The 288,358-nt window shown below is 39.4% G+C and overlaps 1 protein-coding gene across 9 annotated transcripts; it reads left to right on the top strand.

Annotated features, from left to right (window-relative positions):
• The first annotated feature begins 59,157 nt into the window (after positions 1-59,157).
• zgc:172282 (leucine-rich repeat and fibronectin type III domain-containing protein 1-like protein) lies at positions 59,158-244,023 on the top strand. 9 transcript variants are annotated; one of them, XM_044202976.1, is made up of 12 exons: positions 59,158-60,423; positions 133,237-133,337; positions 158,554-158,770; positions 160,132-160,283; positions 160,544-160,797; positions 160,995-161,238; positions 161,407-161,564; positions 162,773-163,153; positions 222,572-223,221; positions 228,940-229,037; positions 231,860-233,045; positions 243,112-244,023. In XM_044202976.1, exons 3-10 carry the CDS (start codon positions 158,578-158,580, stop codon positions 228,987-228,989), a joined length of 2,082 nt encoding a protein of 693 aa, XP_044058911.1. In that variant the 5' UTR covers positions 59,158-60,423; positions 133,237-133,337; positions 158,554-158,577; the 3' UTR covers positions 228,990-229,037; positions 231,860-233,045; positions 243,112-244,023. The 9 variants fall into 9 exon arrangements, with proteins under 9 accessions (XP_044058911.1, XP_044058910.1, XP_044058909.1 ...); XM_044202975.1 differs by having other exon boundaries at positions 228,937-229,037; XM_044202974.1 differs by having other exon boundaries at positions 222,572-223,236.
• The last annotated feature ends 44,335 nt before the right edge of the window (positions 244,024-288,358 follow it).

The raw sequence follows: 288,358 nt of genomic DNA, 5'->3' as shown, positions 1-288,358 counted from the left end.
ATGCGGCACCTCTACTGCAGCAGCATGTGTGGCAGCATCACAAAGCACACTAGCCTAATATTCACAAACACTAATGAACTTCCTATCCTTTAACTAATAACATCCATTTCATTACATTTCTCAAGTGTCCATACTCACTCAGAAACTTGGGGCAAAAATGGCACAGAAATATATATCAAATAAACAATATGTAAACAAATATGTATATATTATATATAGTAAATTATCTACACACAGTGAGAGACAGTGACAGCAAGAGGTGAGGACAGGAAGTCTAGCTGCCACAGAAGCTGAGATGTAGACCTACAAGCAAGGAGTGAGTGGAGTATATTTAATTTTTGCCTTGTAGATATAGGCACAAGTGAAATAGTGAAAACTACAGTGTAAAGCAAGCAACAAACTAGTAAATAATGTCTGTAGTTGGGCCAACATTGTATTGAAGTACAAACTGTTTTTCTTTGCTCGCAGATGGGCTAGCTAAGTTAATGTTAGCTGTTGTCAAAATGTCAGGGAAGGACAGCCTCTCCAAAACCAAAAACACAAGAGCAAAAGTGTAAGGAAAGAACTGAATGCTGCATTTATTTGCAAGCCACAGAGCACATCAGCTTCTACATTAGTTTCTGGTTAGTTCAGGTTATGTCAAAAAAGAACCAAACCCTAGCATAATATTTCCCCACTGTGTGGATGCGGGATCCTGGATGCTATCAGAGTTTAGGGTAACATCAGCAGCTCTGTCCTGTTATTGCATTTGGGCGAGTTACTCACCAGCAAATCCAGCCAACATTACATGAGATAATGTTATGTTTGCTAAACACATTGTTTGGTCCTCATCCTAAAAGCGTTTATGCTTGCAATGTTAAAAACAAAAAAGTCAGCCAGATACGCATTTTCAGCCAACTGAGTAAGCTAATGTTAGCTAAATTAGCTAGCTAGTTACAGCTGATAAAATCTAGCATTTTCAGTCTCTCTTACTCTTTAAATGTTGATGACCAACCTCGCCTGTGCACAGGGTCCTTTCAACACCTATGGCAAATAAGTGGGACAAATTACTAACTTATGCGTACACATTATCAAAGTCTCAGTAGTGTCCCCCTTCCCCGTAAGCCTTGAACACAACGGCTGCCAATTGTTTTATGTTGACCAACATGGTAAAAGTGATGTAGACACAGAGATCTATAAAAAGCAGCCACTGTTTTTACCAACATGAACTATTTTCTGAAAAAAAAATCTGTCTGTGTAAATTCATCTTTTTGAAGTAGGAGGCTCAGCATCATGGCACATATTAGTTGAATTTGCCAGTTTGAAATAATGTTTTAAGTCATTTTTGGGGCTTACTGTTCTTAATCTTGATCTTCTTATTGCTCATTTTAGCAGCCATGGTTATATACTGCAGCTCCACTTTCCATGTTAGACAGACATGTTATGTATAATACATAAGAGTTGAACCTAAGCTTCCTATGTAACGAGAAAAGGATACTACTTTATGGCCAAGGAAGACACAAAGCTTCACTATCTCAATATCAAGGGCTCTGTTAATCTGAGTAATCATCTTATTGGTGGTGGTTGCCATTGTAGCAGATAGAACTAACTAGTTTATCATTATCAAACCAATTATTGAGCAGGATGGTTGAATAACCCGTTTTGTGCAAGTATGTGCACACAACAGAAGTAAATAACGACATGTTAATTTAATGCCTTATCTACTGTATGTGTACATTCCTTGGAACGCACTATACAGTATATTGATAGCTATTGTTTCCAAGACTGTTGCCATGGATCTAGTGTTGTGCATCAAGACTGTTATGTCCTTTGTTATTTTCAGTATTTAACAAGTGATTTTTAATTACCTCTGGCAGTCTGAAAATAAATGGCAACTCTATTTCACACTGGCTTCGCCCTTTAACAGGCTCTGTAGGTTGGATGATTGAATTTTTCAAATAGCTTAGATGTTTTTCTTTCAGTGATTTCAAGCGTAATTCCTTGAAAGTTTGAAAAGTTGATGGGCCTAATGTTTCCTGTTTCATGAGAGGAACATGAAAAGCCCCCGATTTTTTAAGAAGATGGGCAGGTTGGATGCAATGGTGGGTCAACTGACAAAAAAAACGCCACTGTTGGCAATCTGCTGTTGTTTAGTAGGATCCCCCGAAAAATGTGAATCCTGTTGGGTCACCATATAAAGTAGATTGAAATGTTGCTTTTCTACTCTCCTTTCTCAATCCTCTATTTCATGCCACTCTCTACTTTGCTCTGTCTTATAACAGAAGTTATAAAAGTAATCTTGAAAAAGAGAAATGACACATGTACAACAATGAGAGGGGGCAGTAAAGGCGGTGGGCAGGAAGGAGAGAGAGAGATGGAGGGAGTTGTCGTCTCATTATAAAGTAATCACCAAGAAGAAAGGTCAGGTGGCTGTTACAACAGCTATAAAATACTGAAGAGATCGGGAAAAACAGGAAGGGAGAGAGAGACATATCAGCTATAAAATACTGACAGGAAAGGAGACGGAGAGAGATGGACAGTGAGCCAGACAGAGAGAGGTGTAGGTGAGATCAACTTTCTAATATAGCCATAAAATACTGCCTGAAGGTTACTGTCAGGAAGGAAGGATTCTGTGGCAGAGAGGCAGAAGAGGGGTGGGAATTAAATAGCCTTGATGCAGTTGCATTATATCATGGCCCTCAGTGGCTTTCAGGTAAAACCCCCATTTTGGCATTTAATGCTAATAAAGTCCCTTATCGGATGAACGTATTGAATTCTCAACACACCAAGGGGAAGATGAATTTTTCAGTGACCTGTCAGGAGAATTCACTTTAATGTCAGGCATGGGTAAAGTAACAAAAACACAACAAACTGATGGATCCATGTGAATTCCATTAAACTCAATACAACCCATGTACAACCTAAGACAATTTCTACTTCACTCACAGATTGGAGTACTGATCAACAGCACTGTGCGCAGTGGTGCCACTTTTGGCTGGATGCTGTATTGCAACTCCCTCCTGCATCAGTATACATCAGTCTGCAGCCTCTAATTTGTGGGATGTGCTGTGCATCTCCAATGCACTGTGCAATTATGCACGCTTCAGTGTGGGTGCTTTAATTAAATCTTCCAGCATGGCACGAGACTCCTGCAAAATAAGTACACAAACCTCTGTCCTTTCTGTGCACCAGACTGGTAAACTATTTCAAACAGATTCCAGTACAAATGATTAGAGAACAGGAGGTGTCCTCAGTGTGTGTCCGGAGCTCCATGTTATCACTCTGGTGCTGCAACATACTTGGCTTGTTTATTCTTGCATGCCTTGAACAATGTTCAAGGATCACACACACAACATTTTTTTATGCTTTATCCTGTTTACTACATTTAGTTTTTAAAATGCTGTTGCAGGATTGACGCTTTTTAGACTGTGATGTGTTCATGTGCTTTGGGAACCTCAACCTGAACCTGACTTTTAATTGAAGAACCCACCAAATTTACATAGTCTTTTAAAGTCTTTTTCCAGGTTTAACTTTTTTGACAAAATAACATGTGATTGTACTGTTAAGCAGCCAAATCAATCTGAAGTATGAAATACTCCACAATAGCCACATAGAGCAGGTTGGGAATTTGAACAAGATTGCGAATATATAGAGCTGGGAATCACGATTCAATCACACTCAATCTCAGTATACTCACCTCAAGCCTGTGAGGTATGTGACAAAGGAGGCTGGGGAAAGAAAAACTTATTGCATAAGGGAAAGTCTTTGAATAGTTTCACTAAACTAACTTGAAAGATAACATGCATGCTTCTAAAATGAGACTTACAGTATTAGAGGAATACAGAATTCAAATTTATTGAAGGCTTTATTGAAGGCAGAAAATACTGGAAAGAAATGCACAGTTGCTTGCTTGACAGTCAGAGAACAAGAACCGGTAATCAGTTTGCTGAAAATTAGAATCATATAACAACAGACAAAAGCAATGATCTTTTAGCTCAGTCAACAAAGCCAGGTCGGCAGCCTGGCAGTCGATTGCCCACATCATTGCAGAAGTACAGCCTGCAATCATCTCAACGCATTGAATTCACAGTGAGTGATTGAAAATGTGTTGTGATTTAGGCCACAAGACATGTGTGAGACGTTTATGTGAGACTGATCTCAGCAGAAAAAAGACTGCATTGGTCATTGTTTTTTTCAAATGCATAAAACAACCCTGACATACGTCCTGATGCAGTCGTGCAAATACTGACTGTCCTTTCTATGTTAATAGCAAAGGAGACAAAGGGTATATATCCTGCTCCTATAAGCAGTCAACACTGGTTTTCTTTATGACCATGAACTTTTCTCCAGCTACAATCATGTAATTTTCTCATCTTGAAAGGCAACAACATTCATTTATGTTGCCGTCTATTCTGGCTGCATTTCTTAGACTACTGAGAGACAAAAAATAGGAAGGAAGGAAAAACAAGCTCAATTAGTATTAACATTATGTTACAAAACTTAACATTACTGTGGAATGAATTGACTCAGTGCTTGTTTCAAACACTGGTGTGACCAGGGACGCGTTCATCTGAAAGTGGTTTACACCGTTGAACAACACGGTTTCCAGGTTGAACAACATGTTTTCTTGAAACGGTGAGCAACAGCCTTTGAGGCACGATTTCTCTCGTTTGGTGGGTGTGTCAGAGGTGTTACCCAATCAAAGCAATGTGTATATAAACAGCCATTAAAAAGGCAGTGCGCTTGCATACAAAACAGGGTGGACAAGGCACCACCATTTCCCTTTAAATAAACGTTTTGCTACGTTTTGTCAGGGCTGAACGCAGCCCTTACCTTCACCACACTGTTATTGCTTCCTGGGACATTTGAATTGAACAGAGCTGTCGTTAATGTTATTAGTAACACCTGTGTTTTTCTGACAAGTCAAAATGTTTGCTGTGAAAAAGACCTACTGTAAGGCAACATCACTTATAGAATCATAAAATGAATTGGCTCTATTACAATGTTTCAATCATTTTACAGCAAGTTGGTAATGCTGTAATGTTGTGGTAAAATTGCATATATGTAAGTGTTGTAGGGACTTATTACGGTAATTATACTGATTTATTGTCACTGATTTAATTACAGTTTCAGAACCATTACAAAAAATTAACAGGGAACATTACCTACAAAATTAGGTAGAATATGCTACTCTATGAAAACATTATCAAACTTAATGGTAGAATGGTGGAGGGAGCAGTCAGACGCAGAGAGACAAACAGAGGCAGATGGAAGTTTCAAAGGTTTACCTTTACATGCAAGCATATTTACACAAGTTGAAAGGGAGGAACAGACTTAACAGAAGTGTGCGCATGCTGCCTGTTGCCGTAGCTCCGTCTCGTCATCTTACTTTTTCCAACTTTTAACTTCCCTTTTTCTTCCAAACTTGAGTAACTTGTGTGTAAGTGTAATTTAAACTACGCACTTTACGAAAATGAGGGTAGAAAGTTTAAAGAGTTTCCCTTCGGGAATCAATAAAGTATTTCTGATTCTGATTCTGATTCTGAACAGAAACAGAATAACCTATCTTCCTGTAAATTTTTTATAAGGTAGAAATACAGTACATACACCCATGTTGCCTCTGTACAATAGTTGAAAGCTCTGCACACCCATGGTAAACCCACACAGGTGATTTCACTTATTTTGGCTGATTAGACCTCTTCTCAGTGTGGGTAGTGTCTCTGTTTGATTGACATCGCTCTAAGTCCCCAGTTAGCTTTGTTGCAATTGTTTAGTGTGGGACAAATTACACCTTTATCATTTTATAAGTTCATGGAGTCAGGTGACCTTACGTAAATCCCAGGATCGAGGTCTAATCAGCCAACTGAGTTAATTGAAACAAGTATACCATACCAAGTAACCATAAAAACAAAATACTCCTAAAGCATAAGGGCTTGGTCACACCAGCAATAAATCCCCGGGATCGGTGGATTCGCTCGTGGGGGCAAAGTAAATCTGCGCAGTTGATTAACAGTATAGTTAGCCGTCTTGACAGTGCTGACCTTTGAAAGAACATAAAGCTAGAGACTCCAAAATGAAGGAAGCTCTTGTAGTATATTAGCTGTGTTGCACCATCTATTTATACATAGCCGTCTTCTGTTGGTGTATTGACTGCTCCGCAAAAGGGGAATGGTTCGCATAGAGTTATGAAGTAGGAGTCAATGGTACAAATACATCTTTTGAATAACTTGTGTGGATGTTTTGTCCCATTAGCGACCAAGCTAAATTGCTTGCTAACAGGCAGTTTTAGAACCACATGTTTTTCGAAGACGTGCAGATGCTGGTGTGACAGGGCCGTAATCCACCTCAGTGCATTCTTGTCGTATTTTCACTTAAATATACCAAAATGTGACTTAATATACTTTTTGTAGCTTGCGATGTTAGCTGTCTGTGTGTGGTTTTGTGACTATATTAGCTTAATTTGTCACTAAGGATTATGTTATGTTATGTTTGCTTGCAGTGGTGAGCTACAAATGTAAGCAGCTCCACAGTTAGCTTTAAAATGTTACCTTTCAAGGCTACAGGGATGAGATTTGATGTTAAAAAAATTTTTTTTTGGTGGCGTATCACCTTATCGATGGTGAAAATAAGGTTTCACCAACACAGGTGGAAACACTTAACATAATTACCACAGAGACTGCACAGGAGGGGAGTAAACCAGAGAGGATAACTAGGAAAAACAAAACTCAATATAGCCTCACTTTAACATTTAAATTTCATGGCTGGAGCACAACTATGAATTCTTCAGGTATAAAGCTGGGACATGATAACCATGGTAAATATCATGTGCTGCATAAATGTTCCATCATAAATGTTCCATCAACTGTCTGCAAGAGGTATTTTCTAAGCATAGCCTGTATCAAATACTTCAATGAGCATGTAGCCAGTCTATGAATCATTTACTTCACTGCAGCTATAATATACTGTTACAAGCAAGTGCAAATCACATTATTTCATAAAGCAAATTAACAAAACAAAAAATACTATTTAACATTTATAGCATAACAGGACAAAATCAAAAACACAACAGTTCAGGAAACAAATTTGCAATAGTCATACTATAACATTTCATCAGCAACTCTATTTCACAGAAGAAATGTTCTTAGAAAAAACAATATGAACCTTCAGACGATACAGATAACATAATAGAAAAAACAGAAGCGATTGTTAACAATCAACAATCAATGATGCAATTGCATCATTTTGTCATCTGCTAACAGACCTTTACTAGGACAGACCTTTTTGACTTGCCAAGCACAGATATAACTAACTTAGCTGTGCCAGTGAAACAGCCATCCAGCATGCGCAATAGGCCATTTTCACAGAAGACATTTTGACATGTCACAGTAGGAAAAGCACAGGTGTAAATAATAAAGTTAATGATGGTTGAATTTCATTTAGCTGCTTCAGTTCCAGGGTCCTGGTGTTGTGCATGCTGGCTCACTGTCCCATTGTCATGGCTTACTGGGACACTTGAATAGAACAGAGTCATCATTACTGTTACACACACGCACACACACACTCTGTTAATGTCATTACATTATATTAGATTTCATTAAATTGGCAAATGCTTGTCCAAAGAGACTCACAGTAACTGATTTCAACCTCCGTGGAACAAGACCTAGATGTCATCAAATGTATCACAATTTCTTCAACTCTGAACAATGCTTACCCTTTTTCTCTTGCTGTCTTTGTTTTTCTCTTTTGTCTCAACCCCTTTCTGTCATTTTGATCTGTCCATCTCCTCTGTCTCTCTCCTCCTGCTTTGTTTTCTGCTTCTCCCTCCTTCTCTCTCTCTCTTTCTCCAGCCCCCTCTCTTTCTCAAGGTAATGAGATATAAATGTTTCAGGACTGTGATCGCCTACGGCACTAGACCTGTCTGTCTCTTTCACACAAACACACACAATGCAGAGAAAGATACATGCCAAATAGAAAAACATGAGCCCTGATTTACATGCAGTGTACAGTATTTCAGCAGTAGTGTTGCTCCTCAATCTAGTGGAACTAATTAGCAATTAAAGGACAGTAGGCTGTGGGCAGAATGACTGAGGAGTGTGTGTTTGTGTGGGCTGTTGTGGACTCAAAATAGGAGTGAAAAAATACAATTAGATGTTTGTGTGTTTGTGTGTGTGCGTGTGCATGTGTGTAGGTGGTTGCAGGACGAGTTGGAGGTTACATAGGGGTTGCTTCACCAAATATAAACTTGGTGTTTCTGAGCTAAGGTCAGCAGTCTGAGTTGGTTCCTACTGCACCATACACACACACTCGCACATACAAACATAGTAATAACCTTAAGTTTAGACAAGAATCTGACCAATGCAACCCTAATAATATACTACTGCTAATAAATGCTTCACACAAAACTGATTAAAAACCAAATAAGAGTAAATATCAAATGGTATGGGGCAATATTAAATGTATTCCAGAAATATTAAAAAGGAACAGCTCAAGTGCCATCCAGAAAGACTGACTCAGTAAAATGTATTTCCTCAGGAAGGTCATTGCAGAGCCTCAGGGACCCTGATAGCAAAGGCTCAGATTTAAGCTTGGACTCTGGAACAGAAAAAAAGACCTCTGCCTAAGGACCTGATGTGCAAAAGCTCATATGGAACAGAAAAGTCAAATATAGCAAAGACCCAGGCCATGAAGGACCATAAAGGCAATCAGAACCATGTAAAAAATAAATCCTAAACACTGGGAGCCAGTGTCAAGAGGCTAAAGTAAATGCAATGTCTCCTAGCTTTGTTCAGTTGGTGGGAATGTATATAAAAGTTGTTTTGCAATATTTCTGAGAGGATAAAATCAGAGATAAGCTTTGTTACATTACTATCAAACATCCAAAATTTGAACAAGATTGATGTGTGTTGTGACAGGAAAACCAGTAGATGGCTGAATTCATCTTGAGGTATGCATGACAAGGATTTCTAATTCTGGGTTCAGACTACACAATATCACCCCGATAATAGCCCAACCCACCAGACCTAGGGCTGCAGGAAGGAAAACGGGCATTGGGTGCGACCATGTAGTGTATCGTAGTGGATGGCAACAAACGCCGCAACTGGGACGCCTCACGATGCATTCTCTCGCCCAGTATGACAAATTCCACAACATGTTCTGTGACGTTGACCAATAGGACGACAGAGCACTCTGTAAACATGGCGAAGTGACAGACGAATGATGTATGGAAGCACGGCTGGACTGGCCATCTGGCAGACTGGGCACTTTCCCGGTGGGTCGACGTGCCTTTTGGGCTGACACAACTGTCTTTTTTTATCTGATCAGCCCATAAAACAGGTAGATCAGCCCATTGTTTTTTTTTCTTAAGTGACACTGGGCTGGCCCAATCACATCTTTAAACCCCTCCCACTTTGGATTCAGTGCCTTAATTAAGCACATCTGCAAAGAAAGAGTACCAAAATGGATAAGACAAAACGCAAGGGAGGCATGGAGAAATTGCAGGTCAAAAAAAGACTGGCCCTTCATGCAGATGCTGCCAAATTGACATGTTTGCTGCAGGACCTTCATGTGGCTGATGATAGTGGTGGTGGCCAGCACAGTGAGGAGGATGAGGAGAGGGAGAGAGATAAGGGCAAGAGTGGAGGGAGAGTAGAACTTGCAGTAAGCAGGAGCTAACAATGTGCTTGATGCCTGGCTCAACAATATGTAATGAGATACGATGATGATTAGCATTAGGCTATGCTACTCTGGAGTCCAGTAACCCATTAAAATCCCCTTGATAAAACTGAGCAAAAACATAAAACTAATTCTGCACTCTTTGCTCCACTTAAATTTGACTAGCTTGCTACTTTTATGAATGCAGGTGTACATAATTTGCTCGCTAGCAAGATAGTTATAACCATAAAACATGGACGTAGTGTCCGTGACGTCACCCATAGGTTTCTGAAGAGCCATTGTGAAGCTCAAAGTGGGTGGCTACCGGCAGCTCCGGCTGTCACCATCTTGGCAGTGCCTGACTCCGGCTAATCCAAAAATGGGCAAAGAGATGGAGCTGAGGCAGGCAGAATGACTGGTTGCTGAACCACCTAGTGGCAAGCCACCTGATAGGGTACCCACCTGTCACTTAAAGCGGCCATAATTTTAAGCCTTAAATGGGTGTTTCACCCCCCTCACAGTTATCATAAAGGGTAAAATTAGCTATAGAGACCAAAATTGTTTTTTGTACCAGGCTGTAAAGTTGAGCATTTTAAGATGGAGCTCTATGGGGATTGACTCGTTTTTGGAGAAAACCTCAAGTGGCCACTCAAGGAACTGCAATTGGTTGCAATGGCTAACACGTTGTGCACACTGGCTAAGACAATTAGTAAACATTTGCTAGCAGCAAGCAAGCTACCGCTTGCTAAATCTGTGGGAGAAACAAAGCCACAGACACCTCTCTTTAATTGGAGAGACACGGTGGCAAGCCAAGCACGATGTTCTCAGAAAAGTGTCGGACATTTTGGTAAACTGGAGGACAGCCTCTTCATCGATGCATTGCTCACACTGGCAGCCATAGAACACCAGGCAAAAGAAAAGCCAACTATACGTGCCAAAGCACGAGGCTTTAAAGAGGGCCTCCTGAGAGGCAAAAAACTGTTAATAGCATAGATATTCCTGAGTGTATTTGACCAAACCACTCCACTGTCCAAGTACCTCCAGATTTCACAACTGTGAAGTCAGCTGCAGACGCATTTGTCAAATGGACAAATAAAAACATTGAAGAGGGAGGAAGGAACAGACAAGTGGAGGCTGCGCTGCCTCAGAAAAGAACAAAGAAGTAAAAAAGCAGGGTCGCAGAGATGGCTTAAGATGATCCACTAAGCGATGCTGAGAAAGCATGAGGTGAATGTACACAACTCAATTCTGGACACAGCTGCAGAGGCCATCCACAGAAGATTTATGATACATGGCACTCTTTGCTGATTTGGCATGGCTGGACCCCAGGAACTTTCATCAGATCAGGACCACTTCTCTTGCCAGTAATGTACTCCAAGACCTCAGTAAATGTCTGATCAAGTTTGACAGCAGGGCTAAAAAAAGGACAATCTACAGTCAGAAGTGAAAAGTTTAGCTGGAGAGTGGGACAGGCTTAAAGCATCACTGTCGTAAATACGATCTTCGAACCCCAAAAAATGCAGAATACTGTGAAGTTTTTGCAATCCAAAACACACTTTATTGGAAACAAAGTTGAATGGTGAATGAGCAGAGTTGACTGATGACGACAGGCAAGGTGAAGCTGGCTGGAGAGGCAGGCAGACAGGCAGACAGAAATCCAGGATACAACAGGAGCGGTGATCACCAGCACCGGGTAATCCTTTAAACAGAGCAAAACAGACAGGATCAAAAACACGAGGGGAAACACACTTGCAAAAGGTACTTAACTTTAGAGAGCCTAGACGTAGTTGTCATACAATGTACAGGGACGATCTGGCATTGATGTAGTGGAAAAGCCTGGTATATAAGCTGTGAAGACTGATGAGTAGATAGGAGATAGGTGTGCTGGTGATCGTCAGCAGCAGGTGGGAGGTTCCTAGAGCCAGGCAGGTAACATACACACACACATACACACACACATATCCAAACACAGGTAGGGGACCCACAAGACACACCAGGAAGGGGAACACAACAGAGAACACAGGGCTGGAGAGGAAAAGGTGGCAGACTACCACAATCACATGTGGATGAATACAAGACCAGAACGGTGGATGATGGAACTGCAGGAAAGAAAAAGGAGACTGATATTGTGAATAAAAGCTGCACCTCCTACAAAAATTGCCCACTGTGCTGCTATCAAGTACTCAGGAGGTTCAACATGTTGTCAGATAGGTATCATCTCCTTGGGCTTGCGTACAAGTTCTTGCTGGCCCTTTCCCTGACTCAGGTGGACTTAGGAGCAGCCTGTCGGCAAACAAGCTGGAGACGTTTATATTGATGGCCACCGAAAAAGGCATCTTTATGGCATTGGACTCCGACATTAATAGTCACAGAGTAGAGTGAGATATTGAAAAGCTACTCTTGCAACCTAATACGGTGAGATGAAATGACTAAAATGATTCTGAAAATATTCATTGCAATGTAGCAGTTACAATGTTTTATTCTTTTCAAGATGCCATCACTTGTTTTTTAAAGGATTAATTGAAGGAGTTCACCCGCATCCTTTTTGACTTGGTCAGTTTACTGTTTAGTTTTCAACGCTTCTTTGTCTGAAAAACACAGATCATTTGATCAATAAGTCATTTGACCCTAACTCCCTGAAATAAGCACATATTATTTGTACCAGAATGAAAAAATCCTTCAATCACCACTCAATCTTCTTTTGTGAGTTAATGTCAAAGATATTCCAAGCTCACAGATCATTTCATTAAAATGCTGCCAGGCCTGTATTTGCTTCTTTAAACAGCAATAGCAAAGTGTTTTGGGGCAATAAATTAAATGTGATTTTTAATTTTATTTTAGATATATTAAGCAGTAGAACCTGTATGATGCACAAGAATAAAACTAAGTAGGTTGGTCTTGTGTCAATGGCCATGTAATATGAGTGACAAGTCGCAGCTTTAGGAATGAGCATGTACTTGTTTATTAAAAGCGAACACCGGCGTATCAAAAATTCATAGAATTATACATTGTTTCCAATTGTAGATCAGTGGAATTATCAGTGAGCGCAAATTTTATTTTTAATGGAAATTAATGACTTAACTCAAGTTATTAAAATATGCTAATATGTCAAGGGATATTTTTAACAGATTCTATCTCGGGCTACGTCGCTGTATTTGTTCAGAACAGAACATGCCTTCAGTTCTGTTGTCAGGGTTGAAATCCTACCGGGTGCAACTTGTATAACAATGTGTTCAAGATTAATTCATTTAGATAGAATATGAATCATGTTAAGAACAAGTTATAAACAGCTTGACTTCGGGGGAAGAGAGGGGCTGTTAGTGCTGGAAACATAACAGAGGCATGCAGCATGAATTTACATAGTCTACATGCAAATGCCCCATCCATGTTTCTGTTTGTCTCCTCTATTTCCCCTCAACTCTTTTCCCCTGATCTGCTCTTACAGAAACTGAACAGAACTGAAAGTCCATTCTAACTCACTTTGCCATTGTGTGGCCAATAGTAGCCAACAGTAATCTGATAACATTTCTAGTAGGTGTAATCAAATAATTACATCATGGATTAAAATGTTAAGCAGACAAACAATAACTTTGAAATCAATTAAACCACTCCAGCCCCACTCTACGTTTTCCTCTCTCCCCATTTTATCACCTCTTTCCTCCATCTTCCTCTCCGTGTCACTACTCTGCACCTACACAATCACTTCACACTTCTCCCTTCCCTCCTCTTCCTCCTCTATTCTCATTTCTTTCTCTTCTCTGTTTCTTCTGTTTCTCTTGCCTCAGCTGAGGGCCACCGCAGCAGAAGTGGGACATAGAGAAGTCTCTTTAGTGTAGATGATCTCTGAGCACATCCATTTAGATTTTATGTAACTCAATCTCTTCTAGGACTCTTTTCATGCAAGCCATTCACCTCTTTCATGTCACTTTTCATCCACTTTGTCTTAATGATGTTCAGCAATGTATATGGGATCACATTAGCAAGGTTTTTGACTATGCCGCATTCTTATTAAGAGGCTCTGCTCTGTCTTGTTACCCAAACACATGTGACAAGGATGCTGTCTAGTTTTTCTGATATCCTGACATTAGTGTCTGACGTTTCGACTTGGCTTCTTACACTGTCCAATGTTCTGTTCTCTGAGAAATGAGCCAACATGCTGCAGCTATAGCTGTCAGGACAGGCAAATTGTCTCTGATACGATGATGCATTTTATTTCAGCTGTAGCCTAGCATAATGTGTGACATCCACTTAGCATTTGGCTGTTCTGTTGTTTATGTGCAATGTCCTGTTATAATGTGTAATGAAGAGGACCATGAAGAAAGTTCAGCTCCTTGTTTTGGCCATTGCCCATCCAAAGATGCATTATATCTTAGCATTATAATGTGTTCTGACTTGTTTGTTTCCCTACAGCTCTGTTATGCTGTCTCCACATTTGGCTGTTCTAATATAGTATAATGAGTATTCTTTTGTGATAGACACTATTTATGTTAGATATGTAATTTCTTATGTGAGTTTTAAAGTTATGTATTTGAATTATCCCTGTGAGGCTTATTCATAATGTGCTCTTTTAGCATTCGGCCTATTGTATCTAATATGTGATCCCATACTCCCATTAGCTCTATTCAATGTGTTGCATAAGCGTGTGGCTCTATTTTGTATGCATAATGCTCAGTTAGTGTCCTTTTTTTCCTAATCTTACGCACTGTTCATATCAGTCCTGTTCATTCCGTGTGATGTTTTGTTAGTTGTTGGCACTATTCTTCATGACTAATATGACATTTGTATTTGGCCTATACTTTCTAATGTGTGATGTTTTGTTAGTGTTTGGCAGATTCTGTATGTGTAATATTTTCTCGACATTTGGCTTAGTACTTTTATAATGAGTGACACTCCATTAGCTTTTGCCCATATTTCTCCTAATGGGCATTGGTGTTTCTGTGAGACATGGAATCAAATGTTGTTTACTATGTACTGTTTGTGTGGGCTGATGTGTGACGTGTCCTGTTGGCTTGGTGATCTGATAATGGCAACCATAATATTCTGAACTCGTGCACTGAACGACTGTCAGCGAGCCTACACAAATCTTCATAATCCTTTTAATGGACTCTGTGGGCTGGACTATATCATCTCACACACAGCTGAGACACCCACTCGCTGAAATGCACATACAGTGGCTAGCTGAAAGGTCACCTAGCTTAAGCGAGCCTGGCAAACGCTAGAAGTAGTAGCAGTAGCTAGCAAGTCTTGCCTCGCAAAAAGGGATTTAGAAATGAATGACGTCCATTCGTGGCATTGCTTTCTTTGACCTGGGATGCACCATATCTTTTGACAAGTCCGCCAGCCCTGCTTAAGTAATTTGCATAACAAGGATGCATTTTAATATGAGATGTAAATGCAAAGACCCATGTATCAGATGTCATTATCCAGATAAAGTATTCAGATAAAGATCACATGATAATACCAGATGTAAATGGGGCCTTATTTACTAAAACCACACACATGCAACATTTTGAACCACATACTCATTATCAGACAATGCTCAACATGAAAGCTCACCCTTAAAAACGCTAAACCATGACAACATAAAACGTAACTGGGTTATAACTGTGAAAACATTTCCAATTTTTTTGTAGTTTTTAAAATGATTTTGCACACAAATATATGCTGTGATTTAGAATAAAAAAATAATATTCAGTTTAGGTGTAATTGGGTCAATGGGGTTCAAGCAGAATAGTGCAACATATTTTTCCAGAAGTCCAGAAATGCTGAAACTGAATTTGATCCAGCTGGATCAAATATCTGGGAAGAGTTTCTGAAAATGAATGTATTTAATAATTCTAATTCAAAGAGAGCAAAAAAAGTGATTGGCTGAGAAGCCTCATTTTTTTGCTTACCAACATGATTTCAAAGATATTTTACTTATATTTTAATTATTTTGATTCCAAATTGAACATTATCAGAAAAATTATTAAATGAAGTCTTTGCTCCCTTGACTTGTGTCACTGACTGTGCTTTGTGCTGTGCCTGGAGTTATAAAAATAGAGCATTACGCAAAATTCATACTTTACGTGAGGATCCATTTTAACAATAATAATAAAAATAATAATAATAATTACTTAAAATTGTGATTTAAGCGTATGTCAATATAAAGCTAGGATCTTAACTAAAACCAGAAAATTTGACCATATTTCACCAATTTTAGCTTCTCCTCAGTGGTTCACTATCCATCTCAGATCGGACTTTAAGGTGCTTTTGATGACTTATAAAATTGTAAATGGGCTCGCACCTTCTTAACCCTATGATCTCATTAAACCATATGTCCCATCCTGTGCTCTCCGTTCTCAGAATACAGGGCTCCTATGTGTCCTCAGGGTTAAAAAGAAGTCAGCTGGCTGCAGGGCCTTTTCCTATTATGCCCCTTTTCTCTGGAATAATCTTACTACTGACATCAGGCAGTCTGACTCTGTTGAGGCCTTTAAATCTAAGTTGAAAACTCTTTTTGCTTTAACTTTCAGTTAGTACTTATCCCTCCATACTTCAGGCTGTTACCACTTAACTTCCAGCGGATCGGTCTCAGTCTCTCAAATCTATTAACATTAGTACTTATAGTCAATGTTTATCCTGCTGATGAGAATTCAATTAACAGACTTTGATATCGACTGCATTTCTCTAACCCACGCTGTTTTTGCCCCTAATTAGATCCTAATTAGTGGGCGACACCTGAAGCTGCTCAGTTTTCCTCCTAGATCCATCCTCTTCACTTACGTTTTACAATCTACATTTTGTCATCATAATTGTATATTGTCATGTATGACTTTCTGTTATGAATCTATTCTGTACACACAACATCTACTGCATGTCTGTCCTGGGAATGGGATCCCTCCTCTGTTGCTTTTCCTGAGGTTTCTTCTATTTTTTACCCTGTTAAAAGGTTTTTTTGGGGGAATTTTTCCTTATCCGAATCAAGGGTCTCTGCTGTACATATTGTAAAGTCCCTTGACTTACAAATTGTGATTTGTAATATTGGGCTATATAAATAAAACTGACTTGAAAAACTGACTTAAATGTATATAGAGAATTTATTGTTAAAATTCAACTAATCACATGTAAAAGCATGCATCAAGCTAAAGGTAGACCAGTCTGCTATAAGCTCCATGTGTGTGTGGTGGGTTAGTATAAACAGGACTACAACAAAGCTCTGATGGTGTATGCAAAATGTAAAAGGATGGAAAAGAGAAAACCACTGTACCTGAAAAGGTGTGCAGTGAGGTAGTCATGCAAGAGGAAGACAGAAGTCTGCATTAGAAGTCTGCATCAGAGTATAATGTCAAAGTGATGTGAAGCCAGAACAAACAAATTGGAAAACAAGATAATTGACACGTTTAATCCATCTTGGCCAACCTGCTTGGATGATTCTTTCCTACCCATTACCCTTATAAAAGCTTATTTACCTTCACCTGATTAATTTATTATAATTAGTTAAGGTGATTTCCTTTAGTGTTTTATATTTAATTTCAGTCTGCACAGACAACGACATTGAATTGAAAATCATAAATCCACTTTTACTTTCTGTAAAAACTACAATCATGAAGAGAAAATATTGAAATGTTGCTACAACCTCAAGTAACACCTATGTCAGGCCATTCTTAATGTCTTAAATCTTAAATATTCAGTTGTAGGGAATAAAGAAAGAAGCTGCTTCTGTGATTACATCTTAAATCTTAAACCCCGACAGGACTTGGATAGGTTTCTGTGAGTACCCTCAGGAAATTATCAGGTCAGTAAAGCTATGAGATGTAGGAAAAAGTGGCAAAACTCTTTAATTTTCCTAAATTGGCAAACATTTATAAATAAGATTAACTGCTGTTGTCAAAGTGGCTTCTTGGCATTTACACTGTGTTGTTTACATTTTCAAATTCTTTCTGAGGTTGCATTATTTTTGCTCATTTATTTGTGCACTTGTGTACTATGTGATCTATGATCTATAGTGAATAAATTGCAAATTTACAAGAAACAGGGTCAGTGTGATACAATGTGAGTCTGTTATATTTGTGCAAGTTTTTGCCAGTGAATTAGATAATTAGTACTGTTGATTGGCAGATTTACTACCAATAGCATTAGTCCTCATAAACATGAAAAGCATCAGAGGGGTCAATATTCTACTCAGTGTTTACTAAACTTGTTAATAGATATCATGCTTCAAGAAAATTGTTTGTTTGTTCTCATTAATGGCTGAAAATGTCAGGCTGTATGAATTTGCACAAATACCAGGTCAGGTGGAATGTCTGAGCTGCTTAAACCTGATCTTCAGTGAGTTGGTTCGAAAATAAAATGTTTCCCTCATATCTGAAAAACTCTCAAAGAAGCTAAAAGGGCCTTAAAGTCTTGGTGTGTACACTCAGCTTAAAGAATATATCCAGATTCACTGATGCAGGACCTGCAGTCTCACAGGAAACGGTGCTATCCAATATGACACTAATCAAAACAACAGTTGAGGCGGATAGCCATACACACCTCACTCTAAATTCAGTACCCAGTGGATATTAGCAGTATCTGTTTTGAATCTGTGATCCCTTGACACCACTTCCTTAGGACCATGCAGGTGTCATAAATATCACACATATTTGATGCAATTAGAGCAGCACAGATCAGAGTTATTCAGATTGGTTGGGGTCTGAGCCGTAAACCTCATAAAGGATAGTTATTGCACACCTCTTGCACATAACTTTTGACCAAACATCTTATTAGGATTTGTTTTCTGAACTGGTTGTGGTGTGTACAGAAGCCTAATCTAAGAATGTGCATCTAGGCAAACGAGGAATGCAAATGGATTTGTTTGCAAGTTTGGAATTATTCCAGAAGCCATTAGACGTGTGAACAGTCACAGTACAATAAATGGTCAGATTACTTTCTGTATAGACTGATAAATGCACCTGTGTTATCTTAATCCTTGTGTATGTCTTCTAACATATGTCATATTTGTATTTTTAGATTAGTTTTTTGTGTGTGTAAATTAATTGTCTATGTGTACTTCTGTTTGCACACTCGCTTGCCTTGAATTGCGCATTGAGGGACGAATAAAGTATTTTGAATTGAATTGTATTGTCTCATGGTATTGGTACAATTTAACAACCAATACTAAGCCCTTCACTATCCTTGCCCTTTAGACTGACATGCCACTGTGTGAGGGTGGATACATGCTCTGCAGACTGATGCAGAAAGCACAGGTGACTGCCGTCAAATAACTTCCATATCTGACAAGGTCATGTGTTGTCCATGCATCGCCATTACAACATAGTCACATCTAAACTCTAGCTTATTTAGGGTTTTCTGCTAACCAAGATAAAATATTGAGGTTCAAAGTTCAATCTTTGGACCTTGGAAACAGCAACTGATCTAACAATCTAACCTCCATTTAGTGGCAATGGAGCTTTTAATCATATCACATGATCTTCATCAGCAGATGGAGTTTGTCAGTTGTCATGGATTTGGGTTGATGTTCAGTCAAGTTTCCATTTGACTTTAAGGACTTCACATCAATGTTGGCATAAAAGTTGAGGTTCAAAGTTCTGGCAAACTCCCTCTGCTGATGTAGATCATGTGGTATGACTGGAGGCTTTAGAACTGTATGTTATTATAGTATGTTTATTTTTTTTCTCAAAAAAGAAAAAGTATACATCTTACTTCAATGAAATTAACTTGAAGCATTAAGCAATATATTTATGTGTGCTGTTTTTTTACACTCTTTTTTTGCCATTTCTTCTGCTTAACTTATGGGTAACTTAAAAGTAATGTAATACATTGCATTTGATAAAAAGTAACACAGCGGAAAACCACAGGGAACCACATGGATTTGAAAAACACCTGTAGCCACTAGCATTGGGACATGGCTAACATTAGCTGATGCTGTTTACATTTCACTGTAGCTACATTTTAAAGTAATGACATACCACAGAGAGAGACACTTCTATCAATTGGTTGGTGTCCATAGCAACAAGCATCACAGGCACTCTGATGAAGTAGGTGGCTGCGTACACAGCCATAGCAAACTTATGTATGAACTGTCTATATTATTTTATAGCTATGCTCAACCCTATTCTTTCCTCTTCAGTACTGTTCCATTCTGCTTTGTTCTGTTGTTGTTTTAAGATTTTTGCTCCATCCAGTATTTTACTTTTCAGTCCAGCCACTCAGTCAGTCCTACAGATCAAAGGGTTTTTATGTAATGGAGCAGAATAACAGACATAAATGCATCCTTGCCATCAGGGTGTCTTCTGTCAGTGGGCCCGAAATGGTGGGACAGAGATGGATGGCATGAGGCATTCAGCTCAGCTGCGTGCAAGCATAACTCTCACCACACTCTCTCCTTCTCTTTCAGTCTTCCTCGATTCTTCTAGTTTCTGTCTCTCCTTCTCTCTCACACACACTTCCTATTTTGGCTGCATTATAGGAGTGTGTGACTTAGTGCCTGCCGGGAATTGCTCAGTTAATGAATGCGGGTTGACTGACAGGGAAGTTGAAGGTTGTGATCCTGATAATTCTGCCTCTGGAATAGATGGCACAATTGTATTTTCTTTGGACTGGACTGACAAAGTGAAGACATTGGTGAAGAGAAGGATACTAATTATGGGTCCACACAACCCAGTGTTTCAACTTGTCAATCCAGCCAAGGGGGTTTTTATCTCAAAGGGTGAAATATGTCTCAACACAGCCAAGTAGTTCAATCTTCAAGGTGAAATATATCAAACATTTAGCCTCTTTTAGCAGATGAATGAAAATAATGCTGCCAAAAGGAGGAGATCTTTATGATGTGTGTGTGTGTGTGTGTGTGTGTGTTTGTGCAGTGGTACTTCATAGTCATTACAGCAGACCTAAAATTTCCTAAAAACATGAGGCCCTTTTCATGACTTGCAGTTCAATATACAATGTTGCTAAACATTTCATTACCTGTCTGATAGACATTGCTGATGTGTATTTGATTAACAATTTAATCAAAACATTGCTCAGCTCTATTTCTCTCTCCTTTATAAAGAATTGTAGTTCTGTGGCCTCATTGTGCACCAATTACAGAATCCTTTCCAAAGCAGCCTAAGAGGCCTGCTGGGCAAATGCATCCTTCTTTTGTAATTTGCTGGGTGTCTCGATTGGTTGGCCTTCGCGGTTGTTTTGTTTCATTACAGGAAAGAGTTTTGACTGGGTTTAACAGTACTTAAGACTTTTGGCTTCAGCCCAAGATTCAGCCCAAGATCCAGGAGTTCTGTAAAGGGATCTAAAAGTTGGAAGAAGGAGGCTAAATGCAATCAGGCAGGGGTGATCTCTCTCTTCATGAAGTCATACCTGTTTACCTACTGAGTCATTAGCCTGTAGGTCAAATTCCAAGGGACTAGCCCTTTTTGAAGAGTCAACACTAAAGCACTGTTGTCTGGTGGGAAAGCTAATAATGATGGACTTCATTAAGGAAATTAAGCCTTGTTTCCACCAAGCGGTCCAGATCAATTTGTTACACATTAGAACAGTTATTTTTGCGTTTCCATTGTGAAAAGTTGTGGATGGTACCAACAGAAACACTTCATACTGTCCCGTTTTTTTCGTTACCCCTCTGTTGAGGTTCCAAGCTGCTGAGCTGATACTACAAGGTGGAGTTAAAATACTGCCGATCACTGATTGGTGAATGGGAGCACAAGCAACCAGAGTCGCCTCGTCGTCTGCGCTCTGATGTAGGAATTCCCAAACTCTCCTGTTTTTCAGCAGTCTATTGAGTTCCTGCAGCCTTTTCTCAAACAAATCCTGTCTACTTATAGTAATAAACAACCACATAGCTTGTGTGCGTAGTGAGTGTACAGTGGAGCGAATGAGAGAGAGCGAGCAAAAGTGACGGTGAATGTGAGTGGAGGAAAAGGTTAGCAGTAAGTTGTCAATCTGGCAGTAAATGTACAGTGTAGGTTAACGTTACAGTGTGTCAGTACATAAATGCTGCAGCTTCTCAAGACCAAGTAAAGTCCCAACTGCTGGAAAAGTAGAGGGGGTTAGCCCTGAAGCCCAGGTAAAAACCCTTTCTACATTTAAGAGTACAGTCTGCGGTGGAAATGCAAAACAGATCTAGGGTTTAGGTACATGTAGGCATGGGTTTTAAGGGTACTATACAAAAAGTGTTTGGTAGAAACACGTCTTTAGTTGTACAAGGCCTGTGTGAAAGAGATGCACACAGGTACAAGGGCACTGCCAGAGGGGTGGCCAGAGATGACGTGTCAATGAGCCTACTTAAAATGCGTCAGCTCTTGAGACACCAGAAAGATATAGAAAAGTTTCTTATTAACGTAACTGTTCTTAAGCTTGACCATAGATGAAATTTCTTGTCATGTCATGTTACTAACATTGTTATACTGAGGCCATGAGTCCAGAATCTCCCAGTGTAACCCCACTCGCTTCTTTGAAAACAAATCTTTGACTAGCCACTTTTTTTCCTGTTCCTGTTTTTCACATTTATTCAGTTATGTTTTGTGTAAATTTCCAGTCTCCCAGCAGGATGGTATAAATGCTGTTTCAAAACCTCCTCCACATTTCCAGGAACAGTAATTCTGGTGAAAAAATACTAAAATCAATTTATTTATCTTATACAAGTCAAGTCTAAGCACAAAATATCAGAAGAATCAGTCTTTAAAACCCACTATGTGTAATTTGTGTGTAATCGTAAATGCAATCTCGTCCTGAGCTCATTAAAGCCCCCACATTCTCAAAAACAATACCAAGGGCACAACCTCACTCCTCAGTGGTAGCTACGGCCCTGGACAGTGCGACCTAGCTAATCTGATCACAGAAAATATAATGTTGCAATAAATTTGTACTGAATCTTGAAACTTGACCTCCCTTCTTGTTAACTCGAGAGTCAGATGTCAGTGTGTGGTTAGCCACAGTTATTTTCATTATATATCTTATCCTCCCTTTCTGTCATCTCCTACTTCCCACACATCTCAAATTCAACATCAACTCCCTATTTAAGGTCTCATGATGACACACACAACCCTCTAGACCCATCAGTCATCTTTCTGCCAGGCATGATCCCAGCATGAAATAGGAGACAGGAACAAATATTTTGATTGGCTTATTAGCACCAAATGAGAACCTGATTGGTTTATTAGCATGTTGATCAGAGCTGAAGAGCCTCTCCTACTGGGGAACAGAGCTCCTTATAAGTATTTTGGCTTGGCCTCATCAGTACTTTTTGACTGAATAAATATGTGGTTTAATGAAAGCAGAGTTCTCACAGTGATTAATCACAGATTACCAAGATATTACCACCATTCTGTAGCAAACTAGAGAAATACATGAGGGAACTCAACTACGAGTATTAATGACCTTGACAAATTTGATGCTAGATTATACAGACCATCAGTCATTTTGGTTTATATAGACCTCCTTTGTTTTTTAGAAGTAATTAAGTAATTGAAAAATATTAGCTTGTGTTTTGTATTTGTTTGGTTTTGCCAAACTGGTAGCCAACCAGTTAGCAAAACAGCAAAGATCCTTGCCCCTCAAACCATCTTTGGTCAACTCTGAGACAAAAGTCATTGCATACTGCCTACTGGTTGAAGTCATCGATCCAAATCAGTTCGTCGTCAGCCATGAGCACACTGACACTGGGACTGCAGACCCGTGGGAGTGCTCTGACTGCCAGGCTTTGTCAAGACAGCTACAGTGGAACTGCATCCAGTACTCTCCAGAGATAGAACAGTGATGTGATGACAGTGAGGCTGAGTGTGGCGACAACTCACTTGTGCCCGGCCCCTGTCCCGGTTCTAGAGGGTCCTGCTGTTGCTGTTTCCCCCTTTGAGGATAGAGTTTAGAGGATTCAGCACTTAACCAAAAATGAAATCTGTCGTCTCTTTCCTCTAAGCGGCTGAGAAAGTTCCTCCACCGTTCCTGCTTGGTAGGAAGCCTTGGTCTGCTGCAGATCACCCACGATGAGACAGTTGAGAGAGAAAATACCATAAGCACCTTATGATGTCTTGTAGTGTAATGTAATCCAATACAACTTTACAAACTGCAGCCTCAGAAATGACCATAGCTGAGTATTCACCTCTCTGGCACAATGTCAACAACAATCTTGCATAATAAGCCTCACAAAGTATTTGTTTCAGGGCTGTTGTATTGGATTGCATTCAATTAGATTAGACAGGTGTCCATGACATTGTGTCCACCCCCTGTAGAAAAAGGTTGTGCTCCTTAATTAATCAATAATGGTTTTTAAATGACAGTAATCAAAATGAGAGGGCTACAAGCATGAATTCATTGAGCACTGACATTTCACCAGCAGAAAAGATAAGAGAACTCTAGTATATCTAGTAGAATAGAGAGCAAGACTGAGGGCAAACAGTCACCGATTGACTCTGCATGTTCTACATGTGTGTCTGCATAGATGCATCTATATTTAACACTGAACATGCGGCCCTGTTAGTATAAATTGCCTTGTGCTGTATTGAAAAACTAATCAATAGGATGAAAAATTTGATTTGATTTTTACAGTACAGCTGCTATGGGAGGTCCTCAGTAAAGATCTAAGGAACCAGCAGGCACATACTTTATTCAACATTTTTGATAATATATGAGCTTTTTTTGGGAAGCAGATTCTTGTAGATGGGTAGAAAAACGAGTTAGCTTAACAGTTATGTCAATTTAGCTTTCATAAATGTCCCAAAACAGATTACCATTACACACTACTATTTTAGGTGACTTTCTATCTTTCCCAATTCTACAGTATCAGTTAAAAAGACCCTGTATTAAAGTACAAAAAACAGGTGCTTCACCACTTTCTGTAAGAAGGGCTGTGACCATTGTCTGTATAATGACAGTACAATGCTATAATACTATCCTTTAATCTACACTTTTGAACTAACAAAAGTGTAGATTAATTATCTCCTCCTGCATCACTGAACACATAGTCATCTTGAATTCTAGCTCTTTAATGCACACATTTGTGGATTGGGTTATCTTCCTCCATTGCAGATATCCCTCTTTAAAAGCAGATGAGAAATATGAGGGGGCACTGTACACTACTGCACACATGAATGGTTCTATGGTTCAGATTCTGCTCCCCTTAGAGGGCATGTTAAATGCCGAAAAATACACTGCTGCTCTGAGAGACCTTTGTCCTTTGGCAAAGCATTTATTTTTTGAAAGGAGAAGTCTTAGTCGATTGCTCATTTCCATTTACTCCACAATGTACTTATATCTGACTCCCCCAATGTCCTATTTTTCTTTTACATTAAGAGGCCTGGGACTCAACGCTATTGAATCATCTAGTGAGTGTATAAAAACGACTGGGACCTACTGCTACTTCTTCCATCCATAGGCTGATCAGCGCAGAGTCATTCTTGGATTCAAAGCCACACTTCTCCACAGCCCTAAGCATAGAAGGCTATTAGAAACTCTATCCCATATCCCACTGACAGCTATCCTTCTACATAAGAAACCATAATAATCCATCATTAGTAATTGAGGCTGTTTGTTTTAAATAGGTTCCTTATTCTTTTCAGGGAATAGCTCTGGTAACTGCAACAAGTTCTGTGAAAAGTATCACTTGAGTGAAAGTACCTGGGAGGGGTGTGAAGCTGGAGTTGATAGCTGTGATGTGTTTAATATAAGGCACTACATGCTGTTCAGCAAGTTGGCACATGCTGTTTTTTTCTAATCTGTAAAACACTGAATATGAATACAACAAGGCCCTTCATTATTATTTATTTATTTAGGGCCCCAGTCATTTTTGTTTTTTTTTACAGTGATAAAAGTTTTAGCATCCCCTTAGACTTTTTCTGTTGTATTTTTACTTAATTTAGACCAATTTGACATAAGATTTAACATCAACATTCTGCGTGTTGTTTGCCACCATTTGTTGTCAAGACTAAGAGTACACAGCCACACTAACGGCTCTGTAAGGTGAGCTTTGAGCTACATGCTCACAGTGACAATGCTAACATGCTGATGGTAAGCAGTTACAATGTTTACCATGTTCACCATTTTAGTTTAGTGTGTTAGCATGTTACTTTGCCAATTAGCACTGAACACAAAGTACAGCTGAGGCTGATGGGAATGTCATTAGGTTTGCAGATATTTGGTCATAAACAAAAGTATTGGACGAAGTAAATATCTGACCTGATCATGTCGCTAGATTAAAAGTTAAGGGATCACTAAAGTTGTTACAGTTAATTCCGAGGGGGACATGAAAGTTTGTACCAAATTTGTCTGCAAACCATCCGATAGTTGTCGACATATTTCTCCCAAAACTACAAAAGTCAACCTCACGGTGGCGCTAAAGGAAAAGTCAGGGGATCACCAAAGTCATTAGGATTCATCCTCTGGGCACCACACTTCTTTCTTTTTTATGTGCTTGTTTATACTGTAACAGTGTGTGTGTGTAACTCTGTGTGATAACGACTGCAAGGCAATAAACTCATTGAATCCTTGAATGTCTGTACCAAATTCTGTGCCAATCCATCTATTAGATATTGAGATATTTCATAGGATAAGTTGACACTGCTGGCCTGCTGGTGGCGCTAGATGAAAAGTTAGGAGATCAGGAGTGGGGATCTGGGGACCAGCCATGTCGGTACAAAATTTCATGGCAAATTCTACCGAAGTCACTCTCAGGGGAAGAGGAGCTCAATGGAATAAAATCTGGTCCTGCCACATACACTGTACATGAAAACACACAGGGGCCAGGTGTGACTCATGGTGCTAATTGGTGCTGTTTAAAGCAATAACTCTATATAATTTGTGAAGCTTGTGGATTTCCACAAAAGCATAAAAACATTTTTATGGCAGCTATTTTCAGTATACTTGCCAAAAGACCATTCAAGCAAAAGGATTTTAATGGGAATGCCCCTTCAACCCATTCTAATTCTTTGCCTATAACTATGTAGTCATGGCTGATGTGCAGCAGGCTGGTGAAGATGGAGATAGATGGGTCTTAAATAAAGATGGATGGCTTTCACATAGTGCTGCTGAGCATTTAGATTGTTCCTGTGATGTTTATGAGGGTAATATCTCTCAGGTGGAGGAAGATTGATTAGCTGTGTCTAATGAAAATGAACATGTCTAACAACTTCTCTTTTAATTGATATTTCTTTATGTTTTGCTCCCTACCCTCTCTTTCTTCCTCTAATTTCCTGTCACCTCTCACTCTGTCATGTTAATTTCATATTGAGGCCATGAAAGCCTCTTCTTAATGTCTTTTATAAAAGGAGACAGCTGTGTATCACAGGCTTAAATCATGCCTCTGCCAGTGGAAGAATGAATTTATTGTAAGTATGCTTGTTTTGCATACACATGTACATGTTGCTTCATATATTCACCAGTGAATGAACACAAGCAGGTGTGCTTTTATATACGTGGGCCCAAGTCTGGGTTTAGATAAGAATACCGCTCGATATATTAATAGCACTTGCCAATGTGGATGCAAATAAGTCATATTTTTACATTCTTCACCCTCTAGCGAGTCTCAGTGGGAGACTGAGAGTGAGTGTTGGACCGCCTACATTGCACTCAGGCTGCCAACAGCATGTGCATAAAGGTGCAATGACTTCACTTCATAATCATCACATACAACCATGGGTTCTTAATTTTGAACACTCCCCAATACTGAACACATGTCCTGATACTGATCATTTGTCCCAACTAATCTATGTGTATGTGTGTATGCATGACCTTTGTTTACCTGGTTGCATCTAGATCTGTTTCTCTAATTAAATGGCATGCTACAATCGTTTTGTTGTATCGGGACCTGTGTACCAAAATGCTATTGACCCAGCAGCGACCAGGCTGATGTGCTCCTCTGTAACAAAGATTCAAAGTTTTTGAGGTGTGCGTAGAGACCTCAATTGTTTTGCACTGTTATAACTTCAGAGTATAATAACTCATAAGTACAGAAGAACTGGCATTTGAAAAAGGAAAGTGTTGGGCTACTTTAATCAAATTATGATTTACTGTGAAAGTAAAGTACGGCACTGGTGTCCAGCATTAAACCCATTACAATTATTAATAAAACTGAACAGAAGGAACGGAATTCCATATATAATATTTGTAATACTTATCGACTAACAGCATTTTTCCTGATGAGGCACAGTATTTTCTCTCCATCTTCACTTCTCTCTCACACTACAGTATCTGGACAGAGCACTAGTGAAGACGGATCACATGCACATTTATATTCTTGCACAGGTGCCTATGCGCACATGCACACGCATAAAATGTGATTGTTCTTTATAGAATATCCACAAATCCATGCACATATGTTTCTGCACACACAATGTGCTGATCTGCTGCTTGAGCCAGGCTGGTGAATTACCTGTATGCACAGAACAGAATGTCTGATTGGTCAAAGAGTCCAGAGTCCAATTTTTTTTTTCCTCCCAAGAGAAAACCAAAGCTGTGAACTCTAACTATAGCCTGGTCCTAATCAGGTCTTACCTCACCATGCAGCTTTGGTGTGCTGGGCAGTAACTGATGATGCAACATCATGGCTGGGCTGCTGTTGTTGGAGTTAGTGAAATGTAATCTTGGGAGAATGGTGACACATCTCACTACTCTGCTGTGGCACCTTCAAAGGAACACTTACCTAAATTCTAACTATAGTGGGAGGACAGCAAAGGTGACATGGGCTATTTTATTGCTTCTGGTGACTCAGTGCCAAACCAACCTTTTAGGTCTAGCGCAAGACCACTATGTCTAACATACAAATAGTTAATAATAGGGTACTAATTGACCTTTTGGAGGAATAGTTATGGCCAATCAATTTAAATACATTTTCTAAATTTTATTTTATCATGCTTCTATGTGCATCAAATACAACCCAAACACACTATTACCTATTTTTTTCTTGATTGTGCATGCTTGCTCTTTTCACACTACAAGCCCAATTTTTTATTAAAAAAATTGAAAGAGTTTGTCCACTGTGTAGATCAAGCTCAGTGACCTTGGACTGATAAAGAGGTAATTTTCTGGGGTGAAGCAGATTTTGTCCTGTCTGTGCCTGTTTTTGAAATTTCCATGGCTCTCTGTGAAACAAAGGAGTGCACCACCGGGTAGAATCAACACAAATTGGGTTACACAGTTAATTTTTGGTCTACAAAATATGGTTTTGCATCCAGATGCTCAGATTACATTTGAATGTATGCAGAGATGCTGTTTTCCTGGCCATAGTGTAGGAAGTTGTTGTCAACAGCTGATCTATTTTCATTGACAGAGGCCAGCACTTCTGTCAACAGGTAAGCTACATTCTCATACAGTAGCTGCTCTGATAACTACAGTATTATTTTATTACTGCTCATGATGCAGTTTTCTTTGTAATGCAATCAGTTTTGTATTACAAAAGTCTACTCTGCATATTTACACACAGCAGGTTTAAAGAGGTTTTTCCACTTTGTCAGCTTGTTTTTTTAGTTTTATGCAACACGTGCAATACTTAGCTTTATATTCCGTCTTGATATGTGTATTCCAAAAAGCTCTGGCTTGGTCATACAGTAATTCCTACTCAAAAAGACACATTCCTGATCAGCAGATGTCCGTTTTGACTAATTTGTCTTGGCACATCACTTAATAGACTTCTATTAACTAGTGATTAACAGTTAACTGGGGACCATTACTCATATTTGCACTTCACTAATGCAGCCTTTTATTGATTAATACCTTCTACCACTACTACTGTCTCCTGCTGTGATTGTTATCTTCTCCTACCACTCAATTTGTTCTTCCAGTGTGTCTTTTTGTGTGTGTGTGCTTGTGCAGTGAGTCAGACATTTTTCTCCAAACCTCCTGGGGGTCTGTACTCTCTGCCCTGTCTGTCTTAGGAGCCCACACAGAGTCCCCCCAGCCACATCAGGGCAGAGTGGTGGTGGTGGGGCGTGGGGGGATATCAGCAACATCTTGCAGCAGAACCAGGAGGGCAGGTTAGGAAGACTGGCTAGGGTCCTGTAGAGTTTTGGCCTCTGTTCCACTTTTTTGTGTTTGCTCACAAAGTTTCCATAGTTAGAGATTTTATTATTACATAGTTTGCTGGAGTGAGCAATCAGACCCCCCCCCCAAGGTTCCTCTCTCCTCCCTCCTCTGAATATATCTGTGCTCTCATTACTCATGTGCTGTAGTGGTTTGCACATATGAATATTTCAGGAAGTCAGGAGACAGTGTGTGACAGCACAAAAAAAAGTTAAGGAGAAATCGGATTAATGACCTGTTGCATGTATAAACGGATTTAAAGTAACCAGGTTACTACAGTGCATGTAAATGTGTTCTCCCATTACCTGCGTAACCTGGTTTCTCTAGAGCCAGTGTTTGGTTTGCCTGTTCTGGGCTACTGTAGAAACATGGCAGCGCAATGTGGAAGAGGACACTCTCCCTCTGTAAATATAAAGGGCTTATTCTAAGGTAACAAAAACACAACAATTCTTATTTTCTGATGATTATACACTAATGATAGCATACTTGTGAATATTATATTCCATTTCTGCCATATTCTGCCAATAGATCCCCCTAAATCTTACACACTGGTCCTTTAAGTGCATGTAAAGATACTGACAGAGAGCCACCTTCCACTAGTTGGTACATCACATGTCTGTGATGTCCATCCCATAGTGATGCAAAATGTTAACTTTTCAATCCAAAAAACAGCCCCAAAACAAATGAGACAGAAGCACAAAAAATTTAAAGCACAACTCAATGGAAGCACTGTCTGCAAAACCCCAAAGAATAAACCACATCATTGTTGTTGTTGTTTTGTTGGAGGATATCTTTTCTTCTTCTTCCTCTATTCTGTGAACGTGCTGTTTTTTCAGACTTCAGACTTCAGTATCACACTGCTAAGTCTGTATTAAGCATGAAAAATGAGCTGTATGAAAATCCAGTATGTGATTAGTCACTGTGCTTTTGAGGCTGGGACAGGGCAGTGTGTGTATACCACAACTATATGCCATGATGATTAATTTGCTGTGGGGCTGTTTTATACATTTGTTTTTGTTGTGGCCATTTGAGGGTGTGCATGTGTCAGCATGTTATTCTATGTTTCCCTGTTCGGATGAGTGTTTTTTCTTACATCCTTCATTTTTTCTTTGTGTGCAGGATATTTACCAGATTGTACATATTGTACATTATCAGAATCAGAAGCAGAAATACTTTATTGATCCCCGAGGGGAAACTCAGTTACAGCTGCTCACTATCACGTCAGTGCACACAGGAAAAGAAGTACTAAGCAAATAAAATATAATACACTATAATACAGGTAAGATAAATTAAGTACAAAGTGGATATAAGTATAAAAGCGTAAGTGTAAGTACCAAAGTGGATTTGGAGGTTGATAAGTATGTACGGTATAATACAATGTAATAATATAAGTAACAAGTAATAGTGCAATAATGAGTACTGTCAAGTTAAGTGTAGCAGATTAACCAGATTATGGGACGGTGGATATTGCGGTGGATTATACAGTATATATGATAAATTATCTGCTATGGCATGTTGGAAGAGTTTCATCAATTTTCTCTGTGAATGGTAATGAGAAGGAAGTCAGCAAACCAAATGGTAATATAGCACATGTTCCCAAGGGAGAGAAAATGGTAATAGACGTTTCTGTGGGAATACAAAAAAACACTTAACAATCTATCTCTCTCTCTTCTTTCTTTACTGTATCTCTATGTCAAGCTCTCCCTCTCTTTCTGAGACGCACACAGTTTAATGCTTAAGGCATAAAACTGTATCTGTCATTCAGTGTCATGTGTCACATCTGTTTATTATGTATGAAAGAAGACTACACATTCATATCTTGTCTTGAAGGCTCTCCATGACATAAGAAACCATGTAACTGTTTTAGTTGAACCCTGAAGCTTTCCGGGCACAAGGCCACATTAAGCTATTCGTTTGTCGTACTGTTGGCATAAATATGAATATTTCCACATGCAAATATTAACACATACTGTGTTACATGCAAGATTGTAAGATTTTTCCTTCAACATTTGATTTGTTCATTTGCCTATTGTGTCTGGCACCTGCATTTCTGCAAGTGTGGGTGTGTCTGTGTGATGTGTTGATGCACAGTGTGGAATCCAGTTTCCTCAGGTTCTTAATTTATTAATACAACAATGATAACTTCACCAATCACCACAATGTGTGCCTCAGGGTGAAAACAATAACAGAACCCCCCAGAACAAGAGCTGGCAAGAAAACAGTTTGAGAAACACACACAAGCATAACTGACAAGCCATACTTAATAATTTAAAAAAAAGAATAATTGGATGACAATAGAAAAAATATTGGAAAAAGACGAAATTGCAAAATATTTGAGATGTTCGACTACATAGTCTTTAATAACCATTGTCTCAGACAAATAGTTGAATTCGCTTTACTTTGATGTAATTTATATGCTGCAGAGTGTATCAAGCAAATTGAATGGAATGAGGTTCTACATGTTTTCCTCAAACTAAAAGCAATTTAGGACTAACCCTGCAGCACAAAGTGTTTGCTTCCCTTATGCATAATATCACTTTATGTGACATTTCCGAGCAATCAATATGTGTGCTTGGCAGTTTTATGTCTTTACCTAAATATGGTTTCGAATTAAGCATAGTGTTTGTGGGCTAGCAAACAGCCTTCAGCTTACATCGCTTAGACAGGGGAAACAAGGCCAAAAAATGGACTCAATACTACAAAGTCTGTCTGTTTGTCTGTCTCTCTGCCTGGCTGCCTATCCTTCCATCTGTCAGTACAAGCAGCTGACCAGATGTTCACTGTATACAATTATTTGCAGATTTATCAGTATACCCAATTATGCATCTAATAATTGGTTAAAAAAATGCTGGTAAGATACTGAGAAAAGTCAGAAAAGTCAGCATTTATTGGCAGCCATGCAATGTGCTCTTTTGTCTCTTTTTGTGAACACATTTGTTACTGCAGGGTTACAAGACTTATGATTGCATCTGTAATATTAATGTGTTTCCCAATTCTGGTCATGATGTGGATATAAATAAATCATTTAGATACAAATGTGTGTGTGTGTGTGTGTGTGTGTGTGTGTGTGTGTGTGTGTTCCTCTCTGTTCAGCAGATTTATTGTGGCTGATCATTCAAACCTCAAAAGATGTTCTACAAATGAAAAGTTCATACAGTGAATGGCTTTGTGTATGGGAGTTTAGCAATGAATAAAGGTACTGGGTTGTCCTTGAAAGTAGTAATATCAATGTGTGTGTGAATGTGTTTGTTGTATGAGGACAGATACTCTATCTATCTATCTATCTATCTATCTATCTATCTATCTATCTATCTATCTATCTATCTATCTATCTATCTATCTATCTATCTATCTATCTATCTATCTATCTATCTATCTATCTATCTATGGTTTAGTTGAATATCAGGGTGGTGTTCCTAATGACTTACCCTGACCCTCTTTGAGCAGGCTTTGAGATAAACAGTCCAAAGGTTAAATCGTCGTCAGATGACAGCTGATGGGTTCCAAGATTGGTGGAGAACAAAACTGAGCTAAAAGTAGTAATTAATGTAAGACTTCTTCAGGGGGGGCAGAAACAAAACTCCAAATGATTGCTAATGTTGTTCCGTGTCTGCTGGATGTGTAAATGGGCAAATCAAGTGTTGTGTTTACAGCTTGTTTTTCTGCCCCCAAGTGGCCAAAAATCAGTTATTGTAGGTTTAAGGTTCAAAGTCCATTCTTGACGTTGGAAACAGAAATTGACAAAACAATCTCACTTTACTGTAAAGTGGATTTCGTAGCTGTTCTGGAGCATTCAACACAATCCTTCACATCACTTTTAGCTAACTTTGATATTCTGAATTTCAGTCTGTGTTTTAGTCATTTAACACTTGAAATTATGTGGGAAGTCCATTGGTAATTGATTCATTAACAAGCTTGATAACATGGCTAGCTTTCCTTTGGTTGTTGTTGCTATCTGTAAGCTAACAGTTATCTAACACCACATTCAGATGTGAAAAAACTTTTCCTCAGTGTTCTGAGCTCAGATGCCAGGAAATGCCTCTATTTCCTTTTTTCTCCACATTTTAACTAGTCCTTTGAACTCCCTTTATCTCTGCAGTTTTTGAGGATTATTCTACTCTGGATGAAAAAGAAACTCATTTGTGTCCCCTCTCCCCTCCCTTATGGCTCTCCCTTCCCTCTTCTCTTTCCAACCCTCCTCTAATCCCATCGTCTCTCCCTCTCCTGTCCTCTCCTCTGAATTTTCCTCTTTTCCCTTTCTTCTCTTCTCCATTACTGTCCCATCTCATCCTCTATTTTCTCCAATCCTGACCTCCCTTCTTATCCCCTTTTCTCCTTGACTCCCCTCCCCTCTCCCAGTGTCCTCTTTCCTCATCTCCTCCTCTCTGCTTCTCTCTCCCATTTTTGCTTTGATCCCCTAGCAGTCTCTCTGCTTATCCCCCCCCCGTCTTCGCTCTTCCTTCACTCCTCTGCCTAACTCATCTTGCACTCTCCTTATACTGTGTCTTCTCCTGCTTTACCACTGCATTGTGCTCCATCCACTACTCCTGTGTGCCTCCGTAGCTGTTAATATTTTCCATTTTTCTCTCTTGCCTCTCATCTCCTCACACTTCTTCTCCTTCTCTCATTCCTCTCTACTTCCTCCCCTCTCGACCTTTTACTTCTCAACTTCTCTCATCTGACTCAGTATCCCGTCCCAAGGCGACATGTCTCTAAACAGAGAAGTGGAGAAACAAAATCTTGACAAAGCCCAGGGATCTGCCCTGCCAGTCCCTTCCGTCTGCTCATCTATTCATTTGTTTGTGTTCCCCCATCCCTCACTTCTTCCAACTCTGGTGTGTGTCTAACTGCCCCCCCCCCGGGCTCGCTCGCCAACACACACATACACATGCATGCACACACAGGCTCTGATTGCGACCTGACGGAGCGTTAAATTACAGCCTCACCAACACTGCTGTGAGGGAATTGCTGTGTGCTCTGCTTGCTGTCTCTTATCCTCTCCTCCTCTCACCCTCCCTCCTCTTCCTTCCCCCCATCTTCACAGATCTTCTGACTCTTGCTCTTCTCTCACCTGTTGTTTTCCACTTGATACTTTTCTGTTGGTGTTTTCTAGCATGTCTTGTCTCTCCTGCTTTCTCCATTCACCTGTTGTCCCTCATCTGAGCTGCACTCACTTGGCCCATCCTACCTATTATCTACTTTTCTCTAGTCCCTTTTGCTAACATCTTCTTTTGGCAGTTTTATAGAAATCCCCTGCAGTTAATATCAGCTCTTCTCATTCCCCCTACACTTTCTGTCTTTTTTCCCCAAAGCTACCACATGTAGCTAAACATGGACATGTTTCCCAAGTCCATCTCCTTAATTTCCCTAATTCCCCTATCACTATCTCTCTTTTGTGTTTCGCATCACCATTCCCCTCTCTAATTCCCTCCTCTCCTCCCTCCCATCTCCTTCCCTTCTCTCTCCCAGCCCTCATTACCATGTGTGTGTGTCTGTGTCAGGTTTCATCCTGTCAGTGAAAGGTCAGCAGCAGGGATTTCCCTGGGCATCACAGCTAGCAGCTTTAGCACTCTGCATCACCAGCCTTATGCTCTATATTAATAATAACGCCAGCAGCCATACCCCATAATGCCACCAGCCTGCATATTAAACAGCTAACACCTAGCCCCAAGCAACAAAACCCTTCTACAGTGAAAAGACTAGCAGCTTTAGCACTTATTGTCATCAGCTAACAGCTAGAGCGTAGCTTAACAGCAAAATCCTTTTGCTGCATATTTAAAAGACTTGCAGCTGTGGCAGGGGGGTTTAAGCACTGAGCCACCATCGTTTTGCTTAGAAGGCAGGGCTCACAGAGGTCAGACAGCATTTGGCTTTGCAACCGTTGGATTTCCCAGGTATAAGATCTAATCAACAAATGTTCAATATACAGTAGTTGCAATGCACCGTGAAATGTATCACATCAATATACAGCACAATATACCTAATACTTTATGCCACTTTTCATATAATGGAAAAAGTTTAACCATACATGCTTCCATATACCATATTCTCTATCCAATAGAAATATAAATTAGTCTTATTATGTAATATTCTTATTATGGCAATATTGTGGCATGAATTGCAAAATATATGTAGAGAAATGTTTATTCGTGTAGTTTATGTTTATTCAATAAGTAAACACTAACCTTTTCTGAATTACTATACCCACCAGCCATTTATGTATTTCATTATTAGTTTAGTATTTGCCTTGCCTTTTTCTCTTGTATGCAGGGGCAGTAACAGAGCAGCTTGTGGGAAAACAAATGTCACCTTATTTGGACTGCTCTGATTGCTTTTGTCTTTCACTTCTTGTCACTGTCTGTGTGTTTTTCTTTCACTATCTGTATATTCCTCTCAACAACAAACATAAATGTGGATTTATCACACGCAAAACACCATTTCACATGCAATAGTAAATTCATATGTGATTTTCATACATTTCGCACATGATAAATTCACACAGAGCATGTGGTTTTCAGTCAGGTCACATGTCAAATATGTGGAAATGTAAATTTCACATAGGTGTTTGTATAGGACAATAATTCACATGTAAAATTAAAACTGGATGTCACACTTCACAATTCATCGGCACATGGGGTTTTGGGACATTTCACATGTGATTTCACACCATATGGGCACTGTGTGTGTCATTAACTCCTCACTACTACCTGCCTGTCCTGTATGTACATCTGCCCCTCTGTCTGCTGTTCCCACTTTTTATAGAGTTAAACTGTACCAAAGTAAAAGGAAAAAGAGAAACTAAATTCAAAAAGGTAAGTTTATACTATAAGTCTAAATGAGAGTGAGCTGAAAACAGACCCAGTCAGTCAGAAGTCTATCAAGGTGATTGCACCACTGTAAAAGTTTAAGTGTTGGTGTTCAGTAAATGTCAGTATGCAGTGGTGGCAGTATTCTAGTAAGAGTAGCAAACTTTCAAATGGGAGTTTGCTGGCTCAGCTCCCTGCACTAATTAGAGATATTAAGTGTGACAGAGAAGGAGAAATTCTTTCCCCCGCAACAAGTGTAAAACTACCTTTGACAAAAACCTTGAATGCTCAGTGACCATTATAAAGAAAAAATGTTGGGAACAAAATAGACCACAGTTGCAGAGTGCAGTTATACAGGAGGAAAAAAGGAGTTTTTTAATCAAATGTTACAACAGAACGTTCTCATGGTCTATACTAATGAAAAAGTCCTGTCAAGAACCAACAATACAAATGAAAAAATATAAAAATAAAAACTTGATAATGGTTTCCATGTTGTCTTGCACAGCTGCAGCTAATCCAATTTATGACCCTCAGTATGTTTCATCTGGTTTAGACTAATATTGCATTTAGCCTAAACATTGTCTCAGCGACCCTAATGACAGATGTCTCGAGACGCAGTCAGTTTCCTGAGAGAGCATACGAGTTTAGGGTTAGATGAAGGGGCTGTGGCCAACAAGGGAACATTCATTACTTTGATCTTCAATCTACTACATTGGTTTGGGCTAAGAAGTTGATGTGTCCCTGAATGCCCTCTGTCTTGTTAGCTGAGATTTCATTTAGAGCTCCCTATCCGGAGATTCTCACACAGGCCAGGCGCAGCAGTAATACATTACTGAACAAATCAAAACAGGATTATTCCATGAACAGCAAAAGTTATATTTGGAAAGGGGAAATAACCATTTGTAATTTTTTACAGCAGTGTTATTACATTATGTAATGTAGGACTGGTGAGGATACAGCTGGTAGTAAAAAGATTCAAAATGCGATCTAACCAAAGCAGTAGCGTTTACGTTATTGTCCTTTTTATGATATTATCATACACGAGTTAACTATTTCACCTGTTGGACTAAATTTGACTTGTCTTGACATCTGCATGACTTGTTCAAACTTGGAAGGTAAAGCCTTTCATCCCCTGAAGGCAGAATGTTATTAAAACCATGAGATGAGGTCTTACATGTTTTATATTTCAAGAATTATTGAGCGCTACTGCCCCTTTCAATGTATTGGTCCTTTTATTCTCATATCTAAATATATTTAATTTATGTCTGAGGTCAGGGAAAGTTCAAAAAATCCCTCATATAAAATAGGATGCTGTGTTGTTTGAGCAAGTGTTGCATATTCCTCTGCTAAAAGGGGTTGTTAGCCTCAACTAACTCTCTGCTTGTCATCAGACTATTCATACATTGTTGTGTCTAAGGCCCCACATTTGCATGTTTCACCTCAGCGACACGCTTAATGTATTAAAAGGTGATCGGCTGTGTGGATACATTGTTATTGGTAAGAGAGAAGAGACAAATCCAGCTATCCCTGCAAGATAAACATGAGCACACATCGGCATCACTCAAAGATACTTAAATGGCCATTAGCAATTCAAACACAGATACATAAGCATGAGGGCTACAGCACAGGAGTGTATACCTTGATTATCTCACTTCCTGATATTAGGGCTGAAGAATAGGCACAGCAAGCAACTAACAAGCACTGGAAAGAGGCTGCATGCTGACAAAATACCTTTTTGAACCTTTATAATTAGTTGGCGGAATTATGAATCTGACCTGAGATCAGCCCTGGCAAGTTCACCTCATTCAGCCTGACAGCGCATCAAAAACAAAGATAGAAATTATTAATTATAGAGTTAAAAGCTATGTAAAGCATAGAAGGTAAAGGTGGCAGGGCTAAATACAGAAAAGGGCTAATGTGTGAAGGAGAATGAGACCCCTTTATTAGGTTAGTTATGTAATGGCCGCACCATCCCCTGAAGAAACTATTTGTGCCCCATTAGTGAATCTGAACAAATCAACCCAGTGGCATAAGGAGCAACACTGTGTTTGCTACTTGAATTTTATCCTAAAATTATCTGTCAAAGGGTTGTGAAGTGCAGTCAGACTTATGTTGTTGTTTCTTTGTTTTTAGTATGATCTTGTCTATAAGTGAGCAATAGTTTTTTGGGGAAATCCTGGGGGAAAACAAAACAACTGACCACCTACTTCCTTGAAAGTTACATACGGTCCATGAGCACAACTAGCTTGTTTGTTATGCTTTGATTTTGTTTATGCGTGCTGCTGTCTTTTAATGATGATAAGCTTTTTGTCCAACAGCTGTGAATTGAAATGTATGTCCATATCTTCAGAAATAAACCTGGTTTGTGTTTGAGAGTGGACCAAATCAAATTTAAATGTGATGCCTAATGACATCAGGCCAAAATTTTTGTTTTGGGAAGCACCTGTTTACACACACATCTAGATTAAAAGAGACATAAAGGAGAGGAATTGCATACATAATAGCATTTATAGCGTGGATTTTCCCTTTATATGAGATGAAATTGTCCACTTACTTGTGATACTTTGATTAATCCAGATAACATGTTTGTTTTGCCAGCAGCTGATTTGCTGCAGCTACTGGGTGTTACTGCAGATTAGCACATTGCCTGTTTGTTTTCAGCTTATTGTTCACCTCTTTCATTTAGTTGTTCTAACAAGGATAACAGCCTCCTATTATAGGAGTCCACATTCATAAACAAACACATTGGAAGACATACACATACCGTGTGTACATGCAGCAGTACGCACACAGACACACAAGTGCATATGCACACATGTACTGTCCATGCACACAAACACAGCGCAGAAACAAACAAGTGTGCACGCACAAACACACACCTCTGCAGAACTCCCTTATCTTTTTCATCATTTCACATTTGATCTGGAAAACAGATCTGTCGAAGAATCATTCATTATTTACTTCACTAAATATTATATGATTAACATGATTAACCCGTCTTTTCATCATGTATGTTTGTGCTCGGGTGGGGATGTTAATTTAAGAGTCTGTGGGCAGTGTGGAGGTGTGCGTGAGTAGATGGATGTCTGAGCATGCAAAAAAGGTCTGTGAATGCCTTTGTGCGCTTGTGTGTGTACTTGCATGTAGGTGTGTGTATGCCTGTGTGTATCTGCTTTAGCTTTAGTGTAGTCATGCTCCCTGTCCTTGAAGCAGTGCTTCAGTAGCGGGGGAGCTGCTATTCACTGTTTACAAGGCAGACATTAAAAGCAACTACTTAATGGTGTAGAGGAGGACTGAGGATTCTCTTCTCCAAGTAAAAAAAAACGAACCTGAAAAATAGAGAGTGTGTGTGTTCAAAAATTGAAAGTAAACCGAATATAAACACATATTTGATTTCAGACTTTCTCTGTATGCTTGTGTGTTTTGGGCAGTGTGTGTGTGCCTGTGCGTGTGTCAAGGTTCACCTTTAAACTTCTTCCCTGTGGAAAGCTGTTCCAGGTGGGGAGACTGTATCTGTTATGGATGGGTAAGGGTGCACAAGGTATTATTGTAAATATGATTCTCTTCCAGCAAAGTACCTGATATTAAAATATATATTAAAATTGAACAGATTCATAGATTGATACAGAAATTTGTGTCACTTTTTGAGGCTGAGAGTGGAGTTGAGGACTCAGAGGAATTTTCATTTTCACTAGATGTGACATTAGTAGCTGGTTTGAATCCGACGGGGTATTTGTTTTGCATGTTATCCCTTTTCTTTATCCCCATGTTTCCTATCATTTTTTACAATAAACTGTCCCATACACGTAGTTCACATGTATCCCAATAAATAAATAAATAAATAGAGCAGGAAGCTGACACATACACGTGTCCATGAGCTACTGTCACTCTTAGTTAATATTTTTTACGCCCTATTAAGCCAACTTTTTGGAAATTCACCTAAAACCTGTATAACATTGGATGAAAATATGACTAGATAAGCATGTGTAGATATGCACTTCTGATGAAGTAGTACTTTTTCCACAGTAGATAACCACAAGCCTATTTGGTATGTAAATGCGTTGGGTTGTCCCTCAGGATGCATTGGAGCAGAAGGATAGGACAGATGGACAGAAGGATGGCTGAGACTAAGTAAAAGGGAGGCAGTGTAATGAGAAAGTGTGTGTGTACCATAAGAATGTGAATAAATTAAAGGCCTATCAGAAAAGAGTTTAAGCACCTGTTGACTTAATATGTTCCATGGCTCAGTTAGAAAGACATTAGATTTTTATTTTTTCATTTTAACATCTCACTTATGTAAAGTGTGGAACAGAAACTCACAGCTGCCTCTAAATAATAATATAACAGCACCTGGATGATTAAAAAACATACACTGTCGGTACATCTGCTACAAGTTGTTCAAACTATAGAACAAGCTATAGAACAACTGTAGTTCCACAACTTATATGCAAGTAATGCTAATTACTCACACTGGGTTTCTTCACGATTCAAAACTCCTCATACATTAATTAGGAGACCATCAAATAGAAATGTGATTATTATAACAATAATAAACTTTATTTATATAACACTAAACACTCTAAACAAAGTTACAAAGTGCTATATTTAGTGGGATTTTTTTGGCCACTTGGGGGCAGCACAAGAAGGGGCAAATGGCAACATTAGCAACATTAGCATTCATTTGGAGTCGTGTTTCTGGCCACCAGAAAAATGTAATGCTCCTTCTGGCACTGACCTGGTCTCCACAAACTCTAGGGACATACTGTATCGGGCTCTTTAGCTGCTAAATGCTCCTTTATGTTCACCAGGTGGTCACTTACTTTGTCTTTCTGTTGTTTGTTGTTGGGGAGGTAGCATACACTGGGTTTAGCAGAGGGTTTTTCACTGCAAACACCTGCCTGTGTAGCTGGAAAACAAGGCTTCAGGCCAGAAAACCAAAACAGTGAGATGGGGGGACTGCAAGGTCAGGTAAATGTTTAAACTCTGGGTTTTATATGAGCAGCTCCTTTCCCATTACACATTGTCATTTGACCCATTGTTAGTATCATTGTGGCCTTATTTGTGACAGTATTTTGTATGTTTGCCTATATGTTGTGTTATCTTTCTCGTTATCCCTCTCTGTCTTTCTCTCTCAATCCGTCTTTCTCTCTCAGTTGCTGTATTGTTTTAAAATATGTCAGGAAGACACCTGCACAGGTCTCCATAAATATCCTGTCAGGAGGGTTCAGATAGCTATTTGGAAAGCCTATAAAAACAGACCCAGGGGCAGGAGTCAACAGCCCCTTTCATGACAGTGACTGCACTGCTGCTCACCCTTCTTGGGAAAGAACATTAATAAAACAAGATGCCCAACACTGATGTTTTTATGTACATATGGAGTGTTTTTTTTATTATTATTCTATGTCCATCTGTTCCTATCTCCTTCTCTGAAAAGTGATAATTTTTCAGAGTAAGACTAAAGTACTTGCAATCGTTAACAGGGGATTCTGTTTGTTTTTCTCTCCAATGCATGACTATGGGATTTCAAGAATTACTCATAAGACTCTTACTCTCTGTTTCTCTCTTCTTGGAGAGAGAAACAGCAACACTGAATGAGTGTTGTGTGTGTGTGTGTGTCGTGTGTGTCCCCCCCCACACACACACACACACTCAAACTTGTCATGGAGCTCATGTGAGAGACAGGAGACACGAGAGCATCAGTGGTTCAGAAGACAGTGTGTGAGAGCAGAAGGAGCCAAAGGGAAAGAGAGGAACTAAACTTGTGCTAAATTTGAAAAATTCAATGGAAAATCAATGTTTTTAAATTTAAACAGCAACAGATGGTTGACAGTCAGATGACAGGGATGTGAGCCATGTCAGGGAAATTTGGAAATCGTCCCTAGTCTCATCTCTCCAACACACATAGTTATAGTTTCATCAAGCAAAAAACTACAGCAGATTGGTGTGGATGGTCTGAGCAGTGAACTGTTCTCTAACTTCTCTCTCCATCTGCTTTTTCTATTTCTAATTTCTTCACAAAATATTTATTTTTCCTCCTGTAAACCATACGCTTTTCAACTTTCCTTTTCTTTCTGTCTTTTTCACCTCCTCTCTTTCTCACCTTTCAGCTTTCTTTCGGTCTCTCTCGCAGTCACTTATATTTTCCTCATTCTTATTCATTCTCTCACACACACAAGCAGACAGGGCAGTGGAGCAAATGCAGCTGACGTTCTGCATCAGCAAAGCATAACAGTGTAGTTAGCCTGCTTGGCATGAAACTGAACGCCTCAGCACGGAACAGAACAGAGCACAGCTGGGCTGACGGCTCTGTGGAGCAGCAGGGGCATCTCACATACTTGTCACGTTGCAAGTCCAGAGTTTCACCTGTTGCTGTACATTGCTACCACTCTCTCTCTCACACACACACACACCTGTTCTGTTTTGTTGTCTTAACTGAAAACTATCCCACACGGCGTAAAACACCTACAAAACCTACTAAAGTTACTGGGTAATTTCAATTGCCTTTAAAGATTTATAGAATATTTTTGGCCACACTATCGGCATGGCTCTAAGGATGGCAATGTCTCTGGTCAGTCCACCACTTTGGTCCTGATTGAAATATCTCAACAACTTTTGGATGGATTGCCATGGGATTTTGTACACACATTCATGGATCTCAGAGGATGAATTCTAGAGGACTTTGGTGATCCCCTGACTTTTCCTATGTCGCCACCAGCACATCAGTTTCCACTTACCCAGTGAAATATCACAACATTTACCTGATGGTTTGGCACATCATTTTGGCAGACATTTATAGTTCCCAGACGATTAATAACTTTGTTCCTCTAGCGCCATCATTAGGCTGATGTTTTACTGTCAGTAAAATGTCTCAACAACTACTGGATGGATTATCGTGAAATTTGGTAAGCATATTCACTACTCTCAAGATGAAGTGAGAGTAGTGACGAAACTACTCTCACTTCATCTTGAGTTTAGCATGTTAGCTAAATCCTTAAAGTGCATTTGTGAGAGTAGTGATGAAACTTTCCATTTAGCGGCGTACAAATGTTAGCATGCTAACATGGTAAACTAATATGGTGACCATGGTAAACATCATTCCTGCTAAACGTCAGCTTGTTAGCATTGTTAGGGCACATCCTGAGTAGTCTGGATCTGCCAGTCTGTCATAGGGCTAACTCATATACACAGCACCATCACACTCACATTTACATCTGCAGGCAAATGAGTTCCCGTTTTGCCTAACCTGCAGGTCTTTGGACTGTGGAAGAAACAGAGGACCCTGAGAAATCCACATACTAGCCCAGACTGCATACTTTTCTATTCATCTGTGCTATGCTAATCTGATATGTGCAATTCAGAGCCTTGCTATGCTACGCTATGCCGTAGGGTGTAACACTGCATTTCAAGCAAGAGCCGAATGGGCCAGTGCTCTTTTGCTGACTTAATCTAGAGTCAAGCAGGCCAATATCCTATGCTATGCCTTGCTGTGCTTTATTGCGCTATGGTCTGTCAGGCTGTGCTGTACAGTACCATATCATGCTGAGCTGAAATGTGATTTTCCATATAGTGCTGCGCCATACCTTTGCTGTGCTGTCCCATGCCGTTTTTTACTAGAGAACTGAGGATGGTGGCACTGCCGCAGTGCTCAGCTCCTCACGCTCCAGTGATCATAACTACAAAATTCTTTAATGAGCAGTTTGGAGCCAAGCCACAACCATTTGAGAGTCCTAAAAACTGTTTAACAGCAACTCTGACTCAGTGAACCATCTACAGCGTTGGAAATATACAGTCAGTGGAAAAGTGTTGAGAAGGTTGTGTAATAGCATTTTGAAAATGTGTAACAAAAGCAATAATTACTGTTTAAACCCCAGTTCCAGCTCTCTGCAAAGATTCAGTAGGAAATAGGTGGCTGCAGGGGCAAACATTATTATTATATTAATGCTGTTTGACTGTTTGTTTTACATTTTTGCTTTGACTGCTGCACGGTAACTAGTTCTAAATACAGCTAGTGCAATTTAATGAGCACCAGAGCTTTAAGGGATTGCTGCTCGCTCAACCTCCGTTACTGAAAAACCCAATATGGCCAAAGTGTACCTTGACAATGTGTCAGAGACATGTTGATTTAACTGGTAAGTTTTAAGGTTGTACTTTGTGGAAATATAATGATTTCATTATTACTACCTCTGATAATTTGTCCATCTCCTACATACCATTATCATCATACAAAATACAAAAAACATATCTATCTATCTTTATATATCTTTTTTAAAGTAAATAATGTGGAAAAGTGCATTTGAGCACTTTTCTACATTATTTGGTCTGAGACATGTTTCAAAAAATAAAAGGATATCTTTTGCCTTTTCTGCCCTCCTAATGGATCTGTGGAAGACAGCAGAGTGCTGGTACTTTCACTGAATCATCACTTTCTAATTTGGGAAGCAACACATCTGCTACTAATTAACGAAACTGATTGAATCTGGCCTTTTACAGGCACACACGTGCGTGCACGGACAGACGCACAAACACACACACACACACACACTCATACATGATAATTTCAGAAAGGGAATAGACAATCTGGTTGGGAACACACAGGCTATTTTTTTCAGAGTCTGCGGCTTTGATGGTGAAGTTATCAATGACAAATGTTGTGTGTTTTTACTGCCTTAGGTGGTTCCATACTGTATTCCTTAACATGACAGTAAATGTATGTATGTACATGTACTGAGATGCAATAATGAGCAGGATTGGGAATGAGAAGTTTTGAAAAAAAATATCTGATCCTAATTATTAGCAGTATTGCTCATTTGCATTACCTCAAAATGTTCTAAAAGCCAGTATTTTATTAAGCCAAATTGCTTTGCAGGGACGTGGAAGTCTGTGTGGCATAATAGACTGAAGTTGTTGGATTAATCACCAATTACAGTTGGCCTTCAAGTATTTTACTCTGCAATATTTTATTGCTACATCTTGGCTAGAATAACTTGAAACTGTTTCAAGTGAACACTTGGCTAAAATACTGTCATTACTTTTTCTGTTACACTTTGAATTTTGGTGTTTGCCCTCTCACTTCCTTAAACTCACTATTCACTTCATTACTAGTGTTTAATGAACTCAAACTTACACAAAGTATATAGACTCATTTTTGCTGCTGCCTTTCTCTCTGTCTGGTGTTTGCTCATGTCCATGTTGAATATTTTCTTATGTGACACACACAAAACCTTGTACATCTATCTTTGTGAGGGCCGTCATTGACATAATGCATTCCTTAGCCCCTTAACCATCACAAATAAATGCCTAACCCTAACCCTTACCTAATTCTAACCTGACCCTTAAAACCAAGTCTCAACCTTCAAACAACCCTTTGAAGTTGTGAGGACTGGCCAAAATGTCCTCACTTTCCAAAAATGTCCTCACTCTGTAGGTAATGTAGCAAGTACAAGCACACACACACACACACACACACAGTCACATACAGTTTGTTTTCTAGCTGAGCACTTAAAGTTGACACGTACATAAACACTCTAGAAAGTACATTTTTATGCACACCTTGTTATCTCGCTGAGTGCATTAACAGCTTTACCTGATTCACACCCTTACCTTCACACACATACACACACAGGTTATGGGCCGAGTACTTTACACCAATACACAAGATCGAATCTCAAGAGAGACTTATACATTTACACGTATGTACACACAAACACACATGCTCCCTGATCATTGTTATATCAGGGTAATACCACAAGATTATAGTATTCAATTTTTGTTCTCTCAATTTTTCATGTCTTTTTTTCTATTCTCTCCTTGTTGTTCTGTCTTTTGTTTTCCTCTCATCCTCTTTATTTTATCTACAGTGGCTGTGCGTGCGTTTTGCATATCTAATTCTCTAACACAGCAAACAAGTGGTAACAAAGGATGACAAGAAGTCAGTCAAAGTAAATGAAAGACATGATGATGTGACAATGATTTATGCAGGATTCCTACTTAGAATCTCAGAATTACTTTTGTGGACATTTTTGAAGTCAGTAAAACAGTACATTTTTTACTTAACACTAGCATAATAAAAGTAATTACAAAATATTAACAACACTGCAATTGTCCTTTAGCTAAATGTATATTCACAATAATGTAATGTTGTTTTGATTTTGTTTTGCTTTTTGTAATTTTGGGTGTCACACATATCTCCATTTAGGCATACAGGGTAAATGATTACTTTACTTCACTCTCAGAAAAAAAAACTGAGAAGCTAAGAATAGACTCCTGGCACTTTATACAGAGAAGAATAACCTGAAATTAATGGTACCTATGCTGAACAACCTCCAGAGTTCAGAAAACAAAAAGGGGAAAAAAAGTATGTATTGTCTCTCTCTCCTCCTCTCTCAGATGGTATTTCTCCACCTGTCACTCAGTCATGCTGTTTCTATTGACTTTTCCTCTCCTCCTTATCTTCTTCCCATCACTCTTTCCAAGCTTTGGCCCCGGGAGATAGGCATTCACCAACTCTCTATCTCCTTTCTCCATCTCTCCTGTCCTCCATTTACTGATCTCCTTCAGTCTGTCTCTACATCCAACTCCCACCCTTCGCCCCACAGCATCTCTCCCCCCTCCTCTTTCTCAAATTCATATTTGAGAAAGAAGAGGTGGTGTCCAGCAAACAATGTGGGGTGTGTAGATAATTGGCAGACGTTCTGGGGTAGACCTGTTCTGATTAGGAGAGACGGCATTCATCCCACTTTGGATGGAGCAGCTCTCATATCTAGAAATCTGGCTGAGTTTATTAGTGGACCAAAACCATGACAGCTCAGAGTTGAGACCAGGAGGCAGAGTTGCAGTCCTACACGCTTCTCTGCGCTTCCAGAGCAGTTACCCACTCAAAACTCCTTAGTGACGGTGTCTGGCCCCTGACCACTTAAATTAATAAAATCAAAAGTTAACAGAAGAGGAGTTATACATAAAAACCTAAACAAAATTACTACCCCTGAAATAGCGCAACAAAATTGGAGAATTAAATGTGGACTCTTAAACATCAGATCTCTGTCATCTAAAGCTGTACTAGTGAACGACTTAATGTCAGAGTATCATATTGACTTATTTTGTCTTACTGAAACCTGGCTGGGTCATGAAGAATATGTTAGCCTAAATGAATCCACTCCACCCAGTCATATTAATACTCATATTCCTTGAGGCAGGAGGAGGTGGAGTTGCACCCATCTTCGACTCAAGCCTATTAATCAACCCTAAACCTAAACTAAATTATAACTCATTTGAAAACAATTAAAACAGATAAAGTAATTGTTGTAGGTGATTTCAATATTCATGTGGACATTGAAAATGATAGCCTTAGTACTGCGTTTATCTCATGATTAGATTAAATTGGCTTTTGTAAGAGTTTACCTAAAGCCACTCACTGTTTTAACCACACCCTCGACCTTGTTCTGGTGTATGGCATTGAAATTGAACATTTAATTCTTTCCTTCATGAGCTTCTTTGATGATAAAATGTTAACTTAAAATTTTAAATTTCATCAAGTCCTGCCCTCAACCGGTACCGATTTATCTTCAAACAGAGGAACCTTAGAAACAGCTGTAAAACCTGATATATATTTAGACTGCTTTTCTCCTATTGACTTTCTTCAACTGATGATTTCAACGATTTCTTCATCTAAGCCATCAACCTGTCTCTTAGTCCCCATTCCAACTAGGCTGCTTAAAGAAGTTTTACCCTTAGTTGGCACTTCTTCACTGGTTATGACCAATCTGTCTTTATTAACAGGCTATGTCCCACAGTCTTTAAAAATAGCTGTAATTAAAACTCTTCTTAAAAAGTCCACTCTTGATCCATAGACCTATGGATAGACCTATATCTAACCTTCCCTTTCTCTCTAAGATCCTTGAGAAAGCAGTCGCCACTCAGTTGTGTGACTTTCTAATTAACAATAGTTTATTTGAGGATTTTCAGTCAGGATTTAGAGTGCATCATAGCACAGAGACAGCACTGGTGAAAATTACAAATGACAATTGCATCGGACTATGGACTTGTCTCTGTACTTGTCTTGTTAGATCTTAGTGCTGCATTCAACACCTTTGACCATCATATCCTATTACAGAGACTGGAACATTTAATTGGCATTAAAGGAACCGCACTAAGCAGGTTTAAGTCTATCAGATCGATCTCAGTTTGTACATGTTAACAGTGATTCCTCTGTGCATGCCAAAGTTAGTCAGAGTTCCACAAGGTTCTGTGCTTGGACCAATTCAATTCACCTTATATATGCTTCCTTTAGGCAATATTATTAGGAAACACTCCATAAACTTTTATTGTTATGCGGATGATACACAATTGTATCTATTGATCAAGCCAGATGAAACCAATCAGTTAGCTAAACTTCAAGCATGCCTTAAGGACATAAAAACCTGGATGACCTGCAATTTTCTGATGTTAAACTCTGACAAAACTGAAGTTATTGTACTTAGCTCCAAACATCGAGACATATTATCTAAAGATTTAGTTACACTAGATGTCATTGCCCTGGCCTCCAGCCCCACCGTAAGGAACCTCTGAGTTATCTTTGATCAGGATTTATCCTTTAACTCCCAAATGAAACAATCTTCAAGGACTTATTACCCCATTAGAACACTGCGCTCCCAGAATGCAGGGTTACTTGTGGTTCCTAGAGTGTCCAAAGTAGAATGGGAGCTAGAGCCTTCAGCTATCAAGCTCCTCTCCTGTGGAATCAGATCCCAGTTTGGGTTCGGGAGGCAGACACCATCTCCACATTTAAGAGCAGGCTTAAGACTTTCCTCTTTGATAAAGCTTATAATTAGGGCTGGCTTGGGTGAGTCCTGAACCAACCCTTAGTTATGCTGCTATAGACCTAGACTGTCGGGAGATTTCCCATGATGCACTGAGCTCCTCTTTTCTCCTCTCCTCCTCTCCCTCTCCATCTGTATGCATTTTTATCCCATTAATGCATGTTACTAACTCGACATCTTCTCTCTCCAGTAGTTTTGTGCTTTCCTGTCTCTCTACTCTCTCCTTCTGTCACTTTCAGCAGGTATTTCTGCCTCTGGAGCTGCAGAGTCTGGATCTGTGGTTGTGGGCCACCTGCTGCCCCAGTGTTCCTGCTCAACAACTGCTATTACAGTTGTTATTATTAGTCTTACTGCTATTATTATCATTATTATTCCTATTACTTTCATTGATATTATTATTATTACTTTATTAATACCAAATAAATTAAATTTAATTGAAAATTGAATTGAATATTCAACGTTGCTTAAGAACAGTATTACCAAAGCATTTAAAATGTAAGAGTAATAATTCACAATGTTCCACATTATACATATAGATTACTATTACGTACACTTTACTATGTTATATAAACCTCTCTCTCTCTCGCTCTCTCTCTCTCTCTGTCTGTCTCCATCCCTCTCTCTACTTTCAGGTGTAATGGATGACCATGTTGTGGTGGTGCCAGGGTCTCTACCTCTCTCTGTTACTGCACTCCCCCTCCATCTCCCTCTTTTCATCAGTGTGGTGATAGAAGACCATGATTTGGCAGTCTTTCTCTCTGTCAGTCTATGCTGCTCTGTCTCACTTTGTCCTCTTCTCTCTCTCTCTCTCTCTCTCTCTCTCTCTCTCTCTCTCTCTCTGTGTCCCTGCTAATAGATGGCCATGGTAGGGTGGATATGTCAGGAGAGGCATTCGTTTTGGCTCCATTAAACTGTAACCTTGCTACTCTGAAGGACAATGCTATAACATCACTGTCTCTCTTTCCGTCACTCTGATTCTCTCATGGAAATAAACAGGTAACCTGAGAGCTGGTTGTTACATTACAGATTTTTAAAAGACTTCCCTTGCTACTGGAAAAATTTACTAATTTACTAATTTAAAGATGAATCACTTTACTAATTACTAAACAGCAGAAGTAATTACAGCACTGGTTACATAACTTCCTTTACTCAACCCAGCTTGGTCAAAGGTGGGTTGAGTAAAGGTTGAAGGTGTTTACTGACCATCAACACCTAGCTAAGCACCTAGTTTAGTGTTAAAGAAGTCTGGTCATCACAACGAAGTAGCAGGGGTCACACACCCTCCGACTCTGAACAAAACCAAGCTAATTCCTGAACCTAGGCTTACCAGGGTCTAGCTGGCCAGCAAAGAAGATACAACATACAAATAAAACAAATTGGGAATGATGTGAGTGTTAGTGAAAGCAGCATGTTAGCAGCGCAGCAGAAGCGTCAGTCCGCCATCACCCCTAGTGTCTACACTAGGGGTGATGGCAGATTGATACCAAAATATCGATACTACATCTTGTTTTGAAGATCGATTCTAGCATCAGTAGGATCAATACCAAAAAAGGGATCAGTGTTTCTCTTGTATTTCATCAAAGTGTAGAACTGTCTGTACAAATAACGTTCCGTTGGCATGAACACTTGGTGCACATACTCTTTGCTTCTCCTGTGCTGTTGTCCTGTTGTGTGCACTCAAACAACGTACCGTCAGGCACCTGCAGTGTGCCCTGACTAGTTTAATCCGACATATAATTGTGATGGCTGAACGAAAGACGATCATCGTTTGGAGCTATTTCACAGCTGTGAATCAGGGAGGCCAAGGAGAAGTACAGGAGGAAGCTGGAGCGGAAACTCCAGCAGAACAACATGAGAGAGGTCTGGAGCGGCAACGTGTCTTCAACCTGAGCCTGAGTTTCCAAAGGGTCCCTGTTCTGTGGAAGACATCTTGCCTTGTTCCTGTGCCGAAGACGCCGCGTCCCAGTGGCTCCAAGGACTACAGACCGGTGGCACTGACCTCCCACATAGTGAAGACCCTGGAGATACTAGTGCTGGAACAGCTGCTGCCCATGGTGAGACCCCTCCTAGACCCCCTTCAGTTCACCTACCAGCCCCGGCTGGGAGTTGAGGATGCCATCATCTTCCTGCTGAACCGCATCCACACCCACCTGGACAAGCCGGCAAGCATGGTGAGGATGATGTTTTTTGACTTCTTCAGTGCTTTCAACACCATCCGGCCAGCCCTGCTGGGTGAGAAGCTGGCAGCGATGCAGGTGGATGTGTCCTGGATTGTGGACTACCTGACTGGCAGACCACAGCATGTGCGCCTGCAGCACTATGTGTCGGACAGCGTGGTCAGCAACACTGGGGCCCCTCAGGGGACTGTCCTCTCCCCTTCACCATCTACACCACGGACTTCAGCTACCACACAGAGTCCTGCCACCTTCAGATGTTTTCTGATGACTCTGCTGTGGTGGGATGTATCAGCGGTGGTGATGAGTCTGAGTACAGGGCTGTGGTGGGGAACTTTGTCTCATGGTGTGAGCAGAACCATCTGCAGCTCAATGCGACAAAGTCTAAGGAGCTAGTTGTGGATCTACGAAGGGCCAAGGCACCAGTGACCCTGGTTTCCATCCAGGGGGTCGGTGTGGACATGGTAGAGGACTACAAGTACCTGGGAGTACACATGGACAATAAACTGGACTGGGCTAAGAACACTCAAGCTCTGTACAGGAAGGGCCAGAGCCACCTCTATTTCCTGGGGAGGCTGAGGTCCTTCAACATCTGCCAGACAATGCTGATGTTTTATAAGTCTGTGGTGGCCAGTGCTATCCTGTATGCTGTTGGGGCAGCAGACTGAGGGTAGCGGACGCTAACAGACTCAACAAAATGATCCGTAAGGCCAGTGACATTGTTGGGGTGGAGCTGGACTCTTTGGCGGTGGTGTCAGAGAGGAGGATGCTGGCCAAAGTACATGCCATCTTGGACAGTGTCTCCCACCCACTCCATGACGTGCTGGTCAAACAAAGGCGTACCTTTAGCGGAAGACTCATCCCCCCAAAAAGCACCACAGAGCGCCACAGGAAGTCATTCCTGCCTGTGGCCATCAAACTCTTTAACTCCTCCCTCTAAGGGTAGTCTGTATGACCCTAAGTCATTAAACTGGACATTGATCATTACATCTCTGCAATACTTGAAATAATTGTACAATATCCTGTATAAATACTCCTGTGCAATATTCTATTTTTTCCTATTTATTGATATTGATATTTATTCATACCTCTATTACTGCTGTGCAATATCCACCATCTCATAATAATCTTAATAGGCTACACTTAACTTGACAGTACATGCACTACTACTTATTACTTATGTTATTACATTGTATTATTATACCGTATTATCATTATCAACCGGTAAACCCACTTTGTGCTTCACACTTATTTTATTTCATACTTATACCCACCTGGTACTTAATTTATTTTCTGACCTGTATTATAGTGTATTGTATTATATTTTTTGCTAGTACTTTCCTGTGCGCACTGATGTAAAGGTGAGCTGCTGTAACAAAGAGTTTCCCTTCGGGGATCAATAAAGTATTTCTGATATTTCTGATTCTGAATAAGACGGTGTAGTCCCTCATTCGTCCAGGAGTGTTCTATCGTAGAAAAGGTTTCAGTCGTAGTCATCTGGACACTGTTTTCAGAATCAAGACGTTTCGGAAGTCATTCACAATTGAGAATGACTTCCGGATGGGAGCCGAAACGTCTTGATTCTGAAAACAGTGTCCAGATGACTACGACTGAAACCTTTTCTGATTCTGAATGAAAACGTTGCTAACTGCAATGTGTGTATCAAACCCGGATCTCACAGGTGGCAGTCAGAAATTCCACCACTCAGCTAACCTTACAATTATTACTAACCTTTGATAAATCATTTAGTGGTCATGAAAATGAATTCAGATTTAGCCTATTGATGATGCATTCACCTCATAAATCATGACACATTGCTCTCCCCTACATGAAAGTACATAAGCCGCTTTAAATAATAAAAAAGTATCAGTATTGATGTTGGTGATTGGTGCATTACTTGGTATCGGCTCAAAACCAAATTTTGCAGGATCGCCCACCCCTAGTCTACACAAGATGCGTTGCGCGTTTTGGCAGCGCATAAAATGGAAGAAAATATACTTGAAGCGTAACGATACGCTGTGTAATAGACCTGTGTAGACAGCTGTATCAATTAAAACCGACGCGCTTGAGATGGTTGACTGAAAAAAACAGCTGAAATGCCTCTCGTGGAGACAAGCCATAACACGTCCAACACCAAACACCAGTCTCTCTACTGAATTTCAGGTTTCAAGCATCAACTGCTCTCCTAAATTTCCCAGGATGCCACTGAGCCCATGGAGCTCTAAACTCCCTGAAACCATGTGAGACCAAATATCATTCCTTAATTTACAGATTGGACAGGTGGGGGTTCTCCTTTGGGTGGCATGGTATTCTCTTTTAGTCAGAGCTTTCTTCCAATTTGATCTGACCTTAATTAAGTACCGTGACACTGCTGGAGAGGGGGCTGAGTGAAGTGGTAGGTCAATCCAATGTAGCCTATTTTTATTTCTTCATAAACCAACATGGTGCTTCGAACGTGGAAGCTGATAGATGTTGTCTGGATGTTGTCTCAGTCATTTGTTAGCTGCCTTTGTTCTCTATTTCACTGATATGGGACACAGAGAAGTGCATTTGACAGGAAGGGGGGAGCAAGATGTCGATGTGGTGAGGAGCTGTTAAAGAAACAATCAGACTATGACATCCATCGGTACAGTTTCAAAATAGGAGGTGCCGGTGAAACATTCTTTGAATCAGATTGAAGTGAAATGATATTTGTTTTGATCATTGTGTTGGTTAGTCTGCCAAGAAAGAAAAATGAATTCACAAAATACCCCCCCAGACTAGGTTGAGTGTTGCCAAGGCTAACAGATTGATACTGGTGGTCTATCTAAAAGTTATTGTTTTATGGACACTAAGAATGGAGATTTTGCGCTGAGATATGCATTGGAGAGTCTCTTTTATTCTACACCTACTGGTTGATTTGTCTTTATTAATATGAGTAACCTCTGTTTCAACTCCATTCTGCATTTATAAAGGGGAGTGTGTTGTGACATGAAAAGGCTAACATAATAAAGATAAGTGTGTACATCACCAGCAAAGTCGATGAACAGGCTTCTGTTCCATTATTCACCCTAATCCTCTCTGCAAAACAGGCTTGTAGGCTTCTTAATCAAACACTTACCTGCAGCATTAACTAATCAATGCTAGTCAATTACTTGATTGGGTGATTGATCATCTGTCAGCCCGAGGGACTGATCCCATGATCAGCTGATTGATTGATTGGTTCATTGACTGGTTGGCCAATGTTGAACTGACAAGGGCAGAGAGCCTGTAGAAATGGGACAGGGTGTTGACGTCTGACTGTCACCTGAAAAACAATGCGTATGTGCCTAGCAGACACACACAGGCACTAAAATTAATCTAAGTGACACAAGACTCAACATCTCCAGAGACCTGACAGTGCACACCTCATCCAATGCAACTTTTGTCATCATTAATAATGTACAGTAAGAGTCACAGTATTGTATTCTCTCCAAATTACTATGTGGAGTGTTTTGGAGTAAGGCTTTGACCTTTAAGTAGCTTGTCCCATCAGAGCAGCAGGGATTAACTGTAAATGTATTGCTCAAGCTTTGCCTTTACAAGATTTCTCCAGCAGTGCACAGCCAACAACATAACATTATACAGAATTCCTGTGTGACTCAGTTTGTCAGGTATAGCAATTCCACATGAATGTCACATTTTATTTAAATGAACTATGTTACTACTACACGGTGCTTTGAATGTACTGGTTAAGTGATATGAGTGATGATATTTCTGTTCATTGGTCTGCTCAGTTTTTAACATAAAAAGTATGGTCCTTCTTTCTGTCTTTCTTATGTCATGTTCTTTATACCCCTCTTTTCTCTGTATCTTTGTTTATCTCAATTTCTTTATTTCTACAGTTCATTTTCTGTTCCTGTCCTTTCTGTCCATTACATGTACTCCTCTATCTATGGACCAAACATACTTGTCCCTTTTATAAATCACTCAACTGGTTTAGTGTGCAGTGTCCCTTTGAACTCTTCCTCTACTCATCCTTTCTCTCCAAATTTGGTGACTTGGGGAGAAAAAAAAAAAAAAACAGCTTAGCAGGCTGAGTGACATGCACACACATGCCTGCTTGACTTATTGTCAACTATTTTCTGATGTTGATCCACAAAGAGAGCAGTCACGCAAAGAAATGATAAGAAACAAACTGTGGAGGGTTCGGGAGGGTGGCAGGCAGGGGAGAGACAGTTATGAGAGAGGCGATGATGAGTGTGTGTGTGTGTGTAGGAGAGAGAGAGAGAGAGAGAGGAGGAGGGAGTAAGAGAAATACATGAATGTGAGATAAGTGTGTGTGTATGAGAGCAAGAGAGTTAGAGTGAGAGATCAGAGCATGTTGAGAAGAGCTTTTGGCTTTTCTCTCTGAGGATAAAGCTTGTTCCGGCCTTGTGCAGCTGAATCCCGCAGCCGCAGCACTGTCCATGGTGCTGAATCGGCTGGAGGGTCTCTCTTTATCTCCCTCCCTCCCTTCCTCTCTTACACTTTCTCTCCTCTCTGTCTTTATCTCTTGTGCTCTCTCATTGTCTTCTCTGTCTCTCCCTCTCAACTTCACAGACACTTTATTGTTATGAAACACAGCTTGTTGCCACAGCAATGTCAACACATACAGTATTGAAATAGCCAAGACCACAAGGCAGCAACAAATGCGTAAAGCATATACAAAAATGAGATATGAAAATTAGTAAATCAGAAAACATCAGCTATGAAAAGCCAATCATTTAGAATTCAATGTTGTTGGTAATGTTTTGTTTTTTTGCATTGGAATTGTTTCACTCTATAACACATATGGGGCCTCAACTAAGAAGACTGTCCTCCACAGAAAAATGACAGCATTGGTAATTTATTCAAATGCCTAAACCTACATTTACCTCACAAGGACCTCCTGTGTCCTCTTGTGAACTCTTCTGTCTGTTGTTTCCTGGAAGCAATTACACCACCACACAGCCTTTTAGGGAGGAGGCCAAGGTGAATGGTTGGGTCACACATGTGACTATGACATGGGAGACCAGTGTTTGTATGTATTTTCTACCAAAGTCAGTGTTGTTTTCTTTTTACCATGACCATAATGATGACAACCAGAACCCTAACATCAGTCAATTAGTTTTTTAACCATGACCACGATTGTTCCCTTATCTTAATTAAGTCATTTTTGTACCTTAACCTAACCAGCTATTTTATTTATTATTCTGTATAATTTTCAGTAATCTATTTTTCTAATTATTCTAATAATAGTTTAGTCTATATAATATCAGATAATAGTGAAAACAGAAGCTCCAAGTGACATCCTCAAATTGCTGGTTTTGTCCAACCAACAGTCCAATATCCAAAGATATTTAATTCACAATGATATAAAACAGAGAAAACAAGCAAATCCTCACATTTAAGAAACTTGAAACAAAGAATGTTTCCTTGATAAATGTAATTAGAATCCTTGATTATCAAAATTGTTGGTGATTAATTGTCCGTCGATTGACTAATTGTTTAATCAACTAGTTATTTCATCAGTGGCAACATACTCTTTTTGACTCCTTGAATGTATTTTTATGGTTTTTAGAAAAAAAGTACATATTGACTTGAATTAAGGGAAGTAAACATTGTTGACTCCTGCATACCAAGTACCTTGCAAAAGGAGTGTCCCCTCACCTTTCCTTGGGAGCAGTGTGATCAGCCTGTCCTCCAGTTCTGTGTTCACTGAGTCTGTATTTTTTCAACATTTTCCTTCAGGGTATATTAGTCACACTGGTCTGGTAGTCTGCCATCATGTAGGGCCTACTGTCTATTTAGGGATGCATGTGCTTCCAGTTTGCGTCAGGATTGTGTTATTCTCTCCATGTTTGTATTTTTTTCTGCTGTAAAGGGTTGTCTTGACTGAATGAAGGACCACCAATATTTGTACAGCTTTGATACCACAACTTGATAGGATCCTTTAGGTCAGTGATTGTTTTTCATTTGAGGGTCCCAAAATGAGTACATTTTGTTTGCCCCTGGGGACACCAAGTCTAATTAAAACACTGCTACAGTGGATAGGAACCATCAGAAACAAGACTCTGACCCATTTTCTTGTTCTGACCAATAGCTGGAGAAATGCTGCTGCAGGATTATCAAAACCTCATCACATTGTGCCACCAAATGTCACCAGTAGTGACTTTTATTCGTTGTTTCCCAAAATAAACTTCAAAAACCTCCACACCTCGCATTTGTCTCTCACTCCCTCCCTCTGTCCATCTCTCTCACACACAAACACATATTTATTTTTTAATAGACTGACCTTTAGCCTATACAGCCCAGAGGTGTTTCTATTTTGATTGAGGTTATAGAACATGAAGCAAAACGTCAGAGTTTTCTTTTCCCTGGCCCCAGTCTGATCTCCGCCCATTCTCTTAATCTGTTCGTCTGGTTATTTCTGCCTTCCTCTGTTATTCTCTTTATCTCTTTATTATCCCCTGCCCTCTCGGCCCACCACCACCAACAACCACAACCCTGAACTATTTTGTGTTCTGCCAGCAGTGCACCATCAAATTTATCCCATCGCTTGCTAATCAGATAATTGTAGAACACTCACATTTATAATCCATGAAATCCGGCAGAATCTGTAAAGTGAGCATACTAATCGGCCTCTTGTGTTGGCTGTTTCACCCGTTTCTGATGGTAGCATTCATCACTGCAGCTACTGAGTAACCTCACCATCAGATGCTTAGGTTATCTGTGTCAAAGAGGAAGTCACATACCTCTGCAAATATATCAGTGACCCATAAACAGAATGGTCAATGTCAAACGTCACACTCATTTCATATTGTTTACTGTTAATTTTAGCTGTCAGTTAAAAGAACCAAACCATTCTTCTTCACCCCCTAGTGGTTAAAACATGGATAATGTCTGGGATTTTTTTTCCATGGACAATCATATGGCATCACAAATTATGAAAGTGTGTCAAAACAGGTAACATGGCAGCAAATTGGTCACATGCTGCCAGTCCATAATAATATAATCAGTCACATATTAAAATTATTACAAAAACCTAAGTGTAAAAACAATATGTTGTGGTAGGCTACAGGGGTTATGTGCATACTATGTCTTGGGCGGCCACAGAAACTTAGAGTCGTGTGAGGTTACCGGCTGCTAGCGGTATCTTCATATTTACAGACATGAGAGTGGTATTGATCTAATCATCTAATTCTTGGCAAAAAGCTAATAAGTGTATTTCAAACAATGTCAAACTATTGCTTTAAAAGTAAAATGGGAAGTAGCTGCCAATTTCACCTCCATTGGCAACCAGGAGTCTACCTATGGTAACTTCCAGCTTAACATCAATATTTTCAATGTTAAATAAAATGCTATACAGTATGTGTTTTGGAGATTGTGAGAATATTTACACCAAAGGAGTACTGAGATTTTATGGATATTATTTCAGTGTATGGTTGTAAAAACTTTCTTTGTGTTGCATTCTAGCACATGCACAGACAGTATTTTAAAAAGAATGATCACTTTTGTGTGTATTAATATTATATGAAAAACTTAAAATCATAATAATAATAAAATCATAAAATGGAACTAGTGTATTATTACCTAAGGACGCACTTGCGTTCCCACGGCCCTTTTGAGGTTCCCAACCTCTGCTGTGTCTCCTGACAGACCAAAACTATATCAGGTACTTCTCCTAGGCAAACGCCCCGATGGCATCACGCACAGTCGTCATAACGTATCCATCCGTTAGGCTATTACCAGTTTGTAATCCCAGAGCAGCGACTTGTCAATAGACAGAGCAGGACACGGATACAGAGGGAAGGAGGCAGACAGGAGAGGGGCTGGTAGGCGTATCGCCTCCCGGGACAAACCGCCGCACAGTGTGAAAGTAACTGCAGGAAGGGACGGAGATGCTCACCGTGGCGGAGCAGAGCGCTTTTTAACGACAGGGGAAAAGAGGACATGATTTGAGGCTAGTTTCCAGGCGGGATTTATCATCCCTATCTTTGTCTGAAGCTTCTTTTTTGTCCTGACCTATAACGCCTCTATCTGTAGGCTGCCATCCACCGGTCAGCACGCACAGTTCTCCGGTGTCTCTCCTTGGAGAGACCGACGCGGAGAGAAGAGAGAGGTCAAGACAAAGTCACTTCTGTGGCTGAAAAGGGGGAACGACCATTTACCAAGCTCCTCTGATACTGCAGTTTCTTTTCTACCCATTTGTACTCTTATTGCTCAATTTCTTACCTTGAAGCGGATAATCACCTTCCGACTAGCAACCCGAAAGGATTATTATTACTCTACAACCAAGTGCAGGTAAAATGCAAACAGCTGTGAATGAGTGGAATGTGATGTTGGTGCAGGAATGACAGCTGCTATATGGGGGAGCAAAGAGCATCTATAGGGGAGTTTACGTGGAGACCGGCTGAGTAGCCCGAAACGACGACCGTGACCGGTTTCATCGAGTACAGAGACGTTTCCCCACTCTCCCTAATCATTGCTTTTCCTTTACTCTTTAACTAGAAACTGGATTCCAGCGATATTAACACCCGGCGACTGTGTATCTCCCTTTAAATGATCGATTAACGGAGTCTTAACGGAAACGCGGGGAGCTCATGTGGAGACCAAACGAGCGCACAACGCGGCGGTGCGCCGGTCTAACGGCGTTTTTTCCACACTCACAGTTCTGTCCCAGTGGACCAGCGGAGGACACTGGACTGCTGTAGGTTACAGGCTGCCACCGGTCGTGTACCCGTACCGGGATTTTAATGCAAACTCAACGGGAACTAAATTGAAACGCCTCGTTTGCCCCACCACCACTCCAGGAGCCCTGCAGCGCGGCCAGCCTTGCTCCGTACAAGACCCCCCCCACAAAAAAAAAGTGGATATGATTTCTTATTTGGTTTGAATTGTCTGACCAGGAGGAGGATTATTTAACACATTCTTTGCTGAGTGGAGTTCTTCACCTGGCTTGATAAGAGGGGAGATAACCGGAGGAGAACTAGCCCCTACCTAACTGGAGAGGAGAGAGAGAGAGACGCGCAGGTATGACAGTCTATCTACTTTTCTCGTCTGTCCGATTATCGCACAATTTCCTCCCTCCTCTCCTCCGTCCATTAGCTTCTGCTTTCTGTGTCTTCTCGCGTATTTGTGCCGGAACGTTTTTGAGAGGTTGATTTGTAATTTTAGAAGAGCCGAGTTGAGAACACACACACACACACACACACACACACAGAGAGAGAGAGAGAGAGAGAGAGAGAAGATAAGGCAGATAGGGAGATAATGGCGCTGGTGTTTTCTCTCCCATACGATTTAGAGATGGTGATGTCCTTTCTCTAGATTCAAGACAGGAGGAAAGGAGGGGAGGGGAAAGATGCTGAGGGGGTTGTAGAGCATGGGAAGCATGAAGAAATGGGTCTGAAACAGATGAGGGGATGAGATGGGGTAAAATATGAGCAGAGATGGGATTACATAGCAGGTGGATAAAACGGCATTGGAGGAAAAGGGGCAAAGAGGAATCTGAGATTTTAGAGAAGGGGCGATGAGGGGAGGGTGGATGGATATACAAGAAAAACTGAAGAGAGGGGAAGAATACAATTCATTAAATTTAGGAGAGCAGACCGAAGAGGAGAGCAGGATTAGGGGAGCACAGGTAGGGGGAGAAGTGAGACAGGAGCGTCTTAAAAGGGAGATGTTAGGGGAAGAGGGCAGGGGAGAGGGTGTTGTGGTGAAATACAGAGGAGGAGCAGAGAGGAGAGGAGATGGCCTGGGTGATAGGAGAGAGGTGTTTAGGGGAGAGGAGAGGACATAATGGCAGGTGAGCGGGAGGGCTGCTGGAAAAGTGAATAGAGAAAATAAGAGAGGACAGGAGAAGGTAATGGAATGAAATAGATTGGGAGGGCATAGTGGAGCATTTGGGGGAAACAACCAAGAAGATATGGGAGAGGAATGAGACAAGATATAAAGTGCAGGTGTTCCAGCTGGCATTGAAATGATCCCTTAAGAAAGCTCTAACAATAGCTTGCTGGAGGCCAAGTGCTATGCTGTAGCTGCTGTATGGTATTGGCCAATGGATTGCTGCGTAATGGTTGTTGCTGCACCAAGTAGACAGAAAGAGAGACACAGAGAGAGAAGAGAGGAAACCACAAAAAGCACATTGCACACTGCCAACAATTTACTTTGCCGCGTCAGCTCATCAGCTCTTCTTTACCTGGTAAATTTTCCCATCCCTAACTGCCCCATTTGCATTTTGATGGGGTTTTGCAATGGCTCTAAGCCACCGTAAAACACATGTAAACACACATGCGAGATTAAATTAGGTTTGGAGGAAGTCGTTCGCTGGTTTTCCTGTTTTTGTCTCCAAATGTGTATACCTGTGGCTTAGCTGAAGCCTTGTTTCCATATTTCAATCTTTCTTGCCTACATTCTGTCATTCTTTCTTGCTTGTATTGATATATCATGTTTGAATGTGGCTTGAAACGCTGTCTAAGCAGAGTCTTGAAAGATTTTCAATTTTCAGTGAGATGTTAATGCATTTCAGATCACAATCGTAATGCATGCAATCATAGTGTGAAGTTAATGAGCATCTTAAAATGCTGTACTGCAACTGGAAATTCTTGAGGTAAATGGAATCACATCGTCAGCATGTATCTTTGATGATGACCCCATTTGCACCATGACATCTACGGTAAAACTCAAATACTGACTGAAGATTTTATTAAGATTGAGCTTAGAGCCTCAATGGCAAATATGCCCAAAGAAGACTGCAGGCTGACTTTTTCTCCAGACCAACATGAAAATAAATTTCAGTCATGCTTGTGTACAATTAGTAGTTGGTGTAGTCCTACTGCTCATGCATCTTCATATCCCACTCATGTATGCCACTATACATGAATAAACAGAATATTCTCACACTGCCATGGTTACTGAGTTTTCACAGGCTGTTAAAAAAAGGATAAATTCCCCCAGCAAAACAGTGTAGGGTCCAGGTATTTTATTTTAGTTTTCTCACGGCATAAAATACATTTGGGCTTTTTATGAACGTATGTGACATTCACATGAAGCAACTCTAAAACAGAATACTTGAGTGTCCTAAAAATAATTGGATATATCTGTGCATGCAAACAAACTAATAAACAACAGTAATGTTTTTAAAAGCAATGGCTTCTGAGCATTTTTGTTGATGTTGCAGTAAGGTGAGACATAAAATTGGACATAAACTGTTTAATGAGTGTAAAAAGCCCAATTTGACTGTGAAGGCAAATAATCCATGACACTACTCTGAAAATTATATATATTCATGCCAGAAAAGCTATTTTTGTTCATGATTGTAAAATCAGATTGTTTTTGTTTTGTTTTTTGAAAACACCTTTACTCATGTGTGAGTCATTTTCAAAAAAAATATTGCATGTAAACACCCTCATTTGCTAACTCAGAATTTATTATAGCACACTAATGGCTAAAACAGATAAATAAATTACAAGCCCAAGCTTACTGAATGTAATTTTGATTAAGTTAATTTAATAAAGTTTGTGTAATAATATTGCTGGTCATTACCGCATTGCATTAGAGCAGTGCTAGAACTGGGTAAGCATATCAGTCTCATAGTGGGCAAACAGTTTAAGGTAAAATGTGCTTAATAGTCAGGGCCTGCCAGATTGTATAGGCCTTAAAGAAATAGTTCGACATTTTGGGAAATGCACTTATTGGTTTTCTTGCTGAGAAATGCTGAGAAGATTGATACTACTTTCTTGTTTGTACGATAAAAATGAAGCTACCGCCAGCAGCGGGTTAGCTTAGCATAAAGACTGGAAACAGTGGGAAACAGCTAGCCTAGCTCTGTCCAAAGGTAACAAAATCTGCCTCCCAGCACCAAGTTCACTAATTAACATGTTGTGGACAATTTCTTGGCCGGGTGTAGTAACTTTCTGGAGTTTCACCTGGTTGCCTGCCAACCTCACAGTGATGACAAGACTGGAGGAAGTTACTGCGCCCAGGCCGAATAGTCCATCACAATCCCCTGTAAAACCACAATGTGTCATTTTTATGCTTCAGTTTTTGTATTAGTTAAACAAATATAAATAAATAAATAGAATGTGTTAATTTGTTTAGTTTAGAGGTGCTGGTAGGCAAATTTTGTTATCTTTAGACAGAGCTTGTCTAGCTGTTCCCCCTTGCTTCCAGTCTTTATGCTAAGCTAAACTAACTGCTGGCCCCAGCTACATATTTACTGATGTGAGAGTGGTATCTTTCGTTTCATCTAACCCTTGGCAAGAAAGCCAATAAGCATATATTATTTATGTAAGCATTTCAAATGTAGAACTATTTCTTTAAATATCACATGTCAGAATGGATTAAGTAAGGACTGACTGGAATGGCACACTCACATATACTGTACAACCAGTTCAGGTGAGTGCAGGAAAGCCAGACATTTCCTGCAGAGTAGAAGGCCAAAGACTCGTTTGACCCTGATTTCCAGTATGAAAACAGGGCGTGAAAGTGGCACTTCATGATCCCTCTGGCTTACTGGGGTTTAGGCTGTAGGTTTCAGAAAACATACCAGCGGGATAACTGGGGCCAGAAATTGTAAGAAAACTGCTGTCAAAAACCGTTTTGAACATCGCAGTCATACACATGCTGCTGTACTATTACTCAGGTGGCTATAACTCAGATTAGCAAATGGCTGGGTTCTTTTCTCGCTCCTAAGTTAGTGCAACAGAGATGGGAAATTGATGGGAGATAGCATGTGACGATTAAAGAGTGAGAGTCCCTTAACACTTCCCGCTTCTGCAAGAGCAGACAATGCATGGTACTTTGTCATGTTTACAGTTTATTGAACTGTGTTGAGTCAAAGACGGGAAGAGGCAGGCTTGATCCTGAGGGGAAGGAGGTTATTTAAGTTATTTAGAAGCATGGAATAAAATCACTGGATTGTCTGTATTAATAAAGTCATATAGTGTAATAAAAAATTATACACCCTTGAGTGGCCTGGTCGTGCTATTAGTGTGGGTCTGACTCTTCATTGGCCAAGATTCCTCATGATGTCTGATTGGCTAGAACAGAGATCCAGGCACTTTTTGAACTAACTTTGAACAAAAAAGCCTTCTATTTTTGGCGCCATGTAAAATACCTTTCATTCTGTCAACGTCAGATTAAATAATGAAGCTGGAGAGAAGTGTAAATCCTGGAGGAGAGTAAGTCTAATTGATTGATGGATCTGTATGGGTGAGAAAGACAGAGCAGAAAAGAATTGGAACTCACACAGAGAAATTCAATGAGTTTTAGAGAGAAGGAAAATACAGTTTCATCTGTGATGAAAGAGATGTATAGGTCTGCAGGTACAAGGGAGGCTCACACAGTGGGGTTTCTTTTTACATTTTATAGACGAAATGTATGTGTACACATTGGCATATGGATATTTGAATTTATATGTTTTTTATTTTAAAGAGGAAAGGATGCACGGCGATGGGATGATGTGGCTGCAGTAAGGGCTTAACGTTTGCAAGAAGAAAAAAGAGAGTGATGTTGCAGTGATGAAAGACATGCAAGGAAGGACATGCTGAAGAGAAGGAAGGAGAGAGGAGAAAGGAGAAGGAGGTAGTAGGGAAAAAGGAAAAAGGGAGCATAGGAGGCTGTGTGTGTGGGGGTGGGGGTGGGGGAGTAATTAAGAACAAATTCTGTGTTTGGGAGAAGCAGAGAGAGGAGAAGGAGGAATGAAGGAAATGCATAGAGCAGTGAAGAGAGAATGAGGGAAGAGGAAAAGAGGAAGAAAGAATGAGAAATGAGAGAAAAAAAGGAGCATAAGGTGAGAATATTTCTCCATGAAGCTCTAGCTGTTAAGACTGTGATATGGCAAAACACTGCTTTATAGTTTTAATGTCCAAAATATGTCATCATGATGCTCTCAACACAGCAACATGCTGCCCACTACAGTAGGGGTTTAAATGTCTACACAGTTTGTGTGTGTGTGTGTGTGTGTGTGTGTGTGTGTGTGTGTGTGTGTGTGTGTGTGTGTGTGTGTGTGTGTGTGCGTGTGCATGTGTGTGGCAACAGATGCCGGTTCAGTGGCGCAATCCCACCTCACCAGGGAAGAAGAGCGGATGAGAGTTGCTGCTGAAAGAGAGAGAGAGGGAGGTGAAGAGAAGGAGGGAGGGATGGTGCCAGGAGAAAGAGAGAGAGAGCAAGAGGGAGCGAGCAGCGTGCTGAATGCCAAGCAGCGTGGTATTAGAATGGTGCTGTGTTGAGCAGGCAGGCAGAGAGACATAACACTGCTCAGCTAAACCACAGTATCCTGTAAGTTTCCAAACTTTGTCTCTGGGGACAGCAGTTTTATTACCTTCTTTTTTCCTTTTTTTCTCTTTAACCAGTAACAGATTTTGTTTATTTTAGAATTAGCTTTTTTTAAAGCAGATTTTATTTTTTGGTTTATTTTTGTCACAGCCCCAAACAGATTCTGCAGATGTATTGTGACTATGTAAATCAAGGAAAACACTGTTTAAAATTTTAACCCACAGTACCTAACAGGGTTCTTCTATACAGCCTACTATACAGTACAGGGGACTAGATAGGTTGAAGCAGTTACAACCAGTAGATATGGATACCTCAAATTTGTCAAGAGTAATATGGGCATCTATTTTTATCATTCTGTAACCCATCTTTGGGTCATAAGTTTGTCCCTGGAAATATACTGATGTGCAGCAGCAATTTTCTGCCTTTGTTTCTTACTACTCACAAAACCCAGAGGAATGATTAATCCTGGATTTAATCTGGCGGAGGTGCATGTATATCGACCTCTGCAAAGTCACACACAACCTGTCATATGTATTTTTCCATTTCCATTTACTCATTTGTCAGACGCTTTAGTCCAAAGCGACATACAGATGAGGTACAATCCAAGCCATAGTAGATCAAGGAAAAACCTTCGCCACAGCACAAAACATTTTTATAAGTTTCACCTTAAATTCTAATAGAATATTTAATTTTTATTGGAAATAATACATGACAATTGCAACATGTTGGCGTTTTTGAAATGAAGTCTAGTTGCGCAAGTGTCCAGTTCATATTGTTATGAGGAGTTTAATGGGAATTGTAGTCTGATCTATGTTTAATTTAGGGTCTATGTTTAATTTAAGTTAATTTTAGACGTGGAACAGATACATGTGCAATTGCAGATGCCTCATCTAGTATGGGTACCTCAATCTTGGACAGCCTCAAAAGGCTGCCATTGGGGAGCAGACAGCTTTAAAATAGGTTGGGAAGAGTTGATTTGATTGGCTATGACTGATTAAAACATTAGTCCCAATCCTGCTCCTTTTACAACTCTGCTGAAGCCACACCAACACATCTGGTCACATTTAGGCATGTGAAAAAAGTATTGCATTAAACACCATGATTACAGTATTAAATTAGCATATTTTATGATCATAGTGGCCCACTGGTACTTTCCATTAATAATGTGTGTGTGTTACGTTGCATGGGCATCTTACCGTCACTGTGTATGAAGAGATTTATGGTTCTCCCAAATTGCAGCAAGCACCTCCTGCTCTTCTAATTAGTTCACAGTGTAAAGCTAATCCACCAAAAGACAGAAAATGTCTAAATGTAGAAATGAGAGGCTAACCCCAGTTAAACACTATTACCATTACTGAGGACTCTATAATAAAAGCCTTAATCAATTCCTTTTACTGAGAGGCTTTTACAGTGAGTGCGGCTTTTACAGTGTTTATCGTGCATTAACAACATGCAAATGGCATTGCAGTTTGATTTGATACTGCATACTTGGAAAAAATATGTCTCTGTTATAAAAGTCCAACGCATAGTCACTGTAACAGAAAAGTTATCTGAATTTCATTTTTGCTTATTGAACTGATACCAAAGACATAAAAGAATCTTTCTAAATGGCAGCTGTCTAGAGAATTAATTAACAATTGTTGATAACGTGAAAAAATGCTTATTTTGGATTTTTGTTCAACGTATTGATCCTGCAGTGATTTGGTTTTTATATAACAAATTAATTCATTAATCATTTCTTTAAAATGTTGGATTTTTGTTTGATCCTGTCATATCTTGTGTCGGTAGCCCGAGTGAGGAATGACCTGATAATTAATGAATCATTAATGAGTAGTTCCTGAATAACTCTGATTCGTGCACTATATAGTAGATAATGATGAGTTACTAGAGAACAGACTAGGAGATACTATATTAATGAATCATTTGACCACTTTCTTCATGAGTAGTTCCTGATGAACTATAACCAAACATTATACAAACTAGTAACCACTCATCATTACTACTTACTAAATCCTAAATTGCTCTTTTTGTGCACTCCCATGTAAAGTGATGCATCATACTGGGTAGTTACTAAGTTGTCCCTCATTACTTCATGATTACTTTACCATTACCTACCCTCACTCGTTCCTTAGTAACCACTCACATTTTTGTGTACCCCACTATAAATCGTTACCCTTGTATCATAATATTGTGTTGTAAAGTCTGCATCAGGTTACATTATAGTAATTTAAGTGTATTATCTCTTCTATAGTCACATTGATGATTGATCATCCTCTTCTCGTCTCTTCTCTTTAGTCAAACAGCTGTTCTGTGTGTGAGTGTGTGTTAGTCTCTCCGTTTGTATCCATGTGTTTGTGTGTAACTGTACCTCTCTCCCCTCTCCTCTGTAATTGTCTTGGTCTGGGGTGACAGAGCAGACCTGACAAGCAAACCCAGATAGTGAGTGGAGATAGATAGAAGAGGAGTGTCTGCTCTCTCCTCTATCTTTCATCATCTATTACTTGTGTCTGACAGAAGCAGTGCTGCATGATGGATGGATGCCCCGCTCTATCTCTATCCACTTCTCACTCCGTTCACTCTGTTTCGCTCTCACTCACTCATTTTTCTCCACTTGGTTTCTCTTCATCTTCCCGTCACTTGCTTCCTCCATCTTTTTGTAATTTGTCTTTATGTTCTCTCTCTCGCTTTCATTCTTTCTTTGTCTTTCTTTATTCCTCTATGAGGTACTCCCTTTACTTCCTTTGATAGCATGTGCATGGTTAAGGTAGTGTGTGTTTGTACATGTTGTTATAGAGATCTACACAAACCCAAAGTTTTAAATTACTGGGGCAGAGTGATCTATCATTCTACATTTGTTGCCATTTATCAGTCTGCTGGGTCTTACAGGCATGAGTGTCTGCTATCTGTGCTTACATTCAATTATCTACACTTAGTGCTGTAGGCATAGTAGCTTGACTTTTCAATTGTAAATGAACACAAAAAAGTGCAGGACACACTTAGCCCAAAAGATACCTAAGTTAAAAATAGTAAAGCTGATGCAATTCGGAAGATAACTGTACGTTTGAGTAATTGTGGGCTAACAAAATACAGGCTGCAATACAGCTTTTCTTAATGTTTTCTTATAATATTTTGTATTAAGACGGTGTAGTCCCTCATTCGTCCAGGAGTGTTCTATCGTACAGTCGTAGTCATCTGGACACTGTTTTCAGAATTTAAGTTACTCCGTGTTACTTAAGCCCTGCCCTCAGGAAGGAGTCTTCCTGAGTATCTGTTGATTACTCTGCCTAGTTTCACCTGAAACTGGAAACAATTAGGTCAGTTTCAGGTGAAACTAGGAAGAGTAATCAACAGATACTCAGGAAGACTCCTTTCTGAGGGCAGGGCTTAAGTTACACATAGTAGCTTAAATTTCTAAGTTCCCGGTCCATTTTTCACAATTGAGAATGACTTCCGGATGGGAGCCGAAACGTCTTGATTCTGAAAACAGTGTCCAGATGACTACGACTGAAACCTTTTCTACAATATTTTGTATTGTGTGCCATATTGTAGTTATTTAGTTTGTGTAACTATGTGACAATGCACATTGATCAACAGAAACAAAATGTAAAAAGACCAGAGTTAACCAAAGGGATCTTTTTCATGTGGTGTCCCTGGCCAGATGTCAATATGTATAATATCCAACAGTGGAGTGCCAGTCTGCAATTGTTATGGTAGGCGCCAACAGCATGTTTAGACAGCCTCTCTTCATTCCCAACTTTAGTAAAATACTGCAGATTGGCTTGGGACATCCCTAGTTGTTGCACACATTATAACACAAACACAGTCACATTACCTTGCAACCTTTGTGATGGTTGATTTTTGCAAGATAAGTACAAGAAGAAGCCACCAGAAAAAATGGAATTCTGTACTGTACTGTAGAAGGAATGAAAAAGAAAAAGTGGCCTTGGTCAACATTGGCACATTTGAAAAAAGGTTGATCACTACTGATTATACACCACATGTAATCTTGCATGTCTCTTTGTGTGTCTATCTAAAGCTCATTCTTTGTATGCTCCTCATATTCTGATGTGTTTGCATACACTGATATGTGTGTACAGTGTTGTATTAAGGTTTTTGTCTGGCAATTTAGTTCACTGTAAATGTCAAATTTAAAATTTATTTGAATTGTGACTAAAAACCATAACTGTCTACCTCCCAAACCCAAACAGTCTAGACTTGATTCCCCTAACCAGTGCACACCGCAAATAATGTTACGCACAAATTAATGAACACATAGAGCCCAGCTCTTATAGAACACTTCCTAAACACTTAAAAACCTTCCCATGTCTCTTGATCTTGAAGACAGGCTACATTTACCTTTACATATGATGTGATGTACGCTCCTGGGAACACTGTTTTATATGTTAAGGACAAAAGGTGCGAGTATGTCACTGTGAACTAATTTGTAGCTACACCTACTTCACAGTGTCATCGGTTTTGTAAGAAAGCTGCTGAAGGGACAGTCAACCCCTCAGCCTTGATGCAGCCCGCTCAGCAGTTCACAAATTGAGAGCTTATTAACACAGGCTAAAAGGACAGACCCCGCTGGGTTGAAATGGTCCACTTGATGTACCATGAGCCTGATAGTCTGCAAGGTAGTCCGAGAAATAATTAGACTTGAGAGGGCAATCTACTGTAGATAATGGCGCTGTTAAGGACCTAGCAGGTAGGTTCACAAAGCTCAGCAATAGCTTTAGTTCGTGCAAAGGACAGTGGTGAACCAAGAAACTGAAAAACATTGTTTATAGTGTTTGTACCTTAGCTTTGATTCTAATCTGGACCACCATATTACATGGCTTTAATCTATTTATCTGATCAACATGGCTTTGCTTTGTATTCTGAATTGTCTAACCAACACTGGAGCTCTGTAACTGGACATTGTAGTATTGACTGTGCTGTCATTGTACCGAGTGCTTAGCCAGTTACAATTCTCTCATGAGAAACAGGGGAAATGATCTCACTGTAGCTTTCTGGAAAGCTTGTCAGTGGTTTAATATCAGAGTTTAACATCAAAAATAGTATTTCTCGTTCCCTCTCAAAGGCGCAGCACTCTGTAAGTGCTCAGTGTACTTGTAATATGTGAACAATATCTACAGAGTGGAAAAACCCAATGATAAACTTATTTCAACCAATTAAACATTACGTGTCTCAAGAAATTTAAGGATAATGCTACAGTAACAGCAAGCAAAAGAGAAAACACCATGTTGTATTACTGATTTCCAGTGTGCATAAGATAGTGTTATTGAGACCACCTACAGTTCAAATCAATATTGGACCAGATTATCTTTCAATATTACAACAATATTAATATGTTATCCCACTGTTTTGAAAATCTGGGTGGAAAATTGGAAATTCTTTTTTTCCCATCTACATCTATATGCTTTAAGGTGGAGTACCACTGATGGCAGCTAGATGCTGACTCCAAACAACCTATGGCTCCATTAGAAACCCATTCAAAAAATTGTCAAATCTCTCTCAAAATAAAATATTTTGCACTTGTCATTATGGTCTCAAACACAATTTCATGTCTTCTAATTAGTGAAAGTTATTGCCCCATTATTAGGATATTAAAGTTTATGGAGAGGCCAGACTGGCAGAGACAGCCCTGTCCCATTCCCTCTCTTTGCCACTCTCTGTTCCACTAGATTTTGTAACTCAATGAAGTGTCCAGGGGGTGTCTTGCATTTTTCTGAATAGATGAAACATGTTTCTTGGGATTTATCTTTAAATTCTAAACTAAATGAGTATCTGCTGCAGTATTGTATAGCAAAATGTGAGACAAAACAATGATTTTCTTTGCTAGCATTCAACTACTACAGTGACTTTGAAAGTATGCCAGTGGCTAAGACTCGTGGGATATGCTGTTGAATGTTGAAATTATGGTGAGGTTATGTCTGACAGATGAGTTAAATTTGGCTCTAACTTGAATCATCCCATAGACAGCAGAAGTAAAGTGGAAAAATTGAAGAGGGATAATTTACTGCGTCAGTTTAAAGTGTTGTGTACACATAGTTTTTACATTTAAAATTGTCAACATAGTATCTGCTATGCAAAACATTATAATATATTATACTATATATCGTAAATTGAATTTGCTTTATTAATTAGACTAAGCAAAACTATGAAAATTCTGAAATTACGCTACATTGAGATAAATTGGCCACAGCTGCCACTTTGCTGAACCAGTGGATGCTGATGAATGCTCCTTGCCACAGAGGTTGACACAGAGGTTGATTTACATGGTCCCCAATGCTCTCTGGTCCCAAGCTGGATGTTGCTGTTACCTACAATCCAAACATTTGCTTTGGATACAAAATACAAAGTCTTTTGACTAATGTGTACCAAGGTCAATGAAATGAAAATGTAAAACCTGATAATATTAATTACAAGGATTTTATATTAAAGCAACTATTTTCTATATTTCTAGAATAACAATGTATCGCAATGTGAAAGCTGTCCGGCCCACAACTTTACGGTTTTGGTTCACTCTTACGCTCTCATAGTGTAGTTTTCCGCTGCAGCCTACAGATTTTTTTCAGCAAAAAAGCTGTAAAAACCCACTGTACACTACCTGCTCAGTACCAAACAGCAGACAGACACAGTTAGCGACTAGCCGGTGAACATAGTGGAGCATTTAGCAGCTAAAGCGCCAGGTATTTCCCCCAGGAGTTGGTAGAGACCAAAATCAGAGCTAAAAGAGGGTGAATATTGGTCTTACACTTGCCAGGTGGCCAGAAACACGACTCACAATGAATAATAATGTTGCTCCGTAACTGCTGCTGCTACTTAAAGTGTACCTTTTTCCTTAAAGTGACTATTATTACATTTCTTACTGACTATTATTCACAGACAGGAATGTTACTAACCCTTGTCAAACTGTGTCATACAAGTGCTTCAAATCCATTGAAAACAATTAGAAAAAAATCGACCCTTACTGCCAAATGTGCCTCAAGTGTGACTTCTTCCAAGGTAGTAGAATATACAGTATGTGGTGATACCGTACACATTAAAGATTAATTTATATTGCCAATTTATTTAAATGGAAACAGCCTAAAGCAGATCTTGACTGCATGGACAAATTTGGTTCAGTTTCAGAAGGATCAAAAACCACAGCCAGTATAAAACTGCATTTTATCATTGTGTCTAATGTCTAACTTGAAGTTTGTTGGTTAGGGATTGGACGAACATATTAAGTAAATACATACTATCATTACACACTAATGTTTTAAATTTCTATATAGTTTAGCTCAAACTGCCCATCAGAGAGCTGGTGAAAATTGTCCTGTCCAGTGTCTCTAGACAAAGTCAGTTACTGATTGCATGAACTAGATCCTGACTCTGATAAATGACACCCAGGATCATCAATTGGTTCACTGGACCAGTAGAGGCTACATGAGGTCAGACATCTGGCTGGGGCCTCCCACTCAGCCTGCTTTGTTTCAGATAGAGCCATGAAGATGCCCCCTCTCTAGAACTGGGAGCTATTTGGCACTGATATGCCAAGCACTCCATAAATCAGGTTATAGTTAAGCACAAATTACCCAGCAACAGCCATAGGGAAGGACTGCCATAGGGAAGATGGCTGCCATCAAAAGCTGTAGTGTCCAAACAAACCCTGATTGGTCTGATTTGTGTGGCTTTCCTCACTTTGGTGTTCAGGTTTGGTGTGGGTTTAAAAGTATTCTCAGTATTATCTGCGCTCACAGGACATTTACAGCTTCAGTTTAATGGCGACCAGCATTTACTGGCTTGACACTGTTTGTGTGTGGCAGCTGTAGAAGTCATTGTCCCAGCTGTTGTGCTTTGCTGCCAACTCATTGAGCTGGCAGCTGTTACAATAACGTTGTAATGTGTAGTCTCCATGCCATCCTATAATAATCCTGTGAAAATCTGAAGCCATTTGGATCACTCATACTCCAGATTCATCGCTGACATTTATTATTGCTGTTGGGTGTACACCTTGCCGGTCAATTTTGGTGATTGTCGTGAGAACTGTGGCAATGATGAGACTTTGTAATGATAATTGTTGTCTCACAAATAATGATTTACTTGGCTTTTCCCCCCAAGGAAAATGAGTAATGAACTGAGCACATTATATAACAAATAAATAGGTCACAATGTTAGAAAACAAAGTGCTGTTTGGAGAAGTCGTGTCAGGCTTTGCAATGAGACTCATGTTGCTCACTGTGTTACATTTGCAAATGCACACAAGCGTAGACATCAAGAGACAGGCACAACACCGAAAGTGTGAGATATAAAGACAATTAAAGATGAGCTTCTACCTACACAGTCACGTCACTTTTTCTCAGTTACATCAGTGTGTGTCCTTTGTAGAGCTAAAACTTCATCTGACCTTAACAACATTCCCTGCATAGAGATTTAAGCAGTGTGATCTGAAACAATAAGCAATGACCCAATCGACAAGAGAATACAAATTCTGACCAATTTACATAGTTGCATTTATTTCCAAGAAAGTATGGTTATCCAAAATAATTGGCTCCACAATAGTTATTGTGCAGGTATTGGCACAGCAATAGTTGTTGTGTTTGTAGTTTGTAGTGTATTGAGCAAATTCCAAAATCCTGCATCAACATCCAGTCGACTTTTTGAATATGAGAGCTTTTCCTCTGACAGCATAATATGAAAATTACACACAACACAGCTTTGCGCACATTTTGCCAGGTGTCTGAACTTAACTTTAGCTTTCAAACAGCTGTCAAGCAACTGTTGCTATGTGTTAACTGGTGCTATCTGTTAGCAGCCTGTTAGAGCTGCAACTCAAGAGAAATCCAGGGAATGATTTGTGTGTGTGTTGGCCTTGTGTAAGCACATTTCTGTTGTTAAATAGTGTTTTGTAATTTATTGAGCCAGTCATATACAGTCCAAAGTGTTTTTTGGTATGCGATCAAAAGTTTGCCTTTGTTGCTGTGGCCTCATCAAGATATCAAAGGATGAAGTAATGAAAATTACTGCCAGCATTTCGTAATGAAACTGTATAGAATAGCGTTTGAAAGAAAATCTTAAGGATTATAACTTTAACTGACTTGAATCTTGAATCAACAGTAGTGAACAATAAATAATTAAATAATTGCTAAGAGGTTTGATGAGGGGGCTGATGATGAGCACACAGTTTTGTCATATGGCTAAGGACAGACTTAAGATCGGACTCCAGAGTGAATTCTCTCACTGGACAGTTGTGAAGACTTTAGTGATTGTTTCCAAATACTGTCATGTTTTTTGTTTTGATTTTTGTTTTTTGTTAAATAGAAAATCTCAGTCCGTACTGGTTGGTGTGTGTTGGAGCTTTGAGGAATAATGTTCATGGACATAAACTGCAGTACTCAAGATCACAGAAATTGTGTGTATGACATCTTCTTTATGGTGGCTTTTAACTGATGCCGGTCCCCAGGGTTTTAAATTACCACAGGGACTTTGAACCAAAGTTAATATCTTTTATTCTCTTCCTTTAATTCCTTTTCCTATAAATTGGACAACTTGGGTTTGCATTTAAACGAAGCATCAGTACACATCAGAATACCTTTTCTCCCTTGTTTTGAGTCGCTTTTAGTTAACATTTAATTCAACTGGGGATACATAATGGATTGAGTAAAACACAATGTTCTCCCAGCTGAAAGATAGTACCAAAGAGATGTTTTATTCTATTTTTTTTTTTTTTTTACTGGAGTGTGATTTTCTTTTCAAGGAAGGAAGATACATTTTGCATTTCCTATCTGTTCTCTAAAGCAGGACTTTCTGAGGAATGTTTTCCTTTCACAGGAATTCAAATTTGTATTTGAACTAGTAGGTTTGCTGCAAAGGTTCCCAACATATTAAGTATCAAACTATTAGAAAGTTGGATGATTTGTCAGAATCAGTAAAGCAGTGTTTTGTTTTGTTTTTCCAAACTTTATTGTAACTCTTGGGACCAACATTTTCCTTGTGACTAAAACATTATTTTAACTGATTGTTCTTTAAGCTAATCTCTAATTGTACATAATAGAGAGCTGGATTTATATCACTGGGATTTGGGATGGTGGGTATTACTGTAAATGTTTAAGACTCGATTTCATTCTCCTTTCTGTGTGTTTGATGTTTTCTAATAGTAGCAAGCTCCAAAGCTTTGCTTCAGGTGAGACACAGGAAGGATAAACAGATCTGCTGTGGAGTTGAGGGAAGGCGAGTGGTTTATCTTCAGCACCAGGTGATGATTATTTCATCATGGTAGAAAGATAAAGTGATATTCAGTAGACTGTCAATGAGGTGGCAAGGGTGTGAGGTTTTTGTGCACAGACACATACACACAAATGGTGGATCTACCACTGTAACTGCCAGCACAGACCAGATAATTTTTAATCCCTTCTATTATCATCTCACATAGTATATTATTAATTGGACAACTTGTATGTTGACAGTTGTTTCTAATGATTATTGAATTAATGACCTGGAGTCTAGACTTTCAAGATAATGCTTTGTTTAATTGTTCATTCTTTATAAAAGGAGTAATTATCGTTAATGCATTAGCTAATCAGTGTTCATCAGCTTTTTGCATTCATAAGATAATTAATTGTAAAACCTTCTAAAGTGTAAATAGAGTTGTGTAGATGTCAGCTGCCAGCTACTGTTCAGCCTTCAGGCCTTGCTTTGAAAGACACCAATGATCAATGAATGATACACAGATTAATACTCACTTCCATTTCCTCCCACATGCTGTCCATCTATTGGTACTTATCCATAAGTTAATAAAAGGAGTATTATCATCTTCTTTTAAACAAAACTGGTGCTATCAATTTACATTGCACTGGTGAACTTACAATGCAACTTAATGCTTTAAAGAAGATAGAAAATACATGACACATAATCAAAGCTTATGGGTTACATCAGATTGTGTGTATTTATTATCTGAGAAAATGTAGTAACGTGACATTGCACATGAGTATTCACCACCCCTTGTCAAGCCAGGGTTAAAGCTTGAGAGCGGTTTGGTAAAGACAAGTCTTCCCCCTTGTTTTCTAGTCTATGCATCTGTCTCTCTTCTCGCATCACTCATTAGTTGTTGTCATAAAATAAACCAAATTAAGAAAAGCATGAAAGGTTCACCACAAAAAACATGTTTTAGGAGCCCTGAAATGGATGAGATATGCCTGAGGAACCCTTCCATAAATTAAATCAAGTCCAAACTAAATGTGTGTGTTGATGAATAACAGGGGAAATGTAGAAAACCTATTTCCAATTCAGGTATTGCATTTCAGCATGAAAAGGTCTGGTTGTCTTCTAATTTAGTGTTGCTGACAGTGCAATACACAGAGACCAATTTGTCACTGCACTTGTGTTTGTGTGTGTGTGTGTGTGTGTGCACGCTCATGCAAGTTACTGTAAATCATTGTTCGCCGAGACTCTTACACAGGTACTTCTTCCCTTCAGCTGTGTTTAAGAGCAGCCACTTTATAGATTGATAATCAGTGTAGCATGTAATTTACCAATTGATCCCCATCAACTCCCATTATTCTACTGCAACAGCCTACACTGTCCACTTCTCTATGTATTCACTATATCTGTCAGTCTCTCTTTCTCTCACTCTCAGACAAATATCTTCACTAACTCTCTGAGTCTTCCTCTCTGTATTTGTCTCTTGAACACATGCACATTCACACACTCACTATTCTTATTAGGTAGAGGTTACATCAATACTTGGGTTTGAAACCTATTTTACACCTTAAAAGGAAATCAATTATAGCCTTTGACTGGCGTGAGCGATGTTTTCCAGTTGTCCAGAGCTGTGTCAGTGTGTCTGTCTCCTTGTCTGCTCAGGTGTCTTAAATGTCTGTCAGACATGAGGGGAAAAAAATCCCCTTTCAAGTTCAGGTCAGCAGCTACTTTTATTATGCTATCAGTCACCTGCGACTGTGTGATCGCAGCAGTATTAAAGACTTAACTCATTATTTTTACCCATAGCAGCTGTGCACACATACAGTATATTACATTTGCACTTTACTCTGTGTCATAGAATATTTATCATTTCATGTATTACATGTCTTTGCCATTTTGTCTAATGACTCTGTACCCATAAATATAATTTTTTGAGTTTCAGGAGTTTTAAAATTACTTAGAAACAAATTGCCTGCACAACTTTTGTTGTCATCTTCAGGGGGGACATGAGTGTATGTACCAAATTTCATGACAATCCATCCAAGAAACATTTCACTCAAAACCACAAAAGTCAACCTCATGTTGGTACTAGAGGAAAAGTCATTAGAATACATTGTTTGGGAACCAATGCATTTACAAAATGTTGTGCCAATCCATCCAGGAGATGTTGAGATATTTCACTGGATAAGTGAAAACTTTTACTTGCTAGAGGTGATAGATAAAAAGTCAGAGGATCACCAAAGTCATTAGGATTCATCTTCTGGGCACCATGAGTATATTTAACTGGTGGACCGATTGACAGAGCATCCCTAGAACCACTCCACTTGAGTGGCTAAAATATATAAATAAATAAACAGAAGGGAAATGTAACTAAACAAACCAGTACTAGCCAGTGTAAATGGAAAACAATACAGTGCCAAACCCACAACATTGTCCTATTTTTTGTGCTGCTGGTATCAGAGTGGCTTTACACGGCTGATAGGTTGACATCCCATTCAATCCCAGGGGTTCTGCAGGATTCCAGAGGGATGGGAGTGCTATTACTCTTTGCTGTCAGGATCAGATGGGCATGAGAAAACCAAACCTCAGAGTGGAAATGATACTGGAGGAATTTAGATGTTATAGCCATATCATCATCTGAACATCTTTATACTGTACATGTTATGGCCATTTCAGCGCAGACTCAAGATGTATAGTAATTTGCTCAAAGAAAATTCAGTAAATTACCTTTTAGTGCTTTTGTGTTCTGCTGTGAAATGATAATGGCTATTGTTTCTTAATTTTGGCATCATGGTACTAGAAGGTTGTTTTTTTATCTCCGACTGTTGCCAAAAAGACTCAAATCCTTCATTATTTTTAGTGTTGCTCAAAATAATTTTGAATGTCCTTACTCAACAGAAGCTTTTGTGTTGGCCCAAAACCCCCAAGCTAATTTGCTTAAAAGGAACAAATTACTGGGAGCAAATTTCTCCTTGTCACACTCATTTTTTGTTTATTTTGAATTGGTTTACCACAAACATGTCTCAAATTACAACTATTAAAAGGGTAGATAGACCTGTGCAATATAATGCAAACAGCCTTCATGAAGCTTATCATATTCACTTTTTATTGACACATGAACTGCATTATATTGAAAGGTAGTGGCTAACATTAAGTAAAATAAAAAAAACTAATATAGTTAATTATTTGCTTAATTTGTTGGCAGCTAATCATTCTGACTAAATAATTGATTACAATCAAGTTTCTGGGAGGCTTTGACCAATCAGCTTGTAACTGTGAAACTACACTTTTGCATGCAGTCAGGAATGTAAATGTAAGTACATTGCTCTTATGTGCAGATAAACTAAAACTATAACACATTGGTGAAGAGTGAAAAGTGAAGAGCTTAGGTAAAGACATAATTCTGTGACTATAGAGAGATTGAAAAGGTTATTTTTTCTGGATACAATCAAAGCTTCTTCTGTTACCATGAAGAACATACTGTACATGTTAATCAGCCCATTTGACCTTCTTGTGCTAAGTAAGGGTGACAAGAGAAAGGACAGAGAAGTTGAAGGGATAGAGTTGAGTGAAAAGATTTGGTGTTTGAGAGACCAAGGATGGGTGAAGGTGAAAAAGATGCAGAAAGAGCCAAAGAGAGGGCGAGAATAACATACTTGTCCTCATTATGAGGCGTCCTTTCTTTTTTTTTTTTTTTTTTACAAGACACTCTTTTGAACAGCCAAACAGAACACAATGGCCTAAACACCAAGGGAGTTACTGTTTCATTACTCTGCACACTCCTCTCCTGTCTTGCCTTTATTTGCCTCTGCCCTCCTCTTTCCTTCCTCTCCCTTCTTCTCATCCCGCTATCTCTTCTTCTTCCTAAGCTCCTCTCCCCTCTGCTCTCCTTCTTGGTTCCAGGTCACCATGGTGACTCAGCTTTTCCCCAGTCAGAGACCAGAATCCCAATCAGACTCTGCCCTCACACACACACACACACACACACACACACACACACACACACACACACACACACACACATGCACGCTCCGCGCCAGTGTGGCGGTGCCAGAGGCCTGATGAGAGTAATGACAGATTAACGAGTGTCTATCGGCCACAGCTGACCTCTCCTTGGGCAGCTCATAAACAACTCATCTCTCTCCTCCTTCTGTCTTCTTTTGTCTTTCTTGTCCTTTGCTTTTGCCATTGTTCATTGTATTTTTTCATCTCTCTTTTCCCGCCCTTGTCTTCATTTCTTTTGTCTCCTCTAGTCAGTAGCAATTGGGAGTGCCAGAAGTGATGTTTTATTGGTCTGACTCTAGCTCACCTTAGGCTAACCAGCTACGCTCTTACAATGCTATGATGCACTTAAGATAAAAAATGGCTAGCAGATGCTTTACCCCGGCTGCTGGATAGTGACAGATTATGCTACATTACAAATCTGTAAGGTCTTTGTGTGCCGCATTGTGCCACTAAAATCATGCACCATAGTCCAGCTGTCAGTGGTGAAACATTGTTGCTTTTTCTGGACACCTAAACAAGGAAGATAGGCATTATTTATTTAAAGGTGCACTAATTACTATCAAGTGCACCAACCTAACAAATGCAGCTTCCATGAGTTTACCATCTGATTCATTAAGTCCACTAATGCAAATCAAATCTGTAACAACAGTTTTTCACTTACACTACCAGAGGTACAGCCATAACCTGGCACAATACTGATAATTCGGTTATTGCGTGTTGATTAAGACTGTTGATTAAGTTGATTAAGACTAAGAAAAACATACAACAAACTTATGATTACCAATAATAAATATCAATTAGCATTTGAAAGTTCTTCTGATATTTAAATAGACTTTTGGTTATTTATTACTTATTACAAAAATCACTGCTTTGTGTGTCTTTGAATAAATAAAATCACACCAAACACACTACCAAACTAATAGGCAGAACATGACAGCCAGCAAGTCAGCACTGAACCCAAGAGTGCAGCAAAACGATCTGCGATCTGCAGTGATGCAACAAGGACAAGCTGCATCAAGACTTGCTGCACAACAAAGTACATGTCCCAGTTACAGACCAGTTCACTCATAAAAGCATCAAACATTCTCCAAAGGTTTGCCCCACTCAAACTTTGGGATGACTCACAGGTCCCTGGTTTCTTTGGTCTCATCCTTGCCCAACTTTCTAGGTTTGTGATCCAAAATGTGAAATAAGAAACTATTTGAGAGGAACTAAAAATGCTTAATTGAATAGTTAACAACTTCAAGATCAAGGTCTGCCTGTCCCAGCCCCCCCAACACCCTGCAATCCTTGGGATTGGCTGGGAAGTACTATCAGCGATTAGAGCAACTCACTATAAAAGTCTCACACCTGAGACAGACGTTGTGTTGATTGAGTCCACTAGGCTCTCTGGAGGACCTGGGTGCTTAAATGGACTATATATGTTCATATACACCCCATAAATCCATAACCTAGCTGTAGTCCACAATCTGTCTTATTCCAGCATCCCCTTTTCCCTTGATCATAAAAATTAAGAATATTACATTAAAGCAAGGGGTGCACGGTGGCAGAGCGGCTACAGCTCCTGCCTCCCAATAAGGAGATCGTGGGTTCGTGGGTTCGATTCCCGGACCGGACCAACATCACACAATCTCTCTGGGTGGAGTCTGCATGTCCTCCCCGTGTTACCGTGGGTTCTCTCCGGGTTCTCCGGCTTCCTCCCACCGTCCAAAGACATGCATGTGTAGGTTAATTGATAACTCTAAATTGCCCGTATTGAATGAATGTGTGAGTGAATGGTTGTCTGTCCTTGTCTGTGTCTGTGTTCGCCCTGCGACGAGTTGGCCACTGTCGCAGGCCCGAAGTCACTGGGATAGGCTCCAGTCACCCGCGACCCCCTAACGGGGACCAAGCGGTAGAAAATGGATGGATGGACATTAAAGCAATATTAATTACAATGACTACCACAACATAATAACAAACTGCCACAATGGCACATTATGTGTTATCATACAAGCTCTCAGAGGAATTGTCTTGCTGATCTAACAGATATGCATTTGAGTAAATCATGAACATTTACTGTATGTCTATATTCCTACACGTCTGAAAATTGTAAAAGTGTCAGTGTTTTTGGTTGTTTGGTGAAATTTGTTTGGTATGACAACAACAGTGTGGTCAGATGAAACCAGTAACTGCTATACTTCACTGGTAAGCCATTGAATTACTACACATTGGACCCCAGTGTTGTAGCTTGTCACCACTTTCTACTTAAAACACCTGATGGGTGGCTCAATATGTGACTGAGCCAGAGAGTGACGAGGAACAAAACTCTCACCAGCCTCCTATTTACCACCACCACTGGCTCAGTTGTGAGATCTGGTATGGACATACGCTCAGCATGACTCTGTGTAGTCTGTTTTTTAGTTTTTTGTCTCATCGTGCACCTTGTTGATGGTTACATAATCGAACAACACACAGTAGAAGAAAGCCCAAAGGCAGTGGGTATTGCACCAAAAGCTGAATATATCTGCTCTGAAATCCAAGTGATAGACATTTTTAAAAGCTTGGATATGGATGGATCCTAAAGCCACTATTACAAAACTCAATAATCCAGCTGTCAAAGCTGAGGAATATATTGTTTAGTTTAAAAAAAAAACATGTAGTCAGGAAAAGGATGCATTTGGTGCCTTGCCAATGGACTTTAGTAAAAGCTTAATCTATCAAATGGTTCCTTTTATGCTTGAAGTATGCGTGGGCAAAGAGAAAACCTGAAACCCTTCTTAACAGCACGACAGCAGATTTTACATTTAAGGTGTACAGTAATTTCTATCGCTGTAGAGTTCAGTGTTCAAATAAATAACAAATATATTTGTAATGTAATGTGATTGTAACTATCACTTATCTAGGGCATGCTACAAATTTAATTCAGTACTTTGTTTTTAGCAAGACAAATCTGAGGTTGATTTGCATACTCTGTAAAAGAATTTGAATTATAAATGGAAAATCTCTATTTCGGGTGTTTTTCAACCTTCTCATGAATACAAAAATATAGACCTTCCTCACTGCAATGTTTACAAACTAATGTAAAAAAAAAAAAAGACAAAGATTTAGCTGGAGACTAAAGACAAACCAACACTGATAAATTGGGAGCACATCAGCTGTTTTATTTAGACAATAATACACTGATTTCAGCACCATACATACAGAGTAGCATATTGAGAAGTACTTAATAGAAGATTCAAATATATTAAGTACTATTGCCAGTGAGAAAAGTATTATATATTGTATTTAAAATAGAACTTCAAGACTGAAGCATGACTCATTTGTTTGGGTTTTTTCTTTTTTTTTTTGATGTCTTGAAGGTCTGGAGAAATGTGTTAATGTAAGCATTTCTCCAGAACTTCAACACACCCAAACATTTCCTACAAACATTTAATAGATTTGTCTTTTTGAGGAACAAGAATGAGTCCTCTTGAAATGAATGCTGGTGCTTCGGGCGGCTGGGACCACGCTAGGCTGGCTTATTGAATATTCTGCATATATTGCTGTGTCATGTGGGATTTCAATGACAAAAACCCTTAATACAGGCTGTGCTGCAATTTAACATACTATGTATTGCAGTGGTGTTCATTCCATAACCACACCCATCCCTGGGGATAGGGAACAAACAAAAGTAAATCATTTTACTTTGTATTGAAGTATACTATTTCATGTTTGGAGCATGAGTTAATTCAAACATTTGTCAAATAAGTCGAATACTGTTGGAGAGCGTGTGTGAGAATAAAAGAGTTGTCCTTACTATAGCAATAGCAGTCCATTTTTCATCATAAAAGTCTTTAAAACAGTTAAGAAATGAGTTACAAATCAGAACTTCTGTTTGTCCTGTGTGATCAGAATCAGTATGTTGACTTTAAAACCAGCTGAGTAATTCATGCTAACTGCAAATAGAACAATCACCAAGGTAAATCCTGTTACATGGATGTGCAGTGTAGCCTTGAATTGGTTTATGTTTGTTACCAGAGAAGAATAATTGCAAATGCAGGACTGTGCTTGGCCCAAACAATGGAAACCACAATTCCCAAATACACTGCACATGGCAAAACATTAAGGGGATCAACTATGTAGTGAATTTATGTAAAGGGATTTTAAGCATTTAGTGCAGTTAAAGATAAGACATGTTTAACTTGAATTGCCAGGGGCAACATTAAAAACACAGCATATTGTCTGGAAGAGACACGTGTCTAATGTGACCTGAGAAAACCAAATAAAGACACAGCTGCATTCAGTTCAAGTTTTCATCTCGGAGCAGGATGTTTATGTCTATTCTCAGCCTTAAGTTAATGCCTTAACACTTAACTCACCTACTGCTTAGTTATACTGCATGCTGTCTGTATTAAAACAAACATGTACATGTAGTAAATGGTCAGTATAGGCAGCCCACAAAAGAAAAAGGTGCTGGTGATGTTGACGTGTTTCTGAGCACGGCTTGTCAGTCACACATTACGCCTCGTTTATCCGCTTGACACCACTTTCCACCATTGTTTTGGTCTCTGTGACTCAGTCGTGGCTCAACACTGGCAACTGCAGCAGTATTTGTATTCCAAAAATATCCTGAACATCACTGAAAAGCCATTTTCAGGTACAAATGGGAACTTAGGCATGCACTTACAGGGTCACAGCCAGACTGATGATGTGGCTCTGTATCATTTATTCATTGTTATGTTAATGTAAAAGTTGGATATTGAAGCTTTTAATTTGTAAATAATAAAATATAGCTTTAAAAAAAGTAATAGCTGGCATCCACAAACAAAGTCTGCCCATTGCCTCTAACCAAGTTGCATATGCCAGGGAATTAATGTTTCTAAGAACTTTGCAGGGGATGGTTTTGGAAAATAGATAGCTTTTGCACAGGGTATCTTTTCCCATCTGCCTATGTCTGGGAAAGGGACTATTTTCATGACAAACGTTCCCCAGTGTGGAAATAGCTTACTTTTTAGGGGTTGTTGGGCACTATCTATAAAATGAATCAATAGTACAAAAGTAATAATGTGAGAATGGTGTAGCTTAAATTGCAATACATTGGAACGGACAGTGCACACATGATCAGTTTCAGCAGCATTTAGAAAACATTTTCACCTAATTTCATTTATTAAAAAATCTAATATTTTATAATACATAGAAATGCAAATAGGAGGGAGTAAAACAGGCATAAAAACAAAATATGATAGGCCTTAATGTGTTCTGTTAATAGATTTCAGATGAGTCACTGCATGGCCAGAATGTCTAACCACAAAATAAAAAATGACTGCTTTATTGAATATTATCTTAATCCTTCTAAGTACGTTTGGCATCCTGAAATGGGGGACTATGAACAAAGTAGCCCATTAAATTTTAAGTCATTATCCAAAAATGCACTAAAAGTAGCATTTGATTGAAAACAAATATTGTGCATTGGCTTATTTAGGGAACATTAACATTCATTTTGAGATATTAGGTTTGCAGAATTTGGCTTTGTTGCAGCACGGCTGATACATTTGTGACTGCAGCAACCTGATCAGAATGTGACAGAGGCTCGTCAGATGTTGTCAAACAGAGCATTTTAAACCAGCGGATCAATAATGCACATAGACACACGTCATAGACTCAGACATCAATGCCACTGGCTGTGAGACGCTGCTCTTATTGCTTCTTTCTCCTTTCTTTCACTGTCTTTTCTTTACACTTTTTTCCTCCCAGAGAGGTTATAAATAGCTGCTCTGTGTCACCATCTGGCTCCACAAAGGCTGCTCACCTCTGTGCGTGTTAGCCTGTTGGCTCAGGCACCGTATTACTGTGGCCTCTGTAAAGTAGCAATAGAGTTAAGCCAGCTGGCTGGTGGCACCAAGTGTAGATTCAGGATAACCTGCCTCTCCTGAACTGCCAGCCATACAAAAAGAAACACCACAGCTGTTTTGTCCAAGCACTGCCTTGGTGCCCTGCAGGAACCTTGAAATGTGCATTGTCCATTCAAAGGTCAGCCTGGAGCTAGAGGATTTTGACACTGGCAATGTCTGCAATACCAAATATAGTGACCATGAAGAACATTTGTTTTTACATTTTTAGTAAAATAACACCAAAGGAGAGCATGTTAACACAAACTTCTCAAATGTCTAACATCTGATAGCTGAGTACAGAATATTTAGACATTTAACTATAACCAACTGACAGCAAGGAATGGAGGATGGAAAATGAGCTGTAATATTAATATGCATGATGTACAGTAACTTCCTCAGTAACCCCCTATATTCTCCTCGTGCAAATCAGCACTTGTCACAGTAAGCTGTAACACATTCTGTATTTCCCTGTGTTAACAAATAACATTTGAAACATAAAAATGATCAAATCTGTATCCATACAGAATATTTCATATGTAAAAGTGATATGAGCTGTAGTGGAATCACATGAGGTTTCATCTGGATTAGTCCACGCTAAGGTTAGTGTATCAGAAAGTGTGATGAACACAGGATTAATGCATGCACATACACACACACACACACACACAAACACATGTACACAAAATAGCCATAACAGGTGGATGGATGAACTGGGCAGGAAGGGTAGAGAGGGAGAGAGAGAGAAGATGGTGGGATTGTGCGTTGGGATTAAAGCAGGCACAGTCTGGACCTTTTGCTCTCCATTGATCCATCTATTCAACCATCCGCCCATTAATTCAGCAGCTCATCCAACCATGCTGACCAGTCCCCTAGCAATTTTTTTTTAAAATGCAAAATTTATCAGGTGTGCCGTGCAATTTCCATGACACTAGAGTCAATGAAACTTGCTCAGAATTAATGAATAGTCATTTTTCAAACTCAATTCTTTTTATTTTCCCCTTTGAGTGCAGTAGTATAGAAATGATTTGCATCATAAGTATGCGTTTAAAGTGGCGAATACAAGATGAAAAGCACCGAGGAGGGTTATAGATTTCTCTCGCTGGCTCTCCTTCACACCACCAACTGTTTGAAAGAAAGCAAAAGAGACACAGTAAGGCTGTGGGCAGGAGGAGGACGTGAAGAGAGGCAGACAGTAAGACAGCCTGAGAGAAAGAAAAGAAAGGCAGGGAGACAGAGAGAGAGACGAGACAAGAAAAGAAGGTGGTTGGTAGCCAGCTGTTACTCCATAATGATTTCATGTCTCGCCATGCTGTCACAGATACTCACAAACAGCATTTACTGCTGCTGGATTACATGCCCAGTTACAATATCAGGAAAGTTGCACAGAAATTACACTGTGTGTAAAACAGAAACACACACACACACACACACACTCCCTTCTTATGGGATACAACTGTCTGTGTGAGTCTTCGCTGCTTCCCTCTCTCAGTTTCTCTGCATGTGTTGTTTTGTCTCTTTCTGTCTGTCTGTCTGTTTGTTTTTCTGTCTGTCTGTCACCCTTTCATTTGCTTTGTATTACCCTCTGTAGTCTCCTAGATGTGTGCTCTCCAGGAAGGATCCAGTTATGGTTGGAGCCTGGAGAAATATCTAATTCTGCCGGTTCTGCTCTATTTCTCAGTATCTCTGCGGTGCTTTATGTTGTCCTAAGAGCTCTACAGGAAAGAAAGAACAGTAACAGCCTGAATTTCCGCCACACACACACTGACAAGGGATTTTTTTTTACCACATTAGGTCGAGACCCAAACTAGGTCATGGACCTATCCCTTGTGGTTCCCCACATGACAAGAGAAGCAATATGCTTTAATGAACCTTGTTTTCAAGGCAAGAGACTAAACTCCCTAATTGGATTCTTTGCTACAAAACTTCTTGGACGCCTTAGTGAGAAAGATATTGTCCACAAAAAATCAAAAGTCATCCATGACAGCATGTTTGTGTTGTGTTGTACCTACTCAGTATTTCTGTAGCTTCAAGTACGTAGTACAAAGTACGACCCCTTTGTACCCGCTAAACAACCTGAGCCATGGATTCAACAAGTTGCCAGAAATATTTCAAAAGGATCTTTTTTACCCTCAGACTCAACAGTAACAGGCTGTTCTTTAAGAATTTTTGACAGCACAATGGTACTGTGGATATGCCACTTCACTTCATCCCAATGGTGTTCTATTGCCCTGAGATCTGGTGAATAGGGGTGTCACAATACATCGCAGCAAATCATATCCTCCAACATAAGGCTCTAAATTCATGAATTGTGGTGAAACAACTAATCACATGGTTTTGTTCACAATATAATGCTGCGGATGTTCATATCCACTGTTTGTATCACCACATGTTTTGTGTTATACAGTCAAATTAAAGGAAAACAAAAACTGAATAAATGAGTTTAGAAACATAATGAATACAGGTGCTTCCACATAGGGAATGAGGGCTCATTGAACGGCTTGATGAGTGTGAAAATGACTGAATCATATGCTGTGGCCTTCACTAGATTTCAACCCAACTGAAAACCTATGGAAGCTTTTGAACCGACAGCACTCTCCACTACCATCAACAAAACACCAAATGAGGAAGATCTTTTGAAGAACAATGTTCAAGGGCCACTGAAACTGTTCCAGTAAGGTGTTGGGTCAGCATGAGCTCATTCTAAGAAACTTTATGCTGGTTTTTCCTTTAATTTGTCACACACACTAAAAACTCTGTGCATGTGTTAAACACGATTTTATTTATCATTAAGTATTCGACTTAATAGTTCACTACAACAAACTGAAATGGAAACAGTAGGCATATGTTCAAACACTAACCCTGAGGTCAGATGTTGCAACAGAAACTGGGGTTCCTCAAAACATTGTTTCTGCTGCTGTATATCATTGGTTTTGAGGCTTGACAGGTTGTGCTCTTTTAGATGGACATTGTGTATTGAGCTTTCATTCTCGCGTTGCTGGTCAGACTCCTTTCTGACCCAACCACACATGCCCACTGTAATATTCAGATGAACAGCAATGACTGATTCTGTACAATATAAACTGTGTCAGAATAAACTCCTTTGGGGGGGGGGGGTGTTATTTAAACACTGTGGATTCTAGGGAGCAATGCCGCATAATTTATGTTTATTTTAGTCGATGTTCGGTACTGAATAAACAACTGGAGACAGGCAGAGGTAAATCTCTAGTGTCCTTCCTACTCAAAGACTCAAAATTGTCACTATTTTTGCATTGTTAGGCTCAGTTGCCATCTTAAGCTTCAGAAAATATTTGGTTGTAAAATTTGTGTGAATGCACAAAGCCTTCTAGACATGAGTTATGTGGTATTTTATACAAATTGTGTCTATGCATTACACAAGGGGCCCTATTTTCTTGAAACCAGCAGTGGTAGCGCAATCCTGGCACAGCCTGGCGCAATGTGGTAGAATGGCTGAATACATTATTAGTAACAGTTTCACACATTCTCACACACTCATACACATACATTCACATGTTAACATGCACGTTTGGCCATGCATTTGAATCAAGGGGAAGTGTAAAATCTGGCAAAGAAAAATAGAAAAAAAAAGTCATATTGCCATAGCCCCATGGGCTCCAATGTGGTTGCTAGGCAGCAATGACATTTCCTGCTCCTCTGAGCAGTCTGTCATAGAGAGAGAGAGAGAGAGAGAGAGAGAGAGAGAGAGAGAGAGAGATGTCACATGTGTCTTTACTCAGTGTGACGGCTGGCAGTGCATATTCAAATATCACACCACACATGCACGCGTACACACACACGCTAACACACAAACACTTGCGCACAACCCAAAATCCCCTGGTGTGTGATGACAGGCTGCAACTGTCAGCATGTCCCGCTGAAACTCTGTTTCTCACTCACTATCACTCACTATCCCTCACTCTCTCCTCACACTGTCTATCTTGCTCTCTCTCTTTCTCTCTCTCTCTCTTCACTTCCACCCCGCTTCTCTCTACTTTTCCCTTCCACTTCTTCCTCTACTGTAGGTTTCTTTTTTCCTGTAGCAGCGAGCGGATTACTTCTCTCATCCCCTCCTGTCCCGTCCTTTCTCTCTTGAAAGCTTCTCCAAACACATTATAAGGGCTGTGAAAGGTTCTAGAATGACAGTTGTTGCAATGAGACTGTTATGAATATGTCTTTATATCTGCAGGGAAACGGGTCATTTTTACCAGCCCTGGCTGTGTTAACAGCTGTACTGTAGAAGCCCTTGTAGAGGCTTCTCATTTCTATCACAGACCTAAGTAGGCAGAGAAAGAGCAAGATAGCAAGCCTGCTTAGCCTTGTAGTCATTATGAATGAGCCTGAAGCTGCTTGTCTGCATGTTGTTTTAAAAATCAAGAGATGTTCTGCACCAGAGAAATGTGTGGTTTGGCAGACACTGTCACTGTTCAGTGTTAAGTTAAAACACACACTACGCCCCATGGGGAGCCTGCCATAGTCTCCTTGGGTGAGCAACAATACACATCAATTTGTGTAAAGTTCTTCCTCAGAGTGTGCCACATTAATATGACAAGAGACATGATGTGTAAATGTTACCCTAGCTGCAGCTGAAATGCTCAGAGCAGACAACCCAAAAGCTAATTATTAATATTCAACACCTAACAATGTATGTCCTTTTATGGAAGCAAACAGTAGTCTGATGCAGACTTTGGTAGTCAAGTAAAAGTACTGTTATGAAAATAAAAGTAAATGTCTTGTGTAAATTTGTTTTATGGTTTTTTCATGTGACTTTTGTTCTTACTCTTTGAAGGATGCGACTTGAAATGTAGCAAAGTACATCACTTGAAATAAAAAATGCTAATACAAGTACACAAAAAACAACTGGTATGTAATGCATTACTTCCACCTTTGCACACGCACATCCAAAACTAGCACATTTAAATTCAATCGTGACAATTAAAACTAAATAATAAGTCTGCGGAGCAGTAGTGAAGAATACAAAAACATATCAACAAACACACACCACATTACAGCCTGAGGAAATGTGTAAAATAATTATTAACACTAATAGGCACTAAAAGCTGTCAAAACTATCAAATTACCAAACTTTACGGCCAGCCAGGAATAGTATCTGCAGGCTAACAGGCTGAAATGATACAGGAACGATTCTGGCGAGCCCCGGAGCCCCCAAGCGGCCTTTTTGGTATCAGCAGCAGCCGAGTCGAGTCAGGTCGAGTCGAATATATGGGTTTGTAGTACTGAACGGTCTTAGCAGCGAGCGCATACATCTACAGTAAACCATGAGGGGAAAACATGATTCAGTCAGTCACCACCCACACTGCTTAAAGCAAGATAAACTTTGTCACACAGTACTCAAGGGAGTTTTTAACACGGTTTAATGCTTCAATGCTCCCATTTGCTCAGCAATCTTTTTGCTACGTAATGAAACTGATGATCTATAACCTCAGTTCTCCAATCTCTATGAGTTACATATTATCACCACTAAAAGTCATGGAGTAGTGATTCTTTTAATGCATATTTTAAGTGTTGCAAATGACACCTATATATTTTGTTATTACATGGCTTTGTTGAATACTCAGTTGTGATTGGTTTATTACGGCATTCTAGGTCTGTTATTTCTGAAGAGCAGACCGCTGCTATGGACGCAGTTCTGATCATAGACTCTGGAGTCCAATCAAATCCATCCACAGAAAGAAGTCCTGTGTTAAAAAAAAAAACCTGGTTTTAAAATCACTTTTAAATCAATTAAATCAATATTTGGTGTGAAATTATTGATTTCTTTAGTAGGTATCCTTGTAATAACTCTAGTACTCCTGTAACTCTAGTCCTGCATCACGCTGTTGGGGTTAATTTTGCAATAATGACCGGCTCGCTGTACATTATCCCTTACTTGTAACACAATGTGTCCATGGATGAGAATGATATATTCATCCTAAGACTGTTCACGGAACTTCAAAGGCTTTACTGCAGCGGGCTCATCATATAAACTATAGGAGCTTATACAACTGCAGGCTGTAAGCTCTGTACTCATCTCACTGTAATTTAATGTGTGGTAATGGGCTCTCTCAATATTTAATATCACATATGTTTTTCCGTGAAGGCCTAAACAATGGGAGATTTCATCCAGTAAGTCCTCTCCCGTTCTCTCTGTCCGTCTCATTCTCTCTAAGCATTTATACTGTGACGTAGAGTGATTTATCCAAAAGTGTCAGCTCTCAGTACTCTCAGGCTTAGCAACACTTAGTTGGGAGCCTATTACATACACATACATAGATGCACACACACACACACACACACACACACACACACACACACACACACACACACAAACATATTTTCAATGTCCAGTGTTTTTAAGTGGTTTTAAAGTGATAAAGACAGTTGCAGACATGCACAAAACATGAGCACAGATTAGTGATGTATTAAAGTGGGCTTTTAAGCTGTCATCTCGCTCTCTCTCTCTCTCTCTCTCTCTCTACACACACTCCATTAATTCAGTTAGCATTAATACAGTTCCCTACAAAACACACAAACACACACTGAGTAAGTTCTCCAGTTTATTCCACTTGATAAATGAATCACACAGCTGCTGTAATTGTTACACTGCAATGATCTTTCACCCCTGCCTTTCATGCCTCTATCCATCCATCCATCCTTTCATCCATGCAATTAATCACAACAGTCAAATGTAGACCATACAGTTAATTGTGATCTGTCACAATGACTGTGATATAATGCAGGTGCCATTATTGGGCTTCTTGGTTGAGACATAAACAGCCAGAGTCATTGGATAAGGGTTTGATCTCTGCAGTTTTCATTAGCAGCATTAGTATGAGCAACAATAGGCAGCGCTATGGCTGTGGCTTTCTACGCTATTTAAACTGATTATCTCACAGAGGGTAATTGTAATTTAAACTACTTGGATCTTAAAAAGCCATTAGGTCCTAAGTTGTAGAGAAAGAGCTGTATTGCAGTTAAAAAACATCCTGATCAAACTTGGGAAATAGTATTTTTGGTGCAGTTGTTTGCTAGTCAGTTAGCTTTGTGAGTATATTGGATTTTTGTGAGTATTGACAATGTATCTACTTTATCAGTATCTTTCAAAAGTCAAATTCATATGTGTTTTATAGAACAACATTTTAAACTTTTGAGATGAACTAAGGTTTATATACAGTTGTGGGGTGAAAACATTTGCTGCATTAGTTATAGCTTTGGAGTTTTCTCTAAAACTAAAGTTGTTGTCAATCAACAATATGTGGTTTTCAGTGGGGCTATGTGGCTATTTCTTGGCCGGGAATACTGACTTACTGTAGTCTCCACTAGCCTCACAGTGACTTCAAGACTCCAGGAAGCCACTGCTCCTGGCTCCCATCGTGCTCTCCTGCAAAGAACCCCCAATAAAACCACAAATTGTCTTCAGTTTTTGTACAGATTAAACAAATAAGATATAACATGTTAATTAGTCAACTTTAAAGGTGATGGTAGGTGGATTTTGCTACCTTTGGAGAGGCTAGCTGCTTCCCTCTGTTTACAGTCTTTATGCTAAGCTAAGCTAACCAGCTGCTGGCTCTAGCTTCATATTTAACAGACAAAAATGAGAGTGCTATAATTTTTCTCATCTAACTCTCAGTAAAGAAGTGAATAACAGTATTTCCATAAAATGTTCAACTATTCTGTTAAGCAGGAAACAACAAACATCGCTTGGTGAGGTAAGGGGTGTTAACTTCTTGTTTTGCTTTTGTGAAATGTTTGTCTGTCATGACATACTAAAAGCAATCAATTATTTATTTATCTTTTAATAATTTTGATACAGAAGATACTTCTGTATAAAACTTGGAAAATGGTATAACATACTGTATGGTCAGTTCACTATTAAGGAGAATACTTAGCCTGAATCCACCATGTTCAAGTAGCTGCCATTATCCTGACATTTTCAGCTTCCTTCTGCTGGAGAAAATTTTGCCTACTCCATGTACAGTTAGGATTAAGTATGTACTTAGCAGATTTTGGGCAGATGAAGGGTAAAACGGACTGCTTGAGTGAGCGGCCCATCAGTTCCAGTGTGACCTTGTTCAGTGGGAGCTTAGACAAGGGAGATGTGGCTCTCAGTTTATGTAAGTGGTGTCACATTCTGACTTTGCTCCAATGCTAACTGGACTGGCATGGTCTGGTCCTCTCTGATATATGAAGCCATAGCCCCATCTGTGTGTGTGTGTGTGTGTGTGTGTGTGTGTGTGTGTGCTTGTCTGCCTGTACATGTGTTTGTGTTTGCGTGATATCAGACAGAATTGTCAACTTGTTACACTCCATTTCCATCTTCAGTCTGACGTTGCCTCTAACCGATTTCCGTGGGGGAGGGGGATTTGGTGTTCCATAACAAATCACTAGAGATCCGCCTGAATCTAACATCATTTTAAGTCGACACTGGTGCATAGCCATGCCAACATACTGGTTTTGTAGTACTACTAAACTACTTACTTTTAAGAACAGCCATGATAGGAGCAACTATCTGGTCTATAGTGGTTGCCATTGTTGACGACGCCATTAGTCCCACCAGTGGCGCTGATTGGCTAATTGTTAGTCCCCTGCAGCGCTCATTGGATCACTTGCTTTTTAACCGAAAAACCGTTGTTTCATGTCATGATGCCAGACCAGAATCTGTCGACTCGGTGGAGTGGGCGGATTCATAGGTCTAGACCCAGTTAATGTTTATGTGTGTGAGACAAATAGTGAGTTGTTTAACTGTGTAGGTTTGTCTGTGTAGGAAAAAAGGAAGGTGTGTGTGTGTGTGTGTGTTTGTGTGGTTTATCAATAGCTTTGCTAGAGATACATGTGTCTCAGAGCTCCCCGCAGACTTCAAGGGACAGACAGAAGGGAGGAGGAGAGGGACAGACAGATAGAAGGAGGGTGACAGTGGGTGGAGAGAGATCAGACATCCAATGTGATTTATTTGTGGTTATGAAATCTGTTACATATACCAACATTTTTCAGCTGTATGTCCCTACTGAGTTTTGGGTCTAGAATGGCTTTTGGCTGCAGCTGGGTGATGTCAGCAGAGCTCTCACAGTTCAGATAGCCCTTCAGTGTGTATGTGCATGTGATTTACAGTATGTATGTGGCCAGTGCTGGTTACAGTTGAGATTAGCGGTATGTTTTTTTTCAACTGCCAACATGTATTGGATTTATTATCATGGACTGTTTCAGGGTATGAAATAAAGGTGATCATAGTTCCAAAATTGCTAGCTTAAAAGGATGTAAATTTCCACTTCAGCGCCAGGGGCATTGTCAACCTGTCTGAAAATTTATGAGATATCAGAAAGCAGTCATCAGATCCTGTGACTGATGGGATATGCTTTCTTGGCTTTAAAAACTCAAACTTTGATAGAGAGAGTTGTTAGAGAAAAAAAAAACAATAAAACTGGTGTCAATTATTATCACTCATCCAAGCATGGCTGTAGGGTATTTTGGATGTTTCTGTTTGAATTATAACACATATTCAATCAGAGACTTTCTGATGCGTTCATAAAGTGATACCATTACATAATTTTTGCTTCACATCATTCTTATTTGGTGGACATCAGTCCAAGTGAAAGTATTCATACACAGTGTATATATTGTATGTAATATAGAATGATTTCTGCTGTTCTTTAGAAACAGATCTTGTTCTATAGGCTGTAGTGGAAGCCCTAAAATGCAAGGTTACAAAAAAGTGATTTACCAACTTTAAAGGCATACAAATTAAACTCTTTAAATTGTCATCATACCTGCCTGTAGATTAGTACCGTATGTGGTGCTGGAAACTGGCTCTCACCAGCCTTACTTCGCTTAGCCTGTACTTTACACGTACTTACCTGACAGATCTCTGATGGTGATGATCAAACATTAAACTGGTAACATCCAAGTGGCCAGAAAGATGCACCTTGCACAGTATGTTAGAGAGACAGGATGTTGAGTTTTGATCGAACACAGAGCTATAAGACACAAACGCTAATGATTGTGTTTGTAATGATTGTTGAGACTGTACAAAGGATAGGATAGGAGTTTTGTTTTGTTTAGTTTTTTTGTTTATTCCTTTTATTGTTATTTTCCAAGTGGAGTCTAAATCCAACACAAATCTCCCCCAATATCTTGTATGACCTCAGGGAAAGTAAGGCAGACTGACTGTAGAGGGGAATTGCTTGTGACTGTAGCAAGTTCATTGTTGGACTTTTCATTACAATTAATGGTGAGGGAGCTGTACCCATATCGTACTAATCTGTTAAGCCATTCTTATTTCTAATCATAAAATGGTATTCCAGCATCACGGACATAATACCTGTGGCAACAGCAAAATTGGAGACCAAGCTACCGACAAGAAAAGACGTTATTTCGTTTGCAATATACTGTATTTTAAGGATGGTTCAAGCATGATGTAGCAAAATGCGAAATGCTATTGAAATGACTACATCTGTTGTGAGCTCCATGGGCCACTGTGTAGACACGCAGTCTGAGTCAGAGGACTTAATAGTCACTAAATTCCACTGTTACCTACTGCATATATTTGTGATAAGCACACTGTGCCACCATGTATATGTGTGATACAAAGTGTGTGTATGTCTGTGTATGTGTATTCTGATCTGTACCTCTATTTGAGTGACCTAAAAATGCATCTGTTGCTGAACAGTGTTTTATTTAACAAGAAAGCAGCAATGCCAAGGGTTGCCATTAGAAGGAAGCGTGCTGGGGGTGGGTATGTGGGAGAAGTCTGTGGTGAAGTCTTAATCATAATTTTCCATATTCCCCACAGAAAATGCGTTTATAGCGAGTTCTTTTTATTAACAGGATAATCAGTTCTCGTAATTAGACAGGAACACATAAACATTGTTTTCTTTAAGGAAATCATGTTGTTAATTGCATTACATCTTTTTCTTCCTAACAATTAGATTTATTCCCTTTCTAGCAACTATGGAACTCATTGGGATCTCATCACAATCATCTGCATGATTTTAATTGATGTGATTCACTACTGCAGAAGACATCCTCAATTTCTCTTGTCAATTTTGTCGCCATCATTTATTTAAAAAATAATGCATTCATTTGAACTCCAATGCCACCTCAACTACAGAAATTCTATTCTGTCTTTCATAAACATGGACGTTGTAAATTACATTTCAATGACTTATTGGATTGTATAATAGAAAGTTTCTCATGTCTCCAGCAATATCTCCAAATGTGTTTAAAAATACATGTGGCATAGACTGTTATCTCTCTTCCACTAACTGTGTTTTAGACACACACACACACACACACACACAGAGCACTACATATTTCTTAACATGGTAATGAGAATATTGCTATTATGGCATGGGTCATGTATTATGTTAATTAGATTTAGGCCTATAGTTTATATTCAGTCACAAATGTGGCTAACGCATGTGTGCAGACTATTGTTTCTGTTGCTAATGATACCAGTTATGAGTGCTACCATACTAATGACATTTACAGCTTATCACATACGCAGAATATTCATACTGTGCTTAAGACTTGAGGTGGACTGCTTGTTTGAACATAAAAAGCCAGCACTTAAATGCCCTGTGCCCACATGCTCTTTAACCCACAAAAGTTATGTCAGTTTTACACTGTGGGAATCAAAGCCTGTGTCGATTTTACGAGCAAAATGCTCTGGAAATTTGCTACTTAGTTTCAAGTTTTATCACCTGCTGTGTTTTTGATTTCCATATCCACTTTGTGGACAGGATTTCATGGTGCAGAAAAGAATTAAAGACTGTCCAGTTGCATTTCTGCTTTTTGCAGATGATATACTGCTCTTCTGTTGCTCTTCATCAGGCTGTGACATCCTACAAATAGGTGGTTTAAACAAGTGTGTTAACAAGTGTGAAGCAGATGGGATAAGGGTCAACATCTCTAGCTCTGAGGTCATGGTTTTTAGTAGGACAAAAGTGGATTGTGGCCTCTGGGAAGGAATTTGGGAATTTGTTGGGTCTCTGTAAATAATATTATCAAGAGTACGGTCTAGACCTGCTCTATAGGAAAAGTGCAATGAGATAACTTCTGTTGTGAATTGGTGCTATATAAATAAAATTGAATTGAATTGAATTGGGTTGCTTCTCCAAGTGAAGGAGTTAAAATACTTGCGTTCTCATTCACAAGTGAGGGTGAGATGGACAATGCGATAGGAGGTGGATCAGTGCATCAACTGCTTTTATGTGGGAGCTGTACCATATTGCTGTGATAAAGAAGTCAATCAATCTATGCAATCCAGTCCAGTCGTATTGTTATGAGCTATGAGTGGTCGCTGAAAGGAAGAAATCACAAGTGGCTGAAATAACCCTGCTTTGTGGTATCTTTTTGAGACAAGGTAAGGGTCTTGGATCTGGGATGAACATTTTCTTTGTTGACATTAGCCAGCTAAGGTAGTCTATTCAGAATGACTCCAGGACTCCTCCATTCAGCTATATTCTGGGCACATTCGGGCAGAAGAAGACCCTTGTTCTGCCTGAAAAAATGTGGTGGAAGGATTGAATATCCTAACTAGCCTGGGAATAATTTGTGATCCTTGGGTGGAGCTGGAGCATGTGGCTGGAGGATGTCTAAGCTCTGTTTCTTGGTCAACTACCACCTGAATAAGGCAGCATAAATATATGGATGGATGATTAGATTGATTGAATGATATCCCCTCGGCTTAATTTACAACAAGTTACGCATCACAGAAACACCTTCAAGAGAGAGATACAATGATTTATATGCACCAACTGACTTTTCCCCTGTAGTCATTTGCACTAGTGGATAAACTTCCATAAATCTCCAGTGTAACATCAAAGATAGAGTAGCTTTTGTGTTTTGTTTTTACTTAGAGCAAGCAAAGCAAGTCTCACCAGTCAGGTATGTGTTTTTTTAGCAGAGAATTGTAGCCTCACTATGTCTAATGTAGATCTCAGAGCAATTTATACAGCTCTGCTATTGGTAGCAACATGCCTGATCTTGGATCATTGTCTAGAGCGTTTAGTCTAGCTGGTCTCGTTCATCATTCAGAGTACAGACTGATCCTTTTTCAGCAGTCTGTGAGGCTTAGTGCCAGCTTCAGGAATAGCTAGGCAGCAGTGGACCCAGGTGCAAGGACATTTTGTGTGCCCATCCCCACCACCTCCCCCACCCCACTCCCCTGCCCGCTTCACACAGGGAGGCAGACTGAATTTTCTTTTGGATGAGGTTCCCTGTGGGGTCCCACAGGACCATGTGAACAGGGACAGCTGAACTGCCCTGCCACATTTCCATGACATCTCAATTGCTGGTGGAAGCTGAGGGGAAAATAAGGTGCAATTCACACACTGATAGTAAGGCAAGGGTAATTCAGAGATTAGAGGGACAGACTTGTGAGCTTCAAGGTTAAGTAGCTTGTTCCTCTACGTGGGCCTTGATGTAAACTGCCTTAAACTATAGAGATTGTACCTGTCCTGTACTTGTGTCTTCTGCTCTGCACTTTTGTGTCTGCAGTTAATAGACCTCAGAAACACCCAAGTGCTGTACTCTCCAGTCTCTCTTTGCCCTCTCATGCTGTCTCGTTTATGCTCTTTCATCTGTATCTCCTCCTCCATCACACACTTGGATCAGCTTGAAAACACTTCCCTCCTACCATCTCCTATCAGACACAAAATGTTGCTTCCTTTTCTTGCAGTATATGTAGGGAGATAATAAACACATGAACGACAAAGTTTGCAAAGTTTTTCCACTATGCTATATCATGGTGCATCTGTGCCAGGTGCAATTTTAAAGGTGCTTCTGCTCTGTGTGTGTGGAAGGTGCTGAAGGAGATCAAAGAGCTGTGTGTGTGTGTCTGTGCTTGCATACAGATATGGCAACAGCTTGTTTTAAAGGAAATTAAAGATTTTCTGGATCACTAAGATGACACATACTGAACTGTCATACACATACAGTCACACACACAGAGGTTTCATCCACTTGACACTGACAGGTGTTTAACCTCACATCCATGCAAATACACACCTGGGAGAACACAGGTTCCATCATCCTGACAGCTACTGAACCTGTTTGACCAGCAGGGGTTCTTGTACACTTTGCCCCTCCCCTCCGTCTTTCACTCTCCTCCTCTTCTCATAAATCTCTCTTCTTAACCTCTTTTTCCCTGATTTTTCATCTTCCTGTTTTTTCTTCCCATCTCCTCTATCCTCACATCTTCAACTTCTCTTGATCTTCCTCCCCTGTCCTCGACTCATTTTCTTCGGCACCTCCTTCCCTCCGTCTCTCCTCCATCCCTAAATCTGTCAAAAATTACTTTTTCAACCATGCCAGTTGTTATGTTGCCATGTCCTCCAATGCAATATACTGCAAGTTGATAACCTGATTAAATGAGACACATATAGTTGCCTGCAAAATACTTGTCTTGTGTCATGTTTTAAATGCATTGCACCAAGTAAACATGAACGTTTGAGAATGTTAGTCACTGTTCATGGCTGTTAATGGAGTTTTATCAGTGTGTATGCATTATTGTGAGTAGGTATAATTGTTTAAAACAAAGTTACATTGAGAACAAATGCAGGCAGAAAGAAATATTGTCAGAACTCCGAGACAGACAGAGACATGTAAAGGTGAAAAAAAAGACAGAAGCAGTGAGAGGGAACATAGATGGGACAGACGGATAAAAGCAGCACTCTGGGGATGAAGCTCCCTGTGATGGACGGGAAAGTCAACTCGCTCAGCTGAGAAATGGGAAACACAGAACAACAGGGGGAGAAATGGAAATCAGAACAGCAAAAGGGAGGATCCCTTTTGAGAGAGAGAAACAGTAAACTTGAAGCAAGAAGGGAGATAGAGGTAGAGAAAACAAATATGCATGGGGAACTGCAGATTTGAAGTGAATGATTCTGGTGATTAAAAACTCTTTCTTTAAACACCTAATAATGCAATAACACATTGTTGTACTCAAGGTCCAGTCTTACCAACATCTAAAATGGTGAAATTCGCAGCAAAATCAGTTTATTTCAAGGGAACTCGCAGAGGTGATTTAACTGTCTTTCGTAACAAATCATTTATGTTGTATCCAACTTTGGTAACCTTTGACAAGCAAATTCTTACCGTTGAATAATAGAAAACCAACTTCACAGTACTGACCTCAGAGGGAATGGAGAACAGAAGAGACTAAAACAAAGGAAGCTATCGTAGCCTATTAGCTGTGTTGCACCAACCACTTTTATTTAACTTTCTACTGCCAATAATATAAACTGTTCCCCAAAGGAGGCAGGCTTTGCAAACAGTTGTGAGACATGTTAGTGGTTAGCCTGCAAGCTACAGTAGTTCACAAACTAGTCCTGCACCAACGATTCTGGAAGGACTTACGGAAGAAACTTGCTGTGCCACTTTCTGTTGAGACCAGGACTATAGGGACTTGCAACTAGTGATTATTTTAATTATCAATAATGTGTTTTTATTTGAATATTTTTTACATTTCTAAAATGTGAAAAATAACAAATGACAGCCAGGGTATTTATCTCATACAAACTGAGAAATCCAAACAAATCTTTTTCAAACTATGGTATTTTTACTTGATAGCTGACTAAAATAATAGTTTTCTCAAAATTACCATCTTTTGATCATAGTTTTAGCAATAGCTGTATTGAGAATTGGAAGGCACACTATTTAACTGATGTGTTAGCCACTCCTGTTTGAAAGTCACACGCTACATACATAGTACATCCCTACAGTGTACAGCACACCAGCCTCCAGTTGCTTATGTGACTTATCTGTTGTAAAAGAGCTCTGTATTTCCCTCACACAGGGCTCCTGAACTCTGCATAGCCTTAACAGTGCACACCATAAATCCCTTAACAGTAACATTGCAAAAAGCATTCAACATGAGAGCACAAACAAATGGGTAAACAGAGATTGGCTGTTTGTGCTGATAACACTGATTAGTAGGTAATAAAATATATACAGCACAAGGCCATTACTGGATTTATGTCCCCAGGGATAACACAGGGGAAGAGATCGGAGATCACTTCCTGTCTAACACAAACTATAGAGAGATTATAGTCCCTGAATAAAAAGACCTGCTCAGAAATCTAAACCAACTGAGAAGGAAGTAAATGGAGAAAGTGGAGGGCAGTGAGAGCAGCTAGAAACAGAGAGAGCTTGAGTGATTCCAGAGGGCATGTGATGAGTATTGTGCAGTTATAGTAGTAATCGATATCTAGCGGAAACTGATCAGCAAGACCAAGAGATGAGGAATATAAATGAGGAGGTGGAAGGATGGAGGGCAGGAGTGATGCTTTAGAGCGGATTATTCTTCTCTCTTGTCAATGTTGTTCCATTTAATTCAGTTCTAGTGCACTTCATTTTATCCCATTTTGTCCTTTTCTGTCCTTCCATTTTGTCGAATTCTTCCTCCAGCCTGTGATTTCTTCTCTCCCTCCATTCACAGAGTGGTGTGATAGCATTCATTTAGCTAACAGTGAGATGCTATATTGCATTGGTGAGTAAATGGGTGCCCTACAGCACTGAGTTGTACAACAGAGTGGTTGCAAATGGTAGACACTGAAGCTCAGTGTGTTTTTGTCCCGAGGCTGCTCTCAGGCACTGCTCTAACTACTGCCACTTAAACTGAGAGGCATATAGATACTGCAGTGTAACACATGCTAACACACACAAACAGATATAACTCTGCTTATGAACTCACACATCCTTTCATGTAATGCATCATAAACCCCTGCACAAAATATTGGGCAGATATTGTAGAAATATATGTTTATACATGATTTCAAAAGACACAAAATACCTGCCTTGATAATGTGGAATTTTGAGCTTTGAGAGACATTTTGCACTAGTGTATCCCATATAAAAGTATACTCATGTCCTTAATGCATGCTTTTAAACAGCTTGTGTCAAAGTGTACGCACAGTGGAAGCCATTAAGTCCCTAGTCCACCTCTTCCAACTATTCCCCATTAGTACTGCACTGGTAAAGCAGTCTCCTCTTTTTCAAATAGTGTAGGCAGATCTCAAAAGACAAAATTGGAACACATACCTTTATATTTCAAAGGCTATATCATTATAATGAGGCATTAAATGCATAATGTCTGTATGAGAGAGTATGGCTGTGAATGCAGCTTTGAGTATTGGACAATCTGTTAAAACACTCACTTGGAAACTTTTAATCTCTCATTCTGATGCTCTTCCTAACGCCAGCATTAACCCTGAAACAACCCTTTTGCATGTGATTTGCATTGGGGCCATTAGATAATAAAATATATATGTAAATCACACTCAAGTGCAACCAGGACTGGTTGGAGATCAAGCTAGAATGGCAAATACATTATCTTGTACATAAACCAGCAGAGATAGACACACACATGCTCACATCATGCAGAAATGAACACACACACACACACACACTCACACACATACAAATACACACAGGATTTAAAATTAAAACTGTGTCTTTCCTTTAACCAAGGAAGTTACTCATGTTGCATGCTGAGTAGGGTCATGAAAGGATGTGTGAGTTCAAGTGTGTGAAATGTGTAAGAGGTGATGGTTTTGTGCACTGTAAGTATGCATGTGTGTGTATGTGTATTGAGCAGGGTGAGGCAGTTGCAATGGCGCTAAGTCATAAGTTATTCCTAGGTCTGACAACCAATAGATTACTTTGGTTCTTGCGCTGCAACTAGATGAAACAACTGTCTTAACATCTAAACATGAAAAAAAACTCAGACAATCATTTTGAAGCCCTTTTTGTTCATGTCATTCCCTCTTTTCTCTTTGTTCCTTGGTGAAAACCATGATTACAGCAGTGCTTCTAATAACATATTAAACTCCCATTCATTGCAATGTTAAAGCTTGTGCCTCAGAGTACAGTGTTAATTAGCAGCACTATAAAACTGTCAAAAGAAACCTTGACTTTGACAAAAAGGAATACTAGTTTTTAATGACCAGTTGGAAGTAAGTCTATTTTAAATTAGACTTAGTTTTTTTGACTGAAAAAAACTTCAAGTACAAACAATTTCGTGACTTTAATAAATATGTCTACAAAGTAGGCAGGAGAGGTTCTTTGTAAATTGCATGTTACAAAAAATGTAATAATAACTGTATGGAAACAGGTGGGGCACTGTCTGTTTTGGCAGTTACGTAGCACTGGTTGTACCTTGCTCAGATGTATTCATTTGCCATTTTAAGACCTGTTGCCTACAATATATAGCAATGTGACAGCCAGGTCAGCATGCCCTTCTATTTGTTGTGTCATATTTTAATAATATATTGCCTTATATTTTGTAATATTCAGTCCTCTAAATTACATTTTAGATTACAAAAATATGTTATTTTGCTGTATTCTTTTTAGCCTAATTGTTTTTTGTTGTTGTTTTTTTGGAAATATGTCTTTCTTTTACCATACATACATTATTTCCTGGCTATCATTAGAGATCCTGCCTATGTTTGAGATGTGGCCTTTACTGGAGGTTTATGCTATGGAAACAAGCTAGCATTTTAAGACAAGAGTGATGTGTTGATCACTCATAAAACAAAAAAAAAAACAATGATACTCACTAGGGTGATGGACGATATGATGATATATACAGTGGTGTGCAAAAGTGTTCTCCCCCTTCCTGATTTGTTATTTTTTTGTTTGTCACACTTAAATGTTTCAGATCATCAAACAAATTTAAATATTAGTCAAAGATAACACAAGTAAACACAAAATGCAGTTTTTAAATGAAGGTTATTATTAAGAGAAAACAAAATCCAAACCTACATGGCCCTGTGTGAAAAAGTGATTGCCCCCTAAACCTAATAACTGGTTGGGCCACCCTTAGCAGCAACAACTGCAACCAAGCGTTTGTGATAACTTGTAATGAGTCTTTTACAGCACTGTGAAGGAATTTTGGCCCACTCATCTTTGTAGAATTGTTGTAATTCAGCCACATTGGAGGGTTTTCGAGCATGAACTGCCTTTTTAAGGTCATGCCACAGCATCTCAATAGGATTAAGGTCAGGACTTTGACTAGGCCACTCCAAAGTCTTCATTTCGTTCTTCTTCAGCCCTTCAGAGGTGGACTTGCTGGTGTGTGTTGGATCATTGTCCTGCTGCAAAACCCAAGTTCGCTTCAGCTTGAGGTCACCAACAGATCTCCTTCAGGAGTTTTTGGTAGACAGCAGAATTCATGGTTCCATTTATCACAGCAAGTCTTCCAGGTCCTGAAGCAGCAAAACAGCCCCAGACCATCACACTACCACCACCATATTTTACTGTTGGTATGATGTTCTTTTTCTGAAATGGTGTTACTTTTACACCAGATGTAATGGGTCACACACCTTCCAAAAAGTTCAACTTATGTCTCGTCAGTCCACAAAGTATATTCCCAAAAGTCTTGGGGATCATCAAGATGTTTTCTGGCAAAAATTAGATGAGCCTTAATGTTCTTTTTGCTCAACAGTGGTTTTCGTCTTGGAACTCTGCCATGCAGGCCATTTTTGCCCAGTCTCTTTCATATGGTGGAGTCGTGAACACTGACCTTAACTGAGGCAAGTGAGACCTGCAGTAATAATAACAACATTCATTTAAAAACTGCATTTTGTGTTTACTTGTGTTATCTTTGACTAATATTTAAATTTGGGTGATGATCTAAAACATTTAAGTGTGACAAACATGCAAAAAAATAAGAAATCAGGAAGGGGACAAACACTTTTGCACACCACTGTAACTTATATAACTTTGGAAAATAACTACTTTATTTGATTAACTCAGACTGTTAAAGCCTCATAGTACCTTCAGATATTGAACTGTTGGGTCTCTTTAAATAATATTATAAAGAGTACAGTGTAAACATGCTCTATATAAAAAGTGCAATGAGATAACTTCTGTTATGATTTGGCGCTATATAAATAAAGCTGAATTTAATTGAATAGATAAACTTTTGAAAATATTGTTTAAAATTTGTGGATTTTGTCCCCTATCACTTACATTGCAATTGAAAGGGACCAGTGATTACAGCAAGCAAAACCTGTTGAACCTGACTATTGTTTTAAGACAGACTTGAAAAATTGTGAACCCATCACTTAAGCATATTAGACCATTGTGGGAAATACTGCAAATCAATTAGATGGACTACTTTATGGAAATATTGGATTTTTATGTGATTTTTTCATCAATGATGATAAACATTTGATTTAATCAAGTATTCAATTTGCTCGAGCCATAAACACAAATTCCCGGCTGGTTATTTTATCCATTAACAATTTCTCATTTGATTGTACAAAAGAAATTCCCTGTATAATGCAGATAATGATATGATAAAGGATTTTATCCATATAACCCATCGGCATACTCACAGGGTGTCACTCACTGCCTTCTTATTTCATTCTTTTCATCTTCATCATTATTGTCACTTTTTCTAATATTTTCTTCCCTTGGGTTATTAGCATCAGTCAGCACATTAGCACACTCACCTTTGTTTTTGCTCTGTCTCTTGTCTCTGCAATGCAACATTTGCTAAACTGGACTTTAATGAGCTTGGGGGCAGCGGCAATATTGCTTACAGCAAACACTTCCAGCAGCAGATTCTTGAGGAGAAACGCTATCAAAAAGTGTTTACTTTCCTCCCTTTTTACAGTATGTGTCTTCAGTGTTTAGATGGCTTTGCTTGCATATTTTACTTCTCTCACAGTAGGTGTAGTGGCAGGGAAAAGGAGCTTAGAGTCAGGTGGCAATATCGCTGTAGAAGTCAAGAGGAATAAATCTGTATAGCCTGACAGAGTAGTGGGGGTAGGCATGACTCAAGATTGAAATAATCATATTGTAACGACAGAGGAAGTGTTTGTCAATAAGTAATTTTCTTTTCAATTACTGAAGATTAAACTCATATTACTTGATAGTCTTCTCCCTGAATAGATGGGATGGCCTGAGTATAGGAGACGGAGATGAGGAAAGGAGAGAGGAAGGACCGTTGAGAGAGAACAACCAGAATGAGAGGGGGAAGAAAAGGAGGAGAGAGAGACATCTTAGCATTCACACATTGTTTCCCCTGTGACTCACTATAAACTAGACTTAAACTAATATGTTAGCATAATCCAACGGGATATGTCAAAGGACAATGGCAATTCTTTTGCCATATTTTTTTGTTGCCAACAAATCAATTACTTGCTGAATAATAATTAAATAGTGCAATTCCTGGAAGAGAAATCTTATACTGTAGTGTCTGACCAATGGAGCCCATTTAATGAGAGATGGAGCCAAAGATTAAAAAAAAAAATATGTGTACATTAGGAATCAGACAATCAGACAGAAGAAAGACTGAGACTTTGTTTTCCTCCTACAAAGCTGTACAGAGTGCATATCAAGTCTGTTGTAATAAACAAAACTTCAACAAGCACCATTTTTAACATGTATTACCTGAATGAGTTCTTAGAGCATATATGGGTGGCTGTGCATAGACATATTAGACAGCTGTGTGCATCACTGTGCCAGAGTGTGGGGGCTGTATCGTGAATATATCATGCAAAGCCCATCTATTATTTAAGTAGTGTAGTGATGGTGTGTGTTTTCTAAGCAGAGTGGAAGATGAATCTACTCTAGCTAGGCTGCTTCATCTCACACATGCTCACGCTAAAAACACACACACACACACACACACACACACACACACACACACAGACACACACACACACACAGGAGTAGCTGTGGAGGCTCAGCAGGAGTGCTGACAGCTGGACTAATGATTTTTCACATGTTTCCTATCCTATCCTCCTCAGCCAGGTGTGGCCTACATGGACAATGTTGCTCAAAGTAAACCAGCTGTGTGTCAGACTCAGGTTAAATCTGATGCTGTTAAGCTGTTTACATGTACCTTTAAAACCTGACAACAGAGTATTGCACTATTGACTGAACCTGTGAACATCTGTGGATATTTCTGCACCTGTGGTGACCCATCCATAGTCCACATAGAATAGAATCAAACAATAACTGTTTAACTGACCTTACCCCTAATAAAAGTAAAATAAATGATTATCCAAACAATGATATCAATAGTAAGTACTCCAGGATGCTACAGGAAAATAGGCCTTTACACAACATCAAGAAAACAGCCCTTAAGTTTTAAATTCCTGCTTTATGTATTCACAATGTGATTTGAGAGTTACAAAATAATACAGTATTTTAAATCATGAGCTGTAGTAAGGTTGCTTATATTTATCGGAAGGGGACCCGCTCCCTATGTACATAAAACCAGCATATTCTAAGGTAATGAAAACACAACAATTCTTATTTTCAGGTGATTTTACACTAATGCAAACATACTTATAAATATTATATTCCATTTTGCCAATAGCCCCTCCTAAATGTTACACACTGGACCTTTAATTTGTTTCCTAGACTTTTTCACTAGAAAATATGTTAAATATGCATGCATGGAGCACCCCGGTAGAGTGCGTACCATGTATCCTTACTGCAGCGGCCAAGGTTCAAATCTGGCCCGGGCCCTTTGATGCATGTCATACTCACATTCTCTCTCTCATACTACACATTCTCTCTCTCTCTCCCCTGCCTTTCCTGTCTACTGTGACTATCAAATAAAGCAGAAATGCTGAAAAAATAATCTTTACAAAAAAATAAAATATGCATGCATGGTGGGCCTATTGGCAGCAAAAGTACAACTAATGCTGAATTTTGTCATGTAATCACATGGTTAGTTATGTGCAATGTACACAAAGGAAGGGTCCTAAGCCTCTGACATTAGCCCTCCTAATCACAGGTGTCTTGTGATTATGGTAATCTTGAAATTTAAGCTGAAACTGCTGTTGCGTTGTTCTGGAAAAGAGGTACTCTAAGCTAAATCCCTCATATGTGCCTGTCATGTTTTCATGTTAAATGCGCGCTGCACTTTTGTGGAGTGATGTGACAATTTAATGGCAAATAAATGTGCCAAAAGCTAAGCAAGACAAGACATTTAAGTCCTCCATCACATAAATATGTAGTCAACACTAGGCAGATCATAGAAGGCTTATGTCATATAACATAACTCATGCTATTTGAGGGATATTAATTTTGTATGAATGTCTAATTTTCCAGTCTCTTAGAGTGGCAAGGAAGCCACCTATGAGTCAGAGCATAGTTGACTCAATGTTCTGTGCTAACAGCGCCCTCAAAGAGCAACGTTATCTAGTCCCCACTTATAGCAACCTGCTCTAGAGATAGGTCTTATGAAGACAGAGCATCTACAGCCATGCTAGCGGCTCTTAGAGCCTGTACTTAGGCACAGCGGTGCTTTGAGCTAAGTGCTGACACTTGCATGGCAACATGCTCACAATGATAATGTTAATATGCTGATGGTCAGCAGGTATTAATGTTTACCATGTTCACCATCTTAGTTTAGTGTGTTAGCATGCTAACATTTGCTAATTAGCACAAAACACAAAGCAACTGATGCTGATGGGGATGTCATTAGTATTGGACAACAATTTTGACCCATAGACTGTATAAAACATGGACGTAGTATCCGTGACATCACCCATAGGTTTCTGAAGAGCCGTTGTGAAGCTCAAAGTGGGCGGCTCCCAGCGGCTCCGTTGTCGCCATCTTGGCAGTGCTCCGGCTAATCTAATCTAAAAATGGGCAAAGAGATGAAGCTGAGACGGGCCAAATGGAGCCTGGTTGAAACAACCTAGTGGCAAGCCACCAGATAGGGCACCCACCTGTCACTCAAAGCGGCCACGTCCTTAATTATGCATAACTTCAAGCTGTAATATAATTTAAATGGGTGAGTTATAAAAGAAATTCAAAGTTGTCATGAAGATGTTTATTTCTGCTGTAAAGTTGGGCATTTTAACATGGGGGTCTACGGGGGTTGACTCGTGTTTGGAACCAGCCTCAAGTGGCCATTCGAGGAACTGCAACTTTTTGGAACTTCCGTGTTGGCTTAATTTTTCAGCCCCCATAGGTTGCCGCTTGTTTTGACCTAATGGAGACACTAGAGGAAAAAATAAGGGATCACCAAAGTGGTTACAATTTATCCAGAAGTGGGCATGAATGTTTGTACCAAATTCCATGGCAGTCCATCTAAATGTTGTTGAGACATTTCACTCAAAACTACAAAGGTTAACCTCATGGTGGTGCTAGAGGGGAAGTCAAGGGATCACCAAAGTCATTAGAATTCATCATTTGGGCAACATGGATATCTGGGCAATTGTCATGGCAATCTATCCAATAGTTGGTGATACAGTATTTCAGTCTGGACCAAAATGGTAGATTGATGACTGACATTGCCATTGCCAGAGCCATGGCTAAAAACATGTATAATAAGGCATAATTGGCATCTGTTTTCAATAATGCATTTCACTAAACCTGTCTTAGTATTGATCTTGGGATTCTCTGGTCTCAGGTCAGTTGATTAGACCAAGGATTAGATTAACTATGATCTGATTAGTGTATTGATGCTGCAGGGATCTTATTAGTTTTGCTAATTTAATTACTCCTGATAAGAGTGTACGATTCCCCTTTGTCTCCAAACAAATCATTTTGGTTAAGTTGTCGACGGGGTTCATGATTCATAGTGCTGTGACACTTGCTCATTACACAGTTGTAACCATTGTGTGATGAGACGAAGTAAAATCAAGTAAGAATGGATATCAAAGAATATTAGCAGTGATGTGATAGTGTTTATCAAGCGTTTAATTATTGGCACACATCCAAAAACATTAACAGTAAATTATGCTGAAATGTGCTTATCATAACATTTGCATTGATGTTTAATACATTTTTGAACTTCGGTGTACCGGTATAATCCAGTACTCCAATGTCTCTTTATTTGAAATGGCACAGAATTTTCTTTTCTATTTTTTTAAAGTCTAGGTCAAGTTTCAAAGTTATTAATGAGGAGAGAAAATGTTCCCCAAAATACCCTGGAGAAATTGGTGGCTTCAACCGCTGCAGTACCAATTGTTACATGTTTCCAAAGCTTTGCCAATTTCTCACCATGTATGGACTTTAGTATTTTAAGTATAAAAACAAGGTAGTCTTTGTTAAATTCAGCTATAAAGAAGCCAGTTGCATTCGTTTCGGTTCTTGTTTTGTTGTTCAGATCTTAGGGAACTAGCTTTTTATCATTCTCATGATATTTCCTATCCAGTTCAAATAATTACTGTGGGTTCCTGTGTGCTCGATGTTTAAAACAAATTCTGATTGGTTGGAGGGGCGCATAGGATCACTTCATTAGGACAGCTTGCTGCACCACAGGCCAACTGGCATCCAGTCAAGACAGACACACGCAGACACACACACACACACACACACACAATCTTACACACACAGACTCTCTCTCACTCTCCCTGTGTTTCTGGTACTTTTGAGGCTGCCAGCACTGTGTAGCCACTGGTTGCAGGATTAAATTGTCACAATGTACAAATGGTAGAGTGGAAAGGGGAGGAAAAAAATTAAGAATGAGAAAGTGAGAGTTTAAAAAAACGCAAGATGGATAACGGAAACAGGAAGTGGAAGCAAGTTAGAAGAGAGAGAAAATAAGGTTATGAGGAAGAAGCTGGAAAGTTGACAGCAAAATGAGAAAAAGAGATGATGGAGAAATACAGAAAGGGCATAGTGGTTCTATGTGTGTGTGAGTGTGTGTGTGTGTTTCCCCTCAGGGAGGCCTGAGGACGACATTAGAGTGCCTCATGTGGAGCAACCCTGTCTCTCTTTCTTCTTTTACCCCGGTGTCCTTATTTGGATGTCTGTCTTTCCCTTCCCTCTACACCTTAATACAGACTCTCCTTGGCCATTACTCCCTCACCTTCTTTCTTTCTCAGTCTCCATTTTAAACCTGCAGTTTTTGTTTTACTTTCCACCCGAGAAACCCGTCAGGGAATGCTACTTTGTGGTTTTACCTTCCTGAGTTGGCCCTGGCACCACTTAGCCCTGAAGTTAAAAGGTGATTGTTGGTGCTATAGTAAGCCTGTTACCCGGCGCTGCAGCTTAACAGGCTAGTTAAATCTCCATCCACCAACCACTCCACTCTCAATCACTCAATACTTGAACTATTACTGCTGAAAGTGGTCACTCGACTGTCTGTGGCTGGCTGCTTGTAGAGTTGACTCAGTACACACTCATATTTCCAACTGTTAATAGACAAAAACAGTAGTAAAGGAGAGCTACAATGGGTCCTTAGCATAAAAATGGCAGCTTGCTGTAATATTAGCTTTGTAATCATAGTTATGAAAAGTAATACAGTGTGATTTTTGTATGATAATTTGTCATTGGTGTGAAACAGGAGGCTGAGCCCAGTTGAATGAAAAGGTGGAAAGTAAAATAGTACAGATGGTGGGTGGAGGGAGAATTTTCTTATTAATCCTTACCCTAAAGTTTAGTCATGTACCTAAACTACCCCCAAATCTTACTTGGCTTAAAAACCAAACAACCCACATGGTCAGATCTTTGGCAGACATTGTTCTAATTTGGGGGAATGATAAGGAAATGTGTACTGTACATGAAAAGTGAATCAGTGGTGCATAACAATATGTACAGTTGTACATACTTCACAAACTGAGATAGAAGAGCATCGGGAGTCCAAAAATGAAAATGAAAGGAAAATCTGAAAATGTCCTTGACTAAGAAGGCAAAATCTTGGAAAATGTTATTTATTTTTGCAAAACTTTTGATATTACATACTAATATAGCATGGGATTATGTAGACTTTGTAATATATCAGATATATATACATTAATGTCACTATAGTCTTTATTCACATTTTCAGTCTAAAAAGAAGAGAGCTGCTTCCTAATAGCAGCAACCATGCAGAAGAAAAAAAAGAGATTTTAACAAAAATAAAAGAGGAATTTCAGCCATAAGGTAACAGCTGTACCTCACAAAAATGTATGCTGGTAGCTCATACACATACACAGAAACACACACATAATCACAGGTGTTTGGAGTGAAGCCAAATCTGGAGAGAGTGCCTGTTCTCAGTGATTTTTCATATATCATTATGTCTCCATCATCCTTGTGATCAACCTTTTCTTTGAGGCTCAGGAGTTCAGAAAGCAGCAGCTAAAAAGCAGAATGAAAGACAGAAACAGAGACACAGAGGAAAATGACAAAGAACGACAGAAACAGAGCCAACAGAGAGGCAGAGACACATACCAAGACAGAGTGAAACATGATTAGTTTAGTGTGCTGCTGTAAGGTATAAATCTGAGTAGAAATGTATAAATAAATTATGGATCATGTTACTGTGAGGTATACGGCTGGATTCTCTGCACACCAAAGACAGCATGGCTGAAGTGAATTACATCCACTACAACTCGGCCCAAGGTCTGCAAATGTGCAACACCCCTCGAGCTGTTTGGGTTGAGACAAAATAAAAATAATGCAAAACTGCTTTATCAGATGCATTGCCCTTGTCCATGAAAATGCTAATGCAAATGTTAAAAAATGATGTGAAACATTTCTGGGAAAAGTAGAACTATAGCAAGAGTGTCAAAACCAATCAACATTTTTTTAAAGCAAAAAAAAGCTATTTTAATTGAAAATTAACTGACTTATTCAGCAGGTAAAAAATAAATAAAACAGCTGCTGAAATAAAAGCCCTGGTTGAAAATGTGCACAAAATTTGACAAGTGCAAGAATGACAGCCGATAATTCATGAAGGGCACGATGCAACCACTTATCATTTACTGTTAAAAATTCAAGAGTCATCACGTTTTACAATCATCTTTAATCCGCTGACGCACTCGTGTCCCTGCAATATGAAAAGATTAACGTACAAGGGTGCCCTCTCATAACTGGGTCTGAACACTCTCACATTGTCAGTCACAAAACAAAATGGCATTTGTGATCTAAATCTGGACATAGAAACAAATCTTCACGCGCAGCAGTGGCTATTAAGTTCTTTTTGCCAAATAGGACACTGAGCTCCAAACTCATTTCAGTGAGAAGGATATACGAACATATATATTCATGATATGATAATAGCTTCAGACTGTCGCACACTAAAGAGACACTTTTTCACCCTTGTCTCCATGAATCAGTTCTCCCTCATGCTCACTACAGGAGGATTTCTGTCTGCTCAGTCTGTTTTTCAGAGACGGACTGTGGATAGATTTTAAAGTAATTCAAACTTCTCTTCATGGATTCTCGACTGAACCCCCTGGGGCCGCAAACAGCGCAGTGGGTGGCAGTCGAACATCGATCAGGAAGAGCTCTTATGCAATCACTTCAGACTCTTTCATCTAACTTATGGAAAATTTAAATAGTAAAATAAGGGGTGAAGCTGAAATGCTGTGAAGGATGGATGATATACTATGGTATGTACGAGCCAAGGCAAATTCAATTAAACTTTCTGAAAATTAAGCAGCCCTGCGCACTTTTAGCAACTCTTAAGTTTTTGGGGGTTTTTTTATTTCCAAAAGAACCTACATGTAGTGCTAAATTAAGCAGGCTTAAAAAAATAAGTTTCTACAGCTCCAGTGAACATAAGATCTACTTGTTATGAAAGGTTAGAGAGAAGTTTGTGCAACTGACCAACAGTGCGTGCATTGATCCACTGTACTGTACATACAAGTACAGTAAGTACATACAATAGACTGATATATTGTACATTTCATGTTTTAGGATGACACTAGACTGCACTGATGCCATATCATCACTTTAAAAATGCTTTTCCCCCTTATCCCCTTCCTTTCGTGAAAATAATTAGGGTTAGTTTGATTCCAGGCTTATATCATGTAAATACTTCACTTATGTTTTGTGTTTAGATTATTGTGTTTGTGAATGCATGACTAAAGCTTACATACATCAAACATGTAGAGTATGAATATTGGGTATAAATTGTTGAAAAAGACTGTAACATGACTGTTAACAGAAAACTGGCATTTTCTAAAATGGGGTGTAAAATCAAAATCAATCATTTGTTTAGGGGCAGTATGAAAATTATTGAGGTGGGGAGAATTAAAGAAAATATAAATCTGGGATGGAATATAACCCTCCCGCTTTTCTTGCCACCCCTTCCCACTAATAATTCCCGTACAGTCCCTTATATACAGTGGCAAGGAAAAGTATGTGAACCTTTTGTAATTTCATGGTTTTCTGAATAAATTAGTCATAAAATGTGATCTGATCTTCATCTAAGTCAAGGGTATTGACAAACATAATGTGTCTAAAAAATAATTACAGAAAAAAATTCTGATCTTTCATGTCTTTATTGAACACAGTCATTCAACATTCAAAATGGCAGTGGAAAAAGTAAGTGAAACCTTAGAATTAATAACTGGTTGATCCCCCCATGGCAGCAATAACCTCAACCAGGCACTTCCTGTAGCTGTGGATCAGACCTGCACATCGTTGGGAGGAATTGTAGCCCATTCTTTCTGGCAGAACTGCTTTAGCTCTGTCATATTCTTTGGACGTCTCATGTGTATGGCCTTCTTCAAGTCAATAGCATCTCTGGGCTCTGACTTGGCCACTCCAAAAGGCGGATTTTGTTTTTCTGAAGCCATTCTGTTGTGGACTTGCTCCGGTGTTTTGGGTCGTTGTCCTGTTGCATCACTCACCTTCTACACAGTTTTAGCTGACATACAGACATCCTCACATTATCCTGAAGAATTGTCTGATATACTTGGGAATTCATCTTCCCCTCAGTAATTGCAAGCTGGCCAGGCCCTGATGCAGCAAAGCAGGCCCAAATCATGATGTTTCCTCCACCATACTTTACAGTTGGGATGATGTTTTCATGATGATATGCTGTGCCCTTTCTACGACAGATGTAGTGCTGTGTGTTTTTTCCAAATAGTTCAATCTTGGTTTCATCAGTCCACAAAACATTTTCCCAATACCGCTGTGGAGTGTCACTGTGCTCTTTTGCAACTTCAGGCGTGCAGAAATGTTCTTTTTAGTAAGCAGTGGCTTCCTTCGTGGTGTCCTGCCGTGGATACCCTGCTTGTTCAATGTTTTACATATTGTAGACTCATGAACAGAGATGTTAGCAAGTTCCAATGATGCCTTCAAATCTTTGGCTGTCATTCGGGGTTGTTTCTCTACCTCATTGATGAGTCTTCGTTGTGCTCTTGGTGTCATTTTGACTGGGTACCCACTTCTTGGTAGAGTAGCAACGGTCTCAAAGTGTCTCCATTTGTAGATTGTTTGCCTAACTGTACACTGGTGAATTTCTAAAGTCTTTGAAATAACTTTGTAACCCGTTCCAGCTTTATGTAAAGCAACAATTCCTGATCGTAGCTCCTCTGAAAACTTTTTGGCAAGGCATGGCTCACATAAGCGTGTTCCTCTTGTGCAGAGCAAATTCCAAAAGTTTGAGGTTTTTTTTATCAAAGTAGCTGTAGTCCACACCTCCAAACGTATTATCTTAACAAGACTCCAGGTGTGCTAGAACCTGACTCCAATTATCTTTTTTGAGGTCATTAACTCAAGGGTTCACTTACTTTTTCCACTGCCATTTTGAATGTTGAATGACTGTGTTCAATAAAGACATGAAAGATCAGAATGTTTTTGTGTAATTATTGTTAGACACATTATGTTTGTCAATATCCTTGACTTAGATATAGATCAGATCACATTTTATGACTAATTTATTCAGAAAACCATGAAATTCCAAAAGGTTCACATACTTTTCCTTGCCACTGTAAATTCAGCAGAGAATGTACTCTCCATCTGACTTGTGGCAATGAGTTGTGGCGATTCATCTGAGCATATTTAAATCAGAACATTGCTATCTTATAGCTGTCTAGTTGCCAAACTTCTGATATTTGTAACTTTATGTTTGCTGGCACTCTCAGAAGGCCAGTCAATTCCCTCTAAGATACGTGGCTTTTTTTAAAGAAACTTAATGCTCTATAGGTATGAAGAGATGTATTAAATAGGCCTAAAAAGCTTTGCAGTATGTCCATATATGGAATGGTGTCATCCTTACTGTGTTCCTCGTTCATTAGCCCTACAATACACTGTTCCTTTTTTTTTAAGCGGATGACATTATCCACTGCTCTAATTTGAAAATGGATTGAGGCTTAAGAGGTTTCCTGTGCTGAATGCAATATCAGTTGGGATAAATTAAATGAAATTATTGTCTTTATAGTGGGTATTGAATAGAGTCTAATCAAAAACCCACAGTGGCCATTGTCCTTAGGCCATTTTTGTAACCAAAGCAGACATCATGTAGCAAATACTGGAGATTTTTTGGTAAATGGCACTCTTTTGACTAACTCAACCCAGCACTTGTAGCAGCTTACGAGGTGTCTCACAAGCGCTTATGTCTGAATGCCACTGTCTACAATTTTGCAGATAAATCCCCATTATGTGTGCTTATCGCAACCCTGAATGTGAGCCTTAGTGAATGCATTCATTTTCTGCTTTGGCAAAATAGGGGATCTACATGTCCTGCCAGAAAGCATTCAGTGAATTAATTAAAAGTTGAAAGGGCCATAGAGAAAGAGAGTGACAAGAGAAAGAAAGAGAGTTAGAGACCAGCTGCTTTAAAGGTAGAGACATAGAAGAGGGTTTGACAGAGGATTAGATTTGTCTGAGAAAAAAGGACAGCAACAAGCAGGTAGCATTTGCCAGACACATCCTGTTTGTATCTGAGAGAGATAATGAATTGCTGTGGGTTCACATAAATTAAATTGTATCACTAATCACTATTGCACATAACCCGTCTGCTGATGTATGATAAAACAAAACCGACAACCATTTTATAGTATTAAGTATTAATATCCAATTCAAGTATTCAGATTGTATTGTCACCTATTGCAGTGTTGGCAGTATTTTTGGCAATTCTTATTACCTTTGACAACAGTTCTAGTCAGTGTCTTTAAATGGAAAAATACAAAGGTTTGATACAGAAAAAGGTGAGAGACAAACAAGCAGAGTTGACAAGGATAAAAAAGAAAGGGTGTGAAGAGGGAGGGTGAAAAACTAACTGGAGACATTGGATAAAACAGTGAAAGACCAAATTCTCCTGTTAAATTGCACAGTAATGAGGTCCGGGGGAAACCAAGTGTTGAGGAATGAACCACAGGATATATAGTGTGTCACAATGACCATGGCTCACTGCTGCAATAAGTGTGTGTGTGTAAAGGGAAGTTTTTTTTTTTATAAGTGAGGGTTGATTAAGTCATATTGCAAGTTTAGATCAGCCAGCCCCCTCATTATCACTGCACAGACACACACACATACACCGGTATGGGGTGGATAAACAGATAAATGAGTGAGCGCTGACCATTTCACAGTGGAGGAAGGCAATGAGGAGCAGGTGGGAGGGAGATAGTGAGGAAACAGAGGGGAGGCAAGCAGATAGAGGGGTGGGAGGAGGGAGAAATTACAGTCGTGACATGGAGGGAGTGAGGACAGAAAAACTTTTACAAAAATGAAGAGAAGGAAATTAAGAAATGGAGACATGGGGAGAGGGCGAATGATGCATATTAAAATTAAGTTTAAATTTGGACAGTAATTGTAGGATGAATTCAGATAGATAAGAAACTGTGGAATGTGCAAATGAGGAGGTAATGGATAGAGAAGGGAGCAGAGGAATGGAGGGCAGGCAATTTGAGGAGGCAGTGATCAAATGAGGGAAATAGAGTGAGAGTGACAAATGTAGAGGAGGGGAAACAGATGGAGGGAGAGATGACCAAATGGAGAGAGTATTAGGATATTGAATAGAGGGGTTTATGGGATGGAGGGAAGGGGGGTAACAGTGAGGGAGGCACAGTTTGGAGAGAGCAGACTTAACATATCAAGGTCAAATTGCTGTTTATTGAAACTGAGGAATAAAGGTACTCTACACTGTGCACTTATGGGCTGTCCTGGACAAAAGTTGTGAAATGTGGTGAAATCTTTGGTTGTCAGTCACATCAAATCCTCTCTGGGAGATGTGTCCACCATTGGCCGATTTAGAGCTTAGGAAACCAAAGATAGCCTGTGTCAGAATTCGGACAGCGTTTAGAAATTTGGAGCCACATTCTCACAATGAGACTGCTGCTATGAGTTGTGTCTATAAACCAACCAATTGAAATACAAAATAAAATGATGTACACTGGCTGATGCAACTTTTTAAGTACCATTTTTAACCACAGCTATCGATGTCGGTCTGTCGGTCTGTCCACCATTTTGGTCCTGACTGAAATATCTCAACAACTGTTGGATGGATTTCCATGAAATTGACTGTGACTGTGGTCATGATCCCCTGTCCAGCGACACCAGCAGGTCAGTTTTTTACCTTATCCAGTGAAATATCTCAACATCTATTGGATGAAATGGCACAGAATTTTGTACAGAGATTGATGGTTTCCAGACGATGTACTGTAATGACTTTGGTGATCCCCTGACTTTCCCTCTAGTGCAACCATGAGGTTCGCATTTGTGATTTTGACTGAAATGTCTGCAGTTAATGGATGCCATGACATTTTGGATGTACAGTTATGCATTCAGGATGATTTGTATTGAGTTTGGTTATCCCCTGACTTTTCATCTAGTGCCATCATCTGATCAAAAATGTAATTTGTAAAATGCTCTGGTTTAGGATTAAATATGTAGGACTAAAACTAATGACATTCCTATCAGCCTAGTACAAGTAATAACCAAATGTTAGCATGGTAACATGCTAACCTAACATGGGGAACATGGTAAAATATACCAGCTGAACATCAGCATGTTAGCATTGTCGCTGTAAGCATTTAAGCATGACATTAGCATTAAGTTTCAAGCACAATTACAGCCTCACAGAACCGCTAACAAGGCTGTAGACTCTTAGTCTTGTTAAATAAGGGTAAAGAGCAACTTAACAGAAGCTGAAAATCTAGTGGTTTAAGTTCTGACATCACTATATGGTGTGGTCTCAGGTGCAACAGAGCATACTTCTGACCACATCCAACCACACCTTTCAGTGATGCTGGGTGTGGTCAGAGGTGCAACAGACAGGAAATGTTCAACTACAAATGTGTTTTGTTTTTCTATTTACATCATAGTTCTATGATTCACCAGGTTTTCATGGCACAATCTGACATGCGTCAAAACAGATATCGCATAGTCAAGATTTTATTAGACCCAGCTTGCACAGTGCGACTTGCAATGAACTTGCAAGATCAATGTTATCGCACAGTGTGTAGGGATCCTAAGGTGAAAGAAAGGAGGTGGAGGGAGGAGAGGGAAGGAAGAAAGGGAAAATGGAGAGGGAACAAAAGAGGGTAGGAGAGTGCGGAGCTGGGGATATAATATAAACTTACTGTTTTTTGGCGAGCACTCCTAAAAAACTGTGGGAAAATAGAAGGACCAGGGACAATGATAAAATGAAGATAGAACGGGGAGTGTGAAGAAGAACGAGAAAATTGAGAGGGGGAGAGGCAGTAGATGAAGAGAAGGAGACATGATATACTATACTGTTAGACGAAGAGAAGTTAGAGACAGACAAGAGGGATAGAGAGGAAGTGGGAGAGCGAGACAGGTGGTGGTGTTGTGTGGGAGGTGGAGAGATGGAGAGGTCAGTGTTAACTGCTGTGGTCTGGCTTTCTCCCTGAGACCTATCACAACCTATCAATTCACTCTGGTGGAACGCACACACACTCACACACACACACACACACACACACACACTCACACACACAACACAGTGCCTCCCCGGTGATGTGGACAGGCTAAATAGAGAGAAATAGTGGTGCTGTAAGTGGTTGAGAGATTGAAAGAGGGAGGGAATGACGAAATTGTTTCAGATGAGAGAAGCTGGTGCAAGATCATACTCTTGACTGTGTGTATGTGTGTGTAATTTTGCACATGGGTGCCTTTGTGTGAGAGAGATGGAATCCATTTGACCAATGAGAGAAAGTGCACCATACCACTATGTGTACAATCTACAACCTGCCAGTGATTTGTTGATCTGTCTGTGTGGCTGATTTGGTCAATGTCACTAAGGCCGTTCTGACACAAACTTCAAAAACTGATGTAGAGTGTCAAAGCATGGGACTCAAATACTTCAGAAGATGGTCTGTTGATGTTTGGTCCAAATCTAAATTGCAAACATACTGTCTCCTGAAAAACAACTAGTGTGGAGCCTTGTGTGAAGCAAAGGTCTCTGTGTAAGTTCAGGTACAGCATAGAAACAAGCAGGTTTAAGCGTCACAGTTCTCATTTATATGATTTCGGTAAGATTGAAGATGAAGTTCATGATTTATTGATCATTATATGATGAATCAAGGGCAAAACTTTTTAGTAAAATGTCCATTTGCATTTTCTGTTTTAGGAAGGAACCTTGTGTGCGGCTGATTTTATTTGTTGATCCTGGGACAGAAGACAAAGGTCTTTGTTTCCAATGTAATGTAGAAAGTTATGTTCATCTCTGACTAATATACCACCACTGCAATGATATTTTTGGTGTCTTGTAAGTGCATGTGGGCTGGGCACTTGTACATGCATAATGCAATACACATAACTAACTTCATATGCTGAGGTAAAGTGGTACTCCAGAGATCTGGTATTGCATTTACATAAAATTCGGGGAAAGAATGGTCATCATTGATTCAGCAGAGACTGAGGTATCCTGACTTTTAGTTCTTACCATGGGTCAAGCTCCAAAGACGTTTGAGCCTACATATCCCATAATGCCACTCTATAGCACACACTCTGGTAAATATATTTTAAACTCCATGTCTACGGTTTATAGCACAAGCTTTATTTAAAAAAAATGGTAGCTTCCAACCCAAGATAACCATGATGATCAGGGGTATTTCTCAGACCTGACAAAGCTCCTCCAGATCCACAGTCGATAATAGTAATCCCAATGACTATCAGGTGCTTATTGCGGTATAAACTGGATAAGTCCCCTTTTTAGTATTTTCTCTTTTGCTATGCCACAGTATACTAGTATACCATATTTTTCCAGATTCATTCAGCATACAAGCCACTGACTTCGAAGGCCCCAAGAGGTGAAATGGGAGGCAGACAAGAATGAGAGGAGAAGATAAGGGGAGAAAAGGATAGAGAGGAGAAGGCACCACAGGCAGCTGTCTGTCATTATCAGCCATGTGGCAAAGTTGACCTGGAGGCAGAACAGAGCGATTATACTCCAGACATCACCTGCACACGAACACACAGACACACACACTCACACAGTGTGTGCTGAAGGGGTTAAGAAGAGTTGGTGTGTTTATATGGAGAACACCACTGAGTAATTTACCCAAACCTTTCTTTGACAGTTGCTTAATTAATGAGGGTAAGGGTGGTTATGGTGTTTAATATTTATCCTAGATAACTTAATTTCTGTCTTGTTCACTGTACTCTTCAGCTACATTGAGTGTTTACTTGTTCATGTCAAGAGGTGTTTTAGGGATCACTTTCTTTGGAATAAGAGTAAATTTGGCTTCTCTCTATCAGACTGACTCGCAGGTAGTCATATTGTCATACGGATTGACATTGAACCCCCAAGAGACACATAGACAGACAGAAATGGTGGGATACCGTTTATATGCAGTGAAGTCTCGCTAGTGTTCTCCAAGGCTGTTTATCAGCTCCCACCTTCCGCCTCGCTACCCTCCATTTGTCATTTTCCCTCTATTTCTTTTTCTTTCTTCCGCTCTCCCAGTCATCTCTAGGAACTAAATTAAAATGTCTGCCCCCTATTTTGCACAATTCAACCTGTTTTTTTGCAGCAGAAGCCGTGTGATGGCTGACGGCCAGGTTTCATTACATGAAATTTATTATTCATTATTAAATTAAAATGACGTTCATGGTTTTAAGTACAGCTTTCCCACCCTAATGCAAAATACTCCTGCAGTCAAAACACAGATATTATAGTTATTAATGGTCTTATGTAGATTTGTAAACAGATATCTTCCCCAGAACTTGTGCAGTCTATCAGAAATAATTCATGTCTTCTTTGTTATTCTACATTTCATTTCCCTTCAATCTACAGAACGATGCACTATTCATGCTGCTGCCTCAGATTCAGACATGGCAGAGTAAATTAAAACATCAAACTGATATCCTAATCCTACTGCTGAGTGGCTCTATTTAAACAATAGCACAAAAGGAAAGCAGGATAACAAATGAATAATGATAAATAATAGAAGTAGGCAACAAAGAGATCTGATTGGAGGTATTATATCAGCAAAACAGGGGTGACATTATCAGCAGACTCATACATTGTTTGGAGTTGCAATTGTTTATCAAAGATGTAAGAAGCTTATTTGTTGGTACACAGCGTGAGGCAGATTCATGCAAGCATAAATGGGAACAAACCTAAAATGTACACTGTAAACGTATCTCTGCTGATATGTAGGATAAATGTTTGGAGATGTATCTGTGTGATATTGTTATGGACTGTTGTGTTTAGAATAGATCCATGTCTCATGCACTATATTTGTGTGTGTGTGTGTGTGTGTGTTTGTGTTTAGCTGCATGTATGTCTGTGTCATGTGGATATGTGTGCAACCGAGAAAGTGTATTCAAAAGTTAATGTGGAGTTTGGGATGCGGGGGGAACCCTAACATAGAGAGGTGTATGATGTAGCAGGAGAAAATTGGTTTGTATGGCAACTGTGACTTCTCAACAACAAATGTGCTGTGCTATTTAATGTAAAGATGACATGATTTCAAACCACTGGCACAATAAAAAGGTGATATTTTATTAAGTTATATTATACTTCATCATCATCCCAACAACCCAATCTATATAAATGTATTCTACTTTAGCTCAAACCCATTCAGAACCATGACTAAGCTGGCCAAAGCAGCTCCATTTTTATGAGGTTTGTCAATCCTCCAGGCTACTGGAAACCACAGCAAAGGAACATCTCTTTTGGTGATGCCCGTTTTCATGCATATATTGGCCTTAATTAGCAGTTTAGCATGTGTGAAAAGGAAAAACAACAGAAACACAATATTTTAGTCCGAGTGGAGTTCAGACAGAGCTTAAAAGAGGCCTCTCTTATTTATAATATGGTTGCCAATGTGTTTGTTGTATTAAAAATAGATAAACAACACAACATACATTCTCTTTTAAAGCCATCCACTGTGTATTTGTTGTGATATCAGTGATTTTGTAAAGGTGGATAAATAATTGGATGGTTAACATGTGGAAACCAAAGCAAACTCTGGAAAAGTAACGATCACCCCTGACCATGACACAGTGGTATTATGGTGACTACATGTATTATGGCAGTAGTTGGAGAAAGCAGTGCTGCTAATATGTCTGCATTTTGACACTGTTCACTATTCATATTTAAGTAATTACATTCCTATTTCGTTTTACTTGTTTCGAAGAAGTTGCACATATATTGTAGTAAATACAGGTTAATTGTTCACATGTTTATCATTAAATATACATTTACAATGAAAAAAACAGATATTTCAGTGAAGTTTTTTGTCATTAAAGCATGTTTAAATACTTTTTGGAGATTTTCACCATAGCTCAGCAATCATCAACCTAATATGGTATGCTGATAAATTCTTGGCCTCATATACTGCAGCTATAGCTGTAATCCTCCTTTAACCATTGAGTGTACCTACATGTGTGAGAGTGCCAGAGACAGCTACTATATTTACAACAGTGTGTGTATGTGCATGTGTGCGCTTGTAGGTACAAGCGTTAGTGTTTTTAAGTGCACTGGACACATATGTGTGAGCACGGCCAATGACACAACATCAGAGCTGGAGATCAAATGTTACACTGTGTCCAGATCACCGTGTGCCCCTGGTATACACGCTTACACACACACACACACACACACACACACACACTGTATGTGCTACCACAAACATGCACTTACATTCTGCCACTGCGAGGTTGTGTGTGTAGTGCTAAAAGGCTTGGCTGTCAGACTGGAGCTTTTAGAAGTCATCACGGCAACATTTAACCACATGAAATGCTCTTTGATAGACGTTTTTGCACTTCACTAATCTACCTGGTAATTTCCAGTTTATTAGATTTGTTAATGTTTTTGCATTTGGCAGATACTTTGCTCACAACCTTACGTGCATGGGCTCGACAAATGGACTCCACTGAAATAATTTTCCTGAGATTCATGCATTATTTTTGCTGCTTTCATGCTCACAGAATGTGTTATGTGTCATTCCTCTTCTGTATATTTCATTATGCTTTTGTATTTATACGCTGTATGGTTCTGTCTTATGTTTTCCTCGCTCTACCTGCTACCTTATTTTTTGCTTACTAAAACTTAAAAGATCTTATCAGGGAGATTAAAATTTCTAATAAAATCTAGTCTTGATAAACATTACAGTAGGTGTAATGAGGTCATTCTGAACATTGACATTCATTTCTCGAGAGAAAACCAGCTTCAATTTGTTGATTAAATGGACACTATAATTAGCAAACTATTGGTAGCCATAGTAACAGTTTCTCTTCATGAGTCGTAGCCTGCATTTAGTAGTTCACAAGAATTCTCTTTCACTATCTTACCTTTATCCTCTTTGAGACCTGCAGTCAACACTAACACCAACCTGTGGTCAGCCAGACAAGCAGGTAGGAAATTTGGCTTACACACACTGGCACTTTACCTCCTACATGCTCCTCTATAATATTACAGTCTTTATATTATGGTTCCTCAGCAGCTAAAAACCAGAACAGATGGGTTTTTGGGGTCTTGGTTTGGTTCGATGGCAGATTGCTTACTCATTTTGATTGTCCTTGAGTGTTCAAGCATTGCTTGTGCTTGCTCATGGTGAGAATTGTTGGATCTCTGTAAATAATTTTATAAAGAGTATGGTCTAGACTTGGTCTACATAAAAAGTGCCCTGAGATAACTTCTGTTATGATTTGGCGCTATATATACTGTATATATAAAAAATGTTTTTAATTGCATTGTCCCATTAAATACATCGCCTTCCCCCCTCGTTTCTCAAATATTTTAATGAGATACACATTGGCACATGGTTAAACTGAATGCCAATACATAGAACAACATTATAAAAGTAAATGCATTCAAGGTATCATTGAAAAAAGTATTTTTACCTTGGTTACATCAAGACCACAGAAAGAGAAGGTGCTCAAAAGTTTTTCATTCCTCTATGGATCTCAGTAGATTAGTCCAACATCTTTACCTCACTCTCAACATAATTACCTCACACCAGTTACACTGATGTGTTCAGTCACTCAAGTGGCTCCAGTGATGAGACAGTAAGGGGACAGAGAGAGAGAGAGAGAGAAAGAGTGACGAATGTGTGTGTGTGTGTGTGTGTGTGTGTGTGTGTGTGTGTGTGTGTGTGCTTCAGTATCCGTATGGCTGTGTGTTTATGTCGTGTTGGTTGGATTGCAAATCAGAGCAGATGGGTTTATAATGAGGAAACAGAATTATTCTGATAATGATGACCAGATAATTATACTCCATCTGAAGGATGGAAGGCGCAGGGCGGGTGGCAGTGGTGTGGTGGATTAAAAAGAGAGTTAAATGGATGCGAGAAAGACGAGTGTACACAAAGAGGGGTTAAGAAGAGCTGGATTCAGTGTATCATGAGTAATGGGAAAAGAAGATGCGCAGACAAGATGGGATGGGATGAGATGAGAGCAGGCCATTAAAAATCTTTAAATATCTTTTACTGAAATATCTACCCTGTAGGTTCAAGGCCTGTAAAGGTCTTACTTGAAGTTATGTTACCCTAAACACAGCTCTCATTTTCATGCTGACCTATTCTGTACTAGATAATAGACTTAAAGAACATCTACAATGGACATATTTTGGGCATGTTTTGGACTTTGTATGTCTCATGGATACACTCTCTTTTATTAATGCTGCTGACGACACAGAGTTCACACAGACTCATGGCTGAGCTACTTCTTATATGCACCAGTCACCAGACAAGCAGTAACATACTCGAGCAAGAGTGAAGTTGGGTGTAAGGACCCCAGCCCACTGATTGCAGTGACAATTAAATTCAATTAAATACAACTGAATTGAAGTCAAAATACTTTGAGTTTGCAAACACAAATACACACAAAAAATCCATTCACACACATAAAAGCAACCGAAAAATACAAATACCATAATGTAAGAACAGAGTTGAAATACACAAGGGTTAAAGGCAGTGGCCAACCATGAAGGCACATTATCTGACAGTGAAGTATATCATCTTTACATTTCCCACTTCCCATCATTCTGATTTAAGAAATAGCTCAGTTGTCAAACAAATCACATATGTGAGCATATTTGTGATGCAAATCTAAACGAAGCAATCAGTTTTAATCAATTTTCAATAATGATCAGCAAAATGCAAAATGTTTATATTGAGAAAAATACAAAATGTCCTTTTTTGCCCAAAAGACAGAATATTTAATGTTTCTGATTGGATATTCCTATGCTTAATTCATGTTTTTAACTGCTCTTCTATTAATCATGACATCTTCTATAGGAAAACTGTACCAGACTGAGTTAGTCAAGACTTAACAAATTAACTTATTTAATGGACCTCAGTGTGCTAATTGACAGTATGGCTACAGCTATCAATTATTTTAGTAATCGAGTATTCTACCAATTATTCCATCGATTAATAGTAAATATGCAAAAGAGAAAATAAGACAGGTCTTTTAAAATGAATAACTAATTGGTTTCCTTTTTAGAAAGATTTTTATTGCTTAAATTGCATACAATACTATAAACTACTGTCAAAACTAAACCCATTTAGTGCATTTAAGTGCCATATTATATTCTGGGTTTTAAAGAAAAACATTTCTGAAATGCAAAAATAAACACTTTAAAAAAGGTATATATACTCAAGTTTCAGAACTACAAATTTCAATCTAACTACAGCTCAGGCATAACGTAAGCCTTTAATGTCTGTCTTTTGTGGCATTTGTAGGAAGCAAAAACAAGTGGACAGGAAGTGTGACTATCATAATAATAACATGAATGAAGCTCAGGCTTTCACAAATTGACCGCAGCATTTTATTTTCTGTGGTTATTTTCTTGAACAAAACCTAGCTAAATTAGGGACATCATAACTAGCCACCACATTGATTTACATAACTAACCATTACATATAGCCATAATTAACATAGCCTACATTCTTTACTAGCCTTCATATACCTTGTGTCGGGTCCCCTCTGTGGACTGGATGCATAAACTGTAACGTTGTGCTTTCTGCTGAGATGCTGAAGCATAGCATGCTATTGTGGTAGGCTAGTTCAGTTTTACAGTAGACACACTCCACAGAGATTTCGTGGACGCTTTCTGTCTCTTTCTCTGGCCTGTCTCTTCTCTGCGCCCCTCGCTATTTCCTCTCTTCCTCCTTTGTGTAATCTGTGCAGTCTAATCACACCAAAGACACTCTGAACATCTCTGATCACACACAGCGTAAGCATAACAATAATAATCATCCGTGCGAAACACAGTGCGCTGTATATATTTATATTGATTAAACAAAGCTTTGATGCAAATAATTTGAATAGATGATTTTTAGTCATCGAATTACTCGAGGAATTGTTTCAGCCCTAAATGACAGTACTGAGTACTACATGCCAACTATGATTCAACTCTTTTTGTCAAAGTTTCAGAACGTTTTTTAGGTATAATTTAGACCTGCTGGTGTTTAATGTTTATTAAATGGCCTCTCTTGCAATACCGTATGGTGGTGTTAACTTCAAGCATGACACAGAGTGGATGAGTGGTGGTGCATCGCTGAGCAGATGGTTTGAATCAGTTTGAGTGAAAAGTTCAAAAATATTTTCTCATTCCGAATTTGTCCCCGCTCATATGCTGCTGATGTGACATGCTTGGTTTAGCTTGTGGGTTAGATTTTATATAGGTGATGGAAAGTCTGACACTTAACAATGTGAAACCTGCAGACACAATGAAATGTTAGCAGGTACATGTACAGTACGTGCATACTTAATAAGAGTCACAAAACTTGCAGGAGCCATTAAAAAGAGAGACTACATAGACAAAAGTAAAGACAGGAATAGGAGACGGAGAATAAAAACATATATTTTGTAATAGTATATATACAGTACAGCATGGGCCTAGATATAGGTTTGTGAACTAAAGTGTATATAAAATTCTCAATCATCAGACCTGATGAGAAAATGCAATAATGTAGATAACACTTCACCCTCTCTGAAAAACTACTGCCGAGTTCAGGAAAGCACTTAGTCACACTGCAGTTGGCCACGCAGTTGGCCTACTGGGCAGCCAAGTGGTGAACTTGTGCTATTGTATACTAAAAAATTGAGAATAAAGGTAAGGTGGGAGGTAAAAGGGAAAACAAAACCATAAGAGAAACAGAGAGAATGCCAAGAATGGCTTCTTAGGAGAGTGTGAGATAGGAAGGTAAGCTATGGTAGAGAAGATCTAAGTTTTGTTAAAAAGATGTATATTGAGAAAAAAAGAAAGGAGTTCCATGCCTTCTTCACAAAAAACTAAGAACAGGTCAAAAATGCAGTGTGAAGTGTTTTGGGTGGGGTAGGGTGTTTGCTTTACTGTGGGTGATTCTGCCCTGTTTATTTTAATCATTTAGACCTTTGAGGCTGCTTTTTCATATCACTCTTTGTTTCTTCTTTTACTTTCATGTTCAAAGCTAGAGTACCAGGGAGATTGTCTGTAAAAGACATCACACGCACACACATACACATCTCGCGGACGCCCTTCTTTCTGCTTTACACGCATACACACACACTTTCTCTCTTTCTCCCTCTTTCTTTTGTATTCATGCACACGCACAAGCACACACATACACATACACACACACATACACACCGAGCTCACTGACAGGTCATTTCACCACAATCTAACGTAGCTGAGTGGAGAGAAAAGATGCTAAATATAAAGTAAAACTGAGCAGAATACCAATGGCGATACAGATGAGCAGTGTGATGGTTCACATGAGGCAATAAGGCAGGGTTTTTCAAAGACAGGTTCAAGACCTAAAGGTGGTTAATGGGAAGCTTGAAATAGGTTTAAGAGTAGCTTTTTGAAGAAGCTTAATATAATTGGGATTTTGCTTTAACAAAGATTTGGAAAAGTATCACAATTGAATAGGAGTGAAGTGATGTTAATGGATGTTAAAACTAGATTAAATCCATAATTGAATAACATTTGAGAACCCCCTCATGTTAACCAAGATCAAAAAAACATTTTCTGACCATTCAAAAAGTGCACAATCAGGCATTTCATGATGTCGATTATCAGTGTTGCTAATGAGTATTAAGTGTATAAAGTGAATGAACAGTTATTGAGCTTTGAGCTAGTTATATAAACTTGTGTCGTGTCAGAGTTGGTTGTGTTAGGGTTAACAATCTCTGTTTTTACCAAATTAGCATTAAATAAAAAATATTAAAGGATTTATCTGTTTGGAGGCATCTGTATTTATCTTCCGTTTTACCTAGCACCAAGTTGGATATCTTGGAGTAAAAATAGAGATTAAGTCAATTTAATAACGTAGTCAGTTAGGGCAGCCCGTTCTGGTCATTAAATACCAATGTTTTGTCACGCCCCTCGGCACAAGGTACCCTTTAGCATCTGTATCAGATGCACCGGGCTGCCAGAAAGCCTTTAGGAAGCCAGGTGACGTAGCATAAAGAGTGAAAAAGTCCACAGAGGGAAGAGGTTAAGGACTTTCACCCAGGAGAAATCCCCTCAAATAGTGTTATGACCTTAATTCTATTTGTTCTGGTCCCATCCACTATGCTACATTGTGTGTTGTTTCATAATTCTTTGTTTACTCTTTGCTGGCTAGCTTAGTCTGCTTTTGCACACATGCTTGCAAAATAAACACTAATTTGATAGGTCATACAATCTTAATGGACTGCATGGATTTCATACATAATTCTGATCTTGGGATGATATATGTGTATTTATGTTGGACTTCAGCTAATAAACATAACATTGTGTGAACAATGTTCATATATATTGGATATATATTTTAAGGGATAACATTGTTTCAGAGTAAAACACCTTTTAAGATACTACAGATGTCATCCAGTAATTCAAATTTCACCTTCGAGATTCTGGAGTGGTTGATGCATAGTAACTAAATGAACATGGGCTGTGTGTAAGGAGGGAAGATGTGCTCCTAATCGAAAGTGAAAGGAGGAGGCAAATTAAATAACTGAAAAGCATAATTTAGCAATTCAATGGGCATAATATTTTCCCTTCATTAATTAAGCTGAGGAGATGAATTTAGCAATTCCAGGTTGAAAATTGTAAATACAAGATAATGAATTACTAATATTACAAAAAATAAATTTCCTCACCTAAGACTTACCAGGCTTAATTGATTGTTCAATTACACATGAGATTTTTTTTGCCTATTAAAAACTGGCATATAGTATTTTAAGATGGAACACTGGTGGTTCATAAAAGCCACTCTCCAAAAGTTTACTATAATTTTAGGTGTCTCACTGAAGCCAGCAGCACCTGCCACAACGGATTTAAACATAGCTGCAGCACCAGCATATCATACCACAGAGTACCATATCCTCTTGTGTATTATTGTTTTGATGGTAGGCCACAGAACAAAGTGTTGAGCCAAAAAGCCCTCGTAAATAGAAGGACAGACAATTAAAGGAAAATATAATTAATATGGTGCTGTCACTGTTAGAAAGGATGTGTGCGTGTGCATGTGTGTTTTTTCCTTTTGAAGGGGAAGTGGGGGTGCCTCTTATGAAGATAATTAATACTTTTAATGTCAAAATCAGCCTGTGTATATCTACAGCACTGACATGCGCACCTTGCGACTGCCAACCTGAACAAGCATGCAGAAAGATTTTATGTCAGTGCTGCTGTTGCTGCTCATTGAGACGAGTTGTCAGGATGTGTGTGAGGACAAATATGAAGTATCATCTTTACCATTGTCATTAATAGCTTTTTGCAACCTGTGTACATTCACCTATGTGCGGAATGCCATGTTGAGGGTCTACAAAATGATCAGCTGTCCCACTGTTGTGTCACATTGCTGTTTCATGTCTTAGTGATGAGACGCCTTCGGGCCTCTGATGTGAGTAATGATTCTCTAATAACCTGCAGCTTGTTAGTTCAGCTGGCTGAAAAACTGACTGCCAACGTGTCTGCATCATGTTTGATGTGTGTGTGTGTGTGTGTGTGTGTGTCTTTGCATACTTTTTATTAAAACACAAATGTGCAGACTGTCAGTTTCAATTTGATAGCACTTTGATCCACATTGGATGAATTGTTAAAAAACTGACATAATTTTTGCATCAGCGCCCACATTTTGAGGTGCCAAAAGTATTTTCAGGCATTGAAATTTATAGTATGTTCTGACTTCTAGGTTTCTGCTTGCCATGAATGTAACTAGGGTCTTGAAATCTTATTTTAGAGAGCTTTTAGTATAGATTCCTTTTGAGATAACTAAAGACAGAATAACAGTGAGAGGTTCTACCTAATTCAGCTGATATATATTTTATACAGACTATATATAAACAACAGAATATACTGTGTAACTGTTGGTATTATATCATATAGGATACTTTTGTCTCTGGTAAGAACTTCTTTCAGCTCGATTCGTCTCTTCCTTTTTCTGTTTTTGCCTGACTTTTGAGTTGCAGATGGCAGGTTTTCTGTGGCTGGGGGCTGCTGGGGCTGAAAAGGTGCTTTATCAGTGGCTGACTTCTCCTACTCACTGTGTCGAGGAAAATTGTGGCAGGGTTAAAAGCAGCACATCCCCACAATAGAGGAGAGTAGGTTTAGACGTTGAGCATCACACTAGGGTTTTCCTCATTTGTGCAGAAAAGTGACACAGGTAATCTACATTTTGTATTTTGTATACCTGGAGAGAGGAGTGTCAGTCTTTAACTATCGTGGCAAGAAGGCTTGGGCATAAGTTAGACAGCCTCTCTTTAGCTGGGCCACACGGGGGTTGCTTCTGGGCCGCTTGTGGCCCGTGGGCCGCCATTTGAATGGGCCTGTCCTAGAGTGTCTTTTAGTACAACGCCGAACAAGACGTTTTTAGGCAACCAAAATATTACAATTAACTTTCATGAACTCAAAACACAATGTGAAAGGGTCCAGGTTCTTAGACGAGAACACCGACAGCACCCAAGTTCATGGCTAGTTAAATGTACACAGTGCAGTGGATATGCATCTTCTCTATCATGACTGACAGGTCGCTGTGGTAGCAACCTGTCAATCACAAGGTAGTCACACCCTAAAGCATACCCTGCTTTATCATCTATTTTACTCTAAATGTGACCATAATTTACTAGATAAACATAATGCTGTATTGAAGACTTGAAACTAGCGATTGAGACCATAAACTCATTAGGAAACTGTTTACTGAGGTAATAAATCAAGTGAGAAGAAGGGTCATTTTCTCATAGACTTCTTTACAATCAGACTTCTTTTTGCAACCAGTGGAGTCGCCCTGCTGGCCATTAGAAAGAATGCAGGTTTAAGGCACTTCTGCATTGGCTTCACTTTTCAGACCCGGAGGTTGCTGCTTGGTTTTAATGCAGTGTTGTTGCAATATACAAATAATTGGATGTGCAGGCTTTATAAAGTCAATACCAATCAAATATAGGGACATCACTGTAAACAATCATGCACTAACCCTTTTCTTGTTCTCTTTCTCAGGTCTTTGGATCCATCTCCCCCAGGCCTTTTCAGTCCATCTACCAGTCACCACAATGTGTCTTCATGCTGAGTCTTAATAAATCACAGCACACCAAATAGAGGTAGGCAAAAATCCACATACAGCTTGAACTGTGCTATTTTTTGCCCTATATGAACTTAAAACTGTGCTAATTGAGGGATACAAAATGGATTCTGCTGGGAACTGTGACAAAAAGCTTGTGCTGTTGTTATTACAGTAATTAAATCTGAAACATACATACACAGTTATTACCAATTAAGTTTAATATAAAATGTATTGATCCCCTTTGGGAAATTAGATAAGTATAGGATAATACTTTATGTTTTGATTCATATAATTAAAATACTCTAAAAAACATAATATACTTGCAGTTTTTGAAATGTTGTGCATTTAAGTCAAGTCAGTTTGTTCATATAGCACATTTAAAAACAGCTTTCCAGTTGAGGCAGAGGGGTTAGAATTTGCCTCATTACAGGTATACATAATACATAATGTAATACAAAAATGCAATGAAGGCAAAATTAAAAATGGAAACCTAAAACAACTAACATGATAAAATCAGAATTTAAAAAAAAGGAAGTTAGGTGAAATAGAATAAACAAGCAACAGATTAAAACGCAGTAAGAGGATGTTAAAAATAAGTTAAAATTGTAATAAGTAATTAAGTGTGTGTAAATAACACACTGTGTATGCATGCACCTTTGTGTGTGAGAGTCAGTGTGTAAAAATGTGTGAATGTGCCCACCTACTTAATGTACCATGATAATATGAGGTTGAGTGCACTTATTCACATGTGAATGTAAATGTGTTCCTGTGTGTGTGTGTGTGTGTGTGTGTGTGTGTGTGTGTGTGTGTGTGTGGTGTGTGTGTGGTGTGTGTGCGCTCTATGGCTCTATGGCTGTGAGTGTGTGCCTGATGAGAGCAGTGCTGCAGTGTGCTCTGCCTCTGTTACAGACATATTAGCAGGGCTGTAAGAGCACAAAGTCCAGACAGGTCTGCAGGCAAGCAGCTACACAGAGCAGAGATACTGCTATTAATACTGGATAGATAGATGGATGGATGTAAATCTAAGAGGGATAAGCTGTTATTGTACAGCACTCACAAATTATCAGTTGTCACACTTGCCTGCTGTTGTCTGAACTGAAATTACATTTTAAAATTTTATAACAGAGTTTCTTGGTAGGGCGTTAATACTTACTGTAGAAGTGAGACCTCAGTATTGCCTAAAGCAAGATTAAGCTATTAAGCTTTCCTTTTGTTTGGTAGATAAAGGGATGCAAAGAAAAGAAAATCTCAGCATACTAGTCATCCATTTTGATACATCAGTTCCATCAGATCTATCTAATTTTTTTATTTGAAATACACAAATGACACAGAAAGTTGTCATTTAAAATTATACCTTTGAGGACAGCACATTTTGCTGCCTCCAGATATAGAGATCTCTATGTACAGCTTTGGTTCCTGACGTGTTATCTGGTATATAAACTGTTAATTTATCAGCTATTTAGGAGTAAAGTACAGCAATTTGATGTCAGAAGTATTTGACCAGATCATGCCAAATTTAAACCTTTCTAAACCAGCTGGGTTTGTAACCAAAGCAGAATCGAACAGATTGTAGACAGTGGAGATTTTGGCAGTGAGACTGTCAGAGCACAGCGCGGCTTAACCCTGTAGACCACTGGGCACAAAGGCCAAAACCAACAAAATATTCTAGATACCGAGGCCAACATGAGATATCAATCAATGGGAAAAGCTATACAGCGAATTCATAGACCTGCAATGATCCACTGTACATTTATTAATCAAAAAATAAATTGAGTGGACATCCTCCACAACAGGTTTTGTGCAAAGCGTTGGGCACACTGCCTTTTCATTCACCTAAGTACTGTAGGGTATATGTGTAAAATTGAACATTAAAAACCTCAACCCCAGATGCTCTCTTACACCTTCAGTTTCTACTGCTTTTGACTTTTTTCAGGAGCATAGAAAGTTAGGAGCATTTTTATTGGGCTTTGTTTCTGTTGACGTTTCATCAATATGTGACTACTGGCAGCTACCCATGACTTGACTTGTCTTCATGAGCGGTCATGAAGACAAGTCAGGCAATCGGCTGAAGACATAACACTGCCTTTAGACCTTGTGCCACTGCATTCTGTGGAACAAAGTAGCTTATTTTTCTCTGTAGCTTGCTCACCAAAACACACATCTGTGCATTTGCTACGTATGGTGAATAAGATGTTTCAGGTTGGAGTTATACATATACAGTTAACACAACTGCCACAAGTTCAAAAGTACTTAAAATCTTAAAGAAAAAGGACAAAGCTGTTTCAAGGCAATTATATATATATACATATATATTATATGACCTTTTACTTTCACAAAGTGCAGGTGCTCCTTCACAATACACAGGGTCAGCTAACTGGGATTGTGTACCATGAATAAGAACTGTTTATTCACTAGAAGAATCAGCAATTCCCTTGTTAATACAATTTTGTGCGAATGCAGCAGCCTCAATATAGTCCTTTGGGTCATAACTGTTACATTGTTTAACATGTAAGTCAGTAAGGACCCACAGTACATATATTAAAGTCTGTTTGTTTGGCCTATTGCTTGTGTTTCAATGATACTGTAAACCTATATTACACTGTACACAATTCAACAGTAAAAAATAAAGACAGACACAAACTATCTGTCCCAATGTGAGTGTATAAGGCTGTTTTGTAGCTGCACTGAGGACAAGCTGTGTGTATGCTGAACTACAGTAGAGTCTGAAGGGGTCCTATGATGTGTAAGTCCACTACAGAAGCTCTACCCAGCCAACCTATACTGTGGCTATACTTATACTCTGGCTTACACACCATTTTAGAAGTGGTTTGAAAAAAAAATTCATTTCAGAGGTTGCAGAACAATTTGTACCACTATCCTGTTTTCTTCTTGCTTGCAGCCTTCCCTGCCTTCCTCACACTGTTTTATTTTCTGCCAGCACCCAGGAGAAACATCTGCCATGAGCAGTTTATTAGAGTGTACTAAACGGCTAAAACATCCAAGACATTTTATATTTCAGTATGTTTGTTTTAACCTAGCAGAGAGGCAAAAATAGCATACAACACTGATGGACACAACTTCAGATGAAGCATTTCTGACATTAGAATAACTTTTCAAGAGTTTACAATGAGACATCGAGTCAGACAACTAACTTCTTATCTGCCTAATAGTTTCTAGGATTACGCAAGATTTCTCGTTTGAACTATGTGATATCTGTTACGTTACAGTCTATTTATATTTCTTTATCCCCTTGTGAAATCTTCATAGATTACACATCTGAATCGAATAAAGTATGCAGTGTTGTATCAGAGAAGTTTCCGCTTATCTGAGATTACTTATCTTGGAAATTGAAGGGGATTGATGTGAGAGAATTGGATATTTGAAGTCTACATCTCTAGAGCTAAAGATGCACAAGTTCACAAAGCCTAGAAAGACTGGAATAGGTCACACTGATTCTTTCGTGTGTAAGTGTGTATGTGTGTGGGTAGATGGTTGTGTAAAGCTAGCCCTTTGGGAGGTCCTTTTACACAGAAATTGAGAAAGAACGATTGCATTTCTGTATTTGGATGTTTTTTTTCTGTAATTGCAATACATTTCTAAGTGCAATATACGTGTTGTCATATTGGTGAATATGGACAGTGTTCACTATTGGTTTGTGGTTTCTCAATTTGCTTTAGTGTTGTCAAGTTGCAATGGATGTTATTTTATATGTCCGGGCCTTGCACAGGAACATCCTTCCTACATTCATACATGCAGTACATGCATACACATGTTCTTTTACCATCAGTTTATTGCACCTTTTCTTAATTCAGGGAAAAGTAAAGTGCTCAAGTCACTGCTAAAACTGCTGATTCATTGCTATCTAATATGGGATCCTGTACACTTGCCTCTAATTAACAAAGTGGACTAAGCAGTCTGTTGTATTTTCTATCTTTTGTTCACACATGCACATATACTGTACATACACTTTGTATTTCTTTTAAAATTGGTTGAATAGCATGGTCATCTTAAATGTGTCAACTCAGGTCTTCAACAAACAGCCCATTTGCAGGTTTCTTTCAACCCCACTAAACTGTCCTTCCAAAGCTCTATACACCCAAACATAAGAGGAGCAACATAGTATGCATAGTCCTATACAGCAAAATTGCAACTGAACACAATTACTGCACCTTATTTGTGTCTATTTAATTACCTCTACAGTTGGAAGTGCTTGACAGTTGTGCGAGGAGCATGTACTGTAACTTTACAGTCTTCAAAAACAAGAAGTAAACTTAGCATTGACTAAAACTTGCGGAACTCAGTACATGCAAACTCGTTATACAAAGTCCACAAACAGTCATGTGGGCTTTTTGACTAGTTGTAGGCGACAGTGTATTGAGGAGCAGTGAACAAGGCATTTGAGCATTTCTGCAAGTCAGCCTGTGCATATTATGGTAAAAGTGGTGCCTTTTTTCTGTTCACAAACCTGTAATCTTGCTTGTGAAAACATGCCAGCTTCAATTTTGTTTGGAGTATGCAGCTGGTCTTACAGTGCTGTCCATTCAAGTGACTCTGATGACTCTTACATCACCACTGTGTGACGTCAATTACTCACACAGGTCAAATGTTATGAACACTGCACCAGCAAGTAGAACTGATGAAGCCTCTTGTATCTATGTAAATGTTAAAGAGTACAAGGTAGTTAAGGTTGAGTTACTAGACACACACACACACACACACACACACATTGAGACAAATTTAATAATGTGCCTTGTTTTAGATGTACCGTGTTTATGGGGTCATGGATTACTATGTTTTCATCAAAGTGAATGAAATGTCCTGCACCGAGGGTTTCAGAATGCATAATATACATGTGCGATACTTATGCTGTGATCTAACCTTGATAACTTTTTTCTCCCATCCCAGATTGTAACTGACAGTCCACAACCCTCAGAGTACTGCTGTTCTCTGTATGTCCCCCAAAAGTCTGCTTTTAAAGTGTTGACAGTGTTTATTTTTATTTCTTTTACATTCAGGGACTGTGGACAGAAGGACCAAATACATATATGCATCAGTAGATGGTATTACTCATTTATCATTGTTATTCTGTTACTTTGAGAGAAAAGCACATGAATATCTCATGTCTTTCAGCATTACTAAAATAATATCATGATGCATTTAGAGTTGCAGTACATTTTTAATTTAGTTTTATCTAGAAGCAATTTTCAACAAATGCAAATGTCAGAATAGGTTAAGATTAATGACAGTACCTTGGAAATCCTTGTAAAAATATTTTTCACGCCATAATTAAATACCACTACGGTCAGTGAACCATTTGTGGGGAAAGAAAAATATGCATCTCTAGTTATTGTTTTTTGCCATTTCAAGGACATGGCTTATCTCATCTTGTTATTCACAAAGCTCAAACCCCATCTAGGTATATTATCTAAACTCTTGATCTAGGACTACTGCATCTAGGAATACATAAACAATCTGACAGCTTAAAGGTTGGGGGTACGATTCTGGAGAAATCCAATACTATGACAAATACCATGATATAAAGCGAACAATGGCACAGCCAGTAATATAATTAATGTTAGCCAGGCTGTGGGTTGTACAGTTGCTGCTGCGAAGGTAACAGCCGGAGAGGACGAGACGGTTTCCCAGAGCCAGCAAACCAGCTCCAGACAGCGATACTCACAACTCGCCTGCTACTATAGCTAACATCACAACAACAGCATATCTTGGCAAACTAGAAAGTAAGCTGAATGTCCGTGGACAAGTCATATAACGTTACCTGACACACAAATCATGGCTGGAATGGCTGGAATAGTTTTGTGGCTTGTTCATTTCTGATTTACAGAGCCAGGGCTGTGTACAAACACCAGATTTTATTTCAGCGCACACACGGACAGCTAGCGGACTGTGAGGAGATATTTGCTGAATTTGACAAAAAGACGTGTATTGGATTAGAATTGTATACCCCATCTTTAAGTTATTTTATGCAACTCTGCAACCCAGAAAGAACATTAAACATCTGATTGTAGCTTCTTAATACATCCTCTCTGCTGTCTCACCCTATTTCAGATGGTTGAATCTAAATGATCTGTCGGGAAACTTACATGAATGTATTCACTTGTAGTTTTGTGGATGTGCATCCAAAAATGCATTTGCTACTGTGGGTATGTATTTATGTACAATCTGTACATACACAAATGGAAAATGCTTTGTTATTATATTCAGAGAAATATTGCCAATGCTTTGTCTCATATTCTGTCAAAACAATGCTGCTGGTTTGATAATCAAAAGCATAAACTTTTGTTTGTTTTGAAAACAAAACCAGCTCAGAACAGAGCTGTCAAACCACATTCATCTTGTGTGAGAGTATCTGTGTATGCTGTAAATATGTGTTTATCACTTCTTATTATAATAATGGGCTCCAGTGTCATTAGGGTGTCAGACATGAGGTATATGTATTATATCCCCTAGACATGAAAAGTGTTAGCTCAACAATAGAGCGCAATATACAGTCCTTACTCTTAATGTGTTATTGCTTTGTCATCAAAGTGACACTCATGTCACTTTTTTCAAGCACATATTTAAGATATGCACTGAAAGTGCCTCCCAAAAATCATGTTTACGAAAACAATAATTTGCATACCATACCAGTAAATGTTTTTTTTTGTTTGTTGCCATAAGATCTTTCCCTAACTTTGACCACTTGCCATGTGCAGATATCAGATATTGTAGAAAGTGAGATTTTTAAAAACCTTGTCAATATCTGGTGTTTTGCAGAATCAATATAAAAATTATTTTCTGGCTACAGGGTTGGTAGAGGCTAGTAATGGGGGAAAAAATTGAGGGAAGGAAATGGGGGACATGACGGTTTCAATATGACAAGAACATTATGATCAAGTGGTAGAACTGCAGGTTCAATTAAAGATGATCTGTGAAAAAAGTGGGACATAGTTGGATAACAGTGAAGAAGAGTGAAACAGTGAGTCACTGAAGGAATTCCTGTAACATGATTTGCTCAAACGACAAATTGGTGTTGGTGTTGTTGTGAGACTAAAATGAGCTTGACCATTTACTATGATTTCAACTGCACTGTTGTCAGTATGTTTGGGAATGACTTTATTAGACTCCTAATTCCCCTGAAGCAGATTGCGCCTGCAGCTGGATACTCTTGATCTCAGCTGGTTCAAGGGGCGACATCTTGAAGAAGGGATGTCATCCCTGGAACGATGATGAAGACGTATTCTTTCATTAGGTGGAGGCAAAGTGGAAATTTCATTGGTGTAATGCCACTTAACTAGACCCAAGTGCAGAGAACACACCACACGCATAATTAAAAAATAGGTTATATTTCCTGTCATTGTTCAGATCAATACAAAACAAGAAAATCTACTCCCAGAGTAGGCAGATAAACACTAACTGAACTGGCCACAGAGAAAGGCACTGAACTAACAAAATAAATAGATAGCTCTCTTAATGAGGCTGTACACACTGGAGTAGAGGGAGCTTGGTGTTGGTGTCTTCAATTTTCAGTAAACAGGAGCTATTGGAACTATTGGCCATCAGTGGGATTCCTACACCCCGGAGCGAATCGGGGAACGCCCAGGACAGCCCCACATTCAGTACCCTGGACAGCGACGGTCACAATTGGAGCTCCAGGATGGAAGACAATTGACAAAATAATGCCTAGTGAGATAATTTGAGTAAAACGCTTAGTAAAGATGCTTGTAACTATATGAGTATGTACTCAACATACAAGAATCAATTGATAAAGGAGTTAGACCCACCTAAATAGGTTGGGGCAGGAAACTAAATGAGCATGATGTTTATTATAATAAGTTAAAATAGCTTTCTTTTCAGAAACCAAGTTCCGAATTGCTATTGTACAATATATACCCTGGACTACAATATCCTGCATGCTAGCAAGAGTGTCTGCGTTGACCTGCTCTTTTCTCATCCTGCTGTGTGTTTATTCTGCAGTATCATGCCAGAGCATGTCTCACACAATCCTTTCTATCCAGATGTGTGCCAGTCTACCCCACTGAGCCGTGACCTTCCCTCAATGACATCTCAAGACGTGTCTTGCGTTTTGCCTTTGCACATTCTCATAGGAATATAGTAATAATATGAATATACAACACGCCAGCATGTATCATGGCAAAGGTAAATAACTTAATAGATTTCCCACCCAGAGACCCTTGATAAATAGAGAATCTAAATATTCTATTGAAGCTGAGAAGCATGACAGCCATGTAATTCCCTAAGCTGCCTCTGAAAGCCATAATATTCATATTTCTTCATAGCAATAAAACCATATTACCATATGAAGGCCATAGGATAATATTATTATCAGCCAGCTCTCTGTTTGTACTTCTCCAGTGGCAGGGATCAGTTCAAAGCACAGCCCAAAGCATGAGAGCATGTGTGTGTGAGCGAGAAAGATAGTGTGTGCATGTGTGTATGTGTGTGTGTTTGTATCTGTGACTGAGTGTGTGTGATCAGTTCCCTGAAGCGACAGCTGCACGCCGAGTTCCTGAATGGAGAAAGCTTCTCTGTGATGACTACCAAGTGGTACACACGTCTCTCCAACTTCTTTTCTCCTCTCCTTTCTCTCCTCTTCTACTTTCCTTTCCTGCATCTTTTGTGTTTTCCTTTATTTTCCTTTCTTCAGTGATTGTATGCTGATCAGCTTCTTATTTACGCAAGTTTCTGTTGTCCTCTCCCCTTCTCTGTTCTTTTTTCCCCCCACCCTCTCAGTTCTACTTCTCCCATCCCTTTTTCTTTTTTATTATTACTCCCCAATTTCTATAATCACCAAATCAGAACTGCTTGCTACTGCTCTTTGCTCTACTGCAAAATGAGACACATCTATCTAAACCTGTATAAAACCTTGAATAAGAGCAGAAGAAAGATGGGAAGGAAGGCAGGGAAGGAGGAGAGGAAGGAAAGGATCGAGCATAAAAGGTATCAGGGAAGGGAAAAAGAAAGAAAGAGAAATAAAAGATGGTAGGAAGAATGAAAAGCTATTAATGAAGAAACCACTAAGGAGAGGCAAAGAGAGTAATAATGTAGGGAAACCTGATGAAAAGAAATGGTCTATATTCAGTAGTGTTTCAGATTGGGAAGCGTTTGATGTCAAAACCCCATTAGCTACAGTGGTGAGTATTTGGAGAGATGTTGCTGTATAGACAAAGTGTGTGAGTGTGTGTAAGTGAGATAGAGATAGATGGAGGGAAGCAAAAGAGAAAACCATGTATCGGTGTGCTTCATAGCCCCTTGGCTTGTGAACCTCAAGGCCACAGTATCAGAACATAAAAAAAGCACAGATATAAAGACAAAAGCAAAATCACCACATCAGACCACTGGGTTGTATTTGTTGTCTTTCCCATTTCTGTGCCTTTTTTAAACTCTACAAGCTAACATCTTGCAGTCAGCTTTTTACAGTTTATCATTTTTCAAGGTCGACTCGGCTGTGCTTGTTCCAGCATATCAAACAGCTGATGGTCAAACAGCTTCTAGATCTTCATATGCCCTTGTCATGTTAATATTGTTGCTGTCTTTATTACTGGTTTGCAGTTTCTCTATGCTATGATTACCCCTTTGCTACTTGTCTTAACATTAAAATCAGTGGAATATGAGTAGAAATTTTGGATAATGGAATAGTACAGAGAGAGAAATGGGAGAGGAAGTTGTGAAATGAGGAGGTTTCACATTTGACTTGTGTATGAAATCTGAGAAAATGAGCAATATATATATATATATATATATATATATAGATAGCTCATCTATATATATATATATATATATATATATGGGAGCTTGAGGGTTCTGCGCAGTATCTTTTCTGTTCCTAGTACTGCACTCTTCTGGACCGAGATGTCTGGTGTTCTTCCAGGGATCTGCTGTAGCCACTCCTCCAGTTTGGGGGTCACTGCCCCGAGTGCGCCAATGACCACGGGCACCACTGTTGCCTTCACCTTCCAGGTCTTCTCCAGCTCTTCTCTGAGCCCTTGGTACTTCTTTAGTTTCTCATGTTCCTTTTTCCTGATGTTGCCATCGCTTGGTATTGCCACGTCAAACACAACGGCTTTCTTCTGCTGTTTGTCAACCACCACGATGTCAGGCTGGTTCGCCATTACCATTCTGTCAGTCTGGATCTGGAAGTCCCACAGGATCTTGGCTCGGTCATTCTCTACCACCTTTGGAGGTGTTTCCCACTTTGACCTCGGGGTTTCCAGTCCATACTCAGTGCAGATGTTCCTGTACACTATGCCAGCCACTTGGTTATGGCGCTCCATGTATGCTTTTCCTGCCAGCATCTTACACCCTGCCGTTATGTGCTGGATTGTCTCAGGGGCCTCCTTGCACAGCCTACACCTTGGGTCTTGTCTGGTGTGGTAGATCTGGGCCTCTATTGCTCTGGTGCTCAGGGCCTGCTCCTGTGCAGCCATGATGAGTGCCTCTGTGCTGTCCTTCAGTCCAGCCCGCTCTAGCCATTGGTAGGACTTCTTGATATCAGCTACTTCAGTTATGTTCCGGTGGTACATCCCGTGTAGGGGTTTGTCCTCCCATGATGGTCCTTCCTCCAGCATGTCTTCCTCTGTTCCCCATTGCCTGAGACATTCCCTAAGCACGTCATCTGTTGGGGCCTTATCTTGGATGTACTTGTGGATCTTGGATGTTTCATCCTGGATAGTGGCTCTCACACTCACGTCCACGGCCGCCTTCCTTACGGCTAGCGTACAGTCTCAGGGTGCTGGATTTGGGATGGAACCCTCCATGCATGGTGAAGAGCTTTTGCGTCTTAACGTCTGTGGCCTTATTATTCCCGCAGGGTATCTGATCACTGGCAGTAAAGACGGAGATGGGCGAGATGCGATAATAAGGCTCTGTTGGAATGCTACTACTCCAGTAATCCTAGTCAGAGGGGTTACATGCACAGGATGTGGGATGAATGGTTACTTCGAAACCCACAATCAAGGCTTACAGCGAAGCAACTAGTAGCTCAGTGTTCCAACATCCACAAGCGGCAACTGCTATCACAACTTGAGATTGACAAGATACAACACAAATGCTACGGCAAGGGGGAGCCAGGACTACAGGTCAGAGGGGAGCAACCAGCAGCTCCCCAACCAGAGATTGGGTACGAAGCCCCAAGAGAAATCACGCTGAACGAGGCAGCGACTGACCTGAAAGATAAGATCATGGCGAGGATGAATACAAGGCAACCCCGACGCCAACTACAACGGCTAAGTGAAGTACCATCAGAAAGTCTCCTAGAAGATGTGAACGCACTATTGAGAGCGATCCCTACCACAACCATCACTGAAACCAATGAGCTGATATATGCCTCAGCAGCAGTGATCCTAGAGATGCTTGGCTACAAGAGCAACCATGGGAGCCATGAGAGACAGTACCCACCATGGAAACGAAGGTTTGAGGCAAAAATCAAGGAGGCCCGGAGAGAAGTGAGCCAACTGACAGAGGCTGAGAGAGGTGCAATGAGAAAGCAAGTACCCAAGAAGTACAACCAGATGCCCATACCTGAAGCACTCGAAACTGCCAAACAAAGGCTCCAAGCCTTGGCCAGCCGCCTAAAGAGATACACGATATATATATATATATATATGTATATGTGGGTTTTTATGCTTGGCTGAGGTGGAAAAAGAGAAAGCTGGTGAAGATTTTTAAATACACTCTGAGGTTGTGGCCCCTGCTTCTGCTGAGTAAAGCAGAGCTTTATGTTACATAGGTATAAAAATAGAATTATTAATGTTTGGAGCTGATAATTATTTCAAACAGCAGTGGCGAGAGTGACATGGATGCTGTTAGTTATTTTAGAGGGACAGAAGAAGGGTGACGTGAAGTTACTGTATTCCTCTAATGAAGCGGAAAACACAAGCTTGATGTATCAGAATATGGCTCCAATTAGACATGGGGATGATGAGAGACATGTATAGTTTGTAATGTAGCAAGACGGAAAGACCGAGTGATAGATGTATATCATATATTACGCTGGACCACTAAAAGAGGAAGAGAGAAAGCAAAAGAGATGACAGGTATCAGAGAGAAGAGACAGAGCAGCAGGGATGTGTGTGTCAGTGTGTGTGTGGTTAGCATTACAGTAAACCAGAGGACGTGGTTAGCATTACAACAGAGTGGAGCGCGACAAGCATTGATGCACTGTACTAGCAGCCGCAATCACCTCATTATCTACTGTACTGACAGACAGAGGGCAAAGCGTTAGACAGAAAATACAGAGAGGGACAGAGAGAGAGAACACAAACAGAAAAAAGAGGATGACAATGACACAAAAGGAGAGCCTGATTAATAGACAGAAAGAAACAGAATAGGAGACTGAGTGTGAAACATCAAGAAAGAGAAGTAAATAGAGAGATGAGAGCAAAGGATGCATGTAACAAAAGAGCCATTAGCAAATGTCTGTTTCCCTCCCCTGCTCAGATCTCTGAAAGACAGCATCTCTGTGTGTGTGTTTGCATGTGTGCGTTTGTGTGGCTCAGATCCCAGCGGTGTATCAGTTTCACATTGGAGATGAGGGTTTGTCTGGGCAGCTATGTGTATCAGCCCCCTGTGTACCTATATGGTTGTGTGTATTTGCAGGGCAGCCAACTCTGATTGCCTAGCTGGAGAGAGATGACGGGGGTATGCACAGAGATGGACTAAAACTGTGACCTTCTAATCAACAATCAATCATTGACTATGAGATGACTATGTATCACTATGAACACTATGAACAACCAAAAATTGCCAACACTGCCACCAACAACATCACATGTAGCCACAAATACCAAAAGGAAAAAAAAAGGCAGTAAAACGAAGAGTGAGAGAGCCAGTCAAGGCAGGCGATGGAACTAGAGAAAGTCTGAGAGAGACACATAGATGGCCAGAGAGATTAGATTTTTAGCTTTGGCCCTTCATATAAATGCCATTCCAGAAATAATAAATAATAATACTATTACAATGAAAACCACTTCAATAATAAGGAAACAAATATTAAAAGATGCAGGCAAAGTGCACTTATAAGGACCTCTCCATTCAGCACCACAAAATCACAATGTACGACACAAGACCAGTGATATAATAAGAGCAGTATTTTTAACAGGAGGAACACAACAATAGTATCATTTTATTTTTCTGACCTTACAGTTGTCCCTGGGGTTGCCTTGGATTTCCATTTTTCAGAGTAAGTCAGTGGCAACTTTTAGAAGGCTATCTTGAGAATCCTTGTGAAAAATGAAATGATCTATGCTGCTTACGTACATTGCTTGCCAAAATCCTTATGTTTCTGACTGACAGCATAATACACTAAATGGTAAATGGACTGCATTTATATAGCGACTTTATAAGACACCCTTTATTTGGGCACCCTGTGAAAAGTTAATGCAAAAACTTGCATTGTGCAAGTATCTCTGTGCTTGAGGAAAGCAGAAGGTATGGTTTAGTGAAGATAGAACTCACTGCCAATTCATACTCAAATTCTATAGCAACTATATAGTCGTTATATTCAGAGTTTTGCAAGAACGCGCTAAAAGAGCGGAATTCATCAAACATGCTCATATTTTTGGTGAACGGTGAACTGAACGTATCCGTTTGCAACTAATGAATGTTAACTCCCATGAGAGTTAACGACGCTCACGCACTGTGTTCTACAGCACCCGGCATGCCGTTGTTTTGGGTCACAGAATCAGTTGGGTCACTGATTTTTGAAATGATATATCGAGCTGAAGCATCTGACTAGTCTTGAGAAATATCTGCGAGAGAATGACGATCACAAGAAATAATTAACAAATGGTAAGACCACGAGCCAACAGCCACAAAATTCCTTCACCCAAACTCAAACTCACAGCATTTTGTAAAGGAAAAAAGCAGAAAGAATTGAACGTGAACTAGTTAATTTTTCGATACTGTGAACTTAGTTCAAAATTCAAAATTGTGAACTATGAGCATGAACTAGTTAATTTTAATCTGTGTGAACTGAACTTTGAGCTAGCTCTGATTATATCATACTATATAAATCTATAATCAACCTTTCATACCAAAGCAGAGCAGTGTCAGAACTGCATTAAACCTAAGCTCAAAGCAAGATTGCAGTTCTAGGTTGGATAATGCCTGCTGATCCATTCACACCAACCTGAAACATGGGATCGTTCATGGGTTACTGTGTTGGCCTAACTGGGGAATATGTACTGTATATTCACAGGTGTATAAAATGAAACAAAGATAAGGTTGAAGATAAGAGTTAATAGGAGAGAGGGATGATTACTTTTCTACCCTCACTCTCAATTTAAAACCTCACATTTTGAAACAGTCATCCGAGCAATTAACAATTACAGTATTTGAAATCACAAACTGAGTTTAGAATGTGTTTAATTGTTTCTGAAGGATATAATAAAAACTGTTTCTGAGGTTATAGCTGAGGCAGCTGCTACCCCTTCAAGGAGAAGAACTAGCACACATTTTTCCCATTGATTTCAAAAGGTGAACAGCACACCTCATGGGCTATAATAATACTGATCCCCACAGAGAAAGTGTCTGCTCTCTTGTCCTCCTCCATGGAAAGGTCAGGGTCAGCTACAGAACAGCAACACTGGAGCCAACAGGGATTCAGTTTCTTGTTTGATAACACTTTGGCAGGGCAGATCCTTGCCAGCACAGGGGTTTGTACCCCTGTCCTCCAGCTGAAGACGGGTGTGTGATGTCTGAATGTGGAACAGATAGTCAAACGGAACGACAGTAGTGTGAACATCATACAGTATAACTTCCTTGACTCCCACTTGCTGGATAAAAGCTGGAAACGGGATCCCAGCCGGCAGCCAGAGACCCTCCAGCTGGAAGTGGCAATTTTAGATGGTTACTACTGTAGAAGTAATTTTACAAAATTCTCACAAAATACTCACAGAATGCTCACATATTAACAGAGACAGTGGTGCATAGTTTGCGACATGATTCTGATAGCAATGTTTATGCGCAGCAGACAAAATCTGAAATGGATAAAGAGTTACAATCTAGCAAAGTACAAAAGAACTGTCAAACCATATTTGGCTAAAGCAACCAAATCAGTTTTAAACAATACTTTTTATATTAACATTGAATCAAAAAACATAAATGGGTTTACCATGGTGCAGAAAAACCCAGCTCTGTAGCTCTATGTAGCCTTTCAGCTCCAAGCTCCTTGTTTTCACTCGGTCCTCATCAGTGGATGGAGTTTGTCTAGTTGCCACAGTGATGGATTTGTTGACATGTGGCATAGCACTTTTAGCTGATGAAGATCTTGTGATCCATTTGAAAGCTCCGGAAAAGGTTAGTGAGTTGAACTTGGTTTAGTATTTTTTGTCAAACTACTATTTTCAAGATCAAGAACAAACTTTCATGCTTAGTGATTATCTTGTATTGTAAGAATAATTACTCTGTTTATATTTTTATATTGTCTACTCTTTGCCTATAGCCCAATGCACTGAGCAGTGTAGGATAACTCTTTTTCCTCTGAAGTCTACTGCATGTTGTTTTAAGCTGTGCTTCAACAGGCTAATTTACCATGAAGACAGTATGCAGAATAAAAGCGAGGCTTGGCTATATTGTCAGCTACTACACTGCTTCACTACAGGCAGTTTTTGCTGTGGTCTAGAGATGGCTGAACTCTTTTACTCACTTTGTGTTTTTAATCACATTAGTTTTTCTATGATCAGAATCAGAATCAGCTTTATTGGCCAGGTATGTGTACATATACAAGGAATTTGACTCCAGTTTTTCATTGTTCTCAATGTACATACATAGAAATAGACATAAATACAGCTAAGAACAAGGACAACAAGCTCAACAAGGTAAATAAACATTAAACTATTAGTGCAATGGTGTAGAGTGCAAATGGTAGTTTAGAAATTCCTCACTGGCGAATGTGACCAGAGAGGGAGAGCAGAAAACCAAACAAATAAACTGCCCTCCGCTGCGCCATCTTGAAACTCGACTTCTGATGATTTCTTTAATGCAATGCCTTTCATGAGAGCTGTAAATGGCCTGCTGCACATTTCCCACAGATATGAGTTTTGGCATGATAAGAAAGCAAAAAATGCTTTCACCCATGTGTTGAGGGACTCTGGAGAGAGTCTGGATGCACATTGGAGGTTTCCCAAAATTAAGAGGAAAGTTAAAATTAGACAAATGGTTGTATTTATTTCATTAAAAATCTGCCTAATAGACCCATGGTAAAACTTCTCCCTCTGAGTTAGAGCACTTGTGAATAAAAATAATATGTTTGTTTTTATTATAATACAAGGACACTTTGATGCAATGTGTATCTTGGACAAAAATAAACTCTGGAACACTACACTGTTACTGCACTCTTTATACAACACAAGTGCAGTCTCCCTCACTCTCTTTCTCTCCCTCTCTCTCTCTCTCCCCCACATTCACCCTGTCTGACGGCAACACTCCAGATTCATTACTTGCGAGATCTCCAGACCAATCTTGCACTTTCTCACAGCTCCCATACACACACTCTCACTACACCCCCACAACCATAACACACACACTCTCCCCACCTCCTCACTGTTACCATCCATGTGTCATTGGCTGTTGCTAAGTTACAGGCCCCCACCAAGTTTTTTTGCAGCCAATAAAAGCTTTGCCTTCACCACTGGTTTTGACAGATACCCCGTTCTGTAGGAACACTTTGTTTTTGCTTTAGGTTTATCTCTTTGCATTGCTTTGCCTTGCCCTGGTCTCCACCTGTCCATTCACTTTCATCCTTTTCTATGCTTTGATTTAAGTTTTTTGCTCCCAATCTCACTCATTCATTACATTTTTGTTTCCCTCCATCCATTCAAGGAATAGAACATAATGAGGTATTATTATTGAGGAAGTGAAAGGAGACACAGAGAGTAGATCAGGTGTACTTTTGGTTTAGTGACAGTTGATGTATTGCTGATGTGAAAGCGGAAACTGTACAGATTTGTTTCACCATTATTAACTACAGCATTATACAGAGATTAAGCTGCAGCACAGCTTTGTACACTTATAGCCTCACACATGGGTACATATGCACACTGACACACACGCATGCACTCACTTAAACTAACACACTCATACACTTTCTAATTCAAGTGAACTTTTGAGTGTGTGTGTTTGCGTGTGAGTGTGTATGTACAGTATGTTTGTGTGTATACACAGCAGATGGATGATGCTGCTTTTGAGGTCGTTAATAACCCAGTGTTCTCGCTAGGGTAGACTCTGCAGGAATAGATCACACACACACACACACACACACATAGAGCACACACACACACACACACGCAGACAACACATGCAGATATTATCATGTGCACACAAAAATGTAGACACATAAGCAAGCACTTATGGACAGCAGCAAGCAAGCACTTATAGACATAGACTTCAATATAGTAAAGTCAGGAGCACATGTTCACGCATCCATACACAGATTTATGCATACACACAAAAAAATGTGCACAAACACACATGGACACTTGCATGCATTCGCACACATACAGTAAATTATACACATAAGACACTCTGCAGTGGTTCTGCAAAAAGGTTGACGGGGTAATCCATCTCCATTGTGAGGTGCAGTGTACTCTGGGAAAGCAGGCTGGATACAGCATAAGTGATGGGCCAGGAATACACACACACACACACACACACACACACAAATGGGCACACTGAACGTGCACAAAAAGATAACACACAAACACACACGCAGACATGGATGAATTGCTGGTACTGAGTGCAAAGATCACATGAGTGGATTATTAGGTGGCAACAATATATCAACCACGCTGAGCTAAAAGTGCTCTACATCTATGTTTTTGGCCACAGGATTTGATTTATTGTGTGTTAATTGCCATTTTTATACTGACGTGTCATTGATTGCTGGTTTTGAAAGCATTCACATCCCTGTAGTATTCCAGTAGTGTTTGCAAGACAAAACACTGTTGGGTGTAAAAATCACACTTCTGCTAAAGTAATTATTGCTTGAAATTTGATCTCATTTCATATGCAAATACCAGTGTTACTGACAGACACACAACCAACTTTGATTCAGACACCTCTAGTAAAAGGTTGCATGTGGAGGCACTCATTATTGCTGTCATTTATTATGATGTTCATTGGGTAAGCAAACACTGGTATCATCTTTAAAAAAAATATACTTTTGTTCCAGGGCTTTTCTATTGGACTGTATTACAGTACACAGGTTGTAATGGTGTTGTCTTCACACAAGTTTACAGGATATAGTATGTTTTTTGATACATACAGTATATCATAACTACAGTGCTACTTCAGTGGGAGTAAGCCTCACTGATTGTGAGATCAAAGGTTGCCAGTCGGAGTACAATTTATCACTGGAGGCCCTTGCAGTAAATTTGATTATTTTGAAATTCATGAAGGCGCAACATCAAATAGCCATGATTTGGGTGGAGGCAATAACAGCTGCCATTGTAAAGGTATCTTTCAATGGGCAATTAAAGAAGAAAATGAGATGGCATTTGCTTCCTCAGAGGTTACAATCATGCCTTACCTTGTTAAGCCAGAGATAGCAAACTTGGGGGGCAGGATCTGAACTCATTTCTGGAACTTCAGATATCATTTTGAAAAATGATTCCCATAATCCCATCAGTCTGGGGTATTAGCAGAGCATGTGGGTCAAGTCACCAGGTGACTGAGATTGTCTTCCGTGGGAGTACGTTGTTTCTGGAAATGCTTTTGCCTGTCTAGAATTACTAAGGTGAACTCTGTGGAGCAACTTAAATGAAATAAAGTTAAGCCTACATCTTGAGTGTTTCCTCATGTTTTTAAACAATAACATATTCTAATCAATTGCCCTCTTCCCTCTCACCTCATTATCTTCTCACTCCCAAAATCATTCTTCCTCACTAACTGCTACTTCATTCACTCTTTTTTCCCTTTCAACTGACTTATATCTTCTGACTTGTGCAATTTTCTGCGATCATTTCTCTCCTGTTTTTCACTCTGCCTCTTTCTCCAATCCTCTTCTAAGCTTATTTATGTGTGTGTAATGATTTGTGTTGCTAATTGCTTCAGACAGGGCTGTAATAACACTGCTTGTATTTTTATTCTCTTAGTTTTAGTTCTTACAACTGCTAATCTGTTTGAGTGTGTTTGACCACTGCTAAATTCTGCTTTTTGATCTGACATTCTTTAATGTGAATGCTGTAAACATTGCTGTTGTATTTTCTTTTCCATTATCCTGTAAATGCATTATGTATGCAATGAAATAAAGGAGCTTTAGCTGGCTTTAGGGTACTTGATCACATCTTGTTCTTTCTGACTGAAGAGCACAGACTTAATCAGAAGAAAGTCTGCTTTAGTCGAAAGGGGACTCAAGCACATTGCTTCTTCAAATGGGGTAAACACTGTAGCACAGCACAGCATATTTACAATAAACACATTAGTAAAGACACATCCTTGTTTCCATTGATTGGGTGTGAAACCGTGAAGAAAAAATAGACTGTAAGAAAAGATCACAAGGGGCTGTCTTTAATCTTCACAGGTAGAGTCGATATGACCTGTGAAGGAGATTTTTTTTCCCTCAGAAAATGGACGTGTGGGGTGTTTTTGGAGTATGTGTTGCTAATTACTGCTTTCTTCAGAACTCTCCAGTTTTACTGAAGGGAAAAGGCTTTACTGTGCAGCTGTTTTCATTTCCTCTAAAGCAATGGTACCTATAACTGTGTTTGAAGGGCTTTGTGTATCTCTTGTATTTTCATCCCATAGCTATGACCATTCTCTTCAAAAGAGTACATTCAAATCCCAGCCTTTTCCAGTACACATAGCAATGTAGCATTCCAGTCTGCTACAATATCTGCCCTAAACACATTGAAAAATGCTCTGCCTGGGAGAAGCTGATTGATTCACAAATGCAAAGCAGAGATCATACTGTCAAGGAAAACAAAGAGACTGTCAGAGTGTGTTTGTGCCTTACTTTGCAAAAACATAAAAACATAAACATTTGTCACTACTGGAGACATCCCCAATGTTGTTCTGACAGCTTTTACAGTCACTTGTACAAAATGAATATCAAGGCAGAGCTCTCCAGTGTAATTACTGCAAAATGATGCTGGATGCGTTTTGTCTGTTACTTCTGACTTTCAGACATAAAGAAACATTATACCACATTTTAATGAACTGACATTTAACACAATGGAATGCCATGTGTCTAGGAGAAAGATTTGTCTCAAAATGTGTTAAAAAAATATTTGGTGGGCGAATGCAATGTGTGGCCTGATTTACAGGCTAAATGTGATGGCTCTGCTCTTTTTTCCGCTATCCTGCAAATTTTAGAGCTTTGTCAAGAGTGAGTCACTTGTTCTTTATGATTAATAGTTGGGGTTTTTTTTATTTGAAATCAAAAAGATGCATGAATGCAGCATGCTAAATAGTTTTCTCACATTCAAAACTCTGGAGTTGCTGTTGCATATGATTGGAATGACATGGTCTGTCTTGCATCAGTATGCACAGTCTAATGTAGTTTAGTGAACTGCACTATGTTAAAGCCACAAGTGCTGAAGTGGCACAGCCTACTTCCCCTCAATCCTGTTCTTTTAAAACCACTGCCACCCTTCTCTGTAATTAGGTTTGTCAGAGGGTTCCATGCACATTTTGGGTTTTATGTTGGTCAAAGATGGGTTTAACACAGCAGTGAGCTCTGTGAAGGACTTGTGTTTGCCACTGTGTGAGTTCTAATTATGCCCACATTGTTTTGCCCATACTGTATTACACCCACATATGCAGCAGAAAGGGACCCTGGGTAAAATGCTCATTCTAAGCCCATATATATTTGTACCATTTAACTGACCTGGGTTGCACACAGAAAACCCTCATGGGTTTACCAATCAGGGCTGTAGTCAAGACCACCAAAGTTGAGTCCAAGACCAAGCACAGTAGAGTCGAGTCAAGACTAAAACCAAGTCATATCAAAGGCTCCCAAAACTCAAGTCCAAGCTTAAACTGTGATTTAGCCAGCACCTCTCTGGTATTAATCCAACTCGATCAGGACAATCCATGTGATATAATAATCATTATCAAAACTTGAAAAGTTGTGTAAATTTAAATTTGGTAACTACGCTCTTTGCAAACAAACCCTGGTGTCATTAGGCACAGGCCTGTTTTCAGCTAAACCACTGGTAAATACAGCTACCAATAAACTTCATACACTAACTTCACAGTCATGTCACCTTTCTTTGTTATAGTTGTTCCTGGAATCTTTTGGACTGTGATTTGGGCAGGTCTGAAAGAAAATTAGAAGTGGAATTTGCATCGTGACCAACAATAGACTCTACACTACACTCTACAGTGTAGACCCTCATTCGTCCAGGAGTGTTCCACCGTAGAAAAGGTTTCAGTCGTAGTCATCTGGACACTGTTTTCAGAATCAAGACGTTTCGGCTCCAATCCGGAAGTCATTCTCAATTGTGAAAATGGTCTGAGAACTCAGAAATGTAAGCTATTCTGTGTTGCTTAAGCCCTGCCCTCAGGGAGGAGTCTTCCTGAGTGTCTGCTGTTTACCCTGCCTAGTTTCACCTGAAGCTGACCTAGAAGGTCTGAGTTCTCAGACCATTTTCACAAAACAGTGTCCAGATGACTATGACTGAAACCTTTTCTATGATCCCCATGAAAGATTAAGTCTGGAGGGCTTCCAGGATGTCTGCCACATGATTAATCTATTTTGAGTCATATGTTTTTAGCAGTACAGTATTCAGACTATCATGCGGTATGAGACTTTGAGTGTCAGTTAGCATTAGCATTAAATTGTCATTCAAATCATTGTCAACAACTATAATGGCCCAATCTCACTGGTAACAGGGCAGACAGCTTCTCTTGTGTTATTAACTCTCCATTGCTGAACAAGCACGGCGGTGAGTAATGGTGGGTGACTGATCGCTCACCCTCACTGAATTAAACAGAAAAACCCATAGGTCCATAATTGATAAGCCTCAAAAACACACATAGTCTGGACATGTGGGAGAACCAGGTGAGGTGTGTCTAAATGTATAAAATTGAACTGATGCTGTACAAATGCAAGCTGGATGAGTGGGTGAACCAAGTGAAGGATGTGTGCATTTAAAATCACCGTTGGTACCAATTTCGGCAACATAAACACATTGAAGATACATTACAATAAAGCCATCATAAAACTGAGTGAGACAGGGTGAGGGATGGATGATGGGGGAAAAACATGAAGCGAGCATGGAGAGATTGAGGAAGGGGGCCTGCAAGATAGATGATCATGAGAAAAGCAAGGGAGGGTTGCATCCTCTGTATAAATAAAGGTTTAAGAGAGGATGAAAAAGGAAGAAGAGCTGAGAGGCAGGTAGGAAAACCGAGACATTGACAAAAAGAGGGATGTATGATAGAAATAGAGAAGCAGTATGACTTGGGTTGACGTAGAATTTGATCTTCAGTGACTTCAGTGACACTTTACTAATGCAAGGTGATGAACTGAAAATTGAATGGGGTCAACAACAAGAGCAGCTGAAAGAATTCGATCGATGATCCCCTGTGATTACCTGCACATGCTCATATATATAGGATGTGAATTACAAGAAATAGATAATATTTTATGATAGTTTCAAAAATTAGGATTTTGAAAAATTCTGTAGGGTATGACAGTCCCTTGAAAATGCCAGGTTAAATTTCATATTGTACTGAATAATGCTTACTCATGGTAACCATGATTTGGCTATATATAGTGACTGCCCAATGAGCTCAGGTCAAAATTTTTTTTTGTTGTTCTGTGAAACTGGGAGTAAAACAGTGGTCTATTTAAGCTTTAATTCCGAGGCATAAACTGCCTATTATTAACCATATTTATACTATTGCTGTGCGATTTTATCAATTAATTCAAACTTATGGTTTAGGATGATATTTGAAACTGAAAATCAATTTTCCCTTTAACTCCTGTAGTTCATAGTAACACCCCCACCCCAAGAGTTCGCTTCAGATAATCTTAAATAAAATAAAGTAAAATATCAACGTGGCAACATGCGCTAATAAAAAAGGCACTGTCTCCTCAGTCGTCTGGATATGGTTCAGTTTTGCAGCGTCCGTCCTCCAGCAAACCACTGTCCGCTGTAAAGTTTGTTTAAAGTCTGTGGCAACTAAAAGCAGCAACACAACTAATTAATTCAGCATCTCAGACAGAAGAATGCAGACGAGTGGGAGAAGTGTGTGGCACTGCGAGCTTCACAAGGCAGCAGCAGCCCTAATACACCTGCTAAAAAGCAGGTAACATGAGCAGAATAATTTTCCCATAGTATCCCATATGAGAAGAAGGGGCCCCGGTGGAAAAAATAAAAATCGTAAATTTTATTTTTAGGCCATATCGCCCAGCCCTAATTTATACCATTTATGTTCCAAAAATAGTTGTGGATTGACTCACCACTATGAAATTTCATCATTACAGTTATGAACAGTCATGATTCTGTTCTACCACATCATATCATTGTAGACAGAGGGCAAGATGTATTGCGATTATAAATGTGAAGCTTTAGGTGCTTCTTTTGCCACATCTGTTGTAAAGAAGTAGACAGGTGTTGTTGAAAACAGATACTTGGTGAGGAGGGGATGGTCCTGAGGGGGTTTAAGTGATGTAAACTGGAAAGAGAAGTTTTGTCTGACAATTTCTGACAGAACTGTGTTAAACTATGTGTGTCCCCTGTGTGCCGAGAGTGTCCAAGTGTTCAGCACTCCTTAATTTGGACTGCATATACTAAAAAAAACTAGAATACTGAGAAATGATTGATGTGGATAAGAGCACAGACTCAGCTCAGTGCATAACTGGGTTTGACAAAGTGCATCACTCAAATTTTAGACTGCAAACAGAACACAAACTTGCAGCCTTGTTTCAACTGAATAGGGAGTTTGTGAACTTTAAGGGCCTTCATTCAGTATACAAGCTGTTGTGCGACTAGATGAGGATGAGAAGTGCAAGTAAGACTGTTACAGATAGTAACCTCTACGTTGCTTTGCTGCCATCATTGCCATAGTCAGAATAAAAATACAGTGCATTGTTCCCAACAGGTGGATGCTGTAGCTATATTGCAATGTTGACACCAAAACTGCAGTCTACCACTGGATTGACAGCAACACTCCACACCTATATTACATTGTACCAAAATATCAATCAAGTACCAGCAAGGAAAAATCCCCAGTGAGCCTCAGGAAAATGCCAGGTTACCATGCACGATGATAGAGCCCATTATGAGCTCACAGTATTGTGTAATTGAATCCAGCTCCTGGGCAGTGCCATGATCTAGTTCTCACTCTCCTCTCTCTATCCTGACTTTATTGTAAAGTAAGGCATATTTTTCAAAGGGAGTATTGTGCAGTTTGGCTGTAGAATTACATGTTTAGGTCAATTGTGTAAGCAGAAATCATACAATTATACAGTATATACCTACACAAAAAGTCTGCTAGTAGTGTCGGTCTATTTTGGTTTTTGTCTGAAAAAAGGTAAAACTTGTATTAATGCATGGGACAAAGGCAATCACCTCATACACATTTCTTTTTGCTTGCACTTGTAAAAAAAAAAAAGACAGACAGGCATAGACAGGAACTAATTCGATGTGGCTCAGCATGAAAAGGCAAAGAAACTATTTGAAAAGAACTACAGGACCACACAGGTTTTTTCTCTTCACTTCTCGTCTTTGCAGTAAACTTGGCTTGGTACATTATAGAGCTTTTAAAACGGTGTTTACAAGACCACGGTTTTAGATCAGCTCACATTACTCGTTTAATGTCCCTGTATCATGGCTTAAGTCAAGTTGTTATAGAGCACTGCCAGTTGTAGGTCACCTCACGTACAGCTACGTTTAACAAGCTAAGTGTGCTGTGGTTAGCAGGCTAGCCATTTGCCATGCTACCAAAGATAGCATTTATGTTTGTTTTCCTGAAAAAAAAGCAATTTAGCACTTGTTACATTTAATAGGAAATTTGTACTTTAAATGTGCTTGTAGTCTTTTGTGCTGTTTATGTTTCACAAATGCCTCGTACAAAGGTAATGATAAAATAAAAAATTAAAAAATCTCTCATTTTGTTGAGTCTACAGAGGGCTTTACATATCCATAAATGCTTATATGTTTAAACAGTTTGTCTTCTTTGTGACTGACCAAGTTTTCTGCAGGTCAGTGTTTCTACCTGCCTCATCTTGAGTGACGCTATTTTTGTATCTACTTCAATTCATTGCTCATTTTCCTTCTGTCTCCCAGTTGCCCTGTTCCCAGTGGAGGATAATGGAACGGCTGTGGTTCTCTTTGCTGTTGCTGGCAGCAGCATGCAGGGGACAGCCGTGTCCGAAACGTTGTATGTGCCAGAGCCTTTCTCCATCGCTCGCTATCCTCTGCTCCAAGACAGGCTTGCTGTTTGTTCCTGCTGCCATTGACCGACGCACCGTGGAGCTACGGCTCCAAGAGAACTTCATTACGGGTAACACACTTGCCTCTCTGTCCTGTATTACCATCAATCAAGACAGGGCATTAAGGCATTTTGCATGGTCAGTGCCTACAGATGTTTGCAAGGTGTGACATAGACCTTATAAAATGCTATAATATTGAGCAGCAGCACCTACTAACAGTGTTTGGATACTGAGCAGTGAAACAGCAGCATAGTCACAGCAAAAGAGTGAGCAATGAATTGACAGGTTGGATATACAGCTGAAACTCAAAGGGCACATTGAATGCAGTGAGTAGAGTATGTCACATATGAATGTTGCAACGTGCTATAATTGGTTGTATATGCAGAGTTTGATAGCACTGAACACAAATGTTGGCTCAAGTTGCAATTATTTTTTGTTGGTCTCTACATGTCAATAAGTAATATTTCTCATGAATCTGGGTATTTCTTTTCAACTTTAATACGTTTTTTAAAACTTTTTTGTTTTGTGGTTCAGGCTAGCAAATCTCATTCATGATTCATCTCCTTATATCAAGAGTTCTCTTGGTTACTTTGAAATGTACTTAGTTTTAAGAATTGAAGTGTTGCTTTATCCTTTTATTTTAATCTGGATTCCCATTAGCTCCCAACAAGGCAGCCATCTAATCTTCTCAGGCTTTACTTAAAATAAATTCTATTCCATAGTTAACCAAAACAAAAGACACACAAACCAAAAAAAAGACTGCTTTCACAGGGTCCAGAAAGATAATTTGATGCGCTATTAACAATATCACACAGCCGTAGTTATTTAAGTCACATTGTTCACGTCCTAATCAGTTTCAGTTTAGCGCTACCCTTTGCAAAACTAAAGATTCTGTATCTCATTTTGGGGGATACCAGATTCTCTCTGCTGTCAACTGAGGTTCTTAGTGTATGTTGTCAAAAAGTTAATTTTACACAAATTAAAAAAAGCATACTTGGTATCATAGGGTCCAGGCTCTGAACGCTAGAGGCAAATTAGGCATGGACTCGTCAATCTAGATATAAAACACGATGGTTTTCATGTAGCAGTCAAATGGTTGCCTTGACAAATGTGATCATTTGCAGTAGTGTATTCAGCAACACCAAGCAAAAGCAGCAGCAAATTGATCTTAACCCTGACTTTTTCCTTGTCTATCTCATATTGCATCTCCCTATCCATCTCAGAAAAATATTTTATGAAAATCTACAGAACATTACAAATCTGAGTCATCCACTTTTGTGAAAGCACCTCTTTCTGTGGTCAGGCAAACATTTGTGCTTTAAAACCTATTTAGTGCATGTACATCATACAACACTGTACCTATGTAATATATCTGGCCACTTAGGACTTAGTTGATGGAGTCTTTATTTGTGTTTTTTCTGCTCACTCCCAGCTGTCCGAAGAAAGGACTTTGCCAACATGACCAGCCTGCTACATCTGACTCTGTCCAGAAACACCATCAGTCAGATTCTCCCTTCAGCTTTTAGTGACCTGCGGCGACTGAGAGCACTCCACCTAGACTCTAATAGATTAACTGTGATCAAGGTAAGACTAATGGATGGGTGGATGGATTAATGATGGTAAATGGGAATGAATAGTCAGATGGATTATTGGACTGATAAACAGACTTAGAAGCCTCAGAGCCACACAACAAAGTTTGGATGGGTGGTTAATGGATACACACAATTGAACTACAATGACAGAAAAAAAAATATATATATAACAGTACAGTAGATAGATACAGTATCTTTATGATGATATTACTGTGATACTTCTCACAGCATTTTCACTTTTTTACCAACCAGGATGACCATTTTAAAGGCCTGACCAACCTTCGTCACCTGATCCTGGCCAACAACCAGCTCCACTCCATATCTCCCCACGCCTTTGATGACTTCCTGTCCACACTGGAGGACCTCGACCTTAGTTACAACAACCTTGCCCAGGTGCCCTGGGACACGATTGGACGCCTAACCAATGTCAATACCCTAAATATGGATCATAACCTCATAGAAAATGTTCCCCAAGGGGTATTCACCAACCTACACAAACTGGCCAGGTAAATGGATAGATAGAGGAAAGGACTGGGGAATGAGCAGATGATGTGTGTAGAGCTAGATAATGTATAGATGCACTGATTGGTTTGCTGATCAACTTAATAAATTACTGTTGATGTAATGATGATATCTGTGTCTCTCTTTCTCCCTCTCTCCTCTTGTCCATCCCTCATCTTCTCCCTATCCCGTCCTCTCACAGGCTAGACATGACATCAAACAAACTGAAGAAAATCCCCCCGGACCCATTGTTCCTGAGAATACCAGTTTACGCCAAGTCCAGAGGCTCCCCCCTCTCCTCCTTGGTGTTGAGTTTTGGTGGCAACCCCCTTCACTGTAACTGTGAACTTCTGTGGTTGAGAAGACTGACCAGAGAAGACGACCTCGAGACGTGCGCCTCTCCCCCTGACCTCAGTGCCAAGTACTTCTGGACAATACCTGAAGAGGTGACATTTTGAGCTTTTCACATCATGCAGGGAAATAATAAAAAAGTTGTCAAATAATCTTGAGACCAAGACAGACCTTCAATAATTTAATTAATATAAGACATAAAATAATTCAGATTTTAAAAAAAGTGTCTGTAGTGTGACCTGTGATTCTTTTTTGCCCTTTAGGAGTTTATTTGTGACCCACCAGTTCTGACCCGTAAGTCACCTCATACAGTGGCTATGGAAGGCCAGCCTGCCAGCCTGAAGTGCAAAGCAAATGGCGACCCAGAGCCTGAAGTCCACTGGATCAGTCCCGAAGGGCGACTTATATCTAATAGCACCAGGTACTAAGCTTCTTTCTGTACAATCACAATATAGTCTTGTTTGATCTACAATAAATTACTTTTCCCCATAGGCCAATAGATTGCACAATTTCTCAAAATGAAAGGGAAGGTGTTAATTTAGGGAATATGACACATTTAATGATGTCAGAAACCTGGCAACCCAGTTAACAGGTGCAAGAGAGGGGTTGTTTGAATATTCTTCCCTGTACTGCTCCAGTTCAGTGCTATGTGCCAATGTGCAACAGAGTCAGAAAGTCAATATGTCTTACATTATTTTTGTCTTGGCTGCAGTAGTCGGGTACACATGACTCGTGTGGGCCAACTCTGAATCAGGATTAGAAGGTAGTTGTTGAGGTCACACCTTCCTCACATTTCCATCTGGTAACCTAGTTGGCATATGTGTCAGATATGTGGGTTTCTAGTTAGTTTTGCATATACACCATCTGTTATAAAATAATCGCAATGGAAATATAATGGCATAGTCCTTTAAATCCTTTCATATGCACTTTCTGATTTGACATCGTTAGATATTTTTGATCAGAAACATTTGGGTTAATGCCTATACTTATGGGGATAAAGCCCACAACCTGTCAGCAACATAGCCCCTCAGCCTGGCATTCATTGCATTGATGCTGGATAGAGTATGGATGGATGCTGGTGGTGAAAGTTGGCATCAGCATCAGGTGCTGCAGGCTGCAAAGTACAGGTGCGAGTAAATGGGTTGATAAGGAGAACACTGATTAGCAGTTGGCTCCTGAGGGTGACAGAGAAGGAGGGCTTACGTGATTGTGGTGTGAACCAGAAGGGAGTTACCTCTTAAATTTAAACTGACAGAATAATGGTGAATCATTTCGTAACCGGAAGTGAATGTGTCTTGCTCCTTTCTTCATTTCAATTAATGTGGAGCAAATGGCCTGGCCCATTTTAATATGAAGTTCTGACTATGCCAATCAAAGTTGCAGTTTGTACTGGTGAGAATTACATTTGGATCCTATCAGAATAGCTAGTAACCAGCAGATGTGACTTAGAAGGGGGAAAAAATTAAAAATGAAGGATTATGGGGAAAGGGATTAAGAATGAAAGAAAAATCTTACTGAAATTTTGTAAAGCTCCCTGTATATGTTTGTGTGACATTTACATTTCAATACATTTTTATTGATTGACTTACTGAATTAATTAACTTCATGATATACATCAATTTGTTTCAGAACCTTGGTTTTCCCTAATGGAAGCCTGGAGATAAATGTAACATCCTTGAAGGATTCAGGAAACTTCACCTGCATTGCCTCCAATGCAGCAGGTGAATCCACAGGAAGGGTGGAGCTAGTTGTCATGGCGACGCCCCATCTGGCAAACAGCACAAGCCGCAGCCGAGACCCATCCTCTGAACCTGCCCCCTCTGACATCCTAACCTCCTCTAAGGTTGCACTGCCTAACAACGAGACAAGAGGGGGAGACCGGAGGGTCTCATTGGTGGAACTGACAGGAAACTCTGCCCTCATTAGATGGAGCAGTCAGACTCCTACATCTGGAGTCAGGATGTTCCAGGTCCAGTACAACAGCTCTGGGGATGACACACTGGTTTACAGGTCTGTCTATCTACACTGTCAATTTATGATCTGTCCGTCTGTGTGATTTAATTTTCTGTCTATAGTACAGTATCTATGGTGACTTCTGTGAATCTTTTAAGGCCTATTAGTAAAAAGCATTTCTGTGCCTGTATGTGTTTGTAAGTGTAAGTGTGTGTGTGTGTGTGTCTTTGTGTGTGTGCGTGTGCAGTTGTGTGTAAGTTAATCAGGAGACTTCAGCCGCTGCTATGAGGATGAGAGCAGATGATAGATGACACAAGTGGAGATTAGCCAGTCATCCACTCGTAAAAGTCTAATCAACTGAAATGATAAAGACATCTGTAGTGGAACAGAGCCATTGTCGCTGAATGCAGGGAGGCCTGGGCCAAATGTGACGAGTGTAGCTGTTGAACTAGTTTTAATGCTTGCCTGTCAGTTTGCTTCAGTGCTGTGTTGATGTGCTGATGTTGTTGCTGCATTGATTTATTGCTGTTACTTACATTATGGCTCTATAAATGACATTTTCCCATATTTTGTTGGGTTTAGCTTTACTAGGACATTTTCTGACTCTTTGTCATTTCTTCATCAGATTTGACTGACAGACACTAGTTTAAGGGGTGCCAATCGAACCGCTACAACATTTGGTAAAATGTAAAAGTTTCAATGTAGAAAGAAAGAACTAATTCAACTAAAAAGTCTAATTTAATAGATTCCTGAAACAAACAGGTAGGTTTTCTGCTTTGTGTGGACAACATGCTACTGCACACACAGCATGCTGTCAAGTGTAAATAAAATGGGAATGAACACCCACATAATTTCAATGGAAGAGCAGTTCAAGGTATTATGGTGATTCTTCTTGATAGTAGTGTGATTGCAGCCATAGAATTCTAATAATGTTATCATTAAAATTAGCCTAATTTAATGCACAGAATTTGAATATGTAGAAAGGTCATTTTATGGTCAGTCATGTTAATCAAATAACTATAGTAAGGACATTTTAGACTTTTGTGGACCTGAGCATGAGACTCAGAGAACTTAAATGAATGGCCCAATCGGTGCTTTGGACATATATTGACAAATCAGTTTCCCTGTGCCATGTATCATCATAATGTTCATTCCCATAATAACAGCAGCAAAATATTTAATGGCAGACTATTGCAGTTGACTGGTTGGAGAGAAAAAGCATGGCTTAACTACCATAGAGCACTTGTATGTGTTCCAGTTAAGTTCTCTTTTAAATCTTTGTTCTCTTGGGGAATCTTCCATATTCTCGCTCTGTGCAAAACCAAAAGCATTGGTAACATTATTGTCGTAGGACCCAATCAGTGCTTTTTGCAGGTTGCAAAACGCAAGGCACACCACTTTGCCTTTTTTGTTGAAGCCTACAATTATTGTTGCTAGGCAACCACCAAATCACTTGTCCTTAGCCTAACCATGATTTTGCTGTGAAGTAAAATCTGATCTGATCGGACAATGGGAAAAAAAAAAAAAAACGCAAATGACGTTGAGCGCTTTTCTGAAGTTTTTTCAGCTCCAGGTGTTCACAGCACTCCTTCAAAAATGCAAGGCGCTCCGAGCGTCAAAGGCAGAGACAACCAGGGTACATGAGAAGCGTTCAAAACGCACTGGAAAAAGATGCTTCTCGCGGCAAACACAACAGATCTCTCGGAAAGCCTGGTAAAGCCAGATATTTTCAGTTCTGAGGAGTTTTCATATGTTATGGTGTCATTTCAACGGGTTAGGAAAATCTCCTCCTTGTTATGAGTGACAGGTGGCTTTAATACTATCATAGAGGAGTACTGCTGATTATTCATTCATTTAATTTTTTCAGAGGTGCAAATGAAATGGCCGAATATATCACTGTCTTCTGTGATTACAGAAGTAAATCATAAATGTCTTCAAATGAAAACTGCCATATCTGATAACCAATGTAGCTCTTCTTCGCCTTTTTACTCTTGATCAACAGCTGAAATTGTCTCTCTGGGAAAAATAATTCTTGAAAGAAGACCCTGTGATAGAATACATCCATGCTGGCAGGAGAATCAAACAGTTCCTCTTAATTTGTGAAAAGGCGACACTTGTGAGATATGGAAATGGAGGTCTCTACTGAAAAGTTATCATGATGTTATTTCTAAGCTAGTGAGGACACTTTTTTATTCAGACAGTTCAGCTAACTGTGGGAGACAAGCAGCTTCTTACAATTCTAAGCATGGCAACCGTTATCCTGCATAGCAACCGTCCATCTGCACCTGCCCGTTCAAGGTTAGATGCAGTTAGTGGGCATGGCAGGTAGAAAATAAAGTCCTTACTGGTCAGGTGTAGGTGTAGATATGTGTGTCTGTGTGTGTGCATCTGTGTGGGTAGCTTCGAGTCTTACATTGAGTGTCACATTATCAAGCAGATTGTCTGTACGTTTACAATACTAATAAACTGTATATCTCAGACCTTAAACAGTCTCCCACCTAAGGCCCACAACATTCTCAGACAATTAAAGACAAAACACACCAGCAATCAGCATTCATTACATAACATGACAGGCTGCACACTTCCTACTCCTTGGCAAGTTAGCTAACTTTACTGTGTCCTGCCCTTGTGTGGAAAACTACTCGTACCGTGTGGAGCATGAAATCAGATCACAGTTGCAATTATTTTTCACTGTCTTCTTAATTAAAACAATGTGAGTGTGTTTGGTTGCGCAGTAAATACACACACCGGGTGCTCTGCTGTTGTATTTCTGACAAAGTAACTGCTTAAGAAATGTTTTCTGTAGCATCAAACCACACTTGATGTTATCACGGTAACCAACCAAATCAACCATGACTAAAATCCAATGGATTACAACTTTAAATTTAGAGTTCAGAAAAAAACACAACAATAACAAGATCTCAACAAAAGTATGACTCTTTCAGTGCATTTAAACCTAGCCACTGTCAAACAAAAGAAGAGAAGGCATTGGAGATAAGACACATGTGGAATATGCTACAGCAAAATGTAAAAACGTGACACATTTTCATTGTACTGCAGAAAAATACATGAATGTGTGAGCTGCACTGTAGCTTAATCTTAATCTTAAATACCTTGCCTATGTCACCAGGTCACTGTCTGATCCATCCTGCTACCTAATCCACATGTGTTCATGTCTCAGTTTAAATGTTAGGCAGGAAGGAAGATTTACGTTTTGTAATCAACACTCATTCAAAGTGAAGAACTATCAAAGTATTTTATTTGTACAATGAAAACAACAACATCATATCAGTTCTTTATTATTGTTTACCATTTGAAAGAAAAAGTATGTATGCCTAAAAACATTATGTCATGTTGCATAAGCAGTATTTGTTGTAATATTACTTAATCACATAAGATCATGGCTGAATTATTACTCTACCATACATGGAATCACATGGCATCGATCACATGGTGGGTGAGATTAATAATAATAATAAAACTATTTATAGAGCATTAATCAAAACAAAGTACAAAGTGCTTCACAACAAGAGAAATAAAATACCACAGTGAATGATGAAATATAAAGACATAAAATACAGAAAAGCATAAAATAAACAGCCAGTTCAGGTAAAATCAGGATATGCTTTCCGATAAAAATGTGTTTTGAGAAGAGACTTAAAAGAAGACGCTGACTCAGACAACCTAATTTCTTCGGGAAAGTTGTTTTTACTTCTTCTTCTACTTAAAAGTAATCAATAAGATCTTAAAATCAATCCTAAAACAAACTGGGAGCCAATGTAAAGAGGCTAAAACAGGTGTGATGTGATCGTACCTCTTGGTCCTGGTTAACAGCCTAGCATCTGAGTTCTGTACAGTCTGCAGTCGTGTCAAAGTTTTTTGATTAAGACAAGTGAACAGACTGTTACAAAAGGCGTGAGGAGATAAAAGCATGTACAACAGTTTCTGTATCACTAAGATTTAAAATAGATCGGATTTTTGCAATGTTTCTGAGGTGATAAAAACATGATTGGACAAGCTTAGTGATATGTTGCTACCACCTCTTGTTACCAAGATTTTTTGCAAAAGGCTTGATATGTTGTGACAGGTTACCAGTAGATGGCAGTATTTGTTTAGTGATGTGTTGGGGGCCAATAACAAGGATTTCAGTTTTATTTGAGTTGAGCTGAAGAAAATTTATGTCAGACAGGCAGTCCTGCAGAGAACTCAGCGTACTAAGGAGGGAGGGTACAACTATGTGTCATCCGCATAACAATGAAAATAAATCCCATGTCTGTGGATGACATCACCCAAGGTAAGCATGTATAAGGAGAACAGTATTGGTCCCAGAATTGAACCTTGAGGCACACCGTACTTGATATGGGAGAAGGAGGACATGAAGTTTTTAATGCTGACACAGAATTTCCTATTGGACAGATAAGATGAGAACCAGTCTAGTGCAGTGCCAGATATGCCCACCCAGTGCCTCAGTCTATCTAAAAGAATGCCATGATCAATTATGTCAAAGGCAGCACTTAAGTCCAGTAGCACAAGAATTGAGCACATGCCTGCGTCTGCATTCATTAATAGGTCATTAGTGACTTTGAGAAGGGCTGTCTCAGTGCTGTGGTGCTGACGAAAGCCAGATTGGAACTTTTCAAAGGTATTATTGTTAGCTTAGATACAAGTTTTTTGAGAATCTCGAAATAAAAGGCAGTTTGGAGATTGGACAATAGTTATCCAGCAGGGTGGGATCAAAGATTAACATCCATTAGCAGGCATCATCGTTGCACCAGCTCTGTTCTGAGTAAAATAAAGCCCTGAGTGTATCTGTGAGCATGTATGTACAGTTCCTCTTCTGTCTTTCTTTGGTCAATATCCATTTGGAGGGGTGAGGCACAGTGACATGAAGAGAGAAGAGGTGGGGGAGGAGAAAATGAGGGAGAGGGTACAAAGTGCTGAGGAGCAGAGAAGAGAGGAAATAGGAAAAGAGGAAACAATATATTGGTGCCACAATAGGCCATTTGAGCTTAACAAATTTATTTTGCTCTGTATTTGTTATTTCTGTTACATTTGTTTAGCCAAACAGCATATTTCTAAAACAGATCCATGTCACTGTCTTTGAATATTCATCAATGCTACTGGTTAGAATTGATAGGGAAAAAAATCAAAGTGTGTTCCCTCTTCGTAATCAGAAAGTGGAAAGATCACGCAACACAAGCACTGATGAGAACCTCTACATGTAAGTTTAGAGTCGTTGTTCCAGTGGAGATAGCTGAAAAATGGATGGAGACAGAGGAGGTTTTTGCTGACTTCTAATGCATCATGTTTTCACTTTTACTTTAGACCTGCATACTGAAGCAGCACTATGACAAGTGAATTTATGTGACATATGATTTGGATGTCAGGTTGCTGTATTTGAACCATAATGTTGAACACATTCAAAGCAAAATACATCTATTTTATTTTTCTTTTGAAAAATATTGTAGTTTTTATGTAATAACATTAAAGAGGTTGTTTTAGTTTAGTTTTTAATCAGATCAGAAAACATTTTAATTCATTTATTGGTGTTTCGGGCACATAGAATGCATTCTAAATTTACTGCATAACAATTCACAATCCTTGATTTTTTTCCACACTGAGTAAATTACTCCAGTCAGAAAATCCAAATAACATCATCTTGTGATCTATACACTGCCCTCGGTGTCCTTTTTATTTAACTTTTTTGAGCAGGCAGCTCAATTTAGAACCATTTCCACTTTAGAAAGACCACCAGTAGTCCAGAGATTTTCTGAGGAGTTCAGAGCATAAAGAGGGCTCTCTGACACAGTCTGAAAACCCCCTGACTATTTACGATCAATGCCATTATAGCACCAACTTTGTGTGAGTGTGTGAGTGTGTGCGTGTGTGCGTCTGTGTGCATGTACTTGGAAACCATTGGTCGGCAGTGTATTAGTTAACCCTGTGTCTGAGACATGCTCTTCAAAACCCCCTGACTAATTCAATCAATGCCTATTCAGGTGTGTGTTTGTGTGCTCCTGTGCATGTGTGATGAGTGTTTATGTGTGTGTGCACTGGACCAGCTGGCAACTGTGCATTAGCCAAAAACCCAATATCACTTTTGGTGCCATCAATCGCAACAGACCTCTGCAAGTGTCTCCAGTTGCGATGGATGTGTGTGTGTGTTATTAAAAGTGTGACTACAAAAGCTCATGTTTCTTCTGTGACACAACTGCCATTTCTTTTACATGCTTTTTCTTGATTTATTGATAAAATGTATCACCATATGTGTGTGTGTGTTTTCCAGCCCTGTCTCCTAAAAACACTCTTATTTTATTACTTTTACTAAATTGCTAAAGCAAAAATGTTTATCCTTGTAATTATTTTTTGGAAATTGTATGCCTTTATTAAGTAGTGATAGTGGATAGATGACAGGAAACAAGGCAGAGAAAGACCCAACAAAGGATATTGCAGTTCATGGCTGGCTTCTGCAAAACAATATCTGCTTGTAGCAAGTAAAGTGTGACAAGAGTATTTTATGGTTATGTTTAGGCACTCGCAGAACTTGGTTAAGGTTAGGGAAAGATGTTGGCCTTGGTTAAAGTGACTTGAAGGACAACACACAATGTTTTTGCTTTATTAACATTTAACTGGAGCAACAATCTTTCTCTGACGTTAACCAAAGTGTCTTTGTTGCCTGAACCTTACCACACCCAAGCAGGATGTGAATCCCGCTCATTGGTGTCAAAAGTTCTGCATTTTGTACATCCACCATCCACTCTGGCCAACTTCACAAGACTTGTGGGTGATACGTAGGCTAAATGTAGCATTTCCTACACTAAGACAATATTGCCAGGGAACATAATGCAGGCAGAAAAGATTTTGGCTACTGTACCTGTTCAGAAGGCACCAATTGTGAGTTTCCTTCTGAAATTGTATCCCCTGGAGTGTGTTGCAGAAATGCTGAGGCAGTGATGTAAGCAGGAGACAGTTGATGTCTTAATCCCTGTCCACTTTTCAGTGATAGTTCCTTTAGTATGATACATATATAGGATCTTTTTTATGGTCTAGCTCGGACTCAACCATCAGACAGTGGAAGTGAGTCTTGGATAAGTAGTAAAACATTTAAATTCTACAACAGTGCAATGGATAGTTTAAGTTTGACTCAGCAGTTTACTACCTGAATGAATCAGATAAATCTACATATATATCTTCTCAACTTGATGCTTTGTCTTTAAACTTCCTTTTTATGTTTTTTTTTCCAGTTATGTCACATTTCCTGCCTTGATTTCCCTTTTCCCCCCTCTGTTATTTTGTATTTTTCCTGCTATTCTCACATTACATTTTCCTCTTCTGTGTGTGTGATTCTTAGTGTATTTTTGGATTTTTAAGATGTGTCACTGTTATTTATTTGTATGTTTTTCTTGATGAATGAGCCTTTTCAGGAGAGACAGTGACTGTATTTTTTATTCTAACTGTGCTGACAGCTTTATAGAAGGAAAATAATAATTACATGATTGCAATGGATTTTAGCCTTTTTTTAAATATTCCCTGAAAGCAACACCACATACTGGTGGTTGTGTAAAGGAGAGCTGTCAAACTGCGAGCGAAGAGTGAGTGACAAATACAAAGACCCATATATTTCATAAATGGTTTTCCTTTGACTATTTCCCCTAGGATGTTTGATTCATTATGTACAGTAGGTTGCTGTTTAACCTTGTGTCATTTAAAGCTCAAGGTAGGTAACGTTGGAGAAACTAGCAAGAGACAGCTAGACTGTGTTTGTTTATGAGTGTGTGAGGCTGTGTTTGCATGTGTGTGTGTGTATACATGTTAATTTATGCTGCTGGTTGAACTTTTGGGACAAGCAACAATTCTGTATTAAACATACTGATCTGTGATCAGTCAGAGGTCAAGAAAGATCAATAGCTTAGATTCCACCACAGGCCTCACCAGGGATAACACATTATCCAGCCAAACAAGCCTGGTATCATTAGCCATTATCATTGCACTCTGGCTGAACAGGGTCAGCCCAATCCAGAGCTATATAAACTACACTTGTCATTTCAGTATGATTTATAAGTTTCTCTCAGAAAGATCCAAGGTAATGTATCGCTGGATGTTCACATTTGGCTATTATGTGGTCCCCCTATTTTTTTTAATACATCTGCATTACCTTTCCCTCTCTGCCTATCTTTGACAACATTCATTCTGTCATTGTTTGGAAATGACAGCTGCATTTCCTACTGAGAGTGACTCTCTATATGTGTTGTACATGAGACAGAAAGAAATGAGCACTGTGCGTATGAACAGGTAAATGGAGTCAATCTTCGTCACCAGTATTGCCATTGCCATGAGTAATGCCTGTTACCATGGCGATGCTTAGTACAGACCGAATCTTTTTTTACTCACATCACACCAAACAAAACCTCAACCAACCAGGTGTGTGAGTTTATTTGTTAGTAAGTAATAAACTGACACCCGTAAATGCTTCATGTGCTTTTGATCTTGATTAATTTATTACCTATAAGCCAAATGTTTTAGTCATGTATAGCGCAAGTCTTTTTTCCCAGTCTCTGTGAATTATTGACACCCCTACAGGCAAAAAACCCCAAAACATTGATACTCTTATGACATTGCCATCTAATAGTTGTTGAATGCATGTATACATTGATCAACCTGTAGGTCTGTTTATTTCTCCCTTTGATAGCTAAACTTCTGAGCTTCACCATTCTATTTAAAAGCGGCAGCTATCTTTAGCTTTAGTGCAAATGCAGTGGTCTGGCTCAACATATTGCAATGTGAGTGGAATCTCACTTGGCAGTGTTGAGATCTGCCAATCAGAGCATCCTGTGAAAACTTTAACTGTATTGCATGTATTGCTGCATTTCCACCATTTACAGTAAGTATAATACAATATATATCATAAGCAGAGCCAGCATTCTTATTTATGTGCTTGTAACAAGGATTCAATTCTGGTGAGGGGAGCATGACAGGGCTTTAAAGTGCATTTACAATACATTAACCTTTTGGCATCAATACAAAGCACCAACATACACGCATACTCACATACTTCCTGTAAATAGATTTCTCTTCAAAACCTACTTTTAAGCTCACACCTTCCACCACTTTGTCTGTTTGGATCAGGCATGAGTGAGTACATTGTTGAGTGTATGTGGAATAAGATTTTTGAGTACCTGCATGTGTGTTTGTTTGTGTCTGTTTGTGTGTGTCCAGGTTGATCTAAAGAATTTTATTTGCCTAATATTTTCCTCATTACGCAAGGGCAGAAAGAGGTCAGTAGTATATAAAGGTGACTATTTTCAGGATTGTGCATGGGGGATGATGATCTCACATGCACGCGCATGACCCAATGACCTTCACGTATAAGCGTATGATCTATGGCGCACAAGCATCCTTGAGTGACGGGGGTGTGAACATGTCTGGTCACACCTTCCTTTCACAACCCGCCCGAGACCATTTGTTAATCCCCAATATGGGCACGGATGTTATAAAATTGGTTTAAGTATTTTTGGGAGTGGCTTTGACATGGTACAACTATATAGCGACGTTGTGGGGGACAGATCATATACTAAACAGCGACTGTGGGACGACGGTTGTTACATTTGACAGAGATTTTGCACTGATTCTGGACAACGGCTACTACATTAGATTTTTGCATTAATTCTGGATGAAGGCTGTATCTCGATTGAGTGAGTGATTTGCCGTGCTTCTTTTCCATTTTGCACTGATTCTTGTCAACATTATGGCCATGGAGAATACAGGTAATCATTCAGGGGTCTTGACATCAAAATGACGCATAAATCTTGCTGATGCTGATCTGATTATGGCTCCTAGAAAGACAAAGTCCTCCCCTAAAAACCTGACTGATTTTCTGGATCAAAAGGCAGGGGCTTCACAGTATGAATGGGATGTAGAAGATTTTAGGGTATCGGGATACTTGTTTGACCAAGGAACAGTCTATCTTTACACAAGAGAAGCTGTTGAAATATTCCTTCGTGGAACTACACCACACATTTGTTTTTTTGCAAGAGACTGGGATCATTTCAGAAACAAAATTTGTAAAAGAGCTAAGTAACTCGAAAGGGGTGTACACAGCACAATGGGATGGATCTGCATCTGGAGAGACCTATCATGTAAAAACAAACCTTGAGGTCTACGACCCTGAATCCTAAATCATTTTTTAGACTATGCATGGATAACTCTATTACTCAAAAGGCTTGGAGGGGCACCGCTGACACAGATAAACGCTACCCCATTACATCTAAAGAATAGGAGACATGGTTTACCACTGGTTTTGTAGTCCTGTGGAGTGATTGGGGGAGAAACCTTGATGTTTTCTCGTGTATCGATACGTTATTCAGATGGTATAAGACTTACAAGTGCTATGAAGGTCTCAAAAGAATATTTTATGACAAAGTAAATGAGAAGACTCCAGAGGCTGATGAGAACAAACCGGAGTGGGCAGACCCCCGCGCATGTGTACCTTTGCCCAGACCAGCACGGCCTGATGAACTCAAATATTTCAAACCTCTCCCATTTATAGTACTGTTCTAAACATTTTGTGCAGAAGGATACGGAAAAAAAAGAAAAAATGGAAATGTTAAATATTTCGATTGTTAAAAAATTTAGCTTATGTTTTGTATAGGGGTGAAGCCTTATGCCTGGTGTGACGTGCCACCAACTTACGGCATGCCTAATTTTTTTCCAAAATCCCAGGATGATGGCAGCGATAAATCCTGGGTGGATGACATTGGTAATGATTTGGGGAAAAGAAATTTTACATTTCTTTCTCCTGAAGAAAGACCAGAAGACAATACCAGCAAAGAGACACAGTTTAATGCCGATTGTTTGGACACTCTGGACTACTTTGATCGTGATCATCTAATCCAACTGTTCGCGATATTATAGATGTAACAACAGCCTTTACACACAGTTCTTCTACAAACTATCAGACAATCTCACTCATGCACTGACATACTTCTCTTGCATTATATCAAAGGGCATCTGGGAGAAATTCAGCAAGAGATTTTCAATGAAAATTATGCAGATGTGCAAGCATATGCACTGGACTCTCTTGGGATCGTATTGCCTTCTACGTACGACATTCGATACATTGCTGCAGATGCTTTGCAGAAATGGCTGATGAACTTATTTCTCATTGCAACACTAAAACAGATAACTACAGTGGATAATAGGGTGAATACTGTAGTTAAGGATTCTTTGAGCATTTGGAGTGGAAAAAAAACTACAGAATAATGGGGAACATATCTAGTCTGCAAAACTATGTCAAAAAGAAATATGTCAAATATAAGATGAGAACTTTGCTTTGTGATGCTGTTAATAATGCAGTATGTGACTCTTATAGATTACTATGTTGTCCTAGATTTGAAAAGCAGACTGGATGTGTTAGACAAGTGACAGAGGATTGGCATGCTATGGTACAAATGATAATATGCAGATAAATACGTAGATGTGAAATCTACTCTAGTCAATGTTGTTAATTGTTTTCTTTTGAACGATAATGAATTCCACATGGGTCATGTGTTTTGTTTTTATACTTTTAATATTGATCTGTGTGTGTTGATGTTAAACAGAAAGCAGCATGCAGATGTTAATAATGTAATGCAATGTTTAGTAGAATCTTTGCTCAGTAAAAATACAAATGCCTGTATTGATTTTTTTAAAAGTGTATACCTGTAAACATCATTGCCTGGTAAGACAAGACTGTTGATGATGTAAACATGCCTTGGAAATAAAATACCTTAAGGCAGCAGATGTTCATTTTTATGACAACAGCCATGGATGAGGTTATGAAAAAGACATACTATACACCAGAAAATGCAGGGGGATTTGGGAGTAAACAAAAACTTAAAAATGCTCTATTTGACAGTACAGGTATTCACTGTGCAGACTCTGTTATAGAAAACTGGCTCTTAAAACAAGACGCTTATACTCTTCTCAGAACAGCTCCTTTACATTTTAAGAGAAATAAAATGAAGTGAGGTATTACAGGGGACCTTGTATGAAGCAGAATTGCAAAAGTTATTGTGGATAGACAAAACGTTTAAAATAACAAAGATCTTACCTAGAAAAAGAAGATGGTCGGAATATGGTACTAGTCAAATGGGTGGGATGGCCAGATAAATTTAACTCTTGGATTTCAGAAAAACAGGTAATTCAGTTACCGTTGGGTTTTTAAGCGGACTACATACTGAGACTACTGTCTGACATGGATGGGGAGGGGTTTTTTGTTACGTTACCTACCAATTCTTCTACATTATTGTACCCCAACAACACAATAGCAAATTTCAGAACAAAGCTACCCAAACCTTTTTAGTTTAAAGTACCTTATGAAGTGGGATTAATTGAAATTCAGTAACCAAAAACGTGGACAAACTTTTCACCAAAAGATGCAGAATTTGTTGTGTTCGACAAAAAATCAAACAAGCGGGCCTGTTTAACAGCGACACCCGGATTCTATACATCCATGCCACAGTTAATAACTGAAATAAACACCCGCTTATCTATAAACTATATGGAGTACATCAAACTTCGTTACAATACCATCACAAACAGAGTGTCTGTTTTATTATTAAAGGAAAACTTGTGTTGGGATTTATACTTGGAGAAGTCTTTGAAACCACTGAGGACACTGTAATCGACGAGGATCATATATCACCTGACGACGTATATCGCACCACATCCTGACGATATTAATGATGGGATGAACAACATTTTCATCTATTCTGATATTGTAGAATGTCAGATTGTAGGACACAGTTATGTACCTCTTTTAAGAATCATACATTTTGAAGGACCAAACAATCATATGATCACAAGGAAAGTTACGATCAAGAGCTAAAACCGAATTTTGTTTAATGCATTTGTAACACATTCAATTAAACACATTCTTTCGACATTTCATGTACCAGAGCCATTCCTGCTAGAATGTATCTCTTGTCTTACAACGTTTTGCCAACTTCCTTCTCCTTACTTGTGTATTTTTTCTTGTCTTAGTATCACTCTTCTTATTTAATATTCAGTGACACCTCTTTGGTTGGGAACTCCCCATTTGTCCACGCGGACGTTTTATTGGTGACATTGACATTATTCCTGACCCTTCTTTCTGTTTGTTGCTATGGCTCATGACATTGGTGATAACATCAGAAAAAATGTTTTTAGCTACTGTCTTTAAATGCAGTGCTGCAATGGTAAATCCTTTCTTGAGCAGGGGAAATGCAAGTCTAAACAAGCCACGCAAAATACCCCCAAGACCAGCCCCATGGTGAGAACCAAGGCCGCTGTATCCTGGTAAATCACCACCTGCTTGCACTGTATAGGATGCAATGTATCTGTCCGTATTGTGCATATATGGTTGATACATGGTAATTTCTTGTCTAAAAGTGATGTTTTGCGGGTCGGAAATGTAGTTTTATTATTACTTTTCCGTATGTAAAAGAAATATGTTGATTCTGATCTGACTTGAGAGATATTTCGATGCTATCGATGTGTGTTTTACAGAGCCTTTCTCAACCTTTTCTGCATTGTCCATGGTTTGTGGTTCTTTGGATAATGGACTCACAGACACATAAAGTCTGCGCAGACCAGCAGACTCAGAGTAAAGTGACTGGAAAAATGCATTAATAACAGTTAGATCACTAGCAGATAGCTGCTCTCATGCCTGTTTAGTAATTCTTTACTTAAGGTGCTTTCTAGGATGCTGTGCACCTTATGTGACATTAGCAAATGCAAATGCACTCTTTGTTCCTTTATCATTACATGGATGATGACAAGCTTTGACATTCATGTCTTAGTATTTGTCCGACTCAACCATCAAACTTCTTGTAGCTCTGATTGGCAGGGCTATTTCCACGACACGGCTAGGAAAAAATGGGTTAAAGGATAAGTATTGTCTATTTTTAATCCTCTACAATATCTTTAAACTGAAATATAAATGAATTTATGTGTGTGTTTGTGTGAGTGTGTATATGTCCGTTGTTGGGTGGGTGTTGGGGGGTCATAGCATTAAAGCAGGTGATGAGAGCATCTGGAGCAAAGCTGGGTGGGCTGAGGTGTGCCTACATGTGGGTGACTCTGTGTTGAGCAGGATGGTGAAAAAGAGAGAGAGAGAGAGAGAGAGAGAGAGAGATAATGTTTGTGTGTGTGGGTGTGTGTGTGTGATGTGCATATGTCCATTTTTGAGCATGTTTAATATGCATGTGTAGTGAGGGTTACAGTTCATATTCCCAAATAGAACCTTTGGTTTTGTTAAAAAATAAATATGTAAATAGATAAATAAAACATGCTTTTAATCAACAGTTATACATTACTCATGCAATTCATTGAGAATTCTAAGACAATCAGTGATGTTAGGGAGGAGCACTTAATATTTCACATATTTATTAAATACAACAGATCTTCACTCAGTGCTCAAAACTCTGAGCAAGTTTTAAGCTATTCAACAATACTGCTGTTTAAAGGCTTTAAATGTTTTACGATTGCACACTAGACAGGACATGCACTTATATATTTAAATCCATGCTTCTAAGCTTACAAAAACAGCTACAGTGTATGTATGTTACATGCATCTAGGAACAGCAGAGAAGGGGACAGTCTTTAATCATTGCAGAAAATGTCAAGGACTTCTCTTTGTATTTCTTAAGACTCAATTTAGCTTATTTTTCAATGAAGCAAGATTGTTACCTGGTAACATTTTAGACTCCTTTTTTTCAGTTCAGAAAAGTAGAGTATTTTCATAATATTGCAATAAAAAAAAGAAGTGCGATTTTACTTCACCTGAAAATGTGCCCTCATGTATTATGTTCACTCATATGGTGATTTTTACTGTATGAAAATAACATTTACTCCACTCTATGTACCTGAAGACTGACTATATAACACAGGAAGCAAATAAACACAACAGCTACTGATATGCCATGGTAGGTAGGTTGCAACTCTATTCACTGTGTTGGGATTTACAATGGTTAAAGAGTGGCACCCACTTGTGTTGTCAGAATTATCAAAAATAATAATAAGAGAAATGATAGCCAATTAATTGATTGAGTCTCATAAAATACGTGATAGTTTAGTCTAAGTTTAGTGTAGTTTAGTGTACTCAATCAATTAATTGGCTATCATTTCTCTTCTTTAAAAAGAGTGGCACCCCCTCATTAAAGTTATTTATTGATAGCCAAATTTAATGGATTACACCTACACAATTTGGTGCCCCTTTAACCATTGTAAATCCCAACATTGGAATGGGAAATGATATATTACATGGCTCATAAAAACACAGGGCCGATAAACCATTGCTTTCTGCCATAGCAGAAGCTTGCTTTAATGACATCTACTCTAACATTATTTTTTTTTTTTTTTAGAATTTAGTAGATTTAAGCTTCTGATCACTCAGTTAGAAACTCACACTAAAATGTACTGCTTTTTAGAGGCTGTTATGATGGCTGCTTACATGCTCATATACACATGCAGAAGAGTGTTTGATCTTTGGCATTTTAAAGGCCACTGCTGATACCAGCATTTGTGGATTGAAGCTGGTGATAGTGGTTATTTTGTTCTGATAATTGCACTGTTTCCAAGTCAGACATTTCGATGTATCTAGTCCCTCCAATAAAAAACAAGGTTAAAAAAAAAACATTTAAAATATCCCCTTGAATCCTACTGTAACAACCACATTTACAACTACTACCTACAAATATTATTACTACCACTACCAATATCAATTGTGGACTTACAATAAGATATTGTAATTGTAGTCAATTTAAGTTAAAGTCTTATCGTGAACATTCATCAAAATCACACTGAACATGGTATGTCGACAAGCTATATATCACAGTCTTCATAGTGGATATGTACAACACCAAAGAGTGGATATTCAGGCTCATCCTAGCACAACATACAATATTACCAAACTGATGTACTGGTATCTGCCAAATCATAACGCACACACACATTTATGCACGCTCGTGTGCACATCCCTACACCCACTGGTGGCAATGAGCTTTCAGTTTGCTGTAGGTCATTGTCATTTAATTGAATGATTCACTGCATTTGTACTAATGAGCTTAATAAGGGCCTAATGACAAATGACTGTCCCTACACGCACACATACACACACACACACACCCTTGCATCGCTGGTACTTGCTGTATTTGTGCCAAATGAACGCAGAACTAATGAGTCAGATCAGAGAGGTTAAGTTCAAAGACACTGAAGACAGTGTATTTTGTCATCTCCTTCTTTCTCTTTGTCATGTCTTTCTTCGTGTAAGCTTCTCCTATTTCTCGTCCCCCATTTTATTTTTTTGTGTTTATTTTTTGCTCCCTTTCCCTTTTTACATTACAGTCTGTATCACTTTCCTATATCCCATTTTTTCTATATCTTTGCTCTCTGCTTTTTTTTGCTGCGCCATTCCAACTCTCTTTCACTCCTTCATCTTAACTCCCTTTTCTTCTGCTCTCTTTTTATGTCCTTTTTCTTTCCTGTCCTTCTTTTTCCTTAAGTTTCCTTGGCTCCATTCTTCCTCCTCTTCGTATTATTTTATTTGCAGTCTTACTGTGCCTCCCTCCCTTCATTTCTTCCTTGCTCTGCCTCCATTTCCTCTCCTACTGTTGGATATTTGCGGAGCTCAGCAGAACGCCGTTGGCTGCCCGACCCATAATCCCCTTGTTTGGCGTCATGTTGCCGTTTTCACCATCGTCTCAAATCGATGTTTAATTATCCTGTGGACCGCCACCCCCCTTTCCTCTCCAGCCCAACACCCAACCTTCAGATCTTCATGGATGGAGGGAAGAGTAATTAAAACGACAGATGACACACAGTGGGAGAAGGATGGGGAGGGGAGGGGGAGAAAAGAAGTAAATGAGAGGAGAAGACAGAGCAAAGGAAATTAAAGGAAAGAGACAGTGGGTCATAGGAGGAGAGTGTGGGGCAGGATGGGGAGGAGCAGAGCAACGAGAAACAGGAGAAGATGAGGGGAAAGGAGAAGAGGGGATTTGGATGGTAAGTAGGGATAAGAGACGAGAGCTGGTGGATGGATTGCATCCCGCAACACTATGAAATATGAGTAAACAAACTCTCCATTAATGATTGAGTTTCCATCACAGCCTAGTAGTGTCGAATTGAGCCTTCTTGATGTGACAGCAGCTGTGAGAGGCTATATCATTATAACATACAGTAGTTCATAATGTCAAATATCAATATTTAGAAAATGCTTTAATTCATTTAGTCATTTATTTAGTCATTGACTCATCCACATTGTGACATTAATCCAAGCATATTTTCAGGCCATGTCAAATGATCAATAGATCAAGATCAATAGAAATTCATAACACAGGTTCTGTTCTTAATTCATGCATAAAAAGTCACTAGCGTGTTCTCAGTGCTCTGATGGAGATGTAAGGTGAGTGTAATGCATGATTGATGTGAGCAAAACTATGTTGACATTTAAAAGCTCCAGCTGTTAGCCTACAAAGTGCACACTGTTGTTGTGACTAAGAAAACAGCTCGATAAAGTATTTAATTCGCACATTATGTCTGTGTGGAGCACCCCACTTTTTCATTCGAGTTTCCTCCTATTTACTCATTATGTGGGATTTTTTCTGTATTGCCCTGTGACACGACCAGGGTGTTAGCCTTCTTTCTGCAGGGCATCTTGTCTTAAAAAACATTGCTTTTAGTTTCCTCAAACAAAGGCCTTGGTAGGTATTAAAAAGTCTTAAATATAATTATATAATCCCTACTGATTTTCCATCATACTAACTTACTTTGGCCGCTATGACTGTGAAACAGGTATTAAATTGCATTCTATGTGGTATTAAAAGGTCTTAAAAGTCTTACATTTAACCAGACACCCTGTTTTGCCCCATGCGTGGGTGGCCTTTGATGCTGAACAGAAATTAATTAATAAAAATGAATGAATGGAAAAAATAATTAAATAAAATTTTCCATTTTGATTCAAAAAACAAACAAACAAACAAAAAACAGATCAATAGTAAACAAAACAAGTCTAACCAATTAAAATCAGTGAAACCAAATCCAATATATTGAGTTGATCCAATCTAGTTCAGCAGTAAACCAGGATGAGATTAACAAAGTATTAGGCATTTTTGTCCTTGTCCTATTTGCAACTGCTTTGCAGCTGACTTGGGGTAATGTTTGTGCGTATGAAATGTACAGAACTTTCATTATTATTATTTGGTTACATTTTTCTCTTTTGGGGTGTTATGTTACTGACATGAATTACTTCTCACTCCCCCTCCTGATTTAAGTATTATAAGTGGGGCTAAGGGTTAAGGTTAAGGGTTATTAGTGGTTATGTTTAGGATTAGGGACAAGATCCAGGGAGTTAATAGAAAATCTATCCAGGGTAATCAAAAACATAATAAAAACAGAAACTAAAGAGATGCTACTACGTTCTACTAGTCTTGGTATTTGCTCAAGCAACTAAATAAACAATGGGGCTTAACATGGAATTTTTTAAAACAAGAAAGGCAGGTAGAATGAAACACATACACAAGAACACAAAACACAGAGGCTAAAAGGTAAATAATCTAAACTTAAAAATGGTGCCTTTACATTTCCTCATCCTTAAATTCCACCCCAAACCACCGGCGCCACCCCACACAACAGACTGGCACTGAACATTTATGGACTGAAGGAAAAAAGAAATGACACTGTAGTGAAAACTGCTGATTTTCTTTTAACTTGCATATATTTTGAGATTAGGAAGGATCAAGGGGAAAATATTCTATATCTCTGGCTATTCTGCCCTAAAATGAAAAAAAATATAATCTCTTTAAATATTGAATACAATAGAAAAAGACAAATATCTAAAGTCACACGAACATGAACACCCTTTTAACCTTGTTTGCCAACTTTGCATGCCTTAATAGCTATTTACGAATACATTCTGGAACAAAAATCATTAATTTCTTTTATTTTCTATATCAAAATTCCATTATATTTTCAGTCTCTTCCTCACCATCATTCCAACCTTGAATACTTCCTCCCCGTACCTCATCTTTAAAAAAACACATTTCTCTGTTTTTATAAATGCAGTAAGTCCTTTTTTTCCGTGCATGTGACTGTGACTGTGTGACTGCTTGTTTTTGATGTAGAACAAGGACACAACATATGAACCCATAATGAGGAACATTTCTGTTTGCAGGTCACGTGAAACATGATTGCAACAGAGGTATTGATGTTATGCTCTGTGGATGTGTTGGATATCATGGAAAGATCCATTATTTTGCTGTTGGTATAGACTTGAAACATTACACCCTGATTGCCTCTCTCTCTCTCTCTTTCCTTCTCTCTCCCTGTCAGTCTCTTGCTTGATCACTTCAGTATTCATACCCTTGTCCTCCTATTCCTTCCTTTCCTTCCTTCTATTCCTTTGTCCGGTGTCTTCTTTTATTTCCTTCTATCTTCTAATCCAAGATTCCCTCTATAAATAAACAGACACATGCCTTCACATATACGTATATAGTCATCCAGTATTATCCTGTCTTGGGTCATACTTTTCTGTTTTTCAAATGATGCACGGTGTTCCATCAATCTGCAGTATTGGCTGTTAGCAGCTATTGTCATTGAGAGCCTTTCGTCTGTACATTTCATTTTCTCTATCTTGTCTCTCCCCATCTTTGTCTATTGCTTTTTTAATCCATTTGACCCCATTAAGATTGCATTGTTGTATGGCTGAACCCCTTAGAGGTTAAGCTGCTTACATATGTACAGTATATAAGAGTTTGATTTGTATAATTGCTGTGTATTTTATCTCACATTGTTGGAGAACAATAGAATTAGCTTTATATTAAATTGTTATTATATTATTCACTGTGGACAAATTAGTTAATTAGTTTATTTAAGACTTGTCTTAAATTTATTTAATATTTCATTGCTTATGGGTAGTATTTGTACTGTAACTTATACTCTGTTACTCCCAATATATATATATATATATGGCTGGATAGCTCGATTTGGTAGGCCACGGGACATTCACGGGGGACCCGGGTTCGAATCCCCCTCGGGACGCATTGAGCAATGACCATCATCCAGTGTGGGTCCTTAGGCAAGACCCTTCACGCTGCTGCCTACCTCACGCTGCTGCCTACCTCATGATGATGAAATGATTGACATGCCGGCTCAGACGTCGCCCGGCCAAACAAGGTCTGCGTCAGGTGTTGGGGAACCAGGGCATCGAGACGACAAATGGGCTACTGGAACAAGACGGAAATGGGCGAGATGCGATAATAAGGCTCTGTTGGAATGCTACTACTCCAGTAACCCTAGTCAGAGGGGTTACATGGGATGAATGGTTACTTCGAAACCCACAATCAAGGCTTACGGCGAAGGAGCTAGTAGCTCAGTGTTCCAACATCCACAAGCGGCAACTGCTATCACAACTTGAGATTGACGAGGTACAACACAAATGCTACGGCAAGGGGGAGCCAGGACTACAGGTCAGAGGGGAGCAACCAGCAGCTCCCCAACCAGAGATTGGGTACGAAGCCCAAGAGAAATCACGCTGAACGAGGCAGCGACTGACCTGAAAGATAAGATCATGGCGAGAATGAAGGCAAGGCAACCCCGACGCCAACTACAACGGCTAAGTGAAGTACCATCCGAAAGTCATGAGAGACAATACCCACCATGGAAACAAAGGTTGGAGGCAAAAATCAAGGAGGCCCGGAGAGAAGTGAGCCAACGTTCCCACCAAGGCTGGAAACGGAGCAGTAATGGAAAAGTATATGGGAAAGGGAGGCATCACACAACAGCGATGCACAGTGGCTGGCAGCCCTGAGAAAGGACCACAGCAACCTCCCTGAACAGAATCCAGTCACCATCACAGCGGCAGACATCCAAGAAAGAGTCTCAGGTATGAAGAACTGGACAGCACCGGGCCCTGACAGGATCCACGCCTACTGGCTAAAGAAGCTCACTGCACTCATTGAGCGCCTAGCAGCACAAATGAACCAGCTGCTAAGAGATGGGACGCACCCTGAATGGCTTACCGAAGGGCGCACAATCCTGATCCTGAAGGATCCCGCAAAGGGTACAGTCCCATCCAACTATCGGCACAACATGGAAGCTCATGTCAGGCATCATCGCCTAAGATAAGTGGACACATGGATCAATACATGAGCAAAGCACAAAAGGGCATTGGCAGAGGAACCAGAGGAGCCAAACACCAACTCCTGGTTGACAGAACAGTCACCCAAGACTGCAGAGCCCGACACACCAACCTGTGCACTGCCTGGATTGATTACAAGAAAGCATATGACTCAATGCCGCACACATTGATCACTGAATGCTTAGAGATGTACAACATCAACAGGACTCTAAGACACTTCATTGCGAACTCGATGAGGCTGTGGAAAACCACCCTTGAGGCCAATGGCAAGCCACTTGCACAAGTATCCATCAAATGTGGCATATACCAAGGAGATGCTCTGTCCCCACTGCTGTTCTGCATAGGACTGAACCCCCTCAGCCAAATAATCAACAAGACTGGCTATGGATACCGACTCACTGATCCACACCACCAGGATCTACAGCTCTGACATTGGGATGTCATTTGGGCTTGAGAAGTGCAGTCGAATGGTGACAAAGAGAGGGAAGGTAGTCCACACAGAAGGGGTCTCACTCCCAGAAGGAACAATAGCAGACATTGAGGATGGCTACAAGTACCTTGGAATACCACAGGCAAATGGCAACCTCGAAGAGGCAACAAGGAAGACGGCAACGGCCAAATACCTCCAACGAGTGAGGCAAGTCCTAAGAAGTCAGCTCAATGGCAAGAACAAGGCCCAGGCAATAAACGGCTACGCCCTGCCAGTGATCAGATACCCTGCAGGAATAATAAGGTGGCCAAAGGAAGAGATACAGACCACAGACGTTAAGACGCGAAAGCTCCTCACCATGCATGGAGGGTTCCATCCCAAATCCAGCACCCTGAGACTGTACGCTAGCCGTAAGGAAGGCGGCCGTGGACTAGTGAGTGTCAGAGCCACTATCCAGGATGAAACATCCAAGATCCACAAGTACATCCAAGATATGGCCCCAACAGATGACGTGCTCAGGGAATGTCTCAGGCAATGGGGACCAGAGGAAGACGTGCTGGAGGAGGGACCATCATGGGAGGACAAACCCCTACATGGGATGTACCACCGGAACATAACTGAAGTGGCTGATATCAGGAAGTCCTACCAATGGCTAGAGTGGGCTGGATTGAAGGACAGCACAGAGGCACTCATCATGGCTGCACAGGAGCAGGCCCTGAGCACCAGAGCAATAGAGGCCCAGATCTACCACACCAGACAAGACCCAAGGTGTAGGCTGTGCAAAGAGGCCCCTGAGACAATCCAGCACATAACTGCAGGGTGTAAGATGCTGGCAGGAAAAGCATACATGGAGCGCCATAACCAAGTAGCTGGCATAGTGTACAGGAACATCTGCACTGAGTATGGACTGGAAACCCTGAGGTCAAAGTGGGAAAAACCTCCAAAGGTGGTAGAGAATGACGAAGATCCTGTGGGACTTCCAGATCCAGACTGACAGAATGGTGATGGCGAACCAGCCTGACATCGTGGTGGTTGACAAACAGCAGAGGAAAGCCGTTGTGGTTGACGTGGCGATACCAAGCGATGGCAACATCAGGAAAAAGGAACATGAGAAATTAGAGAAGTACCAAGGGCTCAAAGAAGAGCTGGAGAAGGCCTGGAAGGGGAAGGCAACAGTGGTGCCCGTGGTCATCGGGGCACTCGGGGCAGTGACCCCCAAACTGGAGGAGTGGCTACAGCAGATCCCTGGAAGAACACCAGACATCTCGGTCCAGAAGAGTGCAGTACTGGGAACAGCGAAGATACTGCGCAGAACCCTCAAGCTCCCAGGCCTCTGGTAGAGGACCCGAGCTCGAAGGATGAGACCACCCACGGAGGGTGAAGGACAAAGTTTTTTTATATATATATATATATTTCCATCCACTACTGTTATGCAAATCTGGTGGAGCTAACTCTCCAGTTGAGTGCCATTAAATCATTGCAGAAGAGGGTGGAACAAGATGACGTAATTAAAAGAGCACCAGTCAAACTTCAAACAATTGAAAACAATGTAGAAAACGTGATGAAAACATGGCATTTGTTTGTTTCGTGTATTACACAGATTTGATGTTTCTCTAAATAATATAATCTCATTCTCTCTGATAAAACTGCACTGAAAATACTGTATTTTAGATAAAAAAATAATAAATAAATAAAGGTAAAATCAGGATATGCTTTCCGATAAAAATGTGTTTTGAGAAGAGACTTAAAAGAAGACACTGACTTAGACAACCTAATTTCTTCGGGCAACTTGTTCCAGAGCCTCGGGGCCCTGATAGCAAAAGCTCTGCCCCCCTTAGTTTTCATCCTGGACTCAGGAACAGACAGAAGACCCTTGCCCGAAGATCTCAAACTATGTGAAGGTTCATAAGGGATGACAAGGTCTAAAATATAGTCTGGAGCCAGGCCATGAAGAGCCTTAAAAGTAATCAACAAGATCTTAAAATCAACCCTAAAACAAACAGGGAGCCAATGTAAAGAGGCTAAAACAGGTAGGATGTGATAGTACCTCTTGGTCCTGGTTAACAGCCTAGCAGCTGAGTTCTGTACAGTCTGCAGTCGTGTCAAAGATTTTTGATTAAGACAAGTGAACAGGCTGTTACAATAATCAAGGCGGATTTCAATCGGATTTTTGCAATGTTTCTGAGGTGATAAAAACATGATTGGACAAGCTTAGTGATATGTTGCTCAAAACATAAATTGCTATCAAACAGGACACCAAGATTTCTTGCAAAAGGCTTGATATGTTATGACAGGTTACCAGTAGATGGCAGTATTTGTTTAGTGATGTGTTGGGGCCCAATAACAAGGATTTCAGTTTTATTTGAGTTGAGCTGAAGAAAATTTATCAACATCCAATGTTTTATGTCAGACAGGCAGTCCTGCAGAGAACTCAGCATACTAAGGTCAGTGGGCTTGACAGGGAGGTACAACTATGTGTCATCCGCATAACAATGAAAAGAAATCCCATGTCTGCGGATGACATCACCCAAGGGAAGCATGTATAATGAGAACAGTATTGGTCCCAGAATTGAACTTTGAGGCACACCGTAAATGTGTTGTGATAATTCTAAGATTTATTCTGCCCTTCTCAGACATCTGTCATTACGTTCAAAATGTAGTGCAATGATCTTCCCATAAAGCATTCATTCATTATAACGGCGTAGCAACCCACTTATCACCTCACAGATGTAAAGACCCAAAATATCTTCTACTCAGTCATGCATTTCAGATAGTTTTGTTCAACTTTTCCATTCCGATAATACTGATAATAAACAATATTTATAATGTTGCTGCTAATGTCAATGTCTGCCTGACATTTAGATGTAATTTTTGAGCTGCATTCCCACAAACGTCATCTCTTTCCGGTCTAAATGACAACCAGCAGACAAATATAGCTTTCACTGTAGTGCTTTTTGATCCTCATTTACATAAACATTTTTTTAAGCATTTGCCTGATGCTCTTATCCGGATTGACTTATATTAACTTCAAAGAGGTGTATACATTCATTTTCATTTCACTTTTAATCATTCATTTTCATAGTATTGAGATGCAGGGCTGGGAGGGGGAAACAGGGCAAAAGGAAGAGTGAGAACTAGGGAGGAAAGTATGAGGAGCGAGATGCAAGAAACATAGGAGGAGTTACAGGTTAGAGTTGAGGACAGATGAAAGAGAAGAGAGGAGAGGTGGGTAGAAAGAGGAAAAAAGAGAAGAACAGTGACTGGGGGAAACACAAAGAAAAACAGTGAAGAAGTGTAGAAGGGCAAGGAGCAAGATGAAAAGAGGAGGATAGAGGATAGAGAAGGGTAAGGGGGAGACAAAAGGTGGAAGGAGAGTGAAAGATAAAAGAAAGATGAAATAAAGGAGCAAAGGAGAATAATAAGGGAGGGTGGAAGGAGGGAACGATGCCTCATTAGGAGTGAGGACCTGTTGTAAGGGGTCCTACTGAACGGGCTTTAAGACCCAAATGAGTCACCAACCCCCTGAACACACACATCCACCATCTTTTATTCTTTCAGACTGACATAGGAAGGTGGAACAAACTCAGATGAATAACTGATAAGAAAATAAAGCTCTGCACATAGACACTATATACTATATATATTTTTTATATACACCCACACACACACACACACACACACACACATCAAGCAAGAGTATATTGAACTTCAGAAGACACATACCCGGACAGAGTGCTGCCAGTGAGGAATAATCAAAAGTTGATGGCAGGTTGCTGAGTGTTCACTTTTCCTTGAATTTCAGTGTATCTCAGTGGTATCTGTATAGCACTGTCTTTTGTGCTACGGATATGTGGTGCTTTGTCCAGGAATAGTGTCAGTAAAATAAAAACTGAAAAAATCAAGTTGGGCTCTTGTTGAAAATAAATGCAGAATAAATCTGAATGTTTGTAAACAAAGGGGCTACGATGCACTTCTGGGTGACCAACACTATCAGAACTGGCTTGCTGAGTCTGGAAAGATGCCCAGGCAATGGGCTGTCTGGGGCTCTAACAACTATTTTGTGCCTGGAATATGTTGGATTTGTCTTGTGTTCCTTTGGAGAAGAGTACAACATGAAAACACTTTTTTAAAATTAAAATAAATAACTTAAGATCTTTGTCACAAAGATGGAAAAGAAACGGTCAGCCAGCTGAGCAAAATGTAGATGGAATTTTAAAGAGGTAAAAGAAGTAGAGCTTTTATATCCAAATCATTCAGTCTGTTTGAAAGGCATTGTTGAGGATAACAGAGTGATAAAATGGCATGCAATTAACTACAGAACAGCAGTTTGCCTTATTAGCTGACAAATTAAAACCTGATGCATTATCACTCGTTGATATGACACAATGATAAATGTTTTTGTTAAAATTGAATTAAAAGTAGTTCTGATTAATATACTAGGCAGTGGTGTCTTTATTATCCTCAAACCATCACTTTCAGGTTGGTGTGACTGTGGCATCACTTAGGCTAAGCTAAAATAAGTGAAATAAATGTCTTTACAGTTCTTTTAACCTCTTGGCTCTAGGGATGGCAATGTCGCTTGGTCGGCCCACAATTTTGGTCCAGACTAAAATCTCAACAACTTTTGAAAGGATTGACATTAAAATTTGTACAGACATTTATGTTCCCCAGAGGATTCATTCCACTGACTTTGGTGATCTCCTTACCTTTCCTCTAGCACCCCCATGAGGTTAATGTTTGTGGTTTTGAGTGAAATATCTCAACAAATAAGGGATGGATTGCCATGGAATTTGGTACAGACATTCATGTTCCCCTCAGGATGAACTGTAATAACTTTGGTGATCATTTATCTGCTACCACCATTACGTCAAAATGAAATATTTATGACATATTTTTATGACCAAATACTTGCAAAACTAATGATATTCTCATCATTCTCAGCTGTACTTTGTGTTTAGTGCTAATTATCATGTTAGCATAGTAACACTTTAAACTGAGATGGTAAAAACACTATACCTGCTAAACATCAGCATGTTAGCATTGTCATTGTGAGCATATTAGCATGCTGACGTTAGTGTTTAGCTCAAAGCACCACTGTGCTTAAATACAACCTCACAGTGTTGCTACCATGGCCGTAAACTCATAGTCTTGCTTCAATAGTTTCACTGATTTAGGTATTAGTTTGTTTCATATTGTCAACACCGTGTCAATATGGGAAAAAAAGATATTGGTGAAAACATGCTAAATGTTTATATGGGATGATTCATAAAACATGGTATTTGTTGGTTAAGACTTTTATGGTAGATTATAATTTCTTTTTTTCTTAATTTCCACCAATTTATTTGATTAGTGGCCTTTTTATGAAATTATGAAACCACACTGTGGAGCTGTGATGGGAAAATACAACATGTCCCTACCGCACAGCACATTACCCTCTATTTTGGAAGTAAACATTAAATATGAAGCCTACCGAGTGCAGTAACAAATTATGTTACAAGATGTCATCAGTTTCTTAAGGAACATTCTCAGCACCTCTAAAAATACTAAAGCCGGTGAGAACTTGCGTGACGTTCTGCCATGCTTTGCACAACCTGTTGCACATTAGAACAAGATAAAAGTTATATTGTGTGATTTACATTGTGTAATCGGCTCCTTAAATGTTTCAGCAGACTGTATTGAGCCATGAGCAAATGCTTGCTCATAGTGGGATTTGTTGGGTCTCTGTAATTAATATTATAAAGAGTACGGTCTAGACCTGCTCTATAGGAAAAGTGCAATAAGATAACTTCTGTTATGAATTGGCACTATATAAATAAAATTGAATTAAATTGAACTGAATTGTATTTTACCCCGTTATTGTGCTGAGCAGCTGTTCATAAATAAAGGCCCTTAATTTGTAGCCTTGCTGGTAGATAATTTCATATTGCTGCTGAGAAGAGTGCCAGTGTACATGAACCATTTGTGTTAAAAGATCAGGAATCTTCAAGTCAGAGGCAAGTTGATTTTGATTGTGTTGTTTCAAAGCTAGGCACTTTGTCTCTCTCGTGTCCCGAGCTAATGGCCTCACATGGGCACTTAGCAATCACTTTTAATTGTTGAAAACAGCGTCCCCTCACTGCTAATAAGCTGATGTCTCAGTAGCAGTCTGTTTTAATTGGCCCATTTGAGTTTGTTATACTCCAATGGGGTGTGTACTGTATGTGAGTGTGTGCACTTACAGTATGAACTCACGCATGCATCTGTCAATTATTACTGAGGGCAGTAATACATATTCGTCTCACCCTGTCCTTCATGCTCCAGCCCTGTCTCTGTCTGTCTATCTATTTGTTCTTCCTCCTTCTTCTTTTGTCACAGACTCTCTATTCTACTTTGACTATAATTCTCTCTACCTCCTCTCTCATCTCCGTCTTATGTCCGCCTCTTCGCTTTTTACACAGCAGGAAGCTACAGTAATGACCCGCTCTTAAATAATCACCATACACACACAGACACAGACACACACACACACACACACACACACACACATATACACAGTTATATGAGCAAGACTTCAGCTCACACACACTGCCATAGAGACACACATGGAAAGGTGTGAGTGCTTATTATTATGAGGTTCATAAACAAGGAGATGGAGAGAGTAAGGACAGAGAAGAGGTGAGAGTGGGGTAGATGGAGAGAGGCATTAGCCTGCAGTGGAGAATAATCATAACCTACTAACTCCTTACTGCACTGCCTGTACTCATAATTTTTTCTGCTTATGTACTGTATGAGTGTGTATATAATGGCGGATGAAATGTTTATTAATTATGTAAAGGCTGGTGTTTGCATTCAAGTGTGTGTTGTTTCAAGCATGTGTGTGTGTGTGTGTGTGTGTGTGTGTATGGAGGTCTTTGGTGTGTTGTCTATGTGGATACATTTTGATTTTATAGTGTTACGGCGTTTGCTGACGCTGCATTTGCACAAGCCAAGTAGAACATTTGCAAGGACTGTATGTGTGAGGGTGTAAACATGTAACCAAGCCAGCTCTTGTCAGTGCAGAACATCATTATTAATATGTTGTTTTTTTTCCCTCTTTGAAATATTCAGCCAGCCGGAAAACTGAGTGTCTCGTTCGCCTTCATTTTTACTTCATACTCTTTGCTTCTGCTCTTTAATTGCCCGTCTATTCTTTCTCTCTTCCTCTGTACATCTCTTGTGTTTCTCTGTCCCTGTTCCTCCTTAAGCATGTCTTTTTTCCCCTCTTAACCATACTTACAGGAAGTTAATGTCTTTGAATTGATTATGTTTTAATGCATACATTACAAATTGGGGCAGGAATGGATAATCCACATAAGAACTTCATATTTTCCCAGTATGGGGCTCTATGGAGAGCTTTGATTTTCTATACACAGTAACAGCAATGCAGCTAATTCAAGTCACTGTCAGTCGCTTTGTCCCAGAAACTTAAAAATATGTATGTACTATTGCAGGCTGCAGCTATACAGACTGCAGGATAATTTTGGCTTTAGATTATGAGTAAATAAATTTTATACCACAGTTTATCACAACTTATAGTATATGGTTATCCAGATAGAGTCTGTATTGTATTTTGGGTGGGCTTTGCAGGGCCTCAGGTCAGGGACCTTACTCAGCACATGAGGGACGGTGCATTCAATTAAAGCGAGAAAGCAAAACATTATCGAAATTGGAGTTATGTGGTTTTCATTTAGCACCAGCATTACATTAAAACTGAAGGGTTTAACAGGCCTGGATCTTCTGCTTGACTGTATTGAACTGAAAACATGTTTTTCTTGAGCCCCTAAAACCTCCATCGTGTATCAAGTACAACTTGTCATTGAACTCAAAGTCTATCCCAGCCCTTACAAGACTCTTAAGCCATTAACAAGCATCAGCCTCAGCCCCACTCTCTCCCCCTATGGCCCACTTAGATAGATGTAAAATTAGGCTTTAATCCGCCAGCTGAACTAAATACATGCTCCCCAGTGTCAACACCGCTCATTCCATAATATTTCATTTCTCTCTCTCACTCTCTTCTACATTTATGTTTCCTCATTTTCCTCTTCTAAAGCTTAGACTTACACCTCTCTTCTAGTTTTCTCATTCCTTCTCTCCTTTTCTGTATTTCATCTATGATAAATGTGCTAAATTTAGTACATGGTCCCCACTGTCAACACTGCACTTTAAATGAATTTAATCTCCTCTCTGTCTGTCTCACTGCCTTTGTATCTCTGTCTTTGTTTTGCCCCTTTCTCTCTCTCTCCCTGTGGTTGATGGGCCATGGGCAGTTTGTGGATCGATAGTTTTGATAATTGGAAGGAAATCTGGCAGTGGCTCTTGAAAATCTAACCTATAATAGCTGGTTCAGGAGATAACTGGTTAAGTGTCTGTTTGTGTGTGTGCGCGTGTTTGTGCCAAAGTTACTTACAGACAGGCAGAGACAGATAGGAAGAGAAGCAGATAGACAGGCAGTAATACTTGGTTGTTTGGCTGTGAGCTGGTTGAGAGATACAATACATATTCCCAGTGCATACCAATGGCCTGTGGTCACTGTCCATCTGTATAGAGAGGCTATTTGATAATTCTTTTTTCAGATTATTTATTGTTACTCTTGTTTATTTGCATTATTTAGAGTTACTGTGTCACTGTTGCACATTTCAGCATGCATTCTTTTCACGCTAGCAGGCAAAATCAATTAAATTGAAAGACGTTTTCCTTGCAGTTACTTCACAAAAAATACCAGCACCTTGCCGTGTGCGACCTTATTTGCATGCAACTCCCATTTTGTTCTTCAATCTCATGCGTTTCAAGGTCACAAAAATAGCAACATGTATCGCTGCTTGTGAAAAAAGAGCCTGCAAAGTGAATCGGACATGCAGAGGGAGACAAAGCCAGACAAAGTTAGACAAAGAAAAACACAGACTATTGCCTCAATGTTGATTATATTATGGCATTAAATGTGGTTGCAATACATCTGTTAAATCACATAACACAGTATTGTTTCTATATTTTCTCAGGATATACAATTTCATTGTGGTGTTATGTCCGTTAGGAGGGAATCAGCCGTATTGGCTTACATCTCGTGTATCACTGCAGATGCCAAATTCAAACTTAAATTTAAAAAAACATTCACAATAAGAACACAATAAAACCAGTTTTTGCATCTAAACAGGCAAAACAAGCCTGTATGGAACATGACAGCCAACATCACATGGTAATACAGATGACAGTGTTTGCTCTCTTTAAGATCTGAGATGGAATTAGAGAGGACGATTCAAAACAAATATAATGAGCTTCTGTCCCAGTAATTTTATTACTTGGACCCAAAAGAAACACATAAACTGGCTAGATATATAGATCCGGGCTTTTGGCCAAAAAGACAAGCATGTTGACTTTGTCCGGCTTAAGCTGCATGGAAATTGGGTCAGAATATCTCTTGCCATACTGAGGTAGCAACTGTTTCACAAGTATTGTTTTTATACAACTCTGGACATCAGCGCTCTGCATTTAGTAGTTGTATTACTCTCCCTTTTAAAAACAGTTCTTCCTGCCAGCCCAGTACTGATTCTCTTACATTCATTTGTATGACATATTTAAAATAGCACAAGTGCAAAGTACATTTGTAACCCTGATGGTAACTGGATGTTTAAACCTCAGCTGTATATATGTACATTATCAGCGTACAGTACAGTACAAGTACTTTGACTATATACTTTTTTTTTTATTTAAAAAACACTACAGTCCACCACTGGGTTACAAAGCTTCTGAATGTAACATAAATGTAAGTGGTGACTCATTGGAAGGCCAAAGGGGAGAACAGCAGGGAAGCTTTTAAAGTTAAGTCTCTAGATCAATCCGTGATATTGAACAGAATGCAGAGTATATATATATAAAATTTGTGCAGAATATCCAATGAAAGTCAAGGAAAGGAATATCCAAGGAAAATGTGATTTAATGGTCATGACATAAGCTATTAAGTATACATTTTACAAACATCACAGAATATTTCTGTTGAGCTTGTATATTTAACCAAAGTAATGGCTTTTAGTAATGTAGTTAACTGAAACAAGAAAAGTAAAGCAATTACAGTAGCCATCACTGTTGTGTAGACAATAGACTTTTTATGGTGGACAAATAACTTTGATTTTGATTGATTTGTTATAGGAATATGCATATGGTATACATTTCTTATAACAGTTTCAGTTTTTTTATATATTAGTGTATGTGTATTGCTTCCAGACAGCTAAATAAACAGAATTCGTCATCCTCTTCAGCACCATGGACAGCACTGTTGATACGCTCTTAATAGCCATGTGACTGCACTCACTCCTTTGGGAATCATGAGTAGAACTTGTGCAAATGCTGTCGAAACGCTTAACCTCCAAGTTTGATTGTTATTTGGAATTGGAACCTAGAATTTTTTGAATCATTATCTCAGAGAGAAAGCACCACCCTTGTCGCTGCTTGTTTCTCACCATTTTGAGTGGTGGCCATATTGTATCTTTGGTAAAAACTGTATACAGTAGGTTGCCTCTATTAAGAAAGAACATATCTCCTAACTAACTGTAACTAACTAATTAACTGTATGGGAGCAGGGCTAATTCATCTTTAATCAGAGGCCACCAACTACAGTTTTGTCTTTCTCTCCTTACGTACTGCCTTCTGTTCCATCATCCCAGATCTTCTTAAAACTGTGTGAGTGCGTTTCTGCATAGAATACTCAAATTGGACTGTTAGACCAAATTTCTTTGTCTCTGTCAACATTTATTAGGGCAAGAAAAGCCATTTAAAAGTTTAAAAGGTTGTGCTTGTATGAAAACTGGAGTACTACTGTATTTAGTCTAAAAAAATAGATGACAGAAGTGAAAGACAGTGAACCTAGAGGCATGTGGAGCTGCTTTTGTCTGCAGTCCCTGTCAGCTAGGTGTGACCATCTGACACATGGTTTACTCCAGGTTTAGAGACGAGAAGGATATGGCATAAAAAATGATGAACTGGAACTTGTATCATCAACCCTGATGAACATTTTGGATCTTTATTAATGAAAAGAATTTTCTGAAAGCTGGCTTCTAAGTCATAAACCAGGCCTATCCAGAGCACTGATAAGCCTTCCTAATGGAAGGTTGAAAAACAATTTCTCGATGTACGCCGGCCTGCAAAAACTCACGAAGGATGAACAACCTAAGCCAGTCTAGTGAAATAACAACTTACCCTCCCTGTTCGTGCATAACACAACCTGACACCACCTTCTTTTAAGGAACATCTCATGATCTCTGGTCTTCATCAAGTGAAAACCAGGACTTGTCAATCTAGATTAAAGGAATAAAGAAAATTACTTTGCCATGCAGAATCAAATGTATTAATCAATGTGTTACATTAAGTAACAATATAATAAGAGTGTGGAATTTGATGTTGTCATGCTGATGCCACTATCCAAAAGAAAAGAAGAAAACCTGGGCCTTACACACCAGTCACGTAGTGCAGAGAAGGAGAAATAGAGAGAGATGGAGAGACAGAGTAAAATAGACTCAAAGACTTAAAGAGATAGTTTTTTTGAAAAAGTTTGACATAAAAAATTAATATCAGTCTAAGTGTACGTACAATTCTCACCGCTTTACCGTGCTGTCAGACACCCCTTTCCTTTGGCATTGGCATACATTTTCTCAACCATGGGACTTCCGTATTCCTACGCATGAACGCTGCTTCAGTGTAATACAGTGCGCTGCCAAGTCAATGATCCCCATTCACAACAATACAGAGCTGTGCGTCTGTGGCAGAGCAGCTGTCTGCTTCTCCAAACTGGCTGCCGCTGACCCCCATCTACTGTAGGTAATACACTGACTATCGATAAGTACCTCATACAACCCCACTTCAAAAAACCCAAACTATCCCTTTAACTCTTAAAGAAAGAAACTCTATTAGACAATTAGAAATTGTAGATGAAAATTAGGATCTTCCATTAACATAGTTATGTTAGCTAAATTACTTCAGGTGATTGATAATTCCTAATTATAATCTCCCTTGACTTACCAAAACTTGTCCACATAGTGGTTTCCCGTGTTTACACAAGTTAATACCACTAACCAAACAATCATTCACTGCATCATCTGTGTCAGATGATTAGTAATTAAAATAACATTTTTAAAATGTTGGTTATTGTGTGTATGAAATATTCCAGTCACTATCGTGAGACAAGAACTCTGTAGCAATTTCAGGTGGAGACCAAATTAATTATTAATTAAACTGATTATTAATTAATTAATGTATTAATTACTTAATTTCTTCTTGTAAAAGGAGTGGTGCACCCATTTTAAAATTATTTAATTATCAGTTATTTAATATGAACACTGATTTTATTGTGATAGCCGGAAGTGAGTGTAAACCCCTCTCCTTCCTCTTACCAAAATTAAGGTCCTTCGATATGATCAGCTTAATGCATTTAAACCTTTAATTGTAGAAAAGGTTTCAGTTGTAGTCATCTGGACACTGTTTTCAGAATCAAGACGTTTTGGCTCCAATCCGGAAGTCATTCTCAATTGTGAAAATGGTCTGAGAACTCAGAAATTTAAGCTACTCTATGTTGCTTAAGCCCTGCCCTCAGGGAGGACTCTTCCTGAGTGTCTGCTGTTTACCCTGCCTAGTTTCACCTGAAACTGACCTTCTTTTGTTTCCATGATGGCCCAGTAATCAGGCCTATTGTTTTCTGGCTGCACCTCCCTCATCACTGTTAAGTACCTGATTAGCATATGATTGGCTTGACCATGGTGTTAATACACTGTGGTAAACGGTTGGCAAGTTGGATCTCAGACCACCATTTCTGTTTAAAGAGGGGTTTTCTTTTTTCACAAAAATGGCTTCTTTGACACCTCTTTCAAACCAACTGTTCTCTCTACTTAGAATCTTCACCTCACTGCCTTCAAATGTGTGGTTTGTAGCTTTTAGATGCAAATGCATGGTGCTCTGCAATCCCGAGTTAGCGTGTCGTCTGTGCTGATAAAGTCTTTTGTGAAGTGGCTGTTTAGTCTCACCTAAGTACCGTTTTTTGCAGGTTTCCTCACTGCATTGAATTGAATAAACTACATTGCTCTGTTTTTGCGTGGGCATCTTGTCCTTAGGATGAACGAGTTTCTGTCTTAAAGTGTTGCCTGGTTTAAAGAAAACAGGAACAGCGTGCTGTCTAAAGATCCTTTGTAGTTTTTCAGACAGTCCAGATACAAACCCGATTCCAAAAAAGTTGGAACACTGTACAAATTGTGCAGAAAAACAGAATGCAATGATGTGGAAGTTTCAAATTTCAATATTTTATTCAGAATACAACATAGATGACATATCAAATGTTTAAACTGAGAAAATGTATCATTTTAAGGGAAAAATAAGTTGATTTTAAATTTCATGGCATCAACACATCTCCAAAAAGTTGGGACAAGGCCATTTTTACCACTGTGTGGCATCCCCTCTTCTTTTTATAACAGTCTGCAAACGTCTGGGGACTGAGGAGACAAGTTGCTCAAGTTTAGGAATAGGAATGTGGTCTCATACAGGCTTCTAGTTGCTCAACTGTCTTAGGTCTTCTTTGTCGCATCTTCCTCTTTATGATGCGCCAAATGTTTTCTATGGGTGAAAGATCTGGACTGCAGGCTGGCCATTTAAGTACTCTGATCCTTCTTCTACACAGCCGTGATGTTGTAATTGATGCAGTATGTGGTCTGGCATTGTCATGTTGGAAAATGCAAGGTCTTCCCTGAAAGAGACGACGTCTGGATGGGAGCATATGTTGTTCTAGAACTTGGATATACCATTCAGCATTGATGGTGCCTTGCCAGATGTGTAAGCTGCCCATGCCACACGCACTCATGCAACCCCATACCATCAGAGATGCAGGCTTCTGACCTGAGCGCTGATAACAACTTGGGTTGTCCTTGTCCTCTTTAGTCTGGATGACATGGTCGTCCCAGTTTTCCAAGAAGAACGTCTTGATTCGTCTGACCACAGAACAGTTTTCCACTTTGCCACAGTCCAGTTTAAATGAGCCTTGGCCCAGAGAAAACGCCTGCGCTTCTGGATCATGTTTAGATATGGCTTCTTTTTTGACCTATAGAGTTTTAGCCAACAACGGCGAATGGCACGGTGGATTGTGTTCACCGACAATGTTTTCTGGAAGTATTCCTGAGCCCATGTTGTGATTTCCATTACAGTAGCATTCCTGTATGTGATGCAGTGCCGTCTAAGGGCCCGGAGATCACGTGCATCCAGTGTGGTTTTCTGGCCTTGACCCTTGTGCACAGAGATTGTTCCAGATTCTCTGAATCTTTGGATGATATTATGCACTATAGATGATGATAACTTCAAACTCTTTGCAATCTTTCTCTGAGAAACTCCTTTCTGATATTGCTCCACTATTGTTCGCCGCAGCATTGGGGAAATTGGCGATCCTCCGCCCATCTTGACTTCTGAGAGACACTGCCACTCTGAGAGGCTCTTTTTATACCCAATCATGTTGCCAATTGGTCCTCCAGCTGTTCCTTATATGTACACGTAACTTTTCCGGCCTCTTATTGATACCTGTCCCAACTTTTTTGGAATGTGTAGCTCTCATGAAATCCAAAATGAGCCAATATTTGGCATGACATTTCAAAATGTCTCACTTTCAACATTTGATATGTTATCCTAATTCTATTGTGAATAAAATATAAGTTTATGAGATTTGTAAATTATTGCATTCCTTTTTATTCGCAATTTGTACAGTGTCCCAACTTTTTTGGAATCGGGTTGTACATAAGGGATGGAGACCCTGTTCCTTCTTGGTTCTGTTTCCCTTTTGTCCTGTTTTTTGGCTCTTTTACAAAGAGCCCAAGTAGGATAACCACAGGCTGAGAGAGCATTCTGGACATGCCTTTCCTCCTTCTTCTTACCCTCTGAGCCGGTGGGCACTTCTTGGGCTCTATGTTGTAATGTCCGGATTACACCCAGCTTGTGCTGTAATGGATGGTGTGAGTCAAAGAGCAAGTATTGATCTGTATGTGTTAGTTTCCTGTGCACTTCTATCTGGAGCTTTCCGTCCTCTCCTCTGAGTGTAGAACAATCAAGAAAGGCTAGGCGGTTCTCCTTGGCATCCTCTCGTGTGAACTTGATGTTGGGGTCCACAGTATTGATATGCTCTGAGAACGCTTCCAAGTCTTGTTTCTTGAACTTCACAAAGGTGTCATCCATGTAGTGGTACCAATGACTTGGTGGTGTGCCCGGGAACAAGGACAATGCCTTCTTCTTAAACTGTTCCATGTACAGGTTGGCCACGATGGGAGAGACCGGAGAGCCCATGGCAGTTTGCAGATGTGTTCAGCTGTAAGCTTGGTCCTTTCCTGCAAGGTGGAATCCTCCTACAGTCTTCTCCTCACTGTTGTCACTGCTTCTGAGGTCGGAAAGCAGGTGAACAAGGACACAACAACATACAAAACAATTACGTCATCTGGGTCCAACTGGAGATGTTTCACTTTGTCCACAAATTTCTGTGTGTTTTCCACATGATGTTCTGTGTTCCCCACCAACGGACCTAAGATTGTAGTCAAATGTTTGGCTACATTGTATGTGATGGAATCTGTGCTACACACGATGGGTCTGAGTGGAACATTCTCTTTGTGAATTTTGGGAAGGTCATAGATGCCTGGAATGGCTTCCCCAGGGTATAGTCTGTAGTACAGAGACCTGTCTATCACCTCCTCCTTCTCAAGCTCCTGTAGACAGTCTATAACCTTCTTCTTGAAGCCATTAGTTAGATCTATTTTAAGTTTTTGATATGTGGTTGTGTCTTCAAGAAGGTTGTTGACCTTGATTTCATAATCGGCTGTGTTCAGAATCACAGTGCAGCGACCCTTGTCTGCTGGTAGAATGTTTATGCTGTGATCCTTCTGCAGTGCTGAGAGTGCCCTCCTCCCTTCGGATGTTAGAAGGAGGCGGCTTGGCGCTCTTTAGCATTGCTGTGATACGTAGCCTCAGGTCTGTAGCCTCTGCTTCTGTCATCTTGTTCTTCCTAATGGCTGTTTCTGTGGCTGTGATGTAGTCCTCTGTAGGGATGTGGTTGGACGTAACTGAAAAGTTGAGCCCTTTGGAGAGCACATCTTTTTCTGCCTGTGTCAGGACACGGTCTGATAAATTTTTGATCCAACTTTTTCTGTTAACACACGTCTCCCTTTGTTCAGTCCCTGTTCTCCTGTTGTGCTGGTCCTTTCCTAGATTCTTCTTATTCAAAAGGAAGTTAAATTTCTTAATTTGCCGTTCTTTGCTCTTCCTATGTTGTGCTCCCTGTGCTATCTGTGTAAAATCCATCACTCTCTTGTGGATTTCTTCTGGGACAAGGTTTGTTAACTTCTTCTGCAAAAATTCTGTTCTGTTCTTCAAATTGTCTATTCTTGAGTTGTTTTCGTTGATCCTTTCACTAAGCATCTGGGTCAGGTTTCTTCTCCAAATCTTCTCTGCTCTGTGTCCTTTTACTGGTGGTTTAATCTGTAGGCTCTTGGGAACAATCTTGCTCTGTCTGCATCTTAGATTAAAACGGAGATGGTTCCTGTGGTCTGCTAATTTCCTGGCTGAGTTTACGAGTTGCCGAACCAGATCCAAGTTTTTCTGCCCAAAATTCTTCAAAACAAGATGGTGTAGTCCCTCTCAGAGAGAGTTCTCAGACCATTTTCACAATTGAGAATGACTTCTGGGTGGGAGCCGAAACGTCTTGATTCTGAAAACAGTGTCCAGATGACTACGACTGAAACCATTTCTAGGATGCAACACTCCTGGACGAATGAGGGACTACACCGTCTTAAACCTTTAATCCACTACAAACTTCATTTCAGGAGTTTTCTAACTGCAGTTATCTCAAAACTTTGCAACAGCTCTTTGCATATTGCTGATCCTATTGGGATGCCAATTTTTATACAGCACATTCAGATAATTATGTGTATTCAAGTTAAACTTTGCATCATTTATATAAGCATATGTGTATCAAATATTTGAAAAGATTTGTTCTGTTTTACTACAGTCAACACAATACTGGATTATTGTAAACAAAATGCCTCTTGTGAATCCAGTCACTCACTAATAGTTACCAAAAAAGGATCTTGTCGGGTTCATTGTCCCATTCAGATCTAATTGTTTAACCTGCTGAATATTACGTTTTATAAATTCATTCATAACTGTTACTCTCTGTTTATCTGTTGTACAAGCTGAACTGAATAACAGATGAGGACAGAGATGAAGAGAGATAAGAGCAGAGGTTCTGTTCATAATCAGTAAAGGCAGAATGACGGAGACGGCAACAGATAAGCCAGACAGCACTGCTTTAGTGTCTTTTCAGGAACATATTCAGTGCTCATTGAAATCGCCGGACAAAAAAAACATTAACATCAAAGACACTCATTACATTACAGATAAATTACTGTAAATAACTAACAACAACTCTCTCTAAGGCACCCCACATTACAGATGGGTTGAATAAAGGGCTCAGCGTACAATAATAACACCAACAATCAAGTGCAACCTCCACACACCCACCCAGACTCAGCTACTGTGCTGTTTCATTTATACATACATTATGAATATTCACCTTATTGATTGTGAAATGTGAAATTTTTTCTCCCAGGGTGAATGCCCCTGGACTCCCTTGCTATGGCTCTGTAACTGCCTGTGGGCTGAGCCACAAATAATCTGAAACCCCAACACCATCCCTGCCAGTGACTGTACATTTGGCTATAATCAAGACTGATAGAAATATCTCCCCTTGCCGGAGCTCTTTTCAAAGCCAGTGTCGGAAAGCGATTTTCCTACTAATGCTAATGTGGCCTATGAATCCACTGTATTGATACCGAAGTTGCTCTTTGAACTATGGACTCTTGTGTATGTGGCTTGGTGGGGACAGCTGAAGGAAGGATTAGGTTTGACTGTGTTTGTGTGAGCTAGCTGACCTCGGGGCGGATGGAGAGAAATGAGTTCATCCTCAAGATAAACACACACAGATACTCTCTCCAACACACACACACTTCTTCTCAGTCTGTCTCTCTCTCTCTTTCCCTTTCTCTCCCTTTCACATACACACAAACACACACAGTTTGGTTGAATAATGGCCCAGTGAGCGGTGTGCCTATGGGGAAAGCTGTCAGTTTAATTGAATCCGGTATTCTCCATTCTCCCTGCCTGCTAATTGATTCTGTCAGGCTCTTCTGCTTGACAAAGAGACTGACATTTTCCCCTGCGTGGTTATGACTGCCACAGTGTGAATGACTGTGTGTGTGTGTTTGTCCTTGAACATTACTTACTTAGAGCTACAGGAACCTGTGTGTATTGGTGTGTTTAAAACACATTACTAATTTAGAAGGACAGGACAGTCCAGTTGGCCAAGTCTGTGTGTTTCTATGGGCTCATGCTATATACCCATGCTCAGATTCGTATATATTAACAATATGATAATAATAATAATAATAATAATAATAATAATAATAATAATAATAATGAGTACTTGCTGTATCAGCCTGTCTACATTTCTTGTTGTTTGTCACTTTAACATCTTTGTTTATAAAAAAATAATTAAATCACCCAGTCTTCACAGATATATGAACATAGTGTGCCACCAATTTACATGATCAGAATACCCAGTGTCGCAGTTACACATTCACCAGATAATTTTTGACCACCTTCAAAGTGTCTTACTAGGTTGTAACATATACTGTTAATATAGGTACTGAGGCATTAGAGTGGAAGGATGACATAGGTTGTTAAAGTCCATGCTTAGCTGTGATTGGTGCATTCAGAGAAAGGGGCAGTGCTTAGGATCGGTCAGTTGCTCATTCATAGTTTAGTAGTTTATACTACTTTTATGCATTGCCTAAATTTTGGGCAATGAAATGGTTTAATTCTGAACTAAGTATTAATCTAAATGTATTTAATGTATGCTTGGAAGTTTGCTTTGTAGTTTCCACCACAAATTAAAAAAAAAAAAATGGGGAAAGGACAGGCCATAGCTATCAATGAAAAAGTATTCTGAGACAGTTACTTCACTTTCTGTTCTGGTTCTAAAAATATGTTTTTTTGCTCTTTGTCTAACTTTGTCTGGCTGTCTATCATTATGGCCAGGGGAACATTTTACCAAAGTGTCAACAGCACCTACATCATTTTTATTTCATTACACGTCAGCAGTTGATGTATTGCATTCACTTCAGTCCAGACACTCCAGGCCCTCTTTGCTGCCCTTTCAAACAATATGAGATTGGCAGTGGAGAAAACACACATACTTGCCAGCATACACACACAGAGATACATCAAACACAATGTTTTGACCAATATGCAACCTGGAAATGTCAGTTTGACAGACACTGAAAATGTTGTTGGGAAACAAAAGTGTCTCTTCATCTGTCAGAGAAACAGAAATTCATCAGAATTGTCTAGTTTTCCAAAATTGAAATAAAGACAATGAATTTAAAACCAACAACCATCAATTTCTCTCCAACCAAGGACCAGAATAATATCTCACTGACGCACTGACTAACTGTCCTGGTGTATCAAAGATAGAGTGAAGGGAGAATTCACTTCAAACTTGTGAACTAGGAATGCACGGATCCAAGTTTTTATTTCCCCATACTGATTCTGACACCAAGGGTTTTCTGCTGATAGTGAGTACTATTCCAAGACCAGTTCTCTCTTTTGCCCAAATATAACTGCGTGGAATTTATTGGAATTATTTGTATGTAAGATAACATGAAGCCAGAGATTACTGTGGTACTAAGAAACTGAGTTGGCAACTTGCTGTGACTGAATGAATGTAACTGATAGCAGAAACAGTTGTACTACAGTCAGTTTACAATGACGTTGACAAAGAAACTGTATTTAATGTGGATCGGTCCCATTATGGCTGTTACCCGTTCCGCTTAATAAGGTCAGTGTTGGCATCTCTCCTATTTCAGCTATTTGACGTTTACTGTGATTCTTGTGTGAATGGTGCTAATTCAGGACAGCTGACACTGGCTTAGCACTGTACACTGATGTATGGTACAGTAAAACACAAGCTTTATAAAATATTCAACATATTTATTCAACATTTTGTATGGTTTGTGCTTTCTATAGAAATACAAACATACAGGAAAAAGCAAAATAAGGGTCAGTGAGAATCATGCATTCCCACTTGAAGGCTAGTAAGTGACTTTTAAAGCATGACAAGGTGCCCCGTACAGGTCATAGTACCTCAAAAATAACCAACTAGGTTGCCATTTAAACATAAATGGTTGCCAGCCAACTTGACAACCTCTCAGCCTTATTCAGGCAGAGCCACATGTCACAGTTTGTCTTGTGCCTTACTGTCTATTCATTTAGCTTTTTCTGTCAGGCTGACTATCTTTCTGTGTTTGACTGTGAATCTGCCCACCTGTCTTTTTATCTTCCTTCAGTCCATCCATGCATCCATTCTTCCCTCCCTCCATCTGCCTATGTGTCGACCATGAATCTAGCTACCCCGACAAAGTACATACACACAACATACAGTAGACACAACTAATCTCGCAATAATCTCTGCCCAGATTATCTCTTCCTGTTTGCTGGGGTGATGGAATGGGAGGCAGCACAGAGGGAGAGAGGAAGAGAGAGATTAGAGTTTGGGGTCAATAACTTCTCCAGTTCATACAGAAATGTCTTATAAAACAACGAGTTTTACGGGTATTCAACTTCGATAAAGACATTCTCAGATTGGTTTACTGTGCTATGTCAGACTGACAATTTTAGAAAGAGTGGTACAGCCTTTTATTATAGAAAATGTTATCATTGCTATGCTGCATTCACAAATACTCATTGTATTTAACAGCAGTGTGAGTGAACAGAGTTGTTGTCTAGAACTGTTGCTTCTACAACTATTTTGGATAATAAACACTGCTGAAAAGTGGTGTTGTAAATATTACATCAACAAGCTTCTTGGAGAATAGATTAAAGCTTAGTCCCTGCTGTCACACAGAGGTGGTTGGTGTTGTTAAGCTTTTACCTCAGTGTTTCAGGCCCTATCTGGAACTAAAGCTGACTTGTTTTAAATAAAAAAAAAAAAAAAAACTGAATAAATAAGTAAAATGTTCAAATAAATTTATAAATAAATGGGTAAAATGGACACACAGACACAATACATGAAACTGAGAATTGCATTCATGAAGTGTAAATTAATTCCAAAGTAATTATGTGTTACTTCCCCATGTCAGGATTTTCCTTTGGGCTGTGGCCTCATTTATTTTACATTTAATATGCAAATGGGGATGCCATTAAAACACTTATGGATCTTTTCATATTTGTGATTGGCTGAGCTAGTTTTTCTAGTTTATGTCCAGTCAATCTCAATTTGCATATTGAGAGTACAAAAATGTAGGTCTCACCTGAGGAAAAAGCTGCTGCTTCTCAGGGGTCAGGATTAAAACAAGCTCAGGGTCAACATGTTGAGTTATAGTGTGATGTTACAACACAGACCATTACTAAAGTACAGTATTAATACTAAAGATGACATGATGTCATGTAAAGGTCATCCATTGTCCTTAAATGTGGGGGTACGGTCATAGTATTAAGTCAAATATTGTTACTGTAGAGCAGCAGCTGCAGAGGAGATTACTCTGGTACTCATCACATGGGATATTATCTTCTATCTTCAAATAAATGGGTTAGGGAATATTCCACTCTTTTCACTGTGCAGTATAGGGTTTGTTTTGTTTGTTTTTTACTGTCCTAATGTGAATACAGCTCCAATTTAAATGGCCTTTTTTCTGGGAGCAGCATGGATAAAGAGACCACCACAGGACCTTGGTGTTTACAGTCATGCCTGCTGAGGTGTCCTTTATCAAGACACTTCCTGCCAGGCCTATAGCTGACCATGAACCCTGATCTCTGTATGGTGGGAAAACAAAAGCAATTTCCCTACAGAGATCAATAAAATGTCTCACTATTATCAGCCATAGAGGAACAATGGCTTAGCTTTAAAGAGCAGGGCAGACTGTACAATATTCTGTATGTGAAACTATTATACAGAATGTGTATGAGTGATTATAGTGAAAGTTAGAAGTGGGACACATAAAAGCACAGATTAATGAAACGAATATACATAGCAACATACAGTATGATAAATCTAAATCTAATCTAAATAAACTGAAAGCAGAGGTGAATAGAAAAATGAAATAGATCTCAAAACAACATGTAACTGTTTATCAGATGCAAGCAAAGTGTCTGGCATTAAGTGCAAATTCCTATTTCATTACATTCATCCCTAACGTGTTTATCTCTATGTAATTTGTCACAATACCATTCCAAAGGTCATTCCAGAGTATTAATTCAGTAAATTACTTTTGTATTTTCTCATACGGGACATTGTTTCACCTCGATCACAGGGTTAAGCCATAAGTAAATCCTATATATCTGTATTATTACAACAGATTACTTCTATATTTATCTTGTATAGGACGTCCGCTAACAAAGACCCACGGTTAACAGCCTGCAATATATAAAGTGTTTAAGCTGAATGTTAAATCTTGGCTTGTTGTTATAGACAATAGTAATACCGGGGATTAGCACTGACTTTTTCTCATATTGGTTATCCTCTGCCCTCTGACTCAATGAGAGTGAAGGTCATGCATCTGTTAGTATTGAATCATATGTCTACTAGAGAGTAATATTGATTAATTTTATCTTTAAGGGCACAGTGTTAATAGTGAAGATTAGCTTTGTTCAAGCAGAAAACACAGTGACAGTACCTGTGCGCATTGCAGTTGTACATTAGAGCAGGTCGCAGGCAGCTTTTGGAAATTTAATGAAACTTCAGGTGGAGAGCACCATTAAATCAACTGACCTACTTATAACGGCGCTCACAAGTGCCATTTGTAGCCCATCCCTGTGCTTGTGCTCCGATTGGGTTTATGAAATGTACGTCAGCCAGCTCCGACCAGCACAACAAAGACAGTTCCAGTCCACACTTATGCAGCCATTTAACTTCCATCCCTCATTCACTTTGCATTGTGCATCCCACTAACAACCTGTCCCCTAAGGTCTGTTCCATACTGAGCAGCAACATATCATGTTCAACCTCTATCTACTAGAGAGGGATGTCATTTGCTTGCTGCATGCATACCATATTCAAGACATACTGTACCTGCACATTCACCTACCTAGAAAAGAGGGAATTATACAGCTGTATGTCTGCTCTCATGTGGTATATTGTCATTATCAAAACTACTCTAATATGTGTATCCCCTCCCCAAGCACTCATTCCTTGTTTATCATTCTGGTACTTTAGGGCTCACAGTGCTGTTATTTGTGCAATGTGCCCAGCAGTAAAATAAGGCCACTGTGACCTTTCAGGTGAAAATACTGCAGGCAGAAGGGGCATTTATATTCACATGAATAGATTTGAATGGATTCAGGTATTGTAGAATGATTGATTATTGTATTAACAGTCAAGCCCTTTCTGCATGTCAACCCTTCTCTTTTCCTCTGCCTTTCCTGTCTCTCTCTCTAGTGTTACTGTCCAATAAAGCAGAAATGCAGAAAAAAAAAATCTTTAAAAAAATGTTGGAGATTGGCATCTAAGGCAGGGAAACTTGATAATATTGAATACAATGTTCAGATAAGAAGAAATCCCTCTGTGGTCAGTCAGAATGTATTGATATATACCAAGAGAGCTACAGTATGTGGTCAGATTTTATTTCAATAGGAAAATATGGGCATTGCTAATCAGGTACTGTTACATTTATGGTCTTTATGAATCAGGCAGGCAGCACATAATTTTATGCCTTTCTTGTGTTTCTTCACTTCATGCTTGAGGTGCCAACAGGACAAGCAGCAGTGTTCACATCTTTTTCTACAGCAACTGCTCCTTTTGGGTGATCCCAGTGAGCTCTCATGCCAGCTGGAACCCCCTCCAGCACATCCTGGGTCTGCCCTGGGCTGTCCTCTCAGTCAGCTGTGGCTGGTATACATTCAAAGGGACACACATGAGGGGTTGGTATCCCTACTTAGGTGCCAAACAACCTCAGCTGGCTCCTCTGAATGCACAGGAGCGGGAGCTTAACTCTGAGGCCCTCTGGACTACCTGGCTTCTCACTGTGTCACGGATACCGAGCCCAGTCAGCATGTGGGTAAACCTCATTTTGGCTGCTGGAATCCATAATCATATTCCCTTGGTCACAACCCAAAGCTCTCGAACAAAGGTGAAGGTCAAACTAAAAACTGATTGGTAAATAAAGTTTTATACATTGTGGCTGAACTCTCTGCCGCCACAACCCAACACAGCACCTGAATTTATGCAGCTGCTTCATCTACCTGGCACATTATCCCATGACCCTTTTTTGAAAGGGAACCAGAGCTTGACTCTGATATCTAAAATTCAGCAGCAATTGCTCCATTGCACACAGGAAAGCACAGTCTGTTAAGCAAAGGGACGACATCATTTGTGAACAGAAATGCCATCATAATGTCACAGAACTGGAAACTCTCCACCTTCCGCTTGGCTTTGATTTCCTATCCATGTCCAGTGCACCCTGTGAAAAAAGACCAAATGTCTCACCACATACTCCCAACACATCCTGGAAGCCTCTAGCTTCATCTCTTTTGGCAGCCAGAAAGATAAAAGATCAACCCATTATAGTCTCCAAAAAAGATCATGCAATTTGGTATTCCGCACATTTGTAGTAAGTCACAAAAGAAAAGTGACCACACTGTTTTCATGAATCCAAAATCTAATCGATTTCAAAAATAAAGAGAGGGGAACAAATTCATATGATTATCAGCCATGTATTTTGTAGCCATCTTTAAACAGTATGCCATCAAGGATGTAGTCTTTTCTTTTGCTTCTCATGTGTCTACTAGTAAAATGTCACTGTGGCTTGTGTATAGTGAACAAAGCCTCTCAGCCTCTTAAACAGACCCAGTGGAGAGAGTTTGATCAAGAGTAATAATGGGGATTATTCATTAGAGCACAACAGCACCTGCACTAGTATCCCAGATATGATGAGTCCGTTTCTGTGTCAGCAATCCTAAAAATCTTATTAATAGAAAGAGAAAAGCCCTCATCCCAACATAGTACTTACTTGAAAAAACATAAAAGTATAAATGGTAAACATTAAATTCATCTATATGGTGGTAGAAGTGGAAACCTGCAGGATACTGTGTTCTACAAAAACATGATATCCATCATATGACAAATTAGGAGATTGTAGGACTGTTGGACAACAGACATTGCTGGTATTTATGTGAGAGAAAAGTTCTGTTGTGCACATTTAGCATGTGCCACCTCAGCAAACTTAGGACTGCCTAGAGGTGCTAGATTCCCCTATAATTATACACAGTACAATACACAATAATTATGGGGACAGTGTTTAAAGTGTGTGTGATTAGTGTTAAATCCACAAACCACACTATAATTAAACACGGACTAAAACAGGGACAGTTGTGGTGTCAAAATCTATATTACCCTCGTAGAAGGTGTTCGGAAGAAGGTGAAACAGGGAAATACTGGTTTTCTAAATTCTTTGTTGAGAGTTTCCCTAAGAGAGGGTTTACCTTCAAAAATCCAAGTCTAATTTAAAAATCTCTACAAACTGTGTCACCATGAAGCAAGTCAGTTGAAAATTGAATCCATACCCTATTTGGGCATCGCAATTCTCTAGGGATTTTCTACTTCTGCTATCTGGAGATGGTGATTGCGTGAACTAATGAATCAGGGATTGGAAACTTTATCTAGGTTTTATGTTTATGATGAGACATTGGACAGTTTGGTTAGGGGATTCCCTTTGGGTGAGAGGAATCTGAACAGGTGGATTACAAGTGTGTTTAGGGCAGGAGGAGGAGGAGAAAAGAGACAATGTATATTGAAGACAAGAGGGAAATGAAGAACCAGGAAAAGTTAGTCAAAAACATATTTCTCCAGAGTGAGTGTAGTTACAATATTCTTCACTCGCTTTCATACAAAGCCCAAACCTCTGGTTAGCTACATTGTATGTTTGGGTTCTTCTACCATTATTTTGTTACTGCTGTTCTCTTAGTCCTTGTTAGTGAGAGTGTGTCACAGGAGGACTCCGATTGGCTCTCAGCACTTGCTCTTCAGACTTGTGACTGTCTGGTTTGTTGCTTGTCTTTCAAATGGGGAAATCAGCAAATCACAGAGACGTTAGCTTGTCGTCACTGACTTTGGGGAAGTGAGTGAGTGACTTGTGTGGTCTGTTGTGTGTCATTGGCTGTACGTGCAGATTTGATCTTACCATACCATTTCCTTTATCCACACGTTTTTAAAACTCATTAAATCATAAGCTGTAACACACTAACAATGTGAAATCCACACTGGAGACAAAGTAATTTGCAAAAGAAGCATTCTGTTAAGAATCTTCCATCAACCCTGACTTAATCGATAATACTCCTCTTGTAAAAACATAAAGAAAATACTACATTGATTTAAAAAGGGCATGTGGAGTGTAAAACAAATAGGCAAGTATCTTGCACTGTAAGAATCTATAATTTGGATTTTGTTTTCATCGTTCTTTGCTCTTCATAATGGATCCGGCTCTATATTGGCTCGCACTCTATAGGTTCAGTCCAGGGGACAGTTCAAACTCATCAATGCAGCCTCTTCAATTATGGCTGCAATGTAATGAAATCTAGTTATTTTGTTAGTTGTTTTGCCCCCGCAAAGCATCATGTGATCTCTGTTGCTTCCAATTTAAAATAATTTATTTTGAACTACAGTACAATGTATGTGTGTTTTTTTCCAGCATTAACTGCACTATATTTCCCCTTTTTCCTGCTTTACAACTATCTGGAGCTGTAATACTATTCACACTTAAACATCGACATTTATGATAATTTGTGTTGTCTGGCTGACATAAAGATACATTCTGCCTAATAAAAGCAGTAATGGTAATACTGTGGGATTATATCAGTTTACATGGGATGAAAATTGGTAGCACTTTTAATTTATTTGATTCATCACTGGAATTTTGTGCCTACTAACAGAATTACATTAGCTCATGTTTCTGATTTTGACTCAAGATATTCTAACTTACTCACTGAATTTCTCAACAACAATAACAAAATATAAAAAAAACTAAAGCAAGAAAACATTAATCCTTGATTCCAGCTCTCTCTCTCTGTTTGTCAATGTCCTTGTACAACTTTTGTTTCCTCAATAGCAATCCAGGGCGGAACACTCATATAAGAGATTGATGGCCTTGTAAAAACATGTTGAAGTATTAACTTGCTTTTTTGTACATGTAGGACAGAGGAGGTAGTAGGAGGTTAAGCAGAATATAGTTAAAAGGGACGAAATAGAAGGAAGTGAGTGTGTGGGTAAGGAGGGGGAGGAGAACACTTATACTGCGAGGCAGAAAACAGGCAGAAATCACTGCTGCAAATATGTTTGATTTTTCAAATGCCTCAGAAAGAAATATTAGCACACATCTGGCCAGCCAAGTGGCCAACAGACTGGAAGCTAATTAACTGATGCTGAATGGCCAAGCATTGCTGTTGTTGGATGTCTTTAATTCTCTGAAACTCACTTTTTTTCTCTTCTGTCAATGACAATGAGGTCTAAATATGATGAACTACTTAAAACACACCTTTATAAACACACTAGTCTTACACAGGGAAGGCTATGAGGCTTCAGTTGTATTTCACAATGCATTTCAATGCGTAGAACCAGCATAACAACAGTCATTTAGATTCCTATCTCTGTCTCTACAGTCTCTCCCATTATGACAGTCAACACAACAGTAGATTTAATCCCCTCTTAAGTTAATGCATGTTGATTAATATTTCTTAGCCAAAGGAAGCAATAATAGTGTGTATCTCCGGTTTCCTTTTCCCAGGATGTAATGCTGTAGGAATGAGCTGATTTTTGTATCAAAAGGTAATAAAAGGAAGTGGACTCACACACAAATTTAAATATATCAAATTATCAACCTAACAGGTGGCTTAATGACTCGTAGCTGATCACCTACTCAGTAAAAACTGGTATATTTAATAGAAATTGGCCATCTGTATGGGGAATAGTTGGGTAGGAGCAGGACATATAAAACAGAACCTCTGTAGTGCAATGCATGCTATAAAACCGTGCACTAAGACTGATGACAAAAATACAAAGCTTTCCTCTACCAATGAGAAGTGATGTCTATCACTACATACTTCTTGTGACATACATTTTTTAACTTGATCTATGCTTCATTTATTCATTACTGTAACTAAGTCCAATTAATATTTCATCAATGTCAGGGTAAATTACTTTACTGCGTAAATAATAAGTTATGTTGTCAGTATTAAAGTAACTCATTGGATTATTTCCACTCAGTGTAAATTATGGGCACACTCTAAATGTGTTTAATTGGGTAATTCTGAAGATGAAAATCATAAAATGATTTTAGTTTCAGGAGGGAAAAGATTGTTGCAGCTTTAACAGATAAATTGAGTCTCAAATGTAAAGGGAGCTTTTATTTTGAAGACATACAGTAGTACACAAAAAATAAATTGTAGTGTAATAGTGTCTGAGAAAGCAAATGGTGCAGCAGTACATAATACTGTTGCGTGTGTGAATGTTGTTATTAAAGTGGTCATGCCTGTCAGTGTGAGTGCTATGCTTAAAAAACTGAGTTAGTATTAATCCAAGTTTATGCAGTTGGCTCCTAGATTTTTGTCACTGTTAACAGGAAAATACCTCATGATTAAACCACCAGTTACATCTGCTATAAAAGTGCAAAGGATTTAAGTGCAAATGTTCCTGCAACTGTGAAATCTGATCTGTGTGAACATGTGTGTGTGTGTGTGAGAGAAAAAATGAACAGAAATTATACAGACAGAGAGGCAGAGAAATTGGAGATGATGGGAGAAATTAAGCAGGAGAGGGCTGAGAGAGGCTTGCAAAAGGAAAAACATAAAGAATGAAGAGGAACGATAGAGGGAGGAAAATTATATGCCGGATGTAGAGGGAAAGAGAGAGAGATGCTATGATAAAAAAGAAAGAGAGGGTCTGTGTCAAAACACTGGTGGAGTGGAAATCTAACAGTGGAACCTTAAATATACTGACTCAGTTCCCCAGGGGAAGATGAAGGGGGACGGCTCACCTCCTAAGAGGGGGCGACAGGACAGGGCCCTCAGCTCACGAGGTCCCAAAGGGGAAGTCCACACAGAATGATTAATTATGTGGCACTTATTTTCATAATTAAAACTTGTAACATCACATTTTGTCCCCTGGGTCCTGTGAATACCTAATGGCTACTCTGTTCTGCAAAAAATGACAACCTCTGAAAGTGATTTTATTAAAAAAAAGGTCTATTTTTTCAATAATTTATTATTTCCATAAAAATATCTCACTTTTGTCCATGCTAGGTTTGAGAAATCCTATTAGGTCCTGTAGGTCCACACATCCATCCATGTTTAATCCAGTGACGCATTTTGTGTCGCTTTTTGCAGTGTGTCTAGCAGGACGGACAGGATGTGTGTGTGCAGGGACTTTGCTGTCAACCCTTTGCCCTCCTCTGTTCTGTACTGCCTGCACTGGAGGAATAATTGGCACATTAAATTATTTAAAAACAGCCAGGGCACATTATCATAAATATTCACTTGACGTTCTGCTTAGATCAACAGTCAGAACCCAGGGCTCTGGATGTGACTTTATGACATCTCCTATGTGTGTGTGTGTGTGTGTGTGTGTGTGTGTGTGTGTGTGTGTGTGTGTGTGTGTGTGTGTGTGTGTGTGTGTGTGTGTGCGTGCGCATTTGTGTGCATGGATATGTGCGTATGCATTTTGAGTGCCCAAGGGCTGACTGATGGACAGTATTTACAAACAAAACGTCCTCCCGTCAGTCAACACAACGGAATGCAGACAGCATGAAAATGTCAGGCTCATGCACAGACACAGATGTGCATGTGAGTATACATATCCGCAGTGGGCATGGAAATGTCAGCCACACTCAAGACTGGGCACACTCCGTCATGAACATGTGCACACACAACAGCTCCTCGTTAGTCTGCTAGCGTAACCAGTGCCTCTAACGAACCTGTCACTGTTCTCACCTGAGACAAGACAATAATGACAAGCTAACAAAGTAGAGCTGCTGATAACAGGTGTATTAGCATCTATTAATGCCATTTGACAACAGACACCGAGGCCTTCGTCAGTCTCAGACTGACTACATCTCTGCTATACAGACACAGTGTCTGTGCGAACAATTTAATTTTATCCCTATAATATAATAGCGTGAAAGGCTGCATTTTCTTTGCTTAAATACATCTGATAAATAACATCTAACAGGTTTTAAACAAACAGCTGTGACAACAACACCAATTGTTTTCTTATGCACACAGCATTTTTTTGGATAATGTGTTATCTGTCTGACTAGGTTTGTTGTTTGTGAATGCAGCCGCAGACTCCTGAATAATATAAAAGAAAAGAAAAATAGAACATCAGCCATAGGTTTCTGAGGGAAGATTTTGAATGCATACCAATATTATTACTGGCTTTACTGCAGCTTTAACAGTTACTGGTGGCAGAAAACCCAACCTTGGGCAAAAGGTGACATAAGCAAATCCACCATGACTGAATGTGATAGGCAATCTACAAAATGACACCTGAAAACCTACCACATATTAAGCCTTAATATTTTCTTCTTCTTTTGTAAGTTAGCGGAAGTGACATTAGTTTGTGATGCTCATTGACTTGACTTAAAGTTTTTTATGAAGCCTGCATGTCAAAGCACATCCGCATTCCCTGCAACATTCAGCTATACATTAAAGGTTGTCTCTGGGTATGCACGTCTACATGTTTGTGCTATTGCGTTTAGAATTAGAACAGTTTAGAAGAGTAGAAATGTTGTGGCAGAGCTCCCTGTCTGCACATAAAGTCTCTCTCTCTCTCTCTCTCTCTCTCTCACTCACTCACCTTGGGAAAAATGTGGTTTGACTGATCTTAAGTTGTAGAAGAAAGTATGCAAATCCTGTTCTATTCTCTTTGGGATTTTCCATTGCAGTTATCAAGCAGTTAGATGGTGAATTGCGCAGTTAAGTTGTGCTTTGAGGCACACAGGCGAGGAATAACCTGGGGAAATGACAGTCAGACAGTAATTACCACTCTCCGATTGCAGTGGTGTTGAAAGCACTTTGAGATGAAAAGCCAAGAAAGGAGAGCTGATGGGAGGACGACACACATGTCAATATAAATTCTCGGTTAAAATGTAGAGATACATGAGAAAATAGGCCTGATGGTTTCAAAACACACTGACAGAAGAATGAAGGCCCGGAACCATTTTCTCTGAACCAGAATCACACCTAAAATATATGCAGAGATGGCAACATTACCATAGCTATTCAGTATTGAGAATGATACATGTGCTGTGACAGATTGCTCTCTGTCACAGCACGGGGGGAGGATGTCTTGTTCCCCAGTTCCAACTGGCCACTGTGAAATCTCATTGGGCTCTCAGTGGAGGTTAAAAATAGTTGGTCGGGATCGGGGTGCAATTTGCATTGTATAAAAGGCATTATTAACAGCAGAGACCAAAGAGTAAACTGTGTAGAGAGAAAAGGCAACTTAGTAAATAGCAGCAATTGTTAAGTACTTGTAAGTCCATGGAAGCATTGTGTTGAAAGTTGGGTAAAAAATAAAATGAGAACAAGAGAGGGAGCTGAAGAAGAATGCAAACACGTGACCAGAAAGTGTTAAAATTTGGAAACACATTAGAAAATGGGTTTAATTGTTATAGGATGAAGATGGCTTACCATCATGTCTATAAGGCAATCCCTAATAGCCATTTTTGACATTCCCAGCAAACAAGTGATGCAAGTGATGTTATTAGTAAGGTAGAGTCAACACCATAATATTACAGTAAATGTATCCTATAGAGTTTTTGACCACTAGTGTCTCTATAAAGAAATGCAATGAGTGGGTCCCTGTTTCGTTTGTATATGGTGCTGTACTAGCATGTACGAGGATGCACATGTTCGTGCATGAACATGCGGATGATGCGATACCCGTTCCTAGGGCATGGGCCCGGGTGCAGCCACAGGGGCAGATCTTGGCGGTAGTAGCAAACATTCAACGTTAGATTGTGTGAGCTACTGGACACCTGAATTTCCCAAGGGGATGAATAAAGTATCTGTATGTCTGTCTGTCTGATCAACATTTGGATGGTGGAAATTCACCACGAAATGTAGTAATGCACCAGCAAAAGGTGGGGAAGAAGCTGGCTGAGTTAAAATTGATATGAACAATGTGAACATTGTTATACACAATACAAACAGGAACATGCTGTATATGAGTAACCCACTCTACTTTGAATCAAATGATTTGAAACAACTGTTACAGCATTTGCATGTATTGAATTATGGGCAGGTTTTGTCCAGCTCATCAGGTTTGTATGAAGGTAGAAAACTGTGTGTACCGTACTTTTTTAAGGGGTTACTCTTACCGATATCCACAGCAGCTAAGGTCTCCCCTTTCATTTTATTGAATTCCTATAGCTGTCCTATAGGAGAGTTGCATTTTCCATCTGCAGCCTCCAGTCACAAAACAGCAGTGTGTATTTGTGTAATGTTGCATGTCTCATCCAGTGTCATCTGCAATTTTAAGGTACAGTTTATTCATGTGCAATGCATATTTCATACAGTACTGCAATGCTCTCATGCATTTCTTGCCTCCCCTTACTACTGGTACTTAAATGGAAATCCACACACAGTGCATTACACTTGCATTGTGTTTCTCATCGACCTTGTGTATCCCCAACTGTTGTACACAGCTTATACTTTGTATATAACTTACATTATATTTTATAACAAATGAGATTTAATGAGTATGTTCTGTTAATTGTTTAGGCTAAAGTCCATGGACTGTGGACTGTTTTTGTGTGAGATGTTCTTTGTTACGTGCACTGTCTTATAATATTCTATATCTATAGTTATCGGCAAAAAAAAAAAAAAAAACATGGGGGGATTACTTTGAGGAGTTGTCAGCTTATAGAATCATTTAAACACATTAATCAGGCTATTGTCATGCTTGCAGTATTTTTGTGCATGTGTACACAGAGCCAGATCACATGGCGCATGCTAATCTGTTCAATTCAAACAGTGAGATAGTTTATCTGTTTGTGTATTTGAATGAGTCTTGCAGTCTTTTAGCTGTGTGTGGGTGCACATTCATGTGTATGTGTGTTTGCATGTGTGCCTGTGGGTGTGAGGATAAACTGAGGAGTGACAAAACACAACTGACTGTTGATCTGTTTGTGTGGTGTGTGTGTGTGTGTGTGTGTGTGTGTGAGCAGCAGAGTCGTACAAATCATTAGTTTTGCTCAGTAGCTCTGTGTGTCTTTGAATCAGAATTGTGGAGGAAAGAAATCCATTAAGCTGTTTAACTCTCTGTGAGTGTGTTTGTGTGTGTGTGTGTGTGTCCGTGGTTGAACCCATTAACCGAATAAATCATCCAGTATGATTGTGGTGTCAAATGGGCTTGCTGAACCATTTCTGCTTTGCCCAGCAGTCCTTGTCCTTTTTTTTCAAGTCATGACACAGTTGCACAAGACTCCAAAAGTACCAGCCACAGCTAATTATTGACTGGTTCAGTCCTTACACCTCTGTATAACTGTGGATGTACAAAACACAAACACATGCTGGCCAATGAGCAAATGAAATGCCATATGTTGATTTCATTAGATATGATCGAAGTTTCTGCGATCACACTGTAGGGAGGTAAATAAGAAATCCGTCCTTCAAGTGGAAGGCCCAGGTTCAGTCTCCTGTGTCAGGAAACATTCACCCTGTTAAGGTGTGCCTGAGCCACTTTCATTGCTCCAAGGTTGTTCTGTAACTGACCCTTTTATAATTAATTCTGAAGGAAATAAGAAGCAAAAAGGAGGAGAAATACACATACACAAGTGTAGGAGTTGGTATTAAAGCATTAAATCCTACTCGTTGAAGTTTAACAAGGCAGATGGTGGTGGTATTTTATGTTTTAATAACATCCCCCCTTAGATTTTCCTCCACCTCATCCCACACACTCACTTCCTGGTTCATATGCAGCTGCCTTTTAGCAAAGCCTTGGGGCAGTGAAAGTTTCCCGGTTTGATTCCTATTTAGAACAGAGCATTTATTGGCAGGGGGACACACCAAGGGGATTTTCAAGCTGATTTCCACCAGATTTGCCCTTCTTGACAGTCGTAAGAGAAATTGTATTTAGAGGCGACACTGATGGCTGACAAAGATTATCTGGGTAGCGTGAAGGGGTTCACTGATTCAGTCTCACCTACTCTGGTTGGATTAGATTGATCTGAGCTGCTTCAGTGATAACATAATTGATATTTATGACCTGACATCTGCACTGGTCCTGATCAAGTCCAGTGGCGTGTGAGATTTACAGATTAAAGTCAAGAGTAGATACTCCTAGCCAATGTGAGCAAGGTGAAGAGGTGAGCTGCATACCTATTACCGATGATGAATACTTATTGAAAATATTATTTTTGGGAACCCCTGTGTCATATTAAATGAAAATTAATCATCAGCTAACCCTCAAATGGGGCTCTTTATGTGCTTATAGTCCTCAGTAACTGCATCTCACTAGCCATGGCTTTACCCAGATTCTCTTTTATCATGTATTTTTAATGCATTTGCAGTTTGAATTAATTTGCAGATTGATTGATAACAAATACATATTAAATCAAGCATCCTTAGAGAAGACAAGGGATCATTTCACAACAGTTTCCCTTAAATAAAGTCAGAGACTTAGTTTCCTTTGCATGTGTTTTTGTGCCCAGAGAAGGATGAACTGTCATATTTAGTTCAGTGTAGCTTACTCATTATGAAATAGAATGAAACTAATCAAATCAACATGACATGAAGAGCTCACTGAAACAAAAACCAACTGATAGCAAATCACAACAAAGTGGAAAATGTTAAGGACTGGCTAAGAATATAGTGCATTACACACTGGAGTGCCTTCATTAGTTCATCTCTGTTGTTATACATTGGCAAAATAATACCTCATACCCTCTCTGGGGGATTCTCACTTTTTGAAGTGATGGCAGTGGCATCTCATCATTAGTGCTTAGTTCATTTTAAAGCAATTGCACATTTTACTATTATATGCTGATTCCACCATTATAATTGACTTAAAAATAATATTTTTCGTTTTAAAATTCTTTATTTGTCCTTAAACAACAACTATATGCATATTGTGAAAAGTGATGAACAGATAGCATCAGTGTTGAAAGTTGCTCCCTCTGTCTCCATGACAATTTAATTATAATCAGTCACGACTTTTACATAATGTGCTTTGAGTCAGATTATGAGGACACTTTTACACACCTCACTTTGCGTCATGAGATTCACAGCTCACGTTTTCACAAACAGTAAAAATATGTGCTTTGTGGATTTCACTGAAGAATAAAAAATATTTTTCTGTCAATTCCCCTTTTGAAATTGCTTATGGGAACCCCAGTACAGCTCTGCTCTCAAATCATGTTACCCTTAGACAAGACATCAGGGCAGTTAAAGTATCTTGATTTGACTCCTATTAAGAACTTAGTCCAGGGATCCTTTCACACCAGACTTCACAACCACACAAGGTCACACACACACACACACACACACAGAGAAACACACAGAGAAACACATACAGAGCTATCTGCCAAGATATACTTCCTGGTGGAGGTTCAATGCCATCGATGAGCTTGGCACTGACACTAGACCCTGCTGCCCACTGGCTCTCACAAACACACACACACACACACACACACACACACACACACTATAGCCTCCCATCAGTTCTGTTTCACTCTGACTATACTGCAATGCCTGTCTGTCTCCGTGCAGAGGTGGAAATACATTTATACATTTATGGGGGAGGGATGGGCATAGGTAGTACATTTAGGAAAATGTGAATGAAGCAGAAAGGAAATATGATTTAGATAAAATGTAGCAATGACATATGGGTGTTTGACAATTCCACTAGTTATACTGAAGATCCCTAGAGAAGGCAGAGAGACAAGGAGAGAGAAAGCAAAACTAAGATAAGCATAGAAAAAGCATTGCTCCTGTTTACTTGGGTGACCACCCCCCCTCCGGATTTCCCCCAGGAAAGTACACTAACAAGGAAAAACTTGAGCCACAGTGTTTACCTTGAGAAAGACCGAGATAGACTGACAATGGTAAGAATCAGGAATGTGTTTAATCAGAGAATGATGATTTCTGCAGCTGTGGCAGATGGATCTGTGTGAGTGTTTGTCAGGCTTATGAATTCTAACTCTGTGGGGAAATAAGAATGATGACGTGGCTGTTGTGCCACAGGCAAGCGCCGCATGGAAATATATGATGATGTGGTTCATGTGTCACCGCGGCAGCTTTCATATAATAGCACACAACAGAATACAAGGAAGCAATACAAGCAGATGTAATCATAAGTCATTTGGGGAAAAGATTTTTTGTTATATGACACTTGCTACAGTGTAGCGGACAGAGCAGATTTGTGTTGGCACGTATGTTGGCTTTCTGATTTGGCTCTATGCCAGTTGTTAATCTGGCTTTTATGAGAGCAGCCCCACATTGCAATGTCATTGAGAGCATTGTTGCAAGATATTGGGACATAATTTGGCAGGCAACATAATGGCCACACTGTAATTTTTTTGTCTTTCACTGTCACACAATTAAGACGTCTTTAAAGAGTAACTTAACATCCCCTGGAAAATCTTGTCTTTGCTGACCTCCAGTGGTTTAACTTCTCACCTTGCTCCAGTGAAGTACAGGTAAACTCCAGTGATGCTGGGTGTGGTCAGAGGTGAAACAAACCTGAAACTTTCAAACAGAGAGGGCAGCAAAACACTGCTTTCCGGCCTGGTGTTAAGTTACTCTTTAAGACAGTTTTTGTCACTATTTAACTAAATTAAGTGTTTTATTCATATAAACCCTGTATATATCTGTTTATCTGTCAAGAAATGCCGATGAAGTAAAAAGGAAAATCAAAGTGAGGAGGATAAAAGAAAACAGCAGTGGAAACTATCAGTATTGAGTATTTGTTAAAGAACAGTAGCGCTGTAGTGCACATTGCATTGCACAGAAGTGTTGTGCTCTTGTCTCATCCATTACACTGAGCTGTCCAAATGGTTAAAGGGCCAATTTAACAGTTTCTGATTGACCTCTTGTGGTATCGCAAAACCTGATATATATTTATTTATTATTTGGTTGAACCAACTATTTAAAGTAACTATTATCCTTTCTAACTGAAATGTGGCTGTCCAGATACATTTATATAGAAGTTCAATCATTTATGTGTATGTTTCTCACTTAAGATAACTTATGTTACAATTGTCCTTTTCTATGTCAGATTAAAAGATTAAAAACTGATATATTGTACACCATTGCCAGTGATGGTCTATTTTACAGGTGCGTAATTTCCTTATAATTTCCTAAGAAGTTTCTTATAAGGAACTGTGGAATTTGGTACTAATAGTATGGAAAACTGGAAGTTTTTGTGAAAGCAAAGCTCCATTTAAACCCTAGTAAGCGTTCATTCATCAGTCATTTATTACTGAAAACTTTATATGATGAATTGTATGCTTGCCTGTTGACAAATTTCACATTTGTGCATGTTCAGCTGACCTACTGTAAACTGACTAGAGTAAAAGACTCTAGGTCATAGTAGCAATTAGTGTGAATTAATTAATTAGAAGTTTATCAATTGAATATGTCTCTATTTCCCTATAATTAATACCAAATTATATTTCCAAAAAACTTCTTGGAAACTATTAGTATATACTATAATTATTAAACTTACGGACACATAAAATAAAGTTTTCTGTGATTGATGTTTATTATTTTGTTTATTAATTAGTTATTACTTTGCCTGACACTAATATCTGCGTTTCTTTTGTCTTTGCTTCGGTAGGATGATTCCATCGAGCAGCAATGACTTCCTGGTTCGGGACCTCGCCGCTGGACGCAACTATGATCTTTGTGTCCTGGCCGTGTTTGATGATGTCATCACATCACTGACTGCAACACGTCCTTTGGGCTGTCTTTCATTCACCACAGACACGGAGTTCAGTCAGTGCCAAGCACTGCACAGCCACTTCCTGGGTGGTACTATGATCATCATCATTGGAGGGATTATTGTTGCCTCTGTGCTGGTTTTTATTATCATCTTAATGATTCGATACAAGGTTTACAGCAACCAAGGGGTAGGCCACGGAAAAGCAGGCATTGCGGCAACTGCGGCTAGACCGCAAAGCAACGGACAAGGAGGAGGCGGACAGGTCCAAGTTCTCCCTCGATCTGCCTCAAAAATGCCTGACAGTCAGGATGACCAAGCGCTAGCGCCGTCCAGGGCCATGTCGCCTAGCAACACTCTGAGAGACACTGTGGCACTGGTCGAGGAGGAGAGCAGTGGACGGGGCATAATGACAAGGACTGACTCCTTGGCCAATGAGGAGTTGCTCTCGCCTACCAAAGCCCGCTTCTCCTCCAGGGTCGCCATTGAGATGAAAAGCAGACCGCCATCTGTCGCCAAAGAGCCCACCTCCCCCAAGGACCTGGCAGGTAGTAGAGAGACAGGTAGGGAGGAAGAGATAGACATAGAGGAGGCAAGCAGCAGAGCAAGAAGCAAGTATTTCAGTGAGATGGAAAGAAAGACAAAAAGAAGTTGATAGAGAAAGAGTGGGGGCGATATGAAGAAGGGGGAACAAAAAAAATACAGTCAAACAGAAAAAGATGGAGGATGAGATATAGAAAATGTGAAATTGAGGGTGTGAAATTGAGCAAGATAATAACGGAGAGTGGAACAGTGAGAAACTGAGTGAGTGTGAACAAGAGAATGAATAAGAGAGATGGCATCCTCGTGCACTTGGAAGATAGTAAGAGAGACAGAGGGTGAGACACGTGTTCAACTTTCTGTCTTCAGAGCTGAAGTAGCATCTAAAGATGTAGTTAACGCTCTTCTCTATGACTGTTGACAAATCAGATCATAGCTTCTCTCACTCTGTATAAGAAAGGTTGTTTTGTTTTGTTTTTTCACATGAAACAAAAAAATCTACAATTAACCTCCCTACAGTCTAGAGGAATTAACTTATAACCTTACATCCTCCAAGCTCATTGATTTTTGTTTCTGATGTTGCCAATTACCAGGCTTCATTTCTGAACAATGGAAGATGGTTCACGTTAACTCAAAGGCTTCAAAGCTGTTAAGAAGTTGAAGAAACTGTTTGTTATGGTGCCCAAGTGACTTGTGTCTGATGCTGTGCCTTGTTGCCAGAAACGTTTGCACTTGTTGGGCCTTTTTCTAATACATAGTTAGTTAGACTGCGTCAGTGGCAAAATAAATCTTTGTGGGTTGGTGTTAGAAGAGAGAGGGGTTTCGTAATGCAGGTGGGATCACCCATCACACCACAGCTAACATTATTCAGGTTAACATTCCTTGTGCGCCCTCCATTAGGGTGCTACCAACTATTAGACTTTAGCACCCTGAGAAGGCTTGTTTGCCATTAGGAATGACACAACCAGAGCACTTAAGAGTGAAAATGGAAAGTTACTTCAGTACAAGAGAAAGGCTATTATAAGGTTGGAAGAAATCCAAAGACCCTCATTTCCCCTTTATAAAAAGTTAAGATTTCTTAAAGAAGTTGACATTTTCTAATTTTTAAACTCATATTTTATTTATCGCATCTTTGTGTCTCACTTGGTACAACAAACATTTGTTACATGGTGTAAAAGACCCTATAAAGAGGGCCTTATAAAAGCACAAAGCATTACACATCAGTTTAAATGTGTCTAATCTGTGAATATTCTATTTTTATATACTTTCCAGATTAAAAAAATACATAAATAAAGTAAATATAAGTTAACAACAATACATTTCGACACCACTGTAAGCTGTTCAGGCACTCTCTTCATAACATTTAACCTTACTTCAGTATATGTATGAATGTTTATACAGCTGTATACACTTACAGTTCAGATTCTGCCCCCTAGGGTGAACTCTATATAAATCCAAGGACCTTGATTTAGATTCAGCTTGAGTGTAATTGAACCCCTCCAGGGGAAACAAAGCAGAATCCAGCAAACAAATATAATTTAGAAGGAATATACTATGCATAATGCACAAGACAACTGATGCAATCATAACTATCATTAATGTATATACTGCAGTATAAAAAACTGTAAGAAGAAAAGGCTGTGATAGTGGAGGGAGAAATCAGCACAACCAGTAAAAGCAGTGTGTTGGGGGTAAGAGGTATGCTAGTAATGGCAGTAAGCAGCACAATCGCTCAGCAAAAGCCAAGTGCTGTAAGCAAAGTTTATTTATACAAAGTTTATTTTACAAAGTTCTTCAGAATGATTAGAAATGCTAAAATACACAGAAAAATTAAGGAAAAGAAAGCAAGAAAATAACCAATAAAATGCCTCAGAAAAGGGTTTTATGATTTGTTATAAAAGGAAGTCCACACCAAAAGAAGGCTGGATGACCATGGACAGTGTAGCCAAGATTCATGATGAAAACCCACATCTGCGCTGTTACCAAAAACTAATTTCTGAAGATGTCCCAGTGAGTGTAAATGACTAGAGGCTAACATTGAGCACAGTCACAACCCAGTTCACTGCACTGAAATTGATTAATTTTCAGCTTCAGAACTATTAGCACTATTTGAGCTTCAGGCTTCCATTCGGTGTCTCTTGATCTCTTGCCTCTCTTGTCTGCTCATGGATCAACCTCTTATACCTGCTTGAATACAGTATTTTTAGTTTCTATGCTAGTGGCTGCTGGCTTACTGACAGAGAATAGCTGTCAGAAAGCTGGTGGACAGTTGGCAAGACAGAGAGAAAGATATAGAGACATTTTTTCACTACTAAAATTGTAATCATTTATTTAGGACTGTCATTGTGCATTCACAGTATTATTCAAGTAGTGCAAAAAGCATGATGGCGAAAGCACAATGCTGCACAGTTGTAATATTGTGATATACTTCTTCCTTAACATTAAGATACTGATGGAAAATTACTTTTATGTAATTCAGTCAGTGCCAGCAAAGGCTATTAGATAAAGCCTTCTTGTTATGTAATCAGGCCCTGGTCCTCTTGATCCAAACTTTTGAAGTTTCTTGCACATGCTCACAAAGATCGCTTGAAATGCTTAATTGTGCTATAATAATAGGAATCCACAAGAGCATGTGAATTTTCTCTTCGGGTATATTTTCCCTGTGCTAAGCCCACTCCAGTGCACTTCCCCTTTAACACTAATCCACTCAGGAAATTGGGGTTTCATTAGAACGAATAAATGGAGACACCATTTCACATGAGTGGTTTAAATAGCTGAGTCGAAATACGTTATCAGCGGCTGATATGTCATTCAGTTGGCCTCCCTGAATGGGTTGAAATGAGGTGTCATTGAGCCTCACGTTGATAGCAGGGAGGAGATGAGAGATCTGTGCAGAGCGCAGCAGCTTAGCCAGCAAGTTCAGGGAAAGTTTTTACCTTCATGAGCTCTGCTGGATCGGTAGTCAATCTGACATTTATCACACAATTCAATGTGCTGGACATTGTTCACATCACAGTCTACAATTATTGTATGAATAATATGAGTTGCAAAGATTTTTGATGGCATCAATTGCCATACTAAGTAATAGGTTATCCTGGATATTAACTGGCTTAAGACAGAGACAGTAAAACAAGTTGTTTTCTAGTTGTTTTCCTCTCTTCTGAAGCTATATGAGATGTAGATTTGTGCAGATGTAGTTCAGCAAGTGTTCTGAGAGGTTGATGGCCACATTGGAGATACAAAGGAGAGGAGTCAAGGAGTGATCATTAGGTCTGTAAGAATTTTGCCAACTGGGATGAAGAACTTGAATTTGACTTTGTTGTAGCACTGAGGTGCCACCATATGCACAAACTCAAACATTGCCCCTATAGGCCTAATTAATAGCTCTAACCTCATCTCAACCTTAACTGACTGAAGTGTGTCAGTTAAAGGAGCTTCGAAAGAGCATCCCAGACTACTACAAGACAGACAGACAAGAGAATTATTAGTTTTTATTTTGACACTTTACCCAGGAGGAAAACGTTACCACTGGCCTTTGTGTTCTTTGTTTCCTCTCTTTGATTGCAGGTTCATTGGCACTTTGAGGGCAACCTAAAATGAGGGGTAAAACTCATGTGTTTGTACAAAGGCTGTTGGGGTTTTCTCAGGGTGTAGCTGTGTCTGTGATGCGTTTCACTGGTTGCTGCATTGCAGAGAAAGGCAACATTGATCTGATCAGAGAGAGAGCCGCAGTGAGTCAGAGCGCCTGAGGAACAGAGCAACTGACAGATACAAAAAGAGACCCCATTAAAAGGCCCACAGTTGTCAAAAATGTGACCCAACATGAAAAAATAAGCGCATTGTGGGTGATAGTTTTTTGTTTGTTTTCTTTTCATAGACTGTTTTGTTCCCATTCATATATATGAACTGGATACATAATTTTGAAGTTGTAATTTTTGTATTTTAAATGCCATTGTTAAATATTACTTTTAAAAGTGCCTCTTGGATTTTGTTTTTACTTTTTTGGAGAGAAAATCGGTCTCTTTAAAGTTACATGATAAGAAATTGGCATTTTGCCGTGGATAGGTTAATATATTTTCAAGTCTACCTTAACACGAAAGACTCATATTGAAAGAGTTTCTGTAATCATGTGCTAAAGTGATCCCTTCTTAGACCGATGTAATTAAAATAGGGGACAAAATGCACATTCCTCATTCTCTAATTGAAGTTAATATGAGTTTTAGGCAGACTCAGTTAGACAAATGAAGTGGGTGTCTTCCAGAGTCTTTTTAGCAGGAAATTCTGTCTTTGTGTTTCTACTATATCCCTCTGCCGTGGCTCTGAAAGAAGACACCACAAAGACAAAAATCCTACTAAATAGACAATAACTTTTGGATATACTCACTTGATCTGGCTAACTCAGACTGCTGAAACCTCATATTCACTTCTGCTGAACCTTTAAATGCATTTTTGCATGGAAGGAGGACTGTGGATTTTGTCCCCCTTCTGTTACAGTACAGTCACACTAGGAGGAAATCAGCAGCAATAACATCAATAACTCGGGCGTATGGGTAGGTGAGTATTGTATTAACATTGACTTGAAAAAAACTGAACCTATCCCTTAATTAGAAAATAATAAATCAATAATCAAATACACAGTAGAGAACATGCTGGCACTCATATTGTCACCTTGAAGCTTGAGATCTAGCTTGTGACTGGATTCTGCATGTGGATTCAGAAGTAGCTATTTAACCTGAATATTAAGCAGGGAATTTTCTCTCCAGATTGGAAATCAGAATCAGAAATACTTTTTTTTTTGTTTGTGTCAAGCATATAATTATTGCTAATTATATGCTTGACACAAACATATTGTGATTATCTCAAGCAAAGTGCTATTAGTTCAAGAACAGCCAAGCAAACATTGAATGTGTGTGTGTGTGTGTGTGCATAAATATTAATCACGTGGGGACAAAAATCTCTTTACACAATCACAAAGTGGTGACAAAAAACATGTCCCCACGAGGCAAACCATTCATTTTAAGCGGTTAAGATTTACATTTAGGTTAATTTTAGGGCGAGCCCAAAGGAAATGAATATAACTCAATGCAATGTCCTCAAAGTGACGAAAACAAGTGTTTGTGCATGTGTGTGCGTATGTAAGATCAGGGTCAGCTACCAAATCCCTGCAGGTTTGTGTATGCATGTGTGTTATGTACAAGGTTTAACCACCTTGAGCCAGTGCAAATGCTCCCACAAGGTCAGGCCAGATAGGAAAATAGTCGAGGATAACACAAGGATGTGTGTGACTCTGTGTGAAGTGCAAGTGTGTGTTCTCCCCATGGCCCATCCATGACCCTGTAGCCTGTCTGTCCTCCATGTATTTTAATCTATCATCACTCCTTTCAGTGTCATCCCATATGCCCGGCCACATTCTTCGCCGCCATCTGTCTGTCTGAATTCATCGGAATCTCCCTCTCTCTCCCTCCTCCCACTGTGTTTCTCAAACTCTCTCTGTCACTTTCTCTCGTCTTTACCGGCTTTCTGACTGTCCTGACATCTTTGCTTCCTCCCTCTCCCCCATTTTTCGGTGCTGTTTTGCTGCATCTGTGTCAGTGTTTTTCACTGTTTCTTATTGCTTCTCTTCATGTCTCTCTCACTCTTTTGCTGTTTCTGGCTCCATTTCCTTCTCTCTTTCTCCATCTCTATTCTCTCTCTCTTTCTTTCTGTCTCCTGGACGCCTCCAGCAGCAGACGACAGGCGGCCTCATAGTGTCGAATGGAGAGACTTTAAGATCTGAAAGGCTCTTGGCCTCACAAAGGGAGAGCACCAACACTACACACAAAGAGTAATGACTGGCACCTAAAACTTGAGCACTCCCTAGATTCTGTTCCTATAGTCTTCCTACAGTTTCTTCCTTTCTCTCACCCTGTGTCACTTGTCCTCACCTGTCTGTCCCTACTGCAGCCTCACTCCTGTGTAGCATGCTGTCATTTGACCCTTTCTTTTGAGGTTTCTTGTTTCTTGGTCAGGTCAGTTCACACAAATAACAAAAAAACAAAACAGATTTTGTTACATTCCTCGAGGGGTTTTGTGTGCTGAGGTTTTGAGATATCCGTCCTTGAGATTCCTGCCTCCATCCTAATACAGTGAAGCAAAATGGAGTCTGTCACAGCATAGAAAAAATTCATTAAACACTGACAAAAGCATAATTTCTTTCCAGAGCTGCAACAATTAGTTGATTAATCAAATTTAATTTAACAAATTTAATCGGCAACTATTTTGATAATCAATTAATCATTTCAGTCTATTTTTAAAGCAAAAACTGCATTCATTTCATCAATATTCCCTGATTCCAGCATCTCTAATGTGAGGATTTGATGCTTCGCTTTGTCATATATGACAGTAAACTGAATATCTTTGGGTTTTGGACTGTTGATCACATAAAACAAGTAGTCTGAATGTGTCACCTTGGGCTCTGAGAAATGAAGACATGAAGTTATAATCAGCTAATTAATTGATGATGAAAATAACTGTTGCAGTGCTGTCTCTCACAATGAACATTTTTCAATGAAGTGAGTGTGTACTAAAGAAATAGTTCCTATGTGAAAACTGTTGAGAGGTTCTCAGGATTATCCAGAGGGACGCTTTGTTGATGTTGATTTTTTAGATGTAATTTCTTCATGCTATGAGGAACACAAACAATTCCATTCACCTTTATTTTATTTGGATAGAGGCAGGAATCTCAACTGTCTCAAACTCTGAGCAAATTAAACCCATCTGCATGGCTAGATACCACTCGAGGAAGTGACTTTTTCTGTAATTTGGGTGAACTGATCGTTTAATTCATTCCAATCTTTTGATTTCTCATTAGCAGTCTCTTTCATTTGTCCTTTCCCTCTCCTTTTTCTTTCTTTCCTGGTCCCCCTCTTTCTGTGTCTACTGATTATCTCTGCATATTTCTGATTCTTTCTTTGCCCTATATTTCTATTCTTCCCTTGCTTTCTTGTTTTATTTTTAATATCTCTCCTTTTATTGTTTTTCTTCTCATCTAACCTCACACTTGTTTGCTCTTTTTTTTCTGCTCCCTTCCCTACCCTCCCTTCGTCTCCTTTCTGCTGGCACATCCGTTTTCTCAAATGCTCCGTTTGCAAATACTGTTTATTTTTAATCCTCTCCTTTCCCTGTCTGTATTCAATTTATAACACCTTTTTCCTGTGTAGTTATTTGTTTCATTTCGCATGTCCTTTCTGTCCATCTCCTCACCACTCACTCTTATCGTCTTCACATACTGCCTTCTCCTCTCTCCTCTCTGTATCACGCCATCTCCTTCATCCATCCGTATGGTACAAAGAGTGATGAATAGGGGGATGGAGTGGAGGATGATGGAGGAGAAGACAGTGGAGATGTGCAGTGGTTGTGATGGATGAATACAGACTGAGACATTAAGAAGACTGTGCTTCATTCTTAAACTGACACAATAAGCACTGACTGTACATAAGTGCAGTTAAGAAATATTCCTCCTGACAAATACAGTTAAGAAATGCTCTCCTGACAAACATACACATTACAAATAACAGCTGCTGCAATATACTACCACAGCAAGTACAGCTTCATCACTCTCCAAGCTATCGCACTTCTTTGCTTTCCCTTGCCAGCAGACCTCCCTTATGCAGACATTTGTTATATCTCCTGACTATAAAGCAGCTGAACTCTCACACAGCTTTTTCAAAAAAAAAGAAAGACATTCTAAGACGTTAAAAAGTTAAGAGTTTTGATTGAATTTTCTAAGGAACTTTTGAAAACCTTTTTGCTATGTAAGAAGTCATTGGATAAAACGTCACGTCTTACATGTGAACATCTTTTTCCCCATTAGTTGCAAAAATACATATAACTTTCAGTGGCATTTGGATATGAAGTCAGACACGCCATTGCATCTTTTTAACCTAAATAAACCTGACTAAACAAGTCGAAACATAGTGAATTGTGAGCCGCGTCCTTTTCATTTGTTTGGCTCCGAGACAAGTCTGATGTTACCACAAACTCAAGAAAAAACATGACATTTGAACCTTTACTTCCTCCAGTTTCATATTGTTTCATTTTCTTCTGTTTTCCCTTAGGAGGTAATATACTCACACACAAAAAAACATTGTGAACTCTGTGAATATTAGCTTTTCTTAAACTTTTAAGTCATGGCTGAAGTTATGAAAACAAATGAAACAGCCCCCTCAGAGAATTGTATAAATCAGGCATGTGGGTAGGATAAAGTCTAGTTCAACTTGGGACACCGAACAACAGAAGTTAAAGCCACTTAAAGTTCAATTGTACTTTCCCAACACATGTTGAAGGCAGTAATATTCTTAATGTTCTGTGTTATTACTATTCTAACTGGTGTACATACAGATCTCACAGGTGCTAAACTGTGTCTTCTAGACCTCTGCTGTTTTATATATTTTGTTCCCAGAACCTTGATTTTTGATCCTTTTGTCAAGACCTGATGTTCTACTCCAGATCCCTGATTTTTTTATTGTCTTTTTAACCACCTTGTTCTAAATATTCCCTTTTAGAACACATATGTTGCCCTCGCCCTTAATGCCCTTTTCCTTCTAGCCTAATATAGTATCTTGTTCTACTTTCAAACATTGCTGTTCTTGCTCTCCTGTTTTCTAGAACCCTGATGTTGTTGTTCTGAGTGGCAGATGTGGAGAATGAACATCACCACCAGGGAGAAGCTGGTGAAAACTCTAAAGAAAAAAGGCCCCATGGCTCCTCTCCTGTATCTCCTGTTTACTGTACCCATTACTTTGTTGCCATGAATATCATGGGGTTATAGACATGTACTGTCTGGTTTACTTTTAACTGCTTATCTTGGTTTTCATGTCTGGATTGGACAACCTTGTCAAGGCACCCGTGCCTGGCTGTTGATTGGCCAGTTGCTGCAGGATTAAGCTGTCGGTGTGATCATCTTAATCACTTTTAATGGAACGGCACACACTGATTGCTGAATTTTCCACTTTCAAACATCTGTATCAGTGTGGAAGTGGATACAGTGGGCATAGATCATTTAAAAAGCAACATAAAAGAGGCATATGGATATGTCTCAACATAAAAATGGACAGAAAAAGAAGAATAAGCTTCTCACCATCTGGAGAAGCATCAACGTGCATGGTCAGATACCGAGTGGATGACAGAAAATGAAATGACTAAACAGTAAAAGAAGGATGCATAGATAATCACACTCAACCTGGATATACAATATGTTAGACTGCACAAACAGAAAAAGAATAATATCATGCCGAAAAGTGTCTGGATGGGTCTGGGTTTTTTTTGGATATGAACATATGTTAAACACTCAAACAATAACGGCTCACTGTTTCTGCAACTAAACATGAGGGACTCTTAACACGCCTGGCTCTAAGCAGCTCCACTTTATTAATCCATGTGGAATAATGCAATCCTGCTAAAGTGAACTGAGCTGATCTCAGCTGGGCTGAACTGGAGCTGGATCTTAACCTTGACTGGACCCTGTTATCGCTCAATCAGAAGTCTGTTTCTGGAAAGCCCATACAGTATGTAAGGAAACCTGACCTGAGCTGGTTTGACCCAGACAGATCTGAATAAACCTGGACCCAATGGAGACTGAACTGGAGTTGTACACTGGTGAAGGCTTCAGACTATGCAGTGATCTGATGCAGACTAAACTGGACTAGACTACACAGGTCTGTTATCTAATAGTCTAGTCTGTGTATTCTACTGCCCTGGTCCGATATCTACTGCTTTCCACTGGATGGGACTGGTGAGGACTTTGTGGAACTTTACCAGACTATCTCAACTCTCTCCAGGCCCACTTAAACAGGTGAGTAATCTGCTGATTAGCCCATTAACCTAACCAAACAAGCAGCCAAATGAGAAGTTCTGTCACCCAAAGACCCAGGCTCATTAATTAGTGTGACATATGGTAACCCACAGGCAGTCACCTTGGCCGTCCACCAATTTTAGGTCCTGCCCCATAGTTTAAGACACACTTACACTTTGCAGTGTGTCCTCCTGCCGTGAGTGGTCTGCAACCTAATGAGTGCAACGCTTTAACGAGCACCATCTAATTGCTGTCAGCTAGACAATTAGAGAGCCACCTTGGCTAAACGATCTGCTTTGTTACTACTCTCCACTGACAATAACACAACAGGCGACAGGAAATGCCCCCCCCCCTATTTGTTTCTTGCTCTTTTGGTGTCTGAGTTACTCCTTATCTCACACTCCTCTCCCTCTCTCTCTCTCCTACTCCATCTCTCTCCCCCTCTCTGTCAATCAGATGTCTCTTGTTTTTGCTGCCGCTCGCCTGAGGCAGTGATTGAATACTGGTGGAGAATATAATATGCTGGGAGAGGATATGGTTATGAGCTAACACCACAGCCTCAGGGATGGACTTTGCCTGTACAAGGGGGGGGGTCAGCAATATCTCTTTAGTGGCGGGCAGAGGCTGATGTCTTCTGCTGCAGAATTGCAAAACTCACCAGGCTAGAGAGATTTTCACTGTCAAAATGAAGTTACACATTTATTAGAGGTAATCAATAGCATATTCTGTTATTCTAGCTCCCCATTGAATGGAGAATTGCCTGAGTTATAAACCTATTTAACAATAAATCTCCAGAAAATGTTGTTCCGTTCGTGCCTGAATGTGGGTGTAAACAAAAATCAGAATCAGAATCAGAAATACTTAATTGATCCCGGAGGGGAAACAGTAGTAGTTGAATAGTGCCCTAGGCCATTTACACTTTTGACTCATCCCTTGCTATGTTATATTTCATGTATGTTACAACAGGTAATATATCAAGTAATGGTTAAAGTGCTCTCTATTGGACTTCAATCGAAACATTGATCCAATTATTTGCTAATCAAGGACTCTTTTTCTTCAAATTGTATCCATTCAGACTTATTTTAAATAATGGAACTACCTTATTTACAAAAGTAAATGTAATAAGCTTTTCAGACTACATATATAGTAATTACCATTTCATATAATTATCATGAATTACTCTCATGGTGTCTTTCCCTTAATTGCAGCAGTTCTGTGTAACAGAAAATCAGATTCACTATTTGTGCAGTGGTGTTGAATAACTAAGTATATTTAATTGATTTTTTATTCCAGTTATTACTTTACTCAACAATTTCAAGTAAATTTCACTTTCAGTTAGATAATTTATTCAGCTTGACACCCATGAATACACACACAAATAAACAAACTGTGAGAGGATGTTTTTAAGGAGAAAGTACTGAAATGGAGAAGAGGAAAAGAGGAGAAAAGAAGATGGGATGATGAGGAACGTTACAGAGTCACAGGTCTCCACATTACCTCTTTTTCCAAGCAAATATAACCTACAAACATACAAAATAAGAAATAAGAGTCAATTCATAATCATTTTATATTTTTTGTTTGGTAATGGTATTTTGCTATCTGTCACCAGTGGACTCATGCACAACATCCTATTATGCCAATATAAAAACTGTAACATTCAAAGGACAGATAAAATAGTGATATAACAGTGATTTCTGCCGTGTTTTGACTAGACAGCAAAACAAAGACGTTATTTTCTCCAGTAAGTGATGTTTACAAGATGTTGCAGGGACCACCAGTAATGACAACTGTCTCCAGTTTTAATGTACTTTTCAATAACAAAGAATTCATTGTTCATTGTTCATTGTTCATTCAGTAATAATAGCAATGAATCACTCAGTCAGTCTTTCTGATCCTGTACACAGACGCCAGAACCAGAGTGGCTGCTATCAAGGGCACTTCTATCATAGTTATCTCTTTATCTTTATCTCTAAATGTGTGTGTGTGTGTGTGTGTGTGTGTCTGTGTGTCCTCACAGGACTGCATGAACACTATGAGTATGATTGCAGTTGTCAGACACCAGAAGCTCTTTACACAAACAAACATTTCCTCTCTCTGTTTTTGGTAGTGATTGTTTGAGCCATCTTGTCCATTTCTTACACACACACACACACACAGACACACGCACAAATGTACACACACACACACACACACGTTTGTTTCATTGTCTCCATGGGGGACACACACACCAGAGAGAGAGACAACATAAGACAGATACACAAACTAAAATCATGGTATAAAAATAGATCCCATATGAAAAGAAATAGCTCCATAAAGTGCACTCAGGTGTTTTTCATATTTAAAGGAGAATACTGGTCTACCTTCTATCTTTATCTCTGGTTGCAATTGTTGTTTACATTCACATAAAAAGTTTGGATGTATCATATGTTGCAGTTTTTATTTTTTGACTGAGTGACAAACACATTGGCTTGTGGGTAGGTATCGTAATAAATTGTTTTACCCCTGTAGAGATTTACAGTATCCAACTCATCATCACAAAATGAGATACTGTATTTTGTTACACCGGAGGCGGCAATGGCAGAACAGGTAGAAAGGGCATTTGATCACTGTGATGTCCTTTGTTACAATCAATATGGTTGCCATGCCAAGGACAAATATGTTCATTTCATTCAACATTAACATTCAACTTTTTTAGAAAGTTTTAAATGTTGAACCCTTCTGGCACTGTAAAAACTTGAAAAACCCTGTCCATGGCATCCCATTAGCTCTGTGACTTAAAAGAGCATGTCACTCCAATACAGCATTACTTTGTTTTTAACATGTTGTCATCCTGTTTGAGTCATGTGTGGCTACGTCAGATTTACATCAAGCTGTCTTTGCAGCAGAAAAAAAACAAAAAACTGTACTGTCACCTCCGGAAATAAATCCAGGCTTTATTTCCCTTTCTTTCTCTCAGTCATAAAAGTGAATGAAGCTTGCTAGAAGCTCCGCAGACACCTTGATGATGATGGTGATGAATGACTGATACATGTTGTTCTCTCCTCTCTGACACTGTTCATTGCTCTCCTCCCTACCAGCGGTCAAGTGTAGTGGTCACCAAGGCACATTAAGAGCTTATTATCCTGACTGAAATATGTCCATCTTGCATGATTACAAATATGGGGAGTGTGAAGAGGCCATATGTGCACTAATTACATTGTCTTGAAAGTTTCAGTTAGTATGATCCTTTTGTACTTTCTAGACTCTGGAGGGAAAACACTTGAAAGAATAGTTTGACATTTTGAAATGTGCTTATTCCGTTTTTTTTGGCCAAGAGTTAGGTGAGAAGAACGATACCATTTGCAGATTTTTCAAATATAAGGCCACAGCCAGCAGCCAGTTAGCTTAGCTTAGCATAAGATTGAAAACAAAGGTGGAACAGTTAGCCTTTACACAAACGTAAAAGCAATAATTTGGGGTTCTATAGGGGATTATGTGCAAGACTATTTCTTGGCCGGACACAAGTCACTACTACTGCTACTACTACTACTGTTTCCCTCTTTTCATTCTTTATGCTAAGCTGAGCTAACCAGCTACTGGCTTTGGAATTATATGTTTAACTGACAAATATACAATTTGTATATATTCTTCTCATTTTAAGATAGAGAGATAAGCATATTTCCCAAAATGTCAAACTATTCCTTTAAATATGTTCACCGAATGTGTGTTAGGCTATATTGCTCTGCCACAAACAGATTTGCAGAGAAAAGTGAATTGTTGATGTCTTTCAGTCTCCTAAATACACATGGAATGATCTGGTAATCACTTAACTTGATGATGTCAACCAGACACCTGTTTTATGTTGCACCATGTCTTTTCAGTTAAACACTGCATGTGAACTGTAGCAAGGTCTTGTTTCACTTAATGTGACAGCTTCCATCTGTGGCCATTTTGCAGCAGCATTTATGATTCCCTCCTAGCAACCATTCAGTTTATTTCATTTACAGAGGCTAAAACAGCAGAGTGAGGAACACATAGACTGTAGTTGTTATTACAACTTTAATGTATAGGAGATGCACTGTGTGCTCCCTCTATGTGGGCTGATGGACCATGCTATGGCTTCAATTTAAAATGCATGACACATCTGGCAGCTGATGTTGCAGTGATGTAGCTAGACGTGGCCATGCATACATTACTGCATTTGAAGAAATCTGTCTGACATCTCTCTCAAACAAACACAAACACGTACACACACACACACACATTTACATATCTAAATATGACCCTGGGTTCTCCAACACATCACTGCTGGATCCTGCACTCATTACATATGACTTTCCAGCTGTGTGAGGGAGAACACATACGGAGCCTATATACAAAGAGAGAGTGTGTCTCTCTACTGTATAAATGTGTATGTGTGTGTGTGTGTGCGTGTGTGTGTGCTTGCACCCCAGTGTTGTCTGACCTGTGGTGATGTAAGATGAGTGTCCTACAAGAAAAGATGAGAAAAGGAATAAAGGGAAAAAGAGGCGCAGTGAGTGGGATGTGCGGAGGATTACTCAGTGTGTATTGAACTTGTGCTGTGAGGTGTCTTTGGTCCCTCAGAAAGAAAACATGGTAGTATAAATAATAGATGACACAACATGTACACGTACACAAAATGCATGTTTATTTTTGTGTGTGTTTATTGTGTGGCTCCTTTAACCCTTTTAAATGCTTGAGAAAAGATCTCGACAGCGGGGGCAGACGATGTGCTCAACACACGTGCACATATTCAGCGAGTCAAAAGAGATTTTCGTGGAAAGATCCTGTAATCTCCCACTGACGTGTGTGTGTGTTTGGGAGGACAATACGAACTAACTGAGCATGTGTTGATACTTAAGCATGAATGAGAGTGTCCCTCTTTGGATGTATGAGTTATTGAGAGCATGGATTCATGTGTCAGTCAAACTAAAAAGTTGACATTTCTGCCATTCGCCCACCCAGGAAAAGCATCTGGAAAGCTGTGAATACTAAACTACCCTGAAGTAGCCTCAGAAAAAAACAACAAAACAAAACAATGCAGCTTTCTGGGCAGTGTTTAGCACTAAAATGTGAGCACTGCTGGAATTTGTTCTGCAAAAGATCTTGCTCTCAGTGTTCCAGCGTCAGTTTGTGAAGGTCAGTAGCACAGCATATTCAGCTGTTTAAAAGCACTGCTGTTGATTTGTGTATTCAATAAAAGTCTACCCTTATCCCATCAAATAGAGTGATTTCAGAATATGAATTTTAAAGCCAAAACATGAACCCTGATGATTTTCACAACTCCCACTTTAAAATATTACTTTAGTGTACCAATGCATTTATACTTAACTCAGTATACAGTATTTGCACCATTTCTTAACAATGCAAACAATACTTAAATGATAAAACAGTGCTGAAGTGGAAGGTTTTGTTGGCTGTGAACATTTTCTTTTTTCATGAGAGCACATCTGTCAGATACATGCCTACTGCAGCAATGAAAGTGATTTAAACTTCTGATTCAGGACAGCAGGATAATCGTTAATTGGCACTGAGAGCCTGCAAATGAGGGAGCAGTGATTATATTTATAACCATTTTAAAAATTAAACACGATAGCAACCCGAATCTGGCTGACATTTAGTGATGCACAGACTTGTAAAAGTCAATTGTGTTGCAACTCAGAGGATCGTGTGTGGGTGCGTGTGTGTGTGTGAGAGAGTCAGTATAGCAGCAGTGGCTGCAGAAAGAGAAGCTATAATTGGATGCTGCAGATTTACCACTCAGCATTAGTTGATATATAAAGTTCATATATATAAAACTCTCTCTCTCCCTCCGTCTCTTTCTGCTGTACACCAGCTTTACCCGTATCTCATCGGCAGCACAGAACTGGAACTGTTTGATGCACGGTGCGCCTTCTCAGGATACAGATGCAAACAAATGAAAAAAAGAGCAAAGAAAAAGAGTAGCACTTTTCGGCAGGTTACAAAATGATACAGCAAAACAGAAAATACCTCGAGCAATTTACATATAAATGGCTAAAGCTGTGTTTTCCCAATGGTAACTGTAAACTCTATTTCAGGGATGAACATTTTCAAGGTTGTTACTGTGCTGTGTCGTGTACTTTACAGGAGGAGCCCAATATACAGTGAGTGTAGAGTAGTTATGGGAAGTTTAGCAGAGCAGGCTGTCTTACTGCAGCTCATAATGTAGGTTTATTGACAAGTTGCATCACTTCTACAATATACTCACAATAGAACATTTTATGTATTGCAGTCTGAGATACAGACATTTGCTAAAGTTTAGCTTTGAAGCCATAGTAATATTTTATCCTTGTCCAGATAGGACGTCTTTTATATAATCATCAGCGGAGGTTCAAGTATGATTAACATACATGTCAGATGAAGTTGTGGTTCACATTAACATGTAGGTAGTAATCAGAGAATGTCTGTTTGTCCATACAATTCATGCACATGTTGCAGTGTAGCAGTGGAAGGGCTGGCAGTGGTTTAATCACTTGAACCAACATTTAGTGGAATTCGTAGCCTGAGAGTGCATATCTCGAAGAATGCCAGTGTCAGTCAGTCTGTCCAAACCCCTTAGATCTAGATCTAGTGTAAGGAGCAGGGCTGACGTGCTGCAACAATGCCACTATCCACCACTGTGTGCCATACTGAAAGGTGGAAGAAGTGGGTGGGTTATGAGGAACAATGGCTAGTTAATTGTTCTGTCATAATTCATTTATTAAATGGGACCAGTTTCCACTGCTGATAACTGAAAACTTGCTCACCGTTATGCCAGCTGTGACAGGCAGTGATGTCAACTGCAAAACCTCAACCGCACTTACGAGGCCATTTAGACTCTCACTGAACGTTCGGTCCAAAAAATATATATACATATACTGTACAACATGCTTGGTGGGGGTGTGTTACTTTAGGTAGGCCACCTGTGAGACAATGAAATACACTGTTCACGTTACAACGTGATCTACAAGGACTGCATGCTTGTTGATTTGCAAACGCAGCTAACGTTGCATTGTGTTGCAGCAAAAGTTGAGCCAAGTTCATCCTGAATTGTTTTGTCTGAGCCCTCTGGGAGGGCACTCCAACTCCGCCAGTGCAGTGGTCTCATTAAAATGGATGAGGGGCTTGCGTTATTTTTTCACACAGTGCTAATGTCAGTCTGAACATGGCCTTAGGGCTCTGTTTTTGTGCAGGACTTGCTTGCTCAGTTGCAGTGTGATTTTTGTCACATGCAAGTCCACTTTTTGGAGAGGTGTAGTTGTATTTACGATGCAATTTTTGTTCTCATTTTGGAGTGAAATTGTGCATCCACTTCTCACCGTTGAGACCAAGTTTTCTTGCAAACTTAAGAGCACAGAGCTGTTTTTGTGGCTTTAGTTGACAGACGCACATACTTATGCTCTCGTGTGTATTGAGGTTTGCGTCTTTCACTATGATATAGATCATAATAGGATTGTTAATTATATTAATGACGGACTTTGATGGATTAGATTAATTGCTGACTGTTACCAACAATCATCCACAACTTCTTAAAAACATAAACTGTAGTATAGGCTCCTTCCCTTTCTGAAGATATATGACACATACCTGTAGCCATAGAGAAGCAGCAATAAGAGTCCAGTGAACATTGTGATTATGGGAAAATCTCACTTTATGCAATACGTTGTTTCATGCACAATTGTGTGTTCATGTAAAGGTACTCAAATATAATAGAATGCAACCATTGTAATCACTTAAGTAAACAAAAATGTAGCTAAAATGCACAGATATAATTTCATCTGCTTCAATGTACACAGAGGAATTTCAGCGTCTCTTAAAATGTAAATCCAGCTTAAAAAGGGACATCATCTGCCGCTGGAGGTATATTTGGGGTATTGTATATTAGTGCTTTGGGATTCTCTGCCACCCAAAGAGAAGTGGTTTTCTCTTAGGAGGACCAGTTTGGACTCCAGGCTCATTAGGAAACTGTCCGCTGAGTAAAAGCTCTATGTGATGACTCTTCCATTGTAAAATATTAACTTTTAATTTTACTGGTGTTGCCGTTGACTTCAACAGGAAGCCTAATTTAATAGCCTTCACAATTGCATATTCTGAACTGTGGTGTACCGATGTTAGTACAGTGGCGCAAAATTGTAGTGCCACACAGAAGTGATGATTTTTTTGTTTGTTTGTTTACAATAAAAATTATAAGAATAATCGACATGTGTTTCTCAATCCACCGTCTTGTGCAAATACCAGGCAGCACACACTTGTTTAATACGTCAGTCATTAACAGTGCAACAGACTGCAGTTACAAATTTTGACCTTGTGTCCAAGTTATCACATAGAGCTTTAAAGGGCCTGCCAGGAGCTGATTTGATTGATCATTATTGAAGGCAGTCCCTCCACTCCACCTGCATACTCATATTCTGCTGTACTCCTAATATGTTCACTCTGCGCCTGCCACTTTTCCAGATTGCACCACGCAGTGTTAAGGTTTCCTGTGCTCATTCATCAAAATTGAAAAAGATAGCTGGTGACAACCACGTGTGGTTGTGGCCAAAGTTTGTGCTTCTTGCTAATAACATTGGCATTTTGGATTAATTCTGATTGTTCAATAACTTTCTATATCACTGCCCGGCGTTCACTGTCCAATTATTTCATTCAATTCAATTTTATTTATATAGCGCCAATTCGTAACAGAAGTTATCTCATTGCACTTTTCCTATAGAGCAGGTCTAGACCGTACGCTTTATAATATTAAAGAGTACAGTCTTTTTTTTTTACCATTGCCTGCCATTCTCTTTTCTTTAAGTGTCATACATTTTGCCAACTTGTTCCCATTAAGTTACATATTACTCTGTATAAATCCATATTTTGTTTGCCATTTGGTGTTGACTGGGGGACTGCTGGAGACATTTGTTTTGTCCATTTATTATTATATATATTACTTTTTAACCAATAACATTTAACTATACTCTGTTTCTGCCAACCACTCAATGAGCAATTTGAGAATAGCACCAGGTTTCCCCCCATGAGGACTACTTATAATGTGACAGCTAATCATTTCAGCATGCTCACATTACACTACTAATGAGGCCAGCACTGGAAGATTTGTTCAAGTTTAACAAGGAGGATGGTGGGTCAGCCAATTGCTTTCCATCACATTTTTCCCATAAATCTATAGTCACTTAGCAGAATACATTTAGTAATTTGTCTTAACAGGGGACTCGGGTTTTCCAACATGGATTCTAAGTATTTAGAAATCCTGTTATTTTACAGCTTTGCGTTACAAGCAGAATGCAGAGATGACATGAATCAGTCAGATTGAACAGAATTGAGAGTTGTTGTTTTTGTAGCCTTGTTAGTTTCAGCATCTACAGTAGAGCCCTGAGAATGAGAAAGCTGTCATTTTGTTTGTCTAGTCCATCACTGTTAGTCTTACTTTTTTTCAAATAGGGAACAAGATAAATGTGACTAAATAATGTGGATTGTAGATGTTTTCTCATCAGAGTTGCCCAGAAAGTAGCTGTCTGTCATGGCCATCCCTTTGCAGTTTAAAGTAGATGAAGAGCTCTTCATAATTTGAAGTGTAATCAACTGCTTATTTGGCCTATTCGGATCCACAGAGATGCAACTGACTATGGCTCTGTGGCCTTGTTTAGAAAAAGAAATCACACAAACACACACACACCAAAACACACTTACAGCGTTTTGCCCATGACACACAAATCACAAATGATATCCAGACAAACAGCACATTTCTTCCAGCTAAAAACATCTTTTTGCCCAAGGCTGAAAATATGGTACACTTAAACGGGTGTTGATGAACCCTGCTTTGCGATTGGAAATCTTCAGATATTCATTTTTGCATCAAAGAATTACATCATCATTACATTTTTCATGTTTGTTATAATTATATATCTCAGATTTTAAATCAATTTTGGGTTTATACCCAAAACTCCTTTAGTCATTAGCCATGACTTTTTGACGATGAAAAACACAGCAGGTAAAATGTTTTTGACTAAAACACAGTACAAATGCAAGCTAATTTCTTTATTTTTCTTTTTGTCTTTCTTTCTTTCAGACCCAGTGACTAGGAAGAAGGCCACATGTCTGAAGTCAAGAAGAAAACAGATGAACAGATAAAAGAGAAAAAATAAAGTAGCAGGGTATCAGTTAGCCAAATCGCGTCAATTTCAGTCATTCAGTCAAACATTTTGATCAAAACCATCATCATTACTGTCATCACTGAATAAGTTTACAAGTCCAGAGTTCTACATTGGAAATCTAAATACTTTAATGTGAAGAAAAATGCTGTATGACTGTATATGACTGCACCACCTGCATTGGTAACATCTTGGTTGTAGTCATCCAGGCCCTCTGCACATCTTCATTACCACCATAGAGTGCATTGATATGCACACAGCATGACTAATCACAGGTCACAACTCACTTAATATTCTATTTCTGAAGAGTTACATCTTGGTCTGACAGATTCCTTTATATTAATCATCAGAATGACACAGGTGCTCTGTACAAGCATCTCTCTCATCATTCATGCTTTGACTCAGACTTCATGCTGGTTATTGTAAATGGGATATGTGGGTACACAGGTGCCATCTCAGACATGTACTATCCATAAGTGTGTGCACGTAAATGCACTCACTGCAATTCCCCAGTGTCTTCATTATCATCATGTTTGTTACGGTCCCCTGCAGAGATGTAAGTTGGCGGAAGAGCAAATAGACAGAGAACCTCAAACCTTTTGACTCATCCAAGAAGAACCCCCCCCCAATAAAAAAAATAAAACAAGAACAAAACACAAATGCTTTGTCTTCACTTTTCTCCTTCTGTGTTCCCCTTACTTTTTCTTTGGGCTTTATCTTTTGTATGTGTACATAAAGCAATTTCAAATCTTATAGTTTTGTACATGTAATTTTTATGGTCTGTGGAAATTTTCTAATAAAATAAAACAAAAATGGATGACTTTCTCCTAGACTGGCTGCATTGTTGCTTTCTTTTTTATCTCTATCTCCATCTTTAGTTATGCTAGCTGTCTGCCAGAAAACATATAATTAACCTGTTTTGAAACACCATGTACAAGAAAATCCAACCAAAGTTGACAACTTTCAGTGAAGATGAAGGTAAACATTGTTCACAGTCATTTCAAAAGACAGTGACAGTAATTTTATGTTTTCCTACCTCATAGCTTGAATGCAACTTAATTTCAACTTCGAAATGTGTTAATTATTGTAGTCGAGGTGTATGCTGTGGGTGGACATAAAGACAAACATATGGATAAATATAGAAATAATAACTGTACAAGTCAATCACCAACGATATACTATATTTTCAGAATACCACAGACAAGTTAATGACTCATCCATGCTCTATTCCCTTCTATTCTGTCATATGATGCAGTTTTTTTCACCAAATGAAACGATCTTAAATGCATCTTTACATCTTTAATTCAGAGTGATTGGTATAATTACAGGGTGCATTCCAGACTTCCACAATGTGCAATTATAGGTTAATTACAAGAGCTAATCACTTCCATATGTAAATTTATAGTTAAAACTGCTATAATCAATATTTTTTTAGATTAACAATGGATCAAATGATCTGTAATGTGAAAGAGGTCCCTCGTAGGGTTGAACCCACCAAACTCTGCAGTTCCCTTCGGCACAACAGAGATTTATAGCTTCTTTCAGATCATAGTTTACTGTTGGTTAACTCTCACAGCTCTCATCAGGGTTGTTTCCGGCCATAGCAAGCTCTGATAAACCCACTGTTCGCTACCTGCTCAGCACCAAACTGCACACAGACACAGTTAGTGACTAGCTGGTGAACATAGTGGAGCATTGAGCAGCTAAAGAGGCAGGTATTTTCCTCTGGAGTTGGTGACCAGAGACCAGAGACCAGTTGGAGACCAGATGAGACATGAAGTGGAGGAAAGTGAATATTGGACTTACATTCATCAGGTGGCCAGAAACATAACTCCAATTAAATATTGATGTTGTTTCATATCTGTCGGATGTGTTAATAAGCAACTGTTTACTAACAAGTTCACCATGTCAACTTTATAAGGTGATAATATGTCAATGTTGAGTTTACAGCTTGTTTCTGCTGCCCCCAAGTGGTCAAAAAATCAGTTATTGCAGGTTTAATATTACATTACATTAATATCTAACACACTATATTTGCCTTTACTAGATATTTAGCAATGTACACCAGGAAAAAGAAAGGTGACATGTAACACATGTAAGGTAAGACTCGGTGTGCTAGTGACATCAGTGATCATAGACCAAAATGACTTAACCAGTTCTTACTGATGACAGACATTTTTGCTTTCCATTGCTGAGACACCAATATGAAGCCTTGCTGCACATGATTGGATGAATGCATTGCTCACTAAGCCTTCACTGGACTTTCAAACTGGTAAATCAGAACAGCAGCCCGGGAAATACTGTCAAACTTGTCCTTAGTTATTCACTAAAAACAGTTTGGGTTTTGTGCGTTTTATGATATTCCATCATATACGTAAAGCCCGGTTTACATTCAGCAGTTGTACCTTTTAAAGGGAGTTGTTAGCTTGCAAAATGTAGTCTTGTGTTTTCCTCTTGTTTCCTACTCCCAGTTGTTAATGCTTCCTGTGAACATAACCTAAATCTGTCTGCTTCCTCCCTTCCCACCTCTCCTATTATCTCCTCCTATCACTTCTCCTCCCCTCATCTATTCCCCTCAGCCCTCTCTGCTTTTCTCCCTCACTCTCTTTTCTCCTAACCTCCAATCCCCTCATCTCTCGATCTCTCTCTCCTGCCCTGCTTTTCCTCTCAACTTTAATACCCGATATGCTCTACACAACTCCATTCCCCAGATCTACTCCATTCCTCAGTTCTCTGCTCCTTAGTTCTTGGCAGGCAGCCAGCACCAGATCAGCTCCCCACCATTTCTCCTTTACTCTCATCACCACCTGTTAACTCTGCCTTCCTTTTTTTTTTCTTTACACATGAAGCCAAAAGAATTAGAATGGACGGGTATAATGAAAGGAAAAGGTAAAATATATATTTCCTAACAGAAGTAGAAAAAGTGGAGTGACTACTCCAACATTACCGCAGCATCGTCAAAGACAGAAAAAGAAATGGAAAAAGGATGAAGGAGGATGAACCCCGTGAGCTATCAGCAGCTGTAGAAAATGTGGCACCTGGGGTCTCATTTTGAGAAAGATCCTAATATTAAAATTTGATTCATGTTTCACTCTCTGAGCTCTATTGCAGGCAGTGAATATGATTAGAACGAGAAATCAGCGCAGCAGAGTAGAAAACAAAGTTGAAAACATCCCGATGAGTCATTATCATCATCATGAATTAATTACTAAACGGTCACCTTTACATGTGTACACGCTTAAGTTTTCTTCCAAGGTTATGAATAAATCAAGAGGCATTTAAGCTGACAACATCCCGTCATAATCACCATGATGCTGTATTAAAAATAATCAGTTATGCTACTGAATTCATTAATTAAGCCAAATATTTATGTCAACATACTTTGCAAGGTATGAGCATGAACTCTGTCTTACAGCATTGAGAAGTTATAGTAGTTTCAGGAAAATTATTTTCCGCTCATTAGTATGTAAATCTATGCAGCAAGGTGCTCCAAATTTAATCAGACCATCTTCTACAGGGGCAACTCTTCGTGTATGTATTGAATTCCTGTCATGTACTGTTCTCAAGTTAGTGTTCAACCCAAAAAAAAGTCTCTGCACAGACACAGACGGACAAATGTCAGCATGATGGTATTAAAAAGAAATACAAAGAGCACGACAAGAACTTGGCTGAACGTGTTCTTGGCTGTTCTTAGTGTGAATTATCATGGTTGGAATTAACATTTCGTTCTGCTGTTTGTTAAATCCAAACCTTGAAAGGCAGAAAAAAGACATTAATTTTAATTGGTTAGATTAACCACAAGGCCATAGAACTCACGCCTGATTGGACATATAAAGAGGCAAGCTTTCCTTTTTTCTTTTTTTATGAAACTTGTAGCCTTGAGAGAGAAGCCTTGAAAACTCATATCTTACACAAACACACAACACGCAATCACGAGTACATAGACGCACAAATATACAGATATCCTCCCTAACACAGACAGTACGCAATGTATGTACACACATTCGCACAGAAGAAATGTCCACAGAGACACATTTGCATGTGAACACAAAGCTTTGTAAAATAAATTCTGTTTTGAAAGGTGCTAAAGTTTCTCCTCAGAGGTTGAGCTCAAGTAACTGACTTCCTCCATGCTTGAGTGACTTCTTCAGTATATGCTCTGTGTGCCGTTACTACTTGTCTGACTGCTTCTTGGGTGACTGAATGATTTATTTCTAAGTACAAAATCTCATTTTTTTTTTTTTTTCCCAGACTTCAATTTCCTGCGTGTGCCATACCAACAACCAGCGCCTGGTTGTTTTCTGTTTCTTTTTGAAGACACTTTCTCCCCTCTTGGTATAGTATATACAGGAAAAATTGGAAAATAAAGCGCTGGAAGCCATGCGACCAACATCCTAAGACAGATTTAAACCCAGGATGTCTAGCTGAATCACATTTGCAAGTGTTTAACGTTCCCTCCTCATTCACACCCGGGGGAGTCCACTGCAACACCCGGATGTGTTATGCCTTTGAGGACTGCCTACTCTCTGATGCCGTCTACTCAGGAGGAGACTGGCCAACTTGATTTGAATTTCTTGCAATACCTTGCAATTTTAAGGTGTGAAATGGTTTTGACGGATGGGAAATGTAAATGGAGGTAAAACTATCTACATGTTAGCTATTTTAGCCTGATTGTGTCTTCATTCGCGATATACACAAGGTGAGCAGCAACCGCCATAGCTGCATGTTCAGTCCAAAGTGAGAAGATCTTAAGGCTCCATTTACACTTGTCATTTCAAGTGTCTCATATCCAGATAAAATCCAGATATGATTTAACACACTTTTGTTTACACAATCTGTCTTGGTTTTCCCGGCTACATGCTAATCATGGTTGGCGCTGGGTGGTGGTAGTACCTGAACTGGCAAAAACACCAGAAGAAGAATAACTTGTGCACATTGGCAGTTTAGTTACAAAAATTAACAGTTAGCAATAACAGCTAGCTAGTTAAACAACTGTCCATAAACTGACACAACCACATGGATGAGAGCATTTGTGAAGTACGGACGAGACAAACATTTTTTTCCCATCCTGATGGGCTGTAACTCATGCCTCACTCTTGCCCACACAGATCGTTCAATGGCCAAACTGATAAGGGTTCAGATAAACACAACAACAGCTTGGTGTGCCCTCTGTATGACTGCAAGTGTTGACATCAACCACCTCCTTAGATTTCAATCCGTCTTGAATGCTTCTTGGATGCATTTACACTTAGCTTTTTAGAGATCGGACCTGCACAAAACGTATGAAGTGACTACATGTAAATGGGGTTGAATATATAGATCAACCCCCCATTTTCTCTTGTAGTCGATGTTAGGGAGCGTATTTGCTTGGAGGATCTCTAGGACTGTCTCGCCTCAGCTCCATCAAAGCCCCATCCTTTTGTCCACATTTGACATTGTAGTGGCTCCATAGTAACAAAAGATGAAATGATGAGGGGTTGCGCCTCCACGCTAGTGTCCCTCCACATGACACATATCACACAACACATCAGCTGCCTCTCATAGTGGGGGGAGGTTAACACTCTGAAATGTGATTCGGCTAATGTCATTCGCTGCACGTGCCCGAGCTGACTGAGCCGTCAGGTGTCCTCGTGTTTCATAACGACGCCATCTCACAGAGGGAAGGAATGACTCACTCAATGAAATAATGTCTTTCCAACTACCTGCTGGCATTTTCACCTGGCTGAGTCTGGTGGTTTATTAACAAACGAACTTGTGGTTTCGTTTATGCTTAATAGGTTGTGAATAATGGATTGAATGAATGGCCTCTTGATTTTCTGCCTTTTTGACTACTAAATTATACAATGGCTACAGTTGAAGCTGATACCTTAATTCTCCATCCACAACGGGCAATATTTGTAATATCCCTCATCACTTGTACGAGGCAACTAAATGGACTTTTAAGAGACAACCTAGTTGCTACGCAAAGGGAGCGGGGGTGATAAAGCCAATTGTTTGTAATCAGCAGAGCTCAGTATTTATAATAGCTGCACCTCATGGTGTTTTTCGTTTAATCTTCCGCAGACAACCTTCAGATGTGTTTTAATGAGGACAGCTCACAGTGAGCGATAACTGAAAAACTCTGCTTTCCCCTGGTTTTATCTTAGGTTGGATGCACACCACAAGATCTCATCAAGTTTAGTTCAACTAATTAAACCCAAAGTTACCGTCCTCTCCCAGCCCAAATTTTCCAGATGAGGGAACTGCTGTGAGAAAGCCACAAAGGAAAAACATGATGGTTGGATTCTGAAAAATATTTTCTGAATTTGTGTGCTTAATTGGGGCTAAATCTTGTCAAAAGCATGGAAAGTAGGAAGTAGCAGGGGGCTGCAGTGATCTGACTCTTTATCTAAAGGAACAGCATGGAAACCTGTCCAACTAGTGCAACATGCTGATTTGTGTCACATCATTGTGTACAAGTCCTTGACTGTGCTGGGACTTTACATATTGCATCTGATATCAGAACTGCACAACAGGACAGGCATAAAATTGCCTACATCATTAATATGGAAAGTGCATCATCTCTGGATTGTGTGTGTAGCTGTGTGAGAAAGAAATAAAAGGTTATTTGATTTATTCACTGTCAGCAGCTGTCTGTAATTAGTGGTATGGTTTATGAGTGAAAATGGTGTTGCAATTTCTCCTCACTGTTCAACATAGATTGAGTAAACAGAAGGATCCAAATTGCACATATCTGTCTGATACTGTATGACAGCCCTGAGACAGATTCACAACGTGTCCAGGGTGTTTTCCTGACTTTTGCCCAGTGCATGCTGGGATAAGTTTGAAATACCCACCATTTCCCTTACTCCATAAGCAAAATAGAAAAAAAAAAGTTATTTAAAAGTTAGTTAAAAAAGATTTAAGAAATTTGCCTGCTCCAGCTCTATCTGATACTGAAGACAAGTCATATTCAGAATGTTGTGAGGTTGATCTCTCTCCAGAGAAATGTGTAAAAGGTGTTAACAACTAATCAAGATGGGAGCAAATGGGACAATCTCTGCTGACACCAAGCTTACATAAATATCATTTAAAATATGTGTCTGACCATGAAGTGGTGCGTTATTTACTGGATGCAAAGAACATCCTATGACTCAGAGGCTGCCAGTGTTTCTGTGGTTTCTAATGTGTACAAAGATTGTTCTTAGACTTCTGTCAAGAGTCAGCCAAGTGTTTTTAAACTTCATGTTAAGAGGAGATGGACAGGAAGTGAGACAGGAAGAGATGCTAATGTTTGATTTTGGCCTTAGTGGTTTTTGACAGTAAGAGGCCAGCTTCCATTTATTGCTAATGGAGATTAGCATGGAAGGGCAGAAAGAGGCCAGAGCTTTAAAAATGATTTGCTGTCCAACGCAATCCTATGCAAGTTTTTCACGAGAGAATGAAAAAATGCAGCAACAAACGGCAGCTCTTTGAGGATTTGAAATAGTGGGATTTGAGTGTTTTTTTTAAATTCTGCTTGAAAATAGCTACTGAATATGTATTATGTTAAAAGCTTTTAATTAATTTGTTTGATTGCTATATGCTAAAGCTTCAACCTGGCTGCGAGCAGTGCCAACAGTAAACTGATATGACAGACATGAGAAAATAAAAACAGAGAAGAGACAGTGAAAGTCATCAGAGTCTAGCTAGAGGACAGCTTTATCAAAATTATCCTATCAGAGATAAACAATCTGGTCAGCCAATCAGAGCAGAGATTAGACTCGGTGGAGGGACTTAATTGAGATGTTACTGCCTGTGGCTGAAGTCATCTCAGGCTAGTGCATATGTGTGTTTGTGTGCGTGTTTGTCTGTTTGTGTGCCCAATGCAGGCCATCATTCCTTATCTGCCATCACCACTCACCCTGATCTTACTATCTTTATATAAAAGGACTATGTCTGCCATCCGTATATCAATCTCAAAGCTTCAGTGGATTTTAGACCATGAAGATGCTGTTTAATTCCTAAGACCTTTGAAGAGGAGTCCCTAATTTGAGGAATAAAATGTATTTTACTTAATATAATTTGCTTAAGTAAGTCGTATTGTGTTTGAACTTTTTTCCTTTGAAGGTCTGATTCATGTTTTTCTTTTTTCTACTACAGCACATGCCTATTATCAAGAAGCATAGGCTTTTTAAGTGCAAAATGGACTGAACTGTTGCTGGAGGGGCAGTTAGTAAAGTTTACAAAGAGGAAAACTTAAATGTAGATTTTGGAATAAATGGTTTCTGTTGATTTTTGAGATACGGTGAGATGCTCCTCTTTGCATTTGTTTCGGCATTTGTTTAACCAACCAAATTATTTTGTATTACAAACTTGAAAAAAGTATACATTTGAAATCAATTCTAACACAATAACCCTTGACTATACTACTTTTGTTTTTCAGATTATTTTTTTTAATGTTTAACATTATCTATACAGTCTTTGTAACTTGGATATTCTGCTGTAAATAATAATTAAAATAATAAGCTTCCCTGTGAGGATGCATTTTTTGCTACTAAGCCCCTTTAAAGATCTCACAAAGTAGCATTTTGTGAACTGCGTACTGAGCACACGCTCAGTAGACGGGGTTTCTTCTCCACTCCCACTCAAATGAGCTGTTGTGTGTGTCAGCAAAGCAAAGGAGCTGACCCACTGGGAGAGGATTTAAAGTAGAACTGAATTCGCTAATGCTAAATTATTAATAAAAATAATTGCACTATTCCCAAAGCAAACAAAAAGTTCCTGAATGTTGACTCTCTGTTGTGGTATATGAATACTGAAAGATGAGCATAAACAAACCCTTGCCCGCCCTCTCTCCTGTGTTTAACTAAAAACAAAAACCTTAAGAGTTGTTTTGTTTTGCATATGTGCTTTTCTGAATTCAGTTGTTAGATTTAAAGCACACTAATTATTCCGTGTCCATTTTAGTCACTATTTGTTTGACTTCTCCCAGATTTCTTGTTATACCTTATTGTAGCATCTTACTAAGTATACTACAGTGATATTTGCTGTGCAAGTGCAAAGCTTAGACACACACAGGATGTGAATCCATGTTTTCTCAATAAAGGCCACATTCTCTAATCATCAGCCCTCCCTAATTAACTGACTTCTTTAAAATTCAGGTTAGGTCCAAATATAACTGACTTGCATACATCTTTTGGACACATTAGTTGAATTTTATTATTGCTCCCAGTCAAGAACGGGACATCTTCTGCATTGTTTTCTTGTTGCAAGTCATTTCCATCTCCTCATTTTTTAAAACTCTTTCTGGAAATATAATCTGTCATCATTATCCTTAACCTATAATACTCAGTAGTAGATATTAGTACTCACTCAACAAACCTACATGACAACTGATCATATCACCAGTGAGTCTAATGTACTTAAAGCACAGCAGTATTTGTGTTTAGACTACAGATTGTCACTCCATTTTATTATTGTTTTTATGTCGCCTTGTGTTTGGTTTTTCATATTAGACTCACCCAAAAACTCAAATGACAAACATTTAAATCTATTTTTGGAGGGGAAACAGGTGACTTACTACTGCCAATGTCAGTTATGTTTTTTCAAACTTCTCAGCCTATCCCTGAGATTCGTCCAATGGGTGCAAAAGCAAATCTAAGCATGATTCATGCTACTATGCTATGGTGATTGTCTCCTCTGATAAGACATTTATACAGTTGCGTGCATTTGGCTGCAGTTACCTTTGGATCCTAGAGACACATCAGCCATATCAGTGACATTTTCCACCTGCTCCAGTCTGAGCATCTGCTGCCGTCTGGGTCAGCTGCCTCTCTGGTGGTAGTGGCAGCTTGCACTCATTTCTCTTTTGTGTTTTTCATTTAATTTGATTCTTTTTCGTTTCCTCAAAGTTCATTTAAAGTGGAACCGTCACAAATTACTGACCACTTTCTACATTACATTTTACAATACATTTCTAAAGGTGTGTTTAGATTGAACTTGTTACCCTTAACATTAATTAGGTGAAACTACATAAACATTATGCTATTACTGACTTTGTTTCCTCTGGGATTCTGATAGTCAATGCTGCACTGAAATAATTCCATACTAAAACTGCATTCCAGCATTTTGTGGTTTTGTGAAGTAAGAATAGCATTATTATATGATCATAATTATTGGCAAATAGGATCCAACTTCTCCTATGGCTACCCTGACACAAGTGTGCTACAACTTAATGAGATGCACAAGAGGATTTGGCAAAAGAGGTTTATTTACTGATACTTTAAGATGTACTCAAACTCTTCATGAAAAAAACAGGGTACCAACCATAGACTGTATAAAAAAAATGGACGTAGTGTCCGTGACGTCACCTATATGTTTCTGAAGAGCCGTTGTGAAGCTCCAGCCGTAGCCATCTTGGCAGTGCCCGACTCCAGCTAATCCAAAAATGGGCAAAAAGGTGGAGCTGAGGCGGGCCAAATGAAGCCTGGTTGATGAAACCACCTAGCGGCAAGCCACCTGATAGGGCACCCACCTATCACTCAAAGAGGCCACGTCCTTAATTATGCAAAACTTTTATAATTTAAACGGGTGAGTTATAAAAAAAATCCACCCCCTCACGGTTGTCACGAAGGGGAATATTAGCTATAAAGACCAAAACCGTTTTTTGTACCAGGCTGTAAACATGTTTATTTCTGCTGTAAAGTTGGGCATTTTAACATGGGGGTCTATGGGGATTGACTCCCTTTTGGAGCCAGACTCAAGTGTCCATTTGATGAACTGCAAATGTATACCATTTGTTTTCTGTTGTTCATATGGTAATGTGTCAGACACACAGCCTGATATATTCTGATAATGTCTCAGAAAAGTAGAGGACACAGCGGTTGAAAAAAGCTAAAGATGCCTAGAACAAAGAAACTCTGAAAGGTTAAAAAAAAAAGGGAGAAGGGAAGAGAGAAACTGGATGAAAAAATAGAAAGAGTTGCAGACAAACAATTTCTGTTCTTTGAGAAAGGTGGAGACAAAGAGGAAGTGGTTATCAGAGAGACAGAGGCGGAGAGTTGGAAAAAGAACAGAGAAAGAGAGTAGAAGAAAGGTGCAGGAAATCAGAGACATGTCGTTGAGTCTACCTTGATTTCAAGGATACTTACCCAGATTGACTAGAAGAAAATAGAACATGAAGTTCTCACTGATGAAGAAAGAGTTGACTTGGAGATTAAATAAGTCTTCTCATACAGAAACCAAGGCTTTACAAACAAGTGAAAGATGTGTGAAAGTATGTCAGGCAATTAACTGACTAAGACTACATGCGACAATATAATATGCTCAAATTCCAATAGCACAAACCGCACAAAGTGAGTGCAAGGATCAGCAAATAAATTAAAAAAGGGATGAAACATATAATCATTGCTGTATAATCCATGGATCTGCTACCGTGCTTCTGAATACAAATGAATGCCTGAGATTTATGTAACAACTTGACACAAGGAGTGCTGAATAATAAGATATTGGCATTGCTCTGCTGCTGTCAGAGATCAGCACAGCAAAGTTGATTTCATGTGTCTCATAACTTCAGGTGTATCAGCAGCCTTCAGAAGGTGTGGGAGAAAATTATGAAAAGTTAAGGTATTTCATATGATATCTAGATGATGATGATGATGAGGCATCAGTAAATTATCGCTGGTTGCACACATACGTGGTAAGCTTTAGAGTTTTTATCTTGACAAACTGACTGTGTTGTGCTCTGAGTTATTTCCAAGGTTGTGTGACAGCAGCATGCAGTTGATAGTGTAGGACATTACATTATTGGTTTCTTTTACAGACTAATCTGCTTTGTTTACTTTTGTGGACAAAAAACCCAGAGTGGCTTCAAGTTCTGTTGAAAATCTGTGTAAAAAGACAACATTTCTTGTCACCTTACAATGAAAAGAGCCCATAGAAAAAAAACATATAAATACTCAACAGTAGAGATATTGTTATTCAAGGTTTGGTCAAGATACACCTATCTATCCTCCTTAGTGGTTGACATAGCAACACTGTTTCTGGTATGCTTTGCAAAAACAGAAGAAGAGATTAATAACATGAATCACTCCCATCAGCTGACTAAACTGAATCACATATACAGTATATGAGAATAAGTATAGTAAATGTACCTGCAGTATATAATTTTCAATAATTCACATTCAATTGTGTATTGAATAACAAACTTTCCATGATGACCTTTATTCTGTGAATTTGTGAAATCGTACTCTAGCTGTAATTCCTCAAAATGATTCAGCTTGAAGTGCAAAGAAAGGGGCTCTACAAGACAAGAAGGTAATTCAGCAATTTATTAAATCCCAGAACATATTCACATTGTAAAGCATATTGTGATACTTAAAAAAGGTAGTGAAGTTGTGTTAATTGAGAGGCAAATTCAGGTCAGTTAGCAACACTGAAAGCTTTCATTCCTCTGCTCTTGTTACACATCTTCACTTGAGAAAATCATTTCGTATAAATCATATGATTGGATTTGAGTGTTTTCTCATTAAAACAAGATATTTTATTCTAAGAAAAATGAACATTAATTATACATCTTCACACCTTAGCTGCAAAACTTGCACACCCTTCCTTCCCCTGTATTTAAAAATAACCTCTTCTCACTACTACATACAGCAAGCAGGGAACTGAGTTTGATCCTGGAAGCTAAACATACCAACAATGTCAATAAGCGGATAATGTACATTTTACACCTCAAGGCTAGTATGCACATATTTAGTATTAATATATTATTGAAGAATTTCTCTGTGGTGCTCATTGTAGTATGCTTTTGAGAAATATTGATTATCACGTGTCATGCATTTCAGTAAAATGGCTTATTAGGGTTTGTGTCCATATAGCGTTTTTTTTTTTTTCTGTGTTGCCAATGAGGAGAGAGCGTATGCAGCAGCTGCTTTTTTCAGCGTGCTCTGACTTTTTTGTGCAGCCGCTCTGAGCGCTTCTAGTTGAAAATCTCTGAACTTTTCAGAAAGGCTCAGGCGTCGTCACTGTCGCTCATTTTCAGGCAACCAGTCATATATTAGATGAGGCGGGACTCGTCACCCTGGTAACCAAGAAAATGGAAAAGCTGGCCATGGCTTTATATGTCAGACAGAAACTATCACAGAGACAGAAAAGCTCATTTGTGGGAGCAGATCAGCGAGACACTGAATGTTGCTACGCATTGTTGCTTGTTGTAGTCAACCTGCTTTTTTTTCCTCTCACCGCACAAGCACTTCATCCCCCAGCGCCCTGCCAGCGGTTTTCTGCCAGAAGTGCCAAAAACTGCAGTTCATCAAATGGCCACTTGAGTCTGGCTCCAAAAGGGAGTCAATCCCCATAGACCCCCATGTTAAAATGCCCAACTTTACAGCAGAAATAAACATGTTTACAGCCTGGTACAAAAAACAGTTTTGGTCTCTATAGTTAATTTCCCCCTTCATGACAACTGAGACGGGGGTGAATCTTTTTATAACTCACCCATTTAAATTATATTAAGGCTTAAAGTTCTGCATAATTAACGGTGTGGCAGGTGGGGGATACCGGTGCTGTCACCGTTAGCTGTCATCTCAGCTCAGCTAGTCACCAAACTTGACCTCTCGTTTGTGTCTTTTGGAGACTTTTTCATGAAAATATCTGAAGAATACTATGGCTTGCTGTGCGGTTAATTGTACCAACAGACCATCCAAGAAGTATGTGCTCCAGTTTTTTTGGTGAGTGAAATTCTAGTATTTTATTTATATGTTAGCAATAATTAGCAGGTATCGGTGTCTGCGCTCACCAAACATGGCTTGTTAGCTAATTAGCTAGCTAATGAATTAGCCTTGGGTTATCCTTACAGATCTTAGTAGAAAGTAAAAAATGAAAAGATAATGTTATGTACTGGTTTGTTTGGACATTTCTTTACAACAAATGTGGAACATTCACTGAGAAACTATACTCTTGTGAAAACAATTATCTGTACACTGAATAAGCCCCCTAGGAGGTGTCATTCCATTGCGATCCCTGAGAAGGTCTTGTGGGTACTGCACAGGTATTGTGAGGCCCATATTGTATAGTGAGACAAAAGGAAAAAACATGGCTGATCAAATACACCTATTTGCCACAGATGCATTCGAGCAGGTGATTATGTTTCTTTTTGCCTCACTATATAAGCCTCACGATACATGTGGGGATTCATAACTACTCAGTGTGCAGGTAAGTCAGATTAAAATGTGAAATCTAACATTTTCAGTCAGTAGTAAAGACAAAATGAGTACAAACATAAATATAATTTATAAAAATGTGAACCATTGTTCATGTGTTCATGTGTTTTTTTAAATAAAAAGGACAAAACAAAAAGGACAATATTACAATATAGAGACAACATTTAAAACTATTAATATAAAATTAAACATATTTATAAAAATAAAATCAACAGATGGCTTGTGCAAGAGGTAACAGCTATGAGCAGAGAGCTGCAGAGTCCATGGGGTGTTAGGGGAAAAGGGGATAAATGGTGCGATTGTAGGAATGAGGAAGAGCAGAGGTGGTAACAGTGTTATGGCTGCAGATGTTATTTTTTAACAACCATAATGAACATAAAAAATAAACTCAACATTAGACATGACGGTCAGGGCTATGTTTAGGTGTAATGAAATGGGTCCTAAAGGCCAAATTCAAAAGCAGTGAGAGTGCCACCTGTAAGCAGTTCAACACGTTTGGACGTGGTCTTTAAGGCAATTAGCTACTGTACTTTTAAAAACATATATTTTCCTGTAGGTGTGAAATAAATTCCATCTTTCAAAAATAGCCCAAGACTGTCATGTCTAATGTGATGGTGCTCAATCATAACACCATTTAAGCTACGAACAAATGTAGCAATAACACTGTTGACACATTTCCTGGCTTTGTCGAGCTTCACCAGATTGGCACCAACCTTCCACTGGCACCTTTTGGGTCACAGACAAAAACACGATCGCCATGCCAGAGTGCTGGAGGTGAAGCTGGCGCAGGTCCTCCTTCATCCTGTTGACCAGCTTGACACTGCTGACCTCCCCCATGTCATTGCCGCCACAGTAGGTGATGAGGACATCCAGTGCTGTTCTTCTTAGCAGGGACTGGGAAAAGAAGGGGAGATGGCCTTTCCACCACAGTCCACCCCAGCCAAACCAACAGAAAGGGACGTCCAGCACACTGAGGTTGCTTCCCAAGGTCTCTGCAGCTCTCTCACCAATGATCCACACTGTGATTATGGGAGGAAAATAAATTTGTGTAATAAATGCTTCAGGTAATGACAAATATAAAGTTAACTATCAGTTTTTCATGTTTACAATACTATAATGTCACATCTGTAGGAGAAAATGGAACAAGGGAGCAACACTTTAAATTATAGATGACAGTCTTTAAATGTTTTTGTTGACAGACAATGTAAAATCAGCTGTCTAAAGTCAAGTAGCCAAGACTGGCACTTTTTATGCTGTGTGTAGCAGGCGTGGTGGAGGCATCACAAGTGGCCATGACCTCAACATAGACTGAAATAAATAAACATCTTGTAACAAATATAAAAGTGCCTTTGTTTCCCAACAGTCATATCTTGCACAGCGCTGTCGGTAGCAGTTCACAAATCAAAATCAAAATAGCGGTGTGGAGAATTACAATCTATTTGTAAGTCGTTATGCACACAATGACTAACGCATCCGCACTGAGAATCGAACTGACAGTACTGACAACTGACAGTTGTCTGACAATAACAGACAAATTACTATTTCAAGTTTCAGGTTAACTTACCTCAAGAGTAAGCTGAGACGACGACTGGGTACCATTCATAGACCGCCAACCGCATACCACAAGGTTAGCCGGCTAGGAACACAGAGTAGCATATAGCCTAGCTTCTTAGTCTACGCTAGCTTGGTAACTTCAAGCTAGGTGGGCGTGTTTCAGCAACCAGGCACCTAAGGTTCAGCCACGCCCTACCTCTTTGCCCATTTTTGGTTATCCAGGAGTTGGGCCAAGTGATACGCTGCCAAGATGGCGACGGCCGGCGTCCACTTTGAGCTTCATAACGGCTCTTCAGAAACCTGTGGGTGACATCACGGACACTACATCCCTGTTTTATACAGTCTATAACACAAGCCCTTAGAGTAACCTACAGTACCTGCCAAGTCACAACTGCTGGTGAGCCCCATCTTTGCACCATCATACTTAAAGCAAGACTGTTTTGAAATCAGGAGAGAAAGATACATTTTACTGATTGCTTTCAATCTCAGGAATAGATAATAGCGCTGCATCCTGCTTAATAGGCTATAACTGTCTCGCTGACGGAGATAATACAGGAGGCAGTCTGTGTGTGAGAGACCTTGTTGTTGGTGGTTACACAAATAACTCTATGCTCCAAGCTCTTTAGCTAAGCTTCACTGTTGCTGTCCTTACCTACAGTTTAATACTAACGCATTCAGCAAACAAACACCTGCAACAATGATGACTTTGATGCTGATAAAGATAATGATAATGCTGTTGATGCCAACATCAGTGATGTCCGCATACATCCAGATCACAGCAGTTGCAGCGTTTCTCAGATCAAGATGAATACATTTGCTGAAAGTTAAAGTTTTAAGCTTTAGTTGAAATTCAGTGTTGAGGTGTCACTTTTATTCTAAATGGTCGTGTAATCAGAATTTTAGACGTTAACTAAACATACAGTACCTATTGTATGGTTTTACATCCAATATGACAGGTACTGTAAAGACTGTCCCTATAAAAACACCCAGTTTATGACTAGTGCTGTTGTGCATCAGCTCACTGATCACTTAGCTCTTTTCCCTACGCTTCCAAACATGACAAATGGGGTCGAGTTCACGATCGACCCAATCTGTGTAAATACTGCTCTGTCAGTTCATTATGCAGCTGCTGTTGTTTCAGAGAGCAGCACAATCTTTTTTTACACTACAGATGAAATGCACAGAAGATGAAAGAGGGAATGAAATGGTGGAGGAGGGGCAGAGGAAAGGAGAGGAGGAGTACAGACGAAGGAGCAAGGCAGGGAGGATGGTAATCAGATGTCAACGCTGCCTTATCCATCTGTACAGCTATGTACACACACACACACACACACACACACACACACACACACACACACAGCTGGGTTGTAGTGATGGAGCACATGGCTCAGGATATGAGCCCTTTTGTTCACCTTTTCGCGCTCATATCACTCTATCTCTTACTTTTGTTTCTATGTATGTATGTTTCTATGTATATCCCCAATTTATGTTTGAGCTCATTGTCTGTATACCATCATCCATATCTGTCTCTGTGTATCTCTCCCCTTTACCCTCCATCTCTGAGTCTGTCTTACTGTCCCACAGGGCGTGTCCTATTAACTGTAAGTTAAGGACAAGCTGTAGTGGGAGAAAATTAATCTCTTCTCCTCCCATCTTTCCTGCTTTGGCCTTCATATCAGCTTTACTTCCCACCCATCTCCTCCACTTCTTCTCCCCGTATTTTCTCTCTTCTTCTGCTTCTTTTTCTATCCCTCTTTCCTTTCCTCAATCCCTCTGCCTCAACGCCAGTTTCATCATCCTCCTCCTCTCTCCTCTTACTCCCTTGCTCTCTCATTACTCACTTGCCTCATCTTCTCCTCTTCCTTTTACCAATAAGCCAGTTGTTTGTGTGTGTGTGTGTGTGTGTGTGTGTGTGTGTGTAGCAGCATGTTACACTTTCACAGTACGGTGTGTTTTCTTTGATAGTCTTTTGGCTGGCCTGCATCCCAGTTCTTCCCTCACATGGCTGAACACACAGACATTAAGAAAAAAAAAGCCTTCCTTTTCCTCTGCTCTGGCTCACTATCCATCGTGTTCGTCCTTGCTTCTTCTTTCCCTCTTCTCCGCCATCTGCAGGTGGCGTCAAGAAAGAAAAAAAAGAGAAGAAAGAAGGCCTACAAATTAGATGGAGAAGAAAAATAGAGATAAGGAAAAAGTAAGGGGAGTAAAGAGACAAAAGAGGGATGAAGATGTTCAAATTGGCAGCAGGAAGAAACAAGAAAAAACAAATGTGTTTACATGCACATCAATATCATGTTAAAGGGAAATGTGTTCATCTTGTCCTGATACGCTGTTTTGCCCTTTCCCCAAATCTCTACAGAGTGTTAGCACATAGTCAGCACAACCCATGGAGCACTACTAGCCACATTTATGGGAAAAACACCAGGTTGAAATAAACTGGAATTATCCTTTAAAATTTGGACGACAGATAAGAGATAAAAGCCAGAGGTGGGAGTCAACACATGAAATGCTAATTATTTACAGATCTGTAGACAGTAGATCCATACTAGAAAGCAGTAAGTGCGTATGCCAAATAACACTGTAAGTAGGATATGTGTTATTATCAGGGATACTGTGTGCGAGTGAACGCAGTCTGTGATGTAGGGAGAGATCCAGCAAGTGATTAAGCACATGAAGCTGACCTCAGCGAACAGGGATGCAGTTCAGTTGCCAGAGAGATGGATACCAACTAAATAATTGGCCAAACACACACATGCACCACGTGTAGGTGAGAGAGCACACGCAGGCATACCTGCACATACTCTGATACACAAACACACAACACACTCACACTGCAGAAAACTATTCTTTCCTCCATAGTATCTAGAAATGCAAAGTGTCTCAAACATTCAGAAACAACAAACAATTTTTAAAGAAAAAGTTTGGTCAGGTTTTGATGCATCATGACAATTTCTGATAACTGCACAAATAACAGAGAATGTACCATCCATATGAGTTTATTCTACCATTGTTTAAAATATGAAATATGCCTTTCCTTATGATATCATAACTGCAAGGAATAGTAGCCTAATGGAAGTTGCTGATTTTAATTGTCTTTAAATATCTCTTTGTTAAATATCTCCTTTATTTGCTGTCTTATTTAAAAAAAAGTTTTCTACTTTGTTTTTAATATTCCAACTTTTTGTATCTGTTGTGACCCACATTGTATTGCGTCTTTTTGTATGAAAAGTACAATATACAGTTTTATTAGTAGTAGTAGTGGTATTATCATTGTTGTTGTCATTGTTGTTTAGTAAGTGTATTTAAAGCAGGCAGACAAATTGTAAAATTAACTTAATCAGGTAGTTTGTTATGTTTTTATCTTGCCTTTCCCTAGCCAAAACCATTGCTCATGAAACACTCATTTAGTTTAAGGTCAAACTGTTTCTTTTCTAAAGCTGGACTTCTGAGACAGAAAGAACCAGAAAAAGAGGTGGAGGGAGAGATCAAGACTGCATGAAAATTAAGAGCAAGAGATGCAGCTATTCTCTCTCTCCAGCTGGGTAGTTCACTGGCATTCTGCCTTCACTGGATGCTAGTGACACAGATAGAATCATCCTATCATTGCACTCATTAGGAATTCAGAGACAGCAATATCACAAAAACTGAAGATTAGCTAAGCCTTAATTTCTTAATAGAGCTGGGCAGTTAGCTGGCAGTTCGCCACTTCAATAAGAGTCAGTTTTGAATATAACAAAGGCTTACATTAGAAAAGCCCCTTAATTTTAGATGCAGTCTAATAGTTTGCTGGCAGCCAGCCACTTTGAAAAGGTTCTTAAGTCATGATTTAAACAGGCACAAATGATTTTTTTTCTTCATTGTTAGGGCACATAGTCCTATCTGATCTACTCATGGCTATCTACTAAACAGGCAGCAACCACAATTAGATTTTTAAATGCCAAGAGAAAGAGATCACTTCTGTACAAAGAAAGGTAAAATAGATGCAACAAAAACCTTAGAGGACCACACAGAGGATAAAAGCTTGATGTGAATGAGTCATAATAATCATCTTTCTTTTGTGTCATGCCCTCCATCACACCTGTTCAAAGACGCCAGCTGTTAGGCCACAGCACAAAATGGGGCTGTCAGGGTTTGATAGTGTTGCTGATCATACCAATGAATCAAAAATTTAATCAATGGTATGAAAAACATGTTTTGTTTTCAAGCCAATGCAGAAAATGAGAGAAGTATTATTCACTATCTTGATATATTACCTCTTCACTAGAGATTTCTGCTTCATAAGTACTAACCTGTGTTAGATCTCTAATTACCTGGAGCATACTCATTCTACTAGGAGTAAATAACTTCATTTTTATTGATTACTGTATTACTATTATTATATTGTGCCTCCTGAATGCATTGATTAATTAGGCAGATTAATTAGGCGTAATTACTTTGGCTGTGGAAAATAGAGTTTTAATTTTTGATCATTTATGTTCTGAGGTAGCAAATGAGTGTTGAAAGTTAATATGACTATTTTTTTTGCATTTCACAACAAACTATATCCATCAACTTAATACATAGTGGCATATTGTATTGGTCGGAATTGCGCATGTCTGCAAAGCCTATTTAATACCACCCTGGCAACCTGGCATGGAGTCTGTTTCCAAAACAAAGTAAATCCATGGACTTAAGATGCTTGTTTTTCAGCGAGAAACATCCAGGAAACATGGATGAATACTTTAATTAAAATGATTTACGAGACAATAATCCAAATAATATTAAAATCTATAAGAAATACATTTATAATTCTTATTTTAAACATGGTGCTAAGATGTTAAATGTCATGCAAACAATTGCACATGGTATTCAAAATTACATAAGAAATGGACAAAAATATTGTGTTATCATATCAGTGTAAGTCATAGGGTCATTATATAAGCAATGAACATTATAGTAATGAACCTGTCTAAACTGTCAACTTTCCTCAACAACAGGCTCAGAAGCAACTTTTAAATGTCCCCCTAGATTTGAACAATTTGATATACAATGCTATTCAAAAGTTTGGAATCACTCAGAACATTTCAGATTTTTCATGAAAACTCACTTTTATTCAAAGAAGTTGTAAAATGAAAATACATAGTCAAGAGATTAACAAGGTTCGAAATGATCATTTCCACTTGAATGAACAATTTTGTTCTTTAAACTTTGCTTTCATCGAAGAATCCTTGCACATCTTTGGCATTCTACCTGTCAATTTGTCAAGGTAATCTTCAGAAATGGCACTCCAAGCTTCCTGAAGTACCTCCTATAAATTGGATTGGCTCGATGGGCACTTTATTTGAACCATATGGTCAAGCTGCTCCCACAACAGCTCGATAGGGCTGAGGGACTGTGCTGGCAAGTCCATTACAGAGAGAATACCAGCTAACTGCTTCTTTCCTAAGTAGGTTTTACATAATTTGGAGTAATGTTTTGGGTCATTGTCCTGTTGTAGGATGAAATTGGCCCCAATCAAGCGCTGTCCACATGGTATAGATTGGCGTTGCAAAATGGAGTGATAGCCCTCTTTGTTCAATATGCCTATTACTTTGTGCAAATCCCCCACTTTCCCAGCATCGAAGCACCCCCAGACCATCACATTGCCTCCAACCATGCTTGATAGATGTTATCATACACTCCTCCAGCATCTTTTCATGGGTCTTGTGCCTCACAAAAGTTCTTCTGTGTGAGCTGAACACCTCAAACTTGGATTTATCTGTCATAACACTTTTCTCCAGTCATCCTCCGACACTGGTGTTTTGTAGGACTGTTCAATAAACCTGCCAGCTGAGGACCTAAGAGGTGCTGGTTTCTCAGATTACAGACCCACTTCTCTTCCTATCCTGAATAGAGCCAGTTTGTGCTGTTCTATGAAGTGTGTAGTGCACACCCTGATATATTTAGTTTCTTGGCAGTTTCTCTCATAAAATAGCCTTCCTTTCTCAAAACAACAACTGATTGTTGAGTTTCTGTTGCTTGAGATGCTGTTGCTTCAGATACTCAAGTAGCCTAAAGAAGGCCAGTTTTATTGTTTCAGCAAAACAGTTCTCAGCTGCGCTAACATGATTGCACAAGGGTTTTCTAATGATGAATTAGTCTTTTAATGACATAATTTAGGATCAGCTAACAGAATGTGCCATTGTGCTAGTGATGATTTCTGAAAAAAAAAAGTGAATTTCCTTCAAAAACAAGGAAATTCCTCAGTGATTCCAAACTTTTCAATGGCAGTGTAACTGAAACTGTAAGGTAGCTCCACAGTCTAAAAATCAGTTTACAAAATTCTTAAAACCTGAAAATAACAGACAGGAAATCTCTCCCAAGTTTGCCTGGGAGAGTAAAGACTAACTCCAAAACATATTTTTTTTTCTTTTAGCAAATACATTCCTGTAAATGTGGAACATGATAAGCACCTGTTTCGAGAGCATGTATCTGTTCATTTCTGACCTTGCTGTTGACTTACCTACAGTAAAATGGACAGTCTGATGTCAGGCATTGCAACTGGTAATCAGCTGTCAAGTTCATGCTCCCTCTAGCCAACTGATCCTGGGACACATGCCTGCTGTGTTTTTCTGTTGTTCATTGAATACAACCTTCATTTAGTCCAAATGGTCATTTCTGAGCAAATTGAGTGTTTGATGTGCCTTTGATAAGGAGTCAGGCAGCTACTTTAGTGCTGCTAAAATTGATTATTACTGTGTCTTGGTGATTTAGAATACATGCCATGAAATCACTAAATCAAGTGCACAAATCTAAACCATCCACTCCCATGTTTACTGTCACTCTTCACTGTGAAACATGCACTGAGATAAAGATGGTCCAGGAAGGAAACTCTAGTCCCAATTGTGGCTGATTGAAGTGCTGCAGAGTTGGACCAGAATGAACAAGTACCGAAGTGAACTGAGGAGGGTTTTGATTGACAGGCAGCTTGTTACCTCTCCAATTAGAGAGTGTTTACCACCTCCTGCTGTGTCCGTGTGTGTGTGTGTGTGTGTGTGTGTATAACTGTGTACATACTTGTATGAGTATAGGTGTGTGAGACATTGCGTCTGTGTGTGGAGAGGGTAGCGCCTGTTTATGAGTGTGTGAGTATGTTTACAATTCCTTCAGCAGTGCTGATCCTCTTGCCTTTAATTGGTGTATGTTATAATGACAGCTTGGTGCAGCAGCCAGATTGGCTGACTGACAGATGAAAGGAGCAGGTCTCCAGAGGGATGTTGGTGATTGGTTCAACTATTTGCCAGTCAAACTGTCCTCTTCCTCTCCTGCCTTTATATTTTTATGTTACAACAAGGAAAAATGATGGTCATGTTTTAGATTCTGAATAATTATATATTGCATGGGTTAAAAAAGCAATAAACAGTTCATGCCTCTCCTGTCATATTAAAAAATATAAGTGTTTGTGACAACAGTTCAGTCAAGACTTGTGTTTTCAGGAACTTACAGTGGGTTGCTGTGACAAAAATGTGTATTGATTAATGGTCTAAGCCATGAAACAAAACTTATTCTGTTGGGTCCTGCGGATATTTGTGTGGCTGCATTGCTCAGAATATCATCTGGTGAGCTCCCATATGACAAATAGTCATATAAAGAGTTCATTTCCAAAACACTTTGTGAAGAAATAATCCATACCTCTGATTTATTATTCAGTGTCTCCACTACATTCTGTAGGGCCCAGCCTGCGTAATCATTTTGTCAGCCAAAGATAGAGTTGGCTATTATTTGTATTTTGTCCTATAGTATAAATCATTTTATAAGAGTATGTCACTTTGTTTCCAAATGGTCAATATAGTTTTGAATCAGAAGCCTTCATTTTAATCTGCAACACCTGAAACAGTTTCTTTGAGCACTGACCAAATCAGGAAATCCAAAAAATATGATTAACTTTTGCCACTTTTCAATACAATATAATAAATAGAAATGACAAAAATCAAATAGCTTGACATTCTTCATAACTTTCAACCCTGGCCTGTGATCAATTCATGAGAAGCTATGAAATAACATGCGTGCAAAGCAGGAGTGCAGGTGGATGCCGTGGGGAGCCAGTGAGGGATCATGTCCTTGTTGCTGCACTAGCGACTCCTACTTGTTTGTCTCCTGCACAAAAGCAGGTGGGATCTGGGGCCCAGCATGAACCCCCCGGTGTGTAACACACTCCTGGTGAAGGTCCCCAAGGGTGCACACACACACACACACACACACACACACACACACACACACACACACACACACACACACACACACACACACACACACACAAAGCTAATGGTTACATGACTACAATTCAACCAAACTTATTTTCCATGGTTAAATAGAGGGATATTGGAGCAAAAAAGCCTGAGTGCTGAGTTAGTTGAACCAACTCTGATTCAGGACCAGCAAAGTACAGTCACCTAAAAGCTGAAGAGGCAGATGGTGGATTTTAGCAACACAAATGCAAACCTTTGATGGAACAAACAAACAAAGGTGTGTGACTTATTGCTGATTCTCAAAAAGATTAAAATTATCTCAAATGGTACGAATGAGCAGTTCCTTGTATGATGATAATATGGACTAAAAAATAAGCAATATCTGAAATGCAGGTATGACTCAGCTGGACATCATGAACTAGTGTACCTACCTGAATGTGGTGTCCTTTGAATAGGCTACAGTAGTTTTTCTTCAACCATATCAGTAAAGCAAGTTAACTATATACTGTTTTCTATTATGTTTTTATCTACATGTCTATTCTTGTTTTTAGACCTGATCTTAGTGCAGTCCATCTGTGGCTATGTTGGTTCCTAAAAACCATTCATTTTGTGGCTATTTTTCCAGGTTTCTTTTAGCAGTGATGGTAATAACCTTGACATGATGGCCCACTGAGGTGATGCAATACACTGTAGTAAAATCAAAGCTCCACAGCAGACCATATGGTCAGTCTAGCATCACTCTTCTCTGCTCTCTCGTGACCAAAGTGCTGTGTGATTTGACCTGTCAGTAATGTGCAATGTTCGCTTAGTGGATAGAATCACTGAGGTGAATGACAGACTCTGTCCTCCTTTCTTCTTTGTGTCAGAAGCTATTAACTCACACAGGAGTTATAAAGAGGAGGGTTACATGCATGTGATTCTGTGTGCTTGTTTAAGACTGGGTTAAATTGGGTTAAATATACTGTAAAGGCCTACTGCTGTTTGTGTATTGTGGTGTATGTGTGTGTTTGCCTGTGTATGAGCATGAGTAAATACTGATTAATATCCATGCATGTTCAAACAAAATTAATCAAGACATGTTACTTTGAACATATTCCTCTAATTCTGTTGTTTGTTTGGTGTATAACAGTGAGTGTCAAGTTTAGGGTAATAAGTGAAAGTTTGATATACGGTCCCCAGACGTGTGTGTGTGCGCTGAGATAGTGAGTTCCAAGTTGTGTTGTGCGCCTCAGGTCTCTGCTCCTCTTAAGTGTAAGAGCTGTGTGCTTTTGATATGAAGGCGTTTAATAAGTCTCAGTCAGTCAGTCAGTCAGTCAGTCAGTCTGTGTACGAGTGTGTTTAGCACTAAGAAATTCAATCAGCCTTGCTCTCTTAATATGCAATTGCATGTGTATGTTAATTTGCAGACAATCAATCAACCCTGGCTCTTGGCACTACATACTGTCATCGCCTGTGTCCTCACATCATAATATGCTTTGCATGCTCTTTATGAAAAAACAGACAGTAGAAACATGAATACGTCAAGCTAACCTCATGCTGTCTATGGAGTTTAAAGGAAAGATATTTACAGCAACAGTGAGGGAGAAAAAACTACAAATGACCATGCATGCAGAAAATGAGACAGGCAAAGACTACAGTGGTGTGAAAAAGTGTTTGCCCCCTTCCTGATTTCTTGTTTTTTTGCATGTTTGTCACACTTAAATGTTTCAGATCATCAAACAAATTTAAATATTAGTCAAAGATAACACAAGTAAACACAAAATTAAGTTTTTAAATGAAGGTTGTTATTATTAAGGGAAAACAAAATCCAAACCTACATGGCCCTGTGTGAAATAGTGATTGCCCCCTAAACCTAATAACTGGTTGGCCACCCTTAGCAGCAACAACTGCAATCAAGCGTTTGCGATAACTGGCAATGAGTCTTTTACAGCGCTGTGGAGGAATTTTGGCCCACTCATCTTTGCAGAATTGTTGTAATTCAGCCACATTGGAGGGTTGTGTTATCTTTGACTAATATTTAAATTTGTTTGATGATCTGAAACATTTAAGTGTGACAAACATGCAAAAAATGTTCAGGAAGGAAATCAGGAAGGGGGCAAACACTTTTTCACACCACTGTATACAGACAGACAAGTGTATATGCAGAGCGACCGACTGACAAACAGGCAGGCTGACAGATAGGGAGGCAGATATGTGCAGATGGATGGTGAGAAAGCAGGTGATCCACAATCCTAACAAATGGACCAATTTGACTTGCTTTTTTGGAAAACAAATGAAAAAGACAAAATAATTTAGCTTATAAAATACAGTATTATACTATATATTTTTTTCTTTTCATCTTTTCAGCTGATGTTTAAACAAAAATCCCAATCTTGCTTGTCCAAGAAAAAGGCAGTGTTGTTTTTTTTTCTTTTATTCTTAAATTTATTTTTTTTTTAGCCACAGTAACGGTATGGCTTTAAGGATGACAGTGTCAGTCTGTTGGTGGGTCAGGCTATCAATTTGGACCAAACTGAACTATTTCTAACAATTTGATGGACTGCCATGAACGTTTGTACAGAACTCTCATCTCATATGAATAATCATCATGTTTTTTTTTTTTTTACTCTGCAAAAGTAAAGCACTTTTAATTTACCATGTTTATTATACACACTATACTGTGCAGAGTGTGGATTGTCTTGCATATATTATACTAAATCTCAGTGCTTCCCTCTAACTTTGCAAATGTTTGTGTACACCACCTCACCAAGGCTAATCCCAACTGAATCAGATCTATCCAGCTACCTGTTGTCTTCTAACCCCCTTTCTGTCTTTGAACTCTTTCTCTATTTATCTCCAAATAAGTGTATCTTTTAATAGAGCAGTTTAGGTTAGACCTCTCTCAAGGCTGTCTCTCCCTCTCTCTTGCTCTCCGTTTCCTCCTCTCTGTTCAAGCCTCTCGTCCTCTCTCCATCTCTCAGTACCACTTCCAGCTTTTCTCCACATTGTCTTTCATCGTTTTTCTGTTAGCCTCCACTCTCATCTCCCACTAGATCAACACACACACTGTCTCTCACGCTTCTTTCTCTCTCTCTCACCCTCCTGCTGAGCCCCTGCACAGTAATCGTGTCATTACACAATAAAAACACCTTTTATCAGATGAGATTCCAACATAACAAACCACCCCATGCTGTGCATGCACACACATTAACAACATACACATGCAACACATGGCACATGCACATAACACACACACACACACACACACACACACACACACACACAGTTAAATACAGAAGTCATGTAGAAGTCACCTGCAGTGCTTACACACAAACACACGTGTAGAACATTTTGTCCAAGTTCCATTCTTGTGTTTTAGTGTGTGTGTGTATTTCCAATCGATACGGGAAGAGCTGACTTGCAAGGAATTCTGTGTTTTGCTGAAGGACACTTAAGCAGGATGGATGGCCGCTGTCGTACAGGACTGAACACAGTTCCTGCAGCTAAAAGACGGTTTCCAAGCTCACTACCGTTTGTCACTGCGCTGTCCGTGTGCTTCCAAGTGTGTGTCAGTGAAGGGTAGCAATGAGTGACAGCAGACACTGTCAAAGGTTGAGAAACAGAATAACATAGCATTGCAAGACACTGCAAAGGACACAGTTACAAGCATATGAGCTGAGTATGTGCAGTACAGAATGAATGCATGCATTTGTCATTTCTGTCAAATCAGGATTTTATTTTATGGATTTTCTGATCATTTTTAAGCATTGGGAACTTATTTGCAGCTATGTGTGTATGTTCATATCATTTGCATTTTCCTCTTGGGCAGTTTGTTTTTTTAGATAGTACTTTTACTTGGGACAACACTGACAGCACAGTTCCCAGTAATTATCAACTGCAGATGCCTCCAATACCAAGTTATTCATTTTGGGCCACCAGCTGAGAAACAGGGTCTTCTGTGTCTTTATTTCTAGGTGTGTGTTCCATTGCTCACACTGCTTTCTGTTTGTTAATCTTATTATTCTCTCTATCATCTTGGCTTTGTTGGCAGACTAACACAGGAATGGCATCAGGCTGGATTTTGTTTCCTTTTGAGGATGCGCAGAACAGGTTCCTCACTCAATTTGTAATTTTACTTCACTTACCTCATTTTACCTCACTTTTCTCTCTCCATCTCTCTGTTGCTTACTGATAATCAGTCTGTCTCCCCATCTTTCTCAATATTCATCACATTTGCTTCTCCTTTGTTGTCCTCCCTTTACTCCCTATGCCTCTCTCCTCATCCAACTCCCACCTCTGCTTTTACTGATTAAAATGTGTTTTGTAAATGAGACGGACAAGTGAGTGGACTCATTTACTGCCATTTGTACTGAAGTTCTATCTAGCTAATTTAGTTTAAAACACAACGTAAGTATATGCACATGTTAACAATTATCAGCTCATACATATAATAATCTCACTATACTCACTGTCTGAGCAGAAATATTGTTTGGCTTCACAAGGTATCACAAAGGTATCCCATGTCAGGCTTCTCAAAAACAACTAAAAAATTGAGTGAAAGAGTTCTAAAAATTGGAAAAATAGTAACATAATGTAATTGTTGTGTTGTGGAGCCAAAACATTTTTTTTTCTGTGGCATCATAATCACAGTATTTTCATCTTTCTGTTTTAGATCCAGTAGGAATATAACAATGCCTTTAAGTTATACATAAGAGGGTTTTTGTAATTGTTTTTTCAAGTGTTTTTGGAACAAAATCAGTCTTGTGATATTAATTTTTATTAACCACATGGTAAAGACCAAAATTATCATGTATCATTTTATAACTCATAATTTAATGGGTTAGAAGGCTCAATGTTGTATATGTAATACACCTAAAAATGTAACATTCAACTTTCCCAATTACATTTGCTTGAGCAACTAAAGTAATTGTAATCACTGCAAAAGATAAGAGTAAATGTTGGAGTTATGGGAATGTAACATATTTGTGTTATTTTTGTACAGTTTTTTTAACCTCTTCCTATTCACTTTTGAAAAAAAGCTGACATGAAACTGCATTAGTGTTTCATGGACGATTCACATTTCTTTCACTCATTATTTTTATAATAATTTCTTGGACAAGACACTGAAATCCCTGTTAAAAGACACTTTGCTATATGGCCAATAGGAGCTGGGGATTAAACAACCAAAACTATTGGTTAATTCACTCTACCCCCTAAACTACAATCACTCACTACTGACAACTGTCACTAAGGTTTATTCCTTTTTTTCCTGATTCAATCCTTTTCCCCTCTCCCTGTCTGTCTTTTTCTCTACAACTCTCACTGTCTCTCATTTTGTCTGTGTGTGTGTGTGTGTGTGTGGAGTTTCTGATGAGGTTAAGCACATGATTAATGGGTCTATCTAACAGCGTTTACACTGCACTCATCTTCACTTAACTACATACAGAAGCACACACACACAAACACGCGCAACACACATACACATGCGACACACCAGCCTCTCCTGCACCTCGTCGCCCAGGGTGACGGTATGTAAATGATATGCAGATGACTGGAAGTCAATTAGGAGACCAGAGAGCTATGACTCTGCAGAACTCCATTAGTGAAGCACTGATCACTCTCAGATTGACTATCTGTTTTTCCATCTCTCTCTTTCTATCCTATGCTATATATCTACGTGTATCTGTTTGTGTGTGTGTGTGTATATATATATGTTTGCAGAAATCCATTAGTGGAGTGCTGATCAGCTTTTGGACAGAGTTGTGCTTTGCAGCTGACAGGCATCTTTTTTGCATGAGCATTATCTCGCAAAATTTCTTTTTTAATTTTACAATTATTTAATTTTACATTATGTGAACTTCTTCCAAATTATAAAAAATTGCTGTGTGCACAAAAAGTGACAAAAAATTCCCACAAGAAAATAATTATGTGAGGACATGATTACTAGTTTGGCACTGAAACAGTGCAGTGTAGTACCACAGTGTTGTGGTCAGGGTTTTGGATGTGCTTCCCTCTAACAACCTGGTTTTGGTTCTTAACTTTTGTGGATGTAGGTTTGGCTTTTAGGAAGAGGTATTTAAAAACCACTATGCGTAGAATTTGTAAAATGTCCACTTTGGAGCCTCCTCAGAGGTAGTATCAAAAACACACAGAGGGAGACAGCAGTGCATGCTGCATGCTGCAAATCTCAGGAGTTAGTGGAACAAAAATACAAAGCTGAAAGTGGCTGTGGTTGCAATTAAATTTATTTCCGGTAGTAGTGAGATATCGCGATCGCTATGTTAAAGGTGGGGTATGCGATTCTAATCCAATACAAGTCTTTTTGTCAAATTCAGCAAATATCTCCTCACGGTTCGCTAGCTGTCCATGCTGTGCATGCGCTGAAATAAAATCCGGTGTTTGTACACAGCCCTGGCTCTATAAATGGAAGGTAAACAAAGTGGCTCAGACCGAGCAACATAACACTATTCCAGCCATGATTTGTGTGTCATGTAAAGCAAAATGACTTGTCCACGGACATTCAGCTTACTTTCTAGTTTGCCAAGATATGCTATTGTTGTGATGTTAGCTATAGTAGCAGGCGAGTTGTGAGTATCGCTGTCTAGAACTGGTTTGCTGGCTCTGGGAAACTGTCTCGCCCTATCTGGCTGTTAGCTTCGCAGCAGCAACTGTAGCGACAGTTTGCTAACCCACAACCTAGCTTTTAATTGTTGTCAAATACAATACATTTTTAAAAAGAATTCACAGCAGAAGTTAATGAAATATGTCCTCACCATAAGCTCTTGATCACAGCCATTAGGATAAGCAATATTAAACTATGCTACACATGATGTTAGTGCACATGCGCCAATGTGCATGCTGCCTGCTGCCGTAGCTCCGTCTCGTCGTCTTACTTTTTCCAACTTTTAGCTTTCCTTTTTCTTCGAAATTGAGTAACTTGTGTGTAAGTATAATTTAAACTACGCTCTTTACGAAAATGAGAGTAGAAAGTGTTTTAGTAAATTTTTCCGTCGTGGAACTTCTTCTCCTGCTACTCGGTCAGGGCACCGCTGCAGATCAGCTGTTTGGCCGCATTGTTTACACCAGGGTACAGCTGATCACGCTGAAGCCAAGCGGCATGGCGCCCAGGACAACCGATGTCCCCACTGAGATCTGGAGAAGGACACACCGAGGATGCAGAGGTGGAACGAAGCGGCAAGAGAAGAAAAAGGGGTGCAGCTAAAAGAGACTTAAGAACAAGAGATTTAAGCCGCGTCTGCCTTCTCTTGTAATGGGCAACGTGAGATCGCTGCCGAATAAAATGGACAAGCTAACGGCGTTAGCCCGGAGTCAGACGGAGTTCCGTGAGTGTAGTTTGATGTGCTTCTCAGAGACTTGGCTACACCAGGATATCCGGGATCATAAAGTATCCATCGATGGCTTTCAGACTGTTCGGGCTGACAGGGATCACACCGGGAGCAGTAAGTAGAAAGGTGGCAACAGATGGTGTCACCCTGGTCACGCTACTATCAAGCAGAGTATCTGTAGCCCGGACATTGAACTGTTAGCTGTGGGCCACGTGAATTCTCACATGCCATTGTTGTGGCTGTTTACACCCCCCCCCTCTGCTAACCCGGCATCGGCGTGTAACGCCATTCACACTGTCATAGCACAACTACAGACTCAACACCCGAGTGCACTCATATTAATCTAGGGTGACTTCAACCATGACAGTGTTTCAACAACACTGACTAATTTCACCCATTATGTGAATTGTCCTACTAGAGAGGAGAGGACACTGGACTTGCTGTATGCTAACATTAAGGACGCATACAGCTCTTCCCCCCTCCCCCCCTTGGGTAGGTCAGACCACAACCTGGTTCACCTCAAACCCTGCTATGTGCCTCTGGTTAAAAGGCAGCCTGCGACCACAAGGACAGTGAGGAGATGGTCGGAGGAGGCCTATGAGACACTGCAGGAATGTTTCGAAGTGACAAACTGGGATGCACTCTGTGAGCCTCATGGAGAGGACATTGATGGGCTCACTGAGTGCATTACTGGTTACATTAACTTCTGTATGGAATGCAATGTCCCAACTAAGATGGTCCATTGTTACCCGAATAACAAACCGTGGGTAACAAAGGACATCCTGAATGCCAAGAGGAGGGCCTTTACTGATGGTAATAGGGAGGAGGTGAGGGCAATCCATGCAGACCTGAAGGTGAAGATCAGGGAAGTACAGGAGGAAGCTGGAGCGGAAACTCCAGCAGAACAACATGAGAGAGGTCTGGAGCAGCATGAAGAGCATCACTGGCTTCAGACCGACTGGCAGCAGAGGAGTTGAAGGCAGCTTGGACAGGGCCAACGAACTTAATCTGTTCTTTAACAGATTCGACACACCGGCTCCTGCTCATCCCCCCTCTAACCCAGCTCCTGTTGGCCCTCAAGCTCCTCTGAGTACTCTGCTCCCTCCTCCCCATTAGGCTAACGGCCCCCTTTGCACTAATGACTCCCCCCCTCCCCCGCCTGTAACCTCTGCTGTGTGCCTCACTACTGACCAGGTCAAGTCAAGTCAAGTCAAGTCTGCTTTATTGTCAATTCTTCCACACGTACATTACATACAGAGAATCGAAATTGCGTTACTCTCAGACCCCCGGTGCATACAGATAACACTAACAGTAGAGCCTAAAATCTAGATCAAATATAAAACATAAGTTAAAACTATACAAGGTGTATATAGGTATATATATAGGTGAGAGGTCAGCTGATGAAACTCCACTCAAACAAGGCTGCAGGCCCCAATGGAGTTAGCCCTGGGGTGCTAAAAGCCTGTGCCCCCCAGCTATGTGGAGACCTTCAACATGTCTTCAACCTGAGTCTTCAAAGGGTCCCTGTTCTGTGAAAGACATCTTGCCTCGTTCCTGTGCCGAAGACGCTGCGTCCCAGTGGCTCCAAGGACTACAGACTGGTGGCACTGACCTCCCACATAATGAAGACCCTGGAGAGACTAGTGCTGGAACAGCTGCGGCCCATGGTCAGACTGCTCAACACCATCCGGCCAGCCCTGCTGGGTGAGAAGCTGGCAGCAATGCAGGTGGATGCCCCCCTCGTGTCCTGGATTGTGGACTACCTGACTGGCAGACCACAGCATGTGCGCCTGCAGCACTGTGTGTCGGACAGCGTGGTCAGCAACACTGGGGCCCCTCAAGGGACTGTCCTCTCTCCCTTCCTCTTCACCATCTATACCACGGACTTCAACTACCACACAGTAGTCCTGCCACCTTCAGAAGTTTTCTGATGACTCTGCTGTGATGGGATGTATCAGCGGTGGTGATGAGTCTGAGTACAGGGCTGTGGTGGATAACTTTGTCTCATGGTGTGAGCAGAACCATCTGCAGCTCAATGCGACAAAGTCTAAAGAGCTGTGGAGTTGTGGATCTACAAAGGGCCAAAGCACCAGTGACCCCGGTTTCCATCCAGGGGGTCAGTGTGGACATTGTAGAGGATTACAAGTACCTGGGAGTACACATGGACAATAAACTGGACTGGGCTAAGAACACTCAAGCTGTTTACAGGAAGGGCCAGAGCCCCCTCTATTTTCTGAGGAGGCTGAGGTCCTTCAACATCTGCCGGACAATGCTGAAGATGTTTTATGAGTCTGTGGTGGCCAGTGCTATCCTGTATGCTGTTGCATGCTGGGGCAGCAGGTTAAGGGTAGCGGACGCCAACAGACTCAACAAACTGATCTGTAAGGCCAGTGACATTGTGGGGGTGGAGCTGGACTCTCTGGCGGTGGTGTCATGGAGGAGGATGCTGGCCAAACTACATGCCATCTTGGACAGTGTCTCCCACCCACTCCATGACATGCTGGTCAAACAAAGGAGTACGTTCAGCGGAAGACTCATCCCCCCCAAAAAGCACCACAGAGCGCCACAGGAAGTCATTCCTGCCTGTGGCCATCAAACTCTTCAACTCCTCCCTCTAAGTGTAGTCTGTATCACCCTAAGTCATTAAACTGGACATTGATCATTACATCTATGCAATACTTGACATAATTGTGCAATATCCTGTGTTAATACACCTGTGCAATATACTCTTCAGTTTAAAATTCCCTATTTATTGATATTTATTCATACCTCTATTACTGCTGTGCAATATACTCCATCTCATTATAAATGAGCTACTTATACCCACTTGGTACTTAATTTATTTTCTGACCTGTAACTCTTAACTCAGAGGGTAAGAAGAAAGAGGAAAAGCATGTCCAGAATGCACTCTCAGCCTGTGGTTATCCTACTTGGGCTATCAACAAAGTTAAAAGAGCCAAAAAACAGGACAAAAGTGGAACAGAACCAAGAAGGAACGGTTTCTCCATTCCTTATGTATCTGGACTGTCTGCCATGTGAAGCCATTTTTGTCAAAAAAGAAAACCCCTCTTTGAATAGAAATGGTGGTCTGAGATTCAATCTGCCCAAAGTCTATCACAGTGTATTAGCACCTTGGTCACGCCAATCATATGCTAATCAGGTACTTAACAGTGATGAGGTAGGTGCAGCCAGAAAACAATAGGCCTGATTACTGATTACTGGGCCATCATGGAAACAATTAGGTCAGTTTCAGGTGAAACTAGCTAATCAACATATACTCAGGTGGATTCCTTCCTGAGGGCAGGGCTTATGTAACACAGAGTAGCTTAAATTTCTAGTTCCCGTCCCATTTTTTTTTTTCACAATTGAGAATGACTTCCAGATGGGAGCCGTAACGTCTTGATTCTGAAAACAGTGTCCAGATGACTACGACTAAAACCTTTTTAACGATCCACAGACATGGTATTTCTTCCCATTGTTATGCGGATGACACACAGTTGTACCTCCCTGTCAAGCCCACTGACCTTAGTATGGTGAGTTCTCTGCAGGACTGCCTGTCTGACATAAAAATTTGGATGTCGATACATTTTTTTCAGCTCAACTCAAATAAAACTGAAATCCTTGTTATTGGGCCCCAACACATCACTAAACAAATACTGCCATCTACTGATAAGCTGTCACAACATATCAAGCCTGTTGCAAAAAATCTTGGTGTCCTGTCTGATAGCAATTTATGTTTTGAGCAACATATCACTAAGCTTGTCCAATCATGTTTTTATCACCTCAGAAACATTGCAAAAATTCGATCTATTTTAAATCTTAGTGATGCAGAAACTGTTGTACATGCTTTTATCTCCTCACGCCTTGATTATTGTAAGAGCCTGTTCACTTGTCTTAATCAAATCCTGAGTCCAGGATGAAAACTAAGGGGGGCAGAGCTTTTGCTATCAGGGCCCCAAGGCTCTGGAACAACTTGCCCGAAGAAATTAGGTTGTCTGAGTCAGTGTCTTCGTTTAAGTCTCTTCTCAAAACACATTTTTATCTGAAAGCATATCCCGATTTTACCTGTACTGGCTTTTTTTATTGCTTTTGTGTATTTTATTTCTTTATATTTCGTCATTCACTGTGATATTTTATTTCTCTTGTTGTGAAGCACTTTGTACTTTGTTTTAAGTGCTCTATAAATAAAATTGTATTATTATTATTATTATTATTATTATACACAACAAACCACAGCAGAATTCAAATAAGAAAGTAGAACATTTTCTGACCCTACTCACTCCAATTCAGTGTGTGCAGCCAGTTTTCGATGTTGTGCCATTCCTCAGAGATCCAAGATGTCATTTGCTTATGAATAAAAAGTGCATTCAGAGATTTCAATAATAACAAGCAAACCATCCTTAATCTCATCCTTGCTAAATCCCTTTGGGGGTACACACAACAGACAATTATGTCCACATTTAATTGTCATTTCCTTTGCACAGAAGAATACACTTTGTTAAATAAGCCATTAAAAAAAACATAAGACCATTTCTTTTTTTTATTTATTTATACAGATGACAGTTTTTCCTTGAGGCCATGTTCAGCAGGGTGGTTCATTTGACTGGGGGATTGCTACTAGGTATCGTACTGTAATCGAGATTAAAGACTTTGTAAAGCATATAGTGTTGTCACTGTCAGTTATGAAAGAAAGTTGTTATCCAAAAGTAATGCAATACCTATTTGAGATTTTTTTTTAGGTGCCAACTTGTACACAGAAAGTACTATAGTAATATATTGCTTTTGTGTATATTAATCACTAGCATTAGTGCTAATAAAGTAATATATTACTGTATGTAATAGTAATATTTGTTGGAAGGCTTGAAACTTTCTGCAAGTCCTTTGACTTCACTTTTAAACTTGGGCGGCCGACTTTTGTATCCAACTCTAAATATGGCCCTTTATCCGTATCTGTCTGACCTCTTTTTCTTGACCTATTCTCTTTTACTACATTCAACTCTCACTGCAACAAATGTGTACTATCCATTATGAGGTGCAAGGAGCATAAATGCACAATTTCCAACCCCTGCCCAGTGTCCTGTCCCTTTCAAACTTCTAACCTTTTTCTAAAAACATCTCATCTTAAATCATGCATGACTGTACCTTCGCCAGTCAGTCGGTGAAAATGGGTTGAGGGATTGAAGCACACCTGTGTCTGCTCTATTTTTCTTTCCCTTCTTCCATCTTTCCATCCTGTCCTCTCTTACAGTGTGTAGTAATGAATTTAACCAAAGTGCTTCCTTCCTTCACACTCTTTTCTTCTATCTGTGTACGTTCCATTTGGTGAGCCCTTCCTCTTTCCCGCCTCCATCCTCTCTCTCTCTCTCTCTCTGTCTTGTATCTTTGTCCAGTCGAGCGGCTAACAACATTCCGGTGCCCGTCTCTGATCCTTTCTTCCTCCTTCTCTTTCACTCTCTCTCTTTACTTTCATCAACGTCCTTTTTTTATTATTATTTTTTATTATTATTATCATCTCTTTCCCCGTCTGTCGCCCCTCTCCTCATTTCCTTCCCTCTGCCTCTGTGTGACCGGTCATGCGGTTAACAACAAAGGCAAGCAGGTATTTGCTGCTCACCAGGTTGATTCACATGGTACACTGAGTCTCTGACTTGCCCCAGACAACCACAGATACACACAGACATGACCAACACTCACAGACCTTCACCTCCTATCCATGGACTGCATTAATACCAGTAAGTATCTCAACAAGCATGGATCCCTCACATCAGGACACAGGCTCCTTTTATCATGTAGCACAGAAACCCAACCACAACCTCACACTATGAGACACTTTCCTCAGGTTACATGAGAAGACAAGATGCTTCCGTTTGTAAACCACACTTTAATTCAAATGAACATGAACTTTGTATGCCAAGGTACATGGTTAGGCTTTTGGTTTGCTAGTTGTTTGTTTTTTAGTAAAATATTTAATAATCAGGCAAATGTATGCATTATGTCATGTGTATTTTGACACAGATGGGATCAAGATTATCTTTTTTGACATTTTCTGTTATTAAAACTAAATAACTGATTGCTTTGAAGCGCTTTGTTTCTATTTAATTTTTTTGCAGTCCAATACACAAAGTGCATAACTGAAACATATTATTAAGAACACACACACACATAACTAAAGCAATACTCTAACCTAAACATTTTAATTAAGATAGTGTTTACTGCAGGTGTTTATATTTCTGTGATCAATCAGTGTACTTTTTAAGCATTGCTATCTGGGCTTGTGTTTGTTGTGTTGTCGCACACAGGGTTTCTTGTTTGCTCATGCACCAACATATCTTTTCCTCAAGTATAAATCAAGGATTTCTATATTCGTATTTCACAGGTAAGCAGTGCACGTTGTACATGTGTAGCCCAAATTCCCCAACACACACACACAACCAGAAATAAGTTTAGATTTCCCTTCAAGGTACCATCAAAATCCATGACATATGCAAATGGAGGAACATGTTAATTCACTACACAGACATGCACAAACAACGTCCCAACATACACACACACACACACACACACACATAAAAAACCCTCAGCCCTTGCCATAACACACAGCAAACATGTAGAGTAAACACACACCTCAAGGAACGCGTGTTGAAAGCAAAACGTTGTTCTTCCCCCCGTGCAGTCGTGTGGGCTGCAGAATGTTATCAGCATCAGAACAGTTTGAGTTCCAGATAATTGAAAGGAGTTGAGGAATCTGTCTCACTCTGTCAAACAACCACACGCACACACATACACACACCACCACACATTGTGGGAAACCAGATTCAATTACTTTTTCTTGCTCTCTCACTTTGTACAGTCGGTTTAACTGTATCAAAAAAGATTTCACTGCACTGCATGTAAAAAATAAACAATTGATTAATACTGTAAAAGGCTGTTCTGTATTTCCAAAAATACACAGTGATGGGATGCTGATAGAGTTGATTTTGATGCAGGAAGTGCTGTCACACACTTGTAGAAATACTTGTAGAAGTATTTAAAATAAAGTGATTTCCAGTATTTGTGAAAATGTGACAGTGACATTTAGCTTTTTTCAGTCATTTTATTTGCTTGTTTATATCTTCATAGATTTGTTGCCTCTGTCTTTCCTTCTGTTTCTGTCTCTTTCCTTTGCTTGTATCTCTTTTAGGGTGCTCGTTCAAGTGCTGTCACTCAAACACTGTTCTCAAGTACTTGCTCTTGCCTTTTCCTCTGCTGTACTTGTCTAAATTGTGGTTACAAAATGTGGCTGAAAAATGATTTGAACTCAGAGTTCAAACCCTTGCTGCCTCTGGAACTACATTAGTGCCCCTGCTGCTCAAGGTTCGAACCCTGCCAGAACTTTCTCTCCTGGGTTTCACATTCTACATCTCAAATAAATAAGGAGGAAAAACAGTTGGATTTTTGTCACTGTACCAGCTGTCTCTGAGAGGAAGCAGTTGTGGTGAGAATAAATGGAGCAGCGACAGATTTACTTAAATCAGTGAATATAATAATTTGACAGTGGAATACTTCTTCACACATCACGCATGCATTTGCAAATTGGCATTCCCAGAATCAGAGTGGCACAAAATTAGAGTGTTTGTATTTCAGGCTGCTAGCAGAATTCTTTTTTAAAGCAATAAACCACAAGAGGGTATTTTTTAGAGAGATTTTACAACAGCTAAGAGCTGTTCGTAGGCTGTGCAGTCAGAAACCCTCTAAAATCACTTTAGTACAGCCTCAAGTGGATTATTGCTTTTTATGTAACAAAGGTTACAAATTACAATGCAAAAAAGGTTCATGTTCAATTCATCTTTTATGCTTTTAATAAATAAATAATGAAGTAAATTCTTCCACCACTACCGACCAGTTTTCTTACCAACCTGTCTCAAAATGTGCCAGTAATGTGAAAACACAACTGCTCATGCAGACTTGAGAAAGGACTACTTGACCATCATCTGTTGTTGTTGTTGTTGTTGTTAAAAGTGACTAAAACAAATCAAAACTCAAACTCAAAAATCTGATTTTAGTCGTGGTGACTCGATGCGGTCAACTCAGGTTGGATTTTGACTGGACTCAAATTGAAGGCCCAATGTCTTTAAACTCAAAGCTTTTCACTTTCAGAGCCCCAGACAAACTCAGACTTGCCCTGGTGGTTCAAATGGCCCTGTCAGTTTACCAGTTGGCACCCATTTAGAATAACAAAGTCTGTACTCTACCTGCCCTCTGTTGTTCTCTCCATCTGTCTCTTCTTCTCTAGCCTTCTCAGTAACTGCTACTTTTCCTTCCATTTCTATTTCCTCATATCTGTTACTTTTTTTAGTCCCATTCTTTCTTAGCGTTACTGTACTTGTTTTTGTCTTGATTTAACTAATCTTAAGGGTATTCATACAGTAATTGAGATGTGAATTCTATCCTGGAGCTCACAAAAATACAACTCGCTCTACGGCTGCCACTGCCTTTACTAAAATAATTCCATGGGAGGAGACAGACTCAACTCTGAGTATATTCATATGTGTGTTTGTCTGCTTGTGCACATGACAGCAGAGAGCAGCTGTACAAAGGGATGGAAATAAATAATAAATGGAAGACATCTTCTAGACTCCCCATGGAGAGAGTAAAGCAGGGGTGGATTTGGAGTGGAAGGGGGAGGAATAAAGGCTGGGATGGAAGGATAGATGGATTTGCTGTGTCCTTCCATCTTGCATCTTAAGATGCAAACAGACAGTGGCTTAAAAAACAGGAGAGCGGGATGAGCAAAATGATTTAGGAGCAGGAGGCAGGTACAGAGAACTGCGACATGGGACAATGTCACAAATAGCAGACCAGACAAGAGTAAAGGAAGGTGAGAGAAGGTGAAACAACAGGCGAAATCTGCCTCAAGGCAAATTTGCTAAATTATTTAATGTAAAATGACCTCAGCCCTCAGTTTAGGGCTTATACTTTGTTAGAAAAATAACTGATTCAGTCGTTTAAAAAAATAAATAAATAAATAGAATTTCTGATTTTATTAAAAACAAATATCCACATATTGAGTCAGCCAAAACATCCAAACAATTTAGCTGAACAAAGTAATGGATAAATGGTTGAAATATATAGATAGGATTAATAGATAAACAGTTGAAATAGTTTAAATATGGTCGAATTAAAAATCCAGTTTCTGCCACTCTGAGTAGTAGATGCATGTACGATGTCAAACTCGACCTAAACCTTGAAAGTTGTTGACAGAAAACAAAATTGCAACAATATCCACTTTTATATCATTAATAGTTAACATGCAGTTTAAATACAATTCAAAGTTGAGTTTATCTGACAGAGCTGTGGGGGGTACATCGGACAAAAAAGGTTGCAAACTGGTGTAAAATGATTGTGTGTAGCTTAATTTTTTCGACATGTTAAAGCCTCACATTTTTTGTTCAAACTGACCGATGTGCCCATGTCACTTAATTTATACAAACACTTTTCTGCAGACTATTGGAGCCACCATTTTTTTAACCCACTGTCTGCTGAGTTGTTCCTAGATGATTTCACCAAGTAATAGCTATGTATTTTGGGGGAGAAAATTGTCTTATTTTTAGACTTGGCATTAAGACAAAAAACTACAGTGGTAGTCCACAACAGTTTGGGTCACTTGGCACTGGTGCTGAAATAGAATTTTGTGATGGTTGCAAAATATTACAGCAGGGATTTTAACGTTGACATCTAAAACTCTCTGCTAAACCGGTATGATACGATTGGCCTTGGGGAGCTGCTTGATACTATTTCCCAGACAGCTCCATGCAGCTTTTTAAACCACTCTGACTCCACCTCTGTGGTCTCAGCACAGGATAAATAATGCAGCACCTCTTATAGTGCTCATGCTCTTGTTGCTTCTCCCTGCAGCAGTGCTTAAAACACTCTGAATCCTTTTTATACTGTACTCTTCACTCTTTTACAAAACAAAAGAAGAAAAGAAAGAAAGACAAGGTCAGAGTAAGTTAAAAGAGGATGAGAGAGACCTCAAAAGATGTCTGTGTTTATAATACTTCTCCTGGTAGTGTGAAGGCCTGTAGGTCAGGAAAGAGTTCAGAAGAAACTTCTTTTAGATCTGAGGTGGCCTGTGGGTCATAAGAGCAGCTACAACAATATTTGGCTTTTGGGAAATGAATGAAATGAATGATCCTAACCGGACTCTTTCAACTAGTCTGAAGAACTGCTTTGATGTAGCCCACAACTTCAAGTCAGTAAAATGTTGTTTGGATCAGAGTGCCCAATTTCACTCTTCAAAAACCAAAAATCATGGGATATCAGTCATGGTCTCAGGGTGAGACTGCAGTTGTTCTCTCACCCACCTACAGTTTGTACAAATTGGCACAAATTGTTTGAATCTTTTACCCTTGTATATTTAAGTCACGTCCCTCACATCTAAATGACAAATGAAACAAACCTCAAAAATGCAGCCATATGTTTGCGCAGGTTAACTATTAAGGAATAATTTGGCATCCCAGCATGCGATCCATAAAGGTTCTGCGTAACAGCACAGACTTAATGTGATGACCTTCTCCTCAGGGTGTCCAGCTCCTAGAGAGATTATCTGTGTGATCTGCAATAAATATCTGCAGTAGCTGCCACTGCATGCCAGCAGTGTCTTTTTAACTCTCAGCATCCAGAAACGCCTATGGTTTGTTTTTACATAGATAAGTATTTCCATCAGTATTCCCGTCAACAGTGTGTGTTGATTTAAACTAAGAGTTTAAAAACTTAATTCTCTGCTCAGCATATGTAATCATATTGATGTACTTTGTCTGTTGTCTTGAGTTGGCTTCAAGGGTGGGTATGAACATTCGCGAGAATATTCGCTATTCTGACTGACTCCATAGTGTGCATTTATATGAAACAGTAACTGGATCATGTTTTTGAGCTCCCTAATACCATCTGATCCTAGCACATATAATAAATCTCTACATGCAGGTTCTGAAAATATTTAAAAACATGTGGTATAGGCTAAATTAGGTATGAGGTTTTGAATAGAACTGTTTTTTTTTTTTTAACAAAATAGAAGTTAAAACTGTAAGTCTTGAAATTCTACAGTATATAACCATGATGCTAAACAGTATCTGCTTGGTGCTGTGGACTTTTTAAATATGATTGTGCATTGGTTGGTCCTCGTGAACATCTTCGCCAGTTGAAATGAAAGAAGCTATTGCTGATGAGTCTTAAAATGCAGCCTTTTAAAAAGACTTTCAAATGATTGCAATTATCGCAAAATCTAGAAATATTGGTGTAAATTGCATGGTGCATGATCAAAAGCCTTCTGCTATGGATACAGTGCATCCGTAAAGTATTCACAGAGCTTCACTTTTTCCACATTTTGTTATGTTACAGCCTTAATCCAAGATGGATTCAATTCATTATTTTCCTCAAAATTCTACAAACAATATCCCATAATGACAATGTGAAAGAAGTTTGTTTGAAATCTTTGCAAATTTATTAAAAAATAAAAAACGAAAAAAATCAAATGTACATACGTATTCACAGCCTTTGCTCAATACTTTGTTGAAGCACCTTCGGCACCAATTACAGCCTAAAGTCTTTTTGAGTATGATGCTACAAGCTTGGCACACCTATTTTAGGGTAGTTTCTCCCATTCTTCTTTGCAGGACCTCTCAAGCTCCATCAGGTTGGATGGGGAGTGTCTGTGCACAGCCATTTTCAGATCTCTCCAGAGTTGTTCAATCAGGTTGAAGTCTGGGCTCTGGCTGGGCCACTTAAGGACATTCACAGAGTTGTCCCGTAGCCACTCATTTGTTATCTTGGCTGTGTGCTTAGGGTCGCTGTCCTGTTGGAAGATGAACCTTCGCCCCTGTCTGAGGTCCAGAGCGCTCTGGAGCAGGTTTTCATCAAGGATGTCTCTGTACATTGCTGCATTCATCTTCCCCTCGATCATGACTAGTCTCCTAGTTTCTGCCGCTAAAAAAACATCCTGACAGCATGATGCTACTACCATCATGGTTCACTGTAGGGATGGTATTGGCCAGGTGATGAGCGGTGCCTGGTGTCCTCCAAACATGACGCTTCTCATTCAGGCCAAAGAGTTCAATCTTCGTTTCATCAGACCAGAGAATTTTGTTTCTCAATGTCTGAGAGTCCTTCAGGTGCCTTTTGGCAAATTCCAGGCAGCCTGTCATGTGCCTTTTACTGAGGAGTGGCTTCCGTCTGGCCACTTCACCATACAGGCCTGATTGGTGGCCTGAGTGCTGCAGAGATGGTTGTTCTTCTGGAAGGTTCTCCTCTCCACAGAGAAACGCTGGAGAGAAACTCTGTCAGAGTGACCATCGGGTTCTTGGTCACCTCCCCGACTAAGGCCCTTCTCCCCCGATCGCTCAGTTTTGCCGGGCGGCCAGCTCTAGGAAGAGTCCTGGTGGTTCCAAACTTATTCCATTTACGGATGATGGAGGCCACTGTGCTCATTGGGGCCTTCAAGGCTGCAGAAATTTTTCTGTACCCTTCCCCTGATCTGTGCCTCGATACAATCCTGTCTCGGAGGTCTACAGACAATTCCTTGGACTTCGTGGCTTGGTTTGTGCTCTGATATGCACTGTTAACTGTGGGACCTTATATAGACAGGTGTGTGCCTTTCCAAATCATGTCCAATCAACTGAATTTACCACAGGTTGACAGAAACATCTCAAGTATGATCAGTGGAAACAGGATGCACCTGAGCTCAATTTTGAGTGTCATGGCAAAGGCTGGGAATACTTATGTGATTTTTTCATTATTTATTTTTAATACATTTGCAAAGATTTCAAACTAACTTCTTTCACGTTGTCATTATGGGGTATTGTTTGTAGAATTTTTAGGAAAATAATGAATTTAATCCATTTTGGAATAAGGCATAACAAAATGTGCTCTGTGAATACTTTCCAGATGCACTGTTCCCATCTATGTCACCATGCAGAGATAAGCACATGTTGACACTTGAAATATTCAAGATTATTTTTGTCTGATTAATCTCTATGTACATGTGTGTAAATCCTTACAATAACACAGAAAAGAACAACAGTCATCCAAAAAATGTCTAATCCTTGAAGCTTCACCATGGATGCTTGCCAGTTTTCTTTCATGGGTTGTTAGGTTGTGATAATTCTTGGAACATACTTGGAACATAATTTTGGCTTTAAATTAATTGGAGGTTCTTAAAAACATTTCAACTCATGACCCATGTGAACCTTTTTTTCTCTCTCATCCAGAAATTCAGGCTAAAAAGCTATGATAAATATAATAAGCACATTGGTACTCTTGTCATGTGTAAAAGCACCACAGGTAAGAAGCCCTGGACTGAAACATATTGGAGAATCATTTATAGTGAGGCTGGCACCCACGGGTAGAATAGTTCTCAACATGTTACAACAAATGCTAACAACGAGAAATAGCATGTGGCACATTTGTCCGTGGACTGTAGCTAATACATTTTTATGTTAATCCATTTTGTTCCTACAACTGTAACCATTATGTTAAAAAAGCTAATGTAGCTATGAAACGCTACTACTTCAACAACAGGCCAAGACCCAAAGTGGTCGTCTTCTCGTCTCCTGTAGGGTAACCAAATGTGGATATTGCATTCAAACTTTCATGAATTTCATGCGCTGTCACGGTTACACTGAGTACTGAAACAACATGAGTACTCTCCAGACAGCAAATCAGAGAGAGGCTAGTCTTTGATAAAATGTAGTTCACCTACTTGGAAATGAGGAAAAACAGCCAATGCAGCATCACTTGCAAAAGCTTTTGGGGATTTGTTTGGCGATTTTTCACTGTCTCCATTTCTCAAACACAAACCCAGTGATCATATCCTGCTTCTCCTTTCCAGATGACATTTTTCCTTTCCTATCAATGTCAATCTTA

The sequence above is a fragment of the Siniperca chuatsi genome, linkage group LG7, assembly GCF_020085105.1.
Source record: "Siniperca chuatsi isolate FFG_IHB_CAS linkage group LG7, ASM2008510v1, whole genome shotgun sequence".
In the NCBI taxonomy this organism is placed as follows: Eukaryota; Metazoa; Chordata; class Actinopteri; order Centrarchiformes; family Sinipercidae; genus Siniperca; species Siniperca chuatsi.
Note: the sequence above shows the minus strand (reverse complement) of the source record. Positions and strands in the feature narration are given on the sequence as shown.

Bases quoted from the DNA above. Each gene is read 5' to 3' on its own strand.
- zgc:172282 (XM_044202971.1), top strand. From the start codon at position 158,578: ATGGAACGGCTGTGGTTCTCTTTGCTGTTGCTGGCAGCAGCATGCAGG. The intron at 160,798-160,994 runs GTAAATGGATAG...GTCCTCTCACAG, and splicing joins AACCTACACAAACTGGCCAG to GCTAGACATGACATCAAACA. The intron at 163,154-222,571 runs GTCTGTCTATCT...TTGCTTCGGTAG, and splicing joins GATGACACACTGGTTTACAG to GATGATTCCATCGAGCAGCA.